The sequence below is a fragment of the Peromyscus leucopus genome, chromosome 10, assembly GCF_004664715.2.
Source record: "Peromyscus leucopus breed LL Stock chromosome 10, UCI_PerLeu_2.1, whole genome shotgun sequence".
In the NCBI taxonomy this organism is placed as follows: Eukaryota; Metazoa; Chordata; class Mammalia; order Rodentia; family Cricetidae; genus Peromyscus; species Peromyscus leucopus.
In genome coordinates, this window is record NC_051071.1 from 5,382,771 (window position 1) to 5,630,061 (window position 247,291).

General features: G+C 38.9%; 2 protein-coding genes, 1 long non-coding RNA gene and 3 pseudogenes across 8 annotated transcripts; 4 read left to right on the plus strand and 2 right to left on the minus strand.

Annotated features, from left to right (window-relative positions):
* Nucleotides 1–5,870: 5,870 nt before the first annotated feature.
* LOC114708318 (prolyl-tRNA synthetase associated domain-containing protein 1) lies at nucleotides 5,871–8,141 on the plus strand. The gene is made up of 2 exons (XM_028891548.2): nucleotides 5,871–5,997; nucleotides 7,569–8,141. Exons 1-2 carry the CDS (start codon nucleotides 5,914–5,916, stop codon nucleotides 7,992–7,994), a joined length of 510 nt encoding a protein of 169 aa, XP_028747381.1. The 5' UTR covers nucleotides 5,871–5,913; the 3' UTR covers nucleotides 7,995–8,141.
* Nucleotides 8,142–11,739: 3,598 nt separating this feature from the next.
* On the minus strand, nucleotides 11,740–174,020 carry Ccdc88a (coiled-coil domain containing 88A). Of its 6 annotated transcripts, none has more exons than XR_003736777.2 (33): nucleotides 173,870–174,020; nucleotides 173,674–173,774; nucleotides 127,745–127,853; nucleotides 112,985–113,054; nucleotides 110,759–110,817; nucleotides 106,726–106,809; nucleotides 105,759–105,899; nucleotides 98,092–98,264; nucleotides 94,425–94,506; nucleotides 89,803–89,961; nucleotides 86,569–86,715; nucleotides 85,680–85,824; nucleotides 81,598–81,782; nucleotides 67,955–68,092; nucleotides 65,489–66,559; nucleotides 64,194–64,321; nucleotides 57,075–57,216; nucleotides 49,298–49,462; nucleotides 45,886–46,047; nucleotides 44,464–44,741; nucleotides 44,098–44,241; nucleotides 41,194–41,380; nucleotides 32,409–32,554; nucleotides 28,613–28,705; nucleotides 28,273–28,487; nucleotides 24,597–24,680; nucleotides 23,440–23,643; nucleotides 22,788–22,859; nucleotides 21,186–21,266; nucleotides 18,507–18,775; nucleotides 18,207–18,313; nucleotides 14,292–14,389; nucleotides 11,740–13,823 (listed from the first exon to the last, which is right to left on the minus strand). XR_003736777.2 is itself a non-coding variant. In XM_028891525.2 (33 exons), the coding sequence occupies exons 1-32, from the start codon at nucleotides 173,930–173,932 to the stop codon at nucleotides 14,325–14,327; spliced, it is 5,619 nt and encodes a 1,872-aa protein (XP_028747358.1). In that variant the 5' UTR covers nucleotides 173,933–174,020; the 3' UTR covers nucleotides 11,745–13,823; nucleotides 14,292–14,324. The 6 variants fall into 6 exon arrangements, 5 of the variants coding, with proteins under 5 accessions (XP_028747358.1, XP_028747357.1, XP_028747360.1 ...); XM_028891525.2 differs by having other exon boundaries at nucleotides 11,745–13,823; nucleotides 17,854–18,313; nucleotides 57,075–57,213; XM_028891524.2 differs by having other exon boundaries at nucleotides 11,745–13,823; nucleotides 17,854–18,313.
* On the plus strand, nucleotides 31,756–32,400 carry LOC114708304 (annotated as a pseudogene).
* Nucleotides 32,561–34,225, plus strand: LOC119088615. The gene is made up of 2 exons (XR_005092275.1): nucleotides 32,561–33,292; nucleotides 34,097–34,225. It is a non-coding gene; the product is annotated as an uncharacterized LOC119088615 (long non-coding RNA).
* Nucleotides 174,021–199,283: 25,263 nt separating the features above from the next.
* Nucleotides 199,284–199,579, minus strand: LOC114708333 (annotated as a pseudogene).
* A 14,580-nt stretch (nucleotides 199,580–214,159) lies between these two features.
* LOC114708320 lies at nucleotides 214,160–215,289 on the plus strand (annotated as a pseudogene).
* Nucleotides 215,290–247,291: the final 32,002 nt, after the last annotated feature.

The following is a 247,291-nucleotide window of genomic DNA, read 5'->3' on the forward strand; positions in this document are numbered from 1 at the left end:
AATAAAACTTGGGTTGAGTTGCTGACTCATTTAAATGAGTTTCATTTTAAAAAAGAAAGATTGGAAGAAAAGACCATGGGCCAGTGAGATGACATCTGTTGCCATGCCTGATAATCCGAGTTTGATCATTGGAACCCATGCAATGGGAAGGACAGAACAAGACTCCAGCAAGTTGTCTTCTAATCATCACATATGCTATGTGGCACACACATGCCACACCCACACCACCCTCTCCCCACCACAAGTACACACAGTTAAAAAGAACCTGTTTGTCAAGGAAACAGGACTGCTTCACAAATTCTGCCAACAAAACCACTTATCTTGTAAATTTAATGTTGTGCAATAAATTCTGACATTGTGGGAAGACATAAATGTACTCAGATCCAGCTGAACTCTCCAACCTTACTTTAGGAGCCAATTCATCTTCTGAGATGAATCTTCATAATCTTTAGAAAACAGTTTTCCTGGGATGGGGCCAGGAGGGATGATATTACTCCTTAGTGGTTTTGGATATTTGTTTTTCATCTAAGAGACGTTAGCTACCTGCTTATGCTCACAACAATTTGAAACAACCAACTATCTTTTAAAAAGTATCTTAATTTATGTGTGTTTATGTGCACACACATGTGCGTGTGTGTGCCTGGTGAGGCCACAAGAGGGCATTGGTTCCCCTGGAGCTGGACCTACAGGTAGTTGTGAGCCACCTAGCCACAGGTGCTAGGAACCAACTCCACTCCTCTGGAAGAGCAGCCAGTGGTGCTAACTCCTGAGCCACCTCTCCAGCCACCTAGCTTGTTTTTCCTAGCTTAGTCTGCTACACAGATTTTGTTTGAATTAAAATCACACTGCTCACACTCTTCCTAACATTTGCCATATCCTTAAATATTAATATGACTGACAGCTTATTAAACAGATCCTTTTGCTGTTAGACATTCCTGCTAGCCATTCCTACACGGATATAGGATCTTTTGTGTCTAGCTTTAGCCCTGTCTCCACTCACTAGCCTTTCCACTGTGACATCTGATCATAATGCACAGTACACATTACCTTTCCCAACACTCCTCCCCCAACTTCTGGCAAACTCATGACATCAGCTTCACCTAATGCCTTCTCAGTCATCCATAGTCATTAAATATTTCAGTCTGTGTGTGTGTGTGTGTGTGTGTGTGTGTGTGTGTGTGTGTGTGTGTGAGAGAGAGAGAGAGAGAGAGAGAGAGAGAGAGAGAGAGAGAGAGATCGAGCGAGCGAGCTTGTGCCAGATTTTAAGGTCTTTGAGAGCAGAAATCATACATTTCATGTGCATGCAGCATATATACCAAAAGACAGCAGCAAACACTAAAAACAAATACTGTCTGACCTGCTGTGTGGGTTACGATTGCTTTTTAGGGCTGCTTTCAACTTACCTATCTTAGAGCTGCCTTTATTTTATTTAGCTGAGAATCTGACATCTTTCACCTAACGATGAAGTCCTCCCTATCCACTTTGGGGTCTTTTGATTTCCTTTGGCAGGCAGGCTGCAGCTGTAGTTTTTCTCTCACCAAAAACGGACAATAGGGTCCTTGGGTTCTTGGACCTCATCATTGTTCTTCTCCACAAATCATCCATACTGCCAAATACCTACAGTTATAAACAGCAGGTCTCCCTTAATGTAACCCTGTGGAAATGTCACAGACTCAACTCTTAAAACAATTTGTTAGCTTTCACTTTTCCTCAATTTCACTCTAGGTCCTTTTCAGTGTAACTATTTCATTCTAAAGTTCATATTGTATTTCACTTGAGGATAAAGGACCATAACAAGTACAGCATTTCTTTGTACTTAGCAAAGTGCTTACACTGATGTGTGATGAACGTGGTGATGTTAAAGTTATTTCACCATACACAGATTAAATTAGTTCTGTTTCACAATGTAAACCTTTGGTGGCAAAACTCTTCATACAGGATACTTGTCATTCAATTACAGGTAGATTAAAATTAAGAAGTCATTATTATAGACAAGAGGATAAAATTAGTAATTTGGGGGGCTAGAGAGATGGTTCAGCAGTTAAGAGCACTGGCTGCTCTTCTAGAGGACCTGGGTTCAATTCCCAGCACCCACATGGCAGCTCACACCTGTCTATATCTCTAGTTCCAGGGAGTCTGACACCTTCACACCAATGCACATAAAATAAATTTAAATAAATTATAAAAAGTAGTAATTTGGGCAGGGTGAAGAAGATTATAATAGATTTCAGAAACTAAACTGATGGATAGCTATGGTCAAGAGGCACTCTGAGCTTACAGCCGATGGATGTCCAGGAAGACCAGGGTTTAAGCATTTTCCATTTGTTTTTACCCAAGAGATTGCTACATGACCCCAAACACATGAAATAGGTATACAAATCAACATTTACTAATGATAAATCATAAATTTTAAACCAGTTTTTTGATATGCACATATTTTGTCATTTATTAATGAAGAATGAAAATTTATGTACAATAAGACAGATGTATGGAATTAAATTGGTCTGAATATTTGATACTGCAGGAGTTGGAGCATCTTCAGTGTTTTTCAGAGTTGATCAATATTTTGATTTCACGACCATCAATACTGAGAATATCACTTTGCCGCCATATGAGTATTGGGAACTCAGATCCTCTGTAAAAGCAGTGTGTACTCTTTTAACAACTGGGCCACTGCTCCAACCCTCAATTAAACATTTTTTTTTTTTTTTTTTTTTTTTTTGTTTTTCGAGACAGGGTTTCTCTGTGTAGCTTTGCGCCTTTCCTGGAGCTCACTTGGTAGTCCAGGCTGGCCTCGAACTCACAGCGATCCGCCTGGCTCTGCCTCCTGAGTGCTGGGATTAAAGGCGTGCGCCACCAACGCCCGGCCTCAATTAAACATTTTTAAGTTTTTTTTTTTTAACTCTTGAGACAAGGTCTCACCTTGTTGTCTTGGCTGGCCTGGAGTCTGTGTAGACTAGGCTGGCCTTGAACTCACAGAGGTATGTCTGCCTCTGCCTCCTAAGTTCTGGGGTCATAGGTGTGTACCATCATGCTCAGAAAATAAAATGGATGTTTTATTGTTGGAGGTTAAATTTCTAAACTTAGACCAGAAAAGCAAAAAAGAATGCCACCTCTGTAGAGAAAAAAAAATCTAAAAACAAGAGAGAAAAAAGTGTGAGGAAGGAAAGGAGGGGTCAAAGTAAGTGAAGCCGGCTGCCATCTCTCTCGCAGTTTCAGATGAGATTGATTTTATCTAAATTAGAGGCTCTCAGCCTCTGGGTTGCAACCCCTTTGGCAAACATCAGTTTCCAAAAATATTTATTTACATTATGATTCATAACTAGTAAATTTACAGTTATGAAGTAGCAATGAAATAATTTTATGGTTGGGGGTCATCAGGACATAAGAACTGAATTAAAGGGTTGTAGCATTAGGAAGGTCTTGAGAACCACTGCTCTAAATGAACCAAGAATATGAACAAAATTAGTTCAAAACTAGGGAAAATAATAACTATGAGAAAAATGTCTAGGTATTTGGTAATCAGAAAAACAAAGAACTCTCCAAAACATTAAGGTGCCAGGCATGGTTAACACACATCTTTAGTCCCAGCACTTGGGAACAGCAGTAGACAGATCTCTTAAGTTCCACGCCAGGCTGGGCTATAGTGAGATACTGTTTTAAAAGAAAAAATAAGCTCCTCAGACCAAACCAAAATGTTAGGCTGTCCCCTTGTCTGTTCTCTCTCTCTCTCTCTCTCTCTCTCTCTCTCTCTCTCTCTCTCTCTCTCTCTCTCTCTCACACACACACACACACACACACACACACCAGAAAAATACAATACATATTAAACAACAAAATGTCCCTTTGATCAAAAGTTATCTCCTAAAAATTGTGTCAAAAATGCCATTAACGTTTGGGTCAGCAAGATGGCTCAGTCAAGGCACCTGCTGCCAAACCTTATGACCTGAATTTGATTCTGGAACCTGCACAGTTAAAGGAGAGAACTGATTGCCACAAGGTGTCCCCCGACACACACACATGAAAGTGGGCAGTAGGTTAATTTACACATTGCTTAATAAATTTAGAATCGTTATTTTGGTAAACAATTTAGAATACCAGAATTGACTAACAATAAACATCTTCATCAATATGGGAGTGGCTAAAAACTGCGATTCAGTGTTGGGTCACTCAGTGGTAGAGTGCTTCCCTAATGTGCATGAGGCCATGGACTCCATTCCCTGCACCCAATAAGCAAATAATTATCATCCTGCTACATGAATATTTACTAAAATAAGAATTAGGCTAGCAACAGGAAAATGCTTATCAGTGGGAAAAAATTGTCTATGTATGAGGGCTTCAGCTGTCCAATGAACACCAATACACAAAACAATAAAAGAATACGAGCAGGAACTGCGATGGCTGCCTGGGTCACTATTGTGCTGGTGTTCAAGGTGTTTGATACCAGTCTGTGCACCGTGACGCAAACCATTGAAAAAAGGAGAGTAGAAAGAACACTGAAATGCTGCTGTCCTCAGAGACAGGTTAAAGGGCTGGAGGGATGGCCCTATGGTTAAGAGCACTGGCTCCTCTCCCGAGGACCCGGGGAGCCTGCAGCCACATGGTGTTCATGACTATCTTTAATTCTAGTTTCAGAGGATCCTACACCCTCTTCCAGCCTCCAAAGGTGGTGCAGACATACAGGCAAAATACACATAAAAATAATACAAAATAGTTTTATTTTGGGGGCGGGGGGGGAACAGCTTGACCACACAGCTGCCATGACAGGTCTAGGGTGTCAGACACAGCTTCCGTGACAGGCGTACTGTAAGCTGACCCAGGGAGGGCCAGCATCTAAGGGGAAATAACTGACATTCCAAACATTCCCAGCATTCACTTAGACCCTAGACAAATGTCAGCTAAGCAGGGTCCTGAACCCTGGAAATTCCCTCACCCCAGCTTCTGCTATGAAGAAAACTCTACCCCTTCCAGGCTGGGTGGGGGTGAGGGGTGCTCTCTGCTTTCACCCCTGAATCCGACAGATTGAGAGACCAGGCTCAGAGCTTGAAATAAAGGCTCTTTGCTTTGACATATGGATTTTGGTCTCCGTGGTGGTCTTTTGGGGGTCCTCGCGGCATGGGCGTAACAGGTTTAAGCTAAAAGTTTTAAAATTTTGCAATCCTGAGTTCTGAATGAAACTGTAAACACAACTCTGATTTCCTCTTTTGTAGTTTTCCTCCAAGACTGAGTAAGTTGTGGTGCATTTACCTACGTCTTAAGAGGGTCTATATTTCAGATCTTAACTGTTCGCCACCGAATAAATTACATTCATTCATATTAAGATTAAACATCTCTGAGTATATCAATGTTTCATGTTGGATATGAGCCTTAATCTAAAATTTTAAGTGGAATACTAACGTGGAATTTGAAACCTTTAGTGAGTGGTCCCAGCATGGCTGCAGATGCCCCAATAAAAGGTGTTATAATGACCACGGCAAAAGGTGAATCGTTGCACTACTCAAGTTTTCTAGTATCAAAACGGGCTGGAGCCCTGGCTGTTCTTGCAGAGGTCCCGAGTTCCATTCGTAGCACCCACAGAGCTCACCGTCCATAACTCCAGTTGTAGGAAACACCCTCTTTCAGTCTCCTCAGGCACTGCACACACGAGGCGCACAGGCATGCATGCAGGTAAAACGACCAAACATACAAAATTTAAAGAGAAAAACACGAAGTCGAACGTTACAAATTATAGTTGGAAAGCTATGAGGCCACAGAGCCGCGGCCCCTGGAGGTCTGGGCTGCGGCTGGCCGCACTTTCCTCGGACGTGCGAGCCCCGGCTACAGAGCCGGGCGGGCGGAGGCGGCACCGCCAGGCCCGGAAGCTGCAGCACTTCCGGGGCGGCGCCTCCGTCTGCCTGCCGGCGTGGAGGGAGGATGGCGCTGCCCGAGCTGCGGGCGGCGTTAGAGCAGCGGCTCGGCGCCCTCGCCATCCGCACGGAGGTCGTGGAGCACCCCGAGGTGAGGCGCCGGGGCCGTAGGGCGAGCGTTTCTTGGGTCCAACAGGAAGTTGCAGGTCTTTCGACTTCAAACTGCGCTTATAGTGAGGAAACGTGTCTTGGGATGATGGGTGCGACGTCAAGAGCCTGGTGGCTGCTGCCTTGTGCAGATGAGGTACTAAGCAGCAAGCCCACTGAGTGGCAGCCCTATGTAAGTGCCTGTTCTGTTAGGTACCGGAGACAGAGCAGGTCGGTAAGGTGGTTTGGCTTGGTTTCTCTCTGTGTGTGTGTGTGTGTCTCTCTCTCTCTCCCTCCCTCCCTCTCCCTCCCTCCTCTCCCTCCTCCCTCCCTCCCTCTCCTCCCTCTCTCTCTCTCTCTCTCTCTCCCTCTCTCTCTCTCTCTCTCTTTCTTTTTTACTGCTTTGGACTATTCTGATACCACTACAGCAAGGCAACAATCATCTCCCAAATAATTACAGAAAAGTATATACTCCTGGGTCTGGAGAATTTTGTTTTCGCAGTTAAGAGCACGTACTCCTCTTGTGGATGACACGGATTTAGTTTCCAGTACTCACACCGAGCTCCTAACTGCCTGTTTAAAACTACAGCTCCGGGGAGCCCTAAGCCCTCTTTTGGCCCTGCACGCCCATTCGTGTCACAGAGAAAAGTAGGTACCTTAGTAATTTTAACATGAATTATGGTACTGGAGATCTGCATGGTACAGCTCATGGAAACTGCACCATGAGCGTTGGTAAGGCTTGAGGAACACATTTCATAATGACAAAAATACATTGTTAATATTCCCCATATTTACAAACGTTACAACAAAATTGTTTTCTCTGACCTTCCTCCCAGATAGTTACTTACATTCCTGTCTACATTGCCAATTTCATTTTATTTTTTATTATTTAATGTTCTTTATGTGCTGATCTGGGGTCTGAAGTTCCCCGGTAGTGTCCTTGTAGAGTGGAGTGAGGTATTCTGGAGGTAAATACTAAGGACAATTGTAAACTTTTACTGCCAAAGTTCAAAAACAGTAAACTTCTCAGGTATCTGATGGCTTTGTTAGTGTTCTGGGATAAGAAAAACCGAGGTCCCGAGTTTAGCAACTGTGATGACTTCAGGCTTTTTTATTTTGTTTTTCTGACAGGGTTTTGCTGTGTAATACAGGCTTACCTGAACTCTTGATCCTAACCTCAGCCCAGAGTACCATTATTACAGGGGAGACTGACTTAGTTCAGAGGTATCCAACTTGCCTAGCATGGATAGTGCTCTGGGTTCCAACCCCAGCACCAAAAAGCCCAACCACAAGCAATAAAAAACCACTTTTAATGAACTGAGATGGGTCAGAGCAGGGGAGCCCCTTAAGTCTTTCAGCCACCATGCAAAATGTGTGCAACTGTGGTTGTACACGTGTGTGTGCTTCACAACTGTGGTTGTACACGTGTGTGCTGCTTCACAACTGTGGTTGTACACGTGTGTGTGTGTGTGTGTGTGTGCTACTTTACAACTGTGGTTGTACACGTGTGTGTGCTGCTTCACAACTGTGGTTGTACATGTGTGTGTGCTACTTTACTCATGTGATATTTTGCAGGTGTTTACAGTTGAAGAAATGATGCCTCATATTCAACATTTGAAAGGAGCACATAGTAAGAACTTATTTCTTAAAGACAAAAAAAAGAAAAACTACTGGCTGGTGACAGTTCTTCATGACAGACAAATTAATCTAAATGATCTTGGCAAGCAGTTAGGAGTTCGGAGTGGAAATCTTCCGTTTGCGGATGAAACAGACATGCTAGCAAAACTAAAAGTTGGTCAAGGCTGTGCCACACCTTTGGCACTCTTTTGTGATGATGGAGACGTTAAGTTTGTTTTGGATTCAGCTTTTCTGGAAGGTGGACATGAAAAAGTATACTTTCATCCAATGACTAATGCTGCAACCATGGGATTGAGTCCTGAAGACTTTCTTGTATTTGTGAAGGCTACAGGACATGATCCTATAATTCTGAACTTTGATTAAAAACTGACTGGGCATAGTCAAATACTATAGACAAAACAAGCTGATTTCTTGTTTTCTAGGCCATCCAAGGACTACATAATCAGATGCTGTGTCAAACAACTGGGCTAATGCTTATAATAAACTCATTTCTGGCAGCTGTTTTTATTACTTGCGTCTTTGATTTGGAGACTAACATTCATCTTAAAGATTTTTATGTGTATGAGCATTTTGCCTACATGTTTCTATGTGTATCAATATGAGTGCCTGCCTATGCCTGTGGAAGTCAGAAGAGGATATTGGATCCCCTGGAACTAGAGTGGCAAATAGTTGAGAGCCACCATGTGGATGCTGGGAACTGAACCTGGGTCCTCAGCAAGAACAAGGAGTTCCAACCACTGAGCTATCTTTCCAGCCCCAGCCCATCTTAAAGATTTTTTTAAAAAGATGAACTGAGGTAGTTTTAGTTAGTTGAGAGATTCTACTCAGTTTCTATCTTCTATGACAAGTCATTATAAGAAGGCTTTTGGGCTGGAGACTTGGCTCAGGGGTTAAGAGCACTGACTGCTCTTCCAGAGGTTTTGAGTTCCATTCCCAGCAACCACATGGTGGCTCACAGCCATCTATGCCATCTGGGCCCTCTTCTGGTGTGAAGGCATACCTGCAGGCAGGACACTGTATACATAATATATATTTAAAAAAGCCTTCAACAGTTGGGAGTTCTTTTGGGATTAATGAACTTAATCAGTTTTTACAGCACTTGGAATATATTGATAGTGGCTATTTTGGGGAAATTAGGATCGTGCCCAGTGAGCTAATTAAAAACATTTTCCAATGTCTGACATTTGTGTTTAAACCAGTTTTTTTTTTTCCTTCAATAAACAATAAAACTTTCTAGTAAACATTTTTGTTTTGTTGGGATAGGGTCTCATGTAGGCCAGGTTGTCTTCAAACTGGCTGTGTATCCAAGGGGAAACTTGACACTCTTGCCTCTGCTTCCAAAATGTTGGGACTACAGGCAGGAACAATCACACTTGGCTTATTAAACTTAATGTACAAATAGAAGTAGAAAATGTTACTATTAAATTATTAAAGCTACATTTTAAAACTCAGCAGCCCAAATACATCTTATAATATTCAGGATTTGTTCAAATGACAGAAAGGCAGTTTTAGGTTGCTATGTACATAAAATTAAGGAACAGAACCAGAATTTATAGACCTTGGCTATCTTGTTGATAGTTAAAACAGGCTTTGGCAAGACTCAGCTAGCTGCCTTGGGTCTGTAAGGAAAAATAAAGCATTAATTTTTTTTTTTTTTGAGATTTATTTTTATGTGTTTTACCTGAATATGTCTGCACCACTTGTGTACTGTGGAGGCCAACTGAGGAAGCTGGGATTTCCTAGAGCTGGTGTGCTGGGGGATGTCTTTCTGTACACTGTTGTTCTCATTGGTTAATAAATCAGCTGATTTGGCTTATGGCAAGGCAGCTTAGAAGCAGTTGGGAAATCTGAGACAGGAAGGAAAAAGACAGAGTCTGGGGAGAAGTTGGAAGCCAGATGCCAGGAGAAGCAAGATATAAAAGTACCGGGAAGCCATGAAGCCACGTGGCAATGCATAGATCAATAGAAGTGGGTTAATTTAAGATATAAGAGCTAGCTAGCAACAAGCCTGACCCATAGGCCATAGAGTTTGTAAATAATATAAGCCTCTATATATTCTTGGGGCCAAGCAGCTGTAGGACATGGATGGGAGAGATTTGTCCTGACCGGGGGGCTGGACAGGACCTGAGAAACCTTCCGACTACATTTGGCGCCCAATGTGGGGCATGAACCCATAACCCTGAGATTAAGAGTCTCATGCTCTACTGACTGAGCTAGCCCGTGATCCAAAATTATTAAATGGAAAATTCCAAAATTAAGCAGTTATTAAGTTTTAAATTACATGCCATTTTGAGTAGCAGAAATGTCATCATTGCATCCATGCTGTATATAATCCCTATTAGTCACTTAGCTCTTGGGGTTACCAGACTGGCAGTGTCTGTTCTCAGAGTGCTGGTGCTCCAACACTCCTTATCTACTAGCTGCACAGTATGTTTCCTATAGGTCTTCACTTCATCTCCTCACCTAATTATCTCCTATCACAAGCAGAGTGCATACAACACAATAACAAGCTCTGAGAAGGGCTGGGGCAAAGTGAAGTGGTAGACTGCTAGCCTGCCATGCTTCAGGCCCTGAGTAAAATCCCCAGCAGTACCCCCCACACCTCAAAAAAACCCAGAGAAAAAAAAAACAAAAAAAATTCAAACAGTATTGTTATAGTTCTATTTTATTATTAGTGACTATGGTTACTCTTACTGTGCCTAATTTATGATCTAAGCTTTTAGTATTAATGTATACGGGAAAAACAAAACAAACAAACAAACAAACAAAAAAAAAAACCCAGTCGTTTCAGGCATTCACTGGGAGTATTAGCTCATACCCCTTCTCAGATAAGGGAAACTACTATAGATTGCATTTAAACATATTTTAGCATTGACAAAATTGACTCTCCCCCCAAACCTCTTAATAACCAAAAATTAGGATAAAATACATAAAGACTGAAAATAGTTTTCCAGGGCAAAGAGTAGTAACACTTGGCTAATATATAATTTAAAAATGATTATAACAATTCGTTTAAAAAATTTACCTTTTTATTTATTTTTATATCAGTTAATCCAGCATATATATTTTGAAGGAGAATCAAAGGTAAAAAATTTAAAAAAAAAAAAGAAAGTGATGATAAGACAACTCAAACAATGGCATCCTGTCATGCATGGGATCTTGTGGCTCATATTAGGCACCACTAAGTAAAATTGTTTTGCCATTCAACTCTACCTCCCTTATTAGCATTAATTTTAAAGGAAATGTTACAGCTTTTTATTTGATTTGGTATTTAATAACAGTTGTGAGTACAATGGCAAACACTGAAAAACTAGTAGAAACAAAAACAACAATTTAAAATCAGATTTTGTCAAAGGATGTTACAAGTGCAACATTATCCATTAAGCATTCCTCTTAAGGCATTTTCACTGACCAAATAGCTCAATGTGTACATCAAGGTTTATATTATAAAATGGGCTCTTTTTGTAGTATTCATATTCAAGACTTAAAGAAAAAATACATCTCAGGACAAATAGCTGTGAAGAAAACAATTCACCTTTCTCATAAAAAGTAACTTAAAGTACAAAAGTAATTTAGAACACATAATTCCCCATTATAATTCCAGATTTGGTACAGTATTGATTTCACTTCCTGACATAAACTGTTAAAGACAGTAAAGGCTGTAGTACTCCATTTGTGAGGTGGCTACAATTCTATAATACACACAGTGATTTTTAAATAGGCTTTTAACATGCCTTGCATGAAAGGTGCTACACATGAACCTGTCCTGTGAACTCTTTGGTAACCACCAACTCAAAAAAACGTGGATCAAAACATTGCCATAGCCAGCCAGGAGGCATATTATTAGAGTTCTGGGCTGGTGCTGGTAGTCTGATTTTTTAAGTGTTCTTAGAGGTTTAGGGGCTCGTTGCGGAACAGAAAGGACCAAATAACTAAAGGCTGTTTACAAGAACGGCTCTGGTCCATTTCCATTTGGCTTAGCTTCCTACGAAGTCTGCTTCTTAGTAGATTTTGAAGAAAAAAAAATTTACTTGGTTATTGTTTAGTCCTTTCTTGAAACAGTATGAGGAAGGTAATGAATATAATTATGAATATTTTCATAGTCTCATTGTATTCCCTTGGTTTCTCTTTCTCTCTTTTTTTTTTCTTCTCAGGGTCAGCCTACTGCACTTTAATCCACTGCAGGTTTTCAGTTGAAGTGTTAACTTGGCAGGCTCTGTTTTAGGATGTCAGTAGAGAGGTCAAACTGCATTCTCACTCACACTCATTAGGTCGCCTCACACTCATTAACTGTCCTGGGATGTGTGCTAATTGTGCAAATTGGATGCTAGTAATATATATCTAACTTACCCACTTACTATTTTTAGCTAAAACATAATTCTACACTTACTCTCACCTTCTCAATCAAAAGTGAATTTACATATTCTTACATGCAAATGTCTCTAGACTGCCATGATACCCATTTACCAAATGATACTTGAATCCAAGGGGTCATGATGCAGAGAGATTTCAAAGTCTAGAGAATAAATTTTTAGTATTTCTATTGTGCAACATTTGTGTTTCAGTAAGAATCCTTTGTATTTACATATATATAGCACCTTTCATTCAAGGGTTTTAAAGTGATTTAATTTTACAGCATTATTTTCTGGCAAAGCCTACATTATGGCAACACTGAATTAAATAAATCCAAGTTCTCTAACTTTAAATTTCTGGTCAACTAAACATTTTGTGTCTTTTTTATTGATGGTCTTTCCAAAGGTGGTTATATTACAACCTTCTAGTGGCCTATTACAGAGATAGTGGGGAGATAAAAAGAGGAAGGGGGGACAAAGAAAAGAGACTTTTGTCATGGCTATTGGGTTATTGATGACACTGTAAAACACATATTATGGAATATGTAATTATTCCAAAAAGTTCTTCAGAGCTGGTAGTAAGAGCTTAAGAAGTATACTGTTAAAATAAAAATTGCTTTTTTTTTATTTCAAAAGATTATTCTGGTTTTTATGTTAAATAATGAACTTGTCTTAATGAGTAGCAATGTGTTTTTTGGACTTCATAAGAAAATAAAACTGTGATATAAAATTGCTACTACTAAAAAACTGGTGTTTCTCTGGTTTAACTAAATCTACTTTTTTGTGCTTTTTTCAAATGTTTAAGGTAACAAACACATACAAATATTTCAAAATTACCTATAATAGTTATCAAGTTTAATATAATAGTATAAAGGACAAAAACAGAAAAATTCTTAGTAATAAATGGCAACCTTAATAGTAAATGAGTTCCTGAAAAAATGTAGATATAGAAATGATTTACATTGTTTTGCCATAAGAAAACTTGTTAAGCAATAATCAGCTCTCACGTAAAAAACATGTACATAACTCAACAGCAGAGGGAAATGAGCTACAACGCAATTGCTTTATCTTGGGAAGGCTATTTTCTGGAAAACCATCTCACTAAAAAAAGTTTCATAAAAATGATTTCATCTTGGATCCATTTATGAATGCCTAGTGCAGCTTAGCAGAGAAAGTGGTAAGATTAGTATCATACCATTTTTATAATTCCTATTATCTCATTATGGAATTTTCTTCATATCTTATGAATTGAGTTTCTTTTGCAGTGCATCCAAACAATTGGCTCTAAAAACAAAACCAATAACCAGCGTACCAACACATGCAGTCTGCTAACCAAAAAGGCCCTGACATGCCAGAACAATTTTTTCTGTATCTTGATATATAGTACATTTCACAAAATACTACTGCACTTAATTTAGATTTACACAACTAAATATAAATGGCTAGCTTTTGGGTAATACTTAGCAGAAGCAGTAAGCAAACATGGATAAATTAATAAACAAATGTTGAAAGAAGTAGGCTGTTCTTAGAATACTTGACCTTAAAACACTCAGTCCTTAGTGAGAGAATGTCCTTTATTCAGTAGAGCTTAATGCACTGTACAGTGTCTAAAAACCTTCTAAAACTTCTGGCAGTTGAATCCAGTAGTGCTCCTTGATTCAAGGAAGGAATGAAGTTTGTATTCTTGCCTGCTCTATTCACGAAGGGATGTGTTAAAATCTCCTTATGGTGTTTTGTTTTGTTTTTTTTTTTTTTTTTAAATAGTTCCTATAGTTGTTAGGTGTCTTGTTACTTCAGAAATAAAGTCTTCATACTGAGAAACTGAAGGACACTTTTCTCTCTGTATTTTGTTCAAAGACAGAAAGAAGAAAGAAAATATAAGAACAGCTTGAAGATAAGAGGGATATAAACCATAGGAAAGGTAGTATAAGAACAGCATGCACCAGGTGTTTATATGGGAATGAGAGTGACAGAAAACCAGAGGCAACATCTGAGCTGTTCTGCGTAAGACAGGTGTCTAGTCCATTCTTACCAATTACTCAGAAGTTGTAATGCATAAAAGACAGACTTCACATTATTCACTGCTAAAATTAAATATAAATCGAGAGAAAATACATAGGTTTGCTACCCAAACAGACAGGTGAAAACCTATGGCAGCCAGCTAAGCTTTACTAAGTAAGCAGGAGAGAAACTCAATCCAGCAAGCAAAATCAAATCTGTTAATGCAATGTGCACTGTTATCATACTTAATTCTGTTAGTCTGTAGAAATGAGACCAATCTCAATTACGATTCAAGCAGGAAACTCACCACTTGGCCCACGTCATGCAGTGGGTCACTGAATTAGGAGCTTTGTTGCTCCCTAGACCTGCTTTTTGAATTTCTGTTCTCTTGTACTTTGTTCACATCTGTGGGAGAAAAGTAGTTCATGTTATTTAGTCAAAAGTTAAACATAACACAATTCATGAAGCTAAAAGCACTCGCTGAGTACGACAGAGAAATCTGAACCTAGGAAAATTACTAATCTGACAGATATCTTATTATGCGAAATCTGTTTTTTTTTCCATATTTTAAAAGCCATAAGGAACACAGCTATGAATGTGGTAACTATTTTTCATAAATCTAAGAGTTACCTTTTCTCTTAGTTTCAGAGGTTTACATATTTACCATATTCTTATAGCAATATGGTACTGGTCATCACATAACTTCACATTGGGTCGTGCAGTACAATGGTAGACACACTGTACTGGTACTAGTTACTGTGACCCAGGGATGAGGCAAATTATGCCTGCAGCTGCTCAAGTATCACACTGGCTATAGGGATGCCATTTACACAAGGCCAGGCCCGGAATTCTAAACAGCTATCAGTTTATTATTTAAAATCAGGGTACTGAATCTTTTAACCATTTTTGTGAGTTACAGGTCATGGAGATATCTCAGGGGAAGTAGATGAAGATGCTTGACTCATAGTTGCTTCATTTTTAATGCTGACACAACTTTCTGGAAACACTGTTTCTATATGATTACTAAGGACTCTAGTTTTCCCCACCACTGAAAATGTAACGAAATTTTTTTCCCTCAGTGTTTGATAAAACTTTGACTCCATAGCATGTGATGTTTTCTGGAGGACGTCTACATTGCTATCTCAGACAACCCTCAGGAAACATGGACATGGTATTTACCTGTCTTACATGCAAGGTATATGTACTTTTGAAAACATGCTGGATATATAGCCTTAGAGACATTAGGAGGAAGTACTTCTTTTCTTTAAGTTTACTTACATAAAAGAACCCACATAGCTTTTAATAAAATACATAATTTGTAAAAAAGTGCAAAGACCAATTGATGTCCAAAAGAAGCAAAGCATTTCTGTCATATAGCCCCCATCAATATTAATTAGCTGCTTACCATTTAATTTTATTAGTAAGCTATGAAAAAAGGGGAAAATATTAGCACAAAAATATCTGAACTATTAAGACTGACTAGACAAAAACTGATAGTACAAGGTAATGCTATATTTATGCAGAAATGTGGTACTAAAATATATAAAAATACCACGTGTTCATTTTATTACCTGTACCAGAACTATTTTTAATAGCTGTAAGGAAAGAAAAGCAGAGGCAGCAATATACACAGAAGGGGTCTACCCATAAAGTGACCCTGTGTATGCACAAGAGGAGAACCTTTTACAAAAGATACAAATTTAATTAAGCAAAGACTCTTTGAAGATTTTTCCCTTCTATCCAGTATTAACAATAACAGCTTAATGCAGTGAGTATGCAACAATACCCTGTTCTTCACTCACAAAGTTGCCTATGGCGCCTAGCTAGGCTGAGTTATTATCAGTAACATTAAACTGAATCAAAATTGCAAAAACATTCCCAAGACAGCTAAGTATCATGCAGAAGTAAGTCAATCAGGATTGTAGATTTTTAAATCTGCTTTAGATTTGCTTTAGAGTAATATGAACACAGAAAGATAAAACCATATGACACTGGACTCCATGTTTGTAGATAATATCTTCATCTTGTGTGGTTGTTTGGGGGATGGAGAGCTACAGACCACTGTTTTTCTGTTTTTGAGACAAGGTCCATGGCTGGCCTGGAACTCAGAGATCACCACCTCTGCCTCCCAGAGTTGGGATTGAAAGCATGCACTACTACACCAGGCAAGACTATGCTTTTTAAAAACTTTTTTAAATTTATTTTTTATTTTTATTTTGTGTGCATTTGTGTCTTGCCTGCATTTATGTCTGTCTGTATGAGGGTGCCAAGTCTCCTGGAACTGGAGTTATAGACAGTTGTGAGCTGCCATGTGGGTGCTGAGAATTGAACCCAGGTCCTCTCAACTGTGGAGTCATTCCTTCAGTCCCAGACTATGTGTTTAGTACAACAAATTTTAGAATGAAGACTACATACTTTTTTATTTTTATGCTCACAAGTCCTAATTTTATACTCTAGCACAATATATTAACTTTTAAAGAGTATGCATTAAAGATATACATATTCAATTTCATAATAAATTAATGACAAGTTAAATTTCTCATTATTTAAAAAAGTTGCTATCTTTCTGAATAGACATAAAAATACAAATCCCAAGATAATGAGTAACTTGATTTATTTCTCTTTGACTCATATGTAAAAAAACTGGGGAAAATTTTGTTAAAAGATTCCAAAAAAATAGTTGTCTTGAGCTATTGTGTTTATCAGAAAAAGAACAGCACCAAGAAGAGAATTATAACATAAATGCTCCTAGTCACTGTGTAAACCACGTTTAAGTTTGATGAAAAATCTTAGGAATAACACATTTATGAATAAAAATTATTTTAAATTTCAACAATGTTTTATAAATATGAGCATTAGTTCAAGTTAAATTGAATTATTAATTATTTCTTTGAAAAGAGAACAGGACAAAACATGATTAAGTGATAAAAGAAAATGACATTTTCAAAAACATTTCTGTTATTAATACTGTACATATGCAACATGAAGAGCATGTTCAGGAAATAAGAGAGAGAGGAGGCAGGAAGAGCAACTGAACACTCTTTCTAGAAGCAGCCAAACAATGACTTGGATACGCTTTCTTGGTAATAGAACATGCAACTATTTTAACATGCTTCATGATATCAAAGTATCTTTATCATCTTTATCAAGTGACAAAAGATGTGAAAGAAAAACACGTATGGTTGGATTTTTAAAGGCATGCAAAAATGTACAATGTAATTACTATTTCATGCAGACTTTGGTGTGGTTACACATTCATGTTTATATACATGCCTTTTTATACAGCTGAACTCTATGTAACAATCTTAAAAATATAAACCTAGCAAATAGCATCAACATATTATGCAGTTTTGATCAAACACAACCATATTCATACCAAACAGTTTGACTATCCTCTGAAACTGATAATGCAACTTCGGTGTCCTCAGGGTAGAGGCATGCAGGAATAGTAAGGTTGTTGCTATCTACAGAGGATTGTGGGCTACTGTTACTAGGGTTCTGACTATCACAAAACTGTTTCTGTGCAGCCTTACCCCAAGAGGAGGAGGCCTGGTCAGTTACTCTAGTGAGTGACTTGGAGGGTAACCCACTTATGTTACTAACCAATTCTGTGTTTAGGGATAGAAATGGATGAGATGAATGAACCACAGTAAATGACCTACGGCTATCGTTAGCCGATATTCCAAATGCATCATTAGACATTTTAATGGTGGCAAAAGTTTGGTTTAGAAAATGTGGCCTTCCTGGTTTTGATTTTCTAGCCTGGGTATAGAGAGACTCAGCTGTGTCTGCAGCTAAATCATCTGGGGCCTGATGCCCTCCAGCCTGATTCGGCACATCCGAAGACCACTGCTGTAAACGGTACTCACTAGAGGCTGCAGCGATGCTGCTGTCAGCAGCTGGCGGTGCTGAATCAACTGACACAGGCAGTCTACTGTCCTTGGTCAAAAGATCATGGATGCTGGTCCTTCGTGTTGTCCCTTCAGCAGTAGAGATCACACTGCTTGCACGAGGTAAAGTGGCATAAGGATTGCTATCTTTTGATTGTCTTGACACAGAGGTTTCTTTTACTAGTTTTATCTTTCCTTGAGTGCTTGGTGTAGGTTTCCCTGCAGAACTAATGGAGTAGGCATCTTCAGTCTTTCGAGGACCGGGTCTCAAAAATTCAGGTTTAGTTGTCCGTCTATCATAGAAGTCCCCTGGAGTTTTTCCACTTACTGACCTGGCTAGGGCACAGCTAACTGGCTTGTCTTTTCCCAGAAAGTCGGAAGAGACAGACAAACTTTTCATGACTTCATCTAAAAGATTTTCTTGACTTGAGGACTTCAACTGTTGAAAGGAAAAACAATATAGATTACTAAAGAGAGCCATGTTTAGAGTCTCCCGATAAAGTGAACTATACACTTTAGAGTTGCTGTTATCTTAGTGTTCCATAATTAAAAAAGAAAATTCTAAGGCTCATTCACAAGGCTTTTAACTAGTGCTACTCATCTAAATCAAGTTCACCATATATTGAACTAACCTGTATTGAGGTAAGCTTGTTGCTTTCTTCCAAAAACTGTTGTAAGGTAACAACTTCACTTCCTGGGGAGCCAGCTTTAATCTTGTGATGTGCTCGACTTTCTACTGTTTCAGACATTTTGTGTTGGAGCATAGGACTTGACCTGGTCTGTCTTTTCAAATACTGGATTGGACTGCTACCACTGCTGGACCAAGTCTCATGATCATGAAGCAGACTAAATTCTCCACTGCTGTGGCTTTGTGGCCTGCTTTGGTTATTAACTGCACCTGCTTTTGGAGTAAATGGGGTGTTGAGACTTCAATAATAGAAATGAGATAATACTATGTAAAATTTGTTAGCAGAGTTCCAATTCTATTAGTAGCCACATTGACTTTAAACTTCATTTAGACATGCTTAGGTAAGCTATGTAACTTGCTTCTCAATCTAAGAACTGGATACCACAGCTGCTTTTCTGGATTTATTAAACTGACAAATATTCCAAGTTCTATAAGGGCAAAAATATACTTTTACCACCAAAGTCACACTTAAAGGGAGTTTCACATTAAACAATCATTCAATATACTGAAGACTAAATGAGTGAATAAAGTAATAAAAATTAACAATTTAGGTTCAAATAACTGTAGAATAACTCACAGTTTAAAAATAGAAAATATTAGCTGGTGTTGGTGGCAAAAGCCTTCAATCCCAGCACTCAGGAGGCAGAGGCAGGCAGATCTCTGTGAGTTTGAGGCCAGCCTGTTCTACAAAGTGAGTTCCAGGCTCCAAAGCTACACAAAGAAACCCTGTCTTGGAAAAAAAAAAAAAAAAAAAAAAAAAAAAAAAAAAAAAAAAAAAAAAAAAGAAAGAAAAAAGAAAAATATTATTTCAGAATGTTAAAGCCCCAAACATTTAAATGCAAAAAAATATTTTAATTCTGTCTTTTATGAAGTTTCAATTCAAAGATTTCATACTAAATGAAAAGCTCTACAATTAAAAAAATTTAAGCCGGGCGGTGGTGGTGGTGGTGGTGGTGGTGGTGGTGGTGGTGGTGGTGGTGGTGCACACCTTTAATCTCAGCACTCGGGAGGCAGAGGCAGGCGGATTTCTGAGTTCGAGGCCAGCCTGGTCTACAGAGTGAGTTCCAGGAAAGGCACTAAGCTACACAGAGAAAACCTGTCTCAAAACAACAACAACAACAATTAAAAACAAGACAGAAGACATCCTTTGTGGGGATCCTGAGGTGGGACTGAAAAACCAAAAAAAAAAAAAAAAAAAAAAAAAAAAAATTAAATAAATAAAAATAAAAAAAGAAAGTAAACAACAACAACAAACAAACAAACCATGAAATAGACAAGTTCCATAAAAAATGAAACAAAGGTATTCAGAAAGTATTTCACTGGAACGTGGTATGTAGGCCAGGCTGTCCTAGAACTTGCAAATTCTCCTGTTTCCCCATCCTAAATGCTGATAATACAGGCATGGCACCATGCATGGTTTATCTTTCTTCAATCTCCATTATCTGATTGGTTCTGATGTCCACTGCTGGTTACTACTACCACATACCCTTCAAAGATTTCCTTGAGATTGAATGATATAGAATGGACTCTAGTTCTAGAATAAAGTTCCTAAGAATGTTCACTATAGGACTGATTATCAGTAATAAACTGTATAGTACATCAAGACAGAAAATTATCCCATCATAAAGAGTAAGGCAGTCATGGAAGAATTTTCTAAAGTTGTATTATTTCTCAGAACTAAGATTTTCTTATATTTTCAGAAGGAATTTTTTATGGTTTCAGACTATATTATCACTATGATTTATAAAAAGAGAAATTAATTTCCCTCAAAATCATATTTCTGATCATTGTAATGAAAGTCATAAAATTAATTATAAAAATGACTAAGACAATTAATGTTATAATCCAAAAGCAATAGAACAAATGCATTCATTATTATAGCTGTACAAGTCTAGAGTATAGAGAATAGCTATGATAGTGTTTAACAAGCACAGTCTGTAAAGGCAATAATACATTTTAACGAAAAATGTACTAGTCAAGATTTCCAGCTGTTACTTAAAAATCTCACCTTGGAATACACATTAAAACACAAAGGAAATAATTCTTTATATGAGCCATATGTGCATCCATATACTTATGTGACATATATATACACAAAGAAAAAAAAAGAGGAATGTACTTTGTTGACAAAGTAAGCTAACAGTATTTCTAAAATACAAGTAATGCAATTTTAATGTACATGCATCATGAAGAAACTTAAGGACAACCATTTAGATGTCAAGCACAAAATGTCACTTAAAAGAAGGGCCTATGGATAATTCTAAAACATAAAGATTACAGTGAAGACTATTTTATCTGTGAAATGAAGAACTGAAACCAAAATAAATGCTCCTGATTTTACATTTGTATACATTGAAATACATCTGTATCACAATGTAAAAGTGCAAGCATTCCAGAGAACTATGTTTCAAACATAGATAATTTGGATTTTGCACTTTTCATCAGAAACTTCATCCCATTTCCAACTTTTTCCTCTCTGTTTCTGGAGCTAAACTCAGGCAGGGCCTTGTGCATGCTAAGCACAAGGTGCTCTACCACTGAGCTGCACTCTCTATCCTCCTCCTACTTGTAAACAATCCTGTAAACCAGAGGGAGCCCATGAATAAATTTACCTACGGCATACCTTTGACTTCATGGAGTGAAGCATTATTATTGCTATTGCTAGTGGACGTTCTGCCACTATCAAGGCTGGCTGGTCTTGACGCTAAATGAGAAAATCAGGAGACAATATAATGAAACTTCCATCTGAGAGCACTGAATCTTACATTCTGGTCACAGAATGCTTTGAGGACACAATCATGCATACGTCTCAGCCTGGGCATGCTCACAGAATGGTGAATCATACAGATTTCAAAGTAAAGACATTTAGATAGTTCACTAAGATACTTTGGAATGCAGCACTTCTGGAAAAACAGCTGAAATTAAAAGACTGAGAGGAAGGGAGAAAGGAGGAAAGAGTGATTTCTAGAGATGGATACCACAACCTTTTCGAGTTAATAAAATTCCATGTTCCCCTTATCTTTACCAAATGGTACAGATTAGGTAACTTACAACAGAATAGGTTAGGGACCTCTTTGCTTCAGAGATGCCATCAAGTGGAGGAATGTGACCATCTACACTGTTAACATCATACACAGACACATGCATGCACACACAAATTTTTTAAAGTTTTAATTTTATGTGTATGAGTGTTTACACATACCATATTTGTGCCTGATGCCCTCAAAAGTCAGAAATGGGCATCAGATTCCCTGGAACTGGTGTTGCAGATGGTTGTGGGCCAACATGTGGGTGCTGGGAACTGAATCCAGTTCCTTTGCAAGAGCAGCAAATTAACTTAACTGTTGAGTCATCTTTCTAGCCCCCAACATCCTATGTATTAAACAATTTTTATTTAATAATTATTCTCATGTACATGAATGTCTGTTCCATGGCACATGGGGGAGGTCAGAGGACAACTTTGGAGTTTCCTTTCCATCTACCATTACCTGGATTCTGTGGGTTGAGCTCAGGGAGCTGGGCTTACATGGCAGTTAGCTGAGCCATTTTACTGGCTCTCATACTCTATATTCTTCTTTTAAAAAGTTATGTATATATGCATGCATTTATGTATGTGAACACAGTGACTGTAGTGGCCAGAAGAGGGTGTCAATGCCTCTGAATTTAGAGTTTTAGGTAGTTATGGACTGCTCACTGTGGATGTTGGGGACCTAATGGATCCTCTGCAAGAGCAGTATGAACTGCTGAGCTATCTCTCTAGCCTCATGTATCTTATATTCTTATTTATATAAGTGAGGCTATACAGTTAATACTGCTCCATGTTATTTCTTAAAAAAACTGATTAATAATGAAGATTCTCTTAGCATGTTATCTATTTGTTACTAGTAATAATTTCACTTGATAGAACAGGATTTTCCAAATAGGAATTTAAAAATCTAAAATACTCTACACTGTAGAAAGTTTGGCCTTTAGTATGCATTCTTTATCAATATAAGTATTTAAATCCTAATGGTGAAATACAACTCTTATAATTAACCTTATATGAGAATGATAACAAAATTACCTCTGAATACTCACATGAAACAAAAATCTTAAAAGGGACAAATGCAGTATTAGATTAGAAGAAATGGAAGAAGTAATGCTACATTCACTGACTCAATGCAAGAATCTCAACATTCCCATTCAGTATGTAATGTATGCCATCTAAGTTAAGTTCATCGCTTACCATGAACTCTTGATCCCGTACTAGAATCATCACTAATACCCTGTGGACTTACGTCTTCAAAGGATGTAGTATCTACATGAAATAGCAAAATGGATATAAATATATTTTGTACTAAAACAATTTCACTATAATACTTCTACAGAATGTGGATATTATTTTTCAGTCACACACAATACATCTTGATTTAATGTATTCATAGACTCAGGCAGAAACTGGAACTAGAAGAAAAGAGTAGCTCTGATAAGAATTGACTTGTTAAGAAAACACTAGAAGCAATGAAACAGTCTCCCCCCGTGACCCTGCAAAGCAAAGCAAAAACCTGGGTGGTTTTATGTAGCTTTCTTAAGGTGTAGTGCTTTGGGGCTTTAAGAAAGAAACATACCACCCCTCCTCTTTTCCACTCTGTATCTGTTTTTCTTCTCTTCATGTAAGTTCATTAGCTAGTTACGAGAGGAGGCCTACCAAAGATTTTGATTATTTACATACTATCTTAAAAGTTTGACATACTTGAAATTTTCCCCAAATCAAATCTAGATCACAGTTTGATAATTATTTCAGGTTGTCTGAAGAAAAAAAAGTACATAGGGAAGTAAAATTAAATTTTCTGTTGCCAACAGTTATACACACAGTGCAAACAGCAGACGGCCTATACCTTTATTATTAACCAACTGCTTGGATCTGAAGGCGGCAGAAGAGCTGACAGGTGAAAAGTTGATGGCTGTGGTGGAGAAGGCCATAGCTCCCAATTCTTTTCTCCTTTTACCCGTTGGGATATCATCAGGGACCTCCAAATTTTCAGTACTACCTGTCCACTGTCCTCCTGCTAGGACCATGGACTGCACCAGGTCATTCATGGCTGGGATGCAAATGAGAGCAAATGAATCAGCATGGTGAATGGATTGGCTCTTATTCCTACTTTGTATTATAAATGATCTGGCCTGTCTATGAAGTAATGCAAATGGCCCAGCTGTAACTGGAGTAACGACATGCACGCAGCTGAGTGAGGTGAGGCCAAAGGCTGACAAAGTCCACACTCTACCCCCCACCACCCTCAGAAGACAGAAAGGAATTTTACTATGTACAATTGCCATGCTTTTGTGCTGTGATGTAAAATAGAATCAGAAGCCTTCACAATGCAGTTTTGTGGTGATAAAAATGGAATGAAGTAAGATGGAGAGCAATTTTACACAGTGTCATTATTGAAAATGAAAAAGAGTCCTTGGTCAGAGCAGGTTACTGAATAAATTCTTCATCTTTATAAATCAAGTAAATTTACCAATGAATAAAAACCTGAAAGAGATACTCAAAGTAACAGACATTTAATATGATTATGTCATTACCCGTTTCACTTAAAGAGAGAAAGCCGAGATTATTACATAAAGAATGACAAACATTTTCAAGGATTATAGGCCACTTTATTCATTCATTTATTCATTTAATTAGGTTCATTAAGGAAATGAATTCCTATTGCTAAAGGGTTTGTTATATTTTTACTTAAACTTCTTTGGGGAAAACTCTGTATGGCATATAAAATTAAGTTTGTTTGTTTTTGCCAGTTTTAAGAAAGCACTGGACATTTACGAGTATATTACATGTATTACTAAACACATGCATATATATGTATGAGTATACATATAATGCAAATTCAATGCCTTTTTAAAAAAAATATTCTTCCAGCTCCTCATATTAAAGTAAGACTGCACTTTACAAAATAAGAAATTAGTACAGTCCAGAGAAAGGTTAGTGAAAAATTAGTGATGGAAGCCAGTGTGGTCATTTGAAAGAAGCTGAACTGTCATAAAGTCTTACACATGGAACGACGGTAGCAGGCCTTCATTTTGTCTTTATCCTTCGGTCTGTTCCTCAAAAAGGGCAGTCTTTTCAGTGCAACCACTTTAATGTCAGAGCATGAGGAAAAACAGAAACAGGGAAATGAAAGAAAAAAGGGAGAAGAACAGATGGGAGTTAAATGTTGAAATTAAGGACAGGAATGAATTGAATGTTGGTCTCGCTATGTACGCTACATTACAGCTAATACCCTCACGTTGCTGAGGACAGTGAAACAGGAAGCATGCACTCTGATACTGTAAATGCTTAGAAAGCACTGAAGACAACCATGAGGAACATGTATTTTGAAAGCACTGGCTACAGTCATATAAAAACAGGAACTGATTAGAATTACTTAGGGAGAAACCAAATTTCCTAGTTAAATTGTAAAAGTAAACTTTTAAAATTTGGCTATTGGTGGCTTATATTATAAAGGATGAAAAATACAAGGTTTACAAGCATCTACTTTCTTTAAAATTTTTAAGTTTAAAGGCTTTCTTAAAAAAATTAGGAAAACTCATATCCCACTAGAGAATTTTAGGAATATGTATGTGTATATCTATGTCTATATACAGATGCAGATAATACACACATTTATCAACCATAGGGTGGTTAGATATTTAAAGAAAAATAAACTTTAAAAAAAAAGCCTAAATTTTTTTTGTTAGTCTCCTAAAGTTTAATAAAGGAAACAATTATTTACACTGGAATCCAGTGCATTGTTTAGCAGCACTGTGAAGATACACATTCTTTCAACAAGTCTTCCTGCAGATGAAAGAGCAGGTATATTAGGCTCATTTTACAAAAAGTTGGTTGAGAGAAAAAGGAAAAAAAGAATAGTTTGACATTAGCAATAAGTGCTAGCACTAAGTTTTGAAAAAGATAACAAAAAAGGAAACCCAAGATAAGCAAAATGGGAGGGAAATTTTTAAAGACATTTGGGGGCTGGAGAGATGGCTCAGCAGTTAGGAACACTGGCTGCTCTTCCAGAGGACACAAGTTCAATTCCAAGCACCCATATGGCAGCTCACAACTGTCTGTAATTCTAGTTCCAGGGGATCCAATGCCCTCTTCTGGCTTCTGAAGGCACCAGGTATGCATGTGGAACCAGACATAAAGGCAGGAAAACCATTCATGTACATAAAATTAACATAATAATAAATACAAATTTAAAATGTATTTTGAAGGGCCTGTAGGGTAGATTTATGCAAAAAAAAAAATGAAGAGAAGCACTCCACAAAAACAATTTTGTGAATTAAAGGACTACTGCTCAAGTATAGGAATCATTAGAACAAACACTAAACTATATCTTAGTATGGCTTAATATAAAAATAATTATATGTTTATGAAAATATATTATACATAACCTTAATAACTATGTTCTTTCTCAGAAGGTTGTCATCAGCATTGTAAATATTCAAAGCTATTTTTCTGATAAATTGGTAAATATTCACTGAAAGATGTGCAAGCTAGAATAGCTTCTTAACTTGTCTGACTGCTGTGAGGAGAGTCATGATTCATTTAAGCCTTTTAATTTGACATATATTCTTTCATGCTGGGTAAACATAGCTAGTATCAATGATCAAAAAGGAATGAACCAAAAGCAATGTAAAAATGGACACTTAGCTAAAACAAAGCTGAATGGTTGCAGCATGCACATGTCATGTGTAGATACTTTTCTTTTTTTTTCCTTTTTCTGTTTTCAGCTGTTTTTCGAAGACTGCTTTACTGACATGACAGACAGACATTCTTCCAAAATGGGCAGGATAAAAAGAATTTAAAATTTGCCAGGGATGTGATTCTTCTCATGGCAATTATGTTTGAAACATGTTCTTTTCCCAAAGCATACTTATATTAAAGGTACATTTATGTTTATTGAAAACAAAATCTAAAGTTGAACAACTGTAGAAAAGGAGAATATTGTTTCCTTCTGATTTTTATCCTGAATGTTCCAGGAGGTAGTATGAAAGAATTACTTAAACTTCAGACCGACAGAATGACATTTAAAAAAAAAAGGGGGGACCTCTGTGTGTGTATTCTCATGTCTAAATTATATTCTTCTAACTTAGTTAAGGACATACATTACATTTTCTTAATAGGATGTCAGATACTTTTGTGTCTAAAGGCATCAGATAAAACTGACTTATTAGCTACCTCTAAAGGAAAACTTAATGATTTCTCCATACTTGTATTTATCAATTAATAGGTGGACAAGGTTAGATGGCAAAGGATCCCAGATAATAATCATCTTATGTGGTGTTATAGAATTATATTGCTTTCTAGAGATTATGAGATGTATATTATGTGTGCATCTGGATTTTCTGTTGTTAGCACTGACTGACTATCTAGGCTGCTAAAACTGAATTGTGAAATATGTGCTACAGTCCTAAATACCATCATCTCCTTTGGGAGACAATACATAAGGCCATAACATTGTACCATTATTTGAGTATTTTGAGAGCCATCCACATGGATAGCCTACCTGTGAGCGAAGCAGCAGCTGCCTTTGCTTATTCTTTTCTTTTTTTTTTTTTTTTTTGAGACAGGGTTTTGGTGCCTGTCCTGGATCTCGCGCTATAGCCCAGGCTGACCTCGAACTCACAGAGATCCACCTGGCTCTTCCTCCGGAGTGCCAGGATTAAAGGTGTGCACCACCACTGCTTGCTTACTTTTTATTTCAAAAGAATTGTGTGGTTTGTTAGAAAGGGTTTTATGTAGCCAGGCTGGCCTTGAACTTGCTATAAACCAGAAGAAGATTCTGAATTCCAACCCTCTTTCTTCCACTCCCCAGCATTCCGATTATAAGTATGCATCACCTCACCTGCCACATGTATGAACTTATTGACACTGGTAATGATGTGATCAAAGTATATACTTTTCCAGTTATTTTATGAGAACATAGATAGTCAACTGTGTAGACATCTTCAAAGAACTTAGTTTTGAATTCTTTTCTCTTTTTCTTAAATTATATACTTTTTAGGCTCTTTCTTTGGTCTTGCTATTTTGCTAAAACAAACAGTAGTAGTAGGAAACTAAAAAGTCTATAAATTTTATCAGGCATATTATGTGGGACTTGTAAGTCTACTAAAAACTAAATTTTAAATTTATACATTTATATTTCCCCATCTTTATTTCATTTTAACCAAAACTTTAACGAGTATTTCTCAATTTTTTGAAACCAGTTATCTTTAAATAATTCTGTAATTCCTCTTCAAATTAGTATTTATTTTTCTTAACTTTCTCAATATGATAACTCTGTTTCAATTTCATACTACCAAAGCTTATGAGCAAAATCCACATTATAAAATGCCTTATTTTGAGTAAGTTATAAATACTAATGAAATGAAATCTCATTCTTATTTCTTATCCGTATAATTAGTCTGTGAAGACTATTTTAGGAGCAGACATAGCCAGGCTATTATTTCAATGTTCTTTTCACAATATTTTATCTTACTAGCATAATGATGGTTATCTCTATGTACATGTAAGAAAACCAGGTAGTTGTACACTATTGTAGTCTGCAATTAATTTCAGAAACATTAGGTTAAAATGAAACATCATTCATCAGACTAAAAGATTGTTGGAAGTTGTTTTTTAAAAGAGAAATCTTTAGACAGGATTCTAAATCAATACTCTGTTTAAATCACTTAGCACTCACTGCTGCTCTTCTTGGTCCCCAGGGTTTGGCCATCTTCTAAAGAGTTTGACCCTACTGAAGAGCTGTCTTGACTGTCTTGATGAGGCAGCTGAAGAAATCCTTCACTGGAGTCTGAGCGGGTAGGCGTTAATGTTAGAGACTTCTGACGTTCCCGATTAATATCTTTCTTGGACTTTATCAATTTTCTCATTTTTAGAGTAATCCAGTTGCCTCTCCTAATAGAATTAAAAGAATTCTTAGTCTAAAGTTCAACAATAATCCTCATAAAATGATAAGCCTCAACAATACTACAAATATAGTTTTCTTCAAAACAAGATCCATAAAATTTGATTAGTGGTACCTTCTAGGAGGAGATGGGTCATAAAATTTGTATTGATCCATAATTTTTTCTTCTAATTTCTCTTTTTGTCGTCTCAATTCATTTAATTTATCACTATAAAAATGGAAATTATATTTCAGAATATATATTTCGTAATATCTTATACAATGACTATGACCTTATTTTTTTCCAGAACATAAGCAAACACAGAAACCATTATTGGTATCTGAGACCTAAAGTAGTAACTATGAGTTTCTTTTGTATTTCTCCTTTTCTTTAAATGTACTTAAATAAAGGGATGTAGGACTTATAAGTTTCAATTCTACAACAGGAATTATCTGAAACCTTTTATAGTATAATCTCATCATATAATTGTCTCAACATCTTTGTACTGTTATTTGATACTATACAAGCATTGGTTTCCTAACTTTTTAGTCTATCAAACATTCTTTATAATGAAGTATGCTTTACTAAACATAAATTAAACACTTTTATTAGATATGTATTTTTCTAACAATTATTGATATAATAAATAATCTTGAAACTACATCTTCATGTAAATAGATTCTGTCCTTTTAGGCTGAATTATTCATGCTTAACTTACTTTTAAAGATTTAGTTCTGACACTCCTCCCCCAATGGATGAGTATATATTCTATTCTTCACATCCTATTTTCATTTCATGTTTTTGGTAGTTGTGATGGTTTAAATAAGTATGGTGTCCATATATTTATGTGTTTGAATACTTGGTCCATCGGGAGTGGCACTATTAAGAGGTGTGGTCCAGCTGGAGTAGGTGTGGTCTTGTTGGAAGAAGTGTGTTACTATGGAGGCGGAAGGTCTCATATTTGCTCAAGCCACACCCAGTGTGACAGTTCAATTCCTGTTGCTTGAGATCAAGATGTAGAACTCTCAGCTCTTTCTCCAGCACCATGTCTGCCTGTATGCCACCCACCATGATAATAATGGACTAAACCTCTGAACTGTAAGCTAGCCCCAATTAAATGTTCCTTTATAAGAGCTGCCTTGTGGGGGCTAGAAAGATGGCCCAGTGGTTAAGACTGCTCTTCCAGAAGTCCTGAGTTCAATTCCCAGCACCCACATGGCAGCTCACAACTGTTTGTAACTCCAAGATCTGAAACCTTCACACAGACATACATGCAGGAAAAACATCAATACACATAAAATAAAAAATAAAATAAAGAAACTTAAAAGAAAAAAAAGGGTTGCCTTGGTCATGGTGACTCTTCGCAGCAATAGAAACCCAAAGACAAAAGTATTTATTACATATAGAAACATCAAAGATTACATAACAAGGTCTTTTAAAAAGCTTTCAACGCCAAAAAACACTATTTACACAACAATTATTTAATTATGCTTTACTTGAGGAAGGCATGAAGTTTATATAAAGATGAATAGTTAGGTTGTTTTGCTTGTAAGACAGTAGAAAAGACAACATATACACATAAGTGACTATTACATACCAAAGCAATAATAATAACCAAAAAAGTACTGTGGAAATATAATAAGCACCTATATAAGGGAAAATATTTCTATCTTAAACATCTGAAGAAATTCTCATGGAGATGAAGGCTATACTAAGCTGGGTGTGACAATTCATGCCTATAATCCCTGGCACTCAAGGAGGATTACCCACAGTTTGAAGCCAGGCCGATGTACATAATGAGTTCTAGGTCAGCTGGGGTTACACAATACCCTGCCTTAAAAACACACAATGAGGATGGGGTGGGAGAAAGAAAAAAGACACTTTTTGGGTTTTATATCATAATAATATACTTTCACCATATCTCCATATTTCTGCATCGGTGCTTTCCTGGCACCTTTGAGCCTCAGCTTAGCTCGTCTCATTTTTGAAGTTCATTTTGCATCTCCCAGACACAGGTAATCTAGTATTTCCTACATTTATGTAGCCCTTAGGATTTATCTTTTATTTTAGAATTATTAACTTATACACAATACATACTGCATTTCTTGCTTTTTGTTTGACTTTAGATGAGTTTTTTGTTTGTTTGTTTATTTTGATATAGGGTCTGATGTAGCCCAGGCTGACCTTGATTCCCTATATGCCAAGGATGACCTGGACCTTCTGATCTTTTTGACTATCACAAGAGTGTTGGGCTGCTGAAAGGCAAGGACTACAATGCCTGGTTTATCTGAGACCTCTGTATTGTCCACATTAGTCTTGAACTTGTAAAGTCAAGCAGGCTTTCCACCCCAGTCTGTTAACTGCTGAGACTATAGGCATGTATCTTTTTTTTTTAATGGTTCAATTTTTTTAAAATTTTATTTTATTTTATTTTACCATACCATTCAGTTCTACATAACAGCCAGATTCCCTTCTCCTCCCCCTTCCTGCCCCCCCCTCCCCTTCCCCCAGCCCACCTCCCATTCCCACCTTCTCCAGGGCAAAGCCTCCCCCGAGGACTGAGATTGACCTGGTAGACTCAGTCCAGGCAGGTCTAGTCCCCTCCTCCCAGATTGAGCCAAGCATCCCTGCATAAGTCCCAGGTTCCAAACAGCTAACTCATGCAATGAGCACAGGACTCGGTCACACTGCCTAGTTGCCTCCCAAACAGATCAAGCCAATCGACTGTCTTACCTATTCAGAGGGCCTGATCCAGTTGGGGGCCCCTCAGCCTTTGGTTCATAGTTCATGTGTTTCCATTCGTTTGGCTATTTGTCCCTGTGCTTTATCCAACCTTGGCTTCAACAATTCTCGCTCATATAAACCCTCCTCTTTCTCGCTAATTAGACTCCCGGCGCTCCACCAGGGGCCCAGCCGTGGATGTCTGCATCCAGATTCCTCAGTCCTTGGATGGGGTTTATGGCACAACTATTAGGGTGTTTGGCCATCCCATCACCAGAGTAGGTCAGTCCCGGCTGTCTCTTGACCACTGCCAGCAGTCTTTTGTGGGGGTATCTTTGTGGATTTCTGTGGGCCTCTTTAGCATTTTGTTTCTTCCTTTTCTCATGTGGTCTTCATTTACCATGGTCTCCTATACAGCATGTATCTTTTTTTTTTTTTATCATAATTCTCTTAGGGCAGACCCACATGTTTTCTTGTTAGTATTCTGGTTTTAGCAGAATACTTAGGATATAAGAAATTTGAAAAATCCCTATTAAGACAGTATAATCCTCCTTAATGTTACTTGTTGGCTGACAGAATATTGCCAACATGGGTTTCATGCTTACTCCTGGGAAGGACCTGTCCCTGTCAGTTCTGCCCTATTGTGGGGTAGGGTCCTTACCTGGCTGAAAACTGGTATCTGATGATGTGAAAAACCAGGTCTATAAACTGCCAAAGAAAGGCCAGACTCCCTCACAAATCAGCGTGATCCTGAGGGACTCACATGGTATTGTCCAAATATATTTGTGATTGGTAACAGAATCTTGATAATCTTAGGTCTAAAAGGCCTTTTCCTGATCTTCCTGAGGATCACTACCACTTATATGAGAAAGAAGTTGCTGTTTGTCATTATCTTGAGAAGAATGGAAAGGATAAGGATGCTAAATTCCATTTGATTGTGATAGAATGCCAAATTCACTCACTGACTCATTACTGTAAGATTAAATGAGTCCTCACTCCCAAATGGAAATACCAATTTTCTACAGTCCACTACAGCACCATAAATTTGCCTTGTGCACTCAAGCAGTAAGATAATTTTAAATAAAAAAATACATAATAAAACAATGATAAAATAACATCAAGTAAAATGGGCATGGATTTTTCTCTGCCACTAGATACAGCAGTCACATCATGAATAATACTTAAGAATTCAAAACTCTTTGGTACCTACATGTACTGTCTTTGTTCAACATGAAAGAGATCCTTGCTCTCCATGTTTTGCTCCAGCAGCGTTCTGTTCTGTAGCATCAGTGTCTGGATCTGATCCAATAGGTGGCGATTTTCCTCTTCTAAATTTCCTTTAAGTTGGCTAAGCAACTGTTAGACACAAACGTTTATTTTTGAAGACAGGTTTCCATTTTACACAAATCATCTGAAACATCTAAAATGTATTAAGTATTTCACGGAGACTCACTTGATCAGAACACAGACACTATGCTAAATTACATGTTAGTAAGTATACATTAAGTCTTACAAATATTGGGTCAATTATATCTAGTTCCAAAATCAGTGCTTTCTATCTTCAGATCTGTTCAAAAGTTACACTCAAATAGTTTACCTTCTACTTTAGTGGCTAAGAAGTAAATGCTTAATAGGATAGTTAATTCTCAAATCTATACAATAAGGATGGCTTCTATCCTGCCAATATTACCCCAAGGATTTAGGTAAATAAAGTACCTGGTTGTAACATGGTAGTTACTTAATACAGCTTATCCTTTTCCCAAGCAATGTTTTCAAATAAGCATAAAAGTCTACGAATAATTTGGGTTAGCTTGATAGAAGAAAGTAATTTAATCAATGATTGGTATGAACAGTTACTTTAGGCTTTTTGTGAAAAGTCAGCAGAAACTGGAAATATACCCTAGCTAAGCCACAGTTTACAAAACTCAAAGGAATTATTCTAAAAACTTATTATTCCTTTTAGGGTAGATTTCTGAGCCCCAGCATCAGGTTCCAACCATCTAGAAACAGCCTAGAGATCTGAATTAAAAGCAGCAGCAACAAACAAGCAGCATAAGCCTAGCAACTACTGTGTTCCTACTTTCTAAAGGGGAAGTAAGTATTTAAGCTCTGGCGGGCGGTGGTGGCGGGGGCGCAGGCCTTTAATCCCAGCACTTGGGAGGCAGAGGCAGATGGATCTCTGTGAGTTCGAGGCCAGCCTGGTCTACAGAATGAGTTCCAGGACAGCCAGGGCTACACAGAGAAACCTTGTCTCGAGAAAATAAACAAATGAACAAAAAACTATCAAAGGCAGCAGGAAGAACGGTACTTAGGAATATACATATTGAATACACATAATACATAACAGTAGATACGACTTTAGTACTCTGTTGTTTTGTCTATTTACATGTTATAAAATTAAAAGGTGGTAAACTTGTCAAAAAGCTGAAGGCATTCATTTTCTTCCCTATCTAAAGTTTTGTTTAGTTTTTGAGACAGGGATTCATGTAGCCCCAGCCACATAACTTGCTATATAGCTGATGGTGACCCTGAACTTCTGATTCCCCTGCCTCTACCTCACCATACCTACTTTATGCAATGCTGGGGGCTTCATGAATACTAGGTAAGAACTCTATCAACCGAGCTACATCTCTAGTCCTGCTATCTATACCTTCTCGCAGTATGAATTCTCATTCTACTATCAAGCAGTGAAAGCTATATCCTGTTATAGTGATTCAAATGAGAATGTCCTCATAGGCTCCAATGTTTCACCACTTGGTCCCCAGTTGGTGGCACTGTTTGGGAAGGTTTAGGAAATGTGGCCTTACTGGATGAAGTACATCACTGTCACTCTGGGTAGACTTTGAGGTTTCAAAATCTTGTATATTCTCAGTTCTCCCCTCTATTTTGTGCTTACAGTGAAGAATATGAACTCTCAACATCCTGCTCAAGCCACCATGCCTGCTGCTCGCTACCACGCATTCTTCCTATGACAGACTCTTATCCCTTTGGAACTATAAGGTCAAATAAACTTTCTCCTATAATTTACCTTGTTCACAATGCTTTTTCACAACAATAGAAAAATAACTAATATACGTGTTTTCTTGAACTTGGAATAGGTTTGGCCAAGAAAAAGTGAAAATAACACATGAAAATTTCAAGTCTAGGCCCTAGCCATTGTGTGTGTTTCTACTCAGAGTATTGGGACCTGCTAGAAGGTGGGAAATTATGAAGAACAGAGAAGAGAGTGTAGAACACCACAGACCAACCTGCCCTACAGTGTCTCTTCCAACTAAAGATGCAGAAGTGCACCTTTGGGCTTATCTATTAGTGGGTATCAGCATCTTTTTGAGCCAAAAGAAACATTTACTGCCCGTCATCGCTGAAGTTCCACTGTTATTCAGCATTATTGTGACAAAGATACAGTCAGAAAGAGAGAAAAATCTAAGTGTAACATTGTTCAGTAAACTGTCACAGGTTGTGTTCAGGTGTTGAACTAGAACCCAGATCAAGAAACAGAGTGTTAACTGTACTTCAGAAAAACTCCTGTGCTGCCTTCTAGTTACCAACCTTCCTTACCAAGGTTAACTCTCATCCTGGCCTCTTACAGCAGGTTAATGTCTCTACCTCTCCAAATCTTAATGATAAATCATTTCACACCCAGCCAAGGGCTAATCTTTTATTTAAATTACCCAAACTTCCAGCTCACCGATCGTTCAGCATTCCATCTAACAGCGGCAATTAGGTGAGTTCCCCTCTCGGTTGGTGTAAACGTTTCCCTGGGTCTGAGGAAGTGACTGTTGAGTGTCCGGCACCCCTCTAGTACTCTTGGAAGTGGAGGTACCTCAGTCACGGTCTTTAAGGCTAGGGCTGGCCCTCCTCACCTGACCACACACCCATCCTCAGAGCTGCAATCAGGCAGTCATAAGCATCCCTTCCTGTGCTCTTCATCTTCCCACAAAAGGAGCCACACAAGTCTCCCTTTTTCAGCCATTTCCTTTGGATGAGTCCTTTCCCTCAGAGCTCGGTTTTCTCTCATCGGCTCACTTCTACCGAAGCCCTGGTACCAGGCACCTGAGTCTCTCTGTTGGCTTAGCCAGGCTAAGCTGGACCCCCGCTGGGTTGGGTGACGACCCTCTGGATAGCTTGGTCCCTGTTTGGTCCTCCCTGAGTCCAGGGGACACCTACAGGCTGCAAATGACTGATTTCCTCCCCTCTCATCCATGGGAGCCCTGCACTCCATACCTTCTCACACCCCCTTGGGATGCCTCCTAGAAAATCTCAAGCCTTTAAACCTGGCTCCTGATTTGAAAGGCCCTAAACTTGTTCACCTATGCAATGAAGTTTGGCCTCATTATCCTTTAGATAATCAATCTGAATGGCCATATAACGGCACACTAGATCCCAATATTATACAGGACCTATACAACTATTGTGAGCGATCAGGGAAATGGAAAGAGACCCTATATGTAAAAGCCTTCTCTTACCTTCACTCCAAGCCTTCTCTCTGTGCCTCCTGTTCCCCCACCCAGCTATTGCTAGCTATGAAGTCAGAGCAGGATGAAACAATTTCTTTTGATCCAGCTAATGAGCCTCCACTGTATAAACCAAAGCCAAAGTCCACAGCTTCCTCTCCTCCAGTCCCCTCAGTTTCCCTTTCTCCGGCCTCAGAAACAGGTCATCCACCAGGTCAACCCTCCCTGGCACCCACTTTCAGCTCACCCGCAGCCCCTAGTCCTCCCGCTACTTGTTCCCGCTCTACCTTGGGACCTCCTGTACCTCCCCGATCTAAACCAGCCCCTGTGCTACTTTTGCGAGAGGTTGCTGGGGTGGATGGTCTAGTCAGGGTAAATGTCCCCTTCTTGTTATCTGAGCTCTCCCAAATAGAAAAAAGGTTAGGGTCCTATACTGCCAATTCTTCCACTTTTATTAAAGAATTCCAGTACATTACCCAATCCTATGACCTTACCTTTGACGATGTCTATATGATCCTTACCAACAATCTCCTCCCAGGCAAGTCTGGGAGCAGGCTAGGGCTCATGCAGACGAACTCCATCCAACAGATAACACCTACCCAGTGGGGACTAGGGCAGTCCCGGACCAGGAGCCTGAATGGGATTACAATAACCCAGGGGACATTCTAGCTAGGTTTATAACCTGCCTTCTAGCTGGTCTCTGCAGGGCTGTCCTTAAGGCAGTAAATTATAAAGAAGTCCAAAGGGTCATCTAGAAAAAAACCTGAAAACCCATCTGAATTCCTCAACTGCTTTACAAAGGCCCTCTCACAATGTACCAACCTGGATCCTGAGACCTCAGAAGGAAAGCTCCTTATGAAGCCAACCTTTGGGTCACCCATTACTGTCCTTTCTCCTCACCATCTGTCACACCGTTTAACATATAAGGGCCTTCTAACATTACCTCCCTCTCAAGTTCTCTCCTTTCAGGTGGCATTGGTAGAGAATACAACACTGACTTTTCAACCATGTCCACCTCTTAACATCTCAAATCTTCTCTCCCAACCAGTCCTGGAATACTCCCCATCACACTCATGCATTGAAACTCTAGAAGAATTACTACCCTATCCGATACATCTGCAGGAAGGAACACTACCTCAGTCCACTTATATATGGTATACAGATGGCAGTGCCTTCCTATATGATGGAGTACGTGGAGTAGGATATATAATAATCTCAGACACCATAGTGGTCAAAACACAAGTTCTTCCAGTCCATACCACAAATCAGCAGGCTGAACTGATAGTTCTAACCCATGCTTGTCAAACAGAAAAGAGACAACCCCCAAAACTGTATACAGACCACCAGCCTGCCTCTGGTCTCAGAATAATGAGACCTCATCAACCTGTCAAGGCCCATGCCCCACCACATCAGGCTCGTGCCCTACCTCTTCCCACTCACTCATATTGCTATCAAACTCTACATTTGGAGATTTAAGATTCAAGAGACCAATGCCCAGCATTTCAACCAGACCACTCATGTGGTAGGGTCTGGAGACTGCTGGAAACATAATGCATATGCAGGAAAACACTCTGCCTGTTATGAAGAATGAAGAATCTTTTACATTCTGATTAAGGACCCATGGCACTCCAACTGGAAAATGGGAGTCACTGGGAAGCTTTACTATAGCATCTATCAAATCCACCCACCATATATGCTCAAATTATAGAGGGCACACATTCCACTCTCTCCGTCCCTAGGAATGGATAGAGTAGAATTAGTCCAAGCTCCTCAAAGGCTCTTACATCCTTAATGTACCCTCTTTTCTTGATCCTACCTCCTTGTCACACCATCTCTTGTTTCAGACCCTAACTACCACATATCAACTATTGAGTGATGCTTAGGCTGACCATTTTGGAGAATGCTGGTTATGTGTCCCCCCAAGGTCAAATGTTCACCTACTATTTTTAGGCCTCACCCATTGTCCTATTAGATTCACTGACCTTACCACTTGTTAATTGCTCCAAGCCAAATGTCACTACTACCCTTTATCTCTCTCACATTCCTTTCTTTGGTATTACAGACTGCCTTAACTCCTCAGGAATATATTTTGTGGGTACTCTGGATTCTGCAAACTGCAATAATACCATTACCCATGGTACTGTCACCCAGCCCTTATGTCCAAACATTCACAATGCCTCTGTTCTCTGTGGTACTCAAGTTTATCACTGCTTACCTGCTAGGTGGTCTGGGCCTTGTACCCTGGTACTCCTGTTTCCCAAATTAGGGGTGGTACCTGGTGAAGAACCCTTGCCAATTCCCATCACCAAGTTCATAGCAGCAAGGCATGACAAACAAGCCATCTAAGTAATGCCCTTTCTAGCAGCCCTGGGCATAAGTGCAGGTACAGCCACCGGAACAGCAGGACTGACTACTTCCCTAGCTATTTACCATCAGCTTTCCTTACAATTCATCCAGGATTTCCAACGAGTAGCTCAGACCATCCTTACTCTTCAGGAGCAAATAGAGTCACTGGCCACCATAGTACTACAAAACTGGAGAGGATTAGATTTATTAACAGCAGAAAGAGGTGGTCTTTGTCTCTTTCTTGGGGAATAATGTTGCTTTTATGTCAACCAGTCAGGGGCAGTGAAAGATAAGACCCAACAATTCCAAATGGATCTTCAAACTCAGAAACAGCTTGATACCTTTAGCCAGTGGATCACTAATAGATCACAGATATGGAAATGGATGCTACCCTTCTTATCCCCCTCTTTTCTTCCTTTTCTTAGCCATACTAATTGCACCCTGCCTCATAAACCTCTTTGCTAGTTTTCTTCAGCAACAGATTCAAAATATTTCTAACCATACTCTGATCCAGTTAACATTACAGGATTACCAGCCCCTATTGACAAAGCCAGAGATCTGCAGAACCTGGCTACATCCTGAGGAAGGTCAAGACTGTCCCAAGAACCTCGACACCCCAATTCAGCAGGAAGCAGTCTAACAATAACTTCACCCCCTTTCTACCCCCAGCTGCTTATTACCCTTTTCAAACCTCAGCTGTTTATTACCCTTTCTGACCCCCAGCTGTTTATTACTAAACAAAAAAGGGGGGAATGTAGGGAAAAGGGGCTGGCTAAAGAAAACCACCCTGACCCTGGAGCCCAGACCTAGGTAAAGATGGCTCAAATCAGGGCAGAAAGAAACACAGTTTGGCTCAGTCAGATCAGAGCCATCTCTTCCCCTGACCAACTGACTTGTAAAAACAACCAATCACAGAGCAGGACATAGAATCCTGGGCCCCAAGTCAACATCTGGTTGACTCCACCCCCAAGGCATCCTGTGAAAACCACCCTGCCTAATCAGTTAGAAAAAAAGGCTGTTCTCTCCTCCCTGGTAGAAGCAGCTACTCTCCTTGACTCCTCCTTCCCAAATAAATCTCTTTCTCGAAAGTTTTGGGTGTGAAGATCTTCATTCACTGACATAGAGCTTGCTGAGACGTCCCTCAGTGGACAGAGCAAGAGAGAGCTGAAAAAGTAACACTTTTCTCAGGAGCCAGAGGAGATTGCTACATTTCTGCAGGGGTTTCGCCTTTTGCAGAGTGAAGCAAAAGAAGCAACATCTTAGGCCAGAGAAGCAGAGCTCTGCTAGGAAGCCCCCTTAAGTGGGGGTTGAGCAAAGCTTAGCTGTAGTGACTCTCCAGGAGAGGAGCAGGATTGCTATATCCTGTGGGGAGACCATCCCCCATCACAGCCGGTATACCCTGACTTTCCTGAACAGTCAGGAGACCCTTCCCTGCTGAAGCAGTTCCAGGCCTGGCTTTCCTGAGAAGTCAGAAAAATTTCCCTTCCAGGATTGGGCTGCTTCTTTGCAGTTCCAGCAGTCAGAGCTGTGCTAAACAGCTCCAGGTCTCCAGGACACCTTCAGGGCAGAGCTGTTGTTGCTCGAGGTGTCCAGGATACCTCGCCCTCCAGGGTTGAACTGTCTCCTTGCAGTTCCAGCCGTTAGAGCTGTCCTAAGCAGCTGAAGGTGTTGCCTGACTCCCCAGGCAGTCAGGACACCTCTCCCAGAGTTGTTGCAACCAATTTACTTACACTGGCCTCTTACAACAGGTTAATGACTCTACCTCTCCAAATCTTAATATCATTTCACACCCAGTCAAGGGCTAATCTTTTATTCAAATTATTACAATCAGCTTGGGCAGAGAGCCTGCACCCTCTCTAATCTTTGCTGAGTAGCCTTCTAGATCATCAGGGACATGTGTTATGTTACCAAACTCAGTGTAGCTGTCTCATTTCTTGAAACTCCTAGTTCGATTTCTCACCAGTTCATCGGTCTATTTGCCTAAACCAGTATCTGAAAGTTGACTTTGATGACTCTCAGAGACAGGGATTTTCTCTACTCTTTACCAAATCAAGTCTGTCTTCCCAACAGAAATGCTACTGGTTTGCAGTGTGTCCTGTGCTCTCCTAGAACTACCAGTAAACAATCCCTCATAATCTACCCTTGCCCAAAGGAAAAAGAAAGCCAACATTTGAAACTTCTCAAATGATACAGAAAACCAGGAAGAATGATTATTTATTCTAAGTACATGTAAACCACCATCTCTACATAGCAACTATCAACACTGTACTATGACAGTTTATTTACATTTGCTAAATTAATATTATGTGGTACATTTGTGGAAACATGGGGGCTCCACAGTGAAGAGCACTGACTGCTCTTCTAGAGAGTCCAGGTTTGATTCCCAGCTTCCAGTTGATAGCTCACAACTATCTGTAACTCTAATTCCAGGGAATTTGATGTCTTCTGGCCTTTGCAGGCACTAAACATAAAGAAGGTAAAACTCCCATATACATAAAATAATAAAAACCTAAAAGAAAAACTGCACTTCTCTTTACTTTCTCCACCCTCTTGCAATGACTTCTCTGCTCCAAATCAAGTCAGTATCAACCAGGGAAGGGGAAGAGAATAGAGCAGAGAAGCCGCACGGAACAAATGCAGCATGCTACTAAACTAAAGTACACCTTGACTTTTTTCTGTATGCCACTCTTTTGAGTTCTGGAGTCCTAAGATGTGGCTCCCCACCCCCTCCGGTATTACCTAATTGTTTTGCTGTTTACTAAGGACTGTTTCTCACTCATTCTAGAAGAATCCTAATTATATAAATATTTTTAAGACTCAAATCACAGGTAGAATGAATGCTTTAAACTTTCTGAGCTCTGTTGGGTATTTAAGTGTACATGATTACAAACTAATTTTCCATCCTACTGGTTTATAATTTCATGCTACAAGTACAAAAACGTTTTTCAATAAACAACCACATAATGTGACAATTTGAAAGCATCTGGACATTTAAGTTTAAACAATTAATGAAAGGAGATGAAATAAATACAGTTTTTCTTAATTACTTGTGAATTTTAAGTATGTGTGACCAATCCTTTTACACACACCAGTAAGTCTATACCAAGTATATATCATTGTAATACGACTTACTACTTTTTAGGCATGCCGTGACACCTAAAAGAAGAAACAATGATTGAGTCTGTTGGCACTCACCTCACACTGGTTATTTAGCTTGGTAGATGTGATATCCAGCTGCTGATATTGCTCCTTTAGCTTTGAAAATTCAGCTTCTAATCTTGTTTGTTCCAATTTAGAATTATTTAAAAGACTTTTCAAATTTTTATGGTCAGTTTGCAAAATTTCAGTTTCTTTTAAAAGTTGACAATATGTGTGATTTAACCTACAATTAGAAATCATAATAGAAATATTTCAATAGTTTTCACAATGTGAAAATGCTGTTAATATCATTCAGACATATTTAGAAAATGTACATTTTTTGCCAGTTACTAATTGATCAATAATCAGTTTTTCTCCAAAAATTAGTATGAAAAGGAAAAATGACCAATTTGGTTATGATTTCATGGAAATTTCAGACTCTAAACTAAAAATGAACAAAGATCAGGTTAAGCTAATCAGTCAATCCAGTATTAAATACTAAACCAATATGCTGGCTGAAAATTGAGAAATACAGGCAGTAAACAAATTATACATATGTAGCTTTCCGTAATTGTGGCAAATTGTTAATTTTTATGTAATCCCCACTTACCACTTTAGGAAAATAAAGTTATAGCTCTTTGTCTTCTCACAATTTACCTTCAAAACAAAGTTTTATTGATCTCTAAGGACAGAAACTGACACATTGTTTTAAAACAAAAAAAAAAAAGTAAATAAATAAGACATTATAGGCCGTAAGTATTCCCTGTAGCATTATACTTCCCCACACCCTACTAACTCTTCAAAATATTTTACTTTTTTTTAGTTTGGGGGCTATCATGCATGATACAGATAGCTGGATTTGTTCCACTAAACTGGATGTAACCTGCCAAGTTTATGTTACATCATTAAGATTGGATTCCACAAAAGGGGCACAGAGAACAAAGCACAATTTTGCCAAGGTGGTGTTTGTCCAGAATACCTAAGAGTTCACTCAATTCATTCATCAAAGAATTCAAGTCAACTTACAAAAATCTAAGCAATGAGATATTTTAAAAAAATCAAGACATGATGAAAAAATGGTGAAACCCCTCATATAGCTGGCAAATATACTATAAATAGGTGAACTCTATGAACAAAAGCATTATCACTCATACAGCTACCTAGTATATATCAACGCCTATGTAGGAAGTCTGGTTTATCAGAGATACTAATATGAGTGAGACGGCTGCCATTAAAGCCAGCCACTCAATGAGCTCTAGGTTCAGTCAAAAAACCTGTCTCAAAAAACTACGGTGGCACTCAAGAGAGACAGCTCAGCAGTTAGTAGTGCTTGCTGTTCCTACACAGGACCTGGTCTGATTCTCAGCATCAACAGGGCTGTTTACAGCTGTCTATAGGCCTAGTTCCAGGTGATCCAATATCCTCTTCTGACCTCCAAGAGCACCAGGCATGCACATGAGCAAAACACTAATACACATAAAATAAAATTTAAAAGTTAAAAATAAAGTAGATGGGCTAAGAAGGTGGCTCAGTGGCTAAAGTGCTTGAAATGCAAGCCCGAGGGCCTTTCTTGGGATCCCAGAACACAGAAGTGCAGAATGGTCCAGGTAGCCCAGTGTAAATCTGGTCTTGGAAATTGAAAGCAGGAAGGCAAACAGAATAGTGAGACTAGCCACATCTGTGAGCTCTGATTTGACTTGGGAGATCCTGCCCAGAATGACCTGAGTGGAAGGGTATTAAAGAATGATTTCCACATCTGTCTTGCACCTCCACATGCACCCCACATACCCCACTCACGCAAACATTCTACAACATCACACCACACAGGAAAATGGGAAAGGGTGAAATGAGTCAAAGACATTGGTGCTAACCGCTTACTTCTATGCTCTCACAGATCCACACACAAACAGGTAAACAAATACATACATACACACCCCAAAACCTCCTAAAAACAAGTGCTAAAGTAAATTCTGAATTTTTTAATATTGTCCTTTAAAACGATAGTGCCAAATGAAACTTTCTTTGGGATTATCTGTGACTAAACAGGCTATTTAGAATTGTCAGTCCTAAGATAAGGGGTGTGTGTGTGTGTGTGTGTGTGTGTGTGTGTGTGTGTGATGTAATAGCTCTTTCACGTTTTACTTAATAAAGCCTTTCTTTTCACAGAACACAGACATTAACAAATACATGCTGGACAAGAACAGGCTTGAGACACAGAAAACACTTTACTTGAGACCACTCATCCCAAGCCTGGGGCATTCTTTTAGTCAAACTCATCGTATCAGATTTCTTTTTCATTTTGACTAAGTTGTTCTTCTGGAGGTTCCACAGAAATGTATAGTTTGATGCCTGGAAAGCCCAACTAATGTCCATAAACTATTCTAGTTATTTTTAAAATACCAGCAATGGTCAGCTACAAGATGAGACTTGACACTTCTCTGAAGTTTGGTATGTAATAAAAATAACCCTTCCTCTCTCTATCACTTGTCACCATACAGTCTTCAAGTGCCTGGGCTATCCATACACCATCCTCTATAAGCTACAGTCTACTTTAACTTTGTACTGTGCTTTCTTAAGCTCAACATCTTCACAACCGAATATCTAGCTATGATAAGTATAGGAGACTAAATTCAGAATTTGAGTATCAAGATGAAGATGGTTCTAGTGATTTAGGACCTTTCAGAAAGAAAGGAAGAGGGCAAGATAATTAATTATAAAGTTGAGTTGTGTACATGTGCACCTGTACACATATGAACATGCACACAAACATGTAAGATGGGCTGGGAAGATGGCGTAGTTAATAAAGTGTCTGCTGCTCAAAATAACATAAAAAGTCCATGGTAAGTCCAAATTTTGGGTGCTATTATAAACACACACACATACAAACCACAAACACACACACACTCTCTCTCTCCCTCCAGAGATAAGGGATACAAGGTAAAATACAAATAGTATCATTACCTATCATTTTCACCACAAAGTTTCTTGTATTCTGCAGCTACCATCTCATGGTTTTTGCTCTCAAGCAGCATTTTTTCTTGTTCCATTTTGATCATTTTTTCTAAATCTTCCAACTGTCCTTTCTGTTTTAATAACTGATTGTAACTGGGGAGGGAGAGAGAAAGTTAGATATTTAACTTTAAACAGTTCTAACAAAGAAAATATTTTTAAAAAGAAGGAAATGATTAATTTAACAAATATTACACAAAACATATGTAAATTTATATAAATTCACCTCATAAATTATCTGAGATAGGTTTAATGTATAAAATTTATTACACTACCCAAAAAATTTGTTTTAAAAAAACACAATAAAATATAAATTACCGGTCTTCAAGGTCTTTATGTTCCACCTCAAGATTCTTGTGGGCAGACTTTAGGGTTCCATGTTTAGAGATGAGAGATTCATAGTCTGAAGCCTGCCGTTCATGAAGAAGTTCCAGCTTTTCATGATCTTTTATCAGAGAATCATAAAGAGATTTCAAGTCTTCTCGTTCTTTGATTATAGATTCATTTTCATTTTCTAAGGAAGACTGTTGGATTAGAAGCTGTGCATTCTGGTTCATAAGTGAAGTACTTTGTGAATTAAGGGTGGAATTTTCAACCTGTAAGAATGTATGTATTATTAATGGTGTAAGAAGAAGTTGCCAAGCATGGTGATACATGTCTTTAATCCCAGCATTTAGAAAGAGGTAGGCAGATCTGTGGGAGTTCAAATACTAAATGAGTGGGTGATAGTGAGAACAAGAAGTTTATGTATGCAGTGGCATGCACGTGGAAGCGAGAGGACAACTTGCTGGAGTGAGTTCCTACTATATGGACTGCAGGGACAGAACTCCAGGCCTCAGGTTTAACAGCAAGCACCCTTACCTGCTGAGGCATCTTGTTAGTCCTTTTTTTTTTTTTTTTAAAGGACAGGGTCTCTTCCTAGCCTAGGACTTACCTTTAGGCAAGGCTGGCTAGTAAGTGAGCTGCAGGGTTCCACCATTGCTGGAATGGTAAGCATTTGCTACCATGACTGGCTTTTTTGTGACCTGACTAAACCCAGGTCCTCCCGACTGGGCCTGCTTTACTGCCTGAGCTAGCTATCTCCTTAAACCCACCGGTTGCTCTTTTCCACAAAGTTACAATGTTAACTTAAATAAGCTCTAATTACATCACTGCAGATATATTCATATTCTAACAGAGTAATTTGGATTATAGCTTCCCAAAGAATTAAGGTTACTTGTGTGAACTATTTTTGGAAAGTCTCTGTAGTGTCTAAATTAGCGTTTACTTCACCACGTGGAACCAGTTTCCCTTCTCCAGTCTGGACTGCTATGTGTGAACTGCACTGGTATTGTTAAGCTGAAGATGGATCCTTTGGATTACATCAAATGTATCCTTGAAATGAAATCTAAAGACAAAATTCCTATGTTGTATACATTTCAAAAACTAAACTTCTAAGAATGTTTTAAGAATGACATAAAGAATATTGTATTGCAATCATACTCTGAAATAAGGGGTTTGCACACAATTGATTAGAATCAACTTGTTGAAAGGACAGAAAGATCATCTTCACTTGTACTGTGGGTGAATTTAGTAATTTATATAGACTTTGACATTTCAAATGTTCATATTAAGAGTCTGGCATAGAAGCAAACGAAAATATTTCCATCTACCTTCCATTATTAAATTCACTAAGGAACAGTGTTTACATATCTAGGTTTCCTTACTATAAGACTATATAATTAAAATGTTTGGTACAACCTGAAGTTTGGCATTCTGTGTTTGGAGAGTGGTATTCTGCTCCTGTAAGGACACTGTTTGCCTCTGAAGTGCAAGGATCTGAGCCTGCAAGTTACTGTTCTGCGTCTCAAGCTGCTTCAGTTGAGTCTTCAGTGCTTGCTTCTCTGCCTGCAGCGTAGCATTCTTCAAACAAGAGGAAGATACCACACTCATTAAAAATAAACACAAGACAGTCTCTTTAACAGGTAATGTATTTAATAAAATGAGCTTGAACAATCTTAAAAAAAGAAAAACCTTCCCCCTTAATCACAAGTTGTAAACATTTAATGTATAAAAAGGATGTAATATTTTTGTAACCTTAAAATACTATTGTGCCTGTGTTTTGTCTGCTTTATGATGTCCTAAAATAAAATATTTTCTTCTAGTGCTGAGGGTGTAGGGTAGTGGTAGAATACGTGTCTAGATTGTATCCAATTAAAAAGGTGTACCTTTTCCATGCATACATGGGTTAAGTGGTGATCCTGGGTTAGAAGGAAAAATATGTACTTTCAAAACAAACATACTTGGAAGAAAGCAGATTTACACAAATAATTTGAGCCATCTATTAGAAAAATGCAGTTCATAATGACCTGCCAGGCATTACATTTTGTTTTCCTTTTTCTAAGATATAAAACTCGCACTAAAACTATATTTCAACTGTAAGGACTTCTGAAGTACATCCAAAAAATTATAACATTTTCAATTTTTCTAGCATATAGAGCTATATTTTCTTCTTATGGTTAAACAAGTGAATTACTATATTAGTCGTGGACATTAAAATGGTAGGAATGGATATTATACATTTAAGATTAATTACTTATAAATTACATTTCCTAAAATCTAAATTTTTACTAAAAAGCATAACCAAAGAATCTACCATATAACAGAAATAAAACTTTAATATACAAAAAAACCCTAATTAGGCTAACTACTTACTATGTAGTACTGACTACATAGAAAAATGATAAAATGAATCACAATAGTTCGGCTGTATCTTCAATAGAAGATAAAGAAAACTTCACTTTTTTTTTTTAAAGATTTATTTATTTATTATGTATACAGCATGTATGACCAGAAGAGGGCACCAGACCTTATTACAGGTGGTTGTGAGCCACCATGTGGTTTCTGGGAATTGAACTCAGGACCTCTAGAAGAGCAGTCAGTGTTCTTTAACCTCTAAGCCATTTCTCCAGCCCAAAAACTTCACTTTTATAAATATAAACAACAAACAACATATCACTGTGTAAAATGGAGGTTGTGATTTGACCCCCATAAAATCAAGACTGAGGAAGCAAGGTGTAGATGTGGCTGTAATAACAGCCCGAATCATCAGAAACTGGGAGACAGGTGAGCAAGACTGTAAGTCTGAGCTACATATGGAGAACCTGTCTCAAACAATAACCGAAATAGCAACAAGTAAACACACAGAAGCTGAGGCAGATAATTATACTGTTCTCTTTTTAAATCATCTGTTGAGAGGATGAAAAAAAAAAACATCTTGTTCAAATACACACACATACACCCCTACACACCCCTACACACACTACACACACACACACACACACACACACACACACACACACACACACACACACGTTTTATTTTTGTTTTTTGAGACAAGGTTTCTCTGTAGCGCTGGAGCCTGTCCTGGAACTCACTCTGTAGTGAGTTCAGGGCTGGTCTTGAACTCACAGAGAACCTCTTGTCTCTGCCTTCCTAGTGCTGGGATTAAAGGTGTGCACCACCATTGCCTGGCCACATAGGGTATCATGTAGTCTAGGCTGGTCTTGAACTCACCATGTAGCCAAGCCAGTCCATACATGATGTGCTGGTTAAAAATGAATGTCAACCTGACAGGATCTAGACTATCTAGGAAACAAACCTGGGTCTGTCTGTGAGGGAACTGGTTAACTTGTCTGGAGTACAGGACTGAACAGAAGTGAAAAGGTGAGCGGAGCAGTATCTCCATGCTTCCTGACTGCAGATGCAATATGAGCAGTGCCTCGGGCTCCTGCCGCCATGATTTCCTGCCTTGATGGACTCCATCCTCCAACTGTGAACCTATCTTTCCTTCTTTAAGTTGCTTCTGACAAGTATCTTTGTAACTAATAGAGAATATTGTTACAAAGTGGGGCTGTTGTTGCGATAACCTGGCCATATGGTCCTCAGGCATTTGGAAGTAGAATCCAGGAACAATAGGGAAGAGTTTGGAACTTTGGTCTAGAAAAGCACTAGAATAATATAAGCAAGGGCCAATCTGGTGGGGCTTTGAGAGCAGAAGAGGAAGACAGGCACTGGGAAAACTCTAGGGAGAACTTAGACAGAAGTCATTCACGTTATATTGTGGCAAACAATCTGGTTATATTCCTCCCATGCACTAAGACACTGAATTCAAAAGTCATGGACAAATTGCTTTGGTGGAGGAAATCTCAAAACAGGATAGCATTCACACCATGTCATGGTTACTGTAAGTCCCTTCCCCAAGGACCTCTAACTGCCGGGTTCCACCCACAGAATACTCTTAACTGCTGGACTTTGCCTCTACCCCACAGAGTAAAAAGCCTACTCTCTTGGACATGAAATCCCACCCATCTCCACTGTGGAAAGCGCCACACTGAAAGTTCCACCCCCTCCCAAGAAACTCTATATAAATCCTGTATTCTGTTCAGTTTGCTGCTGTTTCTCACCCAAGCAAAGGCAGCCACCCTCCTGTTTTTTTCCCTCCCAATAAATCTCATGACTTTACGGTATTCGTTGGCTCCTAGCTGTCAGGATACCTTTCCATCTCAGCTGTAATGCTTACAGTTCCTGCTCACTATTTTTAATCTGGCAAAGCCAGAAGGACAAACAAGGAAAGCAAAGATCCAAAAATGGCTGACAACAAGGAGAGGTTAAAAGTACAGGCCAGGTTCTGAGACAATAGCTGTAATTAATTATTAAAGAGATTAGAACCATTAAAGAGAAATCTTGTGCTCTTCACTGGGACATCAAAGGTGGCCTGAGTACAAGACTCCATTTTATGAAAATCAGTATTGATTTCAAAGGAGACAGCTTAAACCAAGACTACTACTGAAGGAGTTCCCTGGTAGAAAACAACCAAGAAAGGAAGTCTTTTCCCAAGTCAGCCTGAAAGGCACACAGAGGCTGAGGATAATCCTGGAGCCACACCTTACTGGCAGAAGAACTTGATAGCACTGTCTACATGATACAGAGTGTTGATTAAGCTTGTGGCTGACTTACAAGAGGGTAAGGAGCAAAGCATACTAAATTTAGATCTTTTTTACATGATGAGCTAGACAAGAAGGTACAAAATAAATGAATAAAAGATAAATATATCCAACAATTCATTATTTCTGAAGAATTTTGTTCTTACTAAAATTTTTAAAATACTTACATTTCTTTCTACTTCGATTAATCTGTCTTTAACTTTCAGGAGTTCTCTGGTCGTTTCTTGACTTTCTCGCTCCCATTTACTATCTTCCCCAGAGACAGGAGGGGAGCTCTGCACCATCGTTTCCTCATCTTGTCTCTGTTTGAGAGCTTCATAATTTTTTTTCACCTAAAATTATTTAAAATATTTTAATGGGAAAAAAATCACCAAGATTTTTATATTTCTCAATTACTTTGGGTCTGTATTGGTCTGGTGAATATGACAGATTATTTAAAAATGTGATAAATGTGTGATTACCATTACTGTGATCAAAGGCTTTTTGAAATACAGTTTAGGGGCTAGAGAGATGGTTCAGTGGTTAAAAGCACTTCTTGCTCTTCCAGAGAACCCAAGTATGCACAGTTCACAATCATCTCTAACTCCAGCTTCAGGACTCCCACCCCCACAACACACATAAACACACTTACACATACAAATAAATTGTAAAAGAAGACCTGGTGTGGTGATATTTTATTTCTGTTCTAACAAATAAAGCTTGCCTGGAGGATCAGAGGACAAAGCCAGCCACTATATTAAACACAGAGGTCAGGCAGTAGTAGCACACACCTGTAATCCTAGCATTCAGGAGGCAGAGATTCATCTGGATCTCTATGAGTTCAAGGCCACACTGGGAACAGAGCCAGGCATGGTGACACATGCCTTTAATCCCAGCACTTATTAACCACAGAGGTCTGGAGGTCTCTATAGACAGACAGGAAGTGACAGAGCTGGGTGGAGTGAGGAAATAAGATGGTAGGGCACAGAAAGGTATATAAGGCCCGAGTATACAGGAAGTAAGTAGCTCTGGAAGCTGAGGAGTTGGTAAGATGAGGTTGGTTGTGGCTTGTTCTGTTTCTCTGATCTTTCAGCTTTCACCCCGATATCGGGCTCTGGGTTTTCTATTAATAAGACCGTTTAGCAATTTGTGTTACACCCCAGGTTGGCCTTGAACTCCTGATCTCACTTTCCATTACCTGTTAAGTGCTAAGACTAGAGATGTCAGCCACCATACTGGGCCTCAAATTGACTTAAAGTAGGTTGCAATAACACCAGAAAAGACTGAGTAATACACAGGCTTGAATTGCTACTAACATGAAAAAACTTGATCATCTTCTACGATCAAAAATTGCCAAAATTAACACCTCTCTGTAATTAAAAATTTTTTAAGATAAAAAACAGATTCTGTGTATGAATGTTTTATCTCATGAAGGAAGGTATGTACAGCATGTGCATGCAGTGCCTGCTGAGGACAGCAGAGGGTAGAGGATCCACTGGAACTGGAGTTATCAACAGTTGTGAACTGCCATGTAGATGCTGGGAATTGAATCCAGGGTCTCTGGAAGAGCAGCCAGTGTTCTTAATTGCTAAGCCATCTCCCTAATCCCCAAATATGCTATTTTTAAATGAGTGTGTGTGTGTGTGTGTGTGTGTGTGCGCGCGCGCATTTGAGTACAGGAATCTGCAAAGGCCAGAGACTTTAGATCCCCTGGAGTTGAAGTTACAGATGGTTGTGATCCACCTAATATGGGTGCTGGGAACCAAACTCAGATCCTCTGAAAGAACAGTATATACTCTGAACTGTTGAGCTATCTCTCTAGCCCATCTTTAATTCAAATTTACTATTATACTTATCTTGCTCTACTAGTTTATTTTAGATATTTATAGTACATTTAAAAATTAGCATCATAGTTTATATTAAGGGCAGAAATGATTGAAATAGTTCATGTTGTACAAAACTTAAGGAAGCCTTTATTAATTCAGCAGTGAACTAGTGTTACTACTAGTGAGTTAGAAAATGGCAAGAAAAGAAAAAAAGCTAGGATGGAATGGAATGTTATGTATGGCCGGAGATCTTGGATACTCCTGTTTTCTCACACAGTCTTTTTTCTAGGCTTACAAAAGCTGTGGTCAAAGTGAGTCCCAGGAAAGGCGCAAAGCTACACAGAGAAACCCTGTCTCGAAAAACCAAAAAAAAAAAAAAAAAAAAAAAAAAAAAAAAAAAAAAACCCAAAAGCTGTGGTCAAATAAATGCAATATTAAGGAGAGCTTACATAAGAAGAAAAGTGTTATGTCAGGTATATACTATTTTGTTTTTCTTTTGCAAGAAGAGGTTAACTGTGTTTGATAACAAGAGTGGAAAATAACAACCAAAAATAGGAGAGCTGGAAATAAAACTCAATGTTTCTGAGTTATACTCTGTTCATGTGTTCCTTTAGCTTACATGTCATTAATCAAAATCCTTATATTCACAAAGGAAATGAATAAAGTGTGAATTAAAACAAAATATTCTACAACAAATCAATGCAGAGTCAATTTAAAACTAAAAGTCCATTAAGTTCAAGTTTAAAGCAATTAATAACGGTATTATAAATTATACTGTAATTTCAAATTTCCAGTGATTATCAAAGATAATGTAACCTTTTAGAACTGAGGTATAATCTATATACAGTTTCTATTGCACTGATTATAAGAGATATGTGGTCTATTTTTTCAATAACATATATTCATGTAACTTATCAACATGATAAGAGTATTTCTATCACTTTAGAAGGATCACTCCTTACAAGACAAAATTGTTTTGCTTTTTTCACCAAATTTAGTGTTGCATGCTCTAAATGTAATTACACAATATGTAATCTTTTTATGTATATTTTTCTGAGCATATTCTTATGCTTTACTAATATATTAAATGAATCAATAATTTTTTCCTCTTTTCTACTGTTGTACTATCTCTTACTATATGGATATACCAAAATTTCTTTATTCAATTATCAGATGAGGATCACTGAGTTTATTTCCAGTTTTTAATAAAATCTTTTGTGTATATGTTTATAGGTATTTGCTTGTGTACACATACGTTCACATGCCTTTGAAGACAAGAGGTGTATTCCTCAACTGCTCTCACTTTAAAAACATTAGACAAGTAGCTGGAGAGATGGCTCAGCAATTAAGAGTAGCTTGCTGCTCTTTCACAGGACCTGAGTATATGTCCCATCATCCATGTTGGGTTACTAACAACTAAATGCTCGTAACTCCAGTTCCAGAGGTTTCAACACCCTCTTCTGGTCTCCACAGGCACTTGTGCACTTAAAGCATACACACACACACACACACACATTTAAAAAATAATTTTAAAAAATCAGATAACATGATCAAGTTGGTTTCATTCCAGGGATGCATGGACAGTCTGGCACATACAAATCAAATCAATAAATCAAGCAATGCAGGACCTAAATGGTCTCTGGGACACAATTCATTGCATTACTTCAATAGATGCAGAAAAGGTTTCTGATAAAGTTTAACATCTCTTCATGATAAAAGCCCTTGAAGAAATTAGAATATAAGCACATATCTCAACATAATAAATGCTATGTTCAACAAACCTATAACCAACATTATACTAAGCAAGGAAAAACTGAAACCATATCATCTAAAATCTGGACTGAAGCAAGAATGTCAATCTTCTCTACTGTTGCTCATCTAGACTTGAAGTCCTAGCTATAGCAGTAAGGCAAGACAAGGAATAAAAAAAGAGCAAACAAAAAGAAGTCAAACTATCCACATTGTTGGACAACATGATCCTATACCGAAAAGACCTTAGGAGTTCCATCAAAAACACATCGATCTGATTGATTAAATACTTTTACTGAAGTAGCCACACACAAAACCATCATCCAGAATCAGAGTTTTCGATATAGTGATGATGAGCATTTTGAGAAAAGAATTAGGAAAGCATCCCTATTTACAAAAGTGTCAGGAAAAAGACAAATCATCTAGGAGTAAATCTAAGAGGCTAAACACCTTTACAAAGAAATCTTTAAAACGCAGAAGAGATAAGGATTCTAGCAGATAGAAAGTCCTCCCATGCTCATGGATTAGCAAAATTAGTATTTTAAAAATGGCTATATTCCACCAAAATTTTGTAATCAGCTGATCAACCTATCTTCTAATTTAATTTGGATTATGTTTGGTATTACATTGAATTAACAGATTCATTTGTGATCTCCTAATTTATTTATTCTAGTCCTGGGGACCAAATCTAAGTTTTCCACAATCTGGACAAGTGCTAAAGCACTGAGCTATCTGCAAACCTAAGACATGTCCTATCAACAATACAGAACACTTAATGATATGGTACCACCTGCATACTAAGGTACTCTTTATATTTTATCAATGCAGCAGTTCTTTAAAGTACTTGATGGTATTTTACAGTATTATAAATGATATTTTTCTTTTAAATTTTCTTTATTTTTTCATTGCTAATATATACAAATATGGTTAAGAGTTTTATATACTGACTTTTAACCTAGGACACTTGATAAAATAAACTTTGTATAATTTTCTTAAGTTCTTTAGAATTTCCTGCCAAAATAATGTCAGAAGTCAATAAATATGTTTCATCCTTTCAAATTTGTATTTTTGGGGCTACAGAAGTGGTTCAGTGGTTAAGAGCGCTTACTGCTCTTCCAGAGCACCCATGTGTGACTTGCAGTCACAACAGGTGGTGCACAGCCACCTGTAACTACAGCTTCAGTGTACCCACCACTCTCTTCTGACCTCCACAGGCACCTGCATACACACCCACACAAATATCAGCCTTCTTTTCTTTATCCTAATACATTAAGACCAACAACACAGTGTTTAATAGAAACAGTGAGAGCAATATCTTTGCTTTTCCTCCCTGGAAGTAAATAGTCTTTTACCATTAAGAACGATGTACATGGGCTGGAGAGATGGCTCAGCGGTTAAGAGCACTGGCTGCTCTTCCAGAGGACCTGGGTTTAATTCCCAGCACCCACATGGCAGCTCACAACTGTCTGTAATTCTAGTTCCAGGGGATTTGACACCTTCACACCAATGCATATGAAATAAAGTTTAAAAAATATTAAAAAAACAGAATGATGTTCAGTGTAGGTCACCTATAAACACCCTTTATTTATTTAATAAAGTTCTTTTTATATGTGAGATAGGTATTAAATCCTTTAACTATAGTTGTGGACAGGTCATTCTCCATGTAGTTCTATCAATACTGCCATAGTTTGAAGCTGTTGTTAGACATGAGAACATTTAATCTTGCTATATTATGAAGCTAAAATGATCATTTAAAAAAATTTATTTATTTATTTATTTTGGTTTTTCGAGACAGGGTTTCTCTGTGTAGCTTTGGTACCTTTCCTGGAACTCACTTTGTAGACCAGGCTGGCCTCATAATCACAGAGATCTGCCTGGCTCTGTCTCCTGAGTGTTGGGATTAAAGATGTGCGCCACCACTGCCTGGCAATCATTTTAAAATTTTTAGCTGAGATAAGTCATTGCTATAAAATTATTTAAATAGCTTTCTTTTTTTTATTTTTTGTTTTTTGAGACAGGGTTTCTCTGTAGCTTTGGAGCCTGTCCTGGACTACCTCTGTAGACCAGGCTGGCCTTGAACTCACGAGATCCACCTGCCTTTGCCTCCCGAGGGCTGGGATTACAGGTGTGCCCACCACCGCCCGGCTAATAGCTTTCTTTTGATTAGTATTACAATGATATATTTTTTTTTTGTTAAAATTTCTTGTAGTTGGCATTTCACTAGGTTTTACTTTTCCATTGAATATTATCATCTCTGCTTTAGAATGGGAATGTTTAGACCTTTTTACAGTAAATATAATTGATCTGATTTGGTTTAAAACTTCCCCTTTATTATTTATTTTCTATTTGTCTAATCTGTACTTTGTTGTTTCTTTCTGCCTTCCTTTGGATTTTTAAAAATTCCCTTTCATATTTCTACGTCACAGTATACATTGTTTAGTCTAAATTTCAGAATCTATTTTCAAGTAATATGCCTCATCATGCACAGTATTGAAAGGTTAGAAAAGTATAATTCCATATTCATGTATACAGGAGTAAGGGCTAAAGTTAAAGACAATGATGGAATTTGGTATCTCTAATGTTTAGACTTAAAGCACAAAAAACAACTCATGTACTAACCTACTTATTTTCTTGCTGAATAGCTTCATGGAGTTATCATTATCTGTAGCCTACAAATATTGTTTAAGAGTATGAAATTCAGGACATAAAGCTGATTAATAATCATTTATGCCAACAAAGCAGAACTCTGAACCAGTGCAGGTTCCACAATGGCAAAATCTGTGACAAATACCAGTAAAGATGCTATAGGTATATGGTGAACAAAAAGTCTTCCCTTTCTGCAGCAAAAACTCAAATGTGGTTAACTGTTTCTCTAGAATAGTGGCTCTCAATCTTTTAATGCAGTTCTTAATGTTGTGGTGATCTCCAAACCATAAAATTATTTCATTGCTACTTCATAACTATAATTTTGTTGTTATGAATCATAATGTAAATATATGAAACACAGGATATCTGATGTGCAACTTCCAAAGGAGTTGTGACTCACATGTTGAGAACAACTGTTCTAAAAGCATAATAAAACTAGAATATTAGAGTATTAGGTAATAATGCTTATGGGGGGGATGCCAAGACTGGTAGACTATCTGGAAAGCTCATTACCTAATAGAAAGCAGGATAACTGGATTTCTCTACAGGCAGCAACTCTTATAATTGGTATGCACATTTTGGAGATTTTAAATTTATGCCTTTGGAGTTGTAAGACTTAATGACTATTATGAAGCACCAAGTCTCCAAACCAGAGCAGCTCTTTCCTACTCCAGTGTGAATCTTCTGTTCTACTTGAAGCATAATCTGGTACAAAAATGTGTCTCATGGACCAGCAAGACAGTTCAGTAGTTTAAGGTGTTTGCTGCCAAACCTGACAACCTGAGTTTGATCCCCAGGACGCATATGGTAGAAGTTGTCTACACATTGTCCTTTGACCTCCACAGGCAACAGGCATGCTGTGGTATGTCCTCACTCCTATGTGTGTGAGTGTGTGTGTGTGTGTGTGTGTGTGTGTGTGTGTGTGTATACAAACAGAAGTAAATGAAAAATTTTAAAGAATCAGTATCACATAATTATGTGGAGAGACACCTAAGAGTGCCTAGCCATCTACTTGAATTTCCTAGGGTGATTTTGAATAGATTAGTTCTGAATGTGGCCTACAGTAATCTCCTCACTCCATCTGTTTGTCACATAGAGCACTTCTACAATCCCTGTGCCTAGGAAAGATGTAAGATGATCAGCTCAAGGCTATCCTTGGCTACATGGTATGTTTAAGGCCAATCTGTGCTACAAGAGAGCCTGTCTAGAAAAAAAACGAGAAGTAAAGAAAAAGACAACTGCTGGAGCAATGCAGAGACTGAAAAGGGAAGAGTAAACAGAAGGTGAGCCCTTCCTACTTCAGTTTACTCACAGCGAAAACAGTGTTTAACTTCACTCAACAATTCCAAATTTCACAAGAAAACAGATGTAGGTAGCATCTTATTTGTGAGCAGATCATCTGCTTTCCTATACCAAACCTAATACTGTCCTCTATGTCTTCACAGTCATATCTTTATTGATTAAAATCTACCTGAAGGCGCAACAAGAAAAATGCACCAGAGAAAGGTATCAGTACCTCAAAAACTGAGTTTCTGAAACAAAATAAGCCTGCTTCTTGTCCATCCCACTTCTACAATTCTTCCTATGTCCTCACCTATAAGAGGGACTATTACATACTTGAAAATATACTCCCAAATATATGAAACAGAATGAAATACTAACATAAATATACTCAAGTTTTTATTTTCTCTTTATGTTTTTCTGCTCAAACACTTATAAAGCAGTTTTGAAGAAAAAAACTTACTGTTTTTAGTTCTTGGCGCAACTGTTGATTGTAATTTGTAGACTCTTCCAACCGAGCTTCTAAAGCAGCAATTTTTTCTTCTTTTATTTCAAGGGACTTCTTAAGAGTGGATTCTAATTTTGATTCCAAAAGTTTGTACCTACTATCCAAGTACAAGAGTAATTTAGTTTGTCACTAGATGTCAAAACATTTTTAGACAAGCTATGACTACAACATTGATGTATGAAATGATATCTATAAGCCTTCAGGTTTGGTGTAAACTATCCTCCTCTTAGTGGTGGTCACAGCACAAAATTTAGTAAGTAAACAGAACTCTAAATTACTGTCAAGACCATCAAAAGAGCAATTAATGCTCAAAAAGGGAAACTGAATGACTAGATTCCCAAATATTTCTTCTGGTTTTATAAGACTAAAATAGAAAAAAAGAAGTTGATGTATCCTTTATATCTCACATATGCCTGTGAGATTAGTATGTATGCATTTTTACATAATGGCCAACATGAGCAGTTAAGACTTAAAACTCAACATAAGCTGGGCATAGTGACACACACCTTTTATTCCCACACTTGGAAGGCACAGACATGCCTAGCCTACAAAGAGAGTTCCAGGCTAATTAGGACTACATAGTCAGACTAAACAAAACAAAAGCAAAACAAAACACCTCAATACTGGCTGCTTTTAAACAGTTACAATAAAAAAGACAATGCCATACTCATGGCACATAGTGGTAAGAGCCAGACAGATGTGAATACCAATATTCTAGTTACTTTACAATATTTTAGAATGCATAAGTCAGTTATTAAGTAATTTTAAAAAATGCATATGTGATGTATGCATATGTACACACATTTATGTGCCATGGGCAAGAGGGTACCCTTTTCTGTTGCTGTCTTAAGTCTCCTGACAGGGCCTTTCACTGAACCTGGAGTTTGTTTTTCAGTTAAGCAGGATGGCCATCACATCCTAGATATCTTTCTGGTCTTTCTGTTGTACAGTCCCTTATCCCCAACCCCACCCATAGTTGCAGGCACACATACTATACCCAGCTTTCTACATGGGTACTAAGGATGCAAACTCAGGTCTCCACACTTGCATACCAATTTCAGAGTATACAGTAAAATAAAGGTTTCAGTTCATGCACATTTTATACCTAAAGAACCCAAAGAGATAGCTGGGTGTGGTGTTGCTTGCTTATGCATGCTTGTAATATCAGCATCTGAGAGGTGAAAGCAAGAGCATAAGGAGCAGAGTTCAAGATCATCATCAGCAACATCGCCAGTTAAAAGCCAGTCTGAACTACTCAAGATCCTACCTAAGTATCTGCAAATGAATCTAAAGACAAAACCTTTGGGCAAATGAGACCCTGGAAAAGAGTAAACTGGCCTAATGGTATAGCACATTTCCAATAGGATAGAATTTCATAAATCTTCCCAAAGGTTTGTTTCTGCTGTTCTCTACAGACATATAATGCAAATGGCATTTTTGTAGTCCCATTCAATTAAAAATTAAGTTGGCTTTGGAGCTGGAGTATGACTCTCTCCTTTTCTAAACCCAAACATGCTTGTTAAAGGAAAATCCAAAATCTCTGCCTCATGTCAGAAGAGCCACCTGGTATGGGACAAAGAAAAACAAAATTAAGGAACTATTCTATTGTCACTAATCTCATAATCCTTTGGTTTTGACTCTTTAAAATCTTAAGGTATAATTTATAATCTATATGTAAACTTTCTGTTGTGATATGAATGGTCATATAGAGTACTAACTAATTCTAGAAATAAGCTTCATCTAGCTTCCTGTACATGATTTCAGGCTAGAATCTGAAGCAGGTAACTAGGAACTAAGTTTGTGTACCTGGATGTATTTAACAGATTGTGGTCCTTTAAACTTCTCAGTGATCTGCTGCATATGACATTTGAACTGTGACCATTCCTGACAGTGACCTTTGGGATCACTCAGAAAATGATGGGGCCCCATAATGATGAATCCACTTGGATTGTGGTAACACCATTAAGCGAACAAACACCACCCAAAGATTAGCTTTGGCTACAAACTGCTCAGGACAACTTCAAACTGGTTAGCTAAGATGGTCCAGTCTTGTAGACTACTCCAGTCAGGACTTCAGATAAGCCCTGCACTTTCCATCACACCAAGATTAGACACCAGCTAGCTCTCCTAAGACTTGACCATTATCTCAATTTTCTCAGGGTCCCCTAAAGATGCTGTCACCCCCAGGCAACAGGAAGTAATTTTAAGAACATGACACCCACATTCTCAAGAGGTGGATTGGGTGATTTTTGGTTGTTCTGTGGATTACGGATTTTCATGATCATTTAGGGGGATTGCCTGGTCAAGTTGTTACTCGTCATAGTCAGGAAGGAAACAAAGCAAAGGAGATTAAGATTCAGGGATCTCATTCTGAAAAGAAAAAAAAGCGAGAGGATATAGGGATGGTAGAATAAAAGGGTGTATTATTAAATCTACTTTAAAACTAAAAAGCAACTATTACTCTCAAATATTTTACATTGGTATGGATTTTTGAGTATTGATACAAATTTAAGGTTGTTTTTGTTAGAACATACTGTATGTATGTTTCTAGTCTTGTTTAAGGTATTGTACCTACGCAGCTCATTTAAAAATGTAAAGTTCTAATCCTTGAAAGCTATTATTACAAACTATTTAGGATAATAAAGAAATGCAGGTTAGTAGTTAGTCAACTATATCAAACTCGTAGTCATGTAGGTATGTTTTCAAGGTCAAACAGATATATTTTAAACAGATAGGTGGTCTTCAAACACTTCAGAGATCTATAGAATATGGCATTTAAGATGTTTTAATAACCTAAGGTTTTTCATGACAGTGAGACACAACTGCTCCAGGCAGTACCAATTTACTTCAAAAAAGGGCATCAAAGAACCTTCACATGGAGTTTGCATTAATTGTGGCAAAGTTAGCCACTGGGCAAGAAACTACCCGCGCTGACAGAATGTTGTCCAAATTGGACAAGTAGGACACAAAAGAAGGCGACTGCTGAACTTTGCTAAGACAAGGTAGGCCAGTCCTTCAAAATTCCTGTTTCACAAAAAGTCTGTCAGATATTCTAGGCCAAAGATAGATGCCCCAACATTGCAGAGGAACCTTGGGTAACTGTCTAGGCAGCCAGCTGTCTCTGCCATTTCTATAGTTTTGGAAGTTGTTTGCTCTGCACTTCCTGTTTACTCAGGTAATAGATCCTTCTTGGGTCTCTGATGGGGTTGAAGATGAGACAGTTATAGTTACAGTTTTCCTTATTACCAAATTCAGAAAAAAAAAAAGACTGAAGGACATAAAAGCTTAAGTTGTTTATCTAAGAAAATGTTTTAAGGTCTAAAAATATTTTTCTAGGTTGGAAATACAAGTTGTGATAGAAGGCAAATTAGGTACAAAGCTTTGGACTCACTAAGATAGGAAAGATAATAAGAGTATCTTCTCCCGAATTTGCCAAATACAAATGGACTGGACATTCTGAATGTAATTCTTACTTGATAATTGTTCTTATTGTATATAGTTTTAGTTTGTTAAAACTTTTCCTTTTTATTTAGACAAAATTGGGGAAACGTTGTGGGATTTTTGTTCACACTAACACTCTGAGACTGGCAATAAAGTTTACCGTGAATCAGAGATCAGAGTTAGGAACTAGCTTACCAAAATTAGCCACAGAGGTTTTAGAGGACCCAGGATACAGAGAGAGAGACATAGGAAGTAGTGGGAAGGGGCTTAGAAAGATCTTCTCAGGTCTTTTTGGATCATGACAGGAGAAATAGAGAGGATGTCACTGGTGATTTCTCTGCTGCCTCTCTGATTCAAGGTAAACTTTTATTAGCAGTCTCGGAGTGTTAGTGTAAACAAATATACCACAACACCACCCTGCCTGTTACTGTAATTAACACTTTGTAATTCAAGTGCAAAAGTGTGTATATGCCATATGTGCAGGTGCTTGTAGAGGCCAAAAGCGTCATTAAATCCCCTGGGACTGGAGTTGAAAGTGGTTGTAAGCCATACCAAAATGGGTGCTGAGAACCGAACTTGGGTCCTCTGTAAATGCAGCAAGTACTCGTAGCCACATAGCCATCTTTTCAGCACCTATAATTAATTTTTATATTTTCTGTCTGAAGACTTTAAGTTTCATGAATACAAAGAACAAATCTCATTCATTTTGGTGTTGGATTAATTCTACAACTGACTTTTAATATATTTACTAAGTCTGATTTTGGCTGCATTTAATTTATGATACCTGAATTGCTTTAGACAGTTGTGGAGGTGTTGTATAGTAAGGAGAGAAAAATAAAAATCTCAGGTGAGCAGAAAAAAATTCCTGAAAATATAAATTCCAAGAAACAACTATATTTAAAAAGAAAATAGGATAAAGAGACAAAAGCAATCACAACTGCAGCAATGACTTACTTTGTTATATATTTACATATCTGATCCCACCAGTAACCTATATATGCTTTAATGGTAAGAAAGAAACCACCTGAGTAATAGCTGTCGCTTCAAAGTGGCAGTGACATTAATTAGAAAGAAAAGAGTAACAAAGGAATTAGGAACATCACCTAAAACTTATAGGCATAAATTCCAAGATGGAGAAGATGAAAGACTAAAAGTATTTGTACCTGTGAGCCTTTATTTTATTTGTAACATAAAAGTTTACTTTCTAGTTAAAGGAAGCTGATTTAGTGGCTTAAGACATCACACTCTTCTCTGTTCTTTCCAAAATTTAGTTATCAAATGCTTTCCAATCACATTTCCTGAAAGTTTTAGTTTGCCAGTATACCTTTTTTTTTTTTTTTTCCCCAGAGCTGAGGACTGAACCCAGGGTCTTGAACTTGCTAGGCAAGCACTCTACCACTGAGCTAAATCCCCAACCCCCAGTTTTTTTTTTTTTTATCTCAAAAAGCTTTTATTATGTAAACAAACATGTGGAACTGGGCCTGGTGGTGCATGGTTTTAATCTCAACACTTGGGAGGCAGAGGCAGGTGGATCTCTGTGAGTTCAAGGCCAGCCTGGTCTACAGAGTGATTTCCAGGACAGTCAGGGATACACAGAGAAACCCTGTCTTGAAAAACCAATAATAATAATAATAATAATAATAATAATAATAATAATAATAATAGAATAAACAAACATAGGATAATAAATGTTATCACATCTTGTTTGCAGGTTTTAAATTGCTCTAAGAATCAACTAATACTGGCTCCCTGTAAGAATTAAGGCTTGGGAAGTGGTAAGAAGCACTAAGAGAGGCTCATCTAAACTGGGCTCATAAATTTTAATGAAAGTATCACTTAGGTCAAAACATGCTTTGCTAACAACACAAAATAGTGTTTTATAAACAACAGGTAATCTGATTAAAGAAATGATACAGATAATCTATATTACGATAGTCCAGGCAGACGTCAGAAAAGGTGTTAGAACTCCAGAACTAGAGTAGGGATGGCTGTGAACCACCACATGGGTGCTGGGAGTAGAGCCCTTGTCCTCTACAGAGCAACAAGTAGTTTTGCTTCAAGACAGGGTTTCTCCGTGTAGTCCTGTCTATCCTGGAACTCACTGTGTAGACAAGGCTGGCCTCTAGAGTGCTGGATTAGAGGTGTGCACCACCACAGCCAGGCGCAGCCAGTGTTCTTTGATCGTTGTGCCATCTCTAAGCTCCTGGCTGCCTGACTCCTAACTGAGTAGCAAAATGCCTAGTTATTTCTTTGTGTGATAGAGCTGACCATTTAAATTATCAACCTACAGACTAGTCTCAAAACTATACCATTAAATGCCAAATAATAAGCATTAATTCCTCCTAACTTGTATATATTAATTTATATTAATGTATATGCATAAAATATCAAAGCTAGAATAGTAAATAATACAACGAAGTTGTATAAATATAATGGTACCAGTGAATTAAAATCTATTCTACATAAAAAAAGCATTCTTTTATTTTTATTTTCTTTCTGTGTGTATGATATTTGATTAGGCCATGTTCACATGTATGCTAGTGGAAGCTAAAGTTGACATCTGGTGTCTTCCTGGATCATTCTTATGTACTGAGGCTCGGTCTCTTGATGAACCAGAAAATGAACAATTTCAGTTTGTCCATCTAGCAAACTTGCTTCAGAGATTATAGGTGGCCACTATGTCCCACTTGGCTTTCATGTAAGTTTTGAAGATCCTAACTCTGGTCTCCACAATTGCAAAGTGAGGGCTTTATCCACTCAGCCATCTCCCCAGCCTCAAATAATAGTCTTACAGAAAAGGTTTAATTACATGTATTTGCGTATATGTATGTGAGCATACATGCCACAGAATGTGTATGGAGGTCAGAAGAAAATCTGCCAGAGTTGGTTTTCTCCTTCTACAATGTGACTCCTGAGAATTAAGCTTATACGCTACCTAATGAGCCATCTTATTGGCCCAACAAACAGTATTCTTAAGAGTAGACATCTAGTCTAGCTCAAACACGTGGTCCTTTGGATACTAAATAAACGACTACTTGGTGGATCTCTGTGAGTTTGAGCCCAGCTTGTGTACAGAACAAGTTCCAGGACAACTAGGGCTGCACAGAGAAATCCTGTCTCGAAAGACAAACAAAATCAGATTAATCCTAACTAAAAAACTATGATTACATCTTCAGAAATTTAAAAAAAAAAATCTGTATCAACCATTTTAAAAGTTAAAGAGTAATTTTTATACCGTTTGTCCACATCATTTTCATACATTGTGTCTCAATATATATTTTTCTTTCATATGTTCCCCCTTTCAGTCCATGTCTAGCAACAAAATAAAAGAACCGAGCCACTTAAGCAAATGACAAACGAAATGTCAAAAATAAGCTAACTGCTTATTTCCTGAGAGGAATGTTTTGTTGGTTGGTTCTTCACTCTACTCTCAAAGGCAGTTTCTAAGCTTCTGCCACTTTAGGCATCTTGCTTTTATAGAAATTGTTTTCTTATAAATTACTGGGTTGTCTTTATTATTTCTTTCTGTTCTTACAGAACTTTCTCCAAAACAAGGAAGGAACCAGAAACAAAAAAAGTATTGTTTGGGCAAAATTTCCCCGATAAAAACTACAGCTATTTCCTAGTACTCACCTGTCGTCAGTACTTTGCTCATCATGTAAGAGTCGCTCTTTATTTAAACCTATCTTCTCAAGCTCATGTGTTAATTTTTCGAGATCATTGTTCATTTGTTGCGTCTTCAATTTTTCACTTACTAAGTCCTTGTTTTAAAAAGAATGTACAACTCACTCAAAGTCAAGAAAAGAAAGTCAGTCAAGACTTAATTACTACAACAGAAGACATCATTTCAACCAGATAAGAAAGGTCACTAACACTGTCTTTTATTACCAAGAAGTAGCTAAGTAGTATACTTCACTCAAGCTGAAACCATTTCTTAATAATCTCTTCTTGTTCAAAATACTGTTGAAAAACATTTTTTATTAGAAATAACCTCTTTCCTTGTGCTGCTGCTTCTTTATAATGCTAAGTTATAAAATGAGAGGGAACTCTTTCCTGGTAAGCATACAAGATAGGCTGGAAAACTGTAAATATTCAAACATTTAATGAAGCACAAAAACTTACATGCACATTCGTTCCTATGAACTTACGTCAGATCTAACACCCTTCCCTTATGACAAATCTTTCTTGTGGTAGAAGAGGCCTAACACAGGCATCTGAAGAATTAGGGACATTTTTTTATTGGCCTGTTGCTCATATTGGCAAGTTCCTTCTTAACGCCTTGTACTAGGAATGCAGACCACAGAATTGTAAAGTATCCCTGTCCTCATGCCAATGTCCATCCTCATACTTGACATTGAGCACAGACCCTATTTTCTGACATGTTTCTCATGTAGCAAGTATTACAGGAGATATCACCCATCAAATCTTATTATTTCAGAATTCTCAGTACTTCAGTGTTGCAGTTTAAGTTGAAACTGACTTCTATTCTCAGGCTTCTCAAAACTCACAGAGCTTTGGAGTTTGAAAGAGCTGAGAATGAATGTAGACATTCAACTCTTTTATTAACTCTGATTCTGAGTAAGTTCATATTTCTGAACTTGTTTGCCAATAGGAAAGATAAAGATAGTATTTAAATGATTGGCTGTGAAAATCATATCAATTTATTTGAGTATAGTCTACATGTGATTCCTTAGCCAAGTCCCTGGTAAAAACACTCACTCTAATTAATACTACCTTATTACTAACATTTTAAAAATGTAATTTAAACTTTTCATCTCAATAGGAAAGTTAGAAATTGTTTCTAGTTCTAATTTCAAAATATATAACATGAAGTATAGAAAAGATGATACAAATTAAAAATGGGTTCAATAAAACATGGACTACAAATATAAAAAATGTCTGCCGTAAATTTAGGTAAATATATTTACCTCACGTAATGTAACCAAAGTTTTAATATCAATAGTTGCTCTTTTCACAAGCTCCTTGTTTTCTTTTTCTAGTTCTTTCAAACGAACACAGGACTCTTTATATATATTAATTTCTTTAAATAAAGTTTTGTTTTCTTTTTCCAAATTTCCAATTTTCACATTATTTTCTTCTAGTGTGGTATCTTTTATCTCTGCTTGTTGTCGGAGTCTCTTATTTTCCTTCTCCAATTGTTTCTTGTCCTTTTCTAGTTGAGAAGTCTCCTGTTCTAATGATTTATTTTCTTTTTCTAATTGTTCAAGTCTTTTGCTAGAAATTTTCAGTTCTTCCAGGTTCTTTTGTAATGTTTGATTTTCCATCTCTAAGTCTTGTAGCTCACTCTCTAACTGTTGGATTTTTTTATTGCTATTTTCTAGAGCTTTCTGCAGCCTGTGGTTTTCTGTGTCGAGCCCCTGGTAGCTCACTTCCAAGCGCTCTGTCTTCTTGAAGGAGGCTTTCATGAGCTCCAGGCCCTTCTTGAGCTGCTCCTTCTCACTCTCCAGCTCCTTGTTCTCCAGCTGCAGCTGCGCCATTTTCACGCCCGCACACTTCAGAGACTCCACACTCCTTCGCAGCTCTAAGTTTTCCTCATCAAGTTGGGAATTCTCCTTTTCTAGGGATTCTAACTGAAAAGTAAGGTTTTTAAAGCTATCCAAAGTTTTTTTAAACTTTCTATTTTCTCTTTCTAGCTCGGAATTTTCTTGTTCTAATGCCTCGACTTTTTCACAAGTAATCTTTAAATTAGTTATCTTCTTCTGTAACAATTCATTTTCTTTTCCAAGATGATGCAACTCATTTTCCAGTTCTTCTGCTCGCTCTCCTTTCTCTTTATAATGCTCCAATTCTTTTTTCATTTGTCTTTTTTCAAATTCAACCTTGCTTAGTTTTCCACTTGTTTCTTTGATAGATTCATGGAGAATTTTATTTTCTTTTTCAATGTCTTTCACCCTTGCCTCAGCACTAATCTGGGAGCGTTGTCGTAAGGAAGATACAGTTTGATTCAGATGTTCATTTTCCTGCTCCAATATTTTAATCTAATTTTAAAAAAATGTAAAATTACAATGAATAAACAGTCTTTAAACTATCAAAAACTAACAAGGAAAGAACATGGATACTAGAGTGTATGGCTTACTATTTTAATCTGACAAATATTTACTGAAAGACCACTTTGTATATTTACTTTCACACCACTAAAGTTCATGTTTTTAGGGATTTTGCAATCTAAAGGATTATCTATCATTTAATTGTAAAAGACATTTACAATTAAAATGATCTTCAGATTGTTTAGAGTTAATCTACTTCAAATATCCTTAAAGACCTAAGGTTTTAATTTTCATTTAAATAATCTTTATGTTGCCTACACAAGGTGGGTCACTGGTAAGTATGTGTACCTTATTTGTGTGTGTGTATGTGTAATCATCTCTCAAAGGAAATTGTAACTGGGTAACACATAAACAACAAAATGACCCAGTACGTCTGAAAACAAATCCATCCACTCTGTAGCATAACCTGTTCTGAGTTTCAAGATGTCTGCTGCCACCTCACCCCTTCCTTGTTACTGGGGAGGGGGTAGTGTGCGTTTTCCCCAACTTCCCTTTAAAATCTGCAATGTTACTCTACAGATACTTGAAAAGCACAAGAACTGAAGAACATTTATAGTCAATTCTTATTAAGCAAACTGGCAGTTTAAGTTTTTCTAAGCTTCTCTTCAAAATTTCTAATATGGTATAGAATATGTGACACAATATAGCAATTCCTCCCTAACCAGACAGAATATATTTCAAGATCCCCCATGGACACTTGAAACTTCAAAGAGTTCTGAATCTGTATGTACTGTTTTGTTTCCACATACACTCTACTGATGATAATTTATTAGGCACAGTAAGAGGTTAACAACAATTTTATCATAGGCCTCAGTGTATTTTTCCTTTCCTTACTACATGGAAAACTTTAAACTTCTCATCTTAAGGAAGCACTTATCAGTTTCCCTGACATATATGAATTGCTAATATTACTACTTTTGCAACTCAGGGCCATAATCAAGTAAAATGTGAGTGACCTGAATGAAAACATTATGACACAAGGGTAATAAGCAGTAATAGGCAGGTAGTGGATATACAGAGAAACTTGTTTGGGCAAAACCATTCATATGCACAGCCTGGAATGGAAAAAGATTTCACGACACTACTCAGAAAGACACACAAGTGAGAATTTGCAGACTGCTGACTTCTGGACACAGCTGGATACACTGGATGACTTAACATTTTGAACTGTAATAGGCAGCACGTTACAGGGAAGCGGCAGAAGCCAGGTTACACGTGGGGAGTTATGGCAGTCAGTCTGAAGTCTGAAAAGTCCCAGTAGGCTTCCTTGTAGTAGTGTATGAACATTTACTTTAAAACAATTGTTTAAATGAGAAGTACACGAACCTGCCTCTCTGAATTTTCTCTGAGTGTTTCAATTGTTTTTTCAAGCTGAGCTTTTTCTTTCATTAGATCTTTGCTTAAATTTTGACAATTCTGAAGACTTCGCTTTTCTTGAATAATTTCATTTTCAAGAATTTCAACCTAGACAAAATTAAATCACAAAACCAGCATATTAAATACTTAACAGACAAAACATTTCAAATAAAAAGACAACTAGTAAGATTAAAATCATTTTACTATCGAAATGGTAAAAGTTAAGAATCTTTATATAGAGAGTTTCAAGTAGCATTCCATATTAATTTTATTAGCTGCATAAAATTTGCATACATGACTCTGATCTTCTCTTTATGTTAAGACAAATTTGTATTTTGAAAAACAAAGGCAGTCCTAGTAGAAGAAGTGATTATGATGTACTAATGAGGACTGCACAGATCTCACTGGAAAACTCTTGGTTACAGTGGATTTGTAGTATACAATTTTTATTAGCCTAGAAATTTCAGTAAGAAAGGAAGAAGAAATCATAAAAGATCGGGAAGGCAAAAGGAGAGATGTGGAGTTTGATAAAACAGCAAACAAGAAGGGACTTGGCAAAGATAAAAGGAGAAAAGGAGGAAGAACAATAGTGAAGATAAACTGCGATGGAAATGCACATTTTCAGCCAGGCAGGGCGACATACGGACAGTGAGACCTTGCCTTACCTCCTGACAAGACTCTAACTTCCATGTTGACTCATGAGGGAAATAACCCCATCGTGCTGTGGCACTGAGCACACTAGGGAAGGAAGCACTTCAATCGCTGGGCTACATTCTTGCCAGTCTGTGGTGTTGCAAGAAGGGGACTGAAGGAATTAGGCAGCAGGATCCCTGCCCTGAAAGGAAGCTGGGACCCCTGCACCCTCCACTCTCTCTTCCTTTGCTTCCCAGCTGTCAGAAGGTGAGCAGCTTTGCTTCCCACATGCTCCGGGTCATCAAGTTCTGCTTCATCACATGCCAAGAAGCAATGAAGGAACCAGAGATTAAGAGCACAGGTTGTTCTTATAAAGGACCTGGCTTCATTCCCAGCACCCACGTGGAGGCTCACCACCAATGGTGACTCCAGTTCCAGGGAATCTGATGCGCTCTTCTGGTCTCCGTGAGCACCAGACATGTGCATGGTGAACAGACATCATAGAGGAAAAAATACCCATATACATAAGAAATAACTGAAACTGTGAACAAAATCAGTTTTTCCTATTTACTACTTTTATATCAGGCATTTTGTCACAGTGACCGAAAGTTAATACCAAAGACTATAAAAATAACACTTCAGTTTTAAATGTTAAGATTTTAAACTAATAGTGAAGAACTCTAAAGCAAGTTGGAATTTTCTGTTTTAATAGAAGATACTCATAGGAAACAATCTTATAGAAATATCTCAAAAGTATGAAATCACAAATATTACCTAGTAATTAAGTTAACACTTCCTAATACAGATGGAAATACACACGCTATTGTGGTGCTGGCTGACAAGTGATGGGCTCAAGACTCTGACTTACTGTGAGGTCGTATCTGGATCAAGGTTAGCTGCTAAGGTTGCATACACAAACACGAGTCTATGTGGAAAACCTAAGTCTCTAAGGCAGAAAGATAAGTACATAGAAACATCTTAAAATAAGTGGAAAATAAATGTACACATGCATACATCTTTAAATTTTAATTTTGTATGTATGATGTATGCATGTATATGGGCATACCTATGCCACAGCATACAGTGGCACTCAGAGGACTTCTGGGGACTAAACTCAAGCTGTCAGGTTTTGTGGAAAGTGGTTTTACTCACTGAGCAATCTCACTGTCTCCCTGCATCTGTTGCTACTGATTTTGAGAATCTTCCTGTCTCTACACCCGAAGAGCCAGGATTACAGGTCTGAATACCACATTCATTTAGTGCAGTGCTAGGGCTCAAACCAAGGGTTTCATGGGTGTGAGGCCAGCACTCTACCAACCGAGCGATGTCCTGAGTCCAGTTACACCTCACTTTGTGACATGGTATCACTTATTATGTCATATGAGCCACAAAAAACATCCAAAATAAACTTGGTTACACAACTGAATATTTCTATTCAATTGAAAGTCTAATTAAAATTCAGGGGAGGGAGAGATGGCTCAGTAGTTAAGGGTGCTCCTTGTTCTTTCAAAGGCTCTGAGTTCAGGTTGCTGCATCCATATCGAGCAGTTCACCAACACCTGTAACTCCAACTTCAGAGGATTCCTGCTGCCCTCTTCTGGCATTCCAAGTCACCAGCACACACGGCACACACTCTGTATCTGTGCACGCAATGAATATGACACTACATCCACTTTGTGCAGCGCACAACATAAATAAAAATAAATCTTAAAAAAATCCAATTTTCATAATGTTAATTTGTGGTTTCTAATCATTATTTTCTACCACTGTGATAGTAAATGGCTATAACCCAAGCAGTCAGGAAGCAGTGGCAGAATGACCACTGTAAATTCAAGGACAACCTGGGCTACATGACATGGTGATTTCCCAGCCAGTTTAGATGGCAATGTGAGATACTGTCTCAAAATAAATAAATAAATAAATCAACGAAACCCATTTCCCACTAAAAGGAATAGTAACTTAAAAAAAAAAAAAATGGCTGTTTCCTTGGCTGGAGAGTTGGCTCAGAGGTTGAGAGCACTGACTGCTCTTCCAAAGGCGCTGAGTTCAAGTCCCAGCAACCACATGGTGGCTCACAACCATCTGTAATGAGATCTGGTGCCCTCTTCTGGCCTGCAGGGATGCAAGCAGACAGAACACTGTATACATAATAAATAAATAAATCTTTAAAAAAAAAAATGGCTGTTTCCAAAAGGTCTTGGAAAATGTTAAAAGAATAAGCTTCAATGTTATGTGTGTTGGCACACGCCTTCAATCTCAGTCCTGGGGAGTCAGAGACAGGCGGATCTCTGTGAGTTCAAGGCCAGCCTAGTCTACAGGGTGGGTTATAGCCCTGCTAGAGCCGTATATAAAGACCTTACTTCAAAACAAAAACCAGAGAGAGAGAGAGAGAGAGAGAGAGAGAGAGAGAGAGAGAAGAAGAAGAGGAGGAGGAGGAGGAGGAAGAGGAGGAGGAGAGAGGAGGGAGGGAAGGAGGGAGGGGAAGAGAAGGAAAGAGAAAAAGAGAGAGAGGGGAGAGGGAAGGAGAGAGAAAGAGAGTGGGGGGGCACCTTAGCACTAAGGCTGTGATAAGGAATCTGCAAACAGTTTTTAAACAGTCTCTCATAAACCAGCATAATTCCTAGTTATATACTAAATACCTGTCCTCATACCCACAGATAAGACCAACCCTCAGACCTTATCATTGAAACTTCTCTTTGAAACATAAGGTGATCATTACAGAAAACCACAACCAATCAACCTGTGGAGACCAATCCCAACTGATACATCTACAACGCAACTCCTGCACCTAAGGCTCAACAGAGAGTTTGCTATAAGACGGTGTGTCCTAGAAATAAATGCCAGGCCACACCCTTGAAGTCTCACCAACATGGCTACACAAATACTAGCTAAACAAGGATGATAACAACAGACATGCTAACATGGAAGGGGTAAAGCTCACAAGTCCTCAACCCTAGCTAGGCAAACAACTACAAGAATACTGACAGAGGAGTAAAAAATCTTCCTCAGAGAAGAGCAAACCAATGAGCTATTTAATACCAAATGGTTGACTCCAAAAACATACACACACAAGTTAACATTATACAGACTGAGAAGGTTACATTTATGAATTTAGGAACACACACACACACACACACACACACACACACACACACACAACACACACACACACACACACACACACACACACACACACACACACACAAACACACCAGTTAAAGAAAAAAAAGGCCATGAATTTGAATGCAAGTAAAGGGAAGGAGGTACATGGGAAGGTCTGGAGAGAGAATGGAAGGGGAAAATGATATAATTATATTATAATCTCAAAACATATTTTTTTTTTTTTTTTTTTTTTATTTTTTGGTTGTTTTTCGAGACAGGGTTTCTCTGTGTAGTTTTGGTGTCTGTCCTGGATCTCGCTCTGTAGACCAGGCTGGCCTCGAACTCACAGAGATCCACCTGCCACTGCCTCCCGAGTGCTGGGATCAAAACATATTTTAAAGAAAGCTCTTACCAGCCCACCACTTGGATAGTAAGTAAAATAAATGCAGTAGGCTGACCGCCTCAAATATTTTAAAATCCATGAGCTCAAACAAACACTAAAACAAGCAACAGTCTGAGTCATCTCAGGAGGACATAGGGAACCAGTTCACAGTCTAAAAAGGACGTCTGTGCTCTTCTATCAGCTGTTCATTTGAGTAAATAATACTTTAAGGAAAAAAAAGTTTGCAAAAGAAAATTTTATTTGTAATAAATCCAATTAAGAAATTATCAAGTGATAATATATTAGAATATAAGGATTTGTTAAACCTCTAATTAATCACAGGAACTAACAAACTTTCCATAACACCACCAAAGTAGACAAGAAGACACGCTTCCTAAATGAGATATACACATACTCCACAAATATTCTTGGTTAAAAAAAGTCATTTAAAGCACATTAGTCCATACACAGGAGAACTAGAGAAGACAAAAGAACTTGCTAACTGACAGAACAAAGGAAGCCAGCGACAAAACCTAGATTATGGACAAATTATGACATGATCTCATTCTGTCAACAGAAGATGTGTTAGGAAAAGGAGACTTACAGACTAAATACAGACTTCGGTAATACAGCAATTGATTATATAGCTCCTAAGTGAGGTTAGCTGTGGATGGTTCTGTTTCTCTGATCTTTTAGCATTCACCCCAATATCTGGCTCCTGAGAGTTTTTTTAATTATTATTATTATTGTTAATAAGACCCTTTAAGGTTCATGCTACATCTGGCGCCCAATGTTCGTGGTACGAATTCGAGAAAAAGCTACTTGCCTGTGGCCTTGCAGGCCCCAGCTTAGACCCAAGCTACACGTTGCCAGTTGTGATGGCACACTGGTTTGATTTACTGAAGGAGGCAGAGGCAGGAGGATCCCAAGTTTGAGGCCGGCCTAGGAGGCTTGCTTGCTAAGGAGAAGCTTCGGCTGAGGCCAAGCCACAAAAGGTGGTGGTGTGGGACCATGGAGGCAGCAGCTGCTGTTCCGAGTTGCTGGCTCCTTTTCATTGTGTTGGTGATTGCGGTGATGCTGTTACCGGGGATGAAAGGTTTACTGCTGCTTGTTCAGAGAATTGCCAAGACCATTGTGTTACAAGAAAGCATCGGCAAAGGTCAGTTTGGAAAAGTTTGGCAAGACAAATGGTGGGGAGAAATTGCTGTGGAGATTTTCTCTTCTAGGGAAGAACATTATGGTTCCGAGATACAGACATTTATCAGACTGTGATTGCTCCAAACTACAGGGGGGGGGGGGCGCTCGCTCGCGCGCGCGCGCGCACACACGCACACACACACACACACACACACGCCTGCAGGGAACTATGACCACACCTAACAACGACTTTGAAATATTAAAAAAGATGACAGGATCCCACAACAATTCCACATGGACTATGGTAAAGCCATTAAGCTGATTAACAGCACAGAAATATTGGCTTTGGACTACAAACTGCTCAGGACAATTTCAGATGGCTAGCTGAGATGATCCAGATTCACAGACTACTTGAGCAAGGACTTGAGACAAGCCCTGCACTTTACCATTATGCAGAAGCTGGACAAATGATACAACTAACTCTCTCAGGACTTGACAATTAACCCCAGAATTTTCATTTCAGGATTCCCTAAAGATGTCTTCACCCCCAGAAAGCAGGAAGTAATTTTAAGAACACAACGCCCACATTCCCAAGAGGTGAGGTGGGTGGTTTTTGGTCATTTAATGAGTTATGGATATTGCCATTGTTTACTATGGTTGGATACAAGTTATTAATTGTTAATGGTCAAAATAAAAAAGCTAAACAAAGGAGATTAGATACAAGGTTCTTGTTTTAAAAAAAAGAAAAAGAGGACATAGAAAAGGGTAGATCACTGAATCTACTCTGAAAAAAGGGAAGATATAGAAATGATAAGATAAAAGGTAGATTTTTTTGGATCTACTAAAAAAAGAGAATATGGATATAAGATAAAAAGGGAGATTATTGAATCTACTTTTAAAAAGGAACTACTTGTTTTAAATAGGACAAGTAATTAATTTTTTTGTCTGAATTTGTTAAATGTTAATGGACTAGACATTGTTAATGTAATTCTTGACTGTATATATTGTATATACTTATTGGATATAGTTTTTCTTGTATTAGTTATAAGATTTTTTAAATTTTAGACAAAAAAGGGGAAATATGGTGATATTGTGTTCCCCAATATATTGTGCACCATAATAAACTTATCTGGGGTCTGAGAACAGAACAGCCACTAGATATAGAGGCCAGAAAATGGTGACCTTTAATCCTAGCATTCCAAAGGCAAAGATCCATCTGGATCTCTGTGAGTTCAAGGCCACACTGGAAACAGCTGGGCATGGTGACACACACCTTTAATCCCAGGAAGTGGTGGCAGGAAGCAGAAAGGTATATAAGGCATGAGGACCAGGAACTAGAGCCTGGTTAAGCTTTTAGCAGTTCAGCTGAGATTCATTCCGGATGAGGACTCAGAGACTTCCTTCCAGTCTGAGAAAACAGGATCAGCTGAGGAATTGGCAAGGTGAGGTTAGCTGTGGCTTGTTCTGTTTCTCCCGTTTTTGTTTGTTTGTTTGTTTGTTTTTTGTTGTTTTTTTTAATTAATAAGACCCTTTAAGATTCGTGTTACATCTCCTAGCTGTATTCAGCTTAATGCACAATATAGCCAGCCATGGTGGCACATACCATTTTTAGTCCCAGCACTCAATCACTGTGAGTTTGAAGCCAACCTGGTCTACATGGCAAGTTCCATCCAGTGAGCGTTACACAGTAAGCCCTGTCTCAAGCAAATAAACAAAAAACTCAATGTAAAAAATAAAGACCAGAATAAATAAAGTGGAAAACCTTGACAGCAATTTTGGTGGACTTTCCAAAGGATTTTTGGTAAAGCAGCGCCCTACAGCCTTCGCTACTTAGGAGGCAGAGGTAGGATGACTGCTTAGAGTTCATGAGATTTGAGAGCAAACTGGCTAACAGACTTGTTTTCAATGACAAAAGTTAATTTGGGGGAGTAAGAGGCCTGGAGACATGGCTAAGTGATCAAGAGCACTGTAAATGCTGGTGCCCTATTCTGGCCTCTGCAGACACTGCACACATGCAGTACAGACATACATGCAGGCAAAACACCCATATACATAAAATAAATAATAGAATCTTCAAAAAATTAAATTTTCTGGTGTGACATCATTGTTCTTGTCTTCAAAAATCTCCTTACTTTTTGGAGATTAATATTCTAGTGTTTTGTTGTTGAAATGATATACTGATCCCAAGGCCGTGAGGAAACAGAAAGTAATAATAAAGTAAGATCACCTCCAAGTTCTGTTTTTTTTTTTTTTTAAAAGATTTATTTATTATGCATACAGTGTTCTGCCTGTAATCTACAGTGGAGGTATCTTTGTGGATTTCTGGGGACCTCTCTAGCACTTTGCTTCCTGTTTTTCCTATTCCCCTGGGGTTTTCATTCATCTCGGTATCTCCCTCTCTGTTCTCCCACTCTGCTCCTGATCCAGCTGGGACCTCCCACTCCCCTAAGCTCTCTTTCCCCCCACCCTTGCCCTCCATTTGCCCCTCACTCCCAGTTTGCTCATGGAGATCTCATCCATTTCTCTGTCACTGGGCGATCCCTGTGTCTTTCTTAGGGTCCTCTTTACTAGGTAGCCTCCCTGGAGCTGTGGGTTGCCGTCTGGTTATCCTTTGCTTTTCATCTAGTATCCACTTATGACTGAGTATATACCTTGTCTGTCTTTCTGAGTCTGGGTTACCTCACTCAGGATGATTTTATTTTATTTTTAAAGGTTTATTTATTATACATACAGTGTTCTGTCTGCATGTGTGCCTGCCTGCCAGAAGAGGGCACAGATCTTATTATAGATGGTTGTGAGCCACCATGTAGTTGCTGGGAACTGAACTCAGGACCTTTGGAAGAACAGGCAGTGCCCTTAACCCGTAAGCCATCTCTCCAGCCCACAAATTATTTTTATCTAAGATGAGAAAAACTGATGCTAATCTGAAATGTTTCACATTGATACAGGTTTTTATATATTAGTGCAAAAATAAATTTTTTGTTATGATATATGCATATATATTTACATTCTTCTATTCCTGTTTGAAGTGTTATAACTGTGCAATGTTCTAAACTGCTGGGAAAAAAATCACAAGCAAAAGGACTTTAATGGAAATTTACATGTTGTCTGAAAAGCCAGAGACAGTGAATGATTGGAACAATGATAGGAAAAAGGAAAAAAAGAATTTATCTATGTCTGGCTGAACATGATGAGCAAACACAGGGAAAAGCCTGACCTGAAGGTAAATGGTAAGTTGTAGAGGGCCAGAGGGATGTGAACTTTGCTGAATTTGAAGTGAAACTGTAAGATATATGTGGGATTTAACCATATTATGTTAATTTAGTTTTCTTCATCTTAAAAATAGCTGATGATGCCGGGCGGTGGTGGCGCACGCCTTTAATCCCAGCACTTGGGAGGCAGAGCCAGGCAGATCTCTGTGAGTTTGAGGCCAGCCTGGGCTACCAAGTGAGCTCCAGGAAAGGCGCAAAGCTACGCAGAGAAACCCTGTCTCGAAAAACCAAAAAAAAAAAAAAAAAAAAAAAAAAATAGCTGATGAGTCTTCAATGAAAAATGTTTATGTTAAAAATGGAAATATATAAGGTCTATGTATGTGGACATGTATGTGACTTATAGGTATGAATGAAAGTTGGATCCAACTGTGTGTATGTGTGCATGTAACTATTGTGTAATTTTAAACAGCAATCACATGGTCTTCCTCCATCTTGGCTGGTGAGCTCATCATGAAGTGGGCAGCAACATGGCTGGCAACAGTATTTAAATAAGGTTAAAGAATCTGTTCCTTGTATCTCCTTTTAGACTAGGAGGCAACAATCCTCATACATTTTGGATTGGGATAGATTTCTATATGATAATTCATGTCATAAAAATAAGGTTTATATAAGATAGGATTTAAAAATAATGCTTCATAAAATATTAAAGCTGCACTTCAATACTTTTATACACAAGAATGCCCCTTGCTCTGACAGGTAAACTTTGGAATTTAAGAGTCTCCCAGATGATAAGGGTCTTAAAGACATGAAGGGATCATGGGAAACAGCTGAGGGTTATGGATCTTAACAGTTTTGCCAGGTGATGGCCAGAGAAGCATGAGCCACAGAAAAATGGGATAGGCTTGATTCTAGAAGGTATTTTGGAAAGGAACCAAATGTAATAAATGTTCCATTTAATATACAACAAACTGATTGGCTACTTCAAAATAATGATTCTTGGGCAATTGCTTTTGCTCAGTTTTTGGGTCAAATTGATAATCATTATCCTGCTGATCAACTATTACAGTTTGTTCAGATGCATTCTTTTATTTTTCCTAAAGTATTAGTACATACTCCAGTGAAAGATGCTGCTTTGGTTTTTACTGATGGCTCTTCTAATGGGAAAGCAGCTTATGTGATTAATATGGTGAAGGACATGTAGTTCAAACCACTCCTGATTCAGCTCAAGATGCTGAGTTGAGCTGTTGGTTTTTCAAATCCTTAAAGATAATTCATTTAATTTATATACAGATAATCAATATATTTATAGAGCTCTTCAAGTTATAGAAGCTGTTTCTTATATTAAAACTTTTAATGAGCAAATAAGAATTTTTTTTTTTTTTTTTTTTTTTTTTTTTTTTTTTTTTTTTTTTTTTATTTCAGTTAATAAAATATTCTTAATTATTAATGAGCAAATAAGAATGTTATTTCAACAAATTCAGGATGTCATTCATTTAAGTAAATTGCCATGTTTTATGGGACATACTAGAGCATGTTCAAATCTTCCTGGTCTGTTGTCTGAAGGTAATGCTTTAGCTGATAAATTTACTCAGTTGATTGCTTTATCTCAAGCTGGGCTTGCTCAGCAATCACCTGCTTTGTATCATCAAAATAGTAAAAGCTTAAGAAAACGATTTGGTTTAACAAGGGAAACTACTCATCAAATTGTTAAGAAATGTGCTATGGCCGGGCGGTGGTGGTGCACACCTTTAATCCCAGCACTCGGGAGGCAGAGGCAGGCGGATCTTTGTGAGTTCAAGGCCAGCCTGGTCTACAGAGCAAGATCCAGGAAAGGTACCAAAGCTACACAGAGAAACCCTGTCTCAAAATACCAAAAAAAAAAAAAAAAAAAAAAAAAAAAAAATGTGCTATGTGTCCATAATATTTGCCTGTACCTCACTTTGGAGTAAATCCTCGAGGTCTTCTTTGTAATCATTTATGGCAAATGGATGTCATTCATATTATAGAATTTGGAAAATTGAAATATGTGCATGTGACAATTGATATTTATTCAAATTTTCAATGGCTACTGTTCAAATTGGTGAGGATACTAAACATAATTGTTCATTGCCTGAAATGTTTCTCCTATATGGGGACACCAAAAGTTATTAAAGCTATCAGTTTTGATGGATCTGGATGTATTAATAAACTTTTTTAAATCAATTTTGCTCTCAATGGCAAATTGAACATAAAAAAGGTATTCTTTATAATCCTCAAGGAAAAGTATTTTTGAGTGAGCTTATGACAATCTAAAAATGAAACTTCAAAACTAAAAATAAATAAATAAAAAAGGAGGAGTTATACCCCCCAGTCACCACATAATTCTTTAAATCTTGTTTTAAATTTTTGAAATGTGGATGCTGCTGGAAAATCTGCAGCTGATCAATTTTGGCATGAAGGCACCACCACAAAATTTGCTAAAGTTACATGGAAAGATCCTTGTACCGGTTTATAGAAGGGCCCTGACCCTGTTTAATATGGGGATGAGGGTAGGTTTGTGTCCTCTAACAGGATGAAAATGAAACTCATTGGTTGCCTGAATGACTGGTGCAGTGTATGGAGCAGGGAGATGTTGATTCTGATGTTTCTGATGACCATCCAGAGATGCCAGATTGGGCCTATGTTCCTGATCCACCAATTTTACATCCTGCAACTTGGAAAGGAAAAGAAATTGTGGTTGCAGTTAATGATACCAGGCTTTTACATCGACCTTCCACCCAAGAGTTCCAGATTGCTTACCATTTTTCTTACATTGGATATGGCAAAGGGATTCCTGTATGCTTTTACAAAGTTATTGCTTCCTCAAGGTGATTGGATAAGTAATATTTCACCCCCTCAATGATTTCCTCCATGCACAAAAGAACTGAGAGAGTCTAACAAAACTTTGCTATGGAGATGATATACTGGCACTGTTCCTTTAAAGTATAACATCATGGGAACATGGCAGTATATTCCTGATTGGTGCAGAAATCAGGACGACTACAGCAGAATCTTGGGACTAAGGACTGTCAGTTGGAATTTGTATTTGAGTACTGGATCTCTACAAACTTATGTTTGGAAACTTGCTGCTGCCATGGGAACAGTGACAGAAAATTCCAGTCGCTTGAAACCTGTTTGTCCTTTGAAAAGAACTGTTTTAGCTTGTGTTAAAATGCACTATGTTTGGGTGTGGAACATGAATCACCAGTTTAGAGCACTGGATGTTCATCCAGAGGACTGGGGTTCAATTCCCAGCACCCACATGGCAGCTCATAACTGTCTGTAACTCCAGTTCCAGAGGATCCAACACCAATGCACATAAAATGAAGTTATATAAAAAAATGTGCTATGTTCTTTTAATTTGTGAGGCAAGTATTTCTATGAATGATTCTGTTTAATGTATCAAGTCTTAATTGTATTTTAACCAATTGTATTTCTCATATGGATAACCATACTCACGTAATAGTGTTAAAACAACCTTCTTTTGTAATATTGCCAGTATATATGAGTGATCCATGATTTGATGATAAAAAGTTACAAGTGACTGAAGAAATGAAGAAAGCTTTAAGCACACAGAAGCCTGTTGCTGGATTAGTTATATAAGGAACTGCAGCTCTTGTTACTATGCTTGCTACTATTACTGTTGCTTCACTGCCTTTGTGTCAATCCTTCCAGACAGTAGGGTTTGTTAATGAATTGTCTATGAATGTTTCTATGACATTAGAGACTTAAGAAGATATAGATGTGAAAATAGAACATAAATTGAATGTTTTGTATGGTGTGGTACAATTTCTTGGAGATGAGCTCCAAGCCTGAAAACTAGAGTACATTTGAAATGTCATGCTAATATGAATAGATTTGTGTTACATCTTCTGTGTATAATGAAAGTGCTATTGGATGGGGAAAGAGTTAAGGCACATCTTAAAGGAATTTGGTATGATTCTAATAAATCCTTAGATTGGTCTAAATTCCATCAAGAGATTATAGACATGAAAAAGGCTAAATTGGATTTTGATGCAGTTAAAACAGCTGAAGATATTCCAGAACAATTCAAAAGGGCTATCCCCATGGTTATCATTTATTTCACTCTTAAGTAGTGTTGTAGTTATTGGAGCACGTGTCTTAGTAGGCATAATCTGTTTGCTTATAATTTTCAAACTGATTTTGAATTTGTTACGGAGATTGGGCTCAGAACTCCATGGAGTTCTCCACACATTCCTCTGACTTGATACCAGAGGCTGGTAGCCAAAGACGGGTAAGTTTTCTTTGCCTCCTTTCCACCTAAGACAGGATGTGAGTGATGGAATTCACACTCCTATGACGGGTAAGATTGGAGTGTGGTAAGGAACAACCTAAGACAGGCAAAGTCATCTGAGTGATTCAGTGGAGTTTTAAAATAAATAAAAAAGGAGGAATTGTGGGAGCCCACAACTGACTCAGTTTCCCAGTTTGAATCTGAAGTCTATTCTGAGTCAATAGTTTAAGCTTCTGTGCTCCAGGGCTGTGAGAAAGTCCTGATTAGCCAGCAGAGCCTCCTTGAAGGGCTGTGAGAAAGTCCTAGTTAGCCCACAGGAAGAAACATACTATCTAGCTAGACACAGGATGCTGATGCCAGCCAGAGGTACATCAAGATAGAAAATGAAACTGCCTGCTCCTTGACGCAAGGCAGGATAGATAGTGGTTGAATGCCTAGGCTGTGCACTGTTCTACCTCTATCCTTCAAAACTGTATAGCTGGCTGTGAAATAAACTTGGAGCTGTCCGGCATTGACTGGCAGACCTCTCGACTCTTCTGTCTTCTTCATTGTCTCTTCAATCTGCATGCCTCTACCCAGCTGTCCAGCTGACTGTCGGCAGGCTCAGACAGAAATGCAGGGGATTGAACCAAGGAAATCTCCATATACCAGGCAACTGCTCTACCACTGAGGTATATGCCAAGTCCACATCACTATTACTGAATCTGAATGATAGAGTTTGGTTCATTCATTTCATTTAAGAATACGTGAGAAGAACTTAAACAATATTAAGAATACATTACAAATAAAAAATAAGTATACTAACATTTATATACTATTAACATTTATATATACTAACATTTAACATGACAATAAAGATTACATTTTAATTTACCTTTTTATTCAGTCTCTGGTTTTCTTTTTCAATTTTTAGGATTTTGGAAGTGCTGCCTTCTGCAGAGTCCATAGTACTCCGAAGCTCTTCTACAGTTTTTGTCAAACTTTGGTTTTCCATCTCCAACTTTAATAACTTACTGGATGTCAACTCATTTACTTCATGGCCCAAGGATTTCTGTGGTGCTGTAATAATGAAAAATATGTCACTGGTATAACTATTTTTACTTTTTAATATTAAGAATATCAATTTTTAATGTATCATGACACTTATCTTTAACTTTATAAAAAAATTATCTAAGATAGACACTATTAAACTAAATGAAACAAAGTCTTGAGCTTCTAACATAAACAATTTAGCCTAAAGAGACTATAGATTTCTAATCCCATGAGAAATTACTTGTTAATGACATGTCAATGAATCTTGGGTTATTCTATGAATTACAGCTATTGCTCTGCAATCTTACAAAATCACCTTGACTCAAAAAAGAAATATAAGGCACATTATAAATTTTTGGAGCAACTTCAAATATTAAAAGGCAGCTGAAGAAGAATCCTTATAAACGGTTTGAAGATCATATAATACATACTGCTCATATTCTAAATAAAGATGTTAATGCTCAGCTGTTTGTATGCCTGCATGCCATAACAGGGCACCAGATCCCATTATAGATGGCTGTGAGCCACCATGTGATTGCTGGGAATTGAATTCAGGACCTCTGAAAGAGCAGCCAGTGCTCTTAATCTCTGAGCCACCTCTCCAGGCCCATCATTCTTGAGTACAGCATCACTGTCAATTCAACCTGGATTAGATATTTTAACAAGAACAAAATAAGCTCATTTGGTATAATAAAAACTTTCCAATGGCAGTATGCACGGTTTATTCAAATTATATATAACGATTTGATCTGGAAAATAGCTGTTTTATAATTTTCCATTATCATCACTGAAGAATATAAAAATTTGAGAATTATGAAAATTATTTACTTATTATTTTGTTTTTTGTTTTTCAAGACACAGTTTGTCTTAAAAAGTTGTATCCCTGGTTGTCCTGTGACATGTTCTGTAGACCAGGCTGGACTTGAACTCAGAAATTCACCTGCCTCTGCCTCCCAATTGCTGGGATTAAAGGTATGAGCCACTACCACCTGGCTTATTTATGTTAATATTAAATGTATATTTTCACATAATTTATTTTGTTTTCATGTTAATAAAGAAATACTTATTTTTAACTGACAAGTAAAATTTACATTTAGAGAATATATGATGTTCTAACACATAATACACACCTGTGAATTAGCTAAATGAGGTTATGAAATATATTAGTTTAAGTATTTTTTTGTGGTTAAAAACATTAAATTTTACTCTATTAGCAATACTCAAGCAGACAAATAAATGATTGTTATTAACTATAACCACTGATGCACAAAAGACTTCATGAACTTATTCCTATTTGAAATCTTGTGTCCTTTGTCTAACAGCTAATTTATTAGCTTCCATTAACAACCAGACTTTTAAAGATTCCACAAGATCATGTAATATTTATCTTTTCACATGGTTCATTTCATATAACATATATCCTTCAAGTTCATCCATGTTCTATCAAGTGATATTATTACTTTTTAACAGTTTAACAATACTTATAGTACATATATTCTGCAATATTGGATAGCACATATCTGTGTGTATATGTATCTCACATTTTCTTTATCCATCTAATGATAGATACATTAATACAGTAACCCGGGTGACTGTGAATACTGTTGGAATGAACAGGAAAGTGCAGATATCTTTCACAAACTTTCTAAATTTTGGCTATGCTCTCAAGAGTGGGATCACACATTATTTTTATTTGTTTGTTTTGTTTTTTTTGGGAAACCTGTTTTCCACATTGGCTATACCAATTTACACTGCAACAAAGAGTGTGCATTAAGTTCCTCTTCTCCACAACTTGCCAACACCAGTGTAATGACTAATTTTCATTTTGGTTATATTTGGAATCACCAAGGAGATACAGTTCTGGGTGTAGTTAAGGGTTAGGAGGAATGTGAGTGTTACCATCTTATTGGCTGGGGTCACAGGTTGAATCAAAAGGGAAGAGGAGAAATGGAGCTGAGCACCAGGGTTGTTCTCCCTTTCCTTCCAGACTGTGTATACAATGTCACTGTCTATCTCATGCCCCTGCATTGTGATTTCTTTGCAGGATGGACTGTACCCTTTTAATGTCTGAGTGCAAACAACCCTGTCCTTCAGCTGTTTCATCAGATGGTCTGTCACGGCAGAGAAGACTGATGTAAGTGCCTATCTTCCGTGTTTATAAATAGCCAGTTTAACAGTGGGGAGTACAGACAGACTGTGTGTGGGCTTTTCATCTCTATGATGATTAATTAATGCACTCAACATTTTCTATGTACTGTCATGTTTAAGAATGGCATTCAAGATTGTCTTCTGTCCTCTACATGTAGGTAAGCACACCTATACAGGCTTTTTAATAGCAGAAATCTTATGTCTGAGCTGCTTTCTTATAACTTAATTTACAGAACTACAATAAAAGTTACAAATACTTTAAGTAAAACATTTCTATGAGTTTACTACTTATTATGTAGCCAGTACACATGACACTAGAAGTTTATTATTAGGTTCTCAAGTATAAAATCAGAAAAACTTAATAGGTAATACGTAGGATGAAGCATTTATCTGTACAAGTAATTATTTATAAGCACTAGACTAGAAATTCTTTCAGAGTTTTTATCTGCCTGATAACTATGTCTTCAACCCTTAGTATAGTGTGTTACATTTGGTAAATACTTAATAAATAAATATTTGTTCAAGAACTCCAGGTAAATAATCTAATACTGTGTCATTTATAAATTATGGAACTAATCAAATTTTAATAAATTTATCTGGCTATAATTAACTAAATGTGTTAATAGTATTGACATACCCAATGCAAACAACTATAATAAATTTAATTTTTAATAAAGGGTCTAGGAAAAAAAAAGAGGCACAAGTACAAATTTGTTTTCTGTTTTTTTTTAAGACAGGGTCTAACTATATAGACCAAATTCAGAAATCTGCCTGCCTCTACCTAGTTAGTCCTGGGAAAAAGGTATATGCCACCACATCCAGCAACAAGTTACTAATTTATCTAGTAGCCTTTCATTATCTCCAGCAATGAATCAGCTGGCAGGTATGATCTTGAAATGGTTTTTAATTTATTTATTTACATTTATTAGGAAAACAGCCATAGCTGTGAAGATCCTTAACTTTCTTCTGGGTTTTTCGATTCACCTTAAAAATCTTCTTACTAGGATTTTGAATTCCTATATGTGTTCGTCTGCATTCAAAGAACATACTGACCAGATAAAATAACTTCTTTGTTTTACTTACTGGATGACTACAGTTCTCAAAAGAAACGAATATATTAGTGTTCCAGCTCTTGTGATAGCAACTTAAAATACTGCCTTGCTAACATCTAACCCTGTTAATGAATTCACAAAACTCAGGTTTTGCTTTAGACCAATCAAGACTGCACAACTGTATACTTTTAAAAAGCTAAACATTGTCTACTGTATAATAATTTAATATACATACTAAATAAAGCTATTGTAGAATTATTTGATTCACTTTTAAACAGAAAAGGGTAGGAGATTCAGGTTTTTAAAAAGCCCCTTCTCTAAGCCGGGCGGTGGTGGCGCACGCCTTTAATCCCAGCACTCGGGAGGCAGAGGCAGGCGGATCTCTGTGAGTTCGAGGCCAGCCTGGTCTCCAAAGTGAGTTCCAGGAAAGGCGCAAAGCTACACAAAGAAACCCTGTCTCGAAAAAACAAAAAATAAAAAAATAAAAAAATAAAAAGCCCCTTCTCCCAGAACAAATAAAATTGAGTTTTAAGCTGTAGAAAAATAAAAACCAGACCTAAAAAAGTAAAAACAAGATGTTACTTTGTGAGACAGAAGTTTTGGAGATAACTGGTAGTCTTGTATGATCTTTAGCTAAGGAAATAAAGAATTGCAACAATATATCCAGAAATATAAATAAAACTTCATTTATTAATCTACTTAAATGAAACAAAATTGAGACTACCTTCAGCAAGTTCACTAGTTCTGGATATTTGTTCTAGTTCCCAGCCAAGATGTAATGACTCATCCATACTTTGTTTCTGTGCCATTTCCAAAGTCATATTTTCTTCCATTAATTCTTCTATCTTCTTTCTATCCATATCTCGTTCCTATTCAATTACACAGAGTAGAGAAAGAAAGCTAATAAATAGTGTAATTTCCATCCATTCTTCATTAATGTTTACACATTTTAAACTGAATATATTTTTAGTTCCTTAAATTTTTCACACTGAAGGCAATACGTAGTTATAATCACCACTGATCATTATTGATCAGGTAATTGACATCGTTTCTAAATGATCTTTAAAACCTAGTTCTTTGAGAATTTTATACACATTTGGACTGCTTTCACCCCCCCTCTTTCAACTCCCAAATCTCCTCCTCTGAACCAGTGGCCCAAGACTGCCCCCCTTTAACCTCATTAAGTCCAATGTGTACTGCCTATATATTCTTGGATATGTGGCCTTTTAAAATAATCTTTTAGGGACAAAATGAAAAAATTCCTTCATACTCGGTATATTACTTTAGTCATCTAACAAAATAATTATGGCCACGGCTGAATTTTACCTGATAGCTATAAAAGTTCTTCATTTTAAAAGACAAGGTTATAAAATAGGTTTAATGTTTTTGAAAGACAAAAATTAATAAGGAATATCCATCTATAATTAAAACAGAAAATGTTACTGTATATTTATTTATTTAATGGTGGAAATATCTTAAGTTATGTAGCTATCTTGTCTATGTTTAAAGCCTTATTAAGGGCTCTAGCCATCTTTGTCATTATAGAGAATTTAGCTGAATCATAGAATTCTTCCTCAGAAGCCAGGAAAACTGATTAATCCCATAAAACTTACCATTTCCATATCATGCAATTTAGCCTTTAGTTGTAAATTCTCTTTTTCTAGTTCATGTAATTTGTCAGAACGAGCTCGAGTTCCTTCTAGTTGGTCTTCCAACATGGTTTTTGTTTCTAATAAAACTTGATTATCTTCTTTTAATTCCTGTAAGTATTTCAAATAGGCTTTTAGAAATGATTTAGAAATGTGCTAATATCTGTTTTTTAAAGCTATAGAATATAAAAATTCATCAATGCAAATAAACACATTAAGCCATTCTCATCAATACTTCCATGCAGGAGTAAACCTACCTAGCAGTATACTGTTCATTTTTATTTTTTTGCTTCACCCACTTTCTAACTCCTTGCCCCAGAATTAAATATATTACGCATTCAAAATACTTAAGCCTTTAGAATGAATACTACTACTGTCATTTCACAGGGAACTGATGGAATTTATTAAATGCCTGAGTCACAGGGTGAAGAGATAAAGTATAACTAGTCTTCCACACATCTAAGAAACAAAGCTCTATAGAATTAACGTTTGGACTGAAATAGACAAGATTTTACCTCTACTGAGGAATAACTTGAAAGTGACTCATTTTAGGTCTTTACCATAAAAAAACTAAGATCAAAACTCTCATAAATGATAGAACAAGATTCTGTCAACTTAATTTAATATTATTTTGCGACAGTCTTCCTAAAAAGCCAACAAGCTCAGGCTGTCCAGGAACATGTGACCCTTTTTGCCTCTACCTCTCATTTGTGTTGGGATTATAAGCCTACATGAGCTGCTGTAATCTTTCAGATCTGCCTTTGTTTCTAGAGTGCCAGAATTAAGGGCGTGTACCACCATACCTTCTCAAAAATTTCTTGTCTGAGAGCTGGAACGTAGAGCCTCGTGCATGTGTGGCAAGATCTCCAACCCTGATCTCTAACTTCTCAGTTCTCATGATGTCAAATCAATAATTCATATACTTTCGTGGTGGTGGCCATGTCAGAGCAGCTGCAGTCAGCAATGGAGCTTATGGAGCACAGCTATGATGATGCACCCTGGAAAGGCCAAGCTCCAGGGGGTTTGTCTCCAGAACACCCCTTGCTTCTGCTGTGCCTTCCTTCTCCTGCTGCTGCTGTCCTGATCTACGTATCTGGCGTGGTGTGATTGCTATGTGAAAGGATCCCACTGAATCAAGTATCGTGTGTGAGTGTTTCATGGGGAAATCCCACTCTTCACTGGGCAATTTATGTGCAGGTCATAATGAAGCTTTTTATAAAGCAATGACGCTTAGTTGGATCAATGATTTCAAGATACAGATGGTTAGTACAGTTAGTAAAGATGATTAGGGAATGGTCTAGGTTATTCTGCTAATTGCTCCAATAAGAGATACAAGAAAGATAAAAATAAGGCTGGAAGTCACCTTCCTTTTTGCTAGATGTGAGACCTGCCAAGTGGAAAAAAAGAACAAGGAAGTTTCATGCATTATAGATCCATGAATTCTGTTTGAATGTGGAAAAAAAATGACCAAAGAAAGCAATTATGCCCCTAAACCCAAAGTTAAGTCTTGAGTTCCTTGGTCATGTAGCTTACAGAATTAATCACAGGTTTCAGTGTGCACCTTGAAAAAACAAAGCTGTGAAAGGAAATTAAATGACCCTATTGTAAGTAAAGAAAAATAGATGGTTAACTACAACACTTGAGTAAAGTTTTGTAGAACAGAATAAGGATGAGAGTTTGCAACACTGAAATTGCAAACAGTCTACAGTACAAAGGAACTGATGGAGATATCCCTGATTTGCTTAGAACTCTGTGAATCAAGGAGTCATTGCCTTGGGGTGAAGAAGGTATGGTGAGAGAAGTAATACAAAGGAAAATGGTTAACTACATTCTAAGAAAAACTTGTAATACGATTTCTTCCTGTGTAAAGATTTTAACTTGTTTTGGGAAAGTATGCAACTTGTGGCTGTGGGGTGATTTCTTCCTTGTGTAGAGGCTTTTGTCTGAGGTGATATAAGAGGGAGAAGAACTAGGTTTTGCCCCTCAGGTAAGTCTCCTGTATTTGTGCAGGCACTTATTCCACATCTCTCCAGTTTCTCTGACCTGCTGAAGCTGGACTCTGGTAATTTGGAAACGTGCATTCACAATTTTATCTTGCTAAATATTATGTCTGTTGTTGATAAAGTCTAGAAAAAATACATTGTTCTATTAGGTTTTGAGACAGGATTTCACTATGTATTCCAGAATAGTTCCAAACAGTGATCTTTCCACCTGAGCATCTTGAGCTGGGGTTACAGGTGTGTACTATCATGCTTTAAGACTGCAATATCTATGAAGATCCCTTAGTATTAGCACACATGTACAACAGACATAATATATATGCATATATTATATGCTTGCATATATGTATTATGTATTTTATCTTAGAATATTGCAGTTTCATTTATTAGTAAAATTCAGGCTAAATGTTCTATTTTTTCATGTTGAAATTACATGTCTTATTTGTATGTGTGTGGGTGCATCTACAGCACCCACATGGAGCTCAGAGGATAATTTGCAGTGGTTGGTTGGTTCTCACTTTCCATCATACAGATCCTGGGATCAAACTCTGGTCCTGAGGCTTAAGTCTTTAATCCACTGAGCCACCTGGCCTACCCCTTCATGTTTTTATTTCTTGATTCCACATATTCTTTTTTTTTTCTCATCCTCATACTGAAACGTAACAAAATCTCCTATGTTTACTGTAAGCAAGAATGTTAATAGAAATGAGGAAAGGATGTAAGGGCTATCAAACTAGACAAAAAAGTGTTTTTTTCCTAATTTATTTGCATATACATAATCTTCACTGATCTCAATATCCTAATATCAATAAAACAAAAATCAGAAAAATATTTTCCTTTCTTTCTGGGAGCAAGCTTGAGATTAATAGAGGTAAGTATTTTATTTTAATGGTAAGAGGTGGTCTTCAAAAGCCTCCCATGGCTACAATGATAAAAGCTAGGTGGTGCAGGGTGTGTGTGTGTGTGTGTGTGTGTGTGTGTGTGTGTGTGTGTGATAGTACTACAAAAAATTCAATAAGATTTATGATATGTGAAGATGCCTTTGTAAAAATCTAAGCAATATTGTCCATTTATTTAAAATAAGTAACTCAAAGAACTTAATGCTACCTACCTCTAGATTCAATTCCTCTTGTTTATAAAATGCATTTTGAAAATCTTGACACTTTAAAAAAAAAGCATGAATAACTATGCAGCATACCTCAACTCTTGCCTTATAAAATTCAATGTCATGAAGTCTCTCTTTGTATCTGCTGAGTTCACTTTCAAGCTTATCCACTCGGACTGCCTTCTCTCGAAGTGCATCCAATTCATCTCGGTACATTCGAGCAGATCGAGCATCTGACAGCAAATTCATGTTCTAAATAGAAATATAAATAATGCTTTCAATATGAACTTTCCCCTTTAAACTATTCATTGTTCAAACAGCTTCATTAATTTAACAAAAAGTAATAAATTATTTATATTTAAGAAGAAATTGTATTGTATATAAATAATAATTGTTCCTTAAAAATGAGGACATACTAAGCCTTTTCCTTGAACCAATTATAAAAGGGTTTTAAATATATGTTTATACACAAATTTTTACACACTGTTCTCTATTAGCAATGTTTTTGAAAAAGGAATTGTAAATTAAGTTAACCTCTACTTAACACAAAATTTACAATTAAATTTAAGGTTAAAAGTTAACTTTAGGGATGTCTAAGAGCTGTTAAGAACACTGCCTGCTCTTCCAGAGAACCTTGTTCAATTCCTACTACCAACATAGTGGTTAACAACCCTGTAAGTCCAGTCCCAGAGGATCTGTCACCTTCTGGCCTCTAGGGGCACTGCAGTCATGTGGTACTTAGACATACATGCAGGCAAAATACCCACACAAAATTAATAATTTTTAAGAGTGTGACTTTAAAATACAAGATGATAAACATATAGAAAATCTAAGTGATATAACTATAAGTAAATTACTACTTTAGAAAAATATTTTTATCCACATATGTATACTAAAATTTAGCTGATATTTTTTAAATGCTTCTAAATAAACTAGCACTTAACTATTAAAATCCATTCTTTTAAGAAGTTCTGCAATCATTTAGAATAGAATTCCTAGAAAATACAAAGCAATTCTGTGGACTTCTGAAACATTCCTAGGAAATTTATAAGGTCAAAACTATTTTCATAACAAACAGGCATTATTTCTTTTCACTCTTATTCTCTTTGTTCTCTCATGATGTCACTGGCCTGTGATAGTTCAAAGATTTTTGTAACTACAGTTATTTCGTGTGTACATGCAGGGGTTAAAGGACAGCTGGCAGAAGCCACTTCTCTCCTTCCCATGGGTCCTAGGGACTGAACTTGGCTCATCAGGCTTGGCAGTCAGGGCCTTCCCTACTGAACTACCTCAGTGGCCCATATCATAACCGACTAGGAGTCTTTTATGTCAGGCATAAAGAGACTTGCAAAAATAAAAATAGTATTATTCTTCCCTCTAATAGTCTTATTTATTTCTAATAGTTGAAGAGATGCTACGAGTGGCAATTCAACCTGAGGGACACTCTAATTAATCTATGTTTATGAAATTCTTTAGTCCATACACTCTATTCTTCTGAGTCAGTTCTCTCTCCACACAGCTTCTATTCTGCTCTCATGCCTAGCTCCTTTCTTGCCTGATTTCTCTCTACATTTATCTGTTGTCCCCTCTATGTTCTATCTTAATTCTCTCATCTTAGTTCTGCCCCATCTGGGTTCTCATCCATCTAGTTCCTTCCCATATCAGCTCCTCTCCCATCTCCTTCTTCCTCATCTTGTTCTTCTCCATCTGGCTCTTCCTCATCTTCTATCTTGTTCCTGTAGTCCTCTCTTCTAGCCCTTCAATCTAGTTCTTCCCCATCTAGTTTGTTCCTCTCCAGTTCTTACCCATCTAGTTCTTCTGTTCTCTTTTCTCTTCTCTGTCTAGTCCTCCCAAGTCTCTGAGGTTTACAGTTATATACCCATGCAATAGCAATGCTCTGGTTAAAGCAAGGTCACCAGGTTTGAATTCCCTCAGGGTCAAAAGGAGGGGGCAATAAGATCCACACAAAAGAGCAGTGATTGTCAGCCATCATCTGCAACCCAAAAGGGAAGTGACCAAAAATGGGGAACAGAATCAACTGAGGGCTAAACTCAGTTAATATCTGAGCAAAGGGGATTTTATATGCTCAACTCTATTCTTAGAAGTGGTTAAAGTGTTAGGAGTCTCTCAGTGATGAGTGAAAACAAAACTGCCTTATTTTCCTGTGGCCCCTTATCTGTTCAAGCTATCTTGGCTACTGCTTTCTGGCAGTGTGGGGGGTGTAACTCCTTGGCTGGGCAGCCTGATACAGCTTGATGTACCTGTAAGTAGAAACTCTTTAGGTCTGAGTTAATAGTTAAAGGTAGATCTAAAATTAGAGATAAGACTTTGGAAGGGGAGAAAGTTAAGCTTAATTAGCACATCCACCAGGCTTTCTCAAACAGATAGTCTAGATGCTTAAGTCTGTTCTTAGACAGTACAGAAGTATCTCTAATAAGATACTTTCGTCTATCCAGGAATGGTCCTGGCTGGATGCTGCTAATGATAATAATTACAGGGAGGCTTGAACTGGGGTTCTGGCTGTGTATAGCTGTCAGCACAGAAGGCTATCTAAATATTCCATTAGTAGAGGGGAAATTGTGCCCAATAAATGATGGAAAAGCTACAATAGCACATGATAAATTCATAGGAGGAAATGGCTAATAATCAAAAGCCAAATATCACCAAGACTCTTTAAGCCTCAGCTTTACCTCTGGAAGGCCCTTGGTTTCTTCCAGGTATTAGCTTTATCATAATCAGCTGAAATCCTACTTCATGTTATTGCATCTTGCAGCCACTTTGGAAATCAGTGTGGTGGTTCCTCAGAAATATGGGTATTGATTCACCTCAAGACCCAGCTATACCACTCCTGGGCATATACTACAGGGACACTCGCTCAACTATGTTCATAGCAGCTTTATTCATAATTGCCAGAGCTGGAAACAATCTAGATGACCCTCAATGAAGAATGGATAAAGAAAATGTGGTACATTTACACAACGGAGTATTACTCAGCTGTTAAAAACAATGACATCTCATGAAATTTACTGACAAATGGATGGATCTAGAAAAAATCATCCCAAGTGAAGTAACCCAGACCCAGAAAGACAAACATGGTATGTACTCACTCATAAGTGGAAAGTAGCTGTAAAGTAAAGGATAACCATGCTACAATCCATAGACCCAGAAGGGCTAAATAACAAGGACTCTAGGGGGGAACTATGGGATCTCCCTGGGAAGGGGAAATAAAACTGATTTCACAAGTCGACGGACTGAGGGCAGGTGTGGGTGGGAATAGGAGGGATTAGACACAGGGCACAGGTGGAGGGTGGAGGAAGAGAGCAGTGGGAGAGACAACTGGAATTGGGGGGCATTTGGGGAGGCACTGTGGAAACCTAGTGCAATGAAAAATGCCCTGGAATCTACAAGGGTGACTAGCGAAGACGCCTACTAATGGGGCATATGGAGCCTAAATCAACCATCTTCTGTAACCAGGCAAGCCTTCCAGTAGAGGGACTAGGACATTAGCCCAGCCACAAAACCTTCCACCTACAATTTGTCCTGCCTGCAACAAATGCTGGGGTAATGGTGGCACAGAAATTGTGGGAGTGGCCACCCAATAACTGGTCCTGGCTGAGACCCATGCTATGAGACGGAGTCCACGCCTGGCATTGCCTGGATGGGAGGGTATCAGAGGCTGGATAGCCCAGAGACCTAGGATAAAACCAAACATGACTGCCCCCCCCCAAAGTCAATGGAATGATTCCTAATGACATTCTGCTATACTCATGGACTGGAGCCTCACCCAGCTGTCATCAGAGAGGCATCATCCAGCATTTGATGGGAGTAGATACAGAGAGATCCAGAGCCAAACATTAGGTGGAGCTAAGGGAACCCCATGGAAGAGGATGGGAAAGGATTGCAGCAGCCAGAGGGGTCAAGGACACCACAAGAACATGGCCCACAGAACCAACTAAGCAGGGCTCATGGGGGCTCACAGAGACTGATGCAACAAACATTGAGTCGACACGGGTCTGAGCTAGGTCCTCTGCTTGTGTGTTCTGGTTGTGTAGCTGATGTTCATGTGGGACTCCTAACAGTGGGAGTGGGAGGTGTCTCTGACTCTTTTGTCTGTTCTCGGGAGCCTTTGTTCCTACTGAGTTGTCTCATTCAGTCTTGATGTGAGGGTATGTGCTTAGCCTTATTGTACTCTGTTACGCCATGTTCAGTTGATATCCCCGGGAGGACTGCTCTTTTCTGAAGGGGAACAGAGGAGAAGTGGATTTGGGGGAGAGGGACAGTGTAGGAGAGGGACTAGGAGGAGTGGAGGGAGGGGAAACCATGTTTGGGATGTAATATATGGGAGAATAAATAAAAATAAAACATTTTGGTGTTTATATAACCTAATATAATCATTATGGGAGACTACGTACAGACCCATAACAGCTCAATTCAGTATAGAGAAGTGCTTAGGTAAAACAGTGATAAAGGACAAATACATAAAAAAGAGGGACTTAGAACTGCCCCAGTCCAAAAGGGTTACTTTGAATCTCAGAGAAATTTGAATAGTAGGGACAAAAGACCTTGATTTCCAACTTTGGCTCTGCATGTTGATAAAGGTAATAAAAAGTCACCTGACTTTATACAAATATATGAGGTAACTGGGTTATAAATTACAATGAGACAAATCAATTTCCAACTATTTTAGCTACAATATAATAAATCTAGGTACACACCTCTTGTTGTAGCCTCTTCAATTCTATTTCTATTTGTTCAAGTTCTTGTTTACAGTCCAATAACTGCTCAGTCTTTTCTTCCCTTAAACGCAAAAAGATATTTATTAAAGAATAAGCATACTACTTCCAGAATCTGTGATCACAACATTAATACACGTAAGTGATTATTTCTTAACTAACCGAGGGCTGCAGATGGCTCAGCAGTTAAGAGTATTTGCTGAAATTGCAGAGGACCAGGGTTCAGTACCCAGCACCAACTTGGTGACTCTGAACTATCTGTAATGATAGTTCCAAGGAATCCACTGCCACCTTCTTACCCATGCAGGTACCAGGTACACATTTTGTACATATACATGTTTGAAGAGAAGCACTCATACACATAAAATAAGAGTACGTAAAACATTGCTGGACAAGATGGCACCCACCTCTAATCCCAGCACTAAGGAGGCAGAGGCCAGCAGACCTCCATGAATTTGAGGCCAGTCTGGTCTATGCAGCAAGTTCCAGGGCTATACAGTAATATGCTGCTGCAGAACAAAACCTAACTAATGGAGTATTATCCATAACCAGAACACTTGGAGGGAATAAAAGCAAGAAAAAGATACTATGAATATATGACTAGATATTATGAAACTTCCACTAATGATGTTAAAAGACCAATGCAATAACTAACATCCTTATAGTTTATTACATTCTTTCTCTCTATCTCTTCATCTGTCCTACCTTAACTTTCTCTCCAACTCTGCATAATCAACAATTAAGCATGAATGATTTTTTATATAATACTGTGTATGAGGAGTTCCTCATAAAGGAACTCCAAACTATTTTCTACATTTACAATGGCCTAAAGGAAACCATACACTTACTATTTGCCATACATATTGCTTAACACATTGTTATATACATACATACACATACATAGATGTACATATATATATTGATACCAGGTCTCACTGTGTAATGCTGGCTACCCAGGAACTCACTATGTAGACCAGGCTGACCTCACAAAAATCCACGTTTCTGACTCTAGAGTGTTAAAATTAAAGGCATGCACTACCATACTCAGCAATATATCTCAATTTTTATTAATTTTTGAACTGCTTTATCTCCTATTTTTCTATAATTTTCCATCAGAGCTAATCTTCTCAAAGAAAGCCTGTATTTAATTATTTTCTGTCTTCTGTTGTCTAGTAATAAAAGGCACTGTATAAAGTAGCTTAATTTTATACATCCTCATGTTTTTCCCTGTGTTCAAAAACCACAAAATTTTAAATGATAGAGATATTCCCTTTGATAAAAGAAATATAATTTGCTAAGTTTCAGTTTTCCATATAATTAATAATGTTTTATTTAGAAGAGTCACTATAAAAATCACGTATTATATGCCTGCACATATTTCTAAAAGGAAAATATAGTCTTTAAGGTTCTTGATATCTACTGTCAAACTGCCCTGTTAAAAGAATATTAACATCCTGCTATTTAAATTTCTTATTTGTAAATTATTAGCTCCCAACTTTCCCCCCATTTATTCATTTGCTGAAGGAAGGAGGTTAAGTGTCATGGTGTGTGGGTGGAAGTCAGAGGACAACCTGAGTGAGAAAGTTCTCTCCTCCCACCATGTGGGTTCTAGGGACCAAACTTAGGTTGTCAGGCTTAACTGCAAGCACGACCTTGACGGCCCTCTTATTTCTAACTTTCTGTTAGCTTGTCTTTTTATAGATCAGAAGTTACTGCTTTTGTCATTAACTAGACATTAGTTACATGCTACAGCACCAATGAACTTGGAGGACATTATGCTAAACAAGAAGGCCACTTATAATATGATCCCTTTCTTTATATGAGTGTCAAAAACAGGCAAACCCAGGGAAAACAACAAATTGGCTACTGCTAAGATCCGAGGTCAAAGAGGATGGACAAAGACACTTTTATTCAATTATTGTGGTGATTGCACAACTTAAAAGCCCATTTAATTGTATACTTTAAAAGGATGAATTGTCAGATACTGAACTATATCTTAGTAAAAGTATTTTATTTTTTAATAAAATAATTAATCATTATATTAAAGAAACTCCCAAAATATGTAATCAACGGTGATTGAAAGAACTGCTGAAGGAAGTCTTCAATAATGTCAATTATTGTGTAAAAAGTTTAATTTATAAAGAATTAGTTATTCCATCTAATCATAAATTATACTTTTACTCTATAAATCAAAATCAATTATACTATTTGGTATTACCCATAAATGAGCATGCATCAGTTAATAGTTAATACAAATTATATTCTAGTTGTTTATTTTATAGTTTCCATTAGTTATAAAGCAATCTGGACCTTTTGTTTTTTAAAATCAAGGTTTCTGCTGCTAATCCACTACAGGAATTATCTGTTCCCATTAAAACAAAAGAAAGACTTAGTATATGCCATCTCAAGAAATATATAAAAGAACACATTTTCAAAAATATTAGATGGGATTTAATGAAATGCTAGTTACTGAAAATACTTGCTGCATGCATCTGGTATCTTTACTCACTTAAAAGCATCCACTTATATTTTCAAATCATTACACATGAAAACAATTTTTGTCAATCTACTAAGGTTGTTTGAATTTTTAATATATTCCAAGGCCAAGTAAATTCTATTTGAAAATTAAACTCTAATATAATGCAACATGGTAAATGAATTCACAGCCATCACTGCAGTTCTAATTGCATGCTTCATCTAAAGACTAGAGAAGATTGGGCTAAATTATATGGAAAGAACTAGTGTTCACTGTTTAGGCTATCCATTAGCTGCCAGTCAAACTAATAACAGCAATCTCTTCCCTAATTTTCCTGGTGCAGCTGTTTATAGAATATCCTGGGTGTGTTCACTTCAATAGACACATAATAATGCAGACATCCACAAATGAAAGCTGTATTTTTTTTTGTTTTCAAATTTTCCTACAGACTATTTAATGCTTTTTCTACCTTGCATATCCAATTCACTTTTCTAAGTTACTTTAAATAATCAATAAACAAAAGTAATTACTATCTTGTGTGTTTAAATTTAAAACCTACATTCTAAAGCTAAAATTCCAGGAAAACAAATTAAAAAAAAAAAGAGAGAGAAAACCCATAAATCCAAAATCCTTTATTCTCCTTAAAGTACAAAATACAAAACCTTCAGCAAAGATTAGTCATGCTTTTACTGTGGTTCACCCAAGAATGAATATGTAAAATTTATATTCAATTTTCTGTAATGAGCTTTGGTAATTTAGTAAGTACAATTTTATCAGTACTAATATAATCTGAATATTTTATTAAGTAGAACTGGCACTTCAATGACTTAATGTAGTTGATACACATAAAGTTATTTTTGTAATATTACATGTCAACAATTCAGTCTTTGAAAACATTGTCATTATTACTATTATTCAGGCAGGGCTTCATATAGCCCAGGCTAAGCTCAGACTTACTTTGTATCTGAGGATGATCATGAACTGCTGTATTGTCCTGCTTATACTTAAGTGTTAGGATTATAAGCATTTTTTTCTCATTTTGACAAATACTAATAAATAATTCGATTTAGGTTAACAACAGAGGACAATTGGTCTATTATCAAACTTAAAATACTGCTAAAGCCATCTTTGTTACCACATAATTCCGATCAATATTGAAAGTGAAGGACTTACAATTCCTGCCTCAGTCTTCGGATCTTGGCCTTAGCATCAGCCAGTTCCACTGAGAGGTGCTGTCGACTTTCTGTTCGCTTCATGCCAGGAGAACCACAGGGTGACTGTGCAGACGAAGAGGCATGTGGTAGAAAATGAAGACCATCTCGCTCTTCAGATAGCTCTACGATAGTCTAAGAATTACAGGGGTAAACACAGAAACAGTTTTAGTGTTCCACACATCAGTAACCTAGACACAGCAACACTAATCACTGAACATTCTATAAAATAAAACAACTCATTGATCAAAAGCATCTCAACTCTGCCAGGAAAAGTGTGTAATCCCTGAGTCCCACCCAGCACTTGGGATGCACAGACAGAGACAGTAGATCACTGTGAGACTGAGGCAAGCCTGGTCTACCCCGTGAGTTTCGGTTCAGCCAGGGCTACATAGTGAGGCCTTGTCTCAGAAACAAAGAAATAACAATCATGAAAACTACATTTTAACTTTGTCATATTAGCTGTCATTTCAAGTTTTATTCAACAGTTCATTGTTGTAGATTATTTTAAGGTGTGTTACTTTTGTTTATGCTCTGGAACATTTGTTTAATGATGCAAAGCTGTGTTACATTTGTTTGATTAAATAAAATTCACCCGAGGTCAGGAGGCTGAGTACGCACAACTAGCTGACAGGAAGTGGTAAGAAGGAGCCAAGCAGAGAAGGGATTTTAAGTACGGGTGAAAAAAAGCACAAGGGCTTTTTGGAGGCAAGCAAGGAGAGGAGGTGAGTTACTTGCTATTCAGCCTCTCTGAAGAACAGAATTCCACCTTAACCTTTTAATCTCATGTTCTTTAGAGGGACAGAGATTTAGTTAAGTTCCCTTTGTAGCTCTGAAAGAGTTGGAGCCGGATGGAACAGATTTCCTTCAGGCCATGGTTCTCAAGGCCTAATCACTGCTGGTAGCAGCGGTGTTGCTGATTCAGACAGCGGTGGCTTAAAAGGCAGCAACAATTTTTTAAAAAGGACAACAGGTATTTAGCAAATTAACACAGAAACATGACAATGCTTTTTTTTCTATCCTTAGATTTTTAAATAAAAGAAATCACATGACAAAATAATAAGATAACAACTGTTGGAAAGGCATAAAAGACATGCTGACACAGGAAAGAAAACCAGAGAGCGATTTGTCTAGAACCGTGCTCTCCAATTACAATAGCCAGTAACACAAGTGGTTATTTAATAAAAATTTAAACAGCTCAAAATTCAGTTCTTCAGTCACATGCACTAGGTTTCAAGTACAAAACAGGTATCTGTTGCTAGTTGTTACTATAATCAACAGTCTAGGAATATAATCTGGTCATCATTGCAGAATTAGACAATACCGTTTTATCATTCTATAATCCTAGAGGAAGCAATTGCTAGAGAGAATAAGATCTTAAAGGGAGGTCAGATGACTGAGGCACAAAGATTGTATGCTTACACAACTAACTAATAGTACTGTTGAGACTGCCTGGTAGCCCATCCACTGTTTATCCTATGTTCCATGTTTTTTAATACTGTACTGCTTCCCATATCAAGGCTTCCCCAATCCTTTCTCCAAAGACCCTCAGTGAGGCATAAACCTTTATATTTTCCTAAATTTCAGCATTATAGATTAAGTATGTAGCCATCCTACATTTTCTACAACTGTGTTGCTCCATTCTCCTAATTTTCCTTTTCCTTACTCGTAAATTATTTTATTCTAAACCATTTGTTTGTTTTACTTTAAACTTTCTCAGGCAAATGAACTTATCTTGTAAGGCAGCTTTAACTGTCCACCCAGACAGAATGGTATGGTGGTATTTTATTTGTACTGAAATGTGATTTTAATTGTATGTTAATAAATAAAGTTGCCCCGGGGGTCAGAGCTATTAGAGCCATAGCAAGAGTGTGGTGGTGGTGGTGGTGGTGGTGGCGGCGGCGGCGGCGGCAGCAGCAGCAGCGGCACATGCCTTTAATCCCAGCACTTGGTAGAAGAACTAGGTAAGTCTCTGTGTGTTCAGGGATACAGCCAACATTGGAGACACATGCCTTTAAGACCTGGAGGGCTGTACTTACAGGCAGTGACGAGGCAGTCACGTATTTGGGTTTACAACCAATGAGAAGGCAGAACAGAAAGACTATATCAAGACAAACACACAGGAAGTAGGTCTCTTTCGGAGAGGTAGGACCACCATAGGAGGAAGGGTAAGGTCTTAGGTCTGAGCTCTGACCTCTTGGCTTTCTTCTTTACATTGGTTCTGTGTTTCTTATTTAATAAGACGGTTGGTTACATCTACAGAATGGGTGGCATTACTATGTGGGACCATGAAATCATCATATTCCTTATAACCAAGTCTACTGTGGGAGGCCAGCTCCCACCTTTTACAGGGTTTCTATGAGGAATAAGGAATTAGTAGATAGAAAGATGGCAGAGATGTGACAGACAAAAACACAGGATAGCTTTGGGAGGATCCAGGTCAATACCCAATGGGCCCACTGTCTCTTCAAAAGGGTTTTTTAATAACCAAGGGGTGGGGCAAAAGACCTCCCCCTTGTAGATCAAAGCACATCGCAAAGCCAAGTGCAGCCCTTTCCAAATACCTGGTAACCACGCCCATGGTCCAATCATTCCCTATGAAGCCCTGTTCGGTAAAGCAAGCTCAGATCTCACTAGGAGACCTCTGGGCTCCCACAGTCTACCCTCATCATTTGTTTCTTATTTAAAAATTTAAAAAAGATTTGTTCATTTTATTTTAGATGTGAACGTTTTGCCTGAATGTATGTGTACCATATGCATGCCTAGTGCCCATTGAAGTTAGAACATGGCATTGGATCTCCTGGAACTGGGCGCTATAGATGGATGTGAACCACCATATCGGTGCTGAGACTCAGACCTGGATCTTCCACAAGAGCAACAAGTGCTCTTAAATGCTGAGCCATCTCTCTTACTACATTTTTTGTTTTGTTTTAACCACATAGCAGGATTCATTTTTTCATCCTTGGGATATTTCAGCATCTCTGTCTTACTGCTTTAATAAACTTCAGAGAGTACCGTCCAAGTTCATCATCTCTCTACAACTCCATGTCCACTACTTACTCAATAAATAGAAGTTTCTCCAGTAAAGGAATCAACTCTTTCGTAGTATGTTTCTTTTGCTATCATTGCTCCTATATGACCACACCTACCCTTGAACCTTTTTATCACTCAACTGCCTCTTCTGGACATGCAAGAGATTATTTCTAACTACTCTAGAGTTCCTACAGTCTGTTACTACAGTTAAGCTTCTTATGAGTCCTTTTCCACTTTTAATTTTAATATTATCAGTTTATTGTCTGACAATTACTTACACCTTTTTCCCTTAACATTCTCCAACAAGATCTCATTTAGCACTGTAATTTTCATAAAGGTCTATTTTAGATATAAGAAACTGAGAATTATATAGACCAGTGTAAACCAAAGTCATACAACCAATTATGGGTACTAGAGCAATTAAATTTCAAGTTGACATATGTATGTTCAATGTGCTTTTTGTAAAAATGCTACAATAAATTTGCTTTATGTATATTTTTACAAAATAAAATTCAAGGCTGACTATAGCCATATTTTTTTCCTGGTTTTCTTCTTTGATTGATTGTTTGTTTGTTTTGAGACAGGGTTTCATATAGCTCAGGATGGTCTCAAACTTGGTGTGTAGCCAAGGCTGGCTTTGAACTCCTGAACCTCCTACCTCTACCTCCATAGTTCTGAGATTACAGGTATACACTACCACATCTGACTTTTTTATTCCAGTTCTAAAGTAATAGAACTTGAAGAGAGTCCTAGATCTTACCATCCATCTTTTTTTGTTTTTTTGAAACAGGGTTTCTCTGTGTAGCTTTGGAGCCTGTCCTGGAACTCACTCTGTAGCTCAGGCTGGCACTGAACTCACAGAGATCTGTCTGCCTCTGCCTCCCGAGTACTGGGATTAAAGGCGTGTGCCACCACCGGAGGCTTGCCATCCATTTTTAATGAAGCTCTCTATACCATGCAATGATCCTTTTACTTAATTATTTATTTTTGGGCAAATTGTCCCATAAAGACTTTGTAAATGATTTCCTTTCCTCTGTTTAAGCTTCCAACTAAAAACTGCTAACATTGCTTTTCAACCAATGACCTCTTATCCAACTAATCACCTAAGACTAGCTGCTTCATTATTATATTTTTTACTCAAAACATATTCTGCATATCCTTATACTTTTCCTTCCTTTTCTTCCAAGATATGCACACAGCTTCGATGTTAAAAGAAAAAAGAGAGAGAAACACCAAATTCCTTCCTTGCTACTTTTGAAGGTGGCGTTATATGTTCCTGCCACACACCTGTCCTCCCACCCAGAAGCACATCCCAATTTCCCTGTCTTTATGGATAATGCAATGTTACTCTCCATATTGGACGAAGGCTCTGTTTCCACAGTCAACTTTATGTTCATTTTCCTGTTGTCTTACTTATCTTTAATTTTGCTAACATTTTCTGGTTTTAATAACAGTACCTAGGAAATAATATTTAACGAACATTTGGTTCCTACACAAACTGATTAGTACCTAATTATATACTAACCTTCATTTTTACTTACAAATAATGTAGTTTTTTCTCAATAAATCAGAAATCATCTTTGTTACTCCTCCCTTTTATCTTTCATCCTCTCATCCAGCATAGTATGACGCACACAAAGAGGTGGTAAACATATTTCACTAAAGTAATATACAAGTAATGCAGAGCCAAGAAAAGAACAGCTGTTCGTGGTGGTATATGCCAATAATCAATGGGTCAGGGCAGCCTGGGGCTACACTTTATATAAGGGCAGAGCCAGAAATTTATATAAAGTGTATCACAACAAGGCTCGTGACAGATGCAACTTAAAGATATCTGGTGAATGTATGGTTAAATTGGCTATTACTAAGGGGTATTTAAAGAAATTCCCGTGGCTGGGCAAAGTGGTACCCGTTGTTAATCATGGCACTCAGGAAGCAGAGGCAGGTGGATCTCTGTGAGCTCTAGGGCAGCCAGAGCAACATAGTGAAGCCTATTTCAAAAAAAGGAAAAAGGACAGAAATTTCCAAGGTCAAAATATATAATGTACTAATATACAAGCAGGACATAATTCTCTATGTTTAAAGCAAGGTCTTTTTAAAAAGTGGTTTATTTTTACTAACATTTACATATAAACTGGCTTAATGAACAAATTTTGTTTTATCAAGGTAATTTCTTGTGTTTTCCATTGAATTTTACATTTTTATTACTTAATTTTACATTTTTATTTTTTATTTTATTTATTTATTTTTTTTTAAAGATTTATTTATTTATTATGCATACAGTGTTATGTCTGCACATATCTCTGCAGGCCAGAAGAGGGACCAGATCTCATTACAGATGGTTGTGAGCCACCATGTGGTTGCTGGGAATTGAACTCAGGATCTTTGGAAGAGCAAGCAGTGCTCTTAACCTCTGAGCCACCTCTCCAGCCCTTTTTTACATTTTTATTACTTAGAGAAAGCAAATCTTAAAAGGAGTTTTAATCCTCTGACTTTAAAAGAGAATTTAATGACTATTTTATGACTTTGGATAAATACATATTGATTATATTTGTTGCCTTTATGTCTATAATTATGGATGCATATATATTTGAAGGCTTAATATGTGATATACCTAAGTTTTGCCTAAATGTCATGGAAATTTTGTAGTTAGAGGAACATAAGTTTAATATATGCAAAGATAAAGTAAGTGCTGTTTTTATAAAATATGAATTGCATCTCGATCTGAAATGGCCTGAAAGCTCTTGGGTCTGTCTTCCAGTTGTACTTACTACCATTCAGATGAAAGGACTATATTATTTGGCTAGTCCTTCTATTTGAAACCCGGTCTACATGTGTTTGCTTTAATTAAATGTTTTCCGACTGTATATGTGAGATGTACTTGTTCATCAAGTACTAAGTTATTTATGGCTGACTACTGCTGTTTTCTAAACTTGTAAGAGGTCTAAACCTATAACGAGCTAAGTATACATAAAACTTCTGTACATTACTGCCTTTTCCTATACTATGTTCCTCCACTACACATTTTTTTTTCTAAAATACAAATTTTAGAATACTTTACCAAGTTGGTATCACCTAAAAATTATTAGCAATGATAAACTTTTCAAACTTAAGTGTGCTCCCAATTGTATCACAACCATCATTTTGCATGGAAATAATTAAACATACCTAAGTGTTTTAAACTTCAAGCAGTTAGACAATGGTCACCAGGAGGCCTGATAATAATAATGTATGTAATAAAACTAAAGAGACTTTTGTAAACTGCTAAACTTTCTTTGGTTATAACTGTTGACTGTTGATATTTTACAGGAGTTTAATTTTCAAAGCAACCTGAGCAGTAGTCTGAGATGCTAGAACATCACATAAAGAGTAGATGAAGTTATGTTTAGGGATAGTTTGCAGGTAAACTCAGCCTAAGGCCTTTCCTCGAGATCTGTCAGCTGTTTCAATGTGACCAATGAGGTCTCTGGGACAGGCCTGGCTGCTCACACCAAAAATCATGGCACTTGGGAGGTGGAAGCAAGAAGAGAACTCATGGTCATTCTCAGATACATACTAACTAACTTTGAGATCAGCCTGGGAGATGTGAGACCTTATAAAATAATTTTAAAGAACAAAATAAAAGCACTGACTCTCTAACTGCTTGTCACCTCCCCTACCAACATGGGATCAGATGGGCAACAAAACCAAGAAATTTAGCAAATTCTTGTGCTTCAAGGCAATGGTTTTTCCACTTATATCAACTATATATTCAGTCACACTTCTGCACTACTGCCAAAGTAATGGGGTGACTTGAAAAACACACAGGTATAAAAATCAGAATAATAATAATTTAAAAAGAAAAAGAGAAAAGACCTAATAATACTGTGCTTATTAGATATCCAAGGTTCTTTTATTTCCTTTCTAATTCCTGTGTTTTACACACGCATGCACACACACACACACACACACACACACACACACACACACCAAACAAACAAAAAAACAATAACAACAACAAAAGAAAGACATTACAGTTGGTACAGCATGTAGGTTTCACATCTGCAAATTAAACCAACTGTGGATGGAAAGTAATAAGGGAAAAAATCCCTATGTTTGTATTGCACATGTACAGACTTTTTCTTGTTACCACTTTTTAAATAATACAGAATAACAACTATTTGTCTATTATTTACATACTATTCATTATTATAGGTAATTAAAAGATGATTTACAATATACAAGATATTTGTAGTTTTATAAGTAAACACTGTAACACCCCCCCCCCCTTTTAAAAGAGACTGAGCATTCATGGCTTTAGTATCCTTTTTTTTTTTTAAAAAAAGGTTTTTGTGACAGAGTTTCTCTGTGTAGCCCTGGCTGTCCTGAAACTCTTTAGACCAGGCTGGCCTCGAATTCAGAGGTCCACTGTCCTGGACCTAAAGTACTGGGATTGATTGTAGTATCTTAAGAAGGTCCTAGAACCAATATGCCCCACAGATACCAAAGGATGATTATAGTTGATCACCTATCCCAAGAAACAGGGTATCCATTCTAGAAAACTATTTTTTTTTCTTTTAAGAAAGCAAACTTCCATGATACAATGAGAGAACCAACCTCTGAATGTTCGTCTCTCTCATCTATCAGTCTTTTTAGATGTGATACCATATTCTTCAAGAGTGGTTCTACATCTTCCTGAGACATATCTGTCACCTCCATCCATTGCAGATCAAATACATTTTCCTGATTATGCGTTACCTTTAGAGAGGAAAGCAAAATAAACAATCGAAGAATGGCTAATACTTAAATACTGATTTGAGTTTAGTACAAAATTAGTTCAACTATAAAAGCAGAAAGAAGTAGATTTCAAATTGATGACAAAACTAAACATTTTAACAGAACAAATAAATTCTCATCTGGATTCTGAAGTTAAATAAGGGAAAAAGATGATATATGAAATACAGTCATCTGAGAATATTTTAAATACTACCAATTTTCACAATTTTAAAATTCTCTCCCAAAAGGTAAAATTTAATATATAGCCTAATTCTAAAAAGACATTATAAGATTTAAAGCTCATGAATAAATAGTTATGGAAGTAGAAGCTTTTAAAATAAATTTTAATTAAAAATTACATTAACATCAATATTGACATGGTACATTATGCCTCAGATTTGTTTTTATACAAATATTTAAAAAAAATCAATGTATTTGTGGAATTCAAATAACAGCTCAATAAAAATGATCATTCATTTAAGAGAAAAGGCCAATAGACTAAGTTTATTGTCTTTATCCTATCATTCATTCTATGCTACCTAATAAAGACATAAACGTTATTCCTCAACATTCATGTCCTTATAGACAAAAGAGAGAGCAAATGTGTAGTAAGCATTGTGCCATAAATAAGACAATTCACTGATGGAATTACCTATCTCTAAAGAAAAGAATTTTACATAAAAATAAGTTTGATTTACATTTGATCTTTAATTGTTCTTGTTTATCCTGTATTTGGGGAGATAATATTTTAAAAACACACTGCAAACTTCATAAAAATACATTAATTAATATAAATGTAAGTAGTTACCTCTTGAATATGTGCGGCAACTGCTGCTTTTGTATCAAAATCTAAACCTTGAATTCGTTCAATAAATTCTTCCTTTTTCTGACACTGAAATAAATGGAGGGGGAACCATTCAGACTCTGTATTGCCCTTAAAATGCTATATATAAATAAGCCTCAAGCTTTACAATATTTCAACAGCACAGTAGGGTTTTGTTCTACATTTAAACGACTTCTCAGATAACTCACCTAATGAAGATACAATGATTTTAAAATATTTAAGAGCCAGGCACTGAACTCTACAGTTTTATGCTGGAAAGTTCTGAAGTAGGAACATATTACACTGTGCATCTGAGGTCAGGATATTATTATGCTAACTTAACAAACAGAGAAGTAAAGAATCAAGAACTTGTTTCAGAGAGAACAAGTCACTTGCCAAAACCCACAGTGAGTCAGTGGCAGAATTCGGAACACTGCCAAAACGCTCAGTCAGTCCCTGACTGTCACCAAACAACACTGCCTTTCTTCTGTGGAAAAAAAAATTCGGCAAATTTTACTTCAAGCCTACAATTTATTCTCTCATATTCAGCCTATCAATCTTAATAAAAGAAACTAACTCTGATGGCCCAGGTCAACATTTATAAGGTAATATAATAAATATCTGGTTTGATTCTACTCTAACAAAGTAACCAGGGACAAAATTTAATAATTATGAATACACATGTAATCAAATAGGAATAAGGCAGCAATTTCTTATTGTCAACTTTTTAAAGTTTTATTTCAGCTACGAACACAAAATCTAAACCTAACCTTTCCCCAATAATAATTAACAACAACACACATCGTTATCTCTGTCTGTCTCCATCTTGTCTATTACGATTCGACTGCTAATAGCTGTATTCTTGCAGCTACCAAATGAGAGGTGCATACAAATGGACAGCACTGCCTTGTGCCAAGCTAAGATGCATCTCCTGGGCCAATTACAGAGCCAATGAAAACAATAAACCCTAAAGAAAAAAACTGGCTCTTTGATCATTAAGAAACAAACCTCTGATTCAAGCTAGTGAAGTTGCTAATGCTCTATTTCTGTCATTACACAATCTGAACATACTCTATACTTTCATCCAGAGTTCAACATCCCAGGCAAAACTAAAGTATTGTTATGATATAAAAATGTTTAAAGTAAATTACCAGGAAAACACAATTCCTAGGTATGATTAGGAACTGAGGAGTTTGGGAGGAAATGGAATAGGGATCAATAAGCTGAAAAGCACTAACTTTTTTTGGTCTAGAAATACTAAATAGGTCTGTAAGAACAACTGAGAATTAACTTTCTCACTGTATATTCACAGCATATGTAAACTAGTTTTTCAGAGACAGCAATCCATTTCTGTAATTACTGACTTATGAATAGTTTTTTAGCCAATCAGAACATAAAATGGCAGGGTTATTATGAAATGTAATAATTAAAATTCATGCGGAGTACCCCAGTTCAACCATCTTATGGTTTTTCTGCTACAGTTTTTAAAAGAAATTCACGTTTCCTTTTATAAGCCCCACAAGCCTGTTTCTTCACTAGCACTACCTTGAGAAACTCACCATTTATACAGGACAATATTCACTAACGAAGGTGTTTTTTTAAAGTGAATGCAGCATAAGTAGTTGTAAATGAGTAAAAACAGTGTTTCCAACTAAAGACCTGATGACCAAATTAGAATAACACCAAAAACAGACACCATATTTATCTTAATATTTAATCAGTTGTTAAGTAAACAATCGTGTACAACATATTACAGCAATGTAATGACTTAATTTATAGATGAACACTGCCCCCACAGTGGTTACTAGAGGCTAGAAAGGGTGTTAAGAAGAGGAAGATGGTGGGAATACATTAGATCGGGGGATGGGGGGGGCTGCTAACGGATACAAGTATACAGACAGACAGACAGGATGATAACTTATGTCATATATACTACAGTAGGATCATTATGGTAGACAACAATTAACTGAGCATTTCAAAATGACCAGTACAGAGGATTCTGTATGCCCTTAAAACAAAGAAATAATGTATTGAGGTGGTAGGTATACCAGTAATCCTGATCTGATCATTACCAACCGTGTGTGTGTGTGTGTGTGTGTGTGTGTGTGTGTGTGTGTGTGAATGTGTATGTGTGTGTCTATACACACACATATATATATATATATATCTCCATATACACACTCATACACATCTCCATATATATAGTCACACTGATTCACATACATGTTTAATTACTTCACGTAAATTAAATATTGTATCTCCAAAGCAGTAAGCTCTAAAAGCCAACACAATCAAGAACATAAAATGTATGTAAATACATGTGAAATATTACTAGTGAACTTATTTGTTTGTTTACAAAAATCTCATTTCATAGGCTGGGTGCATAGCTCAGCTGGGAAAGTGCTTTCCTAGCATAGACAAATACAAAGGTTCAATTCAAGCACTGTAAACATTGGGTATGGTGGTGCATGCCTGTAATCCCAGCATTGGAAGATGGAAGTAGAGGAATAAGAAATTTAAGGTCAACCAGGCTGAATAACAAGTTTGAGGCCAGTTCTGAGATATATGAAACCCTGTCTCAAAAAAAGGGAAAACAAGCCCTAAAACAAAACACAAAATATTTCACTCTATGAAGAGCTAGGATAACTATACATTGAAATAATTCATTTTTTAAAAAATTAGTGGGCTTCAGATACAGCTCAAGGGGTGGTAAAGTATTTGCCATACAAGCTTGATAACTTGCTGTCAGAACCCTGGATGTGGTAAGGTGTATCTGTAATCCCAGTGTTCTCACAGAGATTGCAGGCAGAGACAGAACTCCTGAAACTAAAAAAACTGCTGTAGGCACACGTGAACAATCTCAACAAGGTTGTTCTCTTTCTTCCACAAGTGTCATGGCATGTTCATGTACATGTACACACACACGTTTTTAAGTTAATTAAATGGAAAACCTAGTATAGTAGAGTTGGAAGTCATGCCAGTGTTCTTTAGCCTACTAGCAAATTGACTTAAGTCTAAAGTGACTATCTCAATTTGTTGCAGTTATATATGCTCCCACTGTAATTATTAAAGTAGCATACTAGACTCACAAATATCCAACTTCTAAAATAACTTAAATATTTACCCAAGCACTAATCTTATTTGAGGATTAAGAAAACCTTTATAAGATATAACACCTGGCAAACGATACAGTCAATAAATCTTGGCTATCATTATTGATAAAAGAGCAATAAGACTGAGAGTGTTGTTAGGAAAGTCTTGCTGGGTGCACTGGCGTGAAACTCTAATTCCAATGCTGGGAAGCAGAGATGAGAGGATCCCTGGGACCTGACGGCTGGCTAGCAAATACAGCTGAATCAGGGAGTGCTAGGTTCAGTGAGACACCCTATCTCAAGAAATAAGGTGACTGACACCTGATACTGATCTCTGACCTTCACATGCCTACATGCATACATGCAGTCATGTACATAAACAAATACCACACACAAAAACATTTCCCACAAAGTCTCTCATTTTACAATTATTTTTATGTGGAAGAGAGTTTGCCTGCATGTATGTCTGTGTGCCATGTGCATTCCTGGTGCCCACAAAGGCCAGAAGAGGGTGTTGGGAGTCCATGAGAGTGGAGTTAAAGACAGCTATGAGCTACCATGTGGGTGCTGGGAAACAAGCCTGGGTCCTCAGGAAGAGCAGCCCAAATCCTCTCTTAATTGTTAGTCCCTCTTCTTCTCCTAAACCATAAGCTTGCACAAGCAAACCAGAAGAAGGGTTTGGCAGATTCCTCCATCTTCAGAGGCATAAAGATCTGAGTCATCAGACACATCTGAACAGGAAAAAGTTAACTAAAGGTTTTTAATACATGACACTGATGCTATAACTTTTGAAATAAAATAAATGTTCTTATACATAATTTCTTTTTAAGGTGATATACTTAAAATTATCAAGTCTTTCAGAAAACTAGATAAACCCTCAAGAACATTTTATAAGAATGAAAATCTGAAGAAATATTTTAACTTACCTGAACTGCACAACCCAGTAAGAGTAAAAGCAACTTTTTAACTTCTTCTGTGCCTTGTTCTGAAATAAAGACACTAGTCAGTACAACATTTAGCTTTGCTTCAACTCTTTCAAACACTGGACAATCTAGAGGCAATCACAGAGTCACAAAAAGATGAATTCTGTAAATAAACAGTGAAACTTAAATATGTGGCTTATGTGTGTACAACGTGGTGCTAGCAGGAGACAGGCAAGGCTCTCCCTTCTCAAGAGTTACAGTGCTAAGGGGGCTCACTGCACCTGCTCCTTTTCTAGAAACCGTACTACACCAACACTTTAGATTGTGCTGACATTAAGAACATGCCAGAGTTGCTGCTTATGTGTCTGTTCCTCTTTAGCATTTTCTTACTAAAATACAAATATAATGGCTCATCTACCTATACAATTTAAATACATTTCTCATTACACACGTTCATAAGGATCAGAACCTTAAATGCACATCACAGTGAGTCTAATACAATAAGCTGGTTATGGTAGTTCACACCTATAATGCCAGCACTCAAAAGACTAAAGTAGGAGAAATACATGAGGTACCCTGGGTTACATAGTGAGTTCCAGGCTAGTCTGGGTCTACAGTGTAAGATTCTACTTCACAATAATAAATTTTAAGAAATGAAAGAAATGTATGTTAAAAACTGGATAAAAGTTATCAGTCCAGAGCAGAACTGCAGAACCCTTGTTAACAGCATTCAGTTAAGAATGTCTTAAAATATTCCGCTGAACATAACCACAAACACATAAAATTCAGAATGATTTTCACTATCAGGTTAACTTAACTATGATGAATTTCAAATCTTCACATTAGAAACTTTCTCTTACTTTCCATGAAACTAATTCCTTCTAGACTTACTATGCCATTTTAACAATCAACACACACTCTAACTCTGGCCTCAGGTTGCTTTCCTTCTCCTTTTCAAGTCCTTAGTGAACCACTTCCATCACCACAGATGGATCTTACATCTGTCTATTCCTTCTGAACTAGTCACCTTAAGTCCCAACTCTAACCCTGACAATTTTAAGAACAATTAACACTCTATATTTTTACATGTCTTAGTTTTTGTACATATCTCTGTCATATGAATTATATGACCTTATAGTTATCTTCGGATCTTTCACCAAATCACAAGATCTCCTAGCACATAAACCATTTCTACCCTATGACTTCGTTGTTCCTTACTAAATGCATATAGAATAAAAACTAATTCTATTCTACATGCTAATCTTCCTGTTTACTTGTATAACCAAACATCCTAGAGTATCCCCAAAGGTTATCTAGGTAATGGAATTCCTAATTGAGTTCACTACTAATGCATTTAATTGGTAGTTTCCTCTATAAAAACAGCTGCTTACACACTGCCTTTTATTTGGATTTTTGTTTCAACTGGGCAAGGGTTCAAGTAAAAGAAAGCATATTCAATTTGAATACCATGTAGCCTGCAAGGATTAAGTCCTTTCCTGAAATGCTTCATAGCTGCTAGTTACTTGTTCAAACATTAAATCCTAGGGTGGATGGTTACAACAACTGTCTGGTTATGTGAGGCCCTATGAGCAAGTTCCAGAAACAGCAAAATACAAATAAAAATTAAATGTTAGTAAAGGATTGTAAGAGTGTTTGAGTATAATAATTTAAATAATCTAAAAAACTTCCTGTCATCTTTTCACTATGGAGTTGTTTAATATAAATTAAAATGTTCACCAGTAAAACTTTCAACTTAAAGGCTGGAATACTGCTCAATGATAAGCACTTGGCTAGTAGTTATGGTTCAAGACTTAATCCATACGATTATAAAAATGAACTAGCAAACAAACAAAAAAAATTCAGAGCTCCAACAATTTTGGCAATAGTAAACAGGCATATAAATATAAAACGTAAAACAGATTCAACATCATTGTTTCTCTAACACAACTGCTTAGATTGAGATAATAAAAATCATAGCCATCACCCAAATACTAGTTTAATGTGGCAGGGAAAAACCACTGATTCAGTGTTGCATGTTTGTATCTCAAAAACTTAAATACTGTCATCTTCTTTTCTCTCTACAAATAGGAATATCATTCCCAACTTTTCCTATTGATGTTGTGGAAAATCTACTAAGAGTGGAGATAAATAATCAAGTCCTTGGTAAACATTACTAGTGTTACACAAACATAGGGCATTATTATCCCATTATACCAACTTAAAACTTACCAGAAAAGGGATTTTTGCCAATGATTAAGACATTTGGCAATGACATCATAATCAACTGCTGCAAAGTCTCCTGTAAAATGATATCCAGTAGTTAGTAACCACATGGCTAATGCTGACTATGTAAAGACTCACCAAGTTGTAATTTAGGATTTATACACTCTTCTGTGGGTGTGCTATATTTAAAAAAACATACAAGGGATCTATTATGTCTTACGTCTTTTGCACCTTATGAATTAAATAACTAAGTTATGGCAGACTTAAATGATCACTCATGGTGGCTCTTATCTATCACTCTCACACCTGTAAGTCTGAGAAAGGAGTTCTTTTTAGAAGTTTGAGACCAGCCGGGCTTAAATACTCAGCTATACACTGAAGCAAAATGAAGACTATCACTTAAAGTTTTTAAAAACATAGATATTTATTTTTAAAGCAATCACTACTTTTTTTCTTTTTAGTTTTTTGAGACAGAATTTCTCTAAGTAACAGCTCTGGCTGCCCTGGAACTCACTCTACAGATCAGGCTGGCCTCAAATTCACAGAGATCCTCCTGCCTCTGCCTCCCTAGTCTGGTATTAAAGTTGAGCGCCATGCTACCACCACCTGGCAGCAATCACTATTTTGTCCATACCATACTTCATGACAATAACCTACCTCTGAGTAAAGAACTCTTCAATTCACCCTCATAAATAAAGCTTATGGAAAAAAAGTTTATCTTATAGACTTTACAGATAAATGATAAAAACTTACTTTTGAGTAACATGAGCAATATTAACATTAGAAATTCTGTATCAGTCAACTGTTAAAAGCAAAACTGCCCAAATGGATGATAATCTTTAGTGTGGTCCACAACTGGTTTTTGCATTCTCTTCTCAGTAGCCCACCCCTCCCATTCTATTGTTTCCTAATTCTCCCAAGTCACTGTCCCATAATGAGAAGGGAACTTCATACTCCCTCACCACCACAGTCACCAGTGACCTCATGTAAACACACCCTCACCTTTACACTATGAGTCTGCTTATAATTTGAAATAATTGCAAAATTTAACACCATGTAAAATTATCACAGAATGTAAATGCTTAGTATAGTGTACCCTGATACAATGGAATCTGATTTATAAAATAATTTGTTGGAGAGAATAGAAAGTAAAACAAAAGTACAAAATCATTAAATTATAGAAACTATATCTTGAGATTAATATGAAAATTTATTTATTTACTTTATTACTTATTTTAAAGTGTTAATTTTAAGTTAACTCTGATAACAGTACTATGAAGTAGTAAGACAGTTAATAATTACACATTTTTTTTAAAAAAAATTAATTTCTAGTTAGTTAACCCTATGGCTACCATGGGGTATTTTAGATATTAGCTTTGTTTCTGTAAACCATCCATTTCCCTAATCTAGTCTTACAAGTAGTATTTTAAAACATACAACATAAGCTGCAACGGTGGCCCATCCTGAGACCCCAGAACTTGAGGTCAGAGGACTGATGCAAGATGAACGTCAACCTGGCCTACACTGAGTTCCGAGTGGGCATGATGATGCACACCTTTAACCCAGCACTCAGCTGAGGTGGGCAGAGCTCTGAGTTCAAGGCCCATCTGGTTTACATAGTGAGATCCAGGACAGCAAAAGTTAGGGAGAGACCAAGTCTCAAAAAAAAAGGTAAGATATAAAAGTACTACCATAATTAAAGCTTTACTGTGTTATTCCCTGGCCCCTAGAAATTCACCTACCTCTACAGATAGTCATGACCAGGATATTAAAGAAATGGGAGCAAGTATATGGAAATGAACACAAGGTAAACACAGCTTTACTAAGATGATCATAAACAGGGCAAGGACAGAATGTGCACAAACTAGTTAATTTTGATTTGATACACATGATAAGCCTATAAAATTCAAGAAAAAGTAAAAATAGCAATATACTTGAAAAAGAAATTTTTTAGAAAATTGGAGCATTCATTCAACAAATACTGAACGTTCATTATTTGTCATGTATTATTCTAATCAATGTCCAGCAGTTAACAATACCTTCTCTGAGAGAACATACATTTTAGTAAGAGTCATGAGTGCTAAAAATAAAAATAAAGCAGAAGGTGCTGGGGAGATGGCTCAGAGGCTGAGAGTAAGTGCTGTTTATCCAGAGGACCCGAGTTTGGATCTCAGCACCCATACAGGAGCCTCACAACTACCTCTAACTACGGCTCCAAGGGTCACCCTATTCTGGCCACACAGACATCTGCACACATGTGGCACACACATACACATAAATAAAAAATTAAAGTATAAAACAAATAAAAGTAAAGCAGGAATGAAGAGTATTAGTAAAAGTGAAAATGTTTTGAAGATATGCAAGTACTTAAATATAGAAAATATGAACATTTCCAAGGATATTAAAAGCAAAATTTCGCTGGAAAAAAAAGATTCAATTCTGGCATGAAGACAGGCCAAATGATTTGGAGAATTACAAAAATTTGAAAAAGAACTGGAAAGCATTATAGTAATAAAAAAACATTGCATGCATCTAAAAGGATATTGAAAGTAACTTCATCCCTAATATCTTTAGTTGGCATTACTCAATTATTCTATAAAACGATGTCGTTCATTTGAGCATTTTATTTTTATTTCTACACAAATATGTATCTAACTAAAGTTCATACACCTTTTTAAAAGACTGTAACCTGAATCTGGTAGAAGAGAAAGTAGTAAATAGTCTTGAACGCATTGGCACCAGAGATCACTTCCTAATTATAATACTAGTAGCACAGACACTGAGAGCAACAATTAATAAATGGAACCTCCTGAAATTGAGAAGCTTCTGTAAGGCAAAGAACACAGTAAATAGAAGCAGCCCTGAGGCGGATGTGGTTAGCTCTTACAGAGGACACAAGTTTGGTTCCCACCACCCAAAGCTCCAGAAGATCCAATGCCTACAGGCCAGTGTGTGGCATTTCTTTAAAATTATTATTAATGATGGATGTGAGAGGACCCAGGCCACTGTGGACAATACCATCTTTGGGCAAGCAGTCTTGGGTTGAATAAAGAACAAGCCAGTAAATAGAATTCCTTCGTGAGCTTTCCTTGAGTTCCTGCCCCAACTTCCCTCAACGATAGACTGTAATGTGGAAGTGTAAGCCAAACAAACCCTGTATTCCACAAATTGTTTTTGGTCATGAGTTTTATCATATAGCAGAAAACAAACTAGGACAACATCCCTAATGAAAAAAATTGCAAAAACTCTCAACAAAATATTTGCAAACTAACTTTTAGAAAACATCATTCATTATGATCTTAATTCAAGGGATACAGAGATGGTTCAACAAACTCAAACAACTAAATATAATATATCACATAGACTCAAGGACAGAAATCACTTTAAATCATTTTTTAAAAGATTTCTTTATTTTAATTTTATTTCACACATGTAAGTCATGTAAGTGTTTGCCTACATGTGTGTATATGCACCAAGTGGGTGCCTGGTGCCTGAGGAGGCCAGAACAGGGTATCAGATCTCTTGGAGCTGGAGTTGCAGACAGATTTAAGTACCATGTGGGTGCTGGGAACTGCAAGAGCAGCCAGTGCTCTCAACTATTGACCATCTTAGAGCCCAACTGGTCATCCTGAAAGACGGCTTCTGAAAACAAACAAACCAACAAACATGCAAGCCTGAAGAATCTAAGAATAGAAGATAAATCTCAATATAATAAAGGGTATATATGACAAACATAGATATCATATTAAATGGAGGGGAAAAAAATCAAGGTACTACTACCAAAATCAGGAAAAAGAAAGTGTCCACTTGCTTCACTCTTTTGTGTGTGTGTGTGTGGTGGGGTCTGATTGTTCTTTATTTTATATCTAGAATCCACTTATGAGTGAGTACATACCATGACTGTCTTTCTGGGTTTGGGTTACCTCACTCAGGATGATTTTTTCTAGTTCCATCCATTTGCCTGCAAATTTCATGCTTTCATTGTTTTTCTCTGCTGAGTAGTACTCCATTGTGTATATGTACCACATTTTTTTCATCCATTCTTCCGTTGACGGGCATCTAGGTTGTTTCCAGGTTCTGGCTATTACAAATAGTGCTGCTATGAACATAGCTGAGCATGTATCTTTATGGTATGAATCAGCATTCCTTGGGTATATGCCCAAGAGTGGGATGGCTGGGTCTTGAGGTAGTTCGATTCCTAATTTTCTGAGAAACCTCCATACTGATTTCCACAGTGGTTGTACAAAGTTTACATTCCCACCAACAGTGGAGGAGTGTTCCCTTTACTCCACATCCTCTCCAACATTGACTGTCATTGGTGTTTTTGATCGTTTGCTTCACTCTTATTCCATAGAGTGCTGGAAATTTTATATATAGCAACAAGACATGAGAAGCATACATATAAAAGGAACAAAAATGGGAAGGGTAATTGTTGGTTAAATCGGCGCTGCTCGTGGCTGGCCGCCGCCCACAGAGGAGAGTACTGATCGGAAGAATCACAAGCCATGTTTACCTTTTTAGAGCTTTATTGGGAGAGAGGGGGGAGAGAGAGAGTATGAAACTTTCTTATATACTAACAGTAAGCAAGCTGAGGAAGAAATCAAAGAAACAACCCCATTCAAAACTACCTGGAAAACAAACAGAACAAACAAATAAAATACCTTAGAATAAATGTAATCAAGTGGTAAATTGCCTCTAAAATGAAAACTTTAAAATACTTAAAGAGAGGAATTGAAGACACGAGAAAGACGAAAAACCCCTTAATGCTCATTGGTTAGAAGAATCAATACTGTGAAATGGCTATATTTCCAGAAGCATTATACAGATTTAATAAAACCACCATCAAAATATCCATGCCATTCTTGTAGAAATAAAAAAAAAAAACCTCAAAATTAATTTGGAAGCAAAGAAACCCTATGAAAAAACCCAGTGGACCAACATACTTGATTTCACATTGACTACAGAAGCACAGGAGTGAACAGCAGCATGGCGCTGGCACAGGAACAGACACACAGGTCACTAAACAGGGTAAAAGACAGACACAAACTCACCCCAAAGATGCCAAGAACTCACGGGAGAAAAGACAGCCTGTATTTTTCCAACAAATGTTGCTGGGAAAAAAACCAAAAAAACCAACAACTAGAAATCCAAAGGTAGACTGAAACTGGGTCTTTATCTCTTGTCCTACACAAAAGTCTACTTCAAATGGAACAAAGCCTGGAACAGAGAACCTGCCGAGGAAAGTAGCAGGAAGCACTGTATGCCAGACAGCATAGGTGGGCCTTCCTGAGCACCGCTGGAATTACTCAGGCTTTATGGAGAATGGAGTCTCATGGAATAAGCTTCTCAACAGGAGAGGAAGCAGAGTGAAGAGATAAGGTACAGAATGGGAGGAAAATCTGTTAGTTATACATCTGATGGGATTAATAGCTAGACTATGCAAGAAACTTAAAAAACTAAACAAGAAAACAAACAACCCAATTTTAAAAATGGTTTAAGAAGCTGAACAGAGAATTCTCAAAAGAAATACAAATGGCCAAGAGAGATTTTAAAAAATGTCTACCATCCTCAGCTTTCTAGGAAGTACAAACCAACACTGCTTTGAGACTCTATCTCACCACTGTCAGATAGGTTACCATCAAGAAAACAAATGGCAACACACAGTGACAGCAATGTGGAGACAGAAAAAAACTTACTCACAATTCGAGTGTCAACTAGTGCACTATTACGGAAATCCCTGTGGAGGGTTTTGTTTTAGACAGGGTTTCTTTGTGTAGTCTTGGCTGGCCTGGAACTCACTATGTAGAAGACCAGGCTGGTCTCAAGCTCAGAGATCCACTTGTCTCCCAAGTGCTGGGATTTAAAGACATGTGCCACCACCACCCAGCATGGAGGTTCCTTAAAAAACCTAAATAGAACTATCCTATAATCCAGCTACAGCATTCCTGGGCACATACCCAAAGGATTCTATATCTTACTATCCATGTTCACTGCTGCTCTATTCCAGATAACCAGGAAAGGAGCCATACATACATACATCAACAGATGTCGTGCATGCACTCATGGAGTTTAAATCAGCCATAGGTAAGAAAACTTACATCTCCAAGTAAGACAGATGGAAAAGTATGTTAAGTGATGTAATCCATGCTCCAGAGGAGAAATAAGAATGAGAAATGTCCCGATAATACTCAGGCATTTAGTGCTGTGTGGGAAGGTTTAGGAGGTGCAGCCTTGCTGGAGAAAGTATGTCATTTGGGGGTAGGCTTTCTTTTTTTTTAATTTTATTTAAATAATTTTTTTTCATTTACTTTACATACCGACCACAGTTTCCCTCCCTCCTCTCCCCACAATCCTGCTTCCCATCTACCCCCATCCCCTCCCACTCCTCTGCCGTCTCCATTCAGAAAGGGGCAGGCCTCCCATGGGCACATCAAGTTGAGGCAGGATCTAGCTCCTCCCCTTGCGCCAAGGATGGGCGAGGTAATCCAGCATGGGGAACAGGTTCCCAAAAGCCAGCCAAGCTCCAGGGACAGGTCCTGATCTCACTGCTAGGAGCAGTACAAAGAGACCAAGCTGCACAAGTGTCACACACATGCAGAGGGCCTAGGTCAGTCCCACAGAAGCTCCCTGACTGTTGGTCCAGAGCCCAGGTTAGCCGCCCCGTGGGGTCCCTGTCATGACCCCTCCTGGCATGTATGATCACTCCTCCCTCTCTTCAACTGAACTCCCGGAGCTCCGCCCAGTGCTTGGCTGTGGATCTCTGCATCTGCTTCCATCAGTTATTGGATAGAGTATCTCTGATGACAATTAGGGTCGTCACCAATCTGATTATAGGAGAAGGCCAGTTCAAGTACCCTCTCCACTATTGCTAGGAGTCTTAGCTGGGGTTATCCTTGGGGATTCCTGGGGGTTTCCCTGGCCAGGTTTTCCCCTAACCCCAAACGCTGCCCAACCCCCCACAGATGTTACATTACTCTCCCGCTCTGCCCCACCTCCAACCCACTCCCACACCCAGCCCGCCCAATCAGCTCCCTCAAGTTCCCACCTCCCCTTCCCTCCCCCACCTCTGCCCCCAGTTTACCCAGGAGCTCTCTTCTATTTCTCGGGGTAGATTTTAAAAGTATATAGCCTCACCCTACTTCCAGTTGGCTCTGTTTTGTGCTTGCAGTAAGACATGCCCTCTCAGCTTTCCGCACTGTTGCCATCCCTGTGGCTGACTGCCATGCTTCCCAGCCACGATGGACTCTTATCCTTCTGGGAGCATAAGCAAAAATAAACTCCTTCCTTAACTTGTCTTGGTCATGATATATATTTTTTCACAGCAACTATCCTATTTGGCTTACACTTCTACATCAAAGCCTGCATGTTTATCTGTGTGAGGAAGTTGGGGGAAGAACTCAAACAGGACAGGATCCTAGAGGCAGGAGCTGAAGCAGAGGTCATGGAAAAATGGTGCCCATTGGCTTACTCCTCATAGCTTACTCGGCCAACTTTCTTAAGAACCCAGGTTCACCAGTCTAAGGGTGTCCCCACCCACAAAGGACTGCCCCCTCCACACTAATTACATACAGTTCCTCATGTTGTGGTGATCCTCAACCATAAAATTATTTGTTACTACTTCCTAACTGTAATTTTGCTACTGTTAAGAATCATAATGTGCCGGGCGGTGGTGGCGCACGCCTTTAATCCCAGCACTCAGGAGGCAGAGCCAGGCGGATCTCTATGAGTTCGAGGCCAGCCTGGGCTACCAAGTGAGTCCCAGGAAAGGTGCAAAACTACACAGAGAAACCCTGTCTCGAAAAACCAAAAAAAAAAAAAAAAAAGAATCATAATGTAAATATCTGATATGAAGGATATCACCCACAGGCTGAGAAACACTGTTCTAAAGGCTTGCCTGCAGCCCTATCTTATGGAGGCATTTTCTTAACTGAGTTTTTTCTTTCAGATGACTATAACTTGTGTCAAACTGACATAAAACTAGCAAGCACAGCTCAAAAAAGTAACTGATACACCACCTTACTCCAGTCAAAAGGGCTGTCATCAGAAACCTGAATAACAAGTGCTGGAGAAGATGTGCAGACAAGGGAATTCTCAGTCACTGTTTATGGGACTGATACAAATATTACAGGGTACCGAGAAAAATAAAACAGAACTACCACATGATTCAACTAGGTGACACTTGGGCATATACCCAAAAGATTCTATATCCTAACATACATACTTGTACATCCATGTTTATTGCTACAGTATTCACAACAGCCAGAAAATGTTATCTGGATTTCTATCAACTGATGAATAGATAATGAAAACATGGTACATATACACAAGGAATTTTATTTACTCATAAAGAAAAAAAATAAAATTAAGGAATCCAAAGGAAAATGAATGAAACAGGAAAAGGTTATATTGAAAGGATATAACCTAGGTTCAGGAAGACAAATACTACATGTCCTCTCTCATATGTGGATCCTACCTTCTAATTACTATATATGTGTATTTATGTGGGAATAAGTGCCAATAGAGGCCTGGGAAGTAAAAAGAAGTACATGAGAAGGAAAAGCTTTGGATGGGGTTAGCTGGTAAATGAACACTTATGATATAAAAGGGAAGGGAAAACCTGGGCTGGAAAGATTTAAGCTGGGATAAAGGCCTGGAGATGAAGAAGACGCTCAACCAAAACTGAAAAAGTAGTAAAAAAACAACTACTACTTAATAAGCTAATCTTAAAATAAAATTTCAAAAGAGAGAGACAACCAAATAAGTAAATTGAGAGATGAAAAGGGGGCATTACAAGAGAGACGAATAAAGATTATTAGATAAGATTTTGAAAATTTATATTCTAACAAATTACAAAATCTAGGGGGAAAAAAGATACATTTCTTGACACTGATGAGCTACTAAAATTAAACCAACAGGCAATATAAACAACATAAGTAGACTTATACCAAGAATTGATACTGAAAAAGTAATAGTTGTTTTCATGTTTTTTATTTTGGGTATATCTACTTTTTTTTTTTTTTCCCCAGAGCTGAGGACTGAACCTAGGACCTTGCGCTTGCTAGGCAAGCGGTCAACCACTGAACTAAATCCCCAACCCCCATTTTTTAAAATTTTTTATTTTATTTTATATGCATTGGTGTTATGCCTGCATGTATACCTGTGTAAGGGTGCCAGATCCCCTGGAACTGGAGTTATAGACAGTTGTGAGCTCCCATGTGGCTGCTAGGGATTGAACCTGGGTCCTCCAGAAGAGCAGTTAGTGGTGCGCTTAACTGCTGAGCCATCTGTCTATCTCTAACCCCCTCATGTTTTTTTTATAAGCCTAGTACTACGCATGGTCACTGTTGAATGTTACCAGACCTTTAAAGAAACAAATTATTTCATAAAATAGAAAAGGAAGGAATGCTTCTATTAGAGTAGCAATAAAGGCCCATACAGAAAGGACAACTGACCTCCTACCCTGCTCAGCCCAAGCATGCAGAAACGCAACCATAGTACAAGTGCAGGAATGACAAGCAACAGCAACCTAATCCAGCCTCACACACCTAGCAGATTCCTTTAAAGGATTCAGAACAAAGTGCCTCAGTTCTCTGTCATTTCTTTTAACTCTTTGGTCTGTTTTTCAACATGTGTTTATCATTCTCCAAATTATTTTTACTTCTTATATTATTTTTTAAACCATTTATTATCTTATTTTTAATATTATATCCACACACCCATCCCCCCTCAAAAAAAAGGCATAACCAAAACTATCAAAACTTCTAGGCCACAACCAAGAAATTTAACCTGAGGACCCACTGAATACACAAGAAGATGTCAAGACACAAACTTAAAGCATATGAAACAATTTAAATAAATTAATTCTAGAAAATTCCCCAAATCTAGGGGAAAAAATATGACTATCCAAGTACAGGACCCATTAAGAACCCTCAACAGACAAACCACAAAAGAAATTCTCCATGATGTTAAAATGCTAAAACCACAAAATGAGACAATTTTAAAAGTTGCAAGAGAAAATGCCTATTCACTTACATAGAAAAACTCAACAGGATAGCACTAGGTCTCTCAGTGGAAAACCCTCGCCAGCAAAGTATACAACACATTCCAAAATTTGAGAGTAAAGAACAGCCAACCAACTATAACTAGCTAACTAGCAGACTTCTTTTTTAAAATGAACAGAGAATAAAAACATTCAAGCACAGCACAGACTAAAGCAATTCACAGCTACTACACTAGCATTGCAGAAGATACTTAAAGTAGTTAAAAAAAAGAAGTCACAATTTTAGATTTTAGGAAAGACTATAAAACTTAGAAGAACAGATAAATAAATGACAAAAGGGAAAAAATAAAATATGTCCAGCTCAGTAAAAAAAAGTAAAACACCAAACCTCCGAGGTAAACAAGAGAGAAATAACAATGTCTTTTCTTTGTTTTCCAAAGAGGAAAACAAGTTTGAAGAAGTCAGCAAATCAGTCAGCAATACAACTAAATGTACACAGTCTTTTTTTTTTTTTTTTTTTTGGTTTTTCGAGACAGGGTTTCTCTGCGTAGCTTTGCGCCTTTCCTGGAGCTAACTTGGTAGCCCAGGCTGGCCTCGAACTCACAGAGATCCACCTGGCTCTGCCTCCCAAGTGCTAGGATTAAAGGCGTGCGCCACCACCGCCCGGCCTACACAGTCTTAAATACATTAAAAGATGCATTCCAGGGCTGAGATCACAATACAGTGATACTGCACTTGGTCCTGGGTTCAATACACAATACAAGCAAATAAACACAAAAGTAGCTTACTGGATTAAGAAAAAGCTTATAGTTCTCCATCTACAAAAAAGACTGAAAATGAAAAGATGGAATTAAGTGGAAGCTGAGACAATTAAGAATAGCAATATGTAATTCTGAAGAGATGATATGAAGTAAAAAACAATCAAAAGAGATAACGATCATCACTATCAACAAAGGGACAATTAGTCAAGAATATACAACTGTAGGAGCTAAAGAAACAGATTGCTCAGTGGTTAAAAGTGCTTGCTGCTCTTACAGAGGACCCACATGGCAGTTAACAACCTTCTGTAACTCTAGTTCCAAGGGATCTGATGCCCTTTTCTGGCACCCATGGGCACTGCACACATGTGATACACAAGCTTAAATATAGTCAAAACCTTAATATGCATAAGCTAAAGTCTTAAAATCAAGAAGGACTGAAGATATGTCTCAGTGGTTAAAAGTACTTGCTCTTGCAGAGGCCTACATTTGATTCCCATTACCTATATGGTATCTCACAACCATCAGTACCACCAATTCCAAGGGATCTGACACTCTCTTCTGACCACCTTGCACATAAAGCATGCACATGGGAGAAAAGAAACTTGTAGCTTGGTCTAAAGAAACACTAGTTTGATTTGACAAATACTTTGTGTAAAGTTGGAAAAAAAAATAGAGAAGCTGGAGAGATGGCTCAGTGGTTAAGACCACTTGCTGTTTTTGCAGAGATCTGATTTCCAGCACTCACAAGGAAGCTCACAACTACCTGTAACTACAGTTCCAGAGGATAAGGTACTCTCTTCTGGCCTCCATAAACTCCTGCGTGCATACACACACACACACACACACACACACACACACACACACACGGTGCACAATACATATATTCAGACAAACATTCATATGCATATACTAAATAAATTGTTAGAGCAAAAATACAAATCATGAAGAGTTTAAAAGTCATAAGGATTATTTAGAATTTTTCTATTCTAAGGTTATAGCACTATTCTACAAAAGCATACAGATACAGGCCAACTATGGCCTTCGCCAAGTATAATAAACATTAAAGTATTTTCAGAGTAGAGGGAAGCAAATTTCATATAAAAATATTTAATTTGGGAAACACTGAGGAAAAAGGGGTAGAAAGAATCTACGAGACAGAGGGTTTCCAACGCTGTCTTCTGGTCATGACATGACTGAGGCACTCGTGGACTCACTGCCAACAGCAGTCAACAGGCCAGCAGGCAGCGCTGACAGGACTTGGTGGGAGGGGCCTCCAGGAGGAGCGGGAGGGCGGAGCAGGTGAGGGTGGGTGGATATAATTAACATACATTGTATATGCATGCATGAAATTGTAAAACAAGAAATAAAAGAGTTTCCTCAGAATATTTAAACCAATAATTAGGGGGAATTGTAGAACAATGATTCAGTTCTCCAAAACAATTTTATGTTCATCTGTACCTACTAATAATGCGTCAAAGTATATACAGAAAAACTTGATAAATCCCTCAGCTTAAAACAGCACTTTAACTCTTCTTTCACAATAGTCAAGAGCTCAAAAAGACAAATCAATAAAGCTGTATTAGGTAATTATTAAGAAATGTCAGCTTCCTGACTAGCTCAGTAGGTATAGCATGGGACTTTTCTTTTTAACTTTCTTTTTATTTATTCTTTGTGTCTTTCACATCATGCATCTCCATCCCATTTATTTCCCCATCCCTTTGTACCCACCCTCTGCCCTTGCAACCTCCCCACAAAATAAAATGAAATAAAATTTATGAGGAAAAAGGGGGGAAATTTCATCACAAAAGCTGTAATGTGACAGTGAGTCACACAGTAAGCCCTTTTATCCATATGTCTTTACTTGCAAGTGTTTATTACAAAGTCATTGATCTGGTTTTCAGCCTCTATAGTTTCTGCTACAATACCAATGCTAGGCCCTCACTGGGACTCCTCTTAGTTACCCTGTGTTGTGGAGATTCTTCAGCTTTTAGGTCAGTCCCTTAATGTGCTCCAGCAGATCACAGACGGGGTAGATGTTGAGGTGGGCCAACACATAACCTGGGTTCTGGGCCTCGGTAGTTGCAGGGTTGGTCAGACTGCCAGCTCTCCCCTGTCCTCACCACCAGGGTGAGCTCTCCTGCACTGCCCTGGCTAGCTCACCCCATGCAGTAATGAGCAAGGGCGGGGCCAGTTCTCCTGCTCTCATGTCCTGGGGGGGGGGGGGTAAGCTCTTCATACCTACACCTTCAGGGCCTGCTCTACTGTGTTGTCCTGGTGTGGCACAGGGGCCACTCTCCTGAGTGCTGCAGCTGATGAGGGGCAGGGCCACCTTTCCTACTCTTATGACCTCAGGGTAAGCTCTCCCTCCTGCCTCAGGTATTGATGGGCAGGAAGTGTAGGGAAAAGGGGCCAGAAAGAAACCCACCCTAGCCCTGAAACCTGAGCTAGTGAAAGAAACACACCCTGAATCTAAGACCTAACCCAGTGAAAGAAACACTTTATCCCTAAACCCAGAACCTAAGAAACATTCCTTGACTCTGAAGCCAGTGCCAAAGAAACACACTTTGTCCCTAGAATCAGAATCAGTGAAAGAAATATGCCCTGGTCTTAGAATTAGAGCCAAAAAGCTGAAAAGGGCCAGTTGAAAGAAACACAGTTTGGCTCTGAAATCAGGGCCATCTCTATCCTTGACCAATGAAACTAACCAATCCCTGAGCAGGAAAACTAACCAATCCCTGAACATAAAATCTTCTGGCCCACAGTCAGGACAAATCTCTCTCACCCACCAGTCCCACAGCCATACAGACCCAACCAAGTAAACACAGAGAGACTTATATTGCTTATAAACTGTATGGCCGTGGCAGGCTTCTTGCTAACTGTTCTTATATCTTAAATTAATCCATTTCCATAAATCTATACCTTGCCACGTGGCTTACCGGTACTTTACATTTTCCTTTACATCTTCCTTGTCCTGGCAACTGCTGCAGGCAGTGACTCCTTCTGCCTTCCTGTTCTTTTATTTCTCCTGTTAGTCCTGCCTATACTTCCTGCCTAGCCACGGCCCATCAGGTTTTATTTATTGACCAATCAGAGCAACTTGACATACAGACCATCCCCCAGCACAGCCCAGTACAGACCATCTCAGACACCTGCACTCAGGCCCATGGTCCTAATCATCCTCTATGTGGACCTGCTGGGTAAAGCCATGAGGAACCCGAGAACGGGCTCTCACAGGACATATAGAACATCCCACAGCATGGACCTCTGTGAGTTCAAGGTCAGCCTGGGCTATAGAGTGCCAGGACAGGCTCCAAAGCTACACTGAGAAACCCTGTCTCGAAAAACCAAAAAACAAACAAACAAACAAACAAAAAAGCCACACACCCCCAATAAATGTCAAAAAATCTGAAACATACAAACTAAATTTTCTGAACAACAAAAAAATTTAACTACTTAAAAAGCTTTGTATGTTTAATTTAAAAGTACACTTCTCCATAACTCATAAATGAAATAGGAGAAAGCATAAATTACAAAACATACTGAAATAAACATTTAAAATTGGTTATGAAATAAAAATCTGTGTAAAGCTACTACACCAATTTTAAGAGATATATTAGTAGCATTAAGAATTAAGGTTTGGGGCTGGAGAAATGACTCGGAGGTTAAGAGCACTGGTTGCTCTTGTAGAGTGTTCTGGCTCATTTCCCAGCACTCACATGGTGGCTCCAGGGAATCTGTCTCCTTCTGGCATTCACAGTCACTAAGTACATGGTACACAGGCATACACGCAGGCAAAATATCCCACGTTAAAAAATAATAATAATGCTCAGAATTAACAATTGAAACATGTATTTAACTTAGTGTAAAAAAAAAAGCATACGTCAAAAATATAATTCAAGTAGGCTACCAAATTATTACATTTATGAAAGTTCTTAACAAAGAATTAAAAATATAAATATATACATTGTTATTAAAATATTAGTTTAAAAGAAAAAGGTCACTTACCTGATAATAAAACTTTATCTGTTTCACCAAAATGGAGAGGTTATGAATTCTAAGTGAAGCATCATTGTTGACTTTTTTATTTACTCTCTGACTCTCCGATTTAGGATTACTGAAAGAAATTTGGAGAGAAAAAAAACTTTTTATTATACTGAAACAAGATGTAAGATAAATACAATAGTTTCTTTTCAGAATTATGCATTCACTTATGCTAATAGGTGATGAAACAAATTATTGCTTTCTTATATATTCTGTGCTTCTAACTAACATCAGTACATCCAATATTCCTTAACTGGTGACAAAACATATCTGAAACCCAAATCAGATGTCCTTAATTGTCATTATGTCACTTTAATTCCATCCTCCCAAAATAAATCCACTTAAACAAAGAATTCAAAATATGGGCTATTAACCTGAGCGGTTATTTATCCTCACACAGTAATGTGGATTATATTTCATGAGGAAATATCCCAGAAAAAAACTTAAAAATGAAGTAGATGACAGAAGTTGGTACTTTAACCTTGTGTAAATTTTGTGAATTGAATAAAAACAAAGGGATACATATTTTAAAGAAGAAAGATTACAGTAGAAAAGTTATGATATAGTTAAGAGTGAGAAACTGAAAAGTGGTACTGGGGCTGGAGAGATGGCTCAGTAGTTAGAAGCACTGGCTGCTCTTCCAGAGGACCAGGGTTTGATTCTCACCACCCTGGTAGCTCACAACTCTCAGTGATAATTCCAGACACGGAGGATTCAATGCTATTTTCCAGTCTCTTCGAGTACCAGGCACACACATGGTACACAGACATACATGCAGGAAAAACACCCACGCACAATAAAAAGGGGGTGAGTAATGTAAGAGCAGGTTATGGCCAGAACACAAGCTGTAAGCTAGTTTGTTAAGGGCAAGCAAGACAACCTGGAGAAAGACAGTGATCACCCATTGAAGGGTTGAGTCTAAAATATAAAGTAGCTTGCTGAACAATTGCTGGAACAAAATATAATGGTCCTAATATTCAGCACACATTAAAAAATTACTAAATATAACAAATGAAAAGCGATCCATGACCTGGGAAGAAAACAGAAACCACCAATGAAAACACTCTTAGAAATGAATGAGAAAAAGAGAAATATCAGACAGGGATTTTAAACAGCCACGATAGCCTTGGAGTGCGGAAGAATTGTATATATAGTACAATGCTGAGGTCTGACAGTCAATCCCCAATACCACAGGTGGAGGGGGTAGGACAAAAATAAATATAATAAAACTATCATTTAAAAAATCTAAACATGGGCACACACTTCCCATCCCAGCCAGCACAGACCCAGCCATGTAAAGGTAAGGTCAGACCCTTCCTTCTGGTAAAAACCTCAATTGCCCACTAGATCTGCCCCAGAGAAATAGGAGATGCACAGCCTCCTGCTTCCAGGCACAGCTTCACCACTCCATGCCACTCATTCCAGCTGGGAAGGTGAGACAGTGCTAGACTAACAGGCTATCAGAGTAGGAAAAACTCCCGTCAAGAGACTGGAGTCTCTGGCCTAGGCAGAGACCTATCAGTCTGTCTGAACCTGGTTATTCACCATCTTTGGGAAGGCAGGCTAAAGAAATAAGTAGAATAATTTAGTCTTTTCATGAGATACTATACTTTTCCTTCCCAGAATCCCCACCAAGTGTAATTACTTATGGACAACAGCTCTGTAAGGTTTTTCCAAATTATTTAGAAAAGCATTCATTTCTTTTCTTCTATTTCTTCTCCAAGCATGCTTTCCTTAAAAATTTGGGCCTTCCTCCCAACATTTTGGGCTTCCTTAGTCTTTCTTGGAAGTCTGCCATGTGATCCTCCATACCCACTTAAATTGACACAGCCTTATTCTGTCCTCTATTAGGTTTTACCCTTGTCTGCTGGGGTTGAGGGGTTAAACTAATACAATTTTTCTTGAGCTTCCATTTGAATACACTCTTAACTGTTTTCATTAGTAGGACTAATTACCACAAAAGGGACTCCAATTTCCTGTCTATCACATTCACTCCTGTCTCCTCCCAACGTAGCCTGGGTGGTGAAAAGAGCACCACCTCCTCCACTTCCAGTTCCCACATCTGCCACTGAACATGCTCCCCGAGTGGGAGGGGACAGGACACGATCCACTCTACTTAACTGACACACACACACAACACTCCATACACACCCTGGCTTATGACATGAAGAGTTCATGGGATCCTCTGCTTCAATGCATACTCCCACAAACCTTACCAACCATAGGCTCTGAAGATCAGAAAACACACAAAACACTGCCCCCAGTGAAAATCCCCTCACTACCACAGCCCACTGCTTCTGGCTTATAAGGTAAGAAGCTGTGCTCCTGCCTCTTCCAAACTGACATCACCTCAACTACCTCATCCATGAATCAACACTAATTCCACAGCTAAGCTTTAAGCAACATTGAATGTAGTCAGAAGGTTTCTCCAGTCCTGCCCAGTCCCTGAGGTCCTACAGCCACTTATAAAATAATCACTCAGGCCGCGCGGTGGTGGCGCACACCTTTAATCCCAGCACTCAAGGGAGGTAGAGGCAGAAGGATCTCTGTGAGTTCGAGGCCAGCCTGATCTACAGAGCGAGATCCAGGACAGGCACCAAAACTACACAGAGAAACCCTGTCTCAAAAAAACAAAATAATAAATAATAATAATAATAATAATAATTACTCAGGGGCTTATATTAATTACCAATTGCATGGCTCAAGCTTCTTGCTAGCTAGCTCTTATAACTTAACCCATTTCTATTTATCTATAAGCTGCCACGTGGCTTCGTGGCTTACCAGTACTTTCACACCTTGCTTCTCCTGGTGACGGCTCATAGAGTCTCCCCTGCCTCTCATCTGTTGGGCATTGATCCATACAGACCTAAGAAAGCTTAGATTCTGAACACACAATAATGGAGCTAAAACCAGCTTCGTGCGGGCTGAGATATAGAGATGCCAAGGTACAGAGCCGCTGCAGCATGCTTGAGTATAGCATGGCAGATTCACGTTGCAGTACAGAGTTGTCTTCAAGCTGCGCAGCACACTGCATGGTGGATTTAGCTTTTGCTAGTACAGACAAAAAAAAAAAAAAAAAAAAAGAGGTTTCTGGGCTACACACTCCTTAATAGAGGCATAGACCCACTGCCTCCCAGCGTGTGCGGAGAGTATGGCTCCCAAGGCTGGCTGTGAATTACCTCCGCCATGTTGGGAAGCTGAGGTGGAGTCAGCAGTCAAGGCTGCCACTTCAGAACAAGCCATGCTGCAGTGTAAAGCAATAGATTCACAGGAAGACAGGTTCAGATGGAATAACCTTTCAATAGTTTACAGTGTGTGTAAAAATGTACGTAGGCTTGGAAGATAGAGGAAAAGGAGGATTAGACAGTTATATAAAAAATAGTTTTAAAAAATAAAGTCTTTAATAAAACAGTAAAAGTAATATAAAAGATAAGCCACATAAAGATGGAAATCACACACAAGAGTCTGGATTATATTGTCTTTGGGATTGTTAACTACAGAAAGACATTTGATTGTAAAGGCTGCTGAGTTAACCAAAATATATATATATTTTAAAGGTACCCTGAATTCAAAATTTATATCTAAGGATATGTTGCTTTGGAAAAGAGGTTCTGCTTTTATTTCCACAGAAGATGAGAAGCTATGGATTGCTTCCAAGCTAATATGGTTTGATCAGCAAAGACTCCCTGAAAGGTATAAGATGACACCATGGCCCAGATGATCAAACATACAAAAACAGCTCCAAGGCTCAGACAATGTACCCTCACAAACTACTCCAGTCAGGACTTGACCATAATTCTTAATTTTCTCAGGATCCCCATAAGATTGCCAGTGCCCCAACCAGCAGGAAGTAGTATGAAAAGCTACGCCCAAATTCTCAAAATATTGTTTATAAATGTTTATTTTTATTTAAAGCAGGTTGATTATAAATGCAATCTCTTTCTAAAACAAAAAAGGGAAATATGATAGGATGAAAAAGTATATTATTGAATCCACTTTCAAAGAGCAATAACTTGCTTAAATTTTTTTTTCCCCTTTCTTTTTTTGGTTTTTCGAGACAGGGTTTCTCTGTGTACTTCTGGTGCCTGTCCTGGAACTTACTCTGTAGACCAGGCTGGCCTTGAACTGACAAAGATCCACCTGGCTCTGCCTCCCAAGTGCTGGGATTAAAGGCGTGTGCTACCACCGCCTGGCACTTAAAATGTTTTACACTGCTATGGATTTTGGTTTATTGACACAAATTTAAAGTTGATTTTGTTATACTGTACATATATTTCTACTCTTGTTTAAGGTATGTTTGTGCAGCTCATTTGAAATTGTAATATATAATTAAGAAATACAAATTAATAGTTAATCATCTATGATAATCAAACTTATAATCATATTAGTTATTTTTCAGGTATATATAGATATATTTCAATTAGGTAGGTAATCTCCAAACATTTCAAATACCTACAGAAAATGGCATTTAAAATGTTTTAAAAACTTAAGACTTTCTGGATAGTGAAACATGTCTGTTCCAGGCAGCACCAATAATGGGCATTGAAGAAACTCCATATGGAGTATGCTTTCCTTATGTCCAAAGTTAGCCATTTGGGCAAGAAACTGTTTTTGCCTGGACTGATTGAGAAAATGTTGTATTAACTGGACATGCAGGACCCATGGAAAAGTGACCACTGACCTTTGCAAGGCAAGATGGTCATTCAGGTTTCTGCTTCACAAAAGAAACTGCCAGATATTCTACAGGACATAGGAAAGGGTGACTAAAAAAACTACAGGCCTTTAGGTTGAAGATGGATGCCACAAGATTGCAGAAGAAGTTTGGGTGACTGTCCAGGCAGCCAGATGTCTCTGTCATTCTAGATTTTTGGAAGTTGCTTACAATGCACTTCCTGTATATCCTTCTGAAATCTATGATTTCCTTGGTTATGGTAAGATAAATTAGATATGAAACTTTGGACTCACAAATATAGGATAGAAGATTTTCTTTTAATTTTGCCAAATAGAAAAAGACTAGATATTGTAAATACAATTCTTGCTTGATAACTGTTCTATTATATGTTAATTTTACTAGGTTAAAGTTAAAACTGTCCTTTTTGATTAGACAGAAAAGGGGAAGTGCTGTGGGATGTCTTTCTGTATGCTGTGAATATGTGTTGCTATGATTGGTTAATGAAGAAGTTGCTCTGGCCTATGGCAAATCAGGGTATAGCCAGGCAGGAAATCCAAGAGAGAGACAGAGGCGGAAGAGACGCCATCCTGCCACCCAAGGAGCAGCATGCCAGCAGACTGGTAAGCCACGGAATACATGGCTAAATATAGATACGAATTAGGGGTTAATTTAAGTGTAACAGCTAGTCAGTAATAAGCCTGACCTAATGGCCAAGCAGTTATAATTAAAATAAGCCTCTGTGTTTACTTGGGATCAAGAGGCTGCAGGATGTGGGAGGGAGAGATTAGTCTCGACTGCAGGGCTGAACAGGACCAGAGAAACCTTCAGGCTACAACTGAACACAGCCAGGATTCATAAAGCAAAGGCACAGAAACATGTTTATTCCACTTGGTTGCGCTAGGAACTAGCAACCAACAAACTAACTTCAGATAGTCAAATATACTCATATAAAACACTAGTAACATGAAAAGCCAACACAAAAATGTTCCTTCAAAAAAAAAATCAACAACCCCTCATACCCCAGCCCAACTCCAATGAAAGCCCCCTGATCTACCAGATGCCATGCCAGGTACCAGAACTTGAAATAGGCCCCCCCACTGGCAGACTGCCCCTACTCTCTAAGTGCCCACCCAGCCTACCTTCAACAATCCCTCCCCTCCTTGTAACCATATCCTAGCCCAAAACTCCAAGTATCAGAAGTCCAGTCCCCAACATGGGTGGAGACCCTTAACCATAGGCCACTCCAGCCTAGAGAGGAAACAGAGGCCAAGGAACAAATCACCCATCCAGCAAAGATAAACTCAGAAATCATCACCTAGACCTATAATCACCCCAAACCTAGATGCCTAGATACCATTGTAAGAACACAAGCAACAATAGCCAAAGCAATAGGTCACCACCAGAGACCAGCAAGACTGAATATTCCAACAGAGGTAAAGCACAAGAAAACGACCTTAAAATCAATTTTATGAAAATGATAGAGCTCCTTAGAGGGAAAAAAAAAAAAAACTTAAAGAAATCCAAATAAATAGCTGAAGGACATGAATGTTCAAGATCTGAAAATGGAAATAGAAACAATAAAGAAAACACAAAGTGAGACAGGCCCGGCGGCGGAGACAAGCAGATGCAGGTAGGCCCGCGGAGGCGGCCCACAGAGGTCGGCAGTAGCCGACAGGGACATACAGGCCCGGCGGTGGAGACAAGCAGATGAAGGTAGGCCCGCAGCAGCAGTCGGCAGAGACATACAGGCCCGGCGGAGGCCCGCAGAGGCAGACAGGCCCGGCGGCAGGTGACAGGGACATACAGGCCCGGCGACGGAGACAAGCAGACGCAGCTTGAAACAGGGACGCCTCTAACCCCCAACACCTGGGGAAGAAGCTATCTCCGTGGGACGGAACCAGAACGAATCTGAACACTCCGTCTGAGGACAACCCAGGGCCCAGCTGCTGATCCTGCAAAACCCAACAACTTGGAGGTGTTGGTGAGACGACCCCGCTCAGCTGAAAACCATCTGGGAGAGGATTCAGATCCCTACAGTTTGAAGTCTGAAGAAACAAGATCAGCTGAGGAGTTGATGAATGAACAAAACAAGACCTGGGAACACAGAGAAGGCGCTGCCCAGCCACCAAACCAGATCACCAGAATCATAAGTATATACCCACCGACTGAGATCAGCTACCCCTGAAGAAACAGCCCAATAGCACCAATTTAACCAAGAACTCCTACTAAACCAAGACTAAAAATTAGAACAAGACACAGACACAGACACAGACACCACCTGCACTGAGCAGAAGAAGAGATGAGTAGACACCAGTGCAAAAATATAGTCAACAACATAAAGACCTATATGGCAACATCAGAACCTAGTGATTCTACACCTGCAAGACGTGAACATACCAAGACAGAAGAAACAGAAGAAATCAACCCTACAAATGACTTTAAGAAGATGATAGAGGCCCTTAAAGAAGAAATAAAACATTCCCTCAAAGAGAAAATAAAACTTCCCTTAAAGAGGAAATGAAAAACTCCATTAAAGAGGAAATAAAAAACTCCCTTAAAGAAATGGAAGAAAAAAAATGAACAAAAAATGGGAAGAAATCAAAGAAAGCCAAGAAAAAGCAATTAAACAGATGGAAGAAACATTCCAAGATCTGAAAAATGAATTTGAGACAATAAAGAAAACACATGCTGAGAAAATGCTGGAAATAGAAATCCTGACTAAACGAACAGGAACTACAGAAACAAACATAACCAACTGATTGCATAACCAACCGATTGCAAGAGATGGAACACAGAATCTCTGACACTGAAGACACAATAGAGAAAATAGATTCGTCAAAGAAAACACTAAAGACAAAAAAGTCGGAACACCATGAAAAGACCAAACCTAAGAATAATAGGAATAGAAGAAGGAGAAGAATACCAACTCAAAGGCACAGAAAATATATTCAACAAAATCATAGAAGAAAACTTTCCTAACCTAAAGAAAGAAATACCTATGAAGATACAAGAAGCTTACAGAATACCGAATAGGCTGGATCCCCAAAAAAAAAAGTCCCCTCACCACATAATAATCAAAACACTAAACACACAGAACAAAGAAAAAATATTAAGAGCCGCAAAGGGAAAAGACCAAGTAACATATAAAGGCAAACCCATCAGAATAACACCAGACTACTCAATAGAGACTATGAAAGCTAGAAGATCATGGACAAATCTTATGTAGACACTAAGAGACCACGGATGCCAACCCAGACTATTATACCCAGCAAAACTCTCAATCACCATAGGCGGAGTAAACAAAATATTCCAGGATAAAACCAGATTTATTCAATAACTGTCCACAAACCCAGCCCTACAGAAAGCACTAGAAGGGAAAATCCAACCCAAAGAAGCTAAAGACATCCATGAAAAATCAAGCAATAGATAATCCCACACCAACATACACCAAAGAAGGACAACACAACACAACCACAAAAAATAACAGGAATTAACAATCACTGGTCATTAATATCCATCAATATCAATGGTCTCAACTCACCTATAAAAAGACACAGGCTAACAGAATGGATAAGAAAACAGGACCCATCCATCTGCTGCATACAAGAAACACGCCTTAACTTCAAAGACAGACACTGCCTCAGAGTAAAGGGCTGGGAAAAGGCTTTCCAAGCAAATGGACATAAGAAACAAGCTGGTGTAGCTATCCTAATATCTAATAAAATAGACTTCAAACTAAAATCAATCAAAAGAGATCGGGATGGACATTACATATTTATCACGGGAAAAATCCACTAAGATGAAGTCTCGATTCTAAACATTTATGCTCCAAATACAAAAGCACCCACATTCATAAAAGAAACACTACTAAAGTTTAAAATGCACATCAAACCCCACAAATTAGTAGTGGGAGATTTTTAACACACCACTCTCACCAAAAGACAGATCTACCAGACTGAAACTTAACAAAGAAATAAAGGGCCTAACAGATGTTATGTCTCAAATGGACTTAATAGATATCTACAGAACATTCCAACCTAATACAAAAGAATATACTTTCTTCTCAGCACCCCATGGAACCGTCTCAAAAATTGACCACATGCTTGGACACCAAACAAATCTCAACAGATACAAAAAAAACTGGAATAACTTCCTGTATTTTATCAGACCACCATGCCTTAAAGTTAGACCTCAACAACAACAAAAATTATAGAAAACCCACAAACTCATGGAAACTGAATAATACCCACCTGAAACATCAATGGGTCAAGGAAGAAATAAAGAAAGAAATGAAAGATTTCCTAGAATTCAATGAAAATGAAAGTACAACATACCCAAACTTATGGGACACTATGAAAGCAGTGCTAAGAGGAAAATTCATAGCTCTAAATGCACACATAAAGAAGATGGAGCAATCCCATACCAACGAATTAACAGCACAACTGAAAGCTCTAGAACAAAAAGAAACAAACTCACCCAGGAGAAATAGATGCCAGGAAATAATCAAATTGAGGTGTGAAATCAACAAAGTAGAAAACAAGAGAAAAATACAAAAAAAAAATCAATGAAACAAAGAGTTGGTTCTTTGAAAAAATCAACAAGATAGACAAACCCCTAGCCAAATTAACCAAAAGGCAAAGAGAGAGCACCCAAATTCACAAAATCAGAAATGAAAAGTGAGACATAACAACAGACAACGAGGAAATCCAGAGAATCATCAGATCATACTTCAAAAACCTGTACTCCACAAAAATGAAAAACCAGAAAGAAATGGACAATTTTCTGGATAAACACCACATACCAAAATTAAATCAAGACCAGATAAACCATTTAAATAGACCAATGACCCCTAAAGAAATAGAAACAGTCATCAAAAGTCTCCCAACCAAAAAAAAAAAGCCCAGGACCAGATGGTTTCAGTGCAGAATTCTACCAGACTTTCAAAGAAGAACTAATGCCAATCCTCTTCAAAGTGTTCCACACAATAGAAACAGAAGGAACACTACCAAACTCTTTTTATGAGGCTACAATTACCTTGATACCCAAACCACACAAAGATGCAACAAAGAAAGAGAACTATAGGCCAATCTCCCTCATGAACATTGATGCAAAAATACTCAACAAAATATTGGCAAACCGAATCCAAGAATACATCAAAACAATTATCCATCACGACCAAGTAGGATTCATCCCAGGGATGCAAGGATGGTTCAACATACGAAAATCAGTCAATGTAATACGCCATATAAACAAACTGAAAGAAAAAAACCACATGATCATCTCCTTAGATGCTGAAGAAGCCTTTGACAAGATACAACACCCCTTCATGATAAAGGTCTTAGAAAGATCAGGAATACAAGGAGCATTTCTAAACACAATAAAAGCAATTTATAGCAAGCCAACAGCCAACATCAAATTAAACAGAGAGAAACTCAAAGCGATACCACTAAATTCAGGAACAAGACAAGGCTGTCCACTCTCCCCATATTTATTCAATATAGTACTAGAAGTTGGAGCTAGAGCAATAAAACAACAAAAGGAGATCAAAGGGATACAAATTGGCAAGGAAGAAGTCAAACTTTCACTATTTGCAGATGATATGATAGTATACATAAGCGACCCCAAAAACTCTACCAGGGAACTCCTACAGCTGATAAACTCCTTCAGTAAAGTGGCAGGATACAAGATCAACTCAAAAAAATCAGTAGCCCTCCTATACACAAATGATAAAAGGGCTGAGAAAGAAGTCAGAGAAACATCACCCTTTACAATAGCCACAAATAATATAAAATACCTTGGGATAACACAAACTAAACAAGTGAAGGACCTTTGTGATAAGAACTTTAAATCTCTAAAAAAGAAACTGAAGAAGATATTAGAAAATGGAAGGATCTCCCATGCTCATGGATAGGTAAGATTAACATAGTAAAAATGGCAATCTTACCAAAAACAATCTACAGATTCGATGCAATCCCCATCAAAATCCCAACACAATTCTTCACAGACTTGGAAAGAAAAATACTCAACTTCATATGGAAAAACAAAAGACCCAGGATAGCTGAAAGAATCCTATACAATAAAGCAACCTTTGGAGGCATCACCATCCCTGACCTCAAACTCTACTATAGAGCTATAGTAATAAAAACAGCTTGGTACTGGTATAAAAACCGACATACGGACCAATGGGAATTGAAGACCCTGACATTAATCCATGCACATATGAACACCTGGTTTTTGACAAAGGAGCCAAAACTATACAATGGAAAAAAGAAAGTATCTTCAACAAATGGTGCTGGCATAACTGGATGTCAATATGTAAAAGATTACAAATAGATCCATATCTGTCACCATGCACAAAACTCAAGTCCAAGTGGATCAAAGACCTGAACATAAATCCAGTTACACTAAACTTAATAGAAAAGAAAGTAGGAAGCACTCTTGAACGCATTGGCACCGGAGACCATTTCCTAAATAAAACACCAACAGCACAAACCCTGAGCACAACAATTAATAAATGGGACCTCTCGAAACGAAGAAGCTTTTGCAGGGCAAAAGACACAGTCAATAAGACAAAAAGACAGCCAACAGAATGGGAAAAGATCTTCACCAACCCCACATCTGACAGAGGATTGATCTCCACAGTATATAAAGAACTCAAGAAACTAGACATCAAAATACTGAACAGTCCAATTAAAAAATGGGCTAAAGAGCTAAACAGAGAATTCACAAAACAAGAATCACAAATGCCTGAAAGACATTTAAAGAAATGCTCAACATCCTTAATCATCAGAGAAATGCAAATCAAAACGACTCTGAGATACCACCTTACACCTGTCAGAATGGCTATGATCAAAAATAACAATGACAGTCAATGTTGGAGAGGATGTGGAGCAACTGTTCGTGGGAATGTAAACTTTGTACAACCACTGTGGAAATCAGTATGGCGGTTTCTCAGAAAATTAGGAATCGAACTACCTCAAGACCCAGCCATCCCACTCTTGGGCATATACCCAAGGAATGCTGATTCATACCATAAAGATACATGCTCAGGTATGTTCATAGCAGCACTATTTGTAATAGCCAGAACCTGGAAACAACCTAGATGCCCATCAACGGAAGAATGGATGAAAAAAATGTGGTACATATACACAATGGAGTACTACTCAGCAGAGAAAAACAATGAAAGCATGAAATTTGCAGGCAAATGGATGGAACTAGAAAAAAATCATCCTGAGTGAGGTAACCCAAACCCAGAAAGACAGTCATGGTATGTACTCACTCATAAGTGGATTCTAGATATAAAATAAAGAACAATCAGACCACAACCCATAAAACCATGGAGGCTATATATATAGCATGGAGGTCCCTAGGACGACTGTGGCTTATAATAAATTTCGGTTTTACTCAATTATTGAAAAAAATAGCCAAATGAATGGAAACACAAGAACTATGAACCACAGGCTGAGGGGATCAGGACCTGCTGGATCAGGTCCTCTGAATAGGTAAGACAGTTGATTGGCTTGATCAGTTTGGGAGGCAACTAGGCAGTGAGACCAAGTCCTGTGCTCATTGCATGAGATAGCTGTTTGAAACCTGGAGCTTATGCAGGGACGCTTGTCTCAATCTGGGAGGAAGAGATTGGACCTGCCTGGACTGAGTCTACTAGGTTGATGGCAGTCCTCGGGGGAGGATTTGCCCTGGAGGAGGTGGGAATGGGGGGTAGACTGGGGGTAAGGGGAGGGGGGGGGAGGGGGGAGAATAGGGGAACCTGTGGCTGATATGTACAACTGAATGGTATTTTAAAATAAAATAAAATTAAATTAAATTAAATAAAAAAGAAAACACAAACTAAGGGAATCCTGGAGATGGAAAACCTAGGTAAGCCAACAGAAGTTACAGATGTAAGCATCACCAACAGAATACAAGAGATGGAAGGGAGACTCTCAGGCATTGAAGATAGAAGAAATATATACATCAGCTAAAGAAATTGTTAAATTAAAACAAAACAAAACAAAAAAGTCCTGACACAAAACACTCAAGAAATCTGGGATACTATGAAAAGATCAAACATAAGAGTAACAGGAATAGAAGAAGAATGACAGCTCAAAGGACCAGAAAACATTTTCAACAAAAATCATAAAAGAATATTTTCCTATCCTAAGGAAGGACATGCCTATAAAAGAACAAGAACACCAAACAGATTGGACCAGAAAAGAAAGACCCCTTGTCACATAATAATCAAAACACTAAACATACAGAATAGAGAAAAAATATTAACAGTTGAAAGGACAAAAGGACAAGTAACATATAAAGACAGACCTATTAGAATTACACCCAGCTTCTCAATGGAGATTCTAAAAGCCAGAATGGCCTGGACAGATACCTTGCAGGTTCTAAGGGACCACATTTGCCAACCCAGATTATTATACCCAGTAAAATTTTCAATCACCATAGATGGAGAAAACAAGATATTCCATGATAAAGTCAAATTTAAACAGTATCTATCCATAACTTCAGCCCTAGAAAAGGTACTAGAAGGAAAGCTCCAACCCAAGGAGGTTAACTACACCCATGAAAACACAGGAAATAAATAATCTCACTCCAGCAAAACCAACAGAAGGGAAGTAAATACATACACACCACCACCACCACCACCAACAACAACAACAAAATAAAAGGAATTAACAATTATTGGTTATAGATAACTCTCAATATCAACGGACTCAATTCCCCAATAAAGACACAAACTAACAGAAGCCAAAACAGGACTCAACCTTATGCTGCACACAAGAAACACATCTCAGCATCAAAGATAGACATTACCTTAGAGTAAAAGGATGAAAAAAGATTTTCCAAGCAAATACCCGTAAGAAGCAGCTGATGTAGCCATTCTAATATCTAACAAAATAGACTTCAAATCACAATCAGTCAAGAGACAGGGAAGGACACCATCAAAGGAAAAATCCACCAAGATGACATTGTAATTTGTAACATCTATGCCCCAAATTCAAGGGCACCCACATTGTAAAAGAAAGTTTACTAAAAATTAAATCAAACATCAACCCTCACACATTGATAGTATAAGTCTTCAATACCTCACTTTCACCAACAGACAGGTCATCCAGACAAAAACTAAACATAGAAATACTGGAGAACATTTCATCCAAACATAAAATATATTTTCTTCTCAGCACCTCACAGAACTTTCTCCAAAACTGACCACATATTCGGACACAGAGCAAGTTTTAACAGATAAAAGAAAACTGAAATAATCACCTGAATCCTATCAGCATGGATGAAAACTAGACTTCAACAACAGAAATAACAAAAAGCCTACAAACTCATGGAAACTGAACAGCTCTGAATGACTACTGGGTCAAGACAGAAATAAGAAAGAAATTAGGCGCAAAGCTACACAGAGAAACCCTGTCTCGAAAAACCAAAAAAAAAAAAAAAAAAAAAAAAAAAAAAAAAAAAAAAAAAAAAAAAAAAAAAAACAAAAGAAAGAAATTAAAGGTTTCCTAGAAATCACTGAAAATGAATGCATAATATACCCAAACTTATGGGACACAATGAAAGTGGTGCTAAGAGAAAAGTTCACAACACTGTCTATATAAAAAAAAATTGTAGGGATCTCATACTAGCAACTTAACAGCACACCTGAAAGCTCTTGAACAAAAAGAAGCAAGCACACACAGGAAGAGTAGACAGCAGGAAATAATCAAATTGAGGGCTGAAATCAATAAAATAGAAACAAAGAGAACAATACAAAGAATCAGTGAAACAAAGAGTTCTTTGAAAAAAATCATCAAGATAGACAAACCCTTATCCAAACTAACTAAAGATAGAGAATAGATTAACAAAATCAGAAATGAAAAGGAGGACATGACAACAGACACCGAGGAAATCCAAGGAGTCATCAAATCTTACTTCAAAAACCTGTACTCTACAAAATTGGAAAATCTAAAAGAAATGGACAATTTTCTCAATACCAAAGTTAAACCAAGATCAAACAACTTAAACAGATCTATAACCCCTAAGGAAATAGAAGCAGTCATTAAAAGTCTCCCAACCAAAAAGCCCAAGGACAGATAGTTTTAGTGTACAAAGAAGACTTAACGCCAATACTCGTTAAATAATCCCACAAAACAGAAACAGAAGGAACACTGCCGAATTTATGTTATGAGGTCACAGTCACCCCATACCAAAACCACACAAAGATTCAAAAAAGAAACAGAATTATAGACCAATTTTCCTCATGAACATAGATGCAAAAATACTCAACAAAATACTTGCAAACGGTATCCAAGAATATATCAAAAAGAGTATCCACCATGATCAAGTAGGCTTCATCCCATGATGCAGGGATGGTTTAGTAAATAAAAATCTGTCAATGTAATCCACCATATAAACAAACTGAAAGAAAAAAAAATCACATGATCATCTCACTAGGTGCCAAAAAAGCCTTTGACAAAATCCAACACCCATTCATGATAAAAGTCTTAGAGAGAGTAGAAATACAAGGGACAAATCTCAACATAATAAAGGTAACTTATGGCAAGCCGATAGCCAACATTAAATCAAATGGAGAAAAACTCAAAGCAATTCCACTAAAATCAGGGGAAAGACAAGAATGTCTACTCTCTTCTTACCTATTCAATATAGTACTTGAAGTTTTATCTAGAGCAATATGACTGTGAAACACTTACAGAATGTTCAACATCCTTAGCCATCAGGGAAATGCAAATCAAAACTTCTTTGATACTCCATCTTACACCTGTCAGAATGGCCAAGATCAATAACACAAGGGACAGCTCATGCTGGCAAGGCTGTGGAGGAGGGGAACACTCCTTTATTGCTGGTGGACGTGCAGACTTGTACAGCCACTATGGAAATCAATATGGCGGTCCGTCAGAAAACTTGGAATCAATATATGTCAAGACCCAGCTACACTATTCCTGGGCATATACTCAAAAGACGCTACCACAAGGACACTTGCTCAACTATGTGCACAGTGGCTTTATTCATAATAGCCAGAAACTAGAAACAACCAAGATATTCCCCAACTGAAGAATGAATAAAGTAAATGTGGTATATTTACACAATGGAGTCCTGCTTAGCTGTAGAAAAATATCTAGCCACCAAAATTAGACATCACCTTACGGTGAAAGATGGACAAAGGTATTCAAGCTAAATGGAACCAGGAAATAAGCAGGAGTCACTATTTGATATATGACAAAATGGGCCAACACAGATTAGAACTGATAAAGATCACTTAATAATGATTAAGGAAAACAATCTATCAAGAGGATATTACTAAACATATACATACAAAACACAGGTGTACTCAATTTCATAAAACAAAACTAAATTTAAAAATCACAGATTAGGGGTTGAAGAGATGGCTCAGCAGTTAAGAGCACCTGCTGCTCTTCCAGAGGACCTGGGTTCAATTCCCAGCACCCACAGGGCAGCTCAAAACTGTCTGTAATTCCAGTTCCAAGGGATCTGACACCCTCACACCAGTGCACATAAAATAAAAATTTTTTAAAGTGTTTAAAAAAAAAAAAAAAACAGGGGCTGGAGAGATGGCTCAGAGGTTAAGAGCACTGACTGCTCTTCCAGAGGTCCTGAGTTCAATTCCCAGCACCCACATGGTGGCTCACAACCATCTGTAATGAGATCTGGCGCCTTCTTTCATATACTTAATAAATAAATAAATCTTTAAAAAAAAAAACAGATTAACTCCAAGACAGTTATCAGTAGGTGACTTCAATGCCCTACTCTCATCAAGACATGCCATCTAAGCAAAAAATTAACAGAGAATGGAGCTAAATGACACTACAGATCAAACAGAACGAACAGATATCTATAAAACATCCAACTCAAATGCTGCAGAACAGACATTCTTCTCAGCAATCCATGAGGCTCTAAAATAACCACATACTAGGACATAAACCTGTCTCACCATATAGGAAAATAAAAGCAATTCCATGTATTCTATCTTACCAAGGCTATGGATCAACAAGGCTACTGATCAACAGTGAGGAAAAAACACAGAAAAGGCAGTCCGGAGAATTCACAGCTCTAAGTTCCCAGATCACAAAATCAGAAAAGTCTCAAATAAACAACTTCAAAAATGTGTTCTCAAGGCCTTGGGAAAATAAGGACAAACCAAACTCAAAACTAGTAGGCAGACTAAACTAAATAAAATAAGATCAGGGTAGAAATCAATAAACTAGAAATAATAATGAAAAAAGACTTTATAAAGCAATCAATGAGATGAAGAGTTGGTTTACTGACTATACTGTGATGTGTGTCCAGGAGACTACATTGGAGCAGCTGTAGTGTCTCTCTCTTTGCCGCTAATGTTGTTAATCTGGGTCTTTTCTCTCTTGGTTTATTTTTTATTGTCTAAGGGTTTATTAATTACTAATTTTTTTCAGTAAACCAACCCCCTTCTTGGGCTGCTGCCAAACTAGGTAGTTACCTTGACACCTACTCAGGCTTCTACCGTTCTGCAGAGCAGTAGTCAGCCTCACAATTTATAGTCACTTTCACCATCAACCTCAGCAGATTGGGAATTCTTAAAAGGGGGAAATAATTTTTTAAAAAAAGGTTTTTTTCCCCCATGTTAAAAAATGGGAAACATTATTACGATAGAGAGAATTATATATCTGTATGATTATGCAATGCATTGTTTAAAAATGGAACAATTAAATGAAGGGAAAATCAACTTAACCAGGACTGACATAATGTTAATTATCATTTTGATAATCCTTGTTGGTTTGATAATTCTTGGTTTATCTCTAAGAAAGTTGGTTGATGTGAGTGCCAAGATACAGACCTTAGAAAAACTTATTAAAACAGATCATAGAGATATTCAGACTCAGATAGAGGAATTTACAGGAGAACCAACCTCAGTATTACATTATAAAATTAGAGAGGAACAGCCCAAGGTTTTCAAACAACCAAACAATTTATCCAGTCACCTTACAGGGACCACCAAATGACAGATATCCCCAAGGCTATGTAAGAACTGACTGGAAATGCTAGATTTGATTGGCAATTTAAGGAATCAATAGTCTCATATGGTATGCATTTACCTTTTGAGTAGCAGATGTTAAATTCATGGTCAACTAGTAATAGAACTGTCCTACAAGACTGGAAAGACTTGGGGATAGCAGTATTGGAGCCTGGTCCTCAGTTACAGTGGAGGACCTGGTGGAAAGATGAGGCCAGGACCATTGAACAATGAAGCAGGGCTAGAGGTATGGAAATCTCCCAAGACCAACTTCTTGGAAAGGGTGATTATGCTGATGTACAAAGGCAATCTCTACATGACGACCACACCCTGGCTTTACGCCAAGCAGCAGCTTTGAATGCTTGGGACAGAACTGGAGAAGTTGGAAAGAGAAATAAGTCATTTACTAAAGTTATACAGAGCCCAGAAGAAACCACTGATTTCTTTTTTTTTTAAACAGAGATTGACTTCTTTTTTTTTTAAACAGAGATTGACTTCAGCTGTAAACAGAATGATACCAAATTCAGAAGCTAGACAATAATAATTGAATCTTTGGCTTTTGAAAATGCTAATTCACAATGCAAAGGTATAATTAGGTCTTTAAAAGCAAGATCAGCACCCAAAGAAGAAAGGATCCAAGATACAGTCAATATTGAATCTCATAACCATGATGATGCTTAGATAGGAGAGGTGATTTCCAGAGGTTTGAAGAAAAATAAAAAAAATCAAGTGTTTTAATTGTGGCAAACAAGGTCACCTAAAAAGGGAACTTTCTAGAAACAATGTTTTTTCTAAAAATAATCTAAACAAAAGGTCCCTTCCTTCTGCAGTATGTAGAAGGTGAGGCAAAGGTCAACACTGGACCAATGAATGCAGATCAACAAGGGGCAGACAGGGTAACCCTTTGCCGACATGGGGGGGGGGCTTCTCACAGTCATTCCCTGTCATAGTGGGGGAAACTTTGTCCCAGAGCAATTAAAGGATCTGATGCCTATTGTAAAAAACCATACTGCTCTGGATGATAAAATAGCTTTAGAAAATAAAACAAGTCAGGCGCCCCCCCCCACACACACACGCCTTTAATCCCAGCACTTGGGAGGCAGAGCCAGGAGGATCTCTGTGAGTTCGAGGACAGCCTGATCTACAGAGCGAGATCCAGGACAGGCACCAAAACTACACAGAGAAACCCTGTCTTGAAAAAAACCAAAACCAAACAAACAACAACAACAACAAAAAAAAGAAAACAAAAATCAGGAGAAACTATAAATCAAACTTGATAAAGATTAGATTTGAACAAGAGAGACCTCTTGATTAGAAGAGGTGATAGTTCATCAAACAGAGTGACCGCTCAATCTAAACTAACTTATAAAACTTAACAAATGCTTTTCATTTGATCAGATATAACTTGCCAAAAGGGAAACTCCCCAAAGTTAGGGTTGTGGAGGGTTTTGTCTTTCCAGGAAAATAAAAACAACCATCTTGAGGAATTTAAAGACCTTTGGACAAATAAGCATCCAAAGAAGGGAGAACTACTGGGAAAAAATTACCAAGAAAAGGAATAATCTGACCTAATGCAATCTCTGAAGTCTCCAAAAAGGAGGATGGGGCCCCACAATGATGATTCCACCTGGACTATGGTAAGGCCACTAAGCTGACTAACACCACCTAAAGATCAGCTTTGGACTACAAACTGTAGCTCAATACAATTCTTCTTTTCCTTCTCCTCCTCCTTCTTCTTTTCTTTATTAAGAAAAATTTAATTCATTTGCCCAGGACCATTTCAAGGTGGCTGGCTGAGATGATCCAGTCTCACAAACTACTCTAGCCAGGACTTGAGACAAGCCCTGCACTTTCCATTACACAGAGACTGGATAACAAATGATACAGCTAGCTCTCCCGGGACTTGACAATTATCCCAATTTTTCGCAGGGTACACTAAAGATGCCTTTGCCCCAGAGAACAGGAAGTAATTTTAAGAACATGACACCCACATTCCCAAGAGGTGGGGTGGGCAGTTTTTGGTTGTTCAGTGGGTTATGGAAATTTGTCATCATTTAGGGTGGTTGGTTACAAGTTGTTATCGGTAATGATCAGGAAAAATGCTCAACAAAAAACACTAGGTTCAGAGATCTTTTTCTAAAAAGAAAAAGGGGGATATAGACATAGAAGAAAAAGGAATAGCAGGAAATATTAGTTAGAAGGATAGAGGGGAGAGAAACAGATAGAAAATTAGGAGGTCCTGGATCCTAATCCATTGGGCCCTGACTGTCTCTGCCCTAGGGTTTTTAAAAGAATGCCAAGGGGTGGAGCAAAAGATCCTCCCCCCCCCCCCAGCACAGCCAAGTGCAGACCATCTCAGACACCTGGTACTTGATCCAATCATCCTCTTTATGCAGACCTGCTGGGTAAAGCCTCAATGGGCTCTAACATGTGGAAGAGGAGGCAGAAAGAATCTAAGAACCAGAGGGGATGGATGACACAAGCAAACAGGTCTGACATAGAGACTACAGCAGCACACAGGTCCAAGACAGATGGGGAAGTGGACACGAGTTCCATCCCAAACTAAGACGCTATCTCCAACTGGTAACTTATTGTAAATGAGTCTAACTGGGCATACAAATTACACTTAAGGGTAGGCCCCATGACCAACAATAGATGGGCCAACATAAATCGAATTCTATGGCATTTTTGGAGATTTTATTTTTGTTTTTTAATGCTTTGTTAGGGTATTGTTTATCCTAATTGATCTTTTGCGTTTATATTATGATTTCTGATTGTGTGTGTGTGTGTGTGTGTGTGTGTGTGTGTGTGTTGCTTTTTGTAGACTTTAATTTTTTTCTTTTTATTCTGGTTTTTTATTTTATTTTATTTGCCTGTTTGTCTTCTAAAGAGAGAGTAAGACTGCATGGAGTTGGGTGGGTAGGGAGGTGGGAAGAATCAGGAAGGAGATGAATAAGGAGAAACTGTGATCAGAATATATTGCGTTGAAAAATTATTTTCAATTAATAAAGAATTACACACACACAAAAAGGGAGGGGCTATGGAACCAAACAGAGAGTTCTCAAAACAGGAAGTATTAATGGATGAAGTTAGAGAGACATCTACGAAGCTAAGAGCACTTGTCGCTCTTCTAGAGGACCTCAATTCACCACCTAGCACACACACTGAGCTCACAGTCATCTATAACTCTAGGTCCAGGGTATCTGAAGCCTTATTTTGGCCTTCAAGGGCACACACAGGCACACACGTGCACACACTAACATCAGACATATGCATAGAACAACAAAAAAGAAATATTAATGGGTAATAAATACTTTAAAATGTTCAATATTCTTATCATCAGGCAAATGTAAAATTAAAGCTAGATTCTATCTCACCTCTGTCAGAATGGATCTTATCAAAAAAAAAAAAATCAATTGACAGGGCTGGAGAGACTCCATTTCAATTCCCAACACTCACATGGTGCCCCACCGAAGTCCAGGTTTCTGTGTGCAATGAACACACATGTTGCACAAACACACATGCAGGCAAATACTCACAGCCATAAAGTAACAATACTTTTTAAAAAGAGAAAGAGAGCCAAAGAAAATAGTAATAAGCATAGATGGAAATTTCTCTGTAAAGCAGCAGCCAGCTGGCACCTAGCAACACCAGGCTGCTTGTGCCAGGCCAGAGTCAGCAGTAAATGCCAGAGAAATGCTCTTCCAGGCACCAGGAGAGCCACTCCAGACTACAGAGACAATCAGAGACCAGCTCTAGGATGTATAGAAAGAAATTGCTGGAGAAGAGACAGCTGTGGAGACAGAAATGTGACATTAGAATCTGAAGCAGAGCTTCTCAAGTTGTCCAGGAAATATTCACCAGAGAAGACAACAACTTCCTGTCCCCTAATCACCTGCACCATTGTCTGAACAAGTTACAGGGTACAGTATCCAGGTAGACCAGCAGCATCCTGGGAAATAACCTCTCAACAACAAATATAAACATAGGTGAGCTAGCATTCCATACCCTTTCAGAAGCCCAGTCACCAAAAAAAAAAAAAAAAAAAAACCCAAAAAACAACAACAAAAAAAACCTATTTCAAAAAACAAAAATGTTTCCTGACACATCAGAGACAAGGTTATAATTTGCAGGCAGGGACTTCAGATAGGGAAATTCTGGCAAAAGTAAAATTTGTTCACAGAAATCCCTGTTATATGCAAGGATACAGTGTGAATTACTGCAAATAGCAGCCTTTCCACACCTCACACTCACATCTGTAGAGATTTAATTAAAAAAAAAAAAAAAAAAAGGCAAGTCCATAGGAAGAAAGTCTATCAGCCAACTAGGAAGGAGTATAAACCAAGGTTACAGAGCCTTCTATTTCATTTTATTACTCTTTTTTGCTTTTTCATTTTGTTTTTCGAAATAGGGTTTCTCTGTGTATCAGCCCTGGGTATCTGGAACTCACTCTGTAGCCCAGGCTGGCCTCAAACTCACAGAGATCTGCCTGCCTCTGCCTCCTGAGTGCTGGGATTAAAAGTGTGCGCCACCACACCCAGCTTCAGTTTTACTTTTTAATCATGTACTTTTGAACTGTGTTAGGTTCGGTTTTAACTCATATATTGTATGAAAAGGCACAGATTACTGTTTCTTTCTCTTCAACTACTCTACAATACTGTCTTTACTACTTCTTTTATGTACAACTCACATATTTTACTCTAATTCTTCATACTCTCATTTATATACTGCCCATTCCCTTTTTATTTTATTACTAAAATGTTGATACAGAGGCTCAAAAATACAACAAAGAAACACAAAAAAGTGAGACAATGACACAGAATAACTTGTCCACAAGTTCCTAACACCTCAATACTAGAAATCAAAGAAAGTAAGATAGCTGAAATGAAAAAAAATTCTACTTCCTACTTTAAAAAAAATCACCAAGGTTCAGTGGTTAAGTGAACTTGATGCTCTTGCAAAGAACCCATATTTGGTTCCCAGCCTCCACAGGGGTGACTCACAACTATCTGTAACTCACTTCCAGGAAACCTGATCACTTCTAATTTTTGTAGGCACCAGCCATATATATGGTATATATACAAGCATGTAGGTCAAATACTCTCACACATAAAATAAAAAAAAGATCACCAAGAGGCCAATGAGACTGCTCAGCCCATAAAAGCACACGCTGCCACAGCTGACATGGTACAAGTGCGATCCCTGGAGCACATGGTAGAAGGAAAGAAAGGACTCCCACAAGTTGTCTTCTGTTTACTACAAGTGCACCATGTACACACACACACACACACACACACACACACACACACACACACACACACACACACACGGGAAGTGTGGGGTGGAAATCAATGAGCATACAGAGGACTCAAATAAAGCAAGTGAATGAAGTAAGGAAATCAATGTAGGAAACACTCTTCCCAACAAGTCTTTCTCCTACTTTTGTATCTTTTTGTGCATATTTGCCTTGAGTCTTAGAGAAGACTTTGAATTCAAGGCTTTTTGAACAATGTTGAATATTTAAGAATTAGATGCATTTTGCACTATGAGATGACCATGTGCTATTAATAGGGGGCTAAGGGAAGAATGTCATCGTTTGAAACTGAAATGTCCCCCATCCTCTGCAGCTCATGTTTTGAATTCTTAATTCCCAGCTAATTATGTTTTTTTAGATGGTTCTGAAAACTCTGGGAGATGAGTCCTAGGTGGAGCAGTCTGTCAATGGGAGCAGGTCCTTTCACATATATTATCCCTGGCCATTTCCTGGTCTACCTCTCTGCTTCCTGAGCCTCCAACATATAAAAAGCTACCCTCTGTAGCATACCTCCAACTGTCATGGGACCAAACATGAACAGAACTCTCTGAAACCATAAATTAAGAGAAATCTTTCCTTCCTTGAGTATACTAGTCACAGAAAAACAAAAAAGTAACTAATACACTTGGTAGCAGAATATTCACTATATGTATACAATCAAATTTTGTGTAATGTTCTTTACCAATCATGCTAAACTGATTCTTAAGGGCTGTCTACTAATCAGTCTTGTTAAAAGTTCCTGAAGAAAATCTGTAGCTTTTCTATACTGATAGCCAATTTCCTCAATGCCACTTATTAAAGAGTTAATATATACCCAACTTCCAAGTACAGGTCTATTTTTGAAATCTAGTCTGATCCTGCTCCTTCAATATGTTAATGCCATGTCCAGCATGGCTGCCAGAATAGATCTAACTGGGGGCAACAAGGAAATGAAGAAAAAGACAGGCAGAGAGAGACACAAGGACAGAAAGCTTGTGATCTAGGCTCTCAGCAAGAGAATCATCAGCACTCTGCTCAGCATGGAATTGAACAGAGAGGTGGGTTACTGCATACAGCAGGACAGGAGATAAGAGTTATTACACACACATAAACAAGGATGCAAGGTTTAGCCTGTCTTGGTAGGAAAGCAGTCTTTAGGCCATAAACATCCAAGGAGAGAAAACCATGGAAGACATTTTCTGCACACACTGTCAACATCCACATTTGGACCAGAGGAAAGAGGAAGGCTTTGCTATTCCTCCATGGGTCTGAGGCTGTAGGGTCCTTGACATTGCCAGCTCCTGTCAACAACACACATTCAACCAGGACTTCACTCTGTCAGGGATTTCTCCAATCTACTTAGCAGCTTGAAACAGTCACTCTTCACTCAAGTTTTATCTGACACAATAATATCTCACAAAAATAACTACTGATGACAGTTATTCTACTGAAAACCAAGATTCCTAAATCACAGTATGGATCTGCAAAGAAAAATACTGAATATTGCTGTGACAGGCTAAACCTTAAAACTCATGAATAAAGTCAAACAGCCCAAGGCAAATGAGAATTTAATGGAAAAGCAGTTAAGTCTCTAAAGTAAAATGACCAACCAGAACTAGTTGCTTATAAAAATAATAATACTAGCCAGGTGGTGGTGATGTACACCTTTCATCCCAGCACTCGGGAGGCACAGGCAGCCAGAGCTCAGTGAGTTCGAGGCCAGCCTGGTCTACAGAGTGAGTTCCAGGACAGCCAGAGCTGTAACACAGAGAAATCCTGTCATGAAAACCAAAAAAATAAAATAAAGTAATAATGATACTTTATCTGGTCAGGAAGTCGCGGTTACAACTGCAGAGATATGGAGGAAAATCTTGTTCTATGTATTCAACAAAACAAAATATTAGATACACCTATGGATAGACACACACACATTACCTGCAACCACAAACGTTCAGTATATACCACAGCTCTCTAGCCATCTTCTAGCTTTCATACAAATTTTTATTATATATTTGAGGCCATTTACACATTTCTTATCTTTGATTGTTTGTATTCACACACTGACAATATTTAGAACTAGAAAATATTTTACTGATACCTAGAAATACTATAAATCACTACACTGAATTTCAAATTTATAATCTACTTAGATCTACTGAGCTCTTTGACTTTATTCTCATTTAGGAAAACAAAAGGCCAAGAGGAAGGTTCCATCAGTATTATCCATAAAACCCAAGTAAATAAATCACAAATCACTATCTACTTTATTGAGATATTCCAATTCTGTTTCCACGGTAAGCAGTCAAGCTAAAGATGAAGTACTTGCTTTTCCCTGCCAGTTGTCATCACCAAGATGTTTTATTATAGTTATAGGTTATTTAAGTCTAACAGTAAAGTTTCAATATCACTACTGAAAATGTATAGATGCTAAAATAATTGTACATACTTAGTGGTAATTCCATATATATTATAATTCCGTGCCTTGACCATGACAAGCATGTATGTACTCAGACCTCAAAGTTTTAAATGTCATAACCAACACTTTACACATGACATCTCGAAATTCTTTTGCTCCTCTAAGAATTTCCATGTATTCAAACCTTAAGTTTTGGTTTGACCAAAATCTTTCAAGAACTTTATGTTAAAAGCAGGTTTGTAGATGTAACCAACCGTCTTATTAAATAAGAAACACAGAACCAACGTAAAAGAGAAAGCCAAGAGGTCAGAGCTCAGAGCTAAAATCTTACCCTTGCTCCTGCGGTGCTCCTACCTCTCCGAAAGAGACCTACTTCCTGTGTGTATGTCTTTACATAGTCTTTCTGTTCTGCCTTCTCATTGGTTGTAAACCCAAACACATGACTGCCTCGTCACTGTCTGTATGTACAGCCACCCGGGTCTTAAAGGCTATGTCTCCAATGTTGGCTGTATCCCTGAACACACAGAGATCTACCTATCTGTTCTACCAAGTGCTGGGAATTAAAGGCATGTGCCACCACCACCACGCTCTTGCTATGGCTCTAATAGCTCTGACCCCCGGGCAACTTTACTTATTAATATACAATTAAAATCACATTTCAGTACAAATAAAATACCACCATACAGGTTTTTTGTTTTTGTTTTTGTTTTTGTTTGTTTGTTTTTTGGTTAAGTTTCTGAGAAAAATTGCTTTTAACAACCAAGATAATCCTAGATATACAAAAAGGAGTTGCTTTTTTGACATAGGATCTCATTATGTAGCCCAAGATGGCTTCCAACTCCTAATTTGCCTGCCTCAGCCTCCTGAGAGAGTTCAGAGTACCACCATCCCCAACATTTTTATGTATTAATGATATAAGATAAAAATTATTTTAGGCGGTGGTGGCGCACGCCTTTAATCCCAGCACTCGGGAAGCAGAGCCAGGCGGATCTCTGTGAGTTCAAGGCCAGCCTGGGCTACCAAGTGAGTCCCAGGAAAGGCGCAAAGCTACACAGAGAAACCCTGTCTCGAAGAAAAAAAAAAAGGAAAAAAAAAGAAAAAAAATTATTTTAGAAATTAGAGGGGAAATAAAAATGACAAGTTAAGCTAGAAAAAGTAAAAAAGAAATAATGAGGGAAAATAACTTTAACACCTACAATTAATCTTTATATTCAACAGGGATCTTCAAGAAAAGGGATAAAAAATATATTGTTTTGTAAAACTTTTCTGTACCTACAAATCTTTCAAGTACACACATGAGGTGAGGAAATTTCTATGATTAAGCCGACTAGCCAAGAGACTAACAGAAAGTAGAATGACTTGAATAAGCCAGAACCTAGGTGCCCTGAACCCTACCAGTTTTAGTTTCCAATCTATCCTGTATCTAACTGAATGCTTTATTATGAAAATAGAGCTGAGAGGTTTCTACTTGATTAGAGTAAGTGGTTATCACATCACAGTTCTAAAATCATAAACTCTCTGGACTTGGAAGATAGGATAGACACTAAGCACTCTAGGCATGAGTAGACAGAGCAATAAACTCAATTATAAGGCTCAGGTTTCTGATGTGATGCATGCCTAATCTAAAGTCACACTGACATATGTTAGGGCCATGGAAAACAGACCTTTTTTACCCCAAGGATGTGATACCTTTAGGTGATAAATACCACTCTTGGGTAAAACAGCCTACAAGAGCCTCAAATTCTACACTCATGAAAAAGACTTTACTATTAAAGAATGAATTTATAGACTCACACATACAAAAATACTGATTTCAGTATTTCAGGAAAAAGAATACCCAGTCATGTACTGAACTTTTTATAGTAATAAAAATGTAGATACTGATTACTGTCTTAACTTGTGAAAACCATGCTAGAAGGATAGGGTAAGGAGAAATACAGATGTATTACATACTACTAGAAGGAAGTCAATAAATAAAGTCTAAAAATAATATATGAACACATAAAAGGTTAGCCACATCTAGATAGATATATATGGGTACTCTTATTCTATGTAACTTCTCTGTAAACAGTATTTTTCTATTGTTTGCCATATAGAGAGCACTTTGTATGTATGCACACACACATGTACATATATGTGTGTGTCTAGTAACAGAAAATAAATACTGTTTACAAAAAGGCTGCAACTTCTTTTGCTGGAGAACTGAACTGAGCTGGGAGGAGGGTTATAAGAGAGGAGCACTGGTTTTCACTATAAGCCTTTAACTAGGAAAACACACTTTTCAAAAAGATTGAGAAGCAACAAAAAAACCTTTCTGCTTTATGAACTTTATCCATTTTATTTACTTTTAGGGGCAAACACTAGTAATTCTGCCTGATAGTTATGTAACTGAAGTACATATTTAATGAAGTCATACTATGCCTTATAATTACTGAACCTAGGGTTTTTAATGAAAAACTGATCTATAAAGAATGTACCTTAAATATATAAATACTCCCATACCTTTGTATATTTTAAGTTATTTAAATATATATGTGTATATATATATATAAATCTCAGTAAAATATTCTTTAAAATACTCCAGAATTTTCTAAAAGAAAACTATATAGTATATTAAGTACTCTAAACAGTCTGGCTTTCATTTCAATATTTCAAGTACTAAAAAAAGATTAATTTAGAATAATCAAAACCAACTTTTATATGGTACCCTTTGAAAGCACACTGTTTTTTAAAAAAAATTTTTGGAAAAGCCTTTTAAAAAATGATTAGCTACTAAACATTACACGTGTAACATGTACAGCATGAACAATACCTTTCTAATCAAACATAGTTATTTGCAAACCACCTAATCACAGATCAATCACATCTTCTTACAAGAAAAAATGTTTTAGTGGCAAACAGCCTAGCAACACAGCTCAAAAACGGTCATAAGAGGTTAGATCAATCTGTCAGTAAAACAGAGCCTGAAACAAGTGATCATTGGTAAATGACCCACTTACAACAAGCTGTATCAATTCTAATCGAAGAATATGAAGGTAAATATGTTATCTATCACTGCACACATGAATCTTACAATTAAGAAAAATATAAAGAAAAAGTTGGCACATTTGCAACATGAATAGTCAAAAATTTGCTGTGATACAAATCAGGATTGCATCTTTATTTATTCATTGACGAATACCTATGAAAAAAGAAATCTGAGAGCTTTAATGGTGTTATGTTCTTCCACCCAGACTCCCAGCCTGTTGTGTCTGCTCTCGGGCCATCTGTTCCGTGTTGGTACTTAAACGTTGGTACTTAATCATCAGTGCTTTAGCAACATGTGTGCATATTTGTGATCATGCCACTCTAGCTTAAAATTACTTATAAATTTGTTTTTATTTTTGTGATCATTTTACGTTTTGTAAATATGTACATTTACATTTAATTATAAATCATTTGAAATAATTTATATATCTAAATTAAAACATTCATAAACTTGAATGTTCGCTTTATGAAAACAATTAGCTAGATAAATATCACCACCATTAAGAACTATCCAAATACTAAATAGCTCATTGAGTATAATCAGGGAGAAAAGTGACTTTTTTTTTAAATATCCCTTCAGTTTAATTTCCCCCTTACATTCTCATAAACTCAATCACTGTGCATGGCAACAGTGCAACCAATATTAACAACATAATACATATATATATATATACACACATACATAATACATTCGCTTATATTAACTAATGTGATCTTCACAATAACTAAACGGTAACCCTTGGAACATAACTATCACAGAGATTAAAGGCATATTTTCAGATACATCAAGTTATTTCTTCAAAAGTTGGAAAAAAAAATCTTGGTTTTTCTCATTAGCCTAGAAAAAGGTAGCAGTCACTCATTTAACAGAAGCAATGCTTTTTTAAAAACTGTACAGAGACACTGCAATAATAAAAGTCCAATGCTATATAGGTGCTTATCTTTGGGTTTTGCCTTAAACTGTTTAAAATACCAGAAGACCTATGCTATCTTTCTTTCTTTCCTGACTGCATAAAGCCTGAGTAGGGCTTATACAGGGCTAGGCAAACACTTTACCACTGAGCCACTCTGTACTGCTTATAGAATAAGTTAGACACTGGCCCTTCAAATACTTTTAACAAGTTAAAAAAAAAATAAGGTTGTTTTTATGTGTTTGAATGTTTCCCCTGCATGTATGTATGTACACATCACTTGTGTGCCTGGTGTCTGTAGAGGTCAGAAGTGGGCACTGGAACTGGAGTTACAGATGTGCATGAGCCACCATGTGGGTGCTGTGAATCGAACCTGGGTGCTCCGCACAAGCAGCAAGTGCTCTAAACCACTTAACCACCTCTCCAGCCCCAAGCCTCTCAAATATTACACTGGCAGTTTTGAAACTTCTCAATTTCACAATCCCTCTCCACTTTTAAAATCAGAAGTTCTCCACAGAGATTTTGTTTATGTGGGCTATATCTTCATTTATTGTATTAGAAATTTAAAAATTTTAAACTACCAATTCACCTAAAAACAAGACTTACAATATGTAACACAAAGAATATTACTACTATATTTTTTATAAAACAAACAAACAAAAATACAATTAGTAGAAAGTGACGAGTCCCTTACATCTTTGTAAATCTCTTTAGTGTTTGCTTTAATGGAAGACAGCTGGATTCTCACATCTGCTTCTGTTGTGGAATATTACTTGAAGATGTGTTACATTTGTTTATGCTGTGGAATATTTGCTTAATGATGCAAAGATGTGTTGCATTCTTTTATGTTGCATTTGTTCAACTCTGTGAAGCTGTGTTATTTTGTCTGCCTAAAACACCTGATTGGTCTAATAAAGAGCAGAACAGCCGCTGGACGGTGGTGGCACAGGCCTTTAATCCCAGCACTCGGGAAGCAGAGGCAGGTGGATCTCTGTGAGTTTGAGGCCAGCCTGGTCTATAGAGCAAGATCCAGGACAGGCACCAAAACTACACAGAGAAACCCTGTCTCTAAAAACAAAACAAAAAAAGCTGAACAGCCAATAGCTAGGCAGGAGAAAGGATAGACGGGGCTGGCAGGCAGAGGGAATAAGTAGGAGAAATTTAGGCTTGAGAGGAGTGAGAAGAGGAGAAAGAGAGGAGGATACCAGGGGCCAGCCACACAGCCAGCCACAGAGTAAGAAGGAAAGAAATATATATAGAATAAAGAAAGGTAAAAAGCCCATATGTAGTTAAAGAGAAACGGGATAATTCAAGTTAGAAAAGCTGCCTAGAAACACTCCAAGCTAAGACCGGGCATTCATATGTAAAAATAAGTTTCTATGTATTTATTTGGGAGCTGGGTGGCAGGCCTCCCAAAAGAGAAAAAAAAAAAAAAAAAAACAACTACATGTTTCTGTATACACTGTGTTGATACACTGTTTTGCTTTTAGTATAAAAAGAAAAATCTATCTTCATAAAATATACAATCAGAAAAATGATGTAGCCATATATTATGGCCTTTTCAAATTATATTGATATTATTATTTGATACTCTCAAAATCCAGTAAGAGGTACTACTGTCTTCACAGTTAATTGCAATGTGGATTATGAAACTCACCTTTTCTTGCTTTGAAATTAAAGCCTACTGGCCCAGTACCGTGCCCTGGGAGGAAGGCAAGGAAGGAAAGGAAGAGAAAGGGGAGGTCGAGTAGTGAGGGAAGGACAGAGGAGGGAAGGGTGGAAGAAAGGAGGGAAAGAAAAAATCCACTGGTTTATCTACAATGGCAAATACATGTATGTATGTGGGTTTCTTAGCTAATATACAGGTCATTTTAAATATACTGCTTCGTGGCTGGGCATAGTGATATATACTTGCAATTCCAGCACTGGGACGCTGAGGCAGAAAAATCATGAATGTAAGGAAATCTTGTATATAAGTTTGTGCAAGTCTGGGCTATGTAGAGAGACTGTGTCAAAACAAAACCTGATTCATTGAATTATGCAGATATTCCCATGTTGAGATATTTTATTAGAAAATTTTATAAAATTCACACACTTGTTCTTGAAGAAGACCCAAGTTTAGTTTCCAGGACCTTCAGGGTAGCTCACAAAAATCCTTAACTCCAGTTCCAGGAAATTCAGTTTGTTCTGACCTCGGGCACAAGGCACATGTAACAGACACATGCAGGCAAAACACTCGTACATGTAAAATAAATAAGTAAACATTCTAAGTCTTTAAATATTGAGATGTCAATGTTTTCTACAACTCAAATCTCATTTTAGCAACAAATACAATTAGTTGTTTTCCTTAAAATAACAGGTTTGGTTTAAGTCATGTAAAAGTATGTATCTGTCTCAAATAACCATATTTCATCAGTTGTTCTTTCAAGCAAAAAGAGTGTCCCATAAAATCCAGACTTGCTCATCTCGCAATTCAAAAATTCATATATTTCCTAGAGATAACAATACTTAGTTATGCGATGCAGTATTTTGTCATAGTTTCCATTAAAAAGACACATGCAGAGGACACCCTCCTGGTGGCTCACAGCTGCCTGTAACTCCAGTGCCAGGGAATCAGACACCCTCTTCTGACTTTTATAGCAACTGGCAGAGACACATGGAGGCAAAATATGTGTATTAACTAGAAAGCTTGGCCAGGCACAGTGGCTTACACCTGTAACCTCAGCACTTTAAGAGACTGAAAGAGGATTAAGGCCAGCCTGAGCTATACAGTGAGTTCCAGTCCAGCCTTGGCTGCAAAACAAGAACCTGTCTCTAACAAAATAAAACAAAAGATAAGCTTGTACTCTAGACAAGTTACTGTCTATGTAAAAACAAATTTTAACTACAAGCACTGTGTGAAGAATCTATTAACTACCACTACAAGGTGGTACAACTTTTGATCACACCAAGCGGACAACAGTGTACCCACTACTTATATTTATAGGCATGGTCTCTCTATTTAGCATAAGTGCCTTGAACTCACACACCTAGCCCAACCTTTATTTCATAATCAGTACTTTTGTAACACAATGGGGGAAGGCAAACAACAATTTAATAGTATAAAAATAATTCTGACCTCACAGACAACCTCCAGAGCCTCTAGGGTGGCAGGGGTTTGCTGATCCCACTTTGAGAACCACAGTACTGGGCAAATCAACTCATGTTCTTGACCTGTTGTAAGCCATCACACAGTCAGCACAAGGTGATGGGGGTTTATATACAGTTATATAGACAGTAACTGAGACAGAAGAGACAGCATCCATCTGTGGTGGAGCTTTAATCCACCATCCCTGAACCCTAAGACAAAGTCAGAGAGGTTTGCCTTCATTAGTGACTTGGGACATATTTGTTCCAGATCTAGTCTAGAGACAACAGTGGGCTAATATAAACATCTAAATTCAAAAGTGGGCTGATATAAACATCAGTTTGCCTTTTTCAAAATGTCAGTAAAAAAGAACTTCAAATGGATTAACACTAGGCATCATAAAGCCACCAATTTAAAACAAGATAAAATATATTTGTTAAAGTACTCCTAAAGACAGGAGAGAGAGAGAGAGAGAGAGAGAGAGAGAGAGAGAGAGAGAGAGAGAGAGAGAGAGAGAGAGAGAGAGAAATACAGTAAAATATAAAGCAAAAAGATTCAGGCAAACAAGAGCAAGACTGCAAAAGTTCTGACCTACTAAAACTAGAATATGTTCAAATTAGCTGAGGACACCAAACACTGATGCATACAATGTTTAAAAGAAAAAAGTAGGCTGGAAAAATGCCCCAAGAGTTTAAAGCATGTACTGTTCTTGCAGATGACTGAGGTTTGGTTCCTAGTACTCATGTAGAACAGCTCACAATTGGTTTCCAGTAATTCCAGCTCCAAATAATCCAAGTCACACTTCTGGCCTCTGAGGGCATCCACACGAAGAGGCATGGACACAGACCCAAACACTTTTGTGTGTGTGTGTGTGTGTGTGTGCTGGCTATGGTAGCACCTGCCAGTAAGCAAACTACTGGAGACAGGCAAGAAGATCATGAGTTGGAGGTCAGCCTGGACTGTATCTTTTTAAAAATCCAGGTGTGGTGGTAGCTTATGCCTACAAATACCAATATTTGGGACAACCTAGGTCTCAGTGTAAAGACCTTGCCTCAAAAGCACCAAAATGAGGAGGAGGCAGCTCTAATATAAATAGTGGACTTTAAAAAACACTTTGCAATAGGGGACAGGATTTTCGTTTTTTTCCAGACAGGGTTTGTAGCCCATACTGGCTTCAAAGTTACTATGTAACCTAGGCTAGTTTCAAACCAGAGCTCTTGCTCTGGTTTCCAGAGCTCAGTATTCCAAGCATTGATATTACAGGCATATACCACCATGGCCAGCTTTTAAAAAGTTTTAATATTAAGTACTGAAACAAATTTCTCCATTGCAGAAAAACAACAACACAACCCTCTGGTTAACTATGCAAATAAGATCAAATTTTTCTTCCAGAAATTCTGAAACAAATTATAGACTGGATGTGGTGGTGTATACTTTAATCCTAGCACTCAGGAGGCAGAAACAGGCAGATCTCCATGAGATCCAGACCAGCCAGGGCTCCACAGTGATACCTTCTCTGAAAATACAACCAACCAAGTATACACCTTATGGTTTACAAAATAATTATAAAGCAGAGTGATTTATGATTCTTTCAATAATAGTAAAATTTACTGAAATCAGTACTGCACTAACTCTAAAGAAGTGCTTTACACCTCTCAGCACAGATACAACTTTGAATCTTCCCAATTATTACAAGTACGACACAAAGATCACAAGTAAAATGTGAATTGGGTTTGCAAGATGGCTCACGACAGCAGTGCTAGCTGATCAACAATACAAGCCTGATCACCTGAGTTCCATGCCCGCACCCACGTAAGAGTGAGAGGAGGTAACTAAGCTGTTCTCTAGCCTCCACAAATGTGCCATGGAACACACATACATGTAGTGGTATTTGCCCCACCCGTGACCCTGGGCTATAAGGCCCAAAGGAAGAGGTGCTTCCCAAGTCGTACATGACCTCTTATAAGGAGCTGGAGAAGGGTCACATGCCCCTTCTCCTTGTTCCTGCCTGCAAGGTGGATTCATACCTGGTCAGATCACAAGACTTCAGCTGTCTACTCCATTCTGTATTCGTGAGTGTATTTACTCAATTTATATCTTAATAAATTCTGTTACCTGTAGTGGGCGGCCATTCCAGCTTCGATGTGGAAGTTCCAACCCCCACTGAGGCTTTGGCAACTGTCACGCCTACAAGGCGGGGCCAAGGGAGGCGCCGAGAGACCCAAGATCTGGATGGGCGAGCGCTCTCTATGTTCCTGGACCCTGGACGAGCAGAGCTCCAGAGAACACCGCTGGACTTCGATACACCTTCCCCAGACCCCACGGCCTACCTTTCCCTTTTTTGTAAGTTACCCACTAAATTAATCTTCCTTTTAACTACGTGGAGTGGCCATAATAATTGCACCAATAGTTACCCATGTAATAGACTCACCTGGATTAATCATAATACATACACAATAGTAATAATATTTTAATTTTTTATAAAATGCAAATTGATTTCTAGAAAATTGCTGACTCCCAGATAAATTATATAAATGCAGGACCTCAAGTATTCTGACATCCTAAAGAATAATTGTAATACATCCTTAAGTTCATACTTACTAAATGAATTTGAAAGTGAAATATGCAATTTATCAGGAAGGAAAATTTAAACAAATGTGCAAATATGCAGTGTGGTGATTAGGAATGGCCTCCCTGAGCTCATTCACAGGTTTGACTGCTTGGTTTAGAGAGTGGTGCTACCCGACAGGCCTTAGCAGGTGTGGTCTGGGGTTGTAACTGGAGTTCCTGTGTCCACCCGGCTCCCGCAGCCGCTCAGACTGAATTAAACACACAGAGACTTATATTTCTTATGAACTGTATGACAGTGGCAGGCTTCTTGCTATCTGTTCTTTTATCTTAAATTAACCCAATTCTATTCATCTATAAGTTGCCATGTGGCTCGTGCTTCTCATCGCGGTGGCTGGCAGCGTCTCCTGACTCAGCCTTCTTCCACCCAGCCTTCTCCTCTCTCCTTGTCCCACCTACACTATCCTTCCTGCCGGGCTCCTGGCCAATCAGCGTTTTATTTATCAATCAATCATAGCAACATAGATTCACAGCATACAGGACACCCCACAGCAGGGGTAGGTGTGGCCTTGGAGGAAGTATGCCACTGGGGGTGGGCTTTGAGGTTTCAAAATCTCAAGCCTCGCCAGTGTCTCCTTTCTCCTGCTGCCTTTGCATCTATATGTACCACTCTCCGTCATCACATCTCCCTACCATGAGAAATGGACTGAATCTCTGACACCAAGCCAGTCCCAAGGAACTGCTTTCCTGTGTAGGAGTTGCTGTGGTCAGTATCTCTTGACAGCAACAGAAACCCTGACTAAGACACACAGCTACTATAATGTTCTCAAACAAAACCAGGCACATGATGTTTTATATATTTAAATCTTTTAGGTGCAGAAAATAAATAATAAAGGCAAATTAAACATTTTTTAATTAACATTTTCTCCTATAGATACATACCTAAAAATACTGCTCCACCTCAGTCTTAGCATCATCTTTTATACTGTCTTTTACACGTTTGATCTAGAATGTTATCAATTGTCTTGCCATGGCTCTTAATCTGTTCCTTTTCCAATTGCATAGCCCAATCTGATCTAGGACCTGGCCACAACCATCACACCATCACACCATCACCCATCCTTCTAACTTGCTCTTACCTGTCCCCTACCTTAGCTTTTCAGCACTCCTACAATTTAAAATGATATATCCTCAATATTTAACAATAGGGTACATGTTCAATTAGATTACATGAAGTTGAATACTAAACATCAAATGTATATCCTAAATTACACACTGAATCTATTTATGTAAATTAAGACTGAAATGATTTTTCAAAACAATATTTTAATCTCCTATTAAGAAATTACAAATGGTTATCAAATGAATGTTATATACAACCCAAATTATGCTAATTTTCAAATGTGCCATAATCCAGTTTATCCCCATTATACTTCTGTATGTGTAATATAATGTTTAATAGTATAATATATAATGTACATGTAAAATAACCTTTCTTGTCTATAATTATCCAAATCCAGTTGTCCTTCAAGGATTGATTCAAATCTAAATTCTTCCATACATTGGTTTTCATGAGTATCCACACTTCCACAAGCCAAACCTACCATGTAAGTATTTGATCTAACTAATCTACTCCCAATAACTATAATCTGGAATTTTACTATAGTTCATTCATTCTTTTAATCAGACTTTGTAAAGATGTATTTCTATACAACTTCTTATCATTTATTCTCTGTAAATAACCCATGTTTCAACAAAAAACTAAGACCCAGTACCTAAAACTAAAGCACCTTCCCTGTTCTCTCAGTGCCCAGGGCAGGGAAATGGTTATGTTGCCAATGACACAGTGAATTTCAACTTCTTCTCTAGCCTTTACTAGGAAATTAAGTCACATTAAAAGGTAACACTAACGCCGGGCGGTGGTGGCGCACGCCTTTAATCCCAGCACTCGGGAGGCAGAGCCAGGTGGATCTCTGTGAGTTCGAGGCCAGCCTGGGCTACCAAGTGAGTCCCAGGAAAGGAGCAAAGCTACACAGAGAAACCCTGTCTCGAAAAACCAAAAAAAAAAAAAAAAAAAAAGGTAATACTAACAATTTTTACTGAAGTATTACTGAGACATTCTGCAAATTTTTATTTTTCAATATAAAGATTGTGGGCTGAAGAGATGGCTCAGCCATTACAAGCCAACGGCTCACAACCAAAAATGCAAAGATTATGTTTATAAACCTATAAATCACCAGTTTTTATACAAAATTATTGTTTTGTAACAACACTGTTAAATTAGCTAATCACTGCCTTGTTTTCTACTTTTATTTTGAATTCATATTCATTTCTACCTCCAGTGGTAACCGAGAGATCAAGAAGAATGAACTGAGTTCCTTCTCAACTTGGTTATCTTTTCTCCAGTCAACTTGTGTACCTGTTGCAACTGTCTAATTTTGGCCTTAATCACTATTCACACTCTCCAATTCCCTACAACTTCAATTTTCTACCCCCTTTCATCTTACTTCTTTTAAAACCTACTCTTCCTTCATTCTTACTGCAACATCTAGTCCCAAACTCTTAAACTGTGAGTTACAACCCCATATGGAGTCATAAAACTGAATGCAGGGTTTGCAAATTATTGTCCATTATTCCATTGTATGGATACAACAAAGTTTATACATTTATCTTACAAAGAATATCATGGTTGCTTTCAGTTTGGGGAAACTATGAATAAAGGTCCCAGAAATATTTTTGTGCTGTCATTTGTGTAAAAATGCAAGTTTTCACCTCATTGGGACAAATTTCTAGAAGTGAATTGCTAGTTCATATGGTAAGACAAAGTTTAGTTTTGTAAGAAAATGCCAAAATGTTTCCTAGGCCCAGTTTCTTAAAAACGTGGGTTATAATCCCATAGAGAAGTCACATAACTAAATATAGGGTAAAAAAAAAAAAAAATCTGGCAACAGTGAAAGGTTTCTGAATACACAACATCCAAAACTGAAATCAAAATAAAATGCTAACAAAACCAAGATGTCTCTGGCAGCACTTACCTGCACTGCATCATAAAACTTCACTTCAGCCTTGACTCTAAACATAACATGGGTGCTGCACTGTGCATGTCATCATACCATGCAATGCCAGTGAACTTATTGCCTAAAACATCTTGGTTCAGATTCACGACTATTGTATGCCATAAATGTCACTGTTTTGAATGGATATACAATGTTCCCTGATCTTATGGAACTAATGGTAGTTTAATTATGGAAAACAAATACTATAACCATTCTTCAGAATGTATCAAATTAGTGTATTTTTGTATGGTATTATGCTAGAATGTTTGATTTTTTAAATTGCTATGTTGAGTTTCATTTTTAAAGCTGTTCAATGAATTTTGGCTTGGGATAAAATCAGAATTTCTAATGGCCCTATCAAAATATTGATCATCTCTGAAAAATGTTGAAGATGCTTTACATCCTACAGTATCAAATATTCAGCCAAGACTTAACTCTTTATGTAAAAAATAAATATATCTTTATCATCAGATGTGAATTTGCTTTTGTTTTTAATAAATGATAGTTATATAAATATCAAATAATTGCTTTAAAATAAATTACTGATTTATTCTTGGTAAATGCTTGATATGCATACCTATTTTATATAGCTATATAGCTAAGCTCATGGAAAAATTTCTCAAGTGAGATGAGGTCATCAGTGGAAAAAGTCTGAGTCCTGCTCTAGTCTACCAGCCCCTCTGATACCATCTGCTTTTCTCCTCACTTAAAGCTCACACCACTACCAAAGAATTCAATTACTGGAGAACTAACTGCAGAAAGAAGAAAAGAGGAAGGAAGGCATGAAGATGATGGAGTGTAGTAGGGAAGAAAATATGAACAAAATGCAATTATTTTTATTTATTATCCATAAAATGATACAATTAAACTGTACTGAGTAGTTTTGTGTGTCAACTTGACACAAGCTAGAGTCATCAGAGAGGAAGGAGCCTCCGCTGAGGAAATGCCCCCATGAGATCCAGCTGTAAGGGAATTTTCTCATTTAGTGATCAATGGGGGAAGGCCCAGCCCAAGGTGAGTGGGTCTATTAAAAGGTGGGCTGAGCAAGCCTTGTGAAGCAAGCCAGTAAGCAGCTCCCTCCATGGCCTCTGCATTAGCTCCTTCCTCCAGGATCCTGCCCTGTTTGAGTTTCTGTCCTGACTTCCTCAGTGATGAACAGCAATGCTGAAGTGTAAGCCAGATAAACTCTTTCCTCCCCAACTTGCTTTTTGGTCATGGCGTTTCACTGCAGCAACAGAAACCCTAAGACAGAAACCCATGATGTATGCTAACCAAAAACAAAATAAACACAAAAAATAATTTACTCACTTTAGAATCTATATTTTCTTCTATCCCATATTTCCAATTCTAAATCAATTTTATAGATATTTTTCCAGTTCCTGAGCAGCTAAAGATTATTGCTTAACCAACCATGCTGACTAGCTGTTCTAGTGTGAATATGTGATTTCCAAATTCAAATGGGCCTGTCCTCCTCTTTAACTACCTTCGTGACTTCCCACCAACAGCCTTGCATTTTCCCATTTCCCTCAGGCCCATTGATTTTACCACTTTTATTTACATCTCCATGCTTTTTATTTACTGCATTTGCTTAAAATGTCTTTCCTTCTACTCTTGACTGTTAATGACTCCTTCTTTTCACCCTGATCATTTCTAAAAAATTTTTACACAGAGTTCAGTTATGTCCTCCTTAAAAAGTTTCTTTTTTTTTTTTAAGCCGGGCGTTGGTGGCGCATGCCTTTAATCCCAGCACTCGGGAGGCAGAGCCAGGCGGATCTCTGTGAGTTCGAGGCCAGCCTGGACTACCAAGTGAGCTCCAGGAAAGTTGCAAAGCTACACAGAGAAACCCTGTCTCGAAAAACCAAAAAAAAAAAAAAAAAAAAAGTTTCTTTTTGCCCCAAGGTTGGGAATCAAGCCTTTACACACCAGGCAAGCACTCTATTACCTAACCACATCCTAGCTCTACAAAAGTTCTTCCACGTAGAGAGAGACACCACTTCCCTCCTTAGGCCAATGCTGTATCAAGATCCTCCTCCTACTTAGTATAAAAGACTTCATTGGTAGAGAAATGAGCACATCCCAGGACCTAGCAGTCAGCACTCAGAAACTACCCACTTAATGAAAAGACCTTTCAAATGAACCATCTCTTCATCCATCTCACCCAGTATTATATCTGGACGCTGGCAAAATATTTCTGTTCTGAATTCCACTCTTAGCCTCACTGGGCCACACACTTCCACTAAATAAGAAGTCCATATAAACAAACTGATACATACCAACTCCTCTTTTGCAGATGACACTTTTAACCCAACTTCACAAAAAACCTCTCCCCCAAGTCTGTCCTATGGACAGACAAGTGCAAAGGAGCAGTAATTTGGAGAAGGGATTCTGAGAACCTCAATTGGACACACTAGGCATGCCTTTGCATGAAACCTCTTTGTGGTAACAGAAAAAGCCAGGAATGATGAAAGGAGTCTGTGTTCAATCATGCTCTACTATGAATGGTTATAAATTCTAAATTTTACTAATTCTAAATGTGAACCCTTTAAAGATACTATAATGATATATGTATCATGGTAAAAGACTAAAATACATTTAACCATTTGCTAGCTTGTCTTATAGTCTCTTAGTATTTATACCTATTATAAATGAATGTCTGCCCTAGGTCCCACAAATATTAGGGCAGATCTCCTTTCATTAACCTACTTTTATGAATTATTAAAACATCATCATAGGATGAAGAAAGCATAGAAGTAAAATCAGAAATGAGATTATTAAAGATTATTTTCCAACTTTAATAACTGGTTAAATATTTTATTAAAATAACAAATCTACACTTTAAATCTTAAGGCTATGATTTCTATTTTTATATCACATCAATCTAAAAACATTATTACTGACTAAATTAAATGTCTTAATAAAGTAAAATCTCAAATCTCGTTTTTAATTTGAAACTACTCCCCAGTTAGTATCAAACTGTTTCATAGATCCTAAAAGAAAGTCAACAAGTATCTTTTTGAAAAAACAGTTAAGAATTGGTCTTACTTTCTATTTATCCTGTGAGAATGTTCCCCATACTTAACATTACAAAGATAATTCTTGGTGAAATACTTAAATGCATACCCGTATGTAACAACTAATAGACCTGCTCTTCTCTAGTTCTCCTAAGTCTTCAAGTGCAGGGATTAGTTACACAGAGAAACAGTCCATCACCTCAGAATGCTCTTGAATGAACAACTCTCAACATGCTGGATGTCATCCTGACAGTTCCTGGAACCGGAACTGAAAGCACTCCTGATTACAGTTCCACACAAAACCATGGCCTGTCATGCGCACCTCCTCTCATGGGAGACACAACACAGGAAGAGTATTTTTCTTCTTTATTGATATCAAGCCATATATCTAATAAGTGCAGTGAAGGACTATTTCACTCAGTTAAAGTAGGAAAATGCCCTGAAGCACAGAGAACAGCTGGCTTCTCATTCTAGAGCTCTGAAGAGCTTTTCCCTCCTGTTACTTAAAGATAGCTAAATGCTATGTCACAAGCTCTGACATTATTTGATTCAAGGAACTACTCAATGAAATCCAAGAGTTATCTCTAAATACAATGGATTCCCCATCAGTGAACAAAGTAAAAATTCTAAGACAAGGTTAATAGAATGTGACAAAGAAGTCATCTTCTCATTTTCAGGGTCTGGGTCCAAACTGCTAACATCAGCATCATTGATATAATAAATATTCTTATTCTTAACGAATACTTTGAATGAAAAAATTTCAGTACTAAGCTTCCTCTAATAAAAATCTATATTCCATATGAAAGCAATAAGATAAGAGCAAAAATGTAATTAAACTATATAAACTGATTTCTACTTCTTGACAAGAAGCAAATTTACCCTCCTTCCTGAAACAACTGGGCACCAGGGGAAGACAAAACATATGAAATATTTTTCAAGACACTGAACATGAGGCAACAAAAACCATGATCCCTGATAGAACATGAACCCAACAACAGCCTCATCTTACTGCCTACAAGATCTCCAGTCCATGAACAGGGAGGAGGAAACCTAGGTAATGCAGTAGAATCCCTGAGTTGAGTTGAGTAGAGAGATCTAATCCTGGAGGCAATGCAGCTAAATACGCATGGCAGGATATCATAGAGGAGAAGACCACAGAGAATACAGTTACAGACTTCATCTGAGTTCCTGTCAGTACATGTAAGTGTCCTTAACACTATGCAAAGGCATTGAAAGAACCAAAACGTTATTTCAGGTAACAACACAAACAGTTACTGTTCCCACCAATCACAGTACTTGGGAGAGAGTTTTGACTCAATAGTACAAAAAAGCACTTCCTAACAAACTTCACAGCCACTATGGTGGTGCGCACTTTTGATCCCAGTACTTGGGAGGCAGGGGCAGGTGGATCTTCGTGAGATCAGCCTGGCCTATATAGCAACTTCTAGGAAAGTAAGGGCTATGCAGAGAGACTCTGTCTCAAATTAATTAATTAACTAATTAATTAAATGCAAATTCTGAAAAGATAAAACTGTTTCTGGGTAACTTAAATACATCGCAGAACAAAGCTCAAGATTTCTGTATTTTATGGAACAGTAAAACATCCAATATCTAACAAGAAGGTAGAATTTCAAATATTTGACATCTAATAAAAATCACCAGGATAAAAAGGAAAGAAATATAATCCATACTGAGGAGAAAAATCAATCAAAACCAACTTAATGAAATGACAGAATTAGGAGACATGGCAGTAATACAATTATAACTATATTCTAAAGGGATAAAACTGAAAAATCTAAACATAGGAGCTATAATGGGCAAGCTTTCTACAGAGTAAACTATGTCTGAAATGAAATACATGCTGGGTAGGATTAAACATAATAGAAAAGATTCATGAATATCACAACAGACTATTCAAAATCAAAGAAAAAAACAACAACAACAAAACCACCAATGAACCTCTCAATAAGCTTTAAAACCACATCTAAGAACTTAATATACATGTAACTGGACTTCCAAAAGGAGAAAAGACAAGTTCATGTAGACATGTGTATATACACACACACACACACACACACACACACACACACATTGTATATTTAAAGAAACAATGCCTTCATTTTTTCCAAATTTGGTAAAAATGAAACCCACAGATCCAAGAAACTAAACAAACTTCAAGTATAAGGAACACAAAGAAAAATACACCATTTCATTTACAAAGGATTCTTGCTCATAAATTCTATAACCAAATGTAATCTATAAATTTTTTAAACTAAGGTTCATCTTTAGCTTAACTATCCTTTCATGGCAGAGTTTCAACTGGCATTGTAATAGAGTTCATTAGATCATACAGTCAACTGAGTAAACTATACAGTACAATTTCTAACTAACTGTTGGCAAAATATAGTTCTTAAAAACACTGTATTGTGGTGAGACATGGTAGAGCATGCATTTAATCCCAGCACCTGTAAGGCAGAGGCAAGTGGCTCTGAGAGTCCCAGGCCAGCCTCATCTACACAGCCAGGGGTACATAACAAGACTCTGTACCTAAAAATAAGCAAACAAAATAGTAATAAGATACTTTGTTGCTCTCCCACTTAAACATACTTGTATTGACCCAATTTTAACAAATTATTTTAAGAAAGAAAAAAATACTTCTTTTCCTTTTATTCCCTTATATAGGTCATTCAGAACAGAATCAGGACACTAAACATCATTTAGAGAAGCTGAGAGGTGGAACAGAAAACACAGAAGTAGATTTGAGGTTTGGAAAGCAGATCATCCCCTCCCAAGGGGCTAGGGAGAACCTGGCTACTATTCTTTTAGAACATCACTATTTTCAATATATATACATATATTTTTTAAACTAAAGTGTGAAATCAAAGTGAAAACAGCTAATATATTCTTAACTCTTCACCCAAGTACTAAGTTTCAAAAACAAATAAAAACATTAAATAAAAAAAAAACTTTAAGGTGAAAAATTAATGTATTTTCCTATTTTGGTAGGATTTCAGCATTCAAAATTCAAATTTTCCTGCCTAAAATTAAACAGATATAGAGACATAAGGGAAACTGGGAGTATCTATAATAGCTTCCCCTCCTACAACAGTGTTACAGTATTCTATCATTTTACTTAGGAAATAGTAGGATATGTCAAACAAAAAGTAATTCTATAAATATTTGCTAAGAATGCACTAATCCTGAAAATGTCTACATTCTTTTTTCCTTTCTAAGGAAAAAAATACATATATTTTTTAGCTAATTCAAGTGCCTACACACACAACAATTTTTCTATGGAATAGGTATAAAAACAACAGTACTTCCTGTAGGGTCACACACACATGCAAACAGCACAGGAATCTCTGAGGACCCGGAGGTCAACGCTGGACAACCTCATGTATTTCAATTCTAAACTTGTGCTGGTTCGCTTTCTGCTGCTGTGCTAAACACATGACCAGAAAAAAAGCAGCTTGCGGAGGACTTCCAGGTAACAGTTCCTCACTGAAAACATCACGGCAGGAGCTGCTGGTAGGGACTGAAGCAGAGACCATGGAGAAACGCTGTTTACTGCCCCCCCCCCCATACCTTTCTTACACCACTGACCACCTGCCCAGAGATGGCACTGCCAGCAGTGGGCAGGGCCACCCACATCAAGCAACCAAGAAAATGCCCCACAGACATGCCTACAGGCAAAAATGACAGTCATTTTAAATCTCAACTGAGGTTCCCTTTTCCATGATGACCCTTGTGTCAAGATGACAAAAAAACCAACCAGCACAAACCTCTTAAAATAGAAAATGTACAAAGAAAAATCACTTCCCATAAAATACGAAATTGACATATGCAAAATGAATAGCATACAAATTCAAATAACAGTATTTATACGCATCAATTTCTCACATATATAAAAGACAGAAGTATCTTCAAACAAAAGTTATGAGATTACTCTTGTAATAAGACTCTATTAAAAAGGAAGTATCTAAACTCAACTGTAATATCAGCGAGTGACAATCACTGAAGCACTACAATACCATAATAAGATGTAGTCATTTTTATTTCTCTGATTTAAGTACTAATATGCTTCCAGTATTCAATTTCTATCTCAGAACCCACATTTCTACTTAGCAGGAACTCAATATGACAATCAAAAGATTTAATTAACCTAGCTGTCAAGACTTCACTTATTTACATAAACCTCAAAAATCTTTAAATAATTCCCCAAATACTAAGCAATTTAATAATTCATTAAAAATACAATAAGTCAGCTAATCAGACTTAGATATTTACAATGCTTGCTACAGAACTCTTCCTGACCAATCAGTAATTTTAACTAATTTTTCACTTCTGAAATATTAAACTTCACCAGTTTCAATTTTTGAACCATTTATTCTTAGATTTAAAAGGTTCTTAAGGAACATATTTGCTCATAACTTGACAGTTAAGTCTTTTCCTCTCGTAGACAAGATTTCTCTGTCCCCGTTATTTTACCAAATTACCAAAGATAACACAATGTGGATTGAATTTCAGCGCTGAAGACAATGAATGTCAATACAGACAGGACTGGCAGAGTGAAAGACTGAAAGTTTCTCAATTTTAAGAGGTGTAACTACTTGGTTAATAAGCAGGATGGGCACATAAGATTACCATTCCTTCTAAGATCCAATTAAACCACCTGATTTTTTTTTTTTCTGGCCAAAGAACCAAATTATGGGTTTAAGACGTGAAATCTAAGTTCAAAGTATGTTATTTTTCAAAGAAAACAAGTTACCAAGAGAAGAAAGCACTTACATTTGGAGCATGACCTGGTTCAAGAATACCCCATCCACCAAGGCCACATACTCATCCAGGTTGGTCCCATTTCCTGCAGCCAGAGGTCCAAACGTTTTAACCTAGAACACAAGGAGTATCACGACGTTAACGCCCACCTCCTCTCTGCAGCCACAAATAACACAGCAAAATATACAATAAAGGACATCTCACTTACCCAAGTGACCAAGGGGCTGGTCATGAACTGCTCCAGAAGGGGAGTAAAGATTTCGTTCTCCATTTTACAGATTATATATTCGGGAGGGGGGAAAGGGGAAGTACCACAAATACGCCTAGGGAATTGGTCACTAAACGTAGAAGTAGGACGAAATCAATGAAAGTCCATTTCGGCAGCGGAGGAAAATCCCATCGAAGAGGGGCAAGGACTCTCCCTCCTCAAAACCCCCCAGGGGAAACCAGCCCAAATCCCGCGCAGAGCCGCAGCCGGCGCTGGCAGTGTCTGCACCGGAGAGGAGGGGCAGAAGAAAGGCATCTGGAGGAGGAGGACGCGAAGAGCGGCCAGGGCACCAGACAAAAAGCCCGTCAAGGTTGCCCCGCTCCCTCCCGGAGGGAGCCGGCCAGCGCCGCGGCCGCCGAGGAATCGAGCCCAACGTGGAGGCTGAGGGGCGTCCGGGCTGGACCTGGGCGAGCGGCTCCGGGCGTTCCAGCGGCCGGCGGGCACGGGGCGCCGGGAGCGTCCGCCCGCAGCCCTCGCCTGCTCAGGCGCGGCTCGCCCCGCGCCGGGCGCTCACCATCCCTCCGCGGCCTGGCGCTCGCTTCAGCCCCCTTGCCCTGCCCGGGGCCGGGGGCTCCGACGCGCGCCCCTAACCGTCCGGCTGCGGTGCCTCGGCGACGCCCGGGCGCTCCCCCGCCGCCGCGCCGCGCTCCAGCCTCCTCCGCCGCCCTCTGGAGGAGCCGGGGTAACGGCCTCAGAACCGCAGTGCCGCAGCACACCCGCGCCCGCCGCCGGCCGGCCGGGCGAGCGCGCCGCTCCCTCCGCGCCCGTATCCTTCCGCCGACTCCCCGCCCTCCGCGCCGCTGCCTCTGGATTGTGGGAGAAGAAAACCGCTGCATGAGCGCGCCCCGCGCGCGCGCCCCCGGCCGGCCCGCCGCCGCCCAGATCCCGGCGGCCCGCGCGGGCGAGCGGCGAGCGGGCGCGGGTGCTGCAGCTGCCGCGGTGGCCCGCGGCGCGCCCGCGCCCCGGACGGCTGCCAGGGCCCAGGGGGCGGGGATGGGCTAGGCTGAGGAAGGGGGTCTGCCTGCTTGTTCGCTCATGCCTAATTATGGTTTATTTCCTCCCGGAGTGCCTGCTTTGATGTGCGAAGGAAGGGGAACGAAGCCCATCTCTTTTCAACACGAGGGATGCAGACATCCTCTTTCCGACACTTCCATTTGCTCTGTTAAACACGCTTTTTCGTCCGCGAAAAGGAATAGGAAAACTGCAGCAAAAAGCAAAGGCACATCTTGGAAGGGCGGAAGAGAGGGTCGATTGTGTTTTTCCTTCTTTCCCTGAAAAAGAAAAACAAAACAAAAAAGCCGTCCTCGAAACAAGAATAGTCTTGAAAGTTCAAGTGAAATTTAGGCTTTTGAGTAACCAAAGCTGCCTTTCAACATGGCATTCCCTAACTGGAGCTCCCGTGATTCAGGCATTGTTTTTTGACTGGTTGGTCATCGAAAAATATCCAAAACTAAGAGCCACAAGAGAAAATATTTGTAAGTCATCCAAGTTGTGTGACATTTATCAAAAATCATTTATGTTGTGCACTAGTAGACCCATCAAAATAAACAGTTCCCTAGCAAGTTAAATATTATTCTTCCTTATGTCCAAATGTCATTCCTTATCATATATAGTACACCTAGGATGAAATGGAGTGTCAAACACTTTTTTTCCCCAAAACAATATAGTATTGTGATTTTACAATGCATTGTGTATTGTATGGTATTTATATATACTTATCTACTTTGACTACTACTTTGATGTGTACTTTTTGTATCTCTTATTTTATTTTTATTGTATGGATGATTTGCCTTGCATGTATATGTGTTCACTACATATGTGCCTGGTCCCTATGGAGGTCAGAAAAGCGCATCAGATCCCCTGGAACAGGAGTTACACACGGCTGTGATCCACTATGTGGGTGCTGGGAATCAAACCCAGGTTTTCTGAAGGAGCGGCTGGTACTCTTAACTGCTGAGCCATCTCTCCAGCCCTCATATTTTAAGTTAACAGTAAAAATGTTTTATCATATACAGGATTAATAGCACAATTCCTTGGAGCCTGACTCCTGGATCTCTGATGGCAAGACTCACGAGCTGTGTGAAGCTAGACACAGACTGAGCCTTTCTGTGCTTCCCACTTCATATGGAAAGCAAGAAAAGCAGTAAGTTTCAATGCAATGGCAGTTCACAACAAATGCTCTATTACTGTGATTGGTGTGTGTTTTCATCATTGTTCCCCCAAACGTGAAATCTTTACCAAAAGCTTGAAATATCACAGCTTCTACAGTTACAGGAAGAAATACTGGGGCTGGAAAGATGGCTCAGCATTTAAGAGGACCTGGGTTCAATTCCCAGCACCCACATGGTGGCTCACAACCATCTGTAACTCCAGTCCTGGAGGATCGACACCCTCCTCCCTCCTCTGTGGGCACTGCATGTTCATGGTGCACAGTCATACAGGCAGGCAAAACATCCATACACAAAAACAAATGAAACGTTTTTTTTAAAAAAAAAAAAAAAAACCAGAATAAATATCTTGCTTTTGGAGAATCTGGAAACAAATATCCTTCCAAAATCATCTTAATTCAAATTAGAATGCATTCATGTGGTCGAGAACACAGACTTGCCTTTCCCTGGCCTAGACACACATCCTGAGTCATCCTGGTTGCAAGAAATCTTTTCCTTTTGTTCTTGCTGACTCTTTCTTAATCACAGTTCTTTATTTGGCAAGTGAGATGTAGCAGGAGAGCTGGCACCAGGATGGAAGCGTGGCTTTTAGGAGCACCAGTGCCTAACGTTTTTACGTCTCTTTGTAATGCCTCAGAAACCTAACGACATGAAAGGGTCCCTTCTTATACCCAGATTGTTCTAAGACAGGCGAACCTGCTTCACTGAAGAGTGAAAACCCAGGAAGAACTGACAAGTGTTATCAGGCAAAATATATTCTGGATAGTGTTGACTGAAGGGTTAGAACAGGAACATTACATTAACTTAGGATTGTTATCCAAATTACATTTAGTATCCAACCCATCCTTCACTGAAATCTGGATTCCCCTCTGGAACCAGATGGTCCAGATGCTTCCTGGTCTATCTTTAGGTTACACACACACACACACACACACACACACACACACACTTCAACAAAGAAACATGAGGAGTTAATTGTAAAAACAGGAAACTTTAGACCAGACTGAGGTCTGCAGGAACTTATTTGAAAACCTACCAATTTACAATTCTTTAGTTTAGTAGCAGCCTTAGAAATGTTTTATAATATCTCAAGAGTGCAATCAGGGAACTTCTCTGTCTGGCAAAGGAGGGATTATGCATTAAGCACCATTTAAGTGTCTTTGAATTGCAACATCCTGTAAGATTAAATGCAAAAGTTTTCTATCCTCCTTTCAATTAGAAAGATATTTCTAAAGACTTCTTTAAAGTTCCTTTGTTTTGTATTTGGAAGACATTTTTGTATCTATCCCTTCTCAAAATAGTAAATCTAACAGGAAAAGACATTAGGGGGAAAATACTTCCTCTGCTTAGAGTCTCAGTTACTTGAGCAGTTCTCTTCAATGCAAATGGCTGGAGTGTGCCACTGGAAAGTCATTACAGAAAGTTTCATCCTATGTATTACAATTGCATCCCCATCACATTTTACACATCTGTAACACAAGCTATACACCAGGAGCTCTCATACATACCACAACCAATGTGTATTTTGATCTATACTATAGGAAGTAACAGACTTGCCTCCAACCAACCTCCAATATAAAACAAATATTTTAAGTACAAATTTGCAGAAATAATCACATCTATAAACAGTAAAATGGCACCATTATTTAACACCACAGAGTAGAAATATCTGAACTGTCCATATGAATGAAACACAAATCTTTTGGTAAACAACATGAAGTAGTGAGAGGTGCTATATCATGGATGAACCTGGAAAGTATTACGCTAAGCAAAAAATCAGTTACAAAGGACAACAAATTGCATGATTCCATTTCTGTAAATATCCATAGTAGAGACAGCACTATAGAGGAATAAAGAAGGTTAGTGGTGCCCAGGGCTGGAGCAGGAATGTTTGGGGAGGGGAGTGCAGGGATATTTTCTTCTGAGAAAATAAAAATATCAGGAAATCGATTTTAGTAATAGACAGATAACTCTGTAAATATGTTTAAAAGTCACTGGATTGTAGACCTTAAATGGATGAAATATGTAGGATATAAATTATATCTCAATAAAGTTTTCTAAAACAAAACAGTATCATTGCCCCATGAAAAGAATGTTTATATCACCAGAACATCCATTCTCCATTTGGTCGTATGTCTGTGGTCTCTGCTATCTGAGCAGTTAAGGCAGCAAGATCACTTGAGTACAGGAGTGAGTTTGTGACCACCTTGGACAGCATATTATGACTTGTAAAAGAAAGAGAGTGAGAAAGTAAGAGACAGAGGAGATAGGTGATAGATAGATGATAGATAGGTAGATAGATGATAGATAGGTAGATAGATAGATGATAGATAGATAGATAGATAGATAGATAGATAGATATAGATAGATAGAGATAGATAGGTAGATAGATAGATGATAGATAGATAGATAGATAGATAGATAGATAGATAGATAGATAGATAGATGATAGAGAGGGGGAGAGGGAAAACAGGAGAGGGAAGGACAGGGAAAGGAAGAGGAGAAATCTGATCTCTTGTAGACTTTTCTAAGAGCCCCTTGATGGAAGAAATAAGTTTTCAGGCTCAACTAATAACACATGTACAATATGGTCTTGACAACCCAACACAGTTTTGAAAGAGAAAGATCAGGATTAGCCACATTGTCTAACTTCTTTGGTTATCATTTCCCTCAGTTGTAAAGTGGGCATACTGCTTTCATAATGTGCTGTGCATCTGAACTTATTGCTACAAGAAATGACAGAAAAGAAAAGAGAGGTCCTTTTTTCAATCCAGTATCAGCTGTTCTTTCCAAATGCCCTAATTCTGTGTTCCACAGTGAACAGTCTCAAATTCAATACAACATTCCAAGCACCTGTGCCGCTACTCATGCTCTAGACTACCTGTTAGCTAGATAAACTCTTCATCCTCTGAGAGTCAAATTCTACCTCTCCGTGGCAGGTGACGTCACCTCTTTACTACAGGCAAACGGAGCACTCACCTTTCGTGGCTACATAGTAAGTAATCCCCACTTTATTTCTGTAAATTCTGAGTGGAATGTGCTTGGCATGTGAGTGGCACATGCTCTTCTCTAAGTGACTCTGCTTGTCTTTGCACTCCGAAGTCCAGAGTCACACTTTTCAGTGATAGGCACCTCCATCAGTAGATCAAAGTATCTTCTCTCAATCAGGATGACAGGTTTAAATTCCCAGTAATTAGCCCAAGGCCAGAAGATCATGGAATCAATGCCAGTCTTCTCTACATAGCAAGCCCCAGACCATCCTGGGTTATATAGCAAAACCTTGTCTCAAAAAAAGAAAGGAAGGAAGGAAGGAAGAAAGGGAGGGAGGGAGGAAGGAAAGAAGACAAAGAAAAAACCAACCAAACAAAAAACAAAGAGGAGGAGGAAAAGAATCCTAACAATCACAAATTACATGTTAGTTTATCTTTCCATTGCCACAACAAAATACCTGAGACAATCCACTAAAAAAGAAGAAAAGTTTATTTTTGTCCATAAGCTCAGAGGCTTCAGTCCATGGTTGCTTGGTTCTATTGTTCTGAAGTCTCTGGTGGGGACGGAACATTATGGTGGGGAGAACAAGGGAAAAAATCTGATCACCTCATGGTCAGGCACAAAAGCAGAGGAAGGAGGTCCCCAGGGCACCTTGGTCCCTTCTAGGGCACAGTACACAGGACCTCGCTTTTTCCCATCAGGCCTCATATCCTATAGATTCTGCTCTCTCTCTCTCTCTCTCTCTCTCTCTCTCTCTCTCTCTCTCTCTCTCTCTCTCTCAAACTTATTTATTTTACCAGGTGTGATAGCATGTCTTTAATCCCAGCACTCCAGAGGTAGAGGCTGGCAGGTCTCTATGAGTTTGAGGCTAGCCTGATCTACATACTGACATATAGACCATAGTGAGACCCTGTCTCAATCCCACCCTACTCCAGCCCCTCAAAAAAAAAACTTTTATTTTGTGTTAGGAGTAGATTCAATGGTGTGTGTGGTGGGGGGGGTTGGTGGCAGATAACCTGTGGAAGTGGGTTCTCTCCTTCCATATGTGAGTCCTAGAGCTAGAACTCAAGTTATGAGGCTTGCCTGAAAGCTCCTTTACCTGCCAACACATTTCACAGGCCACAGGTTCCACGGTCTTTTAAAAGCAACATACACTGGCAGCCAATCCTCTAGCACATAGGTCTTGGGAAATATTTAAGGTCCACATCATAAGAAACTCATAGCAAGAAGCTTCTGAGGGCTCTTGTAATTAGCTAATGACCTTGGAGAGACATTAGCTAGAGATTATTGCTTCAAGTGAAATTTAAGGACTAAATGATTTGCCCCAGGACATTGAATTCATAAAAAAATAAACCCTCGAGAAAGCCTTTACAAATTTTTCCAAACAAAATCTTAAACCCACACACAGGCATCATTTAATCTTTTACTTTTCTCAAGTCAATATGTAATAGAATTGGGCTTCTCAACACCCAAATTATTCTTAGTTTTCATATATGTCTTAGTTATGGTTTCTATTACTGTGAAGAGACACCATAACTGTAACAACTCTTACAAAGCAACTCCTTTAATTGAGATGGCAGCTTACAGTTTCAGAAGTTCATCATCATCATATTGATGGGGAGCATGGCAGCATGCAAGCAGACATGGTGTTGGAGGTGGAGTTGAGAGTTCTGCATCTTAATCTGCAGGTAGCAGGAAAAGAACTGTGTGCCACTGAGCCTGGGCTTAAGTATCTGAGACCTCAAAGCCTGCCCCCACAGTGACACACTTCCTCCAACAAGGCCATACGCATTCCGACAAAGCCACATCTCCAAATAGTGCCACTCCCTATGAGATTATTATTATTAGTAGTAGTAGTAGTGTATTATTAAATACACAAACTACCATAGTATGTATATTTCTTTATTGTTTGCTCTGGAGATGGGCTCTTATCAGTTTTCCTGCTTAGACCTGAAAGGAGGGAGGGTTTACTTTTGCTGGTGGAAGCAGGAAGATCCTGCCTCCCTAGCAACTCCTGCCTACAGGTGACACCATAGCCCACTGGGCCCAGGTCATTTCATCATTTTGATGAACATCTTCTAAAAATGTGTTATAATCTACTAATATTCATTTGAGAATGCATTCTGAGTATAAATTGACCACTTTAATAAGAAATTATATCATTATCTTTGTTCTAAATGATATTTAACATAGTAGATACATTCAGAGGCTTTTAAAAATGTTTTATTTTTATTTTATGTGTGTGTTTCACCTGCATGTATATCACTTGGGTGCCTGGCACCCTCAAATTCCAGAAGAGAGTATTAGGTCCTGTAGAACTGCATTACAGAGGTTGTGAGCCACCATGTGGGTGCTGGGAACTGAACCCAGGTCCTCTACGAGAGCAGCAAGTGCAGTTAACCACTGAGTCATCTCTCCAGCCCCACAGAGGCTCCTAAGAAGTTCAAAGGCCACAGTCTGTAAGCCCTTTCTGTGTTCAAGCCACCTTTCCTGGGTAAGTCTAGCCACCACCCCTCATCAAAGAAGCCCCTCTTTACAGCAAACGGAGACATCAGAGAAAACCACAACTGGATACAATACAGAGACCAATGCATCATGGGGTTCCCAACCTCAGCTGATACATCTGTATCACAGCTCCTTCATCTGTGGCTCCAGAAACATCTTGAAAGAGGGAGTGTGAAGATGGTTAGAGATAGGATGCCAGGAAGTCTGTTTTGAAACAGTTTCTCCTAGAAATGGCTGCATAAACAATTACCTGAACAATAGCAGTATCAGTAGATATGCTAACACAAAAGGGTTTTCCTGGGTACCCACTCCATACAAAGAACTACAGGCAACTAATTGTTGTTGGTTGTTTTTTCTCTTTTGTGGGGCCCACCACCCAGCTCCCAAATAAATCACACATGGAGGCTTATTCTTAATCATAATGCCTGGAGTTAACTTGGCTTATTTCTAGCCAACTTTCCTTAAATTATCCCATCTACCTTTGCCTGTGGGCGTTTTCCTTTTCTTACTTCTGTGTATCTCACTTTCACTCTTACTCCTTGGCTGGCCCCTAGTGTCCTTGTTCTCTTGCTCCTCCTCCTCTCCTCCCAGAGTTCTCCTTCTGTATATTCTCTCTGCCTGCCAGCCCCACCTATCCTTTCTCCTACCTCGCTATTGGCCGTTCAGCTCTTTGTTAGACCATCAGGTGTTTTAGACAGGCACAGTAACACATCCTCACAGAGTTAAACAAATGCAACATAAACAAAAGTAACACCCTTTAAAATAATATTCCCCAATACCACCTGATGGTTATTATCTTAAAATAAACTTAAGAGTTCTCAGGGAATGGAGAGATGGTTCATAGGTTAAGAATATTGGCTGCTTTTCTAGAGGTCCTGAGTTCAATTCCTAACAACCACCTATAATAGGATCTGATGCCCTCTTCTGGCATGCAGGTATACATGCAGAGCACTCATACATAAAATGCAAATAAGTTAAAAAATAATAATGTTGAAAAGAAAGAAGATTTTTCAGATTCATTTCTAAAACTAAAATAACATTATAAAATATTCTGTTAGTTGAGCTGTGTTTCGTGTACTTAAAGTCATTTTATTTTATCATAAGACTAATTTTCATTGTTATAACTGAAAGAAATTAGTAACATAATAAAGAAGCAACCAAACAATGTATAATTCTTTCATTCACAGGTTGGTGTATCCCTACAATTTTCTATAATATTTTAATGAATTGTACTATTCTCAGAAGATTATTGGAAAATACAGGAAGGATCTAAATTAGATCATGCAATTCTGTTTGAATTACTCAATAAATAGAATTTTAATGACATTTTGTGAATATTATGTGTGTAGAACTTCCTGGTGAACATTTTTCTTATTTTAAATTACATTTGCTATTTATACATGTATGAATGAGTGTGGGTGTGGGGAAGTGTGCATGAGTGTGAGTATAGGAAAGTGTGCATGAGCTTGGGTGTGGAAGCATGCGTGACTGTGGGTGTGCGCTTGCTGTGTGCATGTGGAAGTCAGAGGACAACGGCAGAAGCTGGTTCTTTCCTTCCGCCTTGTGAGTCCCAGGAATCAAACTTAAGTCACCAATCTTGGCAGCAGGTGCCTTCACTCAATAAGCTATCTTCCCAGCTCCTGGTGAACAAATTTTAAAACATCAGATGCAAATTCCTACAATCATGTTAAATTTGAACAGAAAGTCTTTATAAACGACCAAAATGTACCCTTCAAGTTTAAAGTAAAATGAGAGTGTGAACTCTGTAATTGCCAATGCATCCTGACTTTCTCTAATGATCACTTCTTACTGTAGTAACATGTGTGAGACAAATATATCGACCATAAAGGACACAGAGAGGACTGACTCTAAATAGGGAGAAGTGAAGTAACAAGCAGATCACTCGGTTAGTTCAGAGGTTTGCAGCCTTCCTCTGAAAAACCATATGGTAAACATTTGAGGCTCTGTGCTCCGTAAGGCCTATGTGTAGCTATTCAACTCTGCCATTGCAACACAAAGAAACAGGAATAGCTAAACTCTATTTACAAGTAGAGGTGGTGCTTTGAACACACATCCTGAGGTGATTGAGAGCCCAGTGATGTTGACAATGAAGGTGCACCTTTTCCCTTAGTGCATGAAAGGCTTTTCCTTTCTTTCTTTCTTTTTTAAATTTTTTTCTTGGGCTCTATTTGGAACTAGAGGGACTATTCAAGGCGTTTAGCCAAGGAGAATTTAACAAAAGGATATTTTAGAGAGATGTGGGAACACTGGTGAGTGACTTACCGAGTATTGAGCAACAGCAGACTACTATTCTCAACCTAAGCCTGAGGGGACAAGAGGAAGGAACTATTACTAGAACCCTGACATACCTGGTGGCTTAGAGAGCATGCCTCTGGGCTGGAGTTGCACACTCTCTGCGATGCTCTCTGTGACCATGGCCCAGAAAACAAGCAAACAGCCCCATCTTTCCGTACTTACGTTTCTAGCCATGCTTCCCTTGTGGCTAACGGGAGCTCTGTACTGGTCAGTGTGCTCTTACTTGTCCTCTGCGAAGTGTAGAGGAAGAAACTACAGACAATGGAGCTTGAAGAGATCAATGTATGGAACACAGACAACAGGGCATATAGAGTGAAAAGCTCCAAGGAAAGACTATGTAGCATAGAACTGCCAAAGACAACATGGGTGACAAGCAGACAACATGGGTGACAAGCAGACAACATGGGTGACAAGCAGAGCCATTCTACGGATCTCCTGACACACTAAGTGTCACAGTTTTTCAAATTAACAGAGGTTTAAACTTCCTTTTAAAAATATTTCTTTATTTTTGTTTTTTATGTGTAGGAGTGTTTTGCCAGCATGTGCATCATGTTCACCTGATGCCTGTGAAGTTCAGAAGAAGGCACTGGATGCCCTGGAACTGGAATTACAGATGTCTGTGAATCACCATGTGGGTGCTGGGAATCAAATCCAGGTCCTCTGCATGAGCAGCCAATGCTCTTAACTGTTGGGCCACCTTTCCAGCCCCCAGAAGCTTCATCTGTTGGTAGACTATCATGAAGAAGCAGAGGGAGGTAGTAAGGATGTTAACAACTTGATGTTAAATTTTTGGTTTATCATTTGATGTCTATAATCATTAATGCACAGTAGTGACCTTTTTGTGAGACAGGGTCTAACTATACAGCCATGCTGACCTAGAACTCAAGGATCTGCCTGCTTCTGCCACCTCAGTGCTGGAATTGAAACATGCAACATCACATCTCATCACTCTAGCTTAACTAATTTTTTATGGACAAACACTCAGCACCAGTATCTTCTACTATCACATTCATAGTATATGTTCTGTATCAACTGGATGAATATATTTGCTACTATTAATTTTAATAGCTTTTATTTAATAATTTTTAAGTAGCACAAAGTATAATTTACCAAGAGATACTGTTTAAAAAAAAAGAAAATAACAAAATAAGGTTAACTTGAGCATGGAATTCATTGCTAATGATTCTCTTTTCTGTGTCTCCACATTCAGGAAAAACTAGCCACACAGAGACCAAGTTTTGCTAAAACCCACTAATTAAGCACTCATTTAGAATGTATGCCCATCTGAAGTTACTCACCATTCCCTGTAATAAAAGAAAAAAAAAAGAAATTGGAATTTATATCTTTTACTTACATTTAATTTTTTAATTGTGAATGGATATTTTGCCTGCTTTTATCTCTATGCACTTTTGCATGCCTGGTGGTTCTGGCAGATGCCAGGAAGGGGTGTTGAATTCCCTGGGACTAGAGTTACAGATGGTCGTGAACTGCCATGTTGATGCCGGGAACTGAACATCAGTCCTCTGGAAGAAGAGTCAGTGTTCTTAACCACTGGGCCATATCTCCAGCCCCTCCTTTACTTATATTTGATAAAACTCTACCAAGTCTCTTCAAAATTATGCAAGCAATGTATAGATAGCTGCAGTATTTATTGAGATAGTAGACAATATCTGTCAGCAAATCTACTTTTTTTTCTAATCATCAACTAAGTCCATGTTTCAAAATATATCACTCATGTGAAGCTTTTACTTCTAAATGAGGAAGAAAAATTTTATGAAGAAATGTTACCTTTCACAGACATATTAAAAGCTTTTGTGAAAATGTGTAGTACACAGGCTGCTGGGTTCTGCACTGAGTATGCTTTGACTCCAGAAGGCTGCCTAATGTTAATGTTAAATCTCAACACCTTCCTTTTATTTTAAGATATATGATAGCATATCAGTGATACCATGCTGGTCACAGGTGGCCCTTAAGTGTGGTTATTCTGAATTAGCTAATGAGCTATCTCAGTCTCTTTGTTTACTAAGGTCCTACCTTACAATTGAACACACACACAAATGCACACATGCACATATACATACTCACGTGGCAAGGGTCATAAGGACAATGGCCGTATTTTTCCTGGAGCACAAATGTGAAAGCATTTTCCTCTTACTCAATCTGCAAAAGGCATATCAGATTACATAGAACTGGCAAAAATCAACATGATTTTTTTTATAAGGGTAAATCCTGCCAAACTAATTTCTTCTTTGTTTTTAGCCAGCTGCAAACGTGGCAGATGGTAGAGCAAGGGTCACCCTGACAAAACATCATCTGCTCCACTTTTCTTTATATACATCATGTGTTTGTAAATATCTGTGTGAGCGTGTCTGAAGTGGAATCGTCACTGTACCCTTAAATGCTAACTTCAGCAGACAGGCCTAGCTGAGACTGGAACTGGTTATTGAATAGACTGAGCACACACATTATAGATCATCTCTGTCTCGAGAGAGGAAGAAAAGTAGAATTCCACCTGGTTTAGAAATCAAATGACCTGGTCTTGCTCAGATTTCTGAAAAACTCCAAGCAACCCGGTATCGTGTATCCACACTGAAGCACTGCCATCTTCTATAATTCTGGTCGTAAGGAAATTAAACTTCACCATGAAGTTCCAAGGAGTTCAAAGGCAATCCTTTAGTAACTTGCTGTTTCCTGAACTTGTGAAAAGCACGTCCACAGACCTCAGCTAAAATGTCAGTGTAACGTTAGCCAGAGTGTCTGGACAGTCCGAGGACGTCCTGTTCAGCTTCTTTTCTTTGTGTTCACTGAATACACCATGTGAGTATTTACTGTAAGTCAGACTCCAGGAACAGGACAACTTAAGGTTAACATACTTCTTTTTTGGTATGTGAACCTTCAAGAGACAGACATAGGGAGTGCAGTGCTGTGTGCTCTGGAGGCACCAGCAAGGCTCACTTTCAAGGAGAAGTCAAATGTTTGATGCGGGAGAGTGATATGGAGAATTTCGGGGAGAAGGAAAACAGAAGCAGAGTGCAGAAGAGAGTAACACCCTGAGGACCCTGGGTGGGGTTACGTGGTCTGAGAGTGGACATGTAGCTGCAAGGGTGGACAACGGTGAGAAACTAAAGTTAAATTTATTTAAGAAGAAACCCAAATATGAATTTATCCTACAGGCAATAGGGCACAACAGAAGCTTTTCTTTCCTTTTTAAAAATTGGGTATGAGTTGAGGATGGTGGTGTACTCCTACAATTCCAGGACTCAGCAGATGGAGGGAAAGGGATCAAGGAATCAAGGCTAGCTTCGAATTTATGCATTGAATTTAATGACAGCCCAGGCAAAGTTGTTGCTGCCTGGGGGACAGCCTCCAGCAGCACAGGACTCGAGGGAATTGGTGCGCACTAGACTTTTTTTTTAAATGGGGGCGGGGGAGGAGGGCGGTTGGGGGAAAAGACACTCACTCTCTTGATGATTTCCTTCTTTATTCTTCTATGTTCTTCTGTCTTCTTTCTACTGTATATTTTTTTTCTACAGCTTACATACCCCAACAAAGTTTTTCAAGCAATATAGGAACTACAATGTGGTTACATTCTATTTTTCAAGTGAATGATTATAATGAATACAGGCAAAAGCATGTTTTTCATCTCCCTTACATGATAAAACATTTTACGTGTTACAGTTGAAAAACAAATTATCCCAAGAACCCGCATACATCCATAGCCAAGCAACTTGTTATAGATTAAACGTGTAGGCAAGTAAGATAATCTTCTCAGTCAGGTCTTTTACTGGCAGGCTGCATTTTGCAGTTACAAAGAAAGGGCCAATTACTTTATTGCTTATCTTGAAAGGTAATCTTATAAGGAATCTTAAAGAAATCACAAATCTAAACTTCTATATATGAAAAAGAATCAGTCAGCTCTGCTTTAAATCTTTAGGGTGCATACCCACTCATCAATAGTTTCTTATATCAGGAGATTGGGGCAGAAATGGGTGTAAGGAATTAATATCACCTTTGGTCATCAACCAATCCTAGCAAGAAAAGTGCATCAGCTAGTAATAATTGGGCTGCTTTGATCTCGTTCCCTGATAGTAACGAGTTCCTCATTCAACTATGTGTCTTTCTAAAACTTTAGATTATCTTCTTGTTTTTTTTTTTAACCCAAAGCTATTTGACAAAAACATCTTAGTCTAACTTTAAGTTATTTTCAAAGCTTTGTTTCAGCTATGATGCACTCTGAAACCTGTGAACACACCTCCCAACATTAAGATTAGAAGAGTTTAAACTAGCTGGGCTACTGGGACTCAGTTGTTTTTTTCAATCATTAACCTAAGCCACAGTCTATACAGCTTCTCCATAGCAACTCAGGTGTTCTAGTTGTGTGACACTTGTTTTATTTTTTATCATCAAAATTCTATTTAAACTAACATTATTATTATTATCAGTTAGACAGTACAGCTTAGGAAAAAAATCATCTTCATAAAAATTCACAGGTAAAATGCTCAGTAGAATGGAATGCTTCCATGAGATAAACACACTACATTGTAGGCAGTGGTGATCACATTCACACCCATTCACACCATGCCAAGACCGGAGAAACACAGCAGCAGCAAACATGTAAAGGCACAGCAGAAGCAAAAGACATTCAAGGATCTGTGCTCTCAGGGCCTTGCCTATCTGAGATTCAGTCATCAGGGTTTTTCCTCCTGGTGGGCTGACACCTCAGACTTCAATTGCTACCTGCTGCTCCTCTGACATTGACACTGGCACTAATTGAAATGCTGTCTCAAAAATCAAGAGATGGCTCAGTGCTTAAGAGCTGCTTTTAGAGAACCCAGGCTCAATTCCTTGTACTGACATGGTAGCTCCCAAACTTTGTAATTGTAATCCCAATTCCAGGTGATCTGATGTCCTCTTCTGGCTTCCATGTACACTGCATACACAAAGTACACAAATATACATCCATACACATAAAATAATAAAATAAAATTAAAAATAAATGTTTAAAACAAACAAAAATGAGAGAGCAAGCCACAGATAGACAGACAGAGACAGAGATAAGGGACTTTTAAAGGGGTGAGACTCAGGCAGGGAAAGCAGACAGGAATCCCTCCTGCTAAAGCTACGGTTTCAGTCTGTGCCTTTTGTTTGTCTGTGGAAAAATAATGCCTGTCTTGAAATTTCTTGAGATGGGGGCTCTGAGCACTTCAGTATCTCCAACAACTTGTTCATGTTGCTTTCTGTTGGCCAAAAGTAAATCACTATCAAGAGCATTATTTCACATTTTATATTCTCAGGTATTTAGATTTCCCTGAAATGTTTGTTACACTGGCAGCATGAAAACATATGTGTTATACTGCAATCCTGCATGCATAGCTCCCATAAGATACTGACTTATTCTTTCTACGTTATTACCTGCTACGCACACAGCTTGATTCCTCTTCCTCTTCTCCCTCCCTCCCTCCTTCCCTCCTCCCTCCCTCCCTCCCTCCCTCCCTCACTCCCTCCTCCTTACCTCCTCCTTCATCCCTTCTTAGACAGGAACTTAGTAACCCAGACTGTCCTGGAACTCATGGCAATCCTCCTGCCTCAGACTTGTGAGTGCTGGGGTTATAGACATAAGCCATCATGCCTGGATTTTGATCCTACTTTTAAATTAAACTCTTTTTTAAAATCTATTAAAACTGTGCCTATAACTACCTAGGGTAAAGGATTTAAAAAAAAGGATTTTTTTTTTGGGGGGGGGCAGGGTTTCTCTGTGTAGCCCTGACTGTCCTGGAACTCGCTCTGAAGACCAAGCTGGCCTCGAACTCACAGAGATCCACCTGCCTCTGCCTCCCAAGTGCTGGAATTAAACGAGTGCTCTACCACAACCTGTCTTAAAAAAAAAAAAAAAGTATATAAGAACAAAATTTTTAAAAAATCATTAGTGTGGTAGTCGCAAAAACAAACATATTTGGTACAAAATACAAGTTAAACTTACTGCATCTGCACCTAGGGTTATTTTCTTTCTCTTACTGAGACAGGTCTGTTGCCCTCGAACTTGCCATGTAGGCAAGGATAAACTTCCCTTCTCCTGTGTCTATTTCAGGAGTGCTGGGATACAGACATGCCTGGTTTATGCAATGCTGGGATTGAATCCAGGACCTCAAGCACACTGGGAAAACACTCTATAACCCCAGCCCCTGAAATTCTTATTATACATTTTAAAACATTCAAAACAAATAATATTGACAAAATTATAATGTTTTAACTAAGCTGAGTTTTACATACATATCTAGTATAAGAAGATCAGATATTACAGATAAATACACAAATGATCAGAAAAAGAAAAAATTATACTTACAATCTCATCTACATAGGTGATTCCAAATAAGTCTGTTTCTGTCTCTCTGTGTACATACCCACACATGCACACGTATACACAGACTTTTATCCATGTGACCATAGTATAGACAGGATGTATTACTTTTTTCACATTTAACACTATACCAGAGCCATATGTATCAATAACTAAACTTTGATAACATAAAATTGAATTAGATGGGAACTGATTTTAAGTTCTTTGCTATATATGCTGCTCCATACATTTGTTTTTTTATTTTGTTTTTTTTTTTCATTTTAAATGGTATATCAACAAATATCTTTTCAACTCGGATTCTCATCATTACTTATTTCTATAGGATAGATCACTAGAAGTAGATTTCTGAGACAAATGTCATGGACATCTTAAAAATAAAACATTATGTTATTTTTGTTTGCATATGTACAAATTCATGTATACTTACTGTGATGGTTTTAATAGGTATGGCCTCCATAGACTCAAATATTTGAATGCTTGGCCTATAGTGAGTGGCCTTGTTGGAGGAAGTGTGTCACTGTGGGGGCAGCCTTTGAGGCCTCATCTATGCTCAAGCTACACCCAGTGTGGGACAGTTCACTTCCTGTTGCCTGCAGATTAAGATGTAGAAATCTCAGCTACCTCTTCAGCACGGTGTCTGCCCACATGCTGCCTTGCTCCTTGCCATGATGATAACAGACTAAACCCCTGAAACTATCTGTCAGCCCCAATTAAATGTTTTCCTTTATAAGAGTTTTCATGGTCATGGTGTCTCTTCACGGAAATGGAAACCCTAACTGAGACACTTACCTATACCTTCAAAGCCCTGCAAATGTCAATGGCTTAGCACAGCATTAATTTATTTGTAGCTCATGGAGCTACAAAGGCTGGTATTCAGGTATGCGGCCCCCTTATTCTTAATGATAATTCAGTACTCTAGGTACTTTCCTTTTTAAAATTTTCTACTTTGTATGTGTATGTGCACATGCGTGTGTGTGCGTGCGTGCGTGTGTGTGTGTGTGTGTGTGTGTGTGTGTGTTCTCATGTGTGTGTTGTGCGTGCGTGCGTGTGGTGCGTCGTCGTGGTGGTGGTCGTGCGTGTGTGTCGTGTTGTGTGTGTGCTCTCATACCATGGTGTATGTGTGCACATGCGTGCGTGCGTGTGTGTGTGTGTGTGTGTGTGTGTGTGTGTGCTCTCATACCATGGTGTATGTGTATGTGCACATGCGTGCGTGCGTGCGTGCGTGCGTGCGTGTGTGTGTGTGTGTGTGTGTGTGTGCTCTCATACCATGGTGTATGTGCACATGCGTGTGTGTGCGTGCGTGCGTGCGTGTGTGTGTTTTTTTTTTTTTTTGCATGCGTGTGTGTGCGTGCGTGCGTGTGTGTGTGTGTGTGTGTGTCTGTGTGTGCTCTCATACCATGCTGTATGTGTATGTGACATGTGGAGGTCATTGGACATCATGCAGGCGTTTGTTCTTCCCTTCCGCCGTGTGGGCTGTCAGGGTTGAGTGAGAGAGATCAGGATTGGCAGCCAGCACCTTTACCTGATGAATCATCTTGACAACTCCATCTCATTATGTTCCTTGAGATCCTTTCTTCCTTTGTGCTTTGCTCTATGAGTCCAAGGTAAAGAGTCCAGGGTAAAATGTCTTTTCAAGTTTCACAGGTGTGGATTTAGTTGTGTACAATAGGATGCTCTGCCATGTCCTTCCAACACTCCTGATTGTTAGACCAGGGGTAAATAAGCTTTAGTTACTGGCCTCTACCACACTAAATAATGTTTACTATGTTTATAAAAATCATAATAGGGAAGATCATACAGAAGAAAACATTTAAAAAACTTCTGATCTCAATAAATTTAGATGCAAATTATATGCATAAACATATAGTCACACCTTTGAATGTGTACCTAAAGCTAAAAACATGATTAATTTAGGCTTCTACTTTAAGAAACTAATATAAAACATTAAATTCAACATGAGGAATGTAGAAGAAGATAAATGATAAAGAAAGGAGATCAAGCTGGCCATGGTGAGGCATGCCTTCACTCAGGAAGCAGAGGCAGGCAGATCTCTATGTGTTGGCAGTCAGCCTGGTCTATATAGTAAGTTCCAGGACAGCCAGAGCTACACAGTAAGACTCTGTCTGAAAGAATAAGAAGGAGAAAAGGAAGAGATCTATAAAGCTATAAAACAATACTATAATCCAAAAAATTAGCAAAACCAAATGTATCAATATTGAGATTTAGAAATTGTGTCCGTGGAACCTATAGAAATTGGGAATGTTATGATAAATCTGACTCTTTTTAAGATTTATTTTTAATTATTTTTTAATTAATGTGAATGTGTTGATATGTGATGTACATATACAAAAGTCAGAAAGGATTCAGACCCGGAGCTGGAGTTATAGGCAGCTGTTTACCTCACAGTGTGTGTGTGTGTGTGTGTGTGTGTGTGTGTGTGTGTGTGTGACCTGAATTCCAGTCTAAGGCTCTGAACAAGGGCCCAACTACTGAGCTATCCTCCAGCCTCAAACCCTAAGAGTTTTATGAATGACCAAGCATTCAATTTAAGTGAAATGGTTAAATTCCAGTGCAAATCACAAAAGTGACAGAAGAAATAGAAAACCTCAATAGTTTTTTATGTATTAAAGAAACTTTTATCAGGCATAGTAGTGCATACCAGTGTCCTCAGTACTCGGAAGGCCGAGTGAGTTGGAACCCAGCCTGGCCTATGTGTTTCAGGTCATCCTGGAATACATAGTGAGAAGCTGTCTCAGAAGAAAAAAAGTTATCATTGTAAACATTTTCACAAAGAAAATGTAAGTCCCAGGTAGCTTCATTGGTAAATTCTTCTACCATGCCTACACATATATTATCGACTGGATAATCATTCTCCAAACAGGTATTCCATCCAGTCCCTGAAACATGTGAATATTTTACCTTCCAAACTGAAAAGGACTTTGCAGAGCTGATCAAGGATCCTTAAATGAGGGGGCTAAGCTACATTTTCTAGTTGGTCTCAATGCTATTACAAGAGTCCTTGAAAATGGAAATGGATGTGTGTCCATCAAGGCGAGAAAAAGATTGAACACTGGTGATTTTTAAAGATGGAAGATATGTATTTAAATGCCGACAGGTGGAATATTTAATCAGAAAGTATACAAAATATTTCAATAAATACTTCTTAAAAGAAGATATCAAAATGACCAAGGAACAGATTAAAAGATATTCAATTTCATTAGTCATCAGGGAAATTCAAACTGAAAAGACAGAGACATAGCATAGCACTGGAGGGTCTAATGTATATACCGAATGTAAATGAACACAGTTTCATATTGCCCGTGGGAGAGTAAATTGATACTTTGAAAGAGTGTATCTCAGCATATATAAAAGTCAAATGTTCATACTTTACATACAGTAATTTTACTACTAGGTAAGTACCCAAAAGAAATGTACTCCTGTGTCTAGCCAAGATATGGGTGTGTAGGATTGTTCATGCAGTGTTATTTGTAAAATTTTCAAACTGGGAATGCAAATGTCTTCCACACTAAGATGGATAAATAGGAATAAGACAGAAAAGAAAATGAACCATAGGCCCATGAAATGGCTTAGCTGGCAAAGTACTGGCTTTGTTAGGCCTGAAGACCTGAGTTCCATCCTGTGGTATTTGAATGAAAATGGCCTCCACAGGTTCATATGGTTTTACCCTTAGTCACCAGGGAGTGGAGCTGTTTGGGAAAGATTAGGAGCTGTGGTCTTGTTGGAGGAGTGTCACTGGGGGTGGGCTTTGAGGTTTCAGAAGCCCATGCCAGGCCCAGTGTCTCCTCAGCTACTGCTCCAGCACCATGCCTGCTGCCATGAATCATACCATAATGAGAATAGACTAAGCATCTGACACTGTAATCAACCAAGCTCCCAATTAATGCTTTTTTTTTTAATATATACATTTATTATGTATACAATGTTCTGTCTTCATGCATGCTTGCAGGCTAGAAGAGGGCAACAGATCTCATTACGGATGGTTGTGTGTAGCTCGAGTTTTCCTGCCTTGCCCACTGTCAGGACAAATCTCTGCCACCCGCCAGTCCCACAGCCGCTCAGACCCAACCAAGTAAACACAGAGACTTATTTTGCTTTCAAACTGTATGGCCGTGGCAGGCTTCTTGCTAACTGTTCCTTTATCTTAAATTAATCCATTTCTACAAATCTATACCTCGCCACATGGCTGGTGGCTTATCGGCGTCTTCACAGGCTGCTGGTCATTGCGGCGGCTGCAGCATCTCTGGTCATTGTGGCGGCTGCAGCATCTCTGGTCATTGCGGCGGCTGCAGCAGCGTCTCTTTCTCTCAGCCTTCTTTTATTTCTCCTCTCTGTTAGTCCCGCCTATCTTTCCTGCCTAGCCACGGCCGATCAGGTTTTATTTATTAACCAATCAGAACAACTTGACATACAGACCATCCCCCAGCACAGCCAAGTGCAGACCATCTCAAACACCTGCACTCAGGCCCATGGTCCTAATCATCCTCTATACGGACCTGCTGGGTAACGCCACAAGGAACCCAAGAAGGGCTCCCACAGGACATACAGAACATCCCACAGCACTTCCCCTTTTCTTTTTTTTAAAAAAGGAAGGTTTTAACTTTTACACATCTCCAAAGCCAGCTTGGTATATTTGGGAATTTGGGCGTAGCTTCTCTTAACTACTTCCTGCTGGAGGGGGGCGCTGTATCTTATGGGACATTTTAAGATCATGGAGTAGTCCATGAGGCTGTATCGTCTGAGCCAGTTGCCTTGAAACAATTCTGGATGTTGAATCATCTGGGCCATGGTGTCATCAGAGACCTTCAGGGGGTCTTGGCTGGTCAAACCTGATGTATCTTAATCTGGAACAAATCCATAGCTTCTGGCTTTCTGTAAAGACAAAAGCAGAGTCTCCTTTCCAAAGTAACACATCCTTATATCCAAATTTTAAAGTCAAGATATCTTTAATATATACATATTGGTTTAACTCAACATCTTTTACGATCAAATGTTTTTCTGCAGTTAAAAATCCCAAAGACAATATAATCCAAACTCTCTGTGTGATATCCATCTTTACATGGCTTATTTTTTATATTACTTTTACTTTCTCTTTAAAGACTTTATTTTTTTAAACTTTCTATTTCTTTATATAACTGTCTATGTTCCTTTTCCTCTCTCTTCCAAGCCTATGTACATTTTAGCAAAGGCTAAATCCACCACGCAGCTTAATGTGCCACTTGCAGAGGCCTCATTTCCGCCTTACTGCAGGTTAAGTGCACACGCCAGGAACCCGCCAGTAACTCAAACCGGCGGCTGCCGCTCATTTGAGAGAGAGAATTAGGAACTGTGGGGCGTTTACCGACGTCACCGTTCCTGGAGAACTTACCGACGTCACCGCTCCGTGTGTTGAGTTCTGAATCCTCTTTACCACCAGGCGAGGATTCTTCTCAGATCACACTTTATTGGAGCACCTCTTGGTTAAGGGACTTTGTCTTTAGTATTTTTTTTTTCATAACACCGGCCTTTATCCCTGTTCATTTGTCCTTTTTCTTTAGTCCCTTTTTTTTTCTTCCCTTTTTTTCTTTAGCCCTTTTTTCTTTAGCCCCACTTTAGAATCTTTTCTCAGGTTTTAGGTGGAAACTCTTGCCCTCTCGTTGGGCGCCATTTGTAGCTTTAGAGTTTTCCTGCCTTGCCCACTGTCAGGACAAATCTCTGCCACCCGCCAGTCCCACAGCCGCTCAGACCCAACCAAGTAAACACAGAGACTTATTTTGCTTTCAAACTGTATGGCCGTGGCAGGCTTCTTGCTAACTGTTCCTTTATCTTAAATTAATCCATTTCTACAAATCTATACCTCGCCACATGGCTGGTGGCTTATCGGCGTCTTCACAGGCTGCTGGTCATTGCGGCGGCTGCAGCATCTCTGGTCATTGTGGCGGCTGCAGCATCTCTGGTCATTGCGGCGGCTGCAGCAGCGTCTCTTTCTCTCAGCCTTCTTTTATTTCTCCTCTCTGTTAGTCCCGCCTATCTTTCCTGCCTAGCCACGGCCGATCAGGTTTTATTTATTAACCAATCAGAACAACTTGACATACAGACCATCCCCCAGCACAGCCAAGTGCAGACCATCTCAAACACCTGCACTCAGGCCCATGGTCCTAATCATCCTCTATACGGACCTGCTGGGTAACGCCACAAGGAACCCAAGAAGGGCTCCCACAGGACATACAGAACATCCCACAGCAGTTGTGAGCCACCATGTGGTTGCTGGGAATTGAACTCAGGACCTCTGGAAGAGCAGCCAGTGCTCTTAACCCCTGAGCCATCTCTCCAGCCCTAATGCTTTCTTTTATGAGTTGCCTTGGGTACAGTGTCTCTTCGCAGTAATAGAACAGTAACTAAGACAAACAGTGTGTGCTCTTAGCCACTTAGCCACCTCTCCAGCCCCATGCTGTATACAATTTAAAAATGACTCCTAGTGGCATACTTGAATAAATAGTTGTACAGTGACAGAAAGAAATCTTAAAGAGCGGTAAAGGGAATAAGATCTCCATGAATGAATGAATATTGGCTGATTTTCATTAAATACTGCAAAGTGAGAAAGAATATTTATAGAATGATATTTTCTGTGCAAGAAAATAAGTAAATATGTGTACGTGCTGGTTTGAATGACAATGGCCTCCATAGGCTCACAGGGAGGGGCACTGTTAGGAGGTGTGGCCTTGTTGGAGTAGGTGTGGCCTTATTGGGTGAAGTGTGTCACCGGAGGTGGGCTTTGAAGTTCCAAATGGTCAAGCCAGGCCCAGTGTCACTCTCTTGTCCTGCCTGAGGATCCGGATTTAGAACTCTCAGCTACTTCTCCAGCACCACACTTGCCTGTATGCCACCATGCTTCCCTCCAAGATGATAATGGACTAAACCTCTGAACTGTAAGCCAGCCCCAATTAAATAAGAGCTGTGTGGGCATGGTGTCTCTTCACAGCAATAGAAACCTAAGAGAATATATTTATTCTTTGGTCAAGAAGAAGGAAGAGGAGGAGAAGAAAGAAAAATGAGTGGGAAGAAAGTAAGCCAGAAACAGGTAATGGTTATTGTCTTAGTCTAGGCTGCTATAAAAAATAGCACAAACTCAATAGATTATGAACAATGGAGGTTTTTTGTTTTTGTTTTTCCCTCCAAGTTTCAGCAGTTATAAGTGAGAGCTCCAGTCTGGTGAGGACTCCTGGGTTTCAGACTGCCAACTTCTTATTTCTCACTGGGTAGAAAGGAGAGGGAAGCAAACTCTTGGGGCAGAGTATAGATAAGTGATAGAGCATTAGCCTAGCATGTGTGAGGGTAGGGTTTCATCCACACCACTTGAAAAAGGCAAGCTTTCTTGGCTCTGATCCTACTCATAAGGGATATGACCATATCTCAGCCTAGTTTCCTCCCTAGAGCTTTATCTCCTAATAGAGATTAGCATTTCAACGACAAAAGGATATTTCATCTAATCATATAGTTTTTCCATAATTTAAAATTTTCCATTCTACGAAGTTTTGTTTTCAAGTGTATATTTTTCTGACCTAGAAGTTTTGAGGATTTATTCAGAGCAAAAATATACACAGATGCATATACAATGGGGAATATAAAAGGATGTTCCTAGCAATGTAGTCTTGTACATAAAATGAACTAAAAATAATCTAAAGATTTAAAAGCAGAGTGCTGTGAATTGTTGCAGTACATTGTACTCATTACTATACAGCTATTTAAAATAAGCTGGATATATCATCATGCAAAATTTTCATAAAATAACTTTTTGTTAATTGAAACTCTTCATTTGCAACTAACAGAAAGTGGCCTGATCTGGTGTAACAGTGACTATTTGATTATTCCTCTGCTTCACACCCAGCTTCGTGGTGCTGGGGCTAAAGCCATCCAAGTTCTTAGAGTCACACACACATCCCTATACCCCTTCCAGCTCTGAAGACACAGGTTTGCAGCTGCTTCCTGAATTTGCTGGTTCTGTGGTGCTGCTTTAGTTCATTGGTTAGCAAATTCAAATGTGTTTTCTGTGGACTGTGATGTAGCCCTTAGACTACTTGCCTAGAGTGAGCACAAAGCACTTGGGGTCAATCATCTTTCAAAACTGCAGGAAAAATGAAGTGTCCTGTGGGATCCCAGGGTACAAGACCCTCAGGCAGGTATCATGTTAAAAACATGATCAGCAAACAGAAACCTGTGAAGTGCCTTCTCAAGTCTTGTCCCCACTCTTCCACTTAATTCTCATCTCTCATGTGGGAACTAATTCTTCTATTCAGGACATGTATCAAGTTACAGCTAAATTCCAGCTTTGAAAGTTTTAACTTTCTTTCACTGGGGAGAAAAGATCACTTTTAATAAGTATCTCCTGGTTCCAATTTCAAATTTCTGGTAAAAAGAATTTGACATGCACAGTTTGGGTCACATGTGTGGTCTGATTTTTTTTTTGACCAAGCATGAAGGGGTACAGTAGAGATATAGACATGTCTGGGGCCCAGCTTTAAGGAGAAGAAGCAAGCAGAGTCACTGTGCAGTGAGCCAATTGCACCCCCACAAAGGACCTGTCTTAGTTAGGGTTCCTATTGCTGTGAAGAGACACTATAACCATGGCAATTCCTACAAAGGAAAACATTTAATTGGGGTGTTGGCTTACAGTTTCAGAGGTTCAGTCCATTCTCATCATGGCGGGGAGCATGCAGGCAGATGGAGTAGTAGCTGAGAGTCCTACATCTTGCAGGCAACAGGAATGGACTGAGCACAGGAAGCCTTGAAGTCCACCCCTAAAGTGATACATTTCCTCTAACAAGGCCATACCCCTCCAACAGAGCCACACTGCCTAACTAATAGTGCCACTCCCTATGAGATTATGAGGGCCAATTACATTCAAACTACCACAGGACCTAACTCTATTTTTGCGTAGACACAAAAAAGACCAAGTAATACAACTGCATTTCTTTGTTGTTGTTGTTATGTAAATTACCCCATTTATTGCAAGCAAGTCTCAAATGGTAGCACTTCCACTGGTCTTCAGTTCCTTCAGTCTTCTGATGGAGACTTCACTGTGACCGCAGAAACGATGTTGTAGGTCCAGGGCCCCCCCCCAGCCTCTGTTTTCTCGCAGGAACCACAGTGCCAGATGCCAACGGCTCATCTCTTCATCTTGGTTTTGCCACAGAAGGAGCAAGTATGCCTGGTGTACTGGCTGATTTTAATTCTCTTTACCATTTTCCAGAAGGAAGTACCATAGTAGGTCCCATATTTCCAGATGATCCCAATCTTCTTGGTTTATTTAGCCATTTAGCCATGTCATGGAACCTAAGCCCAAGCACAGAGACAACTACATTTCTTTAAAACAAGAAAAAGCAAAGCTCTATACAAAATATGCCCATTGCTAATATCTATATTAATAGACTTTTGTGATATGTATTTGAAGGCTTTGTTAGTAGAATATATTTTACTTTTAACTTTTCATTATAAAAAAGTCTCCAACATGCAAAAATAGTACAAAGAATTCTCTAGTCTCCACTCAACGTCCCCAAATGATAAACTGCATAACAACAGTAAAACAACGTGAGAATCAGGAAAAGTAAGAACTAACCTACGGGCTGCATTTGAATCTTGTCAACTATCTCACTGTGCCATCTCATTTGCTGGCCAGTATGCTACCCAGAGCCACACAACCCATTTGCTGACTTGTCCCTGTGGGCTCTTTAATCTGGGGCAGTTTCTTAATCTTCCTTTGTCTCTCATGAGCTGATGCATTGGCACAGCACATGCCAGTGATTATGTAGAAAGGCCTTCATTGGGGTTTTGCCTGACTTTTTCTCATGATTAAAACCAGCTCTAATATTTTGGCAATAACTCCACAGTAGTGAAGAAATAGGATTTTTATGTAGTGTTAAAATATCTCCTCAGAAGGGAACTAGTAGTAGCAAAGAGAAAAGCACTACAACCATAGAGAAACCTGAAACTAAGTGATTGTAGGTAACGTCACAGCAGGAAGCTGGCAGGTCTCATGTCCTTCCACATGCAGAAAGCAGAGAGCAAACAGAAAGCCCAACCCAATGATGTACTTCCTCCAGCAAGGCTCATGTTCTAAAAGTTCTGTAACCTCCCAGAACAGCTCCACCAATTTGATCCAAGTGTTCAAACACATGCACCAGTGAGGGACACACTTGACTCAAATCACCACAGCTCCTCTGTTCTTTCTACATACGCCATCAAGATTTGAGTGCTTAATTTTTGAAATGATAAGATGTTCCATCCTAATATATTTCTTACCTGTCAGCTCTGTAATTTGTCATTTTTCAAGGACCATTAATTAATTAATTAATTAATTAATTTTTAAAAATCTCTTGGAAAATTGTATTTAGAAGGATGCACAGATGGCTCAGGAGTTAAGAGCATGTACTGCTCTTGCAGAGGACCTGGGAAGCCCAGTACTGCCTGTAACTCTAGCTTCTAGGGATCCAACACTCTCTTCTGGACTCTGTGAGTACCTGCACTTATTGGCACACATGCACTCATGCGCGCGCGCACACGCACGCACACACATACACACACACACACACACACACACATGCACACACGCATGTGCACACACACGCACACATGCATGGGCACACACACACGCACGCACACACACACGCACAGGCGCGCGTGCACACACACACACGGGGGGGGGGGGGAGAGGGAAAGAAACAGGGGAGTTAAAAATAAAACAAATCTTTAAAATTTGGAAAACAAAGGTCTGAGCACTGTGTATATTCATTACTACTGAAAACCCTGTAGCTGGAAGTAAGTGACACTTTTCTGCATTTCCTGTGTGAAGAAACTGAGACACCGGCAAGTTAACTAATGTGGTTAATTAACTGTTAAGTGCTAGCGCTAAAATTTGGCTCCAGGCAGTTTGACCCAAGAATTCACATTGTTGGCTACTGTGTAAGTCATACTAATACAGCCAGAGAAAACTGGCACACTGTAAGCACAACTGTCCATGTTCTTCCCATGTTACTCATTTCTAGATATGCCTAGAAGTGTGGCCGTGTGCCAGCCCTTTCCCTAGAGGGCGTTTCCGGCCTCTCTGCCTTTATCTTGTACGGCTATCTGCATTACTTTCCCTGTCACATCCATCAGCTTTGAATTAAAGCGCTTCTCATTGTCCTGACTGCAGTTGGCAGCCTGACCTAAGAGTATTGGTCTTGGCACTACTGACCCAGAAGCACCACAGGAAACTGACCTAGTCATTATTCTCCTGGCAGTGTTCGCCAGAGCCTCATGCCCACATCCAATCATTTTCTACAAATATAAATACCGAAAATTTTCAAATCTTTAGAACACTTTAAATAATAATATAGTGAATACAATATATCTTTTACATAGCTACAACAACCAAAAAATTGACTTTTACCACCAGATTCATGTGTACGTGTCTATCTGAAACATTCATGTGCAATTTGCATATTTTCCCATATTGCTTGGGGTGCCATAATCACCTGAATCATGACAACTTACTAGAAAAACTCATAAGGTATTGGGGATGTCTTTCCGTATGCTGTGAATGTGTTGCTCTGATTAATTGATAAATAAAATGCTGATTGGCCAGTAGCCAGGCAGGAAGTATAGTGTAGGCGGGACAAGCAGGGAGGAGAATGCTGGGAGGTGGAAGGCTGAGTCAGGAGATGCTGCCAGCTGCCGCCACCATGAGAAGTAAGATGTAAAGTACCCGTAAGCCACAAGCCACGTGGTAACTTATAGATTAATAAAAATGGGTTAATTTAAGACATAAGAACTAGATAGCAAGAAGCCTGCCATGGCCATACAGTTTATAAGTAATATAAATCTCAGTGCGTTTATTTGGGTCTGAGTGGCTTATTTTTTTTAAAGATGTATTTTTTTTTATGTGTATGAATGTTTTGCCTATGTGTATGTATGTGTACCAAATAGACACCTGGTGCTTGGAGAATGCCTTTATTTTGGTCTTTTCCATATCTATGTGGCTATTCTTTTATATAAGAATAATGGAGCAACAGCTCTGCCCCAGCCCTGTGGCTGGGGCGGGAAAGACTCAACAAAGTGCCGCCCAGGTTCTCTAGTCTCACCATTATAGTGAGCGAGTAGAGGATGGGGCGGTGGAAGAGAGAGACAGAACGGTTGGTGCTCTGGGGAGAGGGGTGGATCTGGAGGTGAAGGTGCTAACAGGCTGATGTGAATGGCCTGTCAACAGTCTTGGTCTGAGGCACTGAAGCAACTGAGGGGGCCTGAGTTGATGTTTGTGGCTCCTGTACCACTGAGGCCTATGCATAGGCCTGTAGTCTGGCCGACACCCGGGGCCATGTTGGTGTCCAAGGGCCATGCTGCCTTGGGGCCATGCCGATCTGAGTGGCCTGTGCTGCTGTCTGGGTCCATGGTCCTACCACAGCTGGGTCTGACATGTCTGACAGCTCATGTGGCCACCACAGTCCACATGGAGGCCCAGGGTCTCGGCTTCAACCTGTGATAATGCTGGTGTCCAAGGACTGTGCCACTGATGGGCACTGTGCCATGCCTATTTGAGTGGCCAGCACTGTCACCTGGGGCCATGGTGACATCTGAGCCCAGGCTTCTGCCTAGGACCTTGTCTAGGTCCATGGTCTTTCCATAGCCGGGGTCTGTATTGATGTCCGTGGCCCATGTTGCCACCAAAGGCCACATAGATGCCAAGTTCTTGGCTGAAACCTGTGGCCATGTGGGTGTCTGAGAGCCATGCCATAGCCAGGGCCATGCTGATCTGAGTGTCCTGCACTATCACCCAGGGCCATGGTGTCCTCTGGGCCAGGGCTGCTGCTGAGGGCATGTCTGGGTCTGTGGCACTACAGCAGCCAGAGTCTTAGTTGATATCTTGGCTCCTGTTACCATTGAGGACCATGAGGATGATCGGAGTTTGGTCAGTCACCTGAGACCATGTTGGTGGTGTCTGAGGGCCATGCCATTGCCAGGGTTATACTGATCTGGGTGGCCTGTGTGACTGCCTGGGGGTCATGGAGACATCCAGGACGGGGTCCATGGTTCTGCGGCAGCTGGGGTCTGTGTTGATGTCCATGGCCCATGTTACCACAAGGGGTCATAAGAACCATGTGTGTTGAAAACTGAGGTCTGTGCTCAGCTGGCCCGCCCCTCACTGGCCCTGAGATAGCGGTAGGAGAGCTGGTCCCCATACTTGGGAAAGATGGCTCCACCCCTCACCACGAGTGTGCATCTCATCTAGACAGCGCACTGGAGCTGATCCTGTTGTCAGGAACGGTGAGCCGGGCCTGAGCGCAAGAGAGCAGCAGAGCTGACCCGCTCCCCCTTGTCTGCCATGTGGTGGCACGTATGAGGGAAAGATGCCCTCCCCCACCCCCTGCTACCTATGGCAGGCAAGAGAGCTGGCCCTGGGGTCATGGGAGTGGGAGAACCAGCCCTGTTCCTCACCAGCTGCAGCACACAGGAGAGTGGACCCTGCCAGGGCAGCACACTAGAGCCGACCCTGTTGTCGGGGACGCAGGTGAGCCAGCCCTGAGGGTGTGACAGCAGGAGAGCTGATCCCACCCTCCTCATATGCCCCCTACAGCAATCTGGAGAGAGGGCCCTGCACCTCACCTGGGCAAGACAGTGGAGGTGGCCCTGATGGTGAGAGTGAGTGAGCCAGACCCCAGGGCCTTCAGAGCAGGAGAACTGGCCTGCTCCTCACTGTGAGGCTGCATTGGGTGGACTAGTTGAGGCAGAGCTCACCTGGATGCTGACAATGGGGAAAAGCTGGAGCCCAGGCCCGGAACCAGAGCTATGAGTTGGCCCACCCTAACATCCACCTCATCTATGAACTGCTGGAGCATGTGAAGCGGATGAACCTACAGATCCAAAGGTTGCTGGGCAGACGGCAGGTGTGGGGGATGGGGAGATGATAGGACTGGGATGCATGTTGTGAAATCCACAAAGAATCAATACAATTTTTTAAAAAATGAAGTCAAAAAAAAAGAAAGAAAGAAGAATGATGTGTTTTTCCTCTTCAGAATATATTCAGTAATAGAAATTTATCCCAGAAGACACCAATAAAGCATTGAGATGTACCTGTTATTGTGGTTTGAGTGAGAATGTCCTCCAAGCTCATGTATTTGACTTGGTCCCAGTTGGGGGCGCTGTTGGGGGAGGCTTAGGAGGTGTGGGCTTGCTGGAGGAAGTGTGTCACTAGGGGGCGCTCTGAGAGTTTAAGGCGTGCTGTTTTCAGTGAGTGCTCACTGCTTCATGCTGCAGTTGAGATGTGAGCTCTCAGCACGCAGCTTCTCGCTCCAGCCCATGCCAGCTGCCTCTGCCAGGCTGTCCCTGCTATTGTAGATCCTAACCCCGGGAAACCGCAAGTCAAGACAAACCTCTTCAAATTGCCTTCTTTGCTCCAGAGGTTTATCACAGCAGAGAAAAGTAACTAATCTGCCAATGAGCGTTAAAATTGTAACTGATAGACAGCACTTGTCGTTTTTAAATCAGCTATGAGTTAGTCACCATGTTATGGTTAGATAAACCATAGCTCACCGTTATCTAACCGTGTGCAGGCAATTTAGTCACTTTGTTCTACTTTGAAGCTTCCTGCTTACTGAAAAAGTGGAGAAAATGGTGTCCACGTGGGATGTGGTCAGTGCCTGGCCTGGCGCTTTATGTCTGACAGACACTGCCTGGAGTGAGCTATTAGCAGCAATCTGTTCATTCCACTCTCCAGTAGGCATAGTGAGTAGGATGTGTTCCAAGTAGGCTGTAGGTCTCCTTGAGAGCTAAATACTGCGTATGGCATTTGCTGAATCTTTTATTGTCCACAAGACAGAGATAAATTCATCAGGGGCATTGTTTGCCCGGAAACCTCCAGCGTTTCTTCCCTGTATATGGTGGCATCTATGTAAACAAGCTGTTTTTATACTCTCAAATTCAAATGACTGCACTGGATTAGGAAATTAATTTCGTTTGTGAAATTCACTTACATCTCTTTTCAGATCAACCCACATCTGCTCATAACAGCCACTTAAGGGGCCGGGCAGTAGTGGTGCACACCTTTAACCCTAGCACTAGGGAGGAAGAGGCAGGTGGATCTCTAAGTTCAAGGCCATTCTGGTCTACAAAGCTCGATCCAAGACAGCCAGAGCTACACAGAGAAACCCTGTCTCTAAAACTAAAATAAGTAAATAAATAACCACCAAAGGAAGAAACCCAGAAAGTTCTTATGCCAGCTGTTCTCCATGATTCCACCTACTGCAAACATGAAACAGACTAAGATTTACAGGCTACAGAATCCTAAGACACAGAAAGCAGAGCAGAAGGCCAAAACCAAGGTGCCGGGGCGGGACTTGAGGCTCGGCAGCAAAGCACTTCAATGCATGCACAAGGATCTGGGTTCCATTCCTGAAAACACAGAAATAAAATAAAAAAATATATAAATTTTAAATAATGTAAAATACATAGAAAATTTTAATATTTCTCATTTTTCATAACACCAGCTTAATGCACATAAGCTGAAGACCCAAGTACAGAAAGGCAATTCAAGACTAACGTGACGGGCTGCAGAGGTCATGCCAACCGCAGCGTGGGGGAGTGTAGTGTTCCTTCCTTTTTAATCTCTCTCTCTCTCTCTCTCTCTCTCTCTCTCTCATCTCTGTCTGTCGTCTGTCTGTCTGTCTCTCTCTCTCTCTCTGTGTGTGTGTGTGTGTGTGTGTATACATGCGTGCGTGCGCATGGTACTGTCATCCTCTGTTGTTATAGAGGTCTCTATAACAGAACCTGGAGCCTGCCTAGATGGACTAGGCATTTGTCTAGACTAGCTGGTCAGCAAGCTGTAGAGATGCACCTGTCTCCAGCCACTCAGCCTGAGACTAGAGGTTATGCCACATCTCTTGGCTTTTATATGGATGCTGCTCGTGTTATGGAGTGTGTGACCCCCTGGGAAAAGACCATAGACTCAATCCAGTTATAATTAAAAGATTTATTGATTAGCTGCTGGCAGGACAAACAATCTCTGAGCCAAATTTGAGATCGCTGTGAGAAGGAAGAATTTTTAAAGGGCAAAACCACAAGAAGACCTTCAATATCCACACAAGCAAACAAAAACTGGTCTGCCCTGCCAAGTTAAGTAGTTAAAGCAACTCAAAACAATCTTTGGGTACCTGTGTAAGCAAGTTACTGAAGCAGCAAAGCAGTTAGTTATATCATGACAAGTCGATAGTCACAGCTGTACATTTTTGGGTGGGGGGCACTGAGTCAGGATAACTGGGAGCTTATCTTCCTTGGACTGGAGTCAGAGACAAATGGCTGGTGGGTACCAAGACGGAAGCCTAGCACAAAAATGGTGCTTCTTTAGCCATCACACTGGGAATCCAGGCTCATGCTTGTATAGCAAGCAATTCATCCTCTGAGTCAGTCTTACCACCTCTTTTGGGGTTATAACTGACAAATAAAAACTGCATATGGTTAAGATACATAACTTTATGGTGTGACATATGCATCATGTGTGTGTGTAAATGAATCCACAATGACAAATATTTAACATTTTTGACATTGCTGATCAGGAGTTCACACTCAAGAGAGGATGAATAGTTAGTCGCTGAAGGACCCTTGTCATAGGCTACCCTCCAAAGGCATCTAGGGCAGCATCAGATGTCATTATCCAAACCTGCGGGTTTTCACATTGTACAGGTACTCTGCACAAACAGAGCCTGAGAATGTGACAGCCTGGCAGCTGTACAGCACCGAGGTCAGCCTTCTCTGTACAGAATTGTTTCTCTTGAACTGATGGGAAGGCCCTCCTGTCAGTGCATCTTCCCTGTGAAGTGTTCATTAAAGCACTGGGACCGGGCAATGTGGACTGTATCTAGTCTACACAAGCTGTTGTCAGGCTGTTCTCATGCAGCCATTCACTGATACATGTTTAGATGTATGGAAAATTTAGGCTTGATACTAGCTCTCATTGTAACAAATCGTAAGTGATAATATTGCAATTTTTATTCTATTTTTAACAACATGTAAGGGGAGTGCAGTGTGATATTTGATGCATATACATGATAGGCGACAATAGGATCAAGATAGTGTATCCACCAACTTGAACGTTTTCCTTGCTTATACTGGAAGCATTACCGATCATGTCTCCTGGCTGTTTTGAAGTGTGTAATAAATTATTGTTAGCTATTGTCACACTGCTATGCACTGTGCGCTTTCTTAAACTTCCACCATAAGCATGTGCTTTTGAGTAAGGTCCCTTTTCTTTGGAGGCAGACTAATTTATTGACACAGTTGCAGCTGGCTAACTCTCAGCCATTTGCTTTGGTGGTTGAAAAGAGTAAAAAGGTAAAAAGGAAAACCACTTTTGGGTTCTTTTTTAAATCTACAGTGGTATATTTCTAGATTCATTGTATTGGCCTGCATGCAAAGCAATACACAAAAACCCAATGGGGAATTAAGTTGAGTTGTCAAGAATGTGGGGGAGAAGGGTCTTGACTTGCACAGGTCTGTGTCCCACTTACACATTGTATAGGGATGAGGAAAAATGGCTTTCAGGACAGGTGGCTACTAGGTGCTGTGACTTATGAGCATATTGAGGAAATGGCCTAAACCCAAACTTGGCATGGGCATGGGGGGTGGAGGGGGTGGGGTGGGGTGGGGGTGGTAGGGAGTGGTAGCTTTCAAAGGATCATGAGTGATTATGAAGCATCTAAAGTGCCATGGAAACACCAGTGACTTGAAGATCAGAGTTCTTCCCAAACTGTCCCAGCATGTAGACCCCACCTTGCCAATACTGCTGTAAGGCTGGTATATTTATTACACAGCTGTGTTATGGAAGTACTTCAAATCTATCAGGGATTAATGCACAATGTAAAACTATAAAGCAAGCCACTGAACAATATATTAAGCTAGCAATGGCTTCTTGGGGGGACACTTTATTTGACTATCTTGTCACAGAAGGCTCCATTTGCATGCAGCAGACTGTCAACACCAGTTCTCTCAAGCAGCATGCTTGCTTCTCAATACTGCGATACTGACTGCCCTCTCACCTTGGAAGGACTAGTCAGCAGTGTAAACAGCCTCTTTCTCCTGTCTCAGTGTACCACACAAACACCATCATTTCCATGGGTACCTGTGCTAGAAGAGCTGCTTCACTTCTGTGACAGTTATGGGAAAGGGGAAAATGTTCTTCACTTGTGTCTCTTCTACTGACAAAATTCGAGAGTTGAATCCAACCATTCTTCCCTCCAGCACAGAGGGTGACCTTCATGGACTGTGTCCAGGACTCTATCTGAAATTTGTTCATTCACCTGAAATGTCCTGATTCTTTAAAAGGACCAGGGTTGCTACAGTTTCTGCTACACTTTAATAGATAGTACAGAGTTCCAAGGCACTAATTTTCTGCCTCTGATGTATGTTGGAATTATCTGGACATATTTTTCCCAACAAAGTAATGTTTTGACCTTCCTCTAAGCTACTATCCCTTGGATGTGGCCTGTGTACCAACAGCATCAGCATTACTCAAGAATTTGCTTAAAAGACAAAATTTTGAACCCCACCTCAGATAGACGTTCTGAGGATGTGTCCAGCAATTGTTTTAACATCCCTCTGGGTAGTTGAGATATTCACTAAAGCTTAAGACTGTTTGGCTTGGGCAAATTAAATTAGAATGCACAAGGAAATGTATTGCTTCAGGTACTTCTGATGCATAGCCAGCTTTGAGAGCACTTCTTTGGACAAAAGCCCAAAGGAACTCAAAAGCATTCCCCGTTGACTAAGCCTTCATTCCTCACACCTGGCTTTACTCCTCACCTTCTGATTCAAGTCTCTTTCTGTGTAAGATGAGACATAACTCAACAGACTTTAGACTTGACTCCTGAATGTATTTCTGGCCTTAGTTTGACTTCATCTTTAAATTCATTACTTATTTGTAAATACCTATGAAAGTAGACAGCTAGGTCTCACAGCATATGTTCTCAGGTTTTTTTTTTTTTCCTAAGAACTACCCAGGAATGTATTACAAATGGAAAAATAGGGAGGGAATGGAGTTCTTATATTTTAGAGCATAAGTTCTCAATTTTGGCTATTCATTAGAATAAGCTTTTAAAAAGTCTCCTGATGCCCAGACCATATCCCAGACCAATAAAACAAGAACCTCTGGGGTGGGACCCAGACACTCACATATTTTAAAGCTCCCAGGTGCCTCCAGTTGGCTGAAAATCATACTCCAGCAGGAGAAACTTGACTGGAAATTTGATCTTGTATAAGAGGGGAAACTGCTGGAAGGCATGGGATATCTCAGCAAGCCGTTGCTGTCACATGTATGTGTTTGTCCTCTGCGCTTTAAAAGCCTTTGTCTTAAGCAGAGCAGGACTGACTGGCCCCATCCAGTTAGGTGACATTAGAAAAGGAGAGAAAAGCTATGGATGAAGTGAGGCGCACCTGGTAACTGCTCATCTTGGTGAAGTGTAGATGAGAGTTCACTGCACTTTTTAATCTATTTACCCTGCTCTGAGCCAGTATCTCTTACATGTGGCATGTGTATTTAAACTTTTTCATAGTTAAAAGTTCAGCCATATATTTTCAAAATAAGGATATTATTATCAATTTATAGAAATGAAGAGAACCAAATGGGGCACATGCAGAAAGCCCTGGTTTATTCCCAGTGTGGTGTGACTCATTCATGGTGACACACACCTGCAATCCGAGCTCTCAGGAGCTGGGGTAGGAGGGTCAGAAGCTGAAGGTCATCCTTTACTATAGAGCAGGTGTGAGGACAGCCTGGACTCTATGAGGCATCAAAAAAGAGAGAAAAGGAGGGGGGAGGAAAGAAGGGAGGAAGGAAAGAAAGAAAATTATAACCTAAAAGAAATAAATTCCTAGAAACACACAAACTCCCAAAACCACCTCAAGAAGGAGTACAATTTTCTACTAGACCTAACACAATGAAAGAGACTAAGTGGATACTTAAAAGTTTCCCAGAAAAAAAGAAAGCCAGAACCAGGTTGTTATTACTTTCTGCCAAGCATTAACACCAATCCTCGAGCTATTCCAAAACATAGGCAAGAACCAACTCCAAGAGTCTCATATTTCCTTGATATCAAAGTGTTGTATTGTTTTTCCTGTGGAGACATGAACAGACATCTCTTTATTCCAGATACAGGACCAATAACAAACTAAAGAAACAAGTCCACCCAATTCAGGATTACTGACAGGAGCAAGGGCAGCTTATGGATAGCGACGACACTGAAGAAGAGTCCTCCCCACCTAGCTATTGTTAACTGTTCATACATCCAACCTGAAGGGCAGGGCTTTGTGTGTATGTCCATGGCCTCTCCTCTACCTCCCACAACGGAATGTGCACAACTATGGGGGGTCACACAGGTAATCGCAGCTGATCTGTGTGGTGGGACATTTGTACACTGTGTGAAGGTATATTGCTGTGATTTGTGTAATAAAAAGCTGAACGCCAATAGCTAGGCAGGAGATATAGGCGGGACTTGTTGGCACAGAGAGAGGAAGTAGGAGGAGATAATTGAAGTACAGAATGACGACAATGAGACATTAAGAGAGTTGGACATACAGAATGAAGTAAAGGTAAAAAGCCACAAGGCAAAATGTAGATTAATATATATAAATGGATTAATTTAAGTTATAAGAGCTATTGGGACAAGCCTAAGCTAAGGCTGAGCTTTCATAACAAGTTTCCATGTAATTTTTGGCGGGCTGGTGGTACAGAGAAAGACTCGTTACAAATCTGTTTCCAAGTTGGCAACAATGGCATGCTGCAAGTGTAAAGTTCCACAACTCAAACCCAAAGATATCACAAGGACACTACTGATCATTATCTCTTTTAGAAATGTATGCAAATGTACTCAGAAGAATACTAGCAAACTAAATCCAACTATGTATTAAAACAGCTACATGCCATGAAGAATCATGTAGGTTTTATTCAAGGAACACAAGGTTAAACATACACTGAGTCAATGCAAGCCTGACATGATGGCTCATGCCTGGAAACCCAGCACTTGAAAGGGTAAGACAGGAAGACCACTGTGGGTTTGAGGCCAGCCTGGGCTATATGGTGAGCTCTAGGATAACCTGTATTACAGACTGATATGCTAATCAACCAAACAAAAAACATTCTTTCATGACAGAACACAATCTACAAATAGAAACTTCTATTTGCTCAAGGCCATGTATGAAGAATCCACAGGCAAGATCATTCTCCACAGTGAAAGACTGAGTGCATTCCCACTTACACAGGACAGCTGCTCTTGTCACTTCTCTTCCCTAGGGAGTGCCACAAAGAGAGAGAATGCAAGAAAGGGGTGTGCAATCAGGAAATAAAGGAGTAAAGTTACCTCATCAAATTTTAAATTGTTTATGCATTAAAGAAAGATGACTGATAGGGTGAAGGAAATATTGGTAAATCAATTATGTGAAAAGCAACTGACTATTCAGACTATACACAGAACTCCTATAACAACAAAAAACTAAGCAGTCCAAGAATGGGCAAAGGACCAGGCATGGTGGTGCATCCCAGCATTGGGAGGCAGGGGAAGGTGGGTCTCTGCATTTGGGACCAGCCTAGTCTACAGAGTGAGTTCCAAGACAGCCAGGGATGCAGAAAAACCTTGTCTTGAAAATTCATAAATAAATAAATAAATAAATAGGCAAAGGACTTAAACACACCTTGTCCAGAGATGATACACAAATAGCCAGCAAGCACATACAAAGATGCCCAATATCATCAATCAGTTAGGATATGAAATCTAAACCATAATGACAAATTAGTCCACACTTACAAGATTGACCCTAGCTAGAGAGTGGGGGGGAAGAAAGACAAAGAGAGAGGGAGGGAGGGAGGGAGGGAAGGAAGGAAGGAAGGAAGAAAGAGAGAGAGAGAGAAGTAACAAAAATTGCTGAACAGTTTTAATAACTAAAAAAACCTGGAGCCAGATATCGGGGTGAAAGCCGAAAGATCAGAGGAATAGGAACAACTCAGTCATAACTTCTGAAAACTAGGAAATTCTTAGCCCAGCAGAGCCACTTCCTGTGTACTCACGCCTTATATACCTTTCTGTGCCCTGCCATCTCACTTCCTGTCTCCTCCCAGCTACATCACTTCCTCTTTCTGCCCAGCTCTGTCACTTCCCACCTGTCTGTACAGACCTCCAGACCTCTATGGTTAGCTGGTACTGGGATTAAAGGCATGTATCACCATGCCTGGCTCTGTTCCCAGTGTGGCCTTGAACTCACAGAGATCCAGATAAATCTCTGCCTCCCAATGCTAGAATTAAAGGCGTGTGCTACCACTGCCTGACCTCTATGTTTAATATAGTGGCTGGCTTTTTCCTCTGATCTCCAGGCAAGCTTCAGTTGTTACAACACAAAATATCACCACATTTCCCCTTTTTGTCTAAAATAAAGAGTTATAACTAATATAAAAATTATATATAATAAGTACAATAACCGATACAGGCCTGGCGGCGGCCCGCAAAAGTAGATAGTTCCGTTGGCGGCAGCGGCCGACAGGGACATACGGGCCTGGTGGCAGCTGGCAGAGGCAGGTAGGCCCGCAGCGGCAGCTGGCAGGGACATACAGGCCTGGCGGCGGCCCCTAGAGGTAGACAGGCCCAGTGGCAGAGACAAGCAGATGCAGGTAGGCCCGCAGCAGCAGCCAGCAGAGGTATACTGACCCAGCAGAGGCAGGCAGGCCCGGAGTGGAGGCAGGCAGGCACAAAAGGTGAAGGCCAAAACACAGTCACAATAAAGACCAGAAACAGAGCTATTACCCTCTGAAGAGCTAGTGAAAACAAACTCTTAATCAAAAGCTTGGAACAGGGACACCTCTAACCCCAACACCTGGGGAAGAAGCTATCTCCGTGGGATGGAACCAGAACAAATCTGAACACTCCGTCTGAGGACAACCCAGGGCCCAGCTGCTGATCCTGCAAAACCCAACAACTTGGAAGTGTTGGTGAGACGACCCCGCTCAGCTGAAAACCATCTGGGAGAGGATTCAGATGCCTACAGTTTGAAGTCTGAAGAAACAAGATCAGCTGAGGAGTTGATGAATGAACAAAACGAGACCTGGGAACACAGAAGAAGGCGCTGCCCAGCCACCAAACCAGATCACCAGAATCATAAGTATATACTTCACCAACTGAGATCAGCTGCCTCTGAAGAAACAGCCCAATAGCACCAATTTAACCAAGAACACCTACTGAACCAAGACTAAAAATTAGAACAAGGGAGGCACTCTCAGACACAGACACCACCTGCACAGAGCAGAGGAAGAGATGAGTAGATGCCAGTGCAAAAATACAGGCAACAACATAAAGACCTATATGACAACATCAGAACCTAGTGATTCTACACCTGCAAGACCTGAACATACCAAAACAGAAGAAATCAACCCTACAAATGACTTTAAGAAGATGATAGAGGCCCTTAAAGAAGAAATAAAACATTCCCTTAAAGAGGAAATAAGTTCCCTTAAAGAGGAAATGAAAAACTCCATTAAAGAGGAAATTAAAAAAACTCCCTTAAAGAAATGGAAGAAAAAACGAACAAAAAATGGGAAGAAATCAAAGAAAGCCAAGAAAAAGCAATTAAACAGATGAAAGAAACATTCCAAGGTCTGAAAAATGAATTTGAGACAATAAAGAAAACACATGCTGAGGGAATGCTGGAAATAGAAATCCTGACTAAACGAACAGGAACTACAGAAGCAAGCATAACCAAATGATTGCAAGAGATGGAACAGAGAATCTCTGACACTGAAGACACGATAGAGAAAATAGATTCGTCAGTCAAAGAAAACACTAAAGACAAAAAAGTCATAACAAAAAACGTCCAGGGGCAGTTCGTGCGGTGGTGGCCGAGGCGGTGTAGCTCCGTGACGGGTTCGGCCTCGCACGGGCCTCCCACCCAGCGCCGCCACGATGCCCAAGAGGAAGGTTAGCGCGGACGGAGCAGCGAAGGCGGAGCCCAAGCGGTGCTCAGCGAGGCTGTCGGCCAAGCCCGCCCCTGCCAAGGTGGACACAAAGTCGAAGAAGGCAGCAGGAAAGGATAAACCATCAGACAAAAAAGTGCAAACAAAAGGGAAGAGGGGAGCAAATGGCAAACAGGCGGAGGTGGCTGACCAGCAAACCACAGATGTGCCTGCAGAAATGGAGAGGCTGAGAACCAGAGTCCAGCCTCTGAAGTCGAAGAGAAAGAAGCCAAGTCTGACTAACCATCCATCGTGTCTGTCAGTGTCCCCGCCTCCCTTCTTGTACAATCCAGAGGAATATTTTTATCAACTATTTTGTAAATGCCAGTTTTTTAGTAGCTCTAGAAACATTTTTAAAAGGTGGGAGGAAGTCCCACCTCATCCCATTTTTTAAGTGTAAATGATTTTTTTAAGAGGTTAAATCACTTGCTGGTTGTTTATTTTTTGGTACAACCAGAAAATAGCAGGATACTGAATCAGGAGAGGCTGTGACTGTCTCGGGGGTCACCATAAAATTCCGTAGAGGGGGCTAGTTTTATATCTTACAACACAAAGCATACTTGGAGTCTTGGTCGTGCATTTGTGTCTGGAATATTTTCAGTTATTTCTGGTCTCGTGTTTCTAGTAGAACTGTATCCTAAAAAACCACTCCTCGGTCCTTGCCCTGTCAGAACTGTCTCTGGTCATGGCAGTCCATTTTCCTAACAGTTGTGATAATGTGCTGTGAAAGGTTGAAATTTTGAATATGTACTGTATGTGGCATAAAATTGTGAGTCAGTGGAATTAAGGATTGTGAGCATTTGATTGTTATGTGAGGTCTTAGGGAAAACTTGCCAAGCTTAGGATGGAACATCACTGGAATAAGTTCAAAGAGAAACAATACATGGCTCTTTTGGGTACGTGAACACAATGTATGACTCTTAGAGTTTGGGTCCATGTTCTAAGAATTGAAATGTCTGTGTACTCAACCAATAAAGTCTCAGTTGTGAAAGAGTAAAAAAAAAAAAAAAAAAAAAAAAAAAAAGTCCAGGAAATTTGGGACACCATGAAAAGACCAAACCTAAGAATAATAGGGATAGAAGAAGGAGAAGAATACCAACTCAAAGGCACAGAAAATATATTCAACAAAATCATAGAAGAAAACTTTCCTAACCTAAAGAAAGAAATACCTATGAAGATACAAGAAGCTTACAGAACACCGAATAGGCTGGATCCAAAAAAAAAAAAAAAAAAAAAAAAGTCCCCTCGCCACACAATAATCAAAACACTAAACAGAACAAAGAAAAAATATTAAGAGTCGCAAAGGAAAAAGACCAAGTAACATATAAAGGCAAACCCATCAGAATAACACCAGACTTCTCAATAGAGACTATGAAAGCTAGAAGATCATGGACAAATCTTATGCAGACACTAAGAGACCACGGATACCAACCCAGTCTATTATACCCAGCAAAACTCTCAATCACCATAGGTGGAGTAAACAAAATATTCCAGGATAAAGCCAGATTTATTCAATACCTGTCCACAAACCCAGCCCTACAGAAAGCACTAGAAGGGAAAATCCAACCCAAAGAAGCTAAACACATCCATGAAAAATCAAGCAATAGATAATCCCACACCAACATACACCAAAGAAGGACAACACAACACAACCACAAAAAATAGCAGGAATTAACAATCACTAGTCATTAATATCCATCAATATCAATGGTCTTAACTCACCTATAAAAAGACACAGGCTAACAGAATGGATAAGAAAACAGGACCCATCCATCTGCTGCATACAAGAAACACACCTTAACTTCAAAGACAGACACTATCTCTGAGTAAAGGGCTGGGAAAAGGCTTTCCAAGCAAATGGACATAAGAAACAAGCTGGTGTAGCTATCCTAATATCTAATAAAATAGACTTCAAACTAAAATCAATCAAAAGAGACCAGGATGGACATTACATATTTATCACGGGAAAAATCTACCAAGATGAAGTCTCGTTTCTAAACATTTATGCTCCAAATACAAAAGCACCCACATTAATAAAAGAAACACTACTAAAGTTTAAAATGCACATCAAACCCCACACATTAGTAGTGGGAGATTTTAACACACCACTCTCACCAAAAGACAGATCTACCAGACTGAAACTTAACAAAGAAATAAAGGACCTAACAGATGTTATGACTCAAATGGACTTAATAGATATCTACAGAACATTCCATCCCAACACAAAAGAATATACCTTCTTCTCAGCACCCCATGGAACCTTCTCAAAAATTGACCACATGCTTGGCCACAAAACAAATCTCAACAGATACAAAAAAATTGGAATAACCTCCTGTATCTTATCAGACCACCATGCCTTAAAGTTAGACCTCAACAACAACAAAAATTATAGAAAACCCACAAACTCATGGAAACTGAATAATGCCCACCTGAAACATCAATGGGTCAAGGAAGAAATAAGGAAAGAAATGAAAGATTTCCTAGAATTCAATGAAAATGAAACTACAACATACCCAAACTTATGGGACACTATGAAAGCAGTGCTAAAAGGAAAATTCATGGCTCTAAATGCACACATAAAGAAATGGAGCAATCCCATACCATTGAATTAACAGCACAACTGAAAGCTCTAGAACAAAAAGAAACAAACTCACCCAGGAGAAATAGATGCCAGGAAATAATCAAATTGAGGGCTGAAATCAACAAAATAGAAAACAAGAGAACAATACAAAAAGTCAATGAAACAAAGAGTTGGTTCTTTGAAAAAATGAACAAGATAGACAAACCCCTAGCCAAATTAACCAAAAGGCAAAGAGAGAGCACCCAAATTCACAAAATCAGAAATGAAAAGTGAGACATAACAACAGACAACGAGGAAATCCAGAGAATCATCAGATCATACTTCAAAAACCTGTACTCCACAAAAATGGAAAACCAGGAAGAAATGGAAATTTTATGGATAAATACCACATACCAAAATTAAATCAAGACCAGATAAACCATTTAAATAGACCAATGACCCCTAAAGAAATAGAAACAGTCATCAAAAGTCTCCCAACCAAAAAAAGCCCAGGACCAGATGGTTTCAGTGCAGAATTCTACCAGACTTTCAAAGAAGAACTAATACCAATACTCTTCAAAGTGTTCCACACAATAGAAACAGAAGGAACACTACTAAACTCTTTTTATGAGGCTACAATTACCCTGACACCCAAACCACACAAAGATGCAACCAAGGAAGAGAATTACAGACCAATCTCCCTCATGAACATTGATGCAAAAATACTCAATAAAATATTGGCAAACCGAATCCAAGAATACATCAAAACAATCATCCACCACGACCAAGTAGGATTCATCCCAGGGATGCAAGGATGGTTCAACATATGAAAATCAGTCAATGTAATACACCATATAAACAAACTGAAAGAAAAAAACCACATGATCATCTCCTTAGATGCTGAAAAAGCCTTTGACAAGATACAACACCCCTTCATGATAAAGGTCTTAGAAAGATCAGGAATACAAGGAACATTTCTAAACATAAGAAAAGCAATTTATAGCAAGCCAACAGCAAACATCAAATTAAATGGAGAGAAACTCAAAGTGATACCACTAAATTCAGGAACAAGACAAGGCTGTCCACTCTCCCCATATTTATTCAATATAGTATTAGAAGTTCTAGCTAGAGCAATAAGACAATAAAAGGAGAGCAAAGGGATACAAATTGGCAAGGAAGAAATCAAACTTTCACTATTTGCAGATGATATGATAGTATACATAAGTGACCCCAAAAACTCTACCAGGGAACTCCTACAGCTGATAAACTCCTTCAGTAAAGTGACAGGATACAAGATCAACTCAAAAAAATCAGTAGCCCTCCTATACACAAATGATAAAAGGGCTGAGAAAGTGACTTCTCCCTTTACAATAGCCACAAATAATATAAAATACCTTGGGATAACACAAACTAAACAAGTGAAGGACCTTTTTGATAAGAACTTTAAATCTCTAAAGAAATAAATTGAAGAAGATATCAGAAAATGGAAGGATCTCCCATGCTCATGGATAGGTAGGATTAACATAGTAAAAATGGCAATCTTACCAAAAGCAATCTACAGATTCAATGCAATCCCCATCAAAATCCCAACACAATTCTTCACAGACTTGGAAAGAAAAATACTCAACTTCATATGGAAAAGCGAAAAACCCAGGATAGCTAAAAGAATCCTATACGATAAAGCAACCCTTGGAGGCATCACCATCCCTGACCTCAAACTCTACTATAGAGCTATAGTAATAAAAACAGCTTGGTACTGGTATAAAAACCGATATATGGACCAATGGAATTGAAGACCCTGACATTAATCCATGCACATATGAACACCTGGTTTTTGACAAAGGTGCCAAAACTATTCAATGGAAAAAAGAAAGTATCTTCAACAAATGGTGCTGGCATAACTGGATGTCAATATGTAAAAGATTACAAATGGATCCATATCTGTCACCATGCACAAAACTCAAGTCCAAGTGGATCAAAGACCTGAACATAAATCCAGTTACACTAAACTTAATAGAAAAGAAAATAGGAAGCACTCTTGAACGCATTGGCACCGGAGACCATTTCCTAAATAAAACATCAACAGCACAGACCCTGAGCACAACAATTAATAAATGGGACCTCTTGAAATTGAGAAGCTTTTGCAGGGCAAAAGACACAGTCAATAAGACAAAAAGACAGCCAACAGAATGGAAAAAGATCTTCACCAACCCCACATCTGACAGAGGATTGATCTCCACAGTATATAAAGAACTCAAGAAACTAGACATCAAAATACTGAACAGTCCAATTAAAAAATGAGCTAAAGAGCTAAACAGAGAATTCACAAAACAAGAATCACAAATGGCTGAAAGACATTTAAAGAAATGCTCAACATCCTTAATCATCAGAGAAATGCAAATCAAAACGACTCTGAGATACCACCTTACACCTGTCAGAATGGCTATGATCAAAAATACCAATGACAACCAATGTTGGAGAGGATGTGGAGCAAAGGGAACACTCCTCCACTGTTGGTGGGAATGTAAACTTGTACAACCACTGTGGAAATCAGTATGGCGGTTTCTCAGAAAATTAGGAATCGAACTACCTCAAAACCCAGTCAGCCTACTCTTGGGCATATACCCAAGAAATGCTGATTCATACCATAAAGATACATGCTCAGCTATGTTCATAGCAGCACTATTTGTAATAGCCAGAACCTGGAAACAACCTAGATGCCCATCAATGGAGGAATGGATGAAAAAAATGTGGTACATATATACAATGGAGTACTACTCAGCAGAGAAAAACAATGAAAGCATGAAATTTGCAGGCAAATGGATGGGACTAGAAAAAATCATCCTGAGTGAGGTAACCCAAACCCAGAAAGACAGTCATGGTATGTACTCACTCATAAGTGGATTCTAGATATAAAATAAAGAACAATTAGACCACAACCCATAGAACCATGGAAGCTATATATATAGCATGGAGGTCCCTAGGACGACTGTGGCTTATAATAAATTTCGGTTTTACTCAATTATTGAAAAAAATAGCCAAACGAATGGAAACACATGAACTATGAACCAAAGGCTGAGGGGCCCCAGCTGGATCAGGTCTCTGAATAGGTGAGACAGTTGATTGGTTTGATCTGTTTGGGAGGCAACTAGGCAGTGGGACCAATTCCTGTGCTCATTGCATGAGTTGGCTGTTTTAAACCTGGAGCTTATGTAGAGATGCTTGGCTCAGTCTGGGAGGAGGGGACTGGACCTGCCTGGACTGAGTCTAGCAGGTTGAGCGCAGTCCTCGGGGGAGGATTTGCCCTGGAGGAGGTGGGAATGGGGGGTGGTTTGGGGTAAGGGGAGGGTGTGGGAGGGGGGAAAATAGGGGAACCTATAGCTGATATGTACAACTGAATGGTATTGTAAAATAAAAGAAAAGAAAAAAAAAGAAAAAACAAAAACAAAAAAATAATAAAAAAGTAAATAACCATATACAATATATACAGGCAATAATATATCAACAATGTCTAGTCTATTTGCATTTGACAAATTCAGAGAGAATATCCCATTATCTATCCTGTTTTGGTGAGTCCAAAATGTACCTAATTCACTTTCTGTCCTAACTTGTGTTACCAACTGAAAACTATCTTTTGATATCTTTCAAACTCATACACTTTACAACTCTTTACTGAGTTTCTTTTCTGAAACTGTTAACAAGGAAAACTGTAACTATCTAATCTTAACTCTATCAGATACCATAGAAGGAAATAATATTACCTAGTTAAACAGAAAGTGCAAACAAGCATCTTCCAAAAAAAATGTGAGGAATGACAGAAACAGCTGGCTGCCTGGACAGTCACCCGAGGTTACTCTGCAACATTGGGGCATCCATCTTCAGCCTACAGGCCTAGCATATCTGACAGACTCATTTGTGAAGCAGGATTTTCTGAAGAGCTATCCTACCTTGTCTTGGCAAGGATCGGCAGTACTTTATTTTGTGTCCTGCTTATCCATTTTGGATAACATACTGTCAGCAGCGAGGCAAGGGCACTTTCTTGCCCAGTAGCTAACTTTTGCCACATTGAAAGTACACTCCATAAAGAGTTTCTTCAATGCCCATCATATCCTCTGAAGTAGATTGGTGCTGCCAGGAGCAGACATGTCTCATTGTCATAAAAAAAGAAGAAAATACTATGTTATTAAAACATCTTAAATGCCAGATTCTGTAGGTCTCTGAAGTGTTTGAAGATGACCTGTATATCTAAGATATATCTCTGTTTGATCTTGAAAACATAACTACAAGTTTGATTGTAATGAATAACTACTAACTTTCATTTCTTTATATCCTAATTAGTTGGTAATAATAACTTTCAAGGATTAACAATTTGCATTACATTGTTAAATGAGCTGTATAGGTATAATACCTTGAACCAGATTTGAAATATACATACAGTATTTTCTAACAAAATCAATCAATTTTGTATCAATACACATAATTTGTATACAATATATAAAAATCCAATCTATTGTAAAATATTTAAAACTAGTAGTTACCTTTTAAAAGCAGATTCAATAATCTACCTTTTTATCTTATCATATCCATATTCTGTCTTTTTTCTTTTCAGAGTAGATTCAATAATTTACCCTTTATCCATCATTTCTATATCCTTTTTTCAGAGTAGATTAAATAATCTACCTTTTATCTTATATCAAATAAGAACCCTAAATCTAATCTCCTTTGTTTAGCCTTTTCCTGATCATTAACAATAACAACTTGTAACCAACCATCCTAAACAGTGACAATTATCTATAACCCATAGAATGATCAAAACCACCCACCTTAGAAATGTGGGTGTTGTGTTCTTAAAATTACTTCCTGCTTTCTGGTGGCAATGTCATCTCTAGGAGATCCTGAAAAAAAAAATTTGGGTTAATTGTCAAGTCCTGGGAGATGTAGCTGTATCATTTGTGTTCAGTCTCTGCATAATGGGAAAATGCAGGGCTTGTCTCAAGTCCTTGCTCTAGTAGTCTGTGAGGGTGGATCATCTCAGATAGCAATCTCGAAATTATCCTGAGAAGTTTGTAATCCAAAGCTGATTTTTGGGTAGCATTTTTCAGCTTGGTGGCATTATCATTGTCCTGATGGAGTCGTTGTTGTGGGGCCCCACCATCTTTTTAGAGACTTCAGTCACTGTTAGGTGTAGTCATGGTTTTCTGCAGAAAACTGATAAAGACTCAATCCTGAAATCATGTACAAGAAGCTAGATGAAGCCTTTTTTCTAGGATTAGTTAGTACTCTATATGACCATTAATATCATGACAAAAGTTTAAATTATCTCTCTAGCTTCTGAATTTGGTATTATTCTATTACTGCTGAAGACAGCCTTTGTAAGAAATCCATGAAAATTTCTTTTGGGCACTGTATAACTTTTATAAATGACTCAATTTTCTTTCCTACTTCTTCAATTCTGTCCCAAGCATTGAAGGCTGCCATGCAGTATAAAATCAGGATGTAGTCATCATATAAAGATTGTCTTTGTGTATCAGCAGTAATGTAAATATCTTATATACAGGATATCTGATATTCAACCCCGTTTGACCCCCAAATGAAATTTGTATATTGGAAATTTATATATTGTGAGTGTGTATGTGTGTCAGTATAGGTCATGAAAGTGGAAAGAGCCCTTAAAATGGAAAAGATCTTAAGGATGGGGAGGGTGAGGGTGATAACAGAATAATGTAACATGAAAGCTGAAAGAAAGAAGGAGTATTTGGGAGAAAAGTACTAGCAAGAAGGGCCAGAGGACTGGGAGGAGAGAATGGAGGGGGTGGAATAAGAAGTGTAATTATATACAAGTATGAAAATGCTGCAGTGAAACCCATTACTTTGTATGCTAACTTAAAAATTGATTTAAAGAGTAATTATATGCTGGCAGAGAATAGTTACGGTGGGAAACCACTCAAATACATTTAAAACCATTTCTCTTCTGCTTCTTTACTCTTGCTTTCAAAATAAGATGGCACAGTTCAGTTCTATCACCCGCTTTAAGATGAGCTGATGATAGGCATACAGCTTACTTATTCAGTCAGCAAAGATTTAATAAGCATATAGCATGTGTCAGCCACCATAAAAGCTGCTCAGGGTACACTGGTTTCTTCCCTAGGGGAGGTGGTAATATAAAGAGGTTCCTTGCATTCCAGTGGGCAGCAGATAACAGTTTCCATGTTGTCTTTTCAGATACACCCATGGGTCTTCCTATATATAGGCCCACATTATTTCTCTCATTTGTACAAAAATTGTGCAAAGTTTTTCATCAACTACAATGATCTTTGTGTTTTTCCTTTATTGGGGAGGGTGGGGGTAGCCTCAAGGATGGAGACTGAATCCAGGGCCTTGGGCATGCTAGGCACCTGCTTTGCCTGTGAAACACATCCCCAGCCCATGGAGGACTTTGCTTTGGGAGTCCAGATGCAGACAGGTAGGAGTTAAGTAAATAGATGATGGAGGAAAGCATTACTTCATTCTCACACAGGAATCGTTCCGTAGGGTCAAATCAGAAAACTAAAGAACTTCTAGACCACTTGTTCCCAACCTGTGGATCATGAACCCTTGTGGGTCAGCTGACCCTTTCACAGGAATCACATATCAGATATTTACATTACAACTCACAACAGTGTCAAAATTACAGTCATAATTCAATGGTTAGCAAGTCACAACATAAGGAATTGTATAAAAGTGTCACAGCATCAGAAAGGTTGTGAACCACTGATCCAGACTCAGGCTGGACATCTAAACATTTTCATTTCTTTCCTTAGTCTCAAATTCATCCTCTCTTATCCCTTTCCATCGTCATTAAGTTTAGGCAAACTTTTTTTTCTTATTTGTCCTAACCTCTTCCAGTAAACCAGGGCTGTCAATTTCTCACCATTAAAAATAGCTATCAATTATATCTTATGTTCCTTTATTTTATACAGACACAGATATTAAGTGCATATATATATGCAATACATACATACATACATACATACATACATACCATATTTTGAGACATGGTTTTATTTGTAGTCCTGGAACTTGCCATGTAGACCAGGCTAGCCTTGAACTCACAGAGATCCACCTGCCTCTGCCTCCTGAGTGCTGGGATTAAAGGTGTGCGCCACCATGTCTAGCATCTTGTATTATTTTAGATATTGCTTTCATAGTGGAGAAATGCTAAAGTCATTTTTTGAAAAGATTGTGTCTACTAGAAGGGATGCATACCATGTACCATGGGGATATCAAAATTCTTGGTCTTTTATGTTACTGTAATCAAATTAAGTTTTAATTTTGGGTGTAATTCTGGATAGCTTTTCTTCTTCCAAGGATCGATTCATTGAAGGCCCTATGATGTCTTATTTGTTCTTCTCATATTTACCTGGTTACCCATGAAGGTCTAGTTTCTTATATGTGAATAGCTGGATTAATCTAAATCAGTAATGTCTAAAATATGCTAGATGCTTTTAAATGTTCAAATATTTGGACCTAATAGTTACATTTCTCAAAATAAACACTAGAGATATAGTTCAAAATGGTTTTAATATTTTAAAGTTACTTAAATATTAGAGGAAACTTAAGAAAATTTACTTTAAGAATATGGAAAATGGTACCACCCCCTCTCCAAGAAAACAGCCCTTTGTGACACCAGTGAAAACCAGAGCCATAAGTCCAACCTGCACTGATTGGGAACAGAAAACCATCACCTGTGACACCAGAAACCACCCAAATCATAAGCCCACCCTGCACCAATTGGGAATAGTTGTTCCCTGAGACAGGGCCCACTAGCGCCCATTGGACTATGAACTGCTCCCTGAGACGCAGAATCCATCAGCACCAATTGGACCAAGATCCCAAATTAGACTAAGAACTCCTATTAGATCAAGAGTATCAACTGGACCAAGAGAGACTCCCTCAGACACAGAAAGCACTGGCATGGAGTGGAGGAAGAGATAGGTGGACGCCAGTGCAAAAATACAGTAAACAACATAAAGACCAATATGGCACCGTCAGAACCTAGTGGCTCTATATCAGCAAGACTTGAACATCCCAACGCAGAAGAAACAGAAGAAATCCACCTTAAAAATGACTTTAAGAAAATAATAGAAGCCTTTAAAGAGGAAATGAAAAAATCCCTTAAAGAAATGGAAGAAAAATCAACAAAAAATTGGAAGAAATCAATAAATCCCTTAAAGAAAGCCAAGAAAAAGCAATTAAACATGTGAGGGAAACAGCCCAAGATTTGAAAACTGAAATAGAGCCAACAAAGAAGACAAAAAACTGAGGGAAGGCTGGAAATGGAAAATCTGAGTAAATGAACAGGAACTACAGATGCAAGCATAACCAACAGAATGCAAGAGATGGAAGAGAGAATCTCTGGCATTGAAGATACAATAGAGGAAATAGATTCATCAGTCAAAGAAAACACTAAAGCCAAAAAAGTCATAACAGGAAATTTGGGACACCATAAAAAGACCAAACCTAAGAATAATAGGGATAGAAGAAGGAGAAGAATACCAACTCAAAGACACAGAAAAATATATTCAACAAAACCATAGAAGAAAACTTTCCCAACCTAAAGAAGAAAATGCATGTGAAGATACAAGAAGCTTACAAAACACCAAATAGACTGGATCCAAAAAAAAAAAAAATTCCCAACATTAAATTAAATGGAGAGAAACTCAAAGCGTTCCACTAAAATCAGGAACAAGACAAGGCTGTACACTCTCCCCATATTTATTCAATATAATACTTGAAGTTCTAGCTAGAGCAATAAGACAATAAAAGGAGATCAAAGGGATACAAATTGGCAAGGAATAAGTCAAACTTTCACTATTTGCAGATGATATGATAGTGTACATAAGTGACCCCCAAAAATTCTACCAGGGAACTCCTACAGCTGATAAACTTCTTCAGTAATGTGGCAGGTTACAAGATTAACTAAAAAAAAAATCAGTAGCCCTCCTATATACAAATGATAAAAGGGCTGAGAAAAAAGTCAGAGAAACATCACCCTTTACAATAGCTACAAGTAATATAAAATACCTTGGGATAACTCTAACTAAGCAAGTGAAAGACCTGTATGATAAGAACTTTAAGTCTCCGAAGAAAGAAATTGAAGAAGATATCAGAAAATGGAAAGATCTCCCATGCTCATGGATAGGTAGAATTAACATAGTAAAAATGGCAATCTTACCTAAAGCAATCTACAGATTCAATGCAATCCCCATCAAAATCCCAACATAATTCTTCACAGACTTGGAAAGAAAAATACTCAACTTCATATGGAAAAACAAAAAAACCCAGGATAGCAAAAACAATCCTGTACAATAAAGTAACCTCTGGAGGCATCACGATCCCTGACTTCAAGCTCCACTATAGAGCTACAGCAATAAAAACAGCTTCGTACTGGCATAAAAACCGACACGTGGACCAATGGAATCAAATTGAAGACCCTGACATCAATCAGCACATGTATGAACACCTGATTTTTGAAAAAGAAGTCAGAACTATACAATGGAAAAAAGAAAGTATCTTCAACAAATGGTGCTGGCATAACTGGATGTCAACATGTAGAAGATTGAAAATAGATCCATATCTGTCACGGTGCACAAAACTAAAGTCCAAGTGGATCAAAGACCTCAATATAAATCCAGTTACACTGACTCTGATAGAAGAGAAAGTAGGAAGTACTCTTGAACACATTAGCACAGGAGACCACTTCCTAAATATAACACCAGTAGCACAGACACTGAGAGCAACAATTAATAAATGGGACCTCCTAAAACTGAGAAGCTTTTGTAGGACAAAGGACACAGTCAATAAGACAAAATGACAGCCTACAGAATGGGAAAAGGTCTTCACCAACCCCACATTTGACAGAGGATTGATCTCCAAAATATATAAAGAACTCAAGAAACTAGACATCAAAATAATGAACATTCTGATTAAAAAATAGGCTAAACAGAATTCCCAACAGAAGAATCTCAAATGGCCAAAAGACATTTAAGGAATTGCTCAACATCCTTAGCCATCAGGAATGCAAATCAAATGACTGTGAGATTCCATTTTACACCTGTCAAAATGGCTAAACACTAAAGTGAACAAAAACACTAAAGACAGCTTATGTTGGAGAGGATATGGAGAAAGGGGAACACTCCTCCGCTGTTGGTGGAGTGCAAACTTGTACAGCCACTTTGGAAATAAGTATGGTGATTTCTCAGGTAAAAAAGACCCTGTATCACTCTTGGGCATATACCCAAGGAATGCTCAATCATACCACAAGGACACATGTTCAATTATGTTCATAGCAGCATTATTTATAATAGCCATAACCTGGAAACAACCTAGATGCCCCTCAACTGAAGAATGGATTAAGAAAATATGATACATATACACAATGGAGTACTACTCAGCAGAGAAAAACAATGACATCATGAAATTTGCAAGCAAATTGATGGAACCAGAAAATATCATCCTGAGTGAGGTAAACCAGACTCAGAAGGAAAAATATGGTATGTAATCACCCATAAGTGGATACTAGATGTAAAGCAAAGGATAACCTGACTGCAACCCACATCTCCAGGGAGGCTAGTTAGCAGGGAGGACCCTAGGAAGATGCATGGATCGCCCAGCGAAGGAGAAATAGATGAGATTTATGTGAGGAAACTGGGGGTAAAGGGAGGGTAGTGGAGGGCAAGGGATGGGGGATGAGAACATAGGGGAATGGGAGTTTGAGCTGGAATAGGGACAGAGTGGGAGAGCAAGGAAAGAGATACCATGATAAATGAAGACATTGTAGGAATAGGGAGAAACAGAGTGCTAGGGAAGTTCCCAGGAATCCACAAGGATGACCCCACCTTAGACTACTGGCAATAGTCGAGAGGGTGCCTGAACTGGCCTACTCTGGTGATCAGATGGCTGAATACCCTAACTGTCATCATAGGCCCTCATCCAGTGACTGATGGAAGCAGATACAGAGATCTACGGCCAGGTCCCAGGCCAAGCTCCAGGAGTCCAATTGATGAGAGAGAGGAGGGATTCTATGAGCAAGGAACAGCGAGATCATGATGGAAAAATGTGCACAGACAACCAGCCAAACTAGTGGAAACACATGAACTGTAGACCAATAGCTGAGGAGCTCCCATGATACTGGAGTAGGCCCTCTGGATAGGTGAGACACTTGTTTAGCTTGAACTGTTTAGGGGGCCCCCACGCAGTGGGATCAGGAATGTCCCTGGTGCATGAGCTGGCTTTTTGGAGCCTGGGGCCTATGGTAAGACACTTTGTGCAGCCTTGGTCCATGGAGGAGGGGCTTGGATCTGCTTCAACTGAATGTACCAGGCTCTGCTAGCTCCCCATGGGAGACCTTGTATTGGAGGAGGTAGGAATGGGAGGATGTGTTGTGGATAAGGCCTGGGGGGCAGGAGGAGGGAGGACAGGGGAATCTGTGGTTGGTATGTAAAATGAATAGAAAAATCTCTTAATAACAAAAAAAGGAAAAAAGAGTATGGAAAATGTTAATGTTTTAAAAAAAACCACCATATAGCTGGGTGGAGGTGGAACACACCTTTAATCCCAGCACTTGGGAGGCAGAGGCAGGCAGATCTCTGAGTCTGAGGCCAGCCTGGTCTACAAAGTGAGTTCCAGGACATGCAGGGCTACACAGAGAAACCCTGTCTTGAAAAAGAAGAAGAAGAAAAAGAAGAGGAGAAGGAGGAGGAGGAAGAAGAAGAATAATGAATGAATGAATGAGTGAGTGAATGAGTGATTCTAGATGGGTTTGGCCCTGGGCCTAGATGGAAGGTCCATCATCAGGCCTTTCTCTCTTCCCTTCTCCAGTCTCAGCTCAGACTCCTCAGTGCATGATCTCATTTTCTTCCAGAGAAGTAGGTTGCTCAGAACTCTAGATTTGCATCATCTTTTTTGAGAATCTTTGGAGAGAGTCCTGTTTCTACCTTGTGTCTCTTTACCAGATCCAGAGAAGGACTCTTAAGATCCTGCTTGGGCCACATTCTCAATCCCAGTCAGTATCTGAGGAATGGAGTGTTATGATCAGGGGGCTTATGACACATGCTCATGCCTGTCCCAGAAGAGATGTTGTAGTGCTGGGAGAGAAAAGGGACAGATGCTAGCCAAGTGAAGACAGATGCTGGGCATTGCAGCATGTGCAGTAGTGCTTTTGACTGTTACTTGTTTCGTTTTATGTTTTAAGATAGAGTTTCACACCAGAGCCCAGGCTGGCTTGAAACTCGTGATTATTCTTCTGCCTCAGCTTCCAAAGTGTTGGGATTATAGATGTGATCCATGGCACCCGTCTACCACAATTCACTGTTCTCTTCCATAACCTTGCTCTTCCATACATGCGATTCTAAAACCTTCCTTGCTGAATGAATTTAATGCAACATGTTGTCATGCATCTCACTGTCTAATTAAACAATGCAGGCTCATCCAGTGACTACTTGTGTTAACAATGAAATTCTGGGGTGTATGCCTTTCCTCTTGGCAGCAGAAGTCTGGGCTCCCTGTGGTCTTGTAACTCAAATGTTGTTTAATTTTTCTTCCCTAGCAGTGAAGTGAGTGCTTTGTGACTCCATCTTGCAGCCATGGGTCTGCATATATGAAAAGTAAACTGTCCTTGCCCATTACATGCCAGTACCACACTACCTCACCAACCAACTTTGTTGAGCCTGAGTAGCCAGCCCTCTGCTGAAAACAGTCACAAGCTTGTCTCCAAACTGCAGGTTTCTGAGGATACAATTCCCTTCAGACCTAAACTGGAGTTTTGCCAGTTTTGTACCTGGGGATTTCATAAACCAGTCACCAACATCAGAGATTTCACTTGCCCTTGCAGTTTCTGTCTCTTAGCAACAGATCTCAGCTTTGTCCATCCTATAGGCTCTCACCATAACTGACTCACCCCTGCATCCCAATGGGTAGTGCTTTGCTGCAGCTAGTTTAGTAGGGATGACAAAATGGAGAGGAAGGGTCAGGGTTCCCTAATTTGGGGGTTCTTACCAAGTCCCCAGTGTGCTTCCTGTCTCCCTGTTTTGGATTAGTTTCATGTTGAAGCCCAAAATTCAGTTTTTCAGAGTTCAGGAAGAACTACTAAGTGACTCTCAGTGGACCTGGACTGCTGGCTGAGGCAGGATGGGCTTCCCTGCTGCAGGGGCCTGACCACAGGATTTCCTCTTTTTCCCCTGCTTTGGCAGTATGTTTAAAGGAAGGGAGTACCAACCATATTTGACTGGATCAGAGTTGTATGCCCCTTTTCTGAGGGGCATCTACTGCAGAAAGAGGCCTGGGAATGTATATAGAAGCAGATAACAAACTGCAGGTAGCTTTTATTTTTAAGAGTCTTGTAATTTCTCTAAAAATCACTGACGCTGAAACTAGAAATGTATGAGTTTAAATATTCTTAGGGCCATCCCCTGATCTTTAAAAATGACAAGGTGGTCTCAGAATGAAAAGAATAAAGAAAAGAGCAGAAGACAGTCACTCACCTTCATCCCACCGGAACCACGTGTACCAGTCCGTCGAGGGTTCAGCAACATCCTCAGTGTACCGTTGGCAGCTTCCAAACACTTAACACAGAATTTCAATTTCAAAAGTGTTTCAGAAGATGTCTCATTTAGCACTACAGCCATCATTTCCATTTACACATGTGTTTTGTTTCCATAACAACATGCTTTTAAAATCTCATTTTTAGGCTTATATTATCATTCTGTGAATACATATAATCCTAACTTGGGAAATTCCTCTCTAGTTAAGAACTTTCTCAGCAGCCTCACTTGGAAGCCCTGTTGGTTCTCAGTCTTTTTACATTCGCAGGAAATGGCAAAAGGCAGCACAGAATCCCTACGTAACCTTTATCCAGTACCCCCTAAGGGGACCTCTTGCTCAGCCAGGGTACACTTGTCAGAAAGAGGCAATTACCATCTATATGTGATTATTAACTGAATGACAGGCTGCAGGGATTACTAGGTTTCCACTAATATTTTCGTTTTACTCCAGAATCCAGTCCAAAAGAGCATATTGCATTTAGCCTGATAATTTTTTTAAAACAAATTACATTCCCAAGTCACTTCCAGTTAAGCTATGACAATTATGAAGACTGTGGCATTTTAATGTTTAAGACAACATATTCATTAACAAAACAATAAGAGTTGTCAAGAAGCCACTTGTACCCTTCTAGGAGGAGGTCTCATTCTTCGGTACATTCTAGCTAAATATAGCTTCATGCATTCTCTACAGGATGTAGTTTACACAGCAGTGAGAGTTGGAAGAAGCATAAGAATTATAAAAAGCACTTTACCCTTTAATGGAAAGCAATCTTGTTCTTCCTAATGTAATTAGTAGACTTGGGAGTTTACTCCCATGTCAGACCATACGAGCAGTGTGAGTATAATTTATTAATGCAAATCTGATGTAACTATCACAGTGTGAGCCACAGAAACCACAAAGACCCCACAACCAGATTCTTGGCCAACCACCTTCTCCAGGGAGAAGGTTACTTGCCAATAACATCTGAATGCTATTCCTGGGAGTGACATCTACAGCACCTGAGGAGCAGGCAGTGAAGTTTACTTTGCAGTTTCAAGAGAAGCTGTTACAGCTAAGGGCTGGAGAGATGCACAGTGATTAAGAGCTCCTGCAGAGGACCCTGGTTTGGCTCTAGGACCCACATGGCAGCTCACAACCATCTGTAATGCCAGTTCCAGATCCAGGGATCTAATACCCTTTTATGCCTGCTGTGGGCACCAGGAATGCACACATTGTACACATATATAGAGACAAAACACTCATACACATAAATAAAAATAGCAATAACATCTTTTTAAAAAGAAGCTCTTGTCACTCTGTAGAGGCCGTCTGATAATTAGAATCTTTATATTTTTCATGTGTAGCTTATTATGTTAGAAATAAATTTCTACTATATTAATGATGCTTAACTTTAAATTATAATCAAACTAATTTACATTTTTTTTCATTTTGAGACCAGTATTTTAGGCATTTAGGGTATTAAAACAAAAGAACTATAAAGATTTCCACTTGACATGGGCACCAGATTTATTCAACCAATTGCATAATAGAGCTTTGCCGGGTATACTGTGCATCTAGTTCCTCCACAGATAATAGCTCCCCTTAGGTGCAGTAGCCAATCACAGAACCACATGTGAAAGTCTTACTGAGCTTGCAATCTTCCCTCACTCTCTCCATCCCAGAAAAAAGTTCAAGGCTTATGTAAGCTATTTTGTATTGCTGAAAGTAACAAAAGGCAGAAGGAATGCAAGGAGAAACAACAAGGTATTTTGCCAAGTGTTGGAGTATAAAGGAAGGAAGCACATTATGTATGTACATTTTCACTAGCAATTTGTTTTCTGGAGAAATAAAGAAGATGGCAATTCATCTTACTAATTACAGAAAAGAAAAAATGATCACATATTGCTTCTTGACCACTTGCTCATAGATACTTTCTAAAACAGTTAACTATATTTTGCTGTGGAATAACTCTTCTGTACACTGTGAAGATGATTTGCTCTCATTGGTTTAATAAAGAGTCAACTGGCCAATAGCTAGGCAGAAAGAGGTTAGGAAGGAGAGCCAGACTGAGAGAACTCTAGGAAGAAGGAAAGCATAGTTGCCAGCCAGATGCAGAGGAAGCAGGAGATGAACATGCAGAGCTGAAAAAAGGCACCACCATGTGGTAGAGCATAGATAAAAATATAGGTTAATTTAAGTTGTAAGAGCTAATTAGTAACAAGCCTAAGCTATTGGCCAAGCATTTATAATTAATAATAAGTTTGTATGTGGTTATTTGGGAGCTGGATGGCAGGACAAAAAAGTCTGCCAACAATACTTTAGGCACAACTATCATGGATATTGGCACAAATTAAGTAATATCTAGTTGATCTCTGAGCCTATTTCAATGAAACCTCCCTGAAGGTTTCTGACTCCTTTCCTCAGCTCCTGCATGAGGCAGTGTCTACACTCTCTTAGGAACACAGCAGACCAATTACTTCCACTTGTTTGGTTTCTATTTTGTGATAAACACTGTGGTCAAAAGGAACTTGGGAATGAAAGTGTTAATTTTTCTCTTACAAGTCCTAGGTCTTTATCCGTCACTGAGGAAAGTCAGGGCATGAGACTCGAGGCAGGAACTGAAGCAGGGACCACGGAAACATTTTGCTTACTGGCCTGCTCTCCGTGTCTAACTGAATTTGGTTCTTATACAATCCAAGGTTAGCACCACTCACAGTGAACTGGGCCCTCCCACATTAATAACTAATCAAGAAATGTTCCACAGACTTGCCTACAGGCCAATCTCATGGAGTCTTTTTCTCACTTGGAGTTCCCTTTTCTAGATGACCTTAGCTTGTCAAGTTGATAAAAACAAACAAACAAACAAACAAACACCTAAACAGTATGTTGTGGAATATCTGTTTAACCAGGCAAAGATGCATTGAATTTGTTCATGCTGTGTTTGTTGACTGGGTAAAGATGTGCTGCATTTGTGAAGTAAAGACTCTTTGCTTTTGCATATGGATTCAGTGTTTCCATGGTAGTCTTTAAGGGGTCCCCACTATCTGTGCATAACATTTGGGGGCTCATCCCGTGTAGATGTAACCAACTGTCTTATTAAATAATAAACACAGAACCAATGCAAAGAAGAAAGCCAAGAGATCAGAGCTAAGAGCCTTACCCGCCTGCTGCAGCTAGCCTCTTTAGCCAAGAGACCTCTCCGAAAGAGAGCTACTTCCTGTGTGTTGTCTTTATATAGACTTTCTGTTCTGTCTTCTCATTGGTTGTAAACCCAAACACATGACTGTCTTGTCACTGTCTGTATGTACAGCCCTCCAGGTCTTCTATGGTATTGAGATTAAAGGTGTGTGTCTCCAATGTTGGCTGTATCCTTGACCACACAGAGATCTACCTAGCTCTGCCTACCAAGTGCTGGGATTAAAGGCGTGCACCATGAATGCCCAGCTCTGCTATGGCTTGCTATTATCTCTGACCCCCAGGCTACTTTATTTATTAACATACAATTAAAATCACATTTCAGTACAAATAAAATATCACCATAATCCCGGGATCCCTTAAGCCCACGGGGACCACTGTCTGTAGCGCCTTCAGCCAGCTGGTAAGTGTTCTGGGTTTACTTTTGTTTTGTGTCTTTCTGTTCTGGATATACTTTTGTAAGTGGGCTCTGATATCCTTTTGTAGGTGGGCCTTTGGATATCATTTTGTAAGTGGCCCTTTTGGCCTTTTTGATATCCTTTTATAAGTGGGACTTTTGGATATCCTTTCGAAAGTGAGCCCAAAGTTTGTAATAGCCTGTCGATGGTCTAAGTGGATACACAGGAGGACCACAGGGGAGGGACCTGGGAGATGTCTCAGGACTCTTTTGAGTGGGATTGGATGCCTTTTGTTTTGTCTCTGGGTGCCAGGAGAGCTATTTGTTGTCTTACTGTGTGTTCTCTTTCTGACTTAGAAGACTGGCGTCATGGCTAGGAACTGTCTTTACTGTGCTTCCCTCTGCTACTGTAGACTGTAAACTTTTATTTTAGGATTTTTTTTTTTTTTGGTTTTCCGAGACAGGGTTTCTCTGTGTAGCTTTGCGCCTTTTCTGGGACTCACTTGGTAGACCAGGCTGGCCTCGAACTCACAGAGATCCGCCTGGCTCTGCCTCCCAAGTGCTGGGATTAAAGGCGTGTGCCACCACCGCCCGGCTATTTTAGGATTTTTTAAGTTGGTTAGCTGACACTATTTGCCAAGAAAAGTTTTGTTCATCTTTCTTTTGGAATGTCCTGCCTATTCTGTATGAATATGTGAATAATGTGGCCACAGTATGCTTGTTTTATGCCTGGGTTTGTGTGTATGCTTATTTTAAAATCTGTAAGGCTTGTGATTCCAGATAGAAAATGCTCTGGAGAACATCACGTGGTCTGTCACTACTCCAGCATGTGGGCCCCAGAGACATCTCAGACTCATTGGGAAGGGAATGGGTGTTAGGATTCTGCCACTCCTCCAGCTAAATGACCACACATGCGCAGTTCATAGCTAAGTAAGGGGTCTTATGTCTTAGGTCATCAGTGCACTGTGTGATTATGATATCTGTGTGTGTGTGGTGCAGCTCCATGCGAATGTGCAGGAAAATCCTCAAAAAGCTGGTCACAGACTCCTCCCCTCTCTTCTGCTCTCTCTCTCCTCCCCACCTCCCTGCATGTGTTTTTCACAGGCCTGGTCACTCTCTTCTGTCCCTCCTCCCAATAAAGCTCTGATTCTGGGTTTTGTTGTGCCCCGTGACCTTTCTCTCATGGTAACAGCGCTGCTTATTATTTGAAACCAACACTGGGTCCCTTTGGTTTAAACTGGGACGGAGCAGGTAACCAATGCAAAACAGAACTCTGACATCCTGATTTTGGCGAACTGGTACCTGGCTGCCTGTGCCACTGCTGTTTCTGTTTCTGCCTACTAACCTCCTTTACTTTCCTGGAAGGGATGAGGCAAACAACCTCTTCTCCCCTCCCTCCAGCATTTCATTGAAAAGAGGCAGCCTCCCTCTGTCGCTCTTGGCCCACTGTGAATGGGCAACTCGGGAAGGCAGGGCTGGGTGGCAGGTCAGCCCACTCATACGGCCAGGGATACTTCCAGTCTGCCGCTCTGTGTGCTTGATACAGGCCTGGCTGGGACCAGGCACCAGGTCAGTGTGCTCACGTGGGAGGGACGGCTGGGCTATGGCAGCCTTGTGGTGAGGTGTAGTGAAGGAGGTCTCTTTCTCTCTCTGGGGCCTTGCACTGGCCCTGCTGTGCGCACACTGTCCCCTCCCATGCCGGTGGGAAGGGCTCCGGCTGCCTGCCCTGGGGGACTGCCACCATGACATCGCTTCCATCTGCACCTGGCCAAGGTTTGGCTCTGCCGTGAGAGCCGCTCCCTCCCACGCCGGGTGGGGGTGGGGGGTGGAAGACAGCACCGCAGTGCTTGGGGAAATTTTCATGACCCATGAGGTGAGCTTGGTGAGCCACTCACATCTAAGAGGTTGGTTACAAATTGTTATTGGTTAGGGAAAAGGAAAAAAAAAATAACAACTACTGCTAGTTTCAGATGCTTCATGTTGGTACAGTGTTGATGTAAATTTAGAGGTATTTTTGTTATGGTATGTTTCTATTCTTGTTTAAAATATTGTAACCATACAATATATGCTAGACTACCGAGAGAAACCACAAGAAAGACTTTGGTAAAAGTTTTTGTGTTGTCTGGAAAGCAAGAGAGAAGGCAGGAGACTGGAATAATAAAGAAAGAAAAAGGGGGAAGGAATTTGTCTGAAGTAAAAATGTCTGAGGAATCAGAGGAATGGGCTGAAGGTATAGAGAAAGTAGTATAGACCAGAGGGGCTGTGGACTAGGTTTGCTCAGGCTTCTCATGCCTGCAAATACTGAATTTGAAATTTGACCATATTAAGTTATTTCTGGTTGGTTTTCTTCATTTTAAAAATAGCTGGTGATTCTTCACTGCAAAATGTGTGTATGTGGACACTATGTGACATGTGTCAATGTAAGCTAGCTTTAACTCTGTATGTATGTGTATGTAACTTGGATTCAACTTGTGCATGTGTGCATGTAACTGTGGTTTAGAAAAACATGTTTCAAACAGCAGCCATGTTGCTCTCTTTCATGTTGGCTGGTGACCTCATCATGATGTAGGCAGCCACATGGCTGGCAGGCACCTTTTACTAAGGCTAAAGAGTACATTTCTTAGTCCTAATGAGCTCTCTGTTCATTGTATCTCCTCTTAGACTAAGGAAGCAACAAGTCTCAAATATTTGGGATTGGTATGAACTTTTGTATGATGATAAAAATTTAAGGTTATAAAGATCTATTCAGATCAACAAAGGCTGACTTAGAGGCTTACACCTGAGTACTTATGTCTTTGACAAATGTTTAACACCAAGCTTCTAGAGAACTTAAATAAGTGGCAACATGTGTTTGATAAATAAGACTATATATATATACATATTCTATAATGAGATGCCTGGTCCCCCAAGAGGGTCCTTTTCTCAGAGTTGGGTCACACCCCAACTTACAAGCCCCCTTTCTCCTGTCCCCATTTCCCCCTGGGATCTTTCCCTGTCACTTTCCTTGCCTTCCCAAGAGACAGCTTAACACTTTGATACAAACTTGTTCTGTTTTTACCCACAGAATGGCTATTTTGGTTTCTTTACTGAGCCCCTTATCTATGACTAAGAGGTTTTATTTTGATACTAGAAGAGCCTAGATACTAGAATTCAAAAATCATTATTTTTTAAGGCTAAACCTGACAGGAATAGAATGTAAAGTTATGTCTTATGGAAGCTGCTAACTTATTGTAGACTGTTAGGGAACACAAGTTAATAGTCAGTTTATCCTTATAAATGATCAAGTTCTTTAATTGTAGTCATGCTAAGTACTCATATAATTAATTATAGGGACAAGCCTTACTTAGTTCCCTGTATATGCTTTCCATGGTTGAGCTCAAAACAAGTAACTAGAAACAAAGTTTGTCTATTCATATATGCCTAGGCAGCCCTCAAATACTTCAGAGATCTGCAGAATATGGCAATTAAAATGTTGATTAAAAAGTTTATTATATCACACAGAGACATATCCCAGATCCTAGGAGTGACCCAAGGTCTCCAAAGATGATTACGAGGCACCATGATGCCTCCACCTGGATAATGGCAAGTCTGACCACTGGGCAAGATGTCCTGATGCAATATCTGCTGCCAGGACCTGGACAAGCAGCAGGACACTGGAGAATTGTTTGCACTCCTTTTGCCTAGACAAAGTAAGACCAGTCTTCCCCATGTTCCTTTTCCACAGGAAAAACTCTCACCTTATGGGACTGGCAAAGACTGATGCTGTTCTTATACTTCTGCCTCCAATGTTATGGAGACCTGGATATGGCTAACTGTGTATTTATTGATCCCTGTCATTTTTAATGGATTCAGAAGCTCCTTGGTCTGCACTCAGGTATAATTTATCCTTCTTGGATCTCTGATAGTATTGACAGCTAGGCTAACCATAACTTTGTCAGCTTGGCAGCATCAGACAGCTAGATCCTTCCGCCAAGTTGTAGTCAGCTTGTTAGCTCATTTTATATGTAAAAATCAAGCCTTTTTTTGGGGGGGGGGTTGAGACAGGGTTTCTCTGTGTAGTTTTGGTGCCTGTCCTGGATCTCGCTCTATAGACCAGGCTGGCCTCGAACTCACAGAGATCTGCCTGCCTCTGCCTCCTGAGTGTGGAGATTAAAGGCGTTCACCACCACCCAGCAAGCCATGCTTTTTCTCTTGATAAGGTCTCTTGATAAGAAAATGTTCTAAGATATAAAAGTTTAAGTAAGTTGTAAAACTTTGAATATGGGTCTGAAAGAAATGTCTGAGGATATGAAAGTCTATACAGCTTTTGAGGTTCTAAGAACATTTTAAGATATGTGAAGGTCTGAAGATGTGAAAGCTTATATGCTTTGAGGATCTCAGAAAATGATTTAGGATGTAATACAAGTTATAAATATATAAATAGATAATTTAAAATGCTTCATCTCTCTTTCCCATTCTATGATATTGTTATATGCAGTTAGAGTTCTCCTGCCTTGCCCACAGTCAGGACAAATCTTTGTCACCCACCAGTCCCACAGCCGTTCAGACCCAACCAAGTAAACACAGAGACTTATTTTGCTTTATAAACTGTATGGCCATGGCAGGCTTCTTGCTAACTGTTCTTTTATCTTAAATTAATCCATTTCTACAAATCTCTACCTTGCCATGTGGCTTGTGGCTTACTAGTACTTTACATCTTCCTTGTCCTGGCGGCGGCTGCAGGCAGTGACTTCTGCCTTCCTGTTCTTTTATTTCTCCTCTGTTAGTCTCGCCTATACTTCCTGCCTAGCCTCGGCCAATCAGGTTTTATTTATTGACCAATCAGAGCAACTTGACATACAGACCATCCCCCAGCACAGCCAAGTACAGACCATCTCAATCAGGCCCGTGGTCCTAATCATCCTCTATGCAGACCTGTTGGGTAAAGCCACGAGGAACCTGAGAACTGGCTCCCACAGGACATACAGAACATTCCACAGCAGTTATATTAAAATTCAAAAGTTAAGAGTTTAACATTAATAGAGTTCTGACAAGCTAATAGAGCAGTGGCTGCTTACTGTTGGGTCACAAGCTCAAGATTTTAGATTTCTTTTGATTGTCTTCTAAGTATAATCTTAAAGATGCTTCTCATCAGGCCAAAGACATCTCTGTCAAATCTATACCTGGATGTCTGTACAGAAGAAAAATGTACATGCTTTTAACCCAAATCTGTAGTTTTTGCTAGGATTCAAAGGTATGAGTCTACTCCTGCTATTTTACAGATACCCATTATCTGCTTTTTATATGATATGGATTTTAGTACAGATTGGTAATACTAATATATCTAAAACTTTCATGTCCTTTGGTAAATTAAGAATTCATATAAGCTTCAGAGAATCAAGTCATAAAACTTGGATCTACTTCACAGAGGTAAAAAGGACTCCAGATAATTACAGACTAAGTTTTTTCCACCAGTCTATTCCTGAGGATGGTATTTCTGTCTCTCTCTTGGTCTTAGAACTCCTCCCCTTCCCAATTACTAAGACTATGGGTCTAAAAGTTCCAAATAAGTTCATAAATCTTAACTTTTGTTTCTAGTTTAAATTTTCTAGTCTCAACAGGTTTCCATTTGGTTGACAGATACATCCAAGCTTCAGTTGCTGACTGCAACCTGCTCCAAATGACTATGAGCTCTGGATCTACAGAAAGCTGATGTGGATCAGTTCAACCAATGTGATTGCTTCCTGTCTCTACAACTGGGTCAGATAACCACATGCTTCTGACAAATGCCCCATTGCCCAGCCTCTGATGAGCCTCTCAGCCTTTGACTAGCCTTTCAGCCTTTGACTAGCCTTTCAGCCTTTTGGGCCCTGACAACCATGCCCCAGTGTTAGCTGGAAGCAGTCTCAGAAGAGAATATGCTGTCCTGTGCTCCCTGCCCTTAATAGGTTGAAATGCTGATTCAAAAGGAAACTCCCTGGCATAGAGGACAAAATGGCTACCTATAATGCACATTGACATACTAGGAAATTAGGCCCAGAATTGTCAGTTGATGGATTTATTAATTAAGATGGTTCTGCAATAAGATAAGACACTTGACCTCCTTTGTGCAGAACCAAAGAGATACTATATGGCCTTGAGAAACTATTGTTTGTTGCTGGAGGGCTTCTCTCCAGGCTCCACCAAGCCCCGCAGTCCCACAATCCATGTATAAAATAATCACTCAGACGCTTATATCACTTATAAGCTGTATGGCCGTGGCAGGCTTCTTGCTAACTGTTCTTATATCTTAAATTAATCCATTTCTATAAATCTATATCTTGCCACGTGGCTGGTGGCTTACCGGCGTCTTTACATGTTGCTTGTCCTGGCGATGACTGCAGTGTCTCTCCTCCTTCTTCTTGTTTCCCAATTCTCCTCTCTCTTTGTCCCGCCTATACTTCCTGCCTGGTCACTGGCCATCAGTGCTTTATTTAAATAGAGTGATATCCACAGCAATTGTTTCTATACAATCTGGCTATACTCAAAGATCAAAACAACAGGGCCTCATGAATGGCAAAAGATGCAAATGTTGCTGTCCTAGAAAAATCTGTTACAATTTAGAAGAATCACTCTCCTCTCTAGCTGAAACAGTTCTCCAAAATACAAGGGGCCTTGACCCATTGTTCCTCCAACCTATGAGAGGCCTTAGGAGAGCAATGCTTTTTTTATGTTAACCACTCAGGGGTCATTAGAGACTCCATGGCCCTGCTGAGAACGCAGATCTGTGACAGAGAAAAGCAGCAGCAACAAGAAACCAGCTGGTATGAAAATTTGTTCAATTGCCCCCCTGGCTAACCATCCTGGTGTCTGCCTTAGCTGGTCTCTTAGTGCTCTTTCTTCTTTTGCTTACACTTGGCCCTTGCCTTATTAAAAGACTAACTGCCTTTGTAAGGGACCAAGTCAGCAGCATCCAGCTAATGGTTCTTAAGTCTCAATAATATACACTTGAACTGCTGGACAGACAGAGCCCATGATTGGGTCCTGTCATTGGCTGCAGGAGATGGAGAAGAGTATTACCGAGCTGAATGAGACTTGGGAGGAGAAGCTATGTAAGACAGAAGCCCTGAGAATGGAAAGAGAAGCACTCCTGGCTGACATGGGCGTAGCTGTCCGAGAGGATGGTGGTACTGTGGGTGTCTTCTCTCAAGAAAAAAAAAAGACTCCCCATCTGGTAAATCTGAATGAGGACCCCTTGATGTCTGAGTGTCTTCTCTACCACATCAAAGATGGTGTCACCAGGGTTGGCCAGGTAGATGTGGACATCAAGTTGACTGGATAGTTCATCCAGGAGCAACACTGTCTCTTCTGAAGCATCCCCCAGCCTGATGGAAATGGTCACATTAGAGCTTGGTGAAGGAGCTGATGGGAAGCTTGTGACGGAGCCACTGGTGCTGAAGTCAGGAAACAGGATCGTAATGGGCTGGATTGTGAAAGAAGATTGATGCTGTTCCGACGGGTGCCTCCAATGCTCTGGAGACCTGGGTAGGGATTGGTCCCTGTAATTTATAGGATTGGAAGCTTCTTGGTCTGCACTCAGATATAGTTTATCCTTCTCAGATTTCTGATAGCACTGATGACTTGGCTAGCTCTAACTATGGTGGTATTTTATTTGTACTGAAATGTGATTTTAATTGTATGTTAATAAATAAAGTTGCCCGGGGGTCAGAGCTATTAGAGCCATAGAAAGAGCATGGCGGTGGTGGCACACGCCTTTAATCCCAGCACTTGGTAGAGACTTGGTAAGGAGAAGCTATGTAAGACAGAAGCCCTGAGAATGGAGAGAGATGGTAGAGCTAGGTAAGTCTCTGTGTGTTCAGGGATACAGCCAGCATTGGAGACACATGCCTTTAAGACCTGGAGGGCTGTACTTACAGGCAGTGACAAGGCAGTCACGTGTTTGGGTTTACAACCAATGAGAAGGCAGAACAGAAAGACTTTATCAAGACAAACACACAGGAAGTAGCTCTCTTTCGGAGAGGTAGGAGCACCGCAGGAGGAAGGGTAAGGTTTTAGCTCTGAGCTCTGACCTCTTGGCTTTTTCTTTTACATTGGTTCTGTTTCTTATTTAATAAGATGGTTGGTTACATCTGCATCTAACTTTGTCAGCATGGCAGCATCAACCAGATCCTTCTGCAAGGCTATAGCTAGCTTGTTAGCTCACTTTTAGGAAAATGTTCTAAGATATAAAAGTTTAAATAAGTCATAAAGGTTCAGATAAGAGTCTAAGAAAGGTCTGAGGATAGAAAAGCTTCTAAGCATTGAGGGTCTCAAAAAAATAATTTAGGATGAGCTATGTTTCAGATTGCTTTCCTGTTCTATGATGTAATGATTCAGAGCTTAACATTTAAGAGTCCTGATAAGCTGGTAGAGCAATGACTACTTACTGTTCAGCCACAAGCTCAACATTTTAGATTTATTTTAGATGTCATCTAAATATATCTAAATGTAAACCTAAAAGTGCTTCTCACCAGGTCAAAAATCTCTGTCCAATTTATACCTGGCTTTCTGGACAGAAAAAAAATGCACAAGCTTTTAACTCAAATCTGTAGTTCTTATTGGGACTCAAAGGTATGAGTCCACTCCTGCTGTTTTACAAGATACCCATCACCTGCTTTGTCTACAATATGGATTTCAGTACATATTGGTAATACTAATGTATCTAAAACTTTTGTGTCATTTTGTAAGTAGGCCTCAAAGGATCAAAAGAGTCATAAAAACCTAGACCCACTTCACAGAAGTCGAAAGGACACCAGATAAGTATTCTTAAAGATGATATTTTTTCTCTCTCCTGGTCTTGGGACTACTGCTTTTCCCATTACTAAGGGTATGGACCTAAGGGTTCCCAATAAGTTCATAAATTTTAACTTCTGTTCCTAGTTTAAATTTGTCTCAACAGATTTCTACTTGGCTGGCAGTCACCTCCAAGCTTCAGTTGCTGACTACGCTGCTCTAGACGACTGTGAGCTCCGGACTTGCTAAAAGCTGACGTGGACCAGCCCAGTTAACATGATTCTTCCCTGTCCCTATAGGGTCAGGCAGCTACATGCTTCTGACAAATGCCCCCTTTCCCAGTCTTTGACTAGCTTTTGAGACTTTTGGGGGCCCTGACATCAATGCCCCAATGCCAGCTCGAAGCAGTTCCAGAAGAGAATACGTCGTCCCATGTTCCCTGTTCAGAAAAGGCTGAAATGCTGGGTCAAAAGAAAACTCCCTGACATAGAGATAAGATGGCTAACTATACATGGCCATTATTAGAGAGGGATACTTATGAGCTACTGCCCAAAACCCATGATTGGGTTTCATTAGACACATGAGAAGGGGGAAATGTGAGACCAAAATGAGCCATCTTAGAAATATGTCCAAAATGCTTTCACCCAAAAACTAAGGCCTATGATTTCTCCTTCTAGAAATAGGCCAATAGTTACTGAAACAAGTCAGTCCAGATTCCAGAAAACAGGACATATAAAAGTACAGAGTCACAAGGTAGTCACGAGGTAATGACTGCCAGACTATAGAATGTTTCAACCCTGGTTTCCAGGGTAACTGACCATAAAAATGTCCTCACCTGAGGGCAGCCAATGAGCAATGGTGGCGCACAACCACCCCCTTAGAAGTAAGATTAAGCCATGATTTCTAGAAGGCCCCTAGAAGTGAGCCAATCAGAATTGTACCCATACTAGCACCCCTAAGTGATGCAACCTTGTGGCTTTTGCCTTTAAAAACTGAGCTTGCAGAGAGGCAGGCACTTCCTCCAGCCTCCACTACGTTGGATGTATTGGACGAAGTCCCTGCCTAGGCTTGTATTGCTTTTGGATATCCAGAATTAAACCTTGTTTTTGCATTCCGGCATGCTCGTCTTTGGTGGTCTCTCTGGGGGTCACGATCTGGGCACAACATATTCCTTATCTGCTCAGTTTATTTTGGGGAAAAAAAAACACATGAACACGTGGTCAGGTGCCATATTTGATAAGGGCAGCCACGTTGTCAAGCCACCATCTTAAAAAAGGACAACTATAGGGCTGGAGAGATGGCTCAGAGGTCAAGAACACTGGCTGCTCTTCCAGAGGTGCTGAGTTCAATTCCCAGCACCCACATGGTGGCTCACAACCATCCGTAATGAGATCTGGTGCCCTCTTTACTAAGGGCAGCATGGGCGGGGCACCCATCGCCCAGGCCATTGGTATGGAGGGAGGTTAGGGAATCACCTCCTGCTGAGCATTGTTTCCCTGTTGTTTTACAGGTGTAGGAAAAGTCCTCCAGCCCTGGCATTCCACGGCTGCCTCTCTCAGTCTCCAGTGGTCTGGGTGGGATGAAAGTCCAGTCATGGCCTGCCTTTCATTCCTGCACAGCTGCTTGTGTGGGCAGAGACATAATATGCTCCCCTCTGGGGCATCAGCAGAACCACATGCAGGTGGTATTATTAAGATTTTAAATTTCAGATTTTAACATTAATACAATTAATACACTTTGGGTCACAAGCTCAGAATTTTAAATTTTCCTTGGCTACTCATTGCGTGCTTTTCTATGATAGAGATTTCAGTACTGATTGATGATACTAATTTATCTAAAACTTTTATTTTTTTACTCACTAGTCTATTCCTAAGGATGATATTTTTTCTCTCTCCTGGTCTTGGGACTCCTGCTCTTCCCAATTATTAAGACCATGAGCAAAAAAGGCTCCAAATAAATTCATACATTTTAACTCCCGTCTCTAGTCTATATTTAAACAGACTGGCAGAAACACTGAAGCAGCAGTTATGGTCCACAACCTATAGAGCTTTCCCTGCTATGGATGTCAACAGAGACTCTTGTCTGTGTGATGTGGACCAGCCCAGCCAAGCATACTTGTTCCCTGCCTCTACAGCCAGGTCAGATGACCACAGGCCTGGGTTCCCTCCTTACCTTTAACTAGCCAGAGTCCTGACCATCTGTGCCCTGTTTCAGCTTGAAGCAGCTATGGAGAATACATCGTCCTGTGCTCCCTATTCCCAGGAGAAGCTGGAGGGTTATCTTAGGGATGGAAACTCTGTCATAGAGTCCACCAGGAGGGTCCTTTTTCTGTTCTCAGAGGGTCTCTTCTCAGAGTTGGGCTGCACCTTGAATCACAAGCCCCTTTTCTCCTGTTCTCATTCAGTCTTGGGATCTTTCCCTGTCACTTGTCTTTGCCTTCTCAGGAGACAGCTTAAGAAATAATTATTTCTATATAAGTCATTCAGGATTATAATCTGGCTGTACTCAAAGATCAGAACTACACCTACAGGGCCTTAAAAATGGTAATAGATTCAGATATCACTGCCAACAGCTTGAAGAATGTCTCTCCTCACTCAAGGTCTATTCAGGCTTGTGAATGTTAACTTCCCTGTTCTTGCTGACTTCATTAAGCTGTAACTAACTGGGAAACCTGTATATTCAGATTTAAGTCATATATATATATATATATATATATATATATATATATGTATATATATATATATATACATGCTCTCAAAATTATAAATACATCTAACAGATTTTGTTCCCCCAGTCCTCAAACACCTGTAGAGATCTGAGAATGTGGCATTTAATATAAAGCTTTTTATGATAGAGAGACATGTCAGCTCCTGGTAGCATCCTGTATCTCCTCCAAGAAGATGGATGACCACAGAAGAACTTCCATCCAGAAGCTTATGCAAGACTGGCCATGCAGTGAAAAGCTGAGATCCTGTCCAGACTGTGAATAAGTGGAACAATGGAGGACTGATTGCCCCATACTGCAAGTTCAAGGTGGGTCAGTCTCCCCAAATTTCTACTCCACAGAAAAAGTCTGTCAGATCTTCTGGGCCTATCAGTTGAACAAGTGCTACATTTGGGGCTTCTGTCCCCCATGACCACAGAGAGACTTGGGGTTGCCACCTAGGTAGCTGGAAAGTTGTCTCACTTCTTAAATTTATCCTTCTCAGATCTGATGATGTTTGATGAGTAGGGTATCAGTTTAACAGCACCAATCCCAAGATTTTATATATATATACTTTTCAATTACAGACAGGTATGCCTCATACACAGACTTCATGGTACAGGATAGACTGGTTTCAGATATAACTCCAGAGGTTCAAAGTTTTAATATAATAAATACAGCTTTGATAAACTGATAGAACATTGACTACTAAGAGTTCTTAAGAGTCCTTAAATGGATTTTTGACCCTTTTACCATAATGCAAATCCATTCTAGCTGTCCTACAGATACCTACAGGCTCCTGGGAAAAGTTTTGATACTGCATCAAGAAATCTGGTCTGATGAAAACTAACCATCTCCAGAGCTCATTTCTGACCCCACCTACTTTTCAAGCATGTTTTGCAGATTCATTGTTCCCACTTGACCTCTAGAGAAACAGCAGATGCCATGACTTCTGTACTCCTGATTTGGTGTGCCAATTTCCCCGAAGCTCCTGGAACACCACTGCTGCAACCGCCTCCTCAGCTCCCTCAAGGAACGTTCCTGAGATTATCTGCCGTGTGCGACTCCCGGTTCCCACTTTGTCCCTTGTCAGCTTGAAGTATCCTGGAGAATTCAGCACCCTTGTTCCCCCACTTGCTCCCATAACTCACCTCTTTTCATGATAATCAAAACAGAGGAATGTTAATATTCTGACCGGCCCCTTGAAATCCCATCCCTTGGTGCTGCCCTGCATCCTGATGTAAATGATCCTCATTCTAAGGAAAAACTCCTCCCCTTCCTCACTCTCTCTTCCACTTTTCCTCCCATGAGGTGTACACTCTCAACCCTCCTCTTTCTCTCTCTCTTTCTCTCTGTCTCTCTCTTTCCTATCTTTCTCTTCATCTCTCTATTATAACAAACTCTCCACATGGATACAGTGTCTGGGTTGTGAATTACTGGCCACTGCTGGTGCCATGCCCACATGGCATGCATCTGCCCAGTCCAACAACACTGCATCTGCTCAGAGCAACACTGCATCTGCTCAGAGCAACACTGCATCTGCTCAGAGCAACACTGCATCTGCCCAGCCCAACAACACTGCATCTGCTCAGAGCAACACTGCATGTGCCCAGCATGTTTCCCTGCATGTGCAGGATACACTTGGGGGTTCCCCCGCACAATAATTCATAACAGATGATCTAAGATCAAGCTTGAATAAAGACTCTTTGCTTTTGCAAATGGATTCGGTGTCTCCATGGTGGTCTTTGAGGGACCCCGTGATCTGGACATAACATCTAGTTCTTTAGAAAGAGCATTTGGAAATAGTGCCTTGAAAGAGGTGGATAAAATGAGGCCACTTGGGAAGT

Bases quoted from the DNA above. Each gene is read 5' to 3' on its own strand.
- Ccdc88a (XM_028891519.2), bottom strand. From the start codon at position 173,932: ATGGAGAACGAAATCTTTACTCCCCTTCTGGAGCAGTTCATGACCAGC. The intron at 173,775-173,869 runs GTAAGTGAGATG...CTTGTGTTCTAG, and splicing joins CCAGCCCCTTGGTCACTTGG to GTTAAAACGTTTGGACCTCT. The intron at 23,644-24,596 runs GTAAGACTTTAT...TTTGCATCCCAG, and splicing joins CTGCTACCGTCGTTCCATGT to CCATGAATGACCTGGTGCAG.
- LOC114708318 (XM_028891548.2), top strand. From the start codon at position 5,914: ATGGCGCTGCCCGAGCTGCGGGCGGCGTTAGAGCAGCGGCTCGGCGCC. The intron at 5,998-7,568 runs GTGAGGCGCCGG...GATATTTTGCAG, and splicing joins AGGTCGTGGAGCACCCCGAG to GTGTTTACAGTTGAAGAAAT.